The following is a 288358-nucleotide window of genomic DNA, read 5'->3' as shown; positions in this document are numbered from 1 at the left end:
AGAAAATCTTTAAAAATTCGTTTTTTGTTCTTAATTTTGTAAAAAATTGAAAAATTATAATGATCAAACGCGCAAGACATATTCTTGTTGGAAATTGGTTGCTCCACAAAAAAGGTCTTATTAACTTTTTTCATTAATCTAACCATTCTAAAGATATTCGAGGTCAAAGTTAAAAAAAAATATAAAAACATTTTATATTTTTAAAAAATTTCTTATTCACTGAAACTTCATTATTTTCAAATTAGCAAGATATATTCTTGTAGGGGCTTAAACGTTCTACAAAAAATTCCTTGGAATGAAATTGATTGCTTTAACCGTTTAGAAGATATTCGTATCCAAACCATTGCTCACTGATTTCAATAGTTTTGTTATGACCCGTATGCATTGCGATTTGGATACGAATATCTTCTAAACGGTTAAAGCAATCAATTTCATTCAAAGGAATTTTTTGTAGAACGTTTAAGCCCCTACAAGAATATATCTTGCTAATTTGAAAATAATGAAGTTTCAGCGAATTAGAAATTTTTTAAAAATATAAAATGTTTTTATATTTTTTTTTAACTTTGACCTCGAATATCTTTAGAATGGTTAGATTAATGAAAAAAGTTAATAAGACCTTTTTTGTGGAGCAATCAATTTCCAACAGAATATGTCTTGCGCGTTTGATCATTATAATTTTTCAATTTTTTTACAAAATTAAGAACAAAAAACGAATTTTTAAAGATTTTCTCGATTTTTGGACCTCAAATATCTATTCAACGGTTAGATAAACGAAAAAGTGTATAAGGCCTTTTTTGTAGAGCGTTCAATTTCCTACAAGAATATGAAAAGAAATTTGCTAAAAAGTCAATTAATAAAAAAATTATTTTTTTTTAGTAGAAGCTTGATGTAAAAATGGAAAATTGCAAAGCGGAGGACCTTCCCATTAATATAAAGAGCTCATATTTGGTGTGTTTATTGTAGAGGGGTCTAGCAATCGATTTTTCGGAGTACCAAATCAAAAAAAAATTTTTCGATTTTTTTGACCCACCCTATTGATTATGCTAATTTTTCCAAATTAAAAATTAACCATCTGCTACAAATATCTTATAAGAAAAAATAAATTTCATTCTTAAAACTTGAAGGAATTTTAATAGGACAACCCAAGTATTTCTCTTCTTTTTTTTTTTTTTGTTCGTTAAAATCATAATTATAAATCTTTTATCACACATCAACCAACTCGTAAGAATTTTTTTGTTTTTGCTGAAAAGAAAACCTCACCAGGTTGTGTTTCAACAATTTATCGTTTTGAATAGTAATTGAAAACTTATTCAAAGGGCCACGACCTTGTGGTTAGATTTTGGTTAAAGAAAAAAAAAAGAATAAAATAAAAAATTACCAAAGAGGCAATTCTTTTCATTCTTTTTTTTTAATTAATTCTTATAATAGCGATTCAAAAAAGCCACCATAGAGAAAACCAAGGTGTATATAATTTGTAAAAACCAATTAGGGAGCCCAAAAACACACTACCTAATAAATCCATTGTATTATTATAGAAATCCAATAAGCTCTTTTCCACCGAATTCAATTATTATAATAGCCCAGGGAAATTAGTAATTTAAATCGCATTTTTCGCGGGACAAAATTTTTTTCATGGAATGTGTTCGGGTGGTTGTCCTTATCATAAAAGTCAATTTGTTGGGAAAATTGGAGGTTGGGAACAGCCGCCATCTTGGAAAAGAGATTGGTAGCGTTTTTATTGAATAGCTCCATTGTTATTCATTTTAACAGAAAATGACAAAGGTAGGACTTATTAACAATAAAATTATCTAAACAATGATATACAAAACAATTCCGTGAGTTGATTAAATAAAATTTTATAGTTGGTCAAAGTGCGGGTTTGTATCGCAAGGTTGGGACAAAATGACATTTTTTCATATATCTGACGAACTTTTGATTTGTTTGGATAATTCTTCAAGAATGTATTATAGTACTTATAATTACCTATAAAATGAGCCCACAATCGTTATTGTAACCATCGTATTGTAGAAGTAATCTAACTCCGAAACTCTCCATGTACTAGTCAAAAGTGAGAAAAAAGCTAGTTTTTTGCTAGTAGGCCGAGAAAATTTTGGGAGTAGAGGTATAACCAAAATATAAGTACGCAGTTTTGCTGCCATACTCGTGTTAATGTCGATTTCAAAGGTCTGACAACTCTAATTTTGGGCTTTATACGGTTTTTGGGGGGTTAAATAACTTAAATTTTCCAGTTAACGTGAATGGGCTAAATTTGTACTATTTGAAATTATAAATATACAAGCTGATGCTCTATTATTTTTCCTAAATCTGGACACCTTAATCTCGGCTATGGGGTTAATAGAACTCACGATATAAGCTTTTTTAACTAACCATATCAGGCTTTTCAATTCAAATAAACAAACAAAAATCGAAACAAAAAAGCCTCTAAAACATAATCGTATAAACGGCTTATATCTTGAGTTCTATTGGTCACATCCTCAAGATTGGGGTGTCTAGATTTAGGAAAAATAATAGGGAATCAGCTTGTATATTTATAATTTCAAATAGTATAAATTTAGCCCATTCACGTTAACTGGAAAACTTACGTTATTAAACCCCCCAAAAACCGTATAAAGCCCAAAATTAGAGTTGTCAGACCTTTGAAATCGACATTAACACGAGTATGGCAGCAAAACTGCGTACTTATATTTTGGTTATACCTCTACTCCCAAAATTTTCTCGGCCTACTAGCAAAAAACTAGCTTTTTTCTCACTTTTGACTAGTACATGGAGAGTTTCGGAGTTAGATTACTTCTACAATACGATGGTTACAATAACGATTATGGGCTCATTTTATAGGTAATTATAAGTACTATAATTCATTCTTGAAGAATTATCCAAACAAATCAAAAGTTCGTCAGATATATGAAAAAATGTCATTTTGTCCCAACCTTGCGATACAAACCCGCACTTTGACTAACTATAAAATTTTATTTAATCAACTCACGGAATTGTTTTGTATATCATTGTTTAGATAATTTTATTGTTAATAAGTCCTACCTTTGTCATTTTCTGTTAAAATGAATAACAATGGAGCTATTCAATAAAAACGCTACCAATCTCTTTTCCAAGATGGCGGCTGTTCCCAACCTCCAATTTTCCCAACAAATTGACTTTTATGATAAGGACAACCACCCGAACACATTCCATGAAAAAAATTTTGTCCCGCGAAAAATGCGATTTCATGCCCATATTTTGACTAATTGCCCTGAGCTATAACTAATGATTTGAATTTGAACCTCTTTTGAATAATTTTTTTTTTGGTTTGGTGAAAAAAAAAAAAAAAAAATGTGAAGAAAAAGGTTCAAGCCATTCAATCAAGTTGTATAGGGCTTCAGTGTTTTGGTATTGAATTTGAATGGTGTTAAGGATTTTCATTTTCAATGGACATTGAATAGGTGAAGTGTATAGGTTATATTGATTGGATGAATTTAGGACTATTAAGGCAATTGCTGATATTTAACCTTTAAGGATTAAAAAAAAGCGTTAAAAGGACTAATTTAAATACATAATTATAATGTTTTTTAAAGACAAAATATTGACATAAGAGTTTTTAAGCTTCAAAAAGATTGAAAAAAAAAAGACTTACGAAAATTTATTAACTATTCTTACAGCTTTTTATTTTAATTTTAAAAACTTAGCGACTAAAAGTCCCTTATTTTTAAAAATAGTATCTTATTTATGGAACCGTACTGTAACAAACGAACTAATTAAGATTTTGTTCATTGTTTATGAGTCCAAAATTCGCCCTTAAATACATATTTATAATTTGGACGCGGGCTTAGCTAAACAAAAATTGCTTGCTAATGTAAAACATTTGTTAACTTGTTACAAAAAAAAATTACTCAACGGAAATTTGAATTTTTAACCCAGAGCATGGTTGTTGTGGTTGGAAGGTTGCTGTTTTATTTTTATAAGAAGGATAAAATAAATAAATAATTCTTTCGAAATTATGGGTTCCCGTTCGTCGTTACTTGCAAATTTTTATTTTTTTTAGATTAACATGAATGAAACAATGTTTTTTTTTTAATAATGAAATATTTTAAGCAAATATCATGTTTGAGACCATTAGCACAAATTCATTCACAAAAGAACATTGGTTTGATAAGAGAAGAACACACAAAAAAAAACTCCTTTATGAATAAACATTATTATTATTATCCTTGAATTTCTAGGGTTGATTCTTTAAAGCGAAGCTAATTATTGCATTTCATGATGAGATTGTTTTTTTTTATTCATTGTTTTGTTTCATAGGTAGGTATTTAATAATTGGATTTAAACAAACACAAAACCGGAAATTAATTTTTTTTTACTGTTGAAATATTATTATGGTTCTGAAAAGCAGAAAGCGTAAAAAGAATTAATTTCTAAAGAAAACAAAAAAATATGGACTTTGTATGTTATTTAATTAATTTACATTTAAAAAAATTTTTGTATAGAGAAAAATTAATAATTATTCATTTTATGTATTAATGCGTGTTTGTTTTTCGAAAGAAATTTTATTTAATTTATGTATTTCTTTCGGTATTATGATTTTCACAAAAAGGTTACTGAGAATCCTTTTTTGCATTAGGTCTAATGAGTTTTTTACAGGTATTTAATGTTTGGAAGAGCATACAATTTTTGCATGGAGTCAAATTTCCTCAAGTGGGCCACAAAACCGACTTTTCGAATTTGATACTTTTTTTTTTATATTTAAGAAATTTCAATTTTGTTAAAAGTTATAAACAAATGAAATTTTGTACTTCTTTTTGTTAAAATGACTGTATCTCAGTAGTAAAACAATAGAAATTAATGAAATTTGGTACACATTATGTATTACTTATTGTACACACAACAACTAATTAACAAGAAATTTCAAAAAATAACACATTATTTATAAATAATTGATTTTGTTATAAACAATTGTATTTTTTACTAACTTCTGTAGAAAAACCATTTTTCTTATGTTCGAAATTTTATAAGCTTTCATTATCTGAAAGAAAATTTTAGTGCAAATCATAAGAAAAAAAGTTATGGGCGTTTAAACTTTGCAAAATATAATTTTTTTTTACAATGGTACTATTTAATTGTGTGAAACTAAACATATATGCGCACCAAAACTCATAACATTTTGTAGAGCTTGTTAAACTTATTACAATACGGTAGGTATTTAAAAATTCCGTACCACTTCAAAAATTAGAACTTAGGGCCTAAAATCGATTTCAAAAAATCTAGCTTCGCAAATTTTCACCAATTTAAGATTTCTTGATTGTTTTAGAAAGAACACATGAAATAATTTTCATTGAAAATATGTTAATGAAAAAATTTCAAATTGCGGTGTTCCTGCCAGATTATGTGACAAAACATTCAATTCGACTTAGGCGTGTTTTAGACACGTAAGGTGTTTGTGAAAATTTTTCCATAAAAAAAGTCTAACTAGTGAGAATTTGATAACAAATGAGAAAAAAATCGATGTTCTTTTTAAAAATATTCACATTTAATTGAAAATAGACTTCATTTAGTTTTAATATTAAATTTAGCTTTGTTTGGAGTTTGTCACACAAACACATATTTTTTATATAACAACTCTAAAAAGCAGCAAATACTGAAAACACTTCACCAAAATTGCCCATCCGATAAAAACTTATCAAAAACATTCATTTTGAGGCCGTTACGGTTGTGACAAGTTTTGACGTTTGATATTTCGACTTCATATTTTTGAATTTTTGATAAAAAGGACTTGATTACAATTTGAAATAAGGTTTACAAGTCGATTTAATAGCTCTCTCGAGTTAGTTTTCGTATTTCGTTTGCCTTTTTGTAAAATCTTTCGCTCCATTAATCCATTTACCGAATTGTAAAGCAATCTATTTTTGACCTAAAATAATAATATTGTCTTCAACTTTTCTCATAAAATTGGTGACAAGCAAACAAAAAAAAAAAAACCACCCCCATTCAATCGAATTATAGAAACTTATTCACCGTAATTTGAAGGTATTTTATTCGTTTAATTTTCAGGGGCTCACATTATTTTGCGTTGACAGATTTTCTCCTCTGATTTATTTGCGTGATTTATTTGCAGTAAAATAACAAAAAAAAAAAAAACAACAACAATAAAAAAAAATAAGAAAAACAAAAAAAGCTTATAGATAAAAAGCAGCAAAACGATGACAGCAAAACGGTATAAATCTTCATTTTAGTCACTCACCTGGTTCTATAATGTTACATATATACAAATACAGGGTACCTTGCATTGAAGGGATTACAACCACATCCTTTTTTTTCATACGACACGAGTAAAAGTAGATGGGAGTAAAAAAAAAATAAAGGGAAAGAAAAATATATACACAGCTGCCATTCTTTTATTTCTCAATTCTCATCCCACGAATAATAATATACTCCTCGTCGTCGGTCGTCTTTGTAACGTATAATCTCCAATGTGTGTATCACTTTTCTTCGTTACACTGAATATAAGTCATGAATATCATGTCAAGCCTCCAAGGTACCTACCTTCCCCACCAATTTAGTCCTTTTTATGTTGCTGCGCCTCTTTTCGCTTATATATATTTTTTTTTTTTTATTCAAACCGACCCCCATAATCGGTTCTCTTTTTAGAATATCTACTTTAAGCAAAATAATATATACCTATACATGCCCCAAAAAAATAACAACAACAACCAACTCCGCGCTTTTGCTTTTATGAAGTTTTCCCTTCAATTTAACCCAACCACCCACCATAATCCTGAAATCCTTCTACTTTTTTTTTCCATTTGACTTTTCTTTTTTTTTGTTTTGGTTGCTAAAAGCTGACTTGTGATTGTGACATTTTACACTGAAACACACATTTATTGGAAGAGCTTGAAAATCCCTGTCACTTTATGGATATTTATGAGTTTTTGTGGAATCAAAATTCAAATTAGTGCACAACAAACATTGAATTGCGATTGCGAACGATATACAATACCGAGAAAGAGATTGTTTGAATTCTTAAAGCTTATCTGGAAATACATCAGAAATAGAATAAAAGCATTGACTTATGCCTGCAATTAAAAATGAATTTTTTCTGGCAATGCCCCTTTGGCTTAAAATAAGCTACTTTTAACAGTTTCCTTTTATAATATTTACAAAAGCTTTATGGATACCAAAATTCTGATTTGTTTCGAAATATGTAACTTTTAAAAATTGCAGTCTTCCTGGTAAACCCAGTAAACCAACTTAAATGAATAGTTTTCTTAAATACTTATTTTAAAAAATAGGAGAGTTATTCGACTGTTTCGTCGCGTAGGTACCTTCTGGACAAAAATAAAAAAAATCACATTTTTTTACATCAAAAAAATGTGGCGTTTTTTAATAGAAATACCTACTATTCTTGAAAAAAAAAAAAAAAAAAAAAAATAGGCTGGATGAATGGTTTCATCTGAAACCCATGGTTTTTATCTCGATGTGGGCCTATATTTATAGCTGCTCAACTCTTATGACGACTATCAATTATGAAAATAAAATTCAAAGAAACAAGGAAAAAGGATAATAAATTCCTTACAAAAATTCTATTATTATTATATTTACAATTCAACCTCTAGAACATGGAAGACATTTTTGTTGTGTGGGCGAGGGAGAGAATTATTTGTGTGCCACATATTCATTCATAAAATCAATAACATCTCATAAAATTCCATTTCTTGATTTTTTTAAAAATTCAATTTACCAATGAACGTAAAAAAAAACATATGTACCTTTAACCAGAAAACCTACCCCAAATACAGCATCATGATGAACACCTACAACCATCAGCAACCCCAAATCAAACCCACATCGTAACGCCCACCCGCACTACCATCACCACTCTTAAAAAAGCCAGAAACATCACCAGATGACATGAGATTCCAATTTTATATCCTTCGTGTTGTTAAGAGGTATAGTGTAAAGCAAGTATAGTGTGTGCGGTTGGGTAGAAGTGGAAACGGCACGTCCTGGAAAATATATATATTTTTTAATTTTTAACTTGAAAATTAATATTTTTTTTTACTAAAGTGTTACTGTAGTAAAGAGGAGAAAACGCGCCGCAAAGCCAAGATATTTCTGTACCTGAGGATATGAGTACTATAAGAGCAAAGGGTTAAAATCATATCTTCGAGCTGAATTTGTAATTATTTTAACATATTTTTGTTCATGTTATGTGTTGGGGAGGTTTTAATTTTAATCATTGGGGATGCGTTCTTTTTTTTGTTTGCGGCAATGCATCAGAAAAGTGATGACGATGACACCACTTTGGGTATTGGTTTTTCAAATCAAATTATATTAAATTGGAGCTACTTTTCTGATTATATTTGTGGTGTGGGTATTTTAAAATTGTAAACAAAATACTCGAACATTGATTTAATTAATTTTCATATCAAACCTATTGGAAAGAGTAAAGTTTCATCGATGGACATGTTTTGTTTTTAATTTAAATTTGTTCGAGATTTAATTTAGGTAGATCGTCAGAGAGTAATATTGTAGTGTCAAGGTTACAAGAACACATATTAGACTGACAGGCACTCAAATGGGACAATAGTCCATAACACTTGTGTTAAAGGCAATTCTAGCATTCCTATTTAAAGAATCTTTTGATCTCCGTGAATCCAGAACTGTGACCTCAAAATTTTTGAAGTAAACTTGTCTAATTCGTGTACAAATTTGAAATTTGAATGTTTTAGTTAATTTTTTTTTTTTTTAATATCTCCTTAAGATAGGGTGGACAAACGATTGCCTTTTAAATTTTTGAAAAAAAGTAATTTTTTACGTTTTTGAAATTTTCAGTACACTGTGGTGTATGCGTAACTTTTGTTGCGAATTTTGAAAATTTGTTTTTCAAATATCTCCTAAACGCAGACAGCCACTGATTTTTGGTTTATAGCCAATTATCGAGGTGAACAAACGATGACTATTTGAGTTTTTGAAAAAAAAAAACTTTTGGGCATTTTAGAAAAAAAAAAAAAATGATTTTTCTATGATAGTTGCTACAAAAAAATATTTCCTAAATGGAGGGTGGACAAACGATGATTTTTGGTTTACGAAAAAAACTTGCAGTGGACAAACGACAGCAGTTTGAATTTTTGAAAAAAAAAAATGATTTTCGGGATTTTAGGGGAATTTCAATTTTTCAGTGCAAAATTTGTTTTTTGAATATCTCCAAAACGGAGAGTGGAAAAACAATAATATTTGGTATGTATGAAGAATTCAATGTGGACAAATGATTGCAAATTTTAACGTTTTAGACGAATTTTCATTTTCGGACCTCCTTTAAAAAAAAGGAACGTGCTCTAATTTCTTTTGAAGGGTGGAAAAACCAAATTTTTTTATGGACAAACGCTGGACAGACGAATTAGACAAGTTTGGTTAAATAACTTTTAGGTCGCAGTTCTGGCTTCACGAAGCTTCTTTTGGGTTAAATAAATCTTTGGATGTTAGGTAAATTGCAAGCCCACCTCAAATTATAAAGTGAGTCCAAGAATGGTGATTGCAGGGGGCAGCATTTTCCTAATAGAAAATATCTGGACATCCCACTTTTCTCGCGGGCCGAAATTGTGCGCTTATGCGTTTTTTGGGAAATCCATTAAAAACTAATTTCAGCTGGGACATTATCTACTCCACACATTTTTACTTGCGATATAGGTACTATATATCAAGTTATGCATTCGTACAAAAAAAAAAGTTGAGATAACATTTTTCCATGACATTACGATGGTAGACAATGCCAAAAAAGTGGGTCCCGGAAGTCCGTCTGTCTGTCTGTCTGTCAGTCTGTCAGTCTGTCAGTCTGTCAGTCTGTCAGTCTGTCAGTCTGTCAGTCTGTCAGTCTGTCAGTCTGTCAGTCTGTCAGTCTGTCAGTCTGTCAGTCTGTCAGTCTGTCAGTCTGTCAGTCTGTCAGTCTGTCAGTCTGTCAGTCTGTCAGTCTGTCAGTCTGTCAGTCTGTCAGTCTGTCAGTCTGTCAGTCTGTCAGTCTGTCAGTCTGTCAGTCTGTCAGTCTGTCAGTCTGTCAGTCTGTCAGTCTGTCAGTCTGTCAGTCTGTCAGTCTGTCAGTCTGTCAGTCTGTCAGTCTGTCAGTCTGTCAGTCTGTCAGTCTGTCAGTCTGTCAGTCTGTCAGTCTGTCAGTCTGTCAGTCTGTCAGTCTGTCAGTCTGTCAGTCTGTCAGCCTGTCAGTCTGTCAGTCTGTCAGTCTGTCAGTCTGTCAGTCTGTCAGTCTGTCAGTCTGTCAGTCTGTCAGTCTGTCAGTCTGTCAGTCTGTCAGTCTGTCAGTCTGTCAGTCTGTCAGTCTGTCAGTCTGTCAGTCTGTCAGTCTGTCAGTCTGTCAGTCTGTCAGTCTGTCAGTCTGTCAGTCTGTCAGTCTGTCAGTCTGTCAGTCTGTCAGTCTGTCAGTCTGTCAGTCTGTCAGTCTGTCAGTCTGTCAGTCTGTCAGTCTGTCAGTCTGTCAGTCTGTCAGTCTGTCAGTCTGTCAGTCTGTCAGTCTGTCAGTCTGTCAGTCTGTCAGTCTGTCAGTCTGTCAGTCTGTCAGTCTGTCAGTCTGTCAGTCTGTCAGTCTGTCAGTCTGTCAGTCTGTCAGTCTGTCAGTCTGTCAGTCTGTCAGTCTGTCAGTCTGTCAGTCTGTCAGTCTGTCAGTCTGTCAGTCTGTCAGTCTGTCAGTCTGTCAGTCTGTCAGTCTGTCAGTCTGTCAGTCTGTCAGTCTGTCAGTCTGTCAGTCTGTCAGTCTGTCAGTCTGTCAGTCTGTCAGTCTGTCAGTCTGTCAGTCTGTCAGTCTGTCAGTCTGTCAGTCTGTCAGTCTGTCAGTCTGTCAGTCTGTCAGTCTGTCAGTCTGTCAGTCTGTCAGTCTGTCAGTCTGTCAGTCTGTCAGTCTGTCAGTCTGTCAGTCTGTCAGTCTGTCAGTCTGTCAGTCTGTCAGTCTGTCTGTCTGTCTGTATAAGGAGCTACAGTCTAAACGGATGGACCGATTGAGGTCAAACCTGGTATGCAGCGTTATTTGGCGACTCTCCAGAGGGGTTTTTGGAATTAATTTTTTTTGGACCAAAAATAACGGTACTTGTCATATACCGATTTAAGTAAAATTGAAATATCTCGAAAACGGCTCTAACGATTTTGTTTAAAAAATTCAAGTGTTAGTTTAAAGTTAAGGTCTATCTTCTAATGAAAAAATTTTTTTTTGAAAATCATTATTAACGGTACCTGCCATAGAACCGTTTTTTTCAAATCCGATTATCTCCAAAACTGCTTATTCGATTTCAACGAAACTTTTTGTGAAGAAGCATTTATATAATTTAAATATAAACCAAAAATAAAATTTAAAAAAAAAAATTTTTGGATTTTTAAAAAAATTTGAAAATTTTTTTTTGAAAAATCAAATATTCGAAAACGGGACATTGTATTTTTTTGAAATTTTGTTTTAAGATGTTGATTAGTTATTTCTACAAAATGGGATACCAATTTTATTTTTAAACTTTTTTTTCAAAAAATTATTTATAAAAAATTAGTTTTTTAAAAAACGGCTCTAACGATTTTGAAATTTTTTTTTCTAAAAATGCACCTTAATATATCAAATAAAACTGCATTCTTGTTTTGTGGGGCGATTTGATTTCAGATATAGTTTTATTTTTTTGAAAAATTAATTTTTTTTTTTGTATGTACCTACATTTTTATATAAAATGTCTTAAAAATTTGAGCAACTTGAACTCTAAGAGCAAGTTCGTGCGACCCAGTCGTGCATTTTATTTCTGTTGACCTACGTCCCTACCCTAAACAAAAGTTTCAACCAGTTTGTCCGAAGTGCCAACATTCTAAAACTTGCTCTAAACATTTAATTAAATAAATTATCTAGCATAATTTTGAACAAAGACGAAAAGTACTTACTTCCAATGATTAATTTTGTAAAATTCTTTCCATAGATAGCTACGCGTTTATTGAAAATGAAAAAAAAAAGAAATGCTTATTTCACAATCTTTACGACATGCGCCACCGTATACCAACCATGGTAAGCCCCATATTATCGTTTATCTATCAATTTGTATTATTTCCGATTGATTTTTTTTTTTTTTTCAACCAAAACTACCTACCTGTCTTTCTCGAGAACGAGGCAGAAAAATAAAGTACATAATTGAAAAAATCTATAGGAAAGAAAAAACAGAAAGAAAAAAACTATGTGTGTGAAGCCATTTATCAAACAGTTTTCCTGTTTCCACGATGAGTGCTGCCTCTCTGAGGTGATATCTTCCTCGTTTTTTTGGCCATACAAAAAAAATTATTGCGGCGTATCTTTACATATACCTACTCTCGTACAATATTACTCTAGATACCAACACCATACACAAAGTGGCAAACAAATAGGCGAACCTATGGTGTCCTCCATCAATCCTCCTTTTGCTGGGAAAGATAAGTCAAGTTATATCATTTCCTGCCACAGGCTCCTCTATCATTCGTATTTTTCCTTCTTTCTAGTTTCAACCTATACAACACCAAAAGAAAATATTATTTCTTTATTTTTTTTTAAAGGATCCTTGTTGGATCCTTGCAACCTTTATACAAACTTTCCAAAAACCAATACTTACTTTCAATAAAATGCACATACAAATAAGCACTCAAGACAAATAAATATTTATATATTTGGTGAACACAAAGCTACAAAGAAAAAAACCGGAAAGTGATATTGTCCTCAATTTGGATTGAAGACCAAAACTGTATATACCAACTCGTATGTGTTTACACAAAAAAAAAAAAGAAAAACTTTGAGAGTTGGGCTATTCTCTTCTTGAAATTTATTCTTTCTTAAAAGGTTGCTTCCTAAAGCCAACCGCAAATAAAAAAGCTTTACAAGACGAAAGGAAACAAGAAGTTTGAAGTAAAGAAAAAAATAAAAGTCCTTTACAAGGACACTCAACCTCCCCCTCATATGGAGAGTTCAATTTGGAAATGAGCGGAAGATATAAAACACACAACTAGGTCGCATGTTCTTGCTCTATATTAGAAAAAGCTAAAAAATAAATTAAAATAAGTTTGTTAGCCAAATAATTTGTTTGGTATTGAGCTCCAAGCCTTGATAGCCTTAACCGACTAAAAGGTGTCGGTAATCGAAATTCAATTTTTCACAAATCCTTAACTTACCATATTTCGGGAAGAAAAACACAAAAAGTGTTAAAAAGGACTTCCTATACAATTCAAAATGTGATACAAATATAAAGAGAGCTTCTCAAAGTTTCAGTTGTGTTTTATTATTTCCGTGACCCAGGTGGAATTTGTTTTTTTTTTTATTCAGTTTCTTTTTTATATTTTTGCTTGCTTCAAAATGTTGCACAATGATTGAATGGCATGCCTGCCATACATTCGAAATATTTCATTTTTTTCTCCCCAAATGTTAAACGAAGGATACAGGTGAAAATAAATTTTATTTTTAGGATAAAAAATGAAAAGTGGTTTCGATTTCATCAATGATGACGAGAAGAAGGAAGAAAACTGAGTTAGTATACACACACACATATGTATACAAAATAAAGAAATCGAAATCTTTTACGATTTTGAAATGATAACCATCGATCTGTACTTCACTTACACAAAGTGAATCGTAAAGTTACCCCTAAAACCTTCGAATTGAAGAAAAAAAAAAAAAAAAATTTGCTGAAAGCTGCCATAAATTAGACAACGAGTTACATAAATTTGATAGAAATAGAGTAATTTATTAAAATGGGATAAGTGGGAGTTTTGCGAACAATTTTTTTTGGGGATATTCAATAGCTCATGTTATTGTCGAAATAACTTTTATACGAACACATATAACTTAGCTGAATTTAGGTATTGGATGGTAAATTAACAAGAGTAAAGTATTGGCTTTATGTTTGATGGTTTTGTGGGGTTTACATTTATTGGGATACAATTTTAAGGGTTTGAAAAATGATATAATGAACGTAAAATTTTTTGCAAACTCAGTTTTAATATAATTTCTTCAACTAATTTAAATTCCGGGTAAATCGTCCCTATAGTTACGAGAGCACCTTGTCCAGCCTAAGAGGCGGTTGTTGGAGTTTTTTTCAACTGCAATATAAAATATACATTCCAATATATTCTACCAACCAAATCTTTGTCTTGAGTTAAATGTCGATAAATATTAAGAAAGAATAAATAAAATATTTTGAAAAATGCATAGATACTTGTATATTCTTCAAACTGTTAGTTCGACAAGGAAAATCAAACAAAATATATTTTTTCCTAAAAGAATTAATTGTAAGACTTAGTCACAGTCACCACAAAATTATTGGGCCAAAAGTTCAATATCGAGTTTGGGCACGGTAGTTTCATTTAAACTTTTAATTTAGCATTTTATTGAGTAAATCTTTTATTATATCGTTTTAAGCCCTCTTCATATAGTGTAAACCATGTTTTACGAGCCAAATAATTGATTTTATCCGATTTTTCTTATTGTACAATATTAAGTGTAGGTATTTGTAAAAATAACGGTTAATTTCTGAATGTTAAGATTTAATATAAACCACAAAACTAATTTCATCGACAAAAAAATAGTTTTATATAGGTTACATCTGTAAGCTATCTGTATATATTATTGTAAATATGTATTTGTTTTTTTATTTGCATTTTACCCAATACTTATGTATGTGAGTGACTGTAACTGATTTAAGTATTATGTGAAAGTAATTGCATAAAAGTGCTTAGCCCAGTCGTCTACGCTGACTTTGACGGATCAACGAAAATATCCTGTTCATCTGTAGTGTGGACTTGAAAGCCTCGTTAAAAATCGAAAAATCAAATTTTCAAAAACTGGACATTGATTTTTTTTGAAATTAGTGATTTCTACAAAATGGCTTAACAATTTTATTTTAAAATATTTTTTTCCAAAAAATTATTTATAAAAAAATTAGTTTTAAAAACGGCTCTAACGATTTTGAAAGTTTTTTTTTTTTCTCTAAAATTGCATCTTAATAAAACAAATGAAATTGCATAATTATTTTGGAGGGCAATTTGATTTCAGATGTTCTTTTTATTCCTTTGAAAACTATTTTTATATGTTTTTGACGTGATAACGTCTTATAAACCGATGAACCATGGCAGCCACCACAAAAAAGTGAAGCCATTTTCTAACGTTACACTCTCGCGGCAAAAATTTCGTGGCAAAAAATTCAATTCAAAATTAAAAATAAACTATTTGAAATTTGAAAAATCTTCTATAGCTTATTTGAAAGATAATAAATCTAAAGCTTAATCCAAATGAAGGATTTTTAAAAATTCCGTCATTTAAAAGGGTAAACAGGGGTAAAACGGAAAGATGAAATTTGGGCTAAAATCTTAACGCGAAGTTGTAGAGAGTTGATTTTTTTTCTTAGAGATAGATGAGACTAATTTAAGAATAACTGCATTTACGAAAATATTCTAAAAAATTTTGAAACTAAGCTATAAAGTTTTGTACACGTGTTGGGGCTATGACAAAATGATGATTTTGGGTAGGAAATTTTTTTTTTTTTGACAATTCTAAAGGTGCCAGGTGAAAGATGAGGAACAAAATTTAAGCGTCTAATACGATTTTTTTTCCAACACTCTGCGTTTCGAAATATGAATTTTTTAAAAACACCTTGTTTTTTAGGGGTATTTTTGAGTAGTTTTTGATTTTTAGCTTTTTTTTGGAGCGTTCAAAAATATCAAACTCATAGCACATGTAGGTTTTGGTCTTGTACATACATGTGCAAATTGGAATCGTTTAGTGAGTTTTAATTGAATAACGGAAAAAAAAACAAGTTATTAAAAAACACGTTTTTTGACCGTTTTTAACCGATTTTCATCGTTTTTTATTTTTATCTTTTTATCTTTCATAGATGGAGGAATAAAGTATATGGAGTAATGATAGACCATGACCACGACTAAATGTGTGCGAAGTTTCAATCATTTTCGTAGACACAATTTTGAGATAACGGTAAAATAAAATTTTAGAATTCAACAGGTTATAACTTTTGACCAAGAGCAGATAGAAATTTTATTAAACTTTTATGAGCATCCTGATACAATTACCTTTCATTTGGTATATCACACATAAAGGTAGACTTACTACAAGCTACACAATGTTAAATCAAGAAACTTGCGAAAAACCTCAAAACACCAGTGGAGATCTGTTGCCCCCCGAACAACCACCATTGTGGAAATTCGACATGGTTGACTTTAAAAAATTCTAACTTCTCTTGTAGGCATCTTTGAAGTGAGATTGATACGTCATATGAAAGGTGAAATAATAAGCTTTTACATAGTGTAAAATTTTGTATAGGTTGTCAAAAAAAAATTTGATTCCATAGCGTGAGAACATAAAAATAAATGTTTTTTTTGCTTTTTTTAATGAAATTTGATCGAGTTAAAAATATTCTAGCTATTTTTTATACTTTTTGCGCATTGTAAAAATTTTAAAATGGTTTTATTCTTAAGAAGAAATACTTGGCTTTTAAATTGCATACATTTTAAAATTAATATAATGAGAAAATAAAAAAGGTATTTTTTTAGCTTTTTCTTGTAAATTATGATTGTTTGAAACATGTAAACGCTTCAATTGGCTTATTTTAAACAAAAGCACACAACCTGTTTTCTGACGACGTTATCACGTAAAATCATCGTCCGTAAACCAGCTTTACAGACAACCTCTTTTTTTTAATTTTTTTTTTGTTTTTATATACCTACAATAATTACATTTCCTTTATTTCTAAATAAAAAGTCCTAAAAATTCTAGCAACTTGAACAAGAGCAAGTTCGTGCTACCCAGTCTTGCATTTTATTTGTGTTGTTTGGGAATTGATCTTTATTAAAAGCTGTAATATTTCGACTTCAAGAGTGCAGCCCTGCTTTATCTGCCGTTTTAAATAATTGATGGCAAATAGTACAAGTTATCAAACTATTTTGTTAAAAAAAAAAAAACATGATTTCAAAAAGGGTATGTTCTGACTTAATAACGTACACGAAAACTTTTATGATGAAAAGAAAATGCAAAAATGAAGGAACAACTGTCTTAATGATAAAAAATAAAATATCAGACAGATTTGACTCTCTTTTGCTACCTACACTATTGGGTTTTACAATCGTTTTCAGCAATTGTTTTTGAATTGGTATGTTTCGAAATTAACTTTTTCCCAAAAGTGTAGGATATTTGTATTTGCTTTAAATATAACCATTACAAAATTATAGTCACACTCTTTGTATACCTTATTATCTCCTGACGAATGAATAAACCCCAGACGCTTTTGTCACCGCATTTCCCCGAGCAGACATCATTAAAGATTTCTGTAAGCTTTGTTTTTTAATACAAAATTTTAAAAAATAAATTCAAGGACGTCTGCAGGTCTGGTAGAAGTAAATCCACATTTAAAAACCAAAAATTGGATTCTCTTCATTTTTCATCTAATTGTACAAGAATTTATCATCAGATTGTATCCCTAAGTGAGCCATAAAATCATCCATAAATTTCAGTTAAGGAAGGTATATTATCCCTTATTAATTATTAAATATCTTAATGTCTAAATCTCTTTTATAAAAATTTGTTTGTCTGTATATTTATTAAAATTTAAAAATTATTTAAAAGTCACGTTTTATATACCCAATATAAGTAAAATATCCTTTGTCCTTTTGATGTTCTTGATAATTTTGTAAACTATAAAGTTTAAATAAAAATTAATCAAAAGCATCACTATTCTATTCATCCTCTGAAACCTCTCATAAAAGGATTCAATGGAAGTGTGACATTATTCCTAAACAAACAAAAAAAATCTATATAATAATAAAATCAAATCATGGATTTACAAAACAACATTATGCAACACATAAGTATTCTTTCTGATACTCGCACGTATTACGCTGTCGCCGCTTTACAACCATCCAACAAAGAAATCGAACAAAAAAGAAGAAAAAAGAAAAGAAAAGTACAACGGTTTCTACGTGTAGCGAGCGATGAATACAAATTTGTGAATTTGCCTTTCGGGCTCATAAATAGATGGGAAAATAAAGCCTGCGAATGATAAGAGATGGCTTCAATAATTTCTTCGATTATTGGTTTATTGGTCCTTTGAAAGATTTTTTTTTTTTATTTTTTACTTAGTAAAACCGACACAAGGGCATTGTGGGTAGGAATTGTTACGAGAGGCAGAATACAAAAAAAAAAAAAAAAAAAAAAAAAACAATCGTTTTAACAACACCTAAGGTATGGAATGTTATTTTGCCGAAACGATGTAATATTACGTTGTCATGTCGTAAATTTAATATTTTTGAAAAGCAATAAACGAATTGAAAAACTTTTTGAAAGAAACAACAACATAACGTAGGGAAGGTACCTGTACCTCTATATGGAAGAATCCTTTAAAAAATTCATAAAAATGCAAATCCTGTATGAATACAATTTTTGGCAAATGTTCGTACCTGTTATATAGGTGTATTCTGTATAGGCTGTCACTATATGGGACTGTAGTAACTGAAATTATATAGGTATAAATTTGGTTATGGAGTTGTGAGATTCATTTGAATGAGAAAACACTTTTTGTATTTATGTTTAATTTATTTTTTGGTAATGTTTTTCGGAATCTAATTCCATAAAGGACTGAAATTTAATTATTTAAAAGATAAATTTATTTTAAAATGAGTTCTGAACAATAATTCTAATAATATTTGATGAGCCCTTAATCTACCTTCAACAAAGTCTCAATTTCTTCCATTTTGAGGATAAAATATTGAAATTTTCAAATATGTCTAGATGTACTTTATGTCTGCTTGTTTTTAAAGTTCCAGTCCTTTCTATTTTCTTTAATCTTTAGCCACCTAAATCTGCCAATAAATACCAAAAAAAAAAAACAAAGTCTGCCCATATCCTTGACAAAATTATCAAAAATGGACTAGAGAAAGGGTATGAGGGCTTGAGGTAGGTTTCAAAAATTAAAAGTTTTTTTTGGAACGTGTTTACGTTCTTCTTCAGCTTTTCCACCCAGAGAAAAAACGCATAGTAAAATTTGATGCGTTCTACATTAAATCAATGGTGAAAAACATTTTCATTTATTTTCTTAAAATCGTCGTATGCTTAAGTTGCAGTTTGTCACATAGTTTTTTTTTATTAGTGAGATGACACAGTGGTAAAGCACAAGCCTGTCAACCCAGGTGTAGCTGGTTCGATCCCCAGCGGATGCTAGTTTTTTTTTTTAAATGTTTGCACAACTTAGATTTAAAGTGATTCAAACATTTTCCACTTAAATCTGAAAATGTAGTGATTTTCCATTGATTCAAATTGGTTTCCATAAGTTTTACGTTGTTTTTTGGCTCAGTGTAGTAAGTTGTCTCCTTAAATTTTAAGAGTTTCCTTAAAGTTAGTTGTTTAGGTTTTGGATACTTTTAATAATCTTAAGTATTTCAAAAATCAAAATACAAAATCTGGAAAAAGACATTTTTCGAAATTTCAAACATATTATTTTATTACCTACTTGATAAGAAATTCAAAATTTGTTATTTTTTGATAACAGAATCAAGTTGAGCAAAAAGTTTAACCTATAAAATGTTTCTATTAACAAATTGAACGTAAAAAGTTCCAAAACGTCGACAAACAACTTTTTGAGTTCCAAAAACGACATCTAGCCCGCTTAGGATATTAAAAATGTTGGTGTTCCAGGCGCAGTCGAACGTCGAAGCCAACTATCCAACTGCAGGGAGACAGTCAAACGATTTTGTAATAGGAGATGGGATGAACTTACGGGGTCAGAACGAAACTTAATGTACAATGCACGTACTCTTCTCCAAAACCTTTACATCGGAGATGGCTCCTTCTCCATAAGACAAAGTCGTAAAAGGTAGGTAACATCCAACAAGTAAAGAGAAAGGTCTTTTTTGATACGAAGACATTTCCAAAACAGAATCATACCAAGAAGTAATCTAACTCATCAACCAGTCGTTGTGTGGGACATTGCCTTTTCGGCCCTGGTGGAATAGAAGATGGCATCTGAAGCTTGAAAAAATTTGTATAATCCGCCAGTAACCACTTCACCGTCAGCACACCGTCACAGCAGGGAACGTATGCTAAAAGAGGATCAATGGAAAATTGTAGAACTGCGTATTCTTGATGTGATTAACGACTCTATCTTTAAAGGCCAGCCTTTTTTAATTTTCGGTAGTTTCGTGACTCTTACATAACTTGAAGAATTTGTCAATGAGATCGCGCTTTTTTGGCCAAATGTTAAACTTTGAGTAAGAAAGAAAGAAAAAAAACTGGCATGCCAGTGCTGATTAAATGTCGGCCCATATAACACCGAACAACTCAGCTAAAACTGGGAGGTGTGTTTTACATAGGGCTCAACTTTTTATTCAACTTTTAATTTTTTTTTTTCTGAACTAAGAACATGTAAAAACTTGGTTATTATTTTCAATATTTCAATAATTTAGTACAATTTATTACCTTGTGAAATATTTACCAAATTCTCATATTAAATTTAACAAAATGTTATTCTTCAAAAAACCATAACAAAAAAAAACAAAAAATATAAATTTAATCCACTTAATGAAGCCCTTAATTTACATAATTCCATATATTTTCTTCTTCTTTCTTTCCCAGGTATGTTCAACAAAATCCAAGAAATCCAAAGAAATCTCTTTTTACCCAAAAATACGTAAGTAATATGCGTATTAATATAACAATACAAAAATTGTTCATTTAAACCCCAGTGAGATTATTTTATATGAAAGAGAGAAAACACTTGACAGCTCTTCACCTATAATCGCTTTAAATGGGAATCCTCAAGTACGCCTCTGCTTTGCTTTGCTTTTCGTGCTTCCCTTAGCATATTATATAAACGCTTACTAAGATTATACAACCCATTGAATCGGAACAGAAAATAAATTATCCGCTAACATGAACCTCCAAAGGATATTATATAATATAATATTGTATGTAATTGCCCACACACACATTACGTCTATTGCTGACACTAATTTCGTTTCTACATTTTCTTCTTCTGTGCCCAAAAATGAGCAGCAACAGAAACATACACCACAGCATCTCAAGATGTTAAGTCATTCGAAAAACAGAATACAAGAAGAAAAAAAAACACATCACAGAAGAAAAAGATATAGAATTAAAAGACAACCCTATTAGAAAGAAGAACAGAAGAAGATTTGTAGATGAAAATGAACATTTCCACCGCCCATCGGATCAAATCTAATCTACCTATATTGAGTTAACCGCACCCTTCTCCTCCTACTTCTAGATATAACTTCCTTTGTCCTCTTATCTTCCTTTCGAAGAGAACAACTAACAGCTCATTTGTTCGAAATATTTCACTAGAAATTAGTTCCAATATACGCATCCGCTGGCCCTTTTTTGGCAAAATAGAATTCACAGATGAGAACCAGAGTTCCAATGTTCTTCCATATAAAGTACCATCCTCAATCGTACGAAACGAAACAATAATAATCTTTCCATCGCTTGGATACACTCAACGAATATAAACCTGACTATACTCCACTATACTCTACCAGGACACGATTTTCTCTCCATCTCCTTCATATATGTATAAGAAGATAGAATTCGATGCGTTAACGCCTCTATTAACCCATATCTGGAAAATTCAGGAAATGTATTATGTTATCCTGTGTGCGAGTAGAGTGAATGTTGTGGGATGAGTCCGGGAGCCTATTCACAAAATACAACAAGGACATGCGAAATAAACTCCTACATATCTAAAAGGATAAAGAAAATGAGGAGACAGCAGAGAGAGGTTTACCAAACCAGTCGAGTACCTAAGTATCTAAATCTCATCTAACTATACAGTCGAATTGTATATACAAATATATCTAGGAATATGAGTATATAGGTATCAGATCAGTTAGATACATACATATATACTTACAACAACAACAACATGACAAACACAAGAATTTGAAGTTGTGTGTGCTTTTGATATAAAGCACAATCATTCTGCTAAAGGTTGATCCTTTCATTTGCTCCAAATCTGCGTTTGCTTTTCATTTCGAAGTATTCTTCCATAAGATTCCTTCTTTTTTGCCAAGGATATGCTGTTTACCTAAGAAAATAATGTTAATCTCATTTATACGTGAAATGAGACTGCTGGAGAATGTGTCGTGTGTCGTTGTCGTATCTTATGTTGGAGCTTTGTAAATTCGCCTTCATAATGATGAAACAGAAAAAAAAACAACATAAAAAATGCAAAAAAATATATCTACCTATGTGTGTTGGTGGAAACCTAAAATAAGTTTATGCAAAGGATTTCAAGGATATTTTGCAAGCCCTGCAGACATCGTCTTTTTCTGAAAAATCTAATTTATTCATCATTACTTGTTTTTTTTTTTTTGTTGTTTTTCTTCTGTTTTTGTTAGAAAACAAAAAAAAAAAAAAAACAGAAAAAGAATTGCGGCTAACATAGGTTACCTTTTTATTTGTGTTCGGCTTTCATGGATTACAGCTCACTGAGATGGTATTTTTTTTTTTACTATTGTTGTTGTTTTAAGGTATTAGGGCGGTACCTACTTGTGTCCTGAATTTTTTTGTTTGTTTTTGTTTATTTTGTTCTCTATTATCTGTACCTGAAGAAGTTTTTTTTTTTTTTTATTTTTGTTTAGCATGTTAACGTCAGAGCTTGAACGGAATTGTAAATTCCAAAGGATTACATTTCTTTTGGTCTGTGTTTTCAATTAAATTACTCTTGGGGGATTTAAGATTTTTTTTTTTCAAATCCCTAAAAGTTTTCTTTTTTTTTTGGAGAAAAGGTAAAAAATTGTTAGAGTTCAAAATAAATAACAAACTCTATTTGTATGGTCCTATATAGGTCCTTTAATTAATAAGGCTGTTTATGTTAAAATGTAGTTTAATATATATTTTATAATAAATTTCCATAGTTTCAAGAATACTAATATCTTGAAATTTCATAAGCAAGTTAAGCTTAGCTCAAAAACATTGTAAAGTACCTACTTCAGAAAGTGGTGAAAAGCTTTCCAGTTTTGATTTGTTTCATTTGTGAGGTCAGCTAAATGCTGGTTTTGAATTCATGTTAAGTCTTTAAAATAAAGTTAAGTAATTCGTAAATGGTACCCTCCAAACGATTTATGGAAAATGGCTATACTTAAAAACTTAAAGGAACCCCATTTTATTATTAAATTAGTATTTTGTTTAAAGATATATTTAAAGAACCCAAAGAAATTTTGTGCGCTGATTCCGAATCCAAAGTCAAAATGCTAACGGAATTTTACATTTTTGACATACATACTTGAATATTAACCTCGAATAACATCACCGTAATTTTTTTTTTTCGCAAAACTACGCATGCAATCTCAAGAAACTATATTCTTTCGTCGAAAATATATTTATTTCCTTTCTTAAGGGTATTGGAAATGAAAATGTATGATATTTTAAAATCCTAGTGGTTTTTTTAAATTTTTTAACAGGCCAGTTTTAGACAGTAAAGTTATGTGGTCACTGTGGCGTATGAGCAACTTTTTTTTCAAAATCTTATGTTAATGCAATTTATTGTAATCTTAAGCAATTAATCAGATGAGTTGGCTTTCATTAGAATCATTTTGCATTTCAAATAATCATGTAAAGTTTAGATAGCGAGATGTAGCACATAAGAACCAGTTCAGAAAATATATTCGAAAAAGTAGCTGTAACGATAAAAAATTAAATTTGCAATTTAAACTTGAAAAATAGAAACAAAATATAGTTGGCGTACTAACTTTACAAGTCTGCTGACTATGTTATCTTCAGAATGTTCTGTCTCAGTTGTGGTTGTGGTGTTAATTGTAATTGGTTTAGCGGTTTGGCATTTTTCCGCAGTATTAAGCTGACTTAAATTCAATTTAATAGTAAATTGCCACGGGTCGTTTGAACGCGACACTACTCGAAGTGTCTTGCACTCCAAATTTTTTGATGCAGAAATGTTCCTTGGGGTCTAAATAGTAAGAAAAAAGCTTTTTTAAAATCTTCTATTGAACTATTCGTTTTTTGCGAGCTTAATTATTAATTAGTTATGAAAAAACGTACTTTTACGTACTTTCACTCACGTTTTTGTTAATAACTCTCTTAATAATAATGGTAGAAACTCAAATAATGGTTCTATTTTTAGAAGAAATATGACTCTTGTTAACTGCGTTTCAATCAAATTGGTGTCATTTTTAGATCTTCAGATATTCGAATCTAAGTCCGTTCATTTTGTCTGCCCTATTCGATTTCACTTATCAAAAAGTTTTTTTTTTTAATAGAAGTCAAGGTATACTTTTCTAATGGTTTTTCGTATGCTGAACTCAAATCTGAAGTCAAAAAAATTCCATCACATCAAGTTTTTGAGATATTACCGTTAGAAAATCAAAAATTACCTTTTTTAACAGTTTTTGAGGTTATCTCCTTTTGCGTGATAATTTTTTAAAATTTAATTTCTAGCGGTTTCTTAAATAACTAAATTTCTTCTTTTAAAATCCGTTTAAACCTTTTCAATATCTCTTTTCCTCTCTGAAAAATCCTAAGTTGAATTCAACATGTTTGGTGCATATTCTCTATGCAAAAAATCTTATGTTCGTTTGGCGTTTCATGGCAAATCTCAGAAATTTTCTTACCTATAAACTTAACAAAAAACTTAAAGGAATGCAGATAGAATGAAACGCCAAACGAACATAAGATTTTTTGCATAGAGAATATGCACCAAACATGTTGAATTCAAAGAACAACCATATCTAGGTTAAGTTTGTCAAGGTAAGATTATCATCCTTTTTTCAAGCTAATTGTGGAGTGGTTGGCGGTACAATTGACAAGCTTCTTTGCTGATTGCAGAACACATTATTTGTAAAATGTCATGATTTTTACATGTTCGTACAGTGGCTCATTTCGAAAATTCGAAAAAATCGAAATCAAATTCGTATTTTTTATTCTTGACCCATTTTCAAATAATTTGAGTGATTTTTTTTATTTACGAAAAAAATAGAGACAAAAATAAATTGCACTACGTTTTTAGGATTTTTTTTCCAAAACTTCTAGAATATCTTTACATTATGTACTATCAATGAAAGTTTGAAGAACTTATCTAGAAATAATACAATCCCAAAACTTTTCACTGTTTAATTTTTGGTTTTCATGCTGCCCTAGCTATTGTTCAATTATTTTCAAGATATTATCAATAAGATTGAGGCTAAGGCTTTTTGCAGACTACAGACATCGTCTAAAATTTCTAATTTAAGAAAAAGAAAAGAAGATTTATGAAAAAAGTCAGTACTGTTTTCGAGAAAATTGCACTAGGTATCTGAAAAATTAAGAAACAAAAAAAAAACTACTTTCAAAAAACCACTTTTAACATGAAACCAATACTTGTCCTGGATTAAATACATATAATCATTTTTATCAAAAAAAAAACCACTTCCATGGATCAAAACTGAGATTTACGGTTTTCTGATATATTCTAGTGTCAGAACTGGATACCCCACTGTAAGCACCAGCTTTCGAATACAAAAAGAATTATCAAAATTGGTTCACTCAGTCCAAAGTTATGAGGTAACAAACATTAAAAAAGAAAACAGACGAATTGACAACCTCCTCCTTTTTGAAAGACTATAAAAATGCACTCGGTCGCACGTTCTTTCTCTTTTTTAAAATTTGCTTAAAATACTTAGGTAAGCTTTTTCAAAATTCATAAAATAATTTAATTTTCTAAATAATTTGATTTAAACTATAAAGTTATATAAAATCTGTTTTTAAAGACGTTTCGTTGTTTATGAAAAAGTCAGACTTGAAAAAAAGGTTCTATGACATAATAATAATGGTTCAAACAATACAATTTTTATATCAAAAATATAGGACATTATATTACACAGAATAACATAAATTTCGAGTTTGGTCATATGGGAAGTACCGTAAATTTTTTTCCTAAACAAATTTCAATACATCCTCTAAGAAATCACCGAAAACCCTTGACAAGGCTACAAATCGAGATAGTGCCAGTTTTATATAAAATACTAATGACTTATATTCATAAATTCAATATAGAAATTTAGAAAATCGTTTAAATTTTATAACTTTTAAGCTTTGAAAAAAAATCATTTAAATATTGCTCCAGATATTGCTGACAGTCTGTAAGGCATCATTATAATATCAGTTTGATATTTTTAAAGAATCTTTAACAGTATCACTAAATATATTTATAAGTGTAAAATATTTTATTGATACCTATAAATGTTACTCTGAAACGTGGTCAGGAATGATTTAAAAAAAAAGTACTGGGTTTTAAATTTATATTAATACTTTAGTATATTCTCAAACCAATTCTTTTTTGATTATCCCTGATAATATTTTATGATAGGTCCTTTACTTTTGTACATGGTAAATTTTAGACATTTAACTCAACTCTTACTTCTTTATTGTTCAATCCACTTCAATATCTCATTAACAGATCATTAATATTCGAATATGATGTCAATGTCAACTGCATAAAATATCAGTTCACATTATCTTACTATTAGCCCAAAAAAAAAAAATGTTGATTCCTAATAGTTTCATTGTTTTTAACCGAAATGACCATCAAAGCAAATGTCAGTGTTCCCAGGAGATATTGAGAAAAAAAAACAACAATTAAATGACCCTAATTGTTTTGACCAAATTAGACAGTAAAAGTCATTTTCATTCATCCAATATTCTACATTGAATTTCCTTAAACATTTAAAACCACAAAATTCATAAACTTTCAATTAGAATTCATGCTGAAAGTACTATAAGGACATCATGTGAACAAAAAAACAATTTACAAAATATTTAATCTTTTCCTCTGTTTTTCAGAATCAATAAAGTTAAAATATTTTATTGAATTATACCTACTTTCGAGTTAAGATAAACAATGTAAGCTTAAAATGAACAAAAGTACTGTATAACTTTTGTTTCTTTTTTTTCTCTCCTCCAACACAATAAGAAGAACCTTGTACAATTCTTCAATAAGTTTTCCAGCCACAATACGTCTTTGTTGACCGACTTTTCTTTCCAAAAAAAAACCATTTTGCTAACTTTTACTTTAAACTTTCTTCTTTCCAACTCCAGTGTTCGGAGAAGCTCCCTCTCGAATTATATTACGAAACCAAACTTACTAATTCCAATTCACCGCACAGAAATAAATTGAGCTTCACAAAATAATCCTTTTTAGCTGTCAATGGTGTTATTAGACAAAAACTCAAACAGTGCCAGCATAATACAAAATAAAATAAACTTAAATGAAAGGAAGAAGGCAAAGACAAAACCTTGCTGGAAGGAAGCTTCGATGAAAATTTTCCATCGACATAAAACGCATAGAAACTTTATTGAGGGGAGACTTTAATTTCGTTGTTCGACTTGTGGCACACTTTCCCTATTTTATACTCTTGAAACTGCCCACCACCGACCGCCTTGCCAACCATCGAACCCTATCCACGGCCTATAGCCACGTCGAACGACGACGACGACGACGTGCCGCAAGGAATCCTTAAAATACAGGAACTTTTTACCCTCGCCCGTTCGTCGTCACCCCCACAGGCTGTCCATCGCTTAGAGCAGATATCGATTTTATTTCGTACCTAGTAGCTTCAAGCGAACCTACATTATATTCGAACATGGACTTGTTTTATATTGCGAGTTATGTAATATACAAGTAAAAGTACACACATACAGTATAGAGTTAAAAGCCAAACACAAGATCCTGTGTTTGGACAATCAATGTATTAAATTTGTTGCTTGTCCCTGTGCCAGCTAGAGAGAGAGTGCCTAGGGTTTTCATTTTCGGGTTGGTAAAGGAATAGAAAAAGGAAGTTGATAGGAAAATGCCCCCTTTTCTTTCTACCTACTACTAGAAAACCTGGTTCGTTATTCCTTTGATTTCATTTTATTTTTTAATAAGATTTACATCGAGTATTTTTGGTTTGGATTCAAGATGATTTATTATTCACGATATAATGTTGACAAATGGTGTGTAAAAGCAAATACGTACAAGGTTAACCGTCGGGAATTAAAATGTCTCGAAACTGACATCCACACAGCCCAAGCGAGCCAAGAAGCGCATTATATTAAAGGGTATAGTAGGTATATAAGGGTATTAAGAGATTTGATGAATATTTAAAATGTGTATACCCATGTCTTAGAGATGTTTCGCGCAGGAAAGGTAAGACATGTTGTATTACAATGTGTTTTGCAGTTAGCAGCAATGTTCATACATAAATCACTTCTTAGAGCTCATAGATTAGAATTATACATATGTATGTGTGCATATATCGCACATCATGGTTTAATTGTTATTTTTCGAAATATTCAAGAGTCACGTTTAAGATTAAAGTTTTTTTTTTTGATTTAAGCAAATATTTAATAGTTTTAATTTTAGAAAATACAAGCATTTAAATCAGCCACCTTTAGGAATGATCGAACCACTCAGAAATGTGTGCTTTTTTTTTTAAATATACACAGAGAAAAATAGACCACATAAAATAGAACAAAAACAATAAGATTTCTCTATGGTTTTCATCCAAGAAGGAAACCTTATTAAAACAATCGGGTTTTCCTTATTGTTTTAAAATCTGCAAAAAAATAAAAAAAACGATGACCAGGCTGGGAATCGAACTGGAGACTTCAAATCATTAGTCGCCCACCTTACCACCTGAACCAACCTGCCATGAAAATATTGATCGCGATTTTTGTTCTAGTGCTAAGTTGCAAAAAAAATCAACTTTTCAGTCAAATTTTAATAAGATTTTCTCTATAAAAATAATAAGAAATCTCCTTAAAAAAACCTTATTAATCGTTGATTTTAATAAGATTTCCTTATGAAATGTATGGACGGTAAAACAATATGGCAATCTGTTAGTTTTTAGCGGGTCATATTTTTCTCTGGGTATGAACTTCCTTTTGGAATAAATTATTGAAGTTCATCATTCAAATACCATGTCATTCAAATACCAAATCGAATAGTTTGTTATGGTCACCATGGTGTATGCGTAACATTTTATTTTATTGAAAAACAATTTTAAACAGAAAATGTTAAACCACTTGGTCTGAATATGGAGCTAGATCCTCAAAGGATGGATGGATTCACTTCAAATTAATTATTCTTGATGGTGTGTATTAACCCTAGTTTACCGCACGCAAAATAATGCAATAACCAAACTTGGGGGTTCGCGCGAACCCCAAAGCTTTTATGCACCTCTAATTGTTCATTATCAACAATTTGATGCATTGTCTCTTTCTGTTATTGATTAAGGTGGCAGTTGCGGTGTCTTTTTATGATAACACGTATATATAACAGGTATATTTTTGCCAAAATATACCTAATAAAAATTGTTGAAAATAGTCCATTTAAAGTCTTGGGGTTCGCATGAACCCCAAGTTTGGTTTGTGACTTTTTTTCAGAAAAAAATTCCAGAAAATTATATAAAACCGCTTTTATGGAAAAAAGACAAAAAACGTAAACAAAAATGAATTTCGTTCACTGAGTTTTCATCCCAAGTCGAAAAAACGATTTAGAAAAAAGTTATAACCATTTAAACATGCGTTGGGGTTCGCACGAACCCCAATTTGTAAACTAGGGTTAATTTTTGAAGATTGTGCAGAGAAGTTTTTGGAATATTTTTTTTTTTATATCGCAAGTTTAAAAAAAGTGTTATTTTCTCAAGATTTATATATTTTATATTAGGTGTATATTTATATTTTTTGATCAATTTTTTTTTTTTTTCGAAAAAAGTTAATAGGTAACGTTAGAATGTTACTATAGAATAGTTTTTATTTTTTATTTCTATAGGTATTTCTCTAAAACTACTTATTAAATTGCAACAAAATTTCTTATTGAAAAATATATAGTTAAAACTATATAGTTTGAATAAATCAAAAATTAACCCTCTGTCGGCACACGGGTGCGAATTTGGCAAGACAGAAAAAAGAAAAATAACGATTTTTCAAAAAATCGGTCGAAAGAAAGTCTCTTTATAATGGTGAAAATATATTTTTTATGTTTTTTGAATCCAATATTCGAATTCCCCGGAACATTCTACATCAATTTCATTTATGATTCTCTATAAAATAATAGGACCAAAAATAGTTCTAGCGAAATGAAAAACTAATAACCGAATTCGCACCCGTGTGCCTATCACGTCACAAAAAAGAGGTGTGCCTACATAGAGTTAAATATCGCAAAAAAAACGTAAAAATTTGAAAAAAATGTTTTTTTACTTGCTCTATAGGGCAAGTACCTATTGGTTTCGTGTAGAAAAAAAAAATCGAGGTTTTAATCAAAACCAACATTACGATGATGGAGAAGATCAAAAAAGTGGTTTTCGTCATGCCGTCCGTCGCACTATGGGACGAAACGAGGTTGAGCGTCTCAAAAATCTGTAACTTCTTTGTTTCTTTGAATAATTGAATGAAATTTGGAACATATTATCTTGAATATATTAGGAACTGATGTACTTAAGTATTGTTCTGGTTAATTTGTTTTAAAAGCACAATAAATATATTTAAAGTTAAAAAAATATTTTTTTCATACAAAAAATGTACGATATAATTTAATCTTTTTTCTAAGCAATGGAAAACAAAAAGAAATTGTCCGACAGGGTTTGCCATAGTTCCTTACTTTGAAACTTTCAAGATCAAATATAACCTTTTTCATAAAATTTACGTTCCAAAACATAAAATTGTGTTTTAATCAATTCCTGTTATCATAATAGTCTTATTCTAAAGGTACATAACTCAGTACTTATCGAAGTAAACATATTATACTGTTAACAACAATAAACGATTACTTTTATTTATTAAAAATAATATTATTTTGTTGAATGAGCAAAACGCATAATTAAAGGAAAAAATTTGTCTGTAAAAATTAGCAAACGAATACTTTTGTTTATCGTTATCAGTCATTTGTTGAAAAATGGACTAAGTTATTTCAAAATTAAAAAAAAAAAACACTTCGAATAAAGTATTGTGGGGTATCATTAATAACGGTTTTTAATTGTTTCAAAAGATGGGTTATTGCGTAGTTTATGTTTTAGTCTATTCAATGGACAGATAAGAATGTATTTTATTTAAAAAAATAAATAAATTATAATAGGGAAATTAATGGAATTGATTTTTCTTAAGAACATTTCCAAACATCCAATGCAAAAATTGGAATTCTTCAGTATTCTATTAAAAACAATACCGACTAAAAATTATAAGAACAGGGGTCTAATATCTAACAGAGCCACGATTGCCACACTGCGTAAAAATTTCGTGGCAATCATTAACGAAAAATACTAAAGAAAAATCCTCTATAGTATTTTTTTTATTTCTCGGAATGACTTTGGAAATTAGGATCAGGATTTCATTTATTTTGTTTATCGTTTGGTCTGCTAAATGAAAACTATCAAGTCAATGAATGAAAACGAGTGAATTTGGTGCGTATACATCCATAAGCTTCCTCAAGAAGGCTGTTTACATGTGAGCTTAATTTTACCGTTTTTTTTTTTAATTTTTAACACAAAATTATAATTATTTGCAAAGCCAATAATATGAACTTTTATTGTGCCAAATTTGAACTTTTTAAATTCAAAATTGCAAAAGTAATAGATTTTTAAAGCTCAGAATAAATAAAAAATAAATTCTCTCATTATTCAATTTCGCTTGTAAAACGAAAAAGGATGAAAATGGGAAATTTTTTATTTTTGTTTCTTAATCTACAACAAAAATAGAATACAAAACAGTCATTAACTCAGCGGAGGCAGCCGGAGCCAACATAGAAAACTCTAGTTGAAAACGAAATAATGAGAAAAAAATTCACCACACTGAATTTTTTTTTTTAATTTATTGTTCCATTTAATACAAAAAAATTCCTATAGTTTTGGAGAGAAGAGATCACAAGCTTTAAAAAAATATATAACATTAATAAAGTTTATTAAAAAACTAAAGAAATATCTGAGTTCAAAATATCTCTTTTCAAAAATAGCAAAATATAAAATAACAAAATGCGGTGTTTGAAGGTTGTTTTAAGTACCTAGAATAAATATTATGTAGAAAAAAATACTGTATCGTAAAGAGCTCTATTTCTATATAATAACCCCATCATTAGATTTTTGAAATTGAGAAATTTGTGAAAACCATTTTTGAGACGCTCAACCCCATTTCGTCCCATTGTGCGTCGGTCTGTGCGTGTGTGCGTGTGTGCGTCTGTGCGTCCATCTGTACATCGAGCTAGGGCCTAAACGGGTGGATGGATTTGCTTGAAACTTGGTACAGATGATTTTTCCTCCAATTTAACGCATATCTCCCATATAACGTTTTCGAGGTATTTCAAATTTCTCGAAAACGGCTCTAACGATTTCATTTAAATTTGGTGTGCGCAGTACTCTTATTGATTCCAACAAAACTGCGTTTTTAGTTTTTCTCAAAAAATGCCAAGAGCGGAAATATGGCGTTGCCGTTTTTCAAAAATTGACATGTTTTTTAAGTTCATATATTTCATCAAAGCATAAGTCAATTTTTTCAAAATTTACAGACATCATAGGTATTGAAGTGTAAAATGTAAAAAAAAATTTAAAAAAAAAGTTTTTTAAAAAATTGAATTTTTTTAACTTTCAATTTTTTTTTTGTTTTTATTTTTTTTTTCACAAAATCTTAAATTTCCAATAAATATTTAAGATAAAGATGCTTTGAACTACAAGAGCAAGTACGTGCGACCCAGTCGTGCATTTTATTTTTTTTTGAAAAATAAAATTTTCGAAAACGGGACATTGGATTTTGTTTGTAGTTTTTATTTAAGGTGTAGAGTGTTAACACTGGTCGGCAATGAATAGAGAGCAAGAACCAAAATCTACTTTTCGAAAGGATTTTTGAGTGTTGAGTCCGAATCTGAAGTCAAAGTTTCACTGGCACCTCACGATTTTTAAATAATTGAATATTTTCAGGTCAGAAACGTGGTTTTTGGGTACATTTGACGTCAAATTACATCACCGTTTTTTTTTTTTCAAAACTACTCATGCAATCTCAAAATGCCATATTAACACGTCCGAAAAGTATTTAAATTTTTTCAAACCAATTTTTTTTTTCTCCAAGATATTGAAAAAAGAAAATTTATGATACATTTTTTAAGTAATGAATGGTTTATTACGAAAAAATATATAATTTTGACTAAACATCGAAAAGAACTCAATTGAAAATTAGTTTTTGAAGCTTTATAGCGAAAATAGTGATGAGTATAGCTCAAAAACTTGACGTGATAAAAAAAAATCTGTAAACAGTTTTGAATTCAGCACACTTAAGTCAATTAAAATCACCTAACAAAGTTCTTCCTCCCGACTTTTTTTTTTTTTTTGCCGAACAGTGTAATTAGGGATCTGATTTCCATGCAAATGCATATTTTTTGGGAACACCTAGAAAGCAATTAAACAGATATTTTCGATACGAATTAGGAAATTTTTTTTAAATTTCTTAGTGCATATTTTTGCATATATTACTATAAATGCATATTTTGCATTTATTTGCAAAAAATAACGAAATTATACTTAAAGACTGATTTTATTTCATTATATTAACCAAGACCAAGAGTTATTTGAAGAAAAACTTTTAGTTTATTTGTTTAGATAGAAAAGTAGCTATTTTTCACAACACCTCCCGCGTTATCTTTAAAGGTTTAAATATACATATAAATTTAATAAAAGTAACGTATAATTTTTTAATTATTTTAAAGAAAAATTAATATTTTTTAAAAAGATGTGGTTATAAATGCATATTTTAAGTGCATATTTTCTATTTTTAAAAGCATATTTTAAGGGCATATTTTTCGTTTTTAACCCTCTACCGCATACCAACCCATATATGGTTTATCGATTTCATATCGATTTATTTCCGTTATATTGCACCAAATGTCAAAAACAAAAAACTATAATAAAACTACGTCTATTTGTTTATAATAAATCGGTTTTTACTATCAGTAAGAGAGTCGTGATTCTGAAATAAACTCATTGTTTCAGGAGCATGTGTAAAGTGCAAATCATTGAATAAAAGTGTGTACTTTTCAAGTGTTTTTTTTATAATAAATAAATAAGTTGCATCCAATTAAAAATATGTTTCGTATGTATTTATTATACTTTTATATGTTTACCAAGTTTGTTTTTTGATTTTACAATAATTTTTGTCTTTTTTTGGCGTTTTTTCCAAAACACCATATATGGGTTATCATGCGTTGGCGACATACATTACTGATTTTTGTACGATTTTTATTTTTTTTTTGTAAAATGAATTCGAAGACTTTCTATAGAAAAAGTAAGTGTGTAAATGCTATAACTCGTGATGGCTTTCGAAGTGATGATGATCTAGCTTGATTCTGGCTCTTTTTAACATCAAACAAGCCATCTCCGAGCACTTATATGCAAATCTTTAAAACCTACAATGTCACGAAAAAGAGGACGACCTTCAACTTTGGCAGGTGATCAAAGCAGAGATGGAACAAAACAAAGGGGAGGGGGTTATACAAGTCACGGAAGTCCATCCCCATCTTATCCCGAAACTTCAATTCACTCACAACAACCAAGGGCAAAAGTCATTGAATTTAGTACCAACTGGAAACATCGACCATATCCCTGAATGGCAAAAAAAACGCCAATATGTCAAATTTGCGGACTGAAGACGTACACAATGTGTAGAAAATGGAATGTGTTCTTCTGCTACAATGATAAAAGAAAGAGTTTGAATAAATTCCATGAATAAGGAAAGTCCAATGTAATAAAAACATACTTTACAAAACATACCTTGAATGCATACTAAACCATATATGGGTTATTAATTTTTATCTGGAAATCGCCTTGCTGCATACTAACCCATATATGGTTTATGTTTCCAAAAATTTATATATATGTAAAAAAATAAAAATTTGTATGTAATACCTTTTTTTAACCCCTAATGAAGCTAAAAAATTGTGAAAAAAATTTTTATATCACTTCGATCATAATTCATGCAGTAGAGGGTTAAGTGTTTTAAAATCCTTACCCTAGTAAAAATTACTTTACAATATTTTATTTATTTATTTAAAAAATTTTCTTTAAAAAATCGGTTATACAAATAATTTTTTTTTTACAAAACGGCTCTACAATTTTGAAATACGTTGGTATATCAAAAATAAGCAATTCTAGCAAGTTAGTGCGACCCAGTCGTTCATTTTATTCTGCATGTCTTATAAAGCTTAAAGTTAAAAGTATCCGTTACTGGCTTTAAGAGAGTTGAATAATTTTGACCATATATTTCTTTAACAAAGAACAGTGGGGAGTAATTGGAACACACCAACGCGTTTTCAAAAATCCCTCTAAAGGGATACAAAATTAATGCTAGGTTAGTATCAAATTGCTTATGAATGTGTCCTAGATCCTCTCTGAAATCTTTATGAATTCGTTCTATACTCCGGAACTTGACAAGATTAGGTTATTGACCATCCAACAAATTTGGTTTTATAAAAAATTTTCTGAACATATTTTTTGTAAGCTTTTTTCATTATATAACTATTTTCGGTCGTCATAAGCGGATGTCGCTCTATCCGATCAAAAAAAAAATATTGTCAACAATAGTGCCCAACTAAATTTTTAATTAAAATTTCGTCGTTAACCGAAATGTCGTTATGAGAGAAGTCACTATAAGCGAATTCAACTGTATACCTATCAAATTATAGAAAAGATTTAAAATAATTTATATAGGAAAGGTCTTTTAACCTAAAAGTCAGAATCTATGTAGTTAATTTTTGTTTATTTAACTTTATTCGAGTATGATGGATAGATTTTTATCATAGATACCATTAATTGAAGTGTTGTGCTTTCACTCAATTATAATTTTATTTCTATTTTTTTTGTTGTTGTTGTATTCTTATGTTCTTTGTGTATAATTTGATATCTGTTGGATTTTCTTTTTCATTCTTTGTATATTTGAATGACAGAAGTGGAAAATTGCTTTTCTGTTTGCAATGAATCAAAGGTACTTTGATGTCAGGATTATCCTTAAAACAAATTTATTTTACGCTATGGTAAACTTATTTTTGTGCTCTGTTTTGTTTGGTTGGCTTGTTTTTCTTTGATTTTCGTCGTCTTTAAATCTTCCGATGTTATGATGATTTAAAAAGAGAAAATATAAAATAGAGATTGTATTTGAAATAGAATTGTTTGTTTGTAGGAAAAAATTATTTGGAAGAGAATAAAATAAATATTGAAACTTTTTAATGATTTTTTTAGGTTATACTTAAAAAAAAAACTTAAATCCATCATTTTCAATTGTCTGCAGTTTTTACTTAAGATTTAAAAATAAAGAAAAATTAGCTGACTAAAGTAAGTTTATTTTTATTTTGACAAATTGATGACCATTATATCCGTTTAGCAACTTACACTTCATTGAATCAATTTAATTTGAATTAATTATTTTTTTTTTTTCTTAAACAATCAAATAGGTAACTATACTTTCAAAAAATAAAAATGAAACTTCCAAAAATGATTGAAATTCCAAGGAGAAGTCATTAAAAGCATAAACATGCACCTTAAAAACAAATTAGCAGCAAAAAAAAGCTAACCACACGAAATTCGTGAATCAAAAAATAATTTATGTTCAGAAAAAAAAAATACGCTTGTATAATTTATTTGAAAATTATCAAAATAATTCTTACCAAAATCCATGATGAAAATAATTTGCAGGTTATTTTCTTCTGTTCTCAAAATGATTTATACTCTCATTGGGATGAGAAGTTAAATTTTTTGTTCGATATTATTAATAATTTTATTTTGGTACAACACGCACATGGGTGTAATAGTGTAAGCATGTACAATTGAATGTATTTTTACCTACCTAAAATTACATGTATTTAATTTAACCGAAAAAAAAGTAAGGAATATAATTTTTTCACACTACTGCGACAATTGGATAGGTCAATTAAAACAATTCTCCCAATTCTGTCACAGTATGGTTACTATTTAATATGTATGTATTTTTGCGAAGGTGTAAGAATGCTAATTCAAAGAAAATTGTGGCAATTATTTTTAGACAATTCGCAAATTGAAATTTGAATAATTTTATTTTAACCTTGACTGTAGTTCTTGGATAAAAAAAATAGATTTCTAGTTAACCTACTTACAATTAGTTAATGTTTATATTATATATGTTTATACATAAATACAATTTTTTTGTGTGCATTTGTTTTCCATAACAAATTTCAAAAAAAAATATTTATTGCAAACATTTATTGCTGATAAAAAATATTTATTGCAAATAAAAAACTTTGCATTAAAAAAAATGTTATTACAACTAAAAAATATCTGAATTGAAATAAAATTTTTGTAGCAAATAAAAATATTTGTTATTAAAAAAAAATTTATTGCAAATACAAAAATTTTTTCATTGAAAAAAAAAAAAATCAATGCAAAATTAATGCATTAAATATTTTTTTTAAATATTCGTCGAATTTCTTACAATTTTGTTTGGTGACTATACATTAGTTTCAATATTATAGTTAAAATAGCCAAATCTCCAAAATTGTAAGAAATTCGACGAAAATTGAAAACAAATATTTTATACACACATTTTGCATTGATTTTTTTTTTTCAATGCAAAAAATTTTGTATTTGCAATAAAAATTTTTTTTTAATAAAAAATATTTTTATTTGCATTTTGCCTTGTTTGTTTTTTTTCAATGCTGAAAATTTTTTAATTTCCAATACAATTTTTCTTAGTGCAAAATATTTTTATTTTCAATTAATTTTTTTTTAATACAATTACAATAATACAGTTACAATAAAATGTTTTTTAATGCAAAATTATTTTATTTGCATTAAGTATTTTTTTATCAGTTGCAATACCTACATTTTATTTTTTTTTAATGCATATTAAATATTTTTTTAATGCAAAATTTTTTTGCTAGCAATAATTTTTTTATTTTAAACTTATTGTAATACTATAACAGACATTTAACATGAAAGATAGTTAAAAAAAATTATCTGGCATTATAGGTCTAATACCTCTTTATAGAAACAAATTTTAACATAAAAATATAAAAAAAACTAAGGTATAAGATTAAATTTAAATTCCTTAAGTTAAGTCCTATGACTTTATTCAAATAACTCATGGTTTCCCATGAATACAATTCTACTCCTCAAAAAAAACCACCGCACTTGTCACAACCGCAAACCAATCTTATAAGTTTGAAGACTTTTTTCAAGATATTTGAGTTTATTTTTATTTTTGTTTGAAAAACCTGGTTTTCTCAACCATTCCCTACCTTAATTCAGTCCTTAAGTACACCACCATTTCCAAGTTATACTCTTTTCCCTTAACTAATCAATTTAGAAACAATTAAGCCTCCACCTGCTTCAAAAGTTTATTTATTCGGCTCTTATAAGATTTTTTTCAACAACACTTTTTTTTTTTAGTTTGTATTATATTTCTTATTCATCTTGGTGACCTATTTTTATAACCATTGTGCTGAAATGCTCTCCTAAAAATAGGCAACTAATTCCTATACAAACTATATCAAACTTTGTTAAAAAAAAAAAAATCACCAAAAAAACTTTTCAATCTTTTTTTTGTTGTTGTTTTTGTTGGTTGTTGTATTTGTTTTGTGATTTTTGCTTAACTATGTAAATACTGTCGCACTTTTGTGCGCTTTATTTGCTCATTTTACTTGTTTTTTTTTTCGTCGTAACTTGAGTGAGTTTTGGCAAAAAAAAAATCACTTCTTCAAAAAAAAAAAAAAGAATAAAAAATACAAAATTTACACAATAAAAGTCATTTAAGTTTGCTCCTCAACCGACATAGTATACTACAATGCTAACTGTGCAGTGTGGTGCAACCTGCCCTAATACGCCCAAAAACGGGTAGGTTTGGTTGGTGGTAGGGTTGATATGGTACACAGGAGAGGCAAATAAGAGCTGAGAAGGGGGAGAAAAAAACTTTGTTCCTTGTGAATGTAGCAAACAAGCAAACAAAAATTTTTCCAAACAAATTATATTTTACTTCAACAAGAAAAGTCTTCTCCGTGGAAATGGAAAATTCCGCAACCATTGAAACTTTTCCCTGCTCTCTCTATGGTGGTAGATATAGGGAGTTTTATGTGTAGGTATATTTTTTGTTTTGTACTTTTTTTTTTTTTGTTGCATTATTTTGATGTTCTCTTCCCTCGTTGCCTACAATTGGGCAGAGGTGAAGGGTAAAATTTAATTTGTATACAAGATAAGAGGTGTACGTACCCTTTAAGAATTCTTCAAGTCCCAAGTGAGCACAACATCTGAAGTATAGAATATCTGGTGAAAGTTTCTTTTTCTATTTCCTCCGCAAGCCTGGCGGTGGTATAGTATGATGGTGCCGATGGTGGATGTTATATTATTATGTGTTGTTGGATTTCATGTGGTTCTGATGCTTCTGGGGAAGAAGTGGAAACTTATCAAAATTCTAGTTGCATTCATCTCGGAATAGTGTATATATATATCCTACCTTAAGGCAATTCGTATATACTCGTTGGTACATTTCCTAACTACATCACTACAACACACTTATAACAACATAATATATATATATATAGAAATAAATTAGTATACACAAAACCAGATAGTGTATGGATGGCGAATAATAATTAATTGGAATACAGCAGGGAGAAGCTGATTCTGATGTTAATTATTCTAATTAAATTGTGCTGTTTGCGCCATAGTGTAGAATATACTATAGATATAGTGCAGATAGAGGTAAGGACTTTGTATAGCTCTTTGAGTATACCATAAGGATCGTTGAATAAATTTTCGCAAAAGAAGAAGAGAGTTTGTTATGCTCTAGTGACACACTTAAGTGGCAGAATACATAAATATAGCTTAAGGACTTTAAGTAAGCACACTTTGTGGCATAAGCTCTAACTTAGATTTCCTTATACCTACCTCCTTATAACGGCCATGCGAAAAGAGAGATTTTAATTTTGTTGTTTTTAATTTAAAAACTTTTTTATCACTTATTTATCCGTATTTATATATGGACTAGGTAGAGGTACTTTAGATTGTGCTCAAGGCTGTGTTTAGCAAAGCGTAGTACATTAAGGAAATTAAAACTGAAGAAAAATAAGTTGGATTTTCCATATTTAAGATAAAGTTAAGAGATTTAGTAGAATTTTTAAACAAAACATTTTGTTGACCCAGTCCCTTTTTGTAGAGATGGTAATTTACACAATAATAACTATTTCTTGGAATTGTGTGTACTTTCTTATTTTCATGGAATTACTTGGAGTTTAAATTTGATGAAAGAAGTGAAATGAAAATTTTAGATAAAATGTATAAAACATCGGATTTTTGTAGTAAATTCTTTCAGTAATAAAAATCGCGACCCTAGAACAACAAGGTTCTAAGTACACCCAAGTGTGTTTTGAGAAAAACGCTTCTGAATATTAAAACTCCTTTATACGGTCACTGTGTATGAAAAGTTTAACTTTTTGTTTATAATTCGATGAGTTTATAGGAAATCTTTAAGATTTTAGCTTAAAACACTAATAAAAACACATTTTTAACCCTTAAATTTGACTTTAAAAAACCATAAAGGACTTTGTTGCTCAACAAAATGAGTTAAAAACTTTTGGTCTTTTGTGAGTAGTAAACGAAATGTTGACGGATACCCTAACTCTATGAGCTTCAATAAGAATTTAAGTCATGATTTGCGAGAAATTTCAAATATGTTTGCTAACTTCTTTAAAGACGCATTTTTATTAACTGGTTCTCAAGAACCCTCGTTTTCATTTTCTCCAAACTTAAGTTTTTCACACCTTAGTTCGATAAATTTTGGCATTCAAGAAAATTTAATAACTCAAAAAATTCATGAACTTGAGAACTGTTTCAGCCCGGGCCCTGATGGTGTTCCATCTTGTATTTTGAAGAAGTGTGTGTCTGAAATATCCTATCCTATTTGTGTTCTTGTCAACGTATCTATTAAATTCTCAACATTTCCTTTATTATATAAAAGTGCGTTCATAACACCAGTTCACAAAAAAGGGTCTAAGAATGAATTTACCAATTATCGTGCTATTGAAAAACTTTCTGTCATACCAAAAGTCTATTATCTGTGAAGTCTTGTCTTTTAACTGTAGATCCATTTTCTGTGACAATCAGCATAGATTCATTCAAAAGAAATCAACAGTGACTAATTTGTTCCACTTTACCACGTTTTGCCTCGATGCCTTTGAAGATCATAAACAAGTTGATTGTGTGTTCACCGATTTTAGCAAAGCGTTCGATAAGCTTTGTCACAAAACACTCATATTTAAGCTAAGAGCTCTGGGTTTTAACGAATCGTTTTTATTATGGATTTCATCTTATTTAGGAAATAGAAGTTATAGTGTGAATTTCAGAAATGAACTTTCTGATCAATTCTTTATTAACTCTGGTGTTCCCCAAGGCAGCCACCTCGGTCCATTGTTATTTATATTATATATTGAGTAGATAGAACTCTGTAGCCCAGGTTATCTTCGAAATGGAAAGAGATAGAGCAAAAAAATAGAGAATCAAAAAAGCACCACGATTTTACCTAGATTTGATATATACCTAACTCATTTTTTTTTTTCAAAATTGTCGGTTTGAACCTTGTTGTTCTAAGGTCGCGAAATGGCGCAGGGACATAAGTCCCCGGGACATAAGTCCCGAATTTTTTTTTCGGGACTAATGTCCCACTTTACTGGGTCACAAGTCCCGAATCCAATTCGGGAATTATGTCCCACCTTACTGAGATATTAGTCCCGAAAAAAATTTTCGGGACTTATGTCCCACGTTTTTTTTTTGTATAAATATATCTATATAGACCATTAAAGACTACAGCTGACGAAATAATAGAACCGATATTGTTCTCACGATTTTTTTTCGTAGTACCAACTCCGATGTAAGGTACGGTTACAAGCTGTTGGAAAACAAAAGCAAAGCTTGCAAATTTATTGGTAAGTCGAAATTGCATCGTGATAAAATATAAACAAATGTATAAAGTGAAAGTTTAATAATTGATATTTGTGATAACCGATATGAGTACTTACCAGGGTGAAGCGGAAAAAAATTTCTCAGATTCGAATCTCTTTAATTTGCACAACCCAAACGCGGAGCGGAAAAAATTTTGCCCACGGGAGAATCCATTTTGAGGTGTGCAAATAAAAATTCGCGCGAATCCAATTCGGGAATTATGTCCCACCTTACTGAGACATTAGTCCCGAAAAAAATTTTCGGGACTTATGTCCCACGTTTTTTTTTTGTATAAATATATCTATATAGACTATTAAAGACTACAGCTGACGAAATAATAGAACCGATATTGTTCTCACGATTTTTTTTCGTAGTACCAACTCCGATGTAAGGTACGGTTACAAGCTGTTGGAAAACAAAAGCATAGCTTGCAAATTTATTGGTAAGTCGAAATTGCATCGTGATAAAATATAAACAAATGTATAAAGTGAAAGTTTAATAATTGATATTTGTGATAACCGATATGAGTACTTACCAGGGTGAAGCGGAAAAAAATTTCTCAGATTCGAATCTCTTTAATTTGCACAACCCAAACGCGGAGCGGAAAAAATTTTGACCACGGGAGAATCCATTTTGAGGTGTGCAAATAAAAATTCGCGCGTGCAAATTAAAGAGATTCAAATCTGAGAAATTTTTTTCCGCTTCGCGTTTATCGAGTTAGAACACAAGCATATCTTTGGAACAAACATTAAACTGGCAAAATATTCTCTTTGAAGTTTGAGTTATATTTTGTTTCCTTGGAGCAAACTGGAGTAAGACAAATTTTATATAAAACTTATTCTTTGATAAGTAAGAATGATTTAAAAATCATAATGGTATTATTTCGCTTTAATAAACCGAAACGAGGCACTTTTTTTTTATTTTTTTTTTTTTGAAAATAAATTGACGCGAAAGAGAAAGCCAAATGTTGAAAAATGGCTTTATTTCTCTTTTGAAAATTAAAATTATACCAATTCGCGAAATACTTCCTTATTTCACTTGGGCGTATTTCATGGCACCAAAAAATAATGTTATGGATTAATTAGTACCTATATGAACATTTATAGTAAAAATTTATGTATATAAAATAGTTTTCACTTTATTCGGGACTTATGTCCCATTTTCGACTAAAAAATTCAGGACTTCTGTCTCAGTAGGGTGGGACATAATTCCCGAATTGGATTCGGGACTTGTGACCCAGTAAAACGGGACATTAGTCCCGAAAAAAAAATTCGGGACTTGTGTCCCGGGGACTTACAGCTGTGTTCAAAATAATAGTAGTGCCTGCAACAAAATAACATTTTTTATATTTACGGTGCTTCTATGGTTAAAAATTTAATTTCTTTGATGTCAAAGTTTGTAACGGTCAATTACTAATAAATGTATCGTAATTTTAAAATGAAAAAGAAGGTGCCAAATAATTTTTCATTGATTTTTGGTTGTTCTTTCGAATTTGACCTGTTCAAAATAATAGTAGTTAAAGTTATTTTTTAAGAATTTAAGAGCGGTTTATAACTTAGAATATTTATTTTTGGTTTAAAAGTAAGTACTCATATAATTTGAATAATTTTTCAACAAAAAACGATTTGTTTCGGTTTTAATCTATTTAAAGTTCGAAGAGCAAAACACTGCAGTTCGGATAAAGGAAACTTATACGAAAGCTGCTTGAAGAAGGGAAAACCTACTTGGAAATTCAAGTTTATATTAGGATGCTCCCCTACAATGGTAGCCTATGCAATAAAGTCAACGAAAGACCCGAAACGCGCGGTAAAAAAAGAAAAAAGACCGCCGTAGATGACAGGCGTATTGTCCCGACGAGGAAAGTTGAGCCTTCTGCATCGTTGTTTCACATCCAGAAGGCTTTAAGCCTGGATTGCAGTGCAGTGCACATTCGGAGGCGAATGTTAGACACTAATTTGTACGCTTGAAACCCACGAAAAGTTCCGCTCTTAACAAAGAAATATGTTAAAATACTAAAATTTTCGACCCTCCATGTTTAACTGTTTTCGTCGTATACTTTGGAACATAATCCGTATTGGGTGGACGTCGGACGTATTGTGGAGATCCAGTACCACCAAAAGGGACAAATATGCTGTCATCAGTAAACAATATGTTACGCCATTACTTTGCTGGCCAGTTTATGTGGTCTTTTACAAACTGGATACGCTTTTTAACATGTTTCGCTGAACTTTTCGTGGACTTCAAGCGTACAAATTAGTGTCTAACATTCGCCTCCGAATGTTCACTGCACTGCAATCTAGGCTTAAAGCCTTCTGGATGTGAAACAACGATGCAGAAGGCTCAACTTTCCTCGTCTGGACAATACGCCTGTCATCTACGGCGGTCTTTTTTCTTTTTCTACCGCGCGTTTCGGGTCTTTCGTTGACTTTATTGCATTGGCTACCATTGTAGGGGAGCATCCTAATATAAACTTGAATTTCCAAGTAGGTTTTCCCTTCTTCAAGCAGCTTTCGTATAAGTTTCCTTTATCCGAACTGCAGTGTTTTGCTCTTCGAACTTTAAATAGATTAAAACCGAAACAAATCGTTTTTTGTTGAAAAATTATTCAAATTATATGAGTACTTACTTTTAAACCAAAAATAAATATTCTAAGTTATAAACCGCTCTTAAATTCTTAAAAAATAACTTTAACTACTATTATTTTGAACAGGTCAAATTCGAAAGAACAACCAAAAATCAATGAAAAATTATTTGGCACCTTCTTTTTCATTTTAAAATTACGATACATTTATTAGTAATTGACCGTTACAAACTTTGACATCAAAGAAATTAAATTTTTAACCATAGAAGCACCGTAAATATAACAAATGTTATTTTGTTGCAGGCACTACTATTATTTTGAACACAACTGTATGTCCCTGCGCCGATAAATGTTGGTTTAGTCAATTCCCTAGCCTTTTTTAATGATACTTAACTCATCCTTAGAACTGGAATCCACAATAAAGATTTTTAAACAAAAGAGCTGAGCTTCAAACTTTATGAATTAAAATAATTTGAAATGTTACCTTCTTCTCCAAACCCAATTCATACTAATATTTCATTCCAAGTAGTAGAAGTTGCAATATTTATAAATTAAGAATGGCTAAAGAGATTTTAAAAATCTTTGAAGTTAATGAAGAAAATTAATCGGTTGTTTCCGAGGGTGCGTCTTGAAATAAATCCAAAATTTTCGAAAATTTGATTGAACACCCAATTTTCTTCAACTAAAATTTAAGTTTTAAAAAACTGCTGTTGCTTAAAATTTCAATTTCGAAAACTTCAAAAAGTCTCGGAGACAAAGATTTCTTATACCTAAATTCTAAACTTTTGAAGAAAATTATTTTTCGTAAAAAAGATTGGCACCGAGTTTCTAATGTAACGCACTTGTGTGCGTTTTTGATTCGAAACATTTGATACAGTTTCCTCTTGATGTCGAAAAAATTGCAGTTTCGAAAACAGATAATTTTTATAGACCATGTACAAAACTCGTAGCGAAAGGGTGAGATGCCCGAAAAAGAGGAATACGCCAATTTGTGTTGGTATATGAATAAGACTCCAAGAAATAATAAAATGCAGAGTTTTTTTTGTATTTTTTAGCTGCCACCAAATTTAGACCTATTTTGATGACCCTCGAATTTGATTTTTTTAAACAATTGTTATTTGGGCAATTCCATGGTAACTCACGTTACATTCACAAAAATTTCCGATACATAAATAATTTTTTTTTTGTTAATTTTAATATAAATTGATACGAATATACTATCCATGAACGGAGCATAACCATTACTTTCATAATTAACAAAAAAATTTTTCTTTAATTTTAGTATTTGCTTGGGATAAATAAAAGTATGATGGTAACTCACGTTACAAAAATCGGACATGAGATTTAAGAGTCCCACAGTATGAAGTTTTTCTGCGAAATTAAGAATCTTAATTTGTTTTAAATGAAGATTCCATACATAAAAAATTACAAACTTTTAATATTAGTGACAAAACCAAACATTTATTCGATATTTCGAGGAAAAATTTTAAAATGTTTAGGTAACTCACGCTACAATATCTTGGTAACTCATGTTACCTGCGATTTGTGGTTCCAAAAGTAAAGAAAAGATGCATTTTCACTCAAGTTTTTTTTAAATCGAATATTGTGTAACGAAGCTTGCTTAAATGTTAATTTATTTTAGCAATCACGAGGACATATTGTCATGGTCACTATTAGATTCATCCAATTTTCTGTGGGCTTGTTTTTCCGTCATTTTCATGTGAAATTCTTCTGTAGTTGGCAGCTTATGCTTTAAAAATGCTTTAAGATTATTTATTCTCCTTGAATTTAATTTCTATCCATAAGGGAATACAACAAAGAATCTTTTCTTGCAACTTGCATAAAGTGTTACCGTTTGTAAATAGTAATTTGCTATTACAAAGAGTAAAAAAAACTGCATAATTTGTTCAAAATTCGTGTCCACTTTTTCATGGAATTACCCATTTTCTTCGGACCTCAAAAATTTTACAATAATATTTCAAATTTTAAATTTTAAAAGAATCTTTATGAAATGTAACCCTTTCTAATTGTTCATCTCTTAACAAAATACACCTTCAGCTTTTTACTACCAAATACCAGTCATAGTCGAACCCTCAACTTCTTGTCATAAACGTTTAAATTGTTTCTCTTTTTTTTCGACTACGTACAACATACTTAATCGCCATTAACTTAAACACACTTAAATCGAGTAACAAAAAAATATTAATACATCTTTTTTTTTTAAATTGTTTTGAAAATAATCACACTCTAAATCCATATACAAAGAAGAACCTAAAATTAATTACCGATTTGATGTCAATCATATGCGATTATGGAAGTCTCAAACAAGAAAATAATGTCCTTTACAAGAAAGAGTGCCTTAATGGCTAGTATAAGGTCATAAAATTTCGTTTATTTCTTCTTATTTTTTTTTTTTTTTATTATTTTTATTTTTATGTTGGTAGAAATAAGGAAATTATAGCTTGTGAACAGCTTTATAGCTAACGAGCAGTCCTTTTATGTAGATGTCATTACTCATTTTGTTTGTGGTCATTTTTTTTTTTCCTTCTTCTTTTTTTTTGAAAATATATATATTTCATGTAGTATTTGAATGGCAATAATGGTGTTTGTGTGTGTTAGCCTATCGGCGATGAAATCCTAAACGAATTATATCCTCTTTATTCTTTGTGTGGTGCGGTGTTAGCAGAAAATCTACATAGAAGACCATAAGAGAGAAAGAGGACTTCCAGTATAAAATGATAAAAATAGACGAAAAAAAAAGGGGAGGCCAAACGAAACGGATACGCACACAATCCTTTTTTCAAAGGCAAAACATAAAATTAATAGACCATTAAGATTTATTTCTGATTAGTTTGGTTTGTATGTGGATTTGGCCATAGCTAATTTTATTTGACTTTGTTTGAGGTGGCGTTATAACTCCTTATTTTAGACCGCCGCCGCCGCGAGGCTCAAATCAGTAAATGTTCTTCCTAATTGCTTTGTATCCGTTATGAAATTGGTAGATTATAATTTTTATTTTAACCTCAAAGAGAGTTGATAAGTTGTATATAAAAAAAAAAGGTCGTGTGTGGGTTGGGGGAGATTATTTAAAAAGAAAATCCTCTCAGGACCACACTGCATATAAGGATTTTTATAACTGTGAGCTAAATTCCTCTAAAGCCTACATCGGACTTGCACTGTCTCAACTGCTTCCGAAGAATTCTACCCTTCACCTTTGAAAATATAGGCATCCACCCACGCCACCAGTCTTGAAGGTTATATTATACAAAATGCTTCTGTTTGTCAAGAACTCTGCTCATAGCTTCAATAACATAAAAGTTAATTAAGAAAAACTTAATTATAGACAATGAAGAGTAAAGAGTTGTACCGGGGTTTTCATAAGGTTCAAGAGCCATTCCAAAGAGATGCCAGACATTATAAACACTGACATGATGTGGGCGTTTCAAAAACAATTTACATGGGTAAACAGGACATAAGCATCATCAGAGCAGAGCAGAGAGAATAGAAGACCAATAACAAAAAACCAAAGAGCTCGTGTTTGTTCGATTAAACCGAGGAAGCATTTAAATTAATTTGCTTTTGGGTTTTCCCATAAAATAATTATATTCTATTATCTCACCAGAAGCGATCTCATACTCGTACCAATCTATGCCTAATAAATCCCATCATTTGGTCATGATGATGATGATGCCCGATAGCAAAATAAATCTTTATTTTTAGAAAATGTTAAACTACGATATAAAACATACCAGATACCTACCACAACACAACTTGAATCTCAAAATAAGTATATTTCATTCAGTTTTTTTTTTTCGATTTGCGTGGGAATATCTCCATCAACACACAAATAATCATGGGTTGAGTTGAAATTTGTGTTGAAAATGTTGAATGAATGAATAATGGCAATGGCTAAATTAATTGTGTTACAAACTTTCGAATCAAAATATTTGTAAATTAAATAACACAGATAGAAATAGTATAAAGATAGATATGTGTGTGGTGAAATTTAATTAAATTACTAAATCGATTCACCAAAAAAGGCATTCTTCATAGGTTTTAAGGAATAATATTTAATTTTATTTCTGTGTGATGGAAAGTTTTAAGTTTTTCTCAGTAAATTGTTATTTAAACAATTTACCCAAAAAGAAATAGAGCTGATCATTGCTCCAAGGACGAAATAATGGAGAGAAATATTTGACCTAAATTAATTAAGGTATGCGATTATAACTCTTGGGGGTAGGTATGTACAATATGAAATCTCTATGGATTTGATGAATTGAGTTCATGGGCACATTCCGCATGGTGATTTCACGCGAAGTAAATTTTGGTTTAGTGTTGGTGGTGGTTGCGATTGGAATGTCAACTATTTTTAAGGGTTTTCAATTCGCAATTCGAATGAACTTTATAAATTTAGCTCATGACGAGTGGATTTATGTAGTTCTATGGAATATTGAAGAAAACAAACAAATGAAATTGGCGATTAAAAGGGAATTTTTTTTTTTTTTTTTAGAATTATGTATTTTGAATTGAATTCTGGGCAGAGTTGGGGAGTAATCATTACATTTGTAATTAATTACTAATTAATTACAATGCAATTACTCCACTAGTAATTGCATTGTAATCGAATTACTTTCCCATTACAATGGAAATGTAATTCGAAATGCAATTACAATTAAATTACCGTGTAATTGTATTGTAATTAAAAAGATGAAATTACAAAAGTAATTACATTGTAATTAAAATTGTAATTTTAAAGTAATTATATTTTAAAAACAAAATAAAACCAAAATCTAAACCTTCAACATTTCAAAGAAAAACTATGCCACATGTAAAGGGTGGACCTAAAGGGATGGGAGTTGTACCCAAATGTAGGTTAGAGTCCCCGCTACCTTTGGGCATCAACAATTTTGTATTCATTTTTTTTTTTCAAAATTCCGAGATATAGCCGTTTAAAGTTGGGGGAGCGAAAAAGCTTCTGGGAGCTGAACGCTTTGACCTAGAGACATGGGGGTGGTGCCATATGAAAGATTATATTCTCAGCTACCCGATAGTGGTATAATCCGGTTTTTGGATTTTTTTCAAAATTCCGAGAAAATTACGTTTGAAAGTTGGGATAAAATTTTTTTTCGAAAAATCCCCGAACCTTTGAACGCTCCGCGAAGCTTAACCGCTTGGGAGCAATTTTTGGGAGTGATGCCAAATGATAGCTTGTGTCATGGGCCTACGCTTTGCACATTGTTAGATTTTAAAAAAATCATCTTCCATGTTAAACCGCCACATAATGTCTATTTTTTTCAGAATCGGGCCTATTTTTTTTTTACTTTAAAGTTCTCCCGGTTGGAGAACGAGTTTACCTACAGGAATGGGAGTTGTACCCAAATGTAGGTTAGAGTCCCCGCTAACTTTGGGCATCAAAACATTTTTTTTCATTTTTTTCAAAATTCCGAGATATAGCCGTATGTGGCAAGTTGCAAGTTGCATGTGGCAAGTTGCATGTGGCAAGTTTCATGTGGCAAGTTGCATGTGGCAAGTTACATGTGGCAAGTTGCATGTGGCAAGTTTCAAGTGTTGCATGTGGCAAGCTGCAAAGCCATTGTTCCTGATGTACAACACAATACTTCAATCGTCGTCGCTCCCATTGAAAGGCTTTCCTCATTTACGGGCATAATAAATGCGCCGCGGTGAAATAAGTTATCGGACACAAATTTTGAAAAGTTTGTTTTGCTAAAAGCAATAATAAATTATCAGTAATTTTATTGTAACTTTTCGTGTAATATGATAATAGCTGTGTTTTATTATTCTCGTGATCCAGATCAAATCATATTGTTTTCATTTCCCTTACAAAAAAAAGCAGGATCTTGCTTTTTTACTGTAAAGCTAACAAATAAAATGATCTGATCTGGATCACGGGAATAATAAAACACAGCTAATATTAATCAATTTATTGAATGATTTTGTTTCGTTTGAATAAAATGAAATGTTTAATTTAATTTAGAAATTAATTTCAGAGTTTCAATTACAATGCAACTACTTTTGTAATTTCATAATGTAATTACAATAAAATTACACGGTAATTTAATTGTAATTGCATTTCGAATTACATTTCCAATGTAATTTGAAATTAATTCGTTTACAATGCAATTACCCTGTAATTACATGTAATGTAATTAACGATTCGATTACCCAACTCTGATTCTGGGTAATTCACAAAAAATATTATAAAAAGAATTTCTTTGCATTTTGTTGTTCCTTAAAGTCTAAGCTGTAATAAGAACTAGAGTAGGTATGCTCCCTCCCTGCACTTCTCCCCCATTTTAGTATTTACATTTTTTAAATAAATTCATTTGTACTAGATGATAGGTAAAAAGTGTGAGTGCAAAAAATATTCAGCAGCTATAAATTTTGCGACAGAAAAGTTCCTGGTATTTCATTTTTTACATTACAAATATAACTTTATAGCGCGTGAGATATTTAGATAGGTGTGTATTTTTTTGAAAATTATATAACTTCCTACACACATATACATACAAGTCACCTCAAAAGTTGGTGTGTTCAATTCTCTTTTCAAAATGGTATAACATTGTTGAGAATATTCCATAAATAACGGAAATAAAGATATTTTTTTTTTAAGAAATCCGGCTTTTTTTATTAGGTAATGTATTAGGTATATGTATGCTAGGTGGGTCAAAAAAATTGAAATTCGTTTTTTTTTGATTTTTTACTCCGAAAAATCGAAAAATCCGCTTCGCAATTTTCCATTTTTACATCAAGCTCCTACGAAAAAAAAAATCATTTTTTTTATTAATTGACTTTTTAGCAAATTTCTTTACATATTCTTGTAGAAAATTGAACGCTCTACAAAAAAGGCTTTAAACACTTTTTTCAATTATCTAACCGTTTAGTAGATATTTGAAGTCCAAAAATCGAGAAAATCTTTAAAAATTCGTTTTTTGTTCTTAATTTTGTAACAAATTGAAAAACTATAATAATCAAACACGCAAGACATATTCTTGTAGGAAATAGATTGCACCACAAAAAAGGTCTTGATAACTTTTTTCATTAATCTAACTATTCTGAAGATATTTGAAGTCAAAGTTTAAAAAAATTATAAAAACATTTTTTACTTTTAAAAATTTTACAATTCACTGAAAATTCATTATTTTCAAATAAGCAAGATATATTCTTGGAGGGGCTTAAACGTTCTACAAATAGTTTTTTGGCATCAAATTGATTGCTTTAACCGTTTAGAAGATATTCGTATCCAAACTAATGCCCACTGATTTCAATAGTTTTGTTATGAGTCGTATGCATTACGATTTGGCATAGGCATGTAGTTCGGAGTTGAGTTGGATGAATTTATTTGACTAATCAACAGAAAATGTGCACAGCTATAATTTGTGCGAGTTTATTTTTGCTTCTCAACATTTTTCGATTAAGGGATTTTGAAAGAACCATTAAGTCTGAATCTGAAAAAGAAATTTCTTGCATTTTGCGATCTTGTTGACCTATTTTTTTTTTTTTTTTTTTTTTCACTTTAGGAAGATATTTCTGTTAATAATTTTTATGATTTTTTATTGTGCTAGTAAAGGAGTGTACATTTCGGCGCCGTAAGTCACAAAAAGCAAACTTTACAGGGCTCGATTTTTAAGTTTCAAATTTATGTGCGAACGTCACAATCTTTTAATTTTAAGGGTCTTAAGCTTAGATTGAGCTCGTCGGTATTAGAAGGACATTTTTGAAGAGAGAACAAAACTTCAGTTAAGTGTCTTTTCCTTTTTTGTTTGCAGAACGTTTTAGATAAAACCAAAAATTTGTATGACAAACGATAGCCCGTTTGAAGCTATTTTGAATGCACTTAGTGGTCAAGTGAATATCAGTTTCAGTATACATATGCTTCATAGGTGTCTATTGTCTTATGTAGGTATAAGGCAAATGCTAACCTTATTTGTTATTATAAGAGCCTATAAAATTGTTTTTAAAAAAACCTTGTCCCATATTTCAAAGGTCTATTTTTACTCACGAACTGTCATCTGTAACTATTTTCATTAAACATTAATTTTTTTTAATCGCAAAAGAAAAAAATAAACAAAAATGATATTATAATTTGTGTACGTCTGTGATATTAATGGAAACTTGGGGAATTATCTTGATGTTAATCTGTTTTATGTGCTAATGCTCATCTTTGCTAGAATGTTAAGCTTCTTAATGTGTTTTCGTCAATCATCGACATGAAATATAGTTGAACCCTCATGAGATCTCAATTACTAATATTCTTAATTACTAAATTATACATAAAATATACACAAAGTTAATGTTTTCCAAACACATATGGCTCTTTAACCTACTCTTGGTGTTATTTTTGTATCTCATATAGCTACGTATCTAAATCCAACATAGTAATCATAGTAAAATCTTTGCCTTTGGCAATATTCTCAGGCACGTAGCAAAAGGAGTTGCCAATGGGGTTCGAGTGGTTTTGAAAACAAAAAAAAAGTAAATTAATCAGAAAAATTGTAGGGGCTTAAATCAGCTCAATGAATGGTTTAATTTTTTTAAGTGAAATCTTAAGTATTGGGCATTTTTAGTGGAAAAAGAGGTTGTCTGTAAAGCCGGTTAACGGACGATGATTTTACGTAAAAAACCTTCTAAAATGAGTCAATTGAAGAGTTTATTTTTTTCAAACAATCATAATTTACAAGAAAAAGCTAAAAAAAATTACCTTTTTTCTTTTCTCATTATATTAATTTTTTATTTTAAAAGATTACAAAAAAAAATTTATCATTAAAAAGCCAAATATTTCTTCTAAATAATAAAACCATTTTTAAATTTTTTTCTTATGAAAAAAGTGAAAAAATCATATCCATCACCCAAAAATTAATTTTTTTGATATAACAACCTATAATAAATTTTATAAATTTTAAATATATATATCAATAATGTCTATTAAGCATCTACAAAGAGAGCTAGAATTTTTTTAACTCGATAAATTTTCATAAAAAAAAAGCAAAAAAAAAGCATATAATTTTATGTTCTCACGCTATTGAATCAATTTTTTTTATACAACCAATAAACAATTTTATATCATGTAAAAGCTTATAATTTCACCTTTCATATTACGTTTCAATCATATTTCTGCGATACCTAGAAAAAAAGTTAGAATTTTTTAAAGCACACCATGTTGAAATTCCAAACTGAGATTACGGTACTTCCCACACTGGTGGCTGTTCATGATCAACAGATGTCCACAGGTGTTTTGAGATATTTCGCAAGTTCTTAAATTCAACATTGTGTAGCTTGTGAATGAACAGTTGTGTGTGATATACCAAATGAAAGGTAACATCATCAGGATGATCAATATGCTTTAGATCAAAAGATAGAACCTGTGGAATAATAAAACTTTAATTTACCGTTATCTCAAAATTGTGACTACAAAATCTTCAATATAAATTTCATTTATTTATCTGTTGAAGAAAAAAGATAAAAATAAAAAAACGGTTAAAAAAGGTCAAAAAACTTGGGACAAAAAAAAATTGTTTTTCCCGTTATTCAATCAAAAACTATTTTGAAATACCAATTTTTTGCACATGTATGCGCACAGTCATAGTAAGTAGGTGTTTTTCAAAAATTCATATTTCGAAACGCAGAGACTTAGAATAAAATCCGTATTAGACCCATAACTTTTTTTTTATTATCTTTCGAATGACGTTTTTCAAATTGTCCAAACAAAATTCCCCTACCTATAATCACTACTTTGTCAAAGGTCTACCTCATGTTTGAGTTTTAGAAAACCATTAATAGCTTGGTTTTGAAATTTTTTAGAATTTTTTCAATAGAGTCAGTTGGGGTAAGTGCGCGCACTTTTCACTTTAAGGCGAAATTGTGAAGATTCTGTAAGAGATATCAGCATAATGTTTTTAGATGTGATAAACTTATACTTTGGGAACAAGAAAACACAGAAAAAAAAGTTTTTTAGTTTAAATATTTCATATGATTAAAAACAAAAACCAAATGAAGTCGAGGTACACACTCTTGCCCCAAAGTCAGGGTAAGATCGCGCAAAATCTTGGAAAAGAGCGCGCACATAATTTTAATAGGAATCTTGACAGTTTACGGCAACTAAATGTCTAAAAACTTAATGTTATACTTAGTTAAACAAAACTTTATTTCAAAACTTTCAAGTTTTCACTAAAATGAATGAAAATGTTTATGAAAAAACAAATTAAGTTCAAATACAAAAACTTTATTATTTATAAAACAAAACAAACAAAAAAATATTTTGAATTAAATTAGAAGATTACTGCCTTTCTTTTTTGGAATTCATGAATAACAGCCTTCGTTTTATAAAATTCAAGTTTCAAATGTTTCTGTCCTGTTGAAAAAAGAAAAGTTTAATATGGGGAGAAGTGCGCGTTCTTACCCACAAATGGACTGCGCGATTTTACCCACAAAGGTACTTTTTTTTCTATTTACCAAATTTATAATAAAATACATCAAAATCTAACAAATTTTTGACTTTAATCAAATATAAATATGCACAATTCTAAAATATGTACTACTCTCGGTATATAATGCTCCCACGCCGATGCTACACACTTTTCCCGCACAACTTTTTTTGAGCCGGGTTTTTTCAACCCGCTTTTAAAATCAAATGGAGCTGAGCACACAATCGCGAAGGTCATCACTTATCGACGTCTTACTAAGCGCTGATTTCCTCATTTTTCGTTTTAGTTTGTTTTGGACACAACTCGAAAAATAAGCACTGCGCGCTCTTACCCACTGACCATTGTCAGTCTTGCAATAAATTTATCTATTGATTAAAACAAATTCAACTCTTTACATTGTCGCGTTTAGAAAATAGCCAATTTTTTGAAATTTTGTTTTACCCCTATTTACCATATTAAAAGATGGAATTTTTTAAAATACTTCAAATGCATTTAACTTTAGGTTATTATCTTTCAAATAAGCTTTAGAAGATTTTTGTATCTCTAATAGTTTATTTTTAATTTTTAATTGAAAGAGCGAAAGAGCGAGAGTAGAATGGGAGAAAATGGCGTCACTTTTTTGTGGTGGCTGCAATAGTTCATCCATTTATAAGACGTTATCACGTCAAAAAATCAAGTAGGTATACAAGAAATATGGATTTCAGCCTATAACAACTCTAATAACAACATCAGAAATAAAGTTTATCCTGTTGGGATAGAGTTTCTTCTAATCATACTTCCTGTCACAATATTCAAATAGAAGGTCATTTATATTAATTTTGGTTAAGATCCCCCCTGCAAAACGATAACTATAGCGGACTACGGCCCTAGTACCATTTATTAGAAAGTTACGGAACTTTCTTGGAAACCAAATTGGGGTGTGTGGGTCTATATCACAAGGCGTGATAAACTACGTATAAACTTTTCTAATAAATATATTGATTCGTCAAGAGCGTAATCCTGGAGCGTTAGTGGTGATTGAGTTTTTGCTTTTCCTAAAGAAAAAAAAAATGTAGGTAGGTATAAGAAAAAAATCCAACTTAAAGAATTATTTCACATGTACATAGGTGGTGGTATCCTTCAAGAAACGTTCAAAGTGTTTGTGTGTTTGTGTATATATCTCATGTTGCAAAAAGTTTATTTTTTTTTTTTGTTTTTACTTTGCTGAGGAAATTTCTTAATTGGAAAAACAGTTGCGAAAGAAAACTGAGTTCTTGTTCTTCTTTTTCCTTGTTTAGTTGTAGTTGGTCTTTCATTCTTTGACAGAAATGTTCAAGTTGTAGCAAACGAGATACCTACAGAAAAATAAAATAAAAGAGAGGAAAGGAAAGGAAAAATTTCTGCTAAATTATAAGAAGAAATTTGATTATCCTCGTTTCATAACAAAATATATGGCTTGATATAATTGCTTATCGACCCAAACCTACCAACCCAACCAATCCGCACGAACCATAAGTTTTTTTTTTTCTTAGGTATACCACAGATGTGTGTTTTTTTTTGTTTATTTGTTGGATTATTTTATCCTAATGTTTTGGAGGGTGCTTAATGGATTTTATTGAAGTAACACACTTAAGTTTGAATTCTATGATTGATTGAAATTAAATAAACTTTTGACAGACTCGTCAATGTTAAGGTATCGTCTTTCCAAATGATGGTTGTGATAGAAATAGAAGAAAAAAAAACAACTTTTTTTTAGTTTCGTAAAAATAAACACTCTTGATAGGATTAACGATGGCAACAACATGACCAAAAAGTTCCATATTGATGGTTAAAACGAAGGATCGATTGAAACTCAAGGAAGTCTGTGAAGCAGCTGGTTCGGCTTAAGCGTATTAAAAATTTGCAGACGTTGTGGGAAACTATTCAGGATTTAAACTGATATCAAGTTTATAGCCACTTCTTTTATGTATTTTTTAACTTCTCCATATTATTTGGGTTGATTTTCTTGGCTTGAATTAATTTGTATTAATTTTTTTTAAAGCTACTTGGGTATTATGAAATTTGTTTCCGATTATCATTCGTTTAAAAGATATGTGACAAAAAAGTGCAAAAATGTCAAAAATTACGGTTTTTGCTGTTCTTCAAGGGTACATTGTAACGGAGTAAATTTATATTTTTTTAAAGTTAGAAAGATGTTGGCCGATTCTCAGACCTTCTTCATACGCACACAAAATTTCATAAAAACCTTTTAAAGAAAACAAAAATTTGTTGGACCACACTAAACATTTATGAGTTTAAGAAATAGATGTTGGCTGAATCTCAGATCTACCCGACATACACACAAAAATCAGTCCAGTAGATCCAGATGTACAAAACTCCTCTGCATCGCGACAAAAGAATTTTATATAGGTATTAGAAGATTGTTTACAAACTTGAAATAAAATAAAATGCACGACTGGGGTCGCACGTACTTGCTCTTGCAGTTCAAAGCACTTTTATGTTAGTCTACTTGTAGATTTTAAAAGCTGGCTCTAAATTAAAAAAAAAAAATTGATATTGAGGAAGAGCCGACATTTAGGGCATGAAAAAAATTTTTTTTTGTTATTTGACTTTTTTGAGAAAAAATAAAAATGCAGTTTTATTGCCACTGCTTTAAATATTATGTATACAAAGTTTAATTAAAATCGTTAGAGCCGTTTTCGAGAAATTCGCAATATCGTATTTTTTTGTATGGGAGGTATACGTTCTAAACGAGATATAAAAAAAACAAAAAAAAACCAACTTTCAGAATTCTATAAAAATCATCTGTACCAAATTTGAAGAAAATCCGTCCACCCGTTTAGGCTGTGGAAATGTGTACAGATGGACGCACAACCGCACAGACGCACAGACGTACAGACGCACGGACGGAATTGCGAGACCCACTTTTTTGAAATTCTCCATCATCGTAATGTTGGTTTTGATTAAAACCTCAAATTTTTTTTTCGACACGAAACCAATACTTGCCCTATAGAGCAAGTAAAAAAATTTAATAAGGTTCGTTTTGTTCGTATTTCAAATGCTAATTTTAATAATTCTAGTCTAATTAATGTAATTTACAAAATTTTACATCAAAAATGTAATTTATTTTTTAACTGTTTTTATTTTTTTTCTATTTTCAGGTAAGACCTATTTATAGAGTTTTGAAGAAAACCTTAATCAAACTATTAAAAGACAAAAATGGGTAAGACATGCATTGCCAAAGTACATTTAAAAATTAGGTACAATAAATATAAAATACAAGCTCCACACACTTGCTTTTATAGTTCAATCAGTCATTAAAAAAGTCCTCTTTAATGAAACAGTTTGCAAAAGTCCATGAAAACTGTTTATTTCACAAAGAAAAAAAAAAAAAAAAAATGAGTCTTACAGATTTTTTTTTGATGAATAAAGTTAGTATTTCAAAAAAAATTAACCAATCCGTTTTTAAAAAAGTTGATTTTTCGACTTTTTTTTATCTTAAAATGTGGTTTTGAAAACTTGATTAAATTTGTGTTCCAATCGGTACCATTCATAAAGAAGACTTTTCGAAATGATAAATTTTTGAGCCGATTCTGAAAAATTGTTTTGTCTTATTTTTAAATATATAAATATATAAATTTTTTAAACATTGTGCCAAAATCCGGTTATCGGTTAACGAGAATTTCAGAAATCAAAATGGTAACTCCATTTTATCATATTTTACAAAAAAGCATAAACAAACTTTCTATTTTAATGGCAAGTCGATAATGGAACTTAACTTCTCACTTAAAAGTTACCTATACATTTCTTAATTGCATTTTGTAAAATGATAGAGTACTTATTATCTCTGTTAACATTTTCATTAAAATAATAACTAAGATAGAAACACCCACCAGAAAAAATAAATAATTAAACTAAATCAATCACCACACTAATCTAACACCATTAATTTAATTTAAAATATCAAAAGTATAAAATTTCATCAGAAAAAGTATAAATTCAAGTCTTATCAAAAGCAATAAAAGTAATTTCCCTTTGGTTTGATTTCCTTTGAGCTGGTGTGTGGTGCACCATCGGTTATTTGAAGTAATTCTTATTTAAACGACTATTTTCTTGCAATATCTACAACAACTCCCATAATCTGCACTTCTAACCCCTTTTTAATTTATAATAAACCAATTCCTCTCTTGTAGACTGCAGTTGCACATACACACCTACTACAGAGTAAAGTGTATAAAGTAGAAAGTCATTAAGGTTCAGCAATTCAATTAAACCTACAAATGTGTATATGTATGTAATGTTGCAAGACCTACCATTGGTTTTGCCCTTTTTCCACTATTTTCTGTCAACCCGCAAGGAAAATTATAAAATAGGGTTGCCATAGGTATATATTTATATTTTCAAAAAATATACCTACTGTACTGAAATCTGTACAGGCTTTAAGCTAATAGAATTGTATCATTGATTCCAAATTTGAAGTAAAATTATATTATCAGCTCTAGATTTCAAGATTTTAGAATAAAAATGCGAAGTAAAATATTTTTTGTGATACCAATCAGAGTAATTTGTATTAAAATGTGTTATTCAAACAGAGAAATATGTTATTATAACTGTGGTAGTTCTTAATATTTACGGTATCTTCTGTAATCTTAACCGAAAAGACTCAAAATACTTTTTACAATATTCTGTGATATTTTTCTGTGTTATCTACTAAAAATTTGTGATACTTAATAGGGGTAAACTGCGATACTTTTCAGTATTACAGTATTATGTGGAGTTTGTGATACTTACCGAACATTAAGGAAATAACTCGTAATATTTATTAAAACATTTTGAAATCTGTGATAAATATCGTAATAGTTCATGACATTTACATAATAGTCCATAATATACAGAATTGTTCAGTTATATACCTAGCGGAAATGCTGGTGAGACGGTGACGAAAAAAATTTTCTTCTATAAAGCTGTACAGATTCTATTGCAGCTTCCTTAAAGCTTTTTAAAAGGCTGTGATATTAAATAAAGCATTTTGTGAAATGCGTGATAATTACCGGTTAGACTTATTGCATTGTCTTACCAAAATATTTTGTGATACTTATCATAGTTAGTATCACAGAGTATTAAATATTTTGTGATACTTATCGTATTAATCAGATAGATCAGATCAGATATTTTTGAAGAAGAAGAAGAAGAAGAAGAAGAAGAAGAAGAAGAAAAAGAAGAAATAGAAGAAGATGAGGTATTCTAATATCGATGCTAAAAAAAAGTTCTTGTGATACCAATAGAAATAGTTTGTGATACCTTTTAGAGTTATTTGCTAATATAAACACTTTGTGATACTTATTTTAGTAAATCTTGTAACTTATCAAAGTAAACTGTGATACCTTCCAGATTAATTTGTGATACACAGAGAAATTAACCATTATATTAAACTGATTATTGTAGAGTTTGTGATAGCTACCGAACTTTAAGGAATTGTTAATTATGTTTTTCGAAAAAAAATATTTTGTGATACTTATAATAGTAACCCCTGCTATCGTTAAATGTCGTGATAAATATCCCCAACAATCCGTTTTGGACGGTTATAGATACTTAAGCAAATTTTTTTACCCACTGAAGAACCCATGATACTTACATGAACTGAACAAGAACATACTAAGTAGATCAACTTGTGATACTTTCCGGGGCAGCCCCTTTTTTGGCTATCCTTCTCAGGTTATCAAATCATAGACACAAATCAAAGACTATCTCTATTAAAATGTTCTGGCAATCCTTTTTTTGACCATAAAGATTAAACTAAAAGAGTCCCTTTAAATAGAAATCATAAACCAATGTCAACAACCGTTCTATTTTTTGTGTGTATTCCTTATATGAGTGCGCCCTAACCATTTACTAAGCTTAATTCTAAACTATCGGTTTGATTTTGCCACCAAACCGGACCGTAAACACACCCCCGCCCAAAAGTGTTCATTATACAGTGGTGTATTTGAAAAGTGAAAGGCCTTACCTTCTTATGTTAAAGAAGTTTAAGTTTTAATAGTAACAGGTTGCCCTGAAGGAAAAACACTTACAAATTCATGGCATATTAAAAAGTACAAATTGTTTATAGGTCTGAAGTGAAGTTTAAAACTCTCAGCTCCTGCAGAGTTTTTACTGTCATCAATATCAATTGTCAATAACTAAGATGCGGTCCTGATTATGTTTATGTGAGTTTGTTATCCTTTAAAGCTTTTGGCACGTTTCCGATAAATGCAAACAATACACCCCATATTCTGCAAGCCAAAAAGCTTTACCCATCATCTAGCTATACCCTTCTTCTATAGATTGCATACTGCCTGGGCCTGGCTTATACCTAAAAGTGACGACGATCTAAACTAAACTAGGGTGAGGTAATAAAACCGCTGTTTATTTACGAATTTATAAATAAATTTTAATGCAGATATAATTGCGAATGTCACGCGATACGATGTTGTTGGGTTGGCAATTATTTTTGCACGGACATGTAAGCTGACACGAGACGGGATATGTTTGGGGTTTTTTGCTGCTGCCTGCCGCTTCAGTTGCGGGCTCCTCTCTGCTACGGTTCAGGTTCAGGTTATAGCTAAAGCTATAGCTTGTTTTAATACTTGTGATGCTATTTGTGGATGTGAAATTACTTCAGGACCTTATGTTGCATATACCTACATATTGCCTTTGGCAATCCGGGTTATAGCAAAAAAAAAAAAGGTTATAGGTTATGTGTATCGTTTAGTGTATAGGGTTTGATGGCATACATAAATATATTTAAATATTATACACATTCAAATATAGGTATAGAGGTTTGAATTGAGGCTTTTTTCTGGGCTAAAGTTTCTGCAGCGTAATTGTAGGTTCGAGTTCGAACGTTCGAAGTGTTTTTTTTTTTTTTTGTGATTTACATGTTACCTAGCTATGTTGAGGTTTTTTTTAGGTATTTTTTTTAAGTGAATAGTTGAAATTTCACGGCATTTGTACTCGTAGTAAAAAAAGGATAACAGACTTGTAGCTTATTTTTTTTTCAAATGTGGCAGAAAATTATTATGGTCTCTGCTGCAAAAGAGGACAAGAGCACCACTCATTAAAAGGGATTGCTGTTTCGTTTTCAAATTGTCAAAGGGCAGTACCTACCAACCAGTATAAGGACAATACTTATTAGTGTAGTCTGGTTAGTTGGTAAATTATGTGTCTGCCAATGGAAAAAAATAATGGATGTTAGTTTTTAAGTAATCGGACAATTAGTGTTAAAAATTGTTTGAGGTACATAATTGAAAGTTCTAAATATAACAATAAAATATATACATCTGCAGTAGAATTATGACTTTAAGTTTGCATGAAAATGAGTATTTATGCATTACTTTTGACTGAACTACGTAAAAAACCTGCACAAAAAATTATTAAGTCTACGAACATGGGAAGGGTTAAAGATTTTTTTGTTCTTATTTGCTCAAATTATGTATGAGTTTCAGTTTACGCAGGTAAAAAGTCATCAAGATTTAGTTCAAATGAAAAGGACACCATCACCCTCATTAATGTAATTATCATCACTTAAGAAAGTCGTGGTCTGGCATGTTGCTTTAAAAACACTTAAGGACCTCTTGGCTATGTCAATTTCCAAATAACCACACCTTTCAGGGTAAACAATTTGCTTACCATAATCTTTTCCCGAAAAAGCGTTCCTGGAATGCTTCCACAACTCAAATACAAAAATCACATTAAAAATAAAATCTATTAATTTTAAGTTCAATTTTGTTGCTGAAATTCAGAATAAGTAGGTACTGTAAAAACTGTACAAAAATGATACCTCAATAATTTGGGAAAATAAAAAAAATCCGCTATAAGTAAGATGAAATCAATGGAATAAGCGGTACTTTTTCTAAAAAAATGTTGCCTTTAACAAATTCAGTCTATGTAAAAAGATGTTTTTTTTTTTAAACACATAAAATATGGATTCATTGCAAAAAGTAAGTACCTACTGAAAACTAATGTGACTTTGTGCCATATTAAGTTTTTTTTTCACATTCTCTTTAAATTTAACGTAAGAAAAAAGTAAATATGCTTGTTTAGCAATTCAAAAAACCTCATCAAAATTTCAAAAATCTCCACCGTTTTTAACATGTAACTCTCCCAAGTGTGACAAAAAATCTGTAAGATATCCAACCAAAATGAAACTTTTTATTGATCTCACCCAAATAATTAAAACAACAAAACACATAAATGCCAATTTTTTTTTCAAATACATACAGGAAACAAAGCAACATAAAGTGAGGTCAGGAAAACACATTATTTTTACTACTATATTGCTTTTCTAAAAAAACAACTTGAACTCCTTTCTCCAACAAGTTTCTTTCTGAAAGGATAACTCTTTAATTTTAAGAAATAAATATTATAGCCTGTTTTCACTACAGCCCAAATGAGATAATTTTCCAAAACAGGCTATTACCGGCGTATTCTCTTCATTTTTTCATTCAATGAATAGTTTTTGGTACTATTTTGATTTTTGATAGATTTTACACAAATAAGTGCTTAGTTTTTTTCGATTATTAACTGTTAAAATTTATCTAATTTTCAAGTAGTCATTAAACTATTATGACGTCAAGTTTTCGAGATAAGAACGCAGATCTAAGTTTTCATGTTTCTAAAAAGTGACGTAATATTTTCTTAACTGAAGATTAGAATTCAAGATATGAAAATCTTTAAAAAAATATATAAAATATATTTTATTGAGAAAAAATCTATTTATCTGAATCTAGCTATATTCAGCAACACTTTAAACTACTGGATCGATTTTTTTCTTGTATTTCAATGTCAACGAAACCGGTCAATATTATTTCCAAAAATAATATCCTATCTCTATAGACGTTGTATCCTGTGTTGAGATTTGACACAGAAATTCATACAAAGCAAACTTAAAATCAACGAAAACCACGTTGATTGAACTATTTTTCGATATGATTTTGCGTTGAAGACGAGTTGTTTCAACTTAAAAAAAAAAGCATCAATTTATTAAAAAAATAGAAAAAATGGGCAGCCGCTGGGGCTCGAACCTACAACTAGGCGAATGCTTTAACAACGTGCTATCTCACTGTTGAAAATTAGAGTGATAAAATGCAACAAAAGCTGAAGTCATGTGTGCATTCACACGTTTTTGAAGTGAAACCTTAAAAATCATTTTAAAAAAATCGAAAAAATATAACTTTTTTTTATTCCATCACTTTTTTATATGACAACCTACAATAAATTTTATACCATCTGAAAGCTTATTGTTTCAGCTCAAAATATTTATATCGACCATGTCTATACAATATCTACAAAAAGAGCTAGAATTGTTTTAACCCAATTAGTTTTCATAAAAAAAAAGCAAAACAATCAATCTCTTTTCTCTTCTAACGCCATTAAATCCATTTTTTAAAAGACAACCTATAATACATTTTATATTATTATTATTTCACATGTTATATGACGCTTCAATCATATTTCTACCATGCCTACAAAAAAGTAAGATTTTTTTAAAGCCAACCATGTCGAAATTTCAAACTGAGATTACGGTTATCGATTATTTGTATGGGATCCATTTTAGCTCAGAACAAATTTTTCGATAATTTGTATGGGAGCTAAAATTTAGCGCGAGCTGCGTACCAGACTTTATCTCAGAATTTTGAATATGAAATTTATTTAATTACCTATCTACTGTATAAATTTCATTTATCTATCTATTAAATCAAAAAAGTTGTGATCAATTGAGTTTTCGTGTCGCTTTTTCGTTTCATCTTGTTTCAAATCACTACAATACTAAAGAAGTTTTTATTTCAAAAATTTCTTACGTAGTTTCAATTTTATTTTGAAGAAGTTTCATGTTAATTTTTTCAACATTAAATCAACGTTGAACATTTTACGTTGCGTTTTTTCCCTCAGTGTACCTTTAGGTATTGTCTTTATTGTCTTTATAACAATCGGATATATTAGGCTTTGTTTTCATCAGCACATTTTTCAATGTAATTTTGTTATGGTCCACATTTAGCTGTGTTATTACTAAATGTCTACTTATTTACACCTAATTTAATCACAAATAATGATTAAAAACCACATTTTTCATAATAATTAATCAAAACCAAACCTTAAAAAGTATGTTTGCATAGATAGATTTTTTTTTTCTGTATGAAATATTTAATTACACTCGTAAACCACAATCGCGTCTCTAATTTCCTTATACCAAACAAAAACCAAAGAAGCAAAAAAAAAATTATCAGAAAAACGAAACTCTACAACTTAACACTGTTCATTTAGCTACCCGGCAAGATGTATAAAAGTTAAAGAGGGAAGTAGAAGAGAGGAAAGTATTTGGTACACCACCACACATCATAATATGAGTAATAGCTTCTAGCATACCTTAATAACCTTCCTACCGTAAAAGTGTTACGATCATAAAGTTTTAAAATGTTGCTGTAAGTTGGTATTTTATTACACTTGCTACTTTTGCTACCGTGTCGTCATCGTCGTCGTCTGTGTGTGATTGCAAATAATAGCTTGCGGGTGAAATTGTAAGAAGAGGTACAATTTTCTTACTACACAACTTCTTGGCAAGATATTAACAAAGTTTCAATTTCATGGTTTTTGATAAAATTAAATTCGGTTGGTATTCAATATGTCAACACATTTTTGAAGAAGAAATATCTGGAATAAAATATGAGCTCATTCAAGACTTTTGAAGATTTTTTTGTTTAATGACAGTAAATATAACAAAAATCGACATCAAACTAAGAACAAATAAAAAATTGTTCATTCAGTAATATTCATCAAGTTTTTGGTATGATAACTTGATATGACACTTTGTTCAAGCATCGATAAAAATGTCACCATACCTCAATTCTGAGAAGAAAAAAAAAAAAACTGAAAATTGCCATCAAAATGTCATAAATATTGTAACAACTCACCTCACCATTATTCCATTCTACACTCACATTTTTTTCTCTTTGTCATTATACTAAATGGCCTGGCCATACCCTCAAAATGAACCTTTGTTCTACGAATAAACGCCAACGTTTTTCACTCTCATAACAACAACTGGCCGTTAGTTTTTGTCGCATTGGACCTTATTGTCAGTATACCTATAATAATTGAGAGACATTCAGGGTAATTTTTTGATGTAGAAAAACTTTGAGATAAATCAGCAAAAATGATACATCACTTGAAGAGCTAATAATGACAGGCCGTCATGTCAATTTTATATAGGCAAAGGTGTGGTCATTGTAGACACCACATTTAGCCATGTAGGTAATTTTTGTATATTAAAATAATTTTTATCTAACTTGTGAACTAAGAAAATTATGTTAAATTATTTTTGGCCTTAAGATGTTGGTATAATGCCGAATTCCGTGTTATCTTTTTTTTTTGTCTCAAATTTTTACTTTGGCAAAGATATGATTGATTTGACAAGAAAAATTCCATGACCATTCCTAGTTTTTGATTAACATAACTAATTTGTATGATTTTTTTTCTATGATAGTTGCACGATTGTTTGTTTAAAAAAAAAATACAGAAGTCAAACTAAATTAAGATAAATAGATTTTGGATTTTCTATTGAAGCTTTAATTGGTTATATTTTGGGGAATTTATATTCTTCATGGTTTTAAACCACAAAAGAAATAATTCTTTTTAAAAAGAAAAGAATCTTTTTTAAAGAATAAATTCGTTACCAGGAAGTAGGTAAACATGACATCAGAGTACCTGTTTGAATCTGTCCACAAAAAGAAAAAAACAGTCCTATTTTTACTTTAAAAGTAAAGAGATTGACTTTAAGTCGTTTGTTGCTTCCTTGGTTTCCATTTTATTTCGACCAAAAATCCAGAAGGTAGGTATTTTTTTCCTAACCCTAACCTTTTGGTTAGCTTGGAAAACAAGAAAGATAAATTAAATTTCTTTGGAAATATTTGTGATTTGTTACTATGGTTAGGCTATTATTTTTGTCATGACTATAAAAATAGTACCAGTTTACCCCAATAACTACAGAAATATAATAAATGAAATGAACATTTATATTAAGGTTTTTATTTGTTAAGAAGTATCCTGTCTTATTTCAAATTTTCAAAATGTATACCTACCCACTCAATTTGAAAGGGTACTATGAACAATGTAGCCGAGGTAACATTGAATTAATGGAGATAAGACCTAAAATAAAGAGTGAGTTCAAGTTCATTAAAATTTGAAAAGATTTGTTTGCTTAGCATTTGCATTGATTTCAAGAAAAAAAAAAAAAAACATGACTTTAAAAATTGATACAGTAAGTAAATTCTAAAATGTAAGATTGGCAGAAAGCTATATTAGAGACTAAACATTAGGGTGTGTCACTTTTGTATGGCCGAAAAACAGTGCCCTAATTTTGCAATGTAATCAGGGGCGTACACTCCCTTGGGGCAAGCGGGGCGGCACCCCGGGGCCCCCGACCGACCCTAGGGCCACTACTGGAGACAATGCAGAGAAGTAAACTGTTAGCATAAACTAAGTTTCGAAATAAATTAAAATGTATTTGAATCACTTCGGATACAAGGGGAAAAAATTATGTCATTCAGTGTAATGTACAATGCATTGGTATGCTGCCCATTTTCTGATCCACACAGGCCTATTCCTGACATTTATTTGAATGGTGTAGTGCTTCCCAAGTGTGAAAAGTTTAAATATCTGGGGTCTATGATAAATAACGAAGGTACTTGTGATGACGATATCAATCATCGCGTAAGCGTAGGGTGGATGAAGTGGCGGGAAAATTCTGCCATCTTCTGTGATCGAAAAATGCCCCCTAAGCTGAAAGGAAGACTCTACACCGCAGTTGTGCGTCCAGCACTCACATACGGTTCACAATGTTGCACAATGTACAAAAAGTATGAGAGTAAGTTAACGGCAGCTGAGATGAAGATGCTTCGTATGACAGCAGGAGTAACAAAGCTTGATAGAATTAGAAGGGTGCAGGGAACTAAGTCCACGGGAACTAAGTCCACTGAGGGACTTCGTTCTCATTGAGTGGGAACGAAATCCACTTTAGTGAAGTGGTTTTCTTTCAAATTCAAGGTGGGATTGAATTCCACTCTCTAATGGGAACCTAGTACACACTCAAAAAAAATTAAAAGAGAATTTATTTCCAACAACGATTTAATAACGAAAAACGAAAGTAATCAAATAAGCGTGATTGTTCGTAAAAGTACTTTTTAGTAAAAAAAAAAACGCGCAAGGGCATGAGTCCAGATTTTTCGGAATTTATGTCCCACTTTACTAGAATCGAATTCGGGACTTAGGTATGTCCCTCACTACTGAGACATAAGTCCCAAAAAAAATATTTCGGCACTCATTTCCCACATGTACTTTTTTTTTATTTTTTCGTATAAGTACCTGAAGAGACAAGTTAATATGACCACTGCTGATGAAATAGTAGAACTGAAACAGTAGAACCGGTCTTGATTCATTTTTGTCGGTAGTACCTAGTCCAATGCAAAGCACAATTACAAGATGTTGAAAAACAAAAAAGAAGTTGGCAAACTTAATGGTTAGTAGAAATAGCATCGTGACAAAATAAGATCATGGAAAGTGAAAGTCTTTTCGAAAATATATTTGATATGTATTCTTTTTGAGTTGATAACAGGGTGAAGTGGAAAAACATTTGCTAACATGAGAATCTTTTTAATTTGTACAACCCAAACGCGAAGCGGAAACAAATTTTGCCCAGGGGAGAATCAATTTTGAGGTGTGAAAATAAAAATTCGCGCGAATTTTTATTTTCACACCTCAAAATTGATTCTCCCCTGGGCAAAATTTGTTTCCGCTTCGCGTTTGGGTTGTACAAATTAAAAAGATTCTCATGTTAGCAAATGTTTTTCCGCTTCGCGTTTGCCAAATTATAACACTTCACTAACATACAAACATTTGCTTCTGCCTGGCGATCTAACATCACCTAAACAGAGGAACTAGCGTTAGCGGCCATTGTTGGCGTCTTTTTAACTAACTGAAACCTTGCCTGGGTCGCTTCATGGGTTCTCAGTATTTTCAATCCCTTTTAGGGTTCTCTGTCCCGCTCACGTAACTTTGTTGCTCCGCTAAGGGTATGTAAAGTTGCCAGCCAATAACAACACTTTTTTAACTAAACTGCGCCTTGTCCCGTGGATGTTAATTCCAAATTAAATGGAACTAACATCCAATTGGGTTAGTTCCGTGGGTGTTACACTCTTTTCAGTTTCTTGAAAACTGGATCCCGAAATGAAAAAGTCAAATTAAAAACTCGCGACTCTTTTTCTTCTTATTTAACTTCTTCTTGGTGAAATGGGAATTAAGTTAACATTCAGAGGGAACGAAAACCACACGTTTTTTACGGAATTAGATTCCCACCTAGCATGAGAACTTACTCCACTTTACTAAAATGGGTTTCGTTCCCACTTAGTGGGAACTAACAACCTCAGTGGACTTAGTTCCCGTGGACTTAGTTCCCCGCACCAATTAGAAGTACGAAGATCCGAGGAAGCCTTCATGTTAAAAACACCATCTCCCAAAAAATTGAACACGACCGACTCAGTTGGTATTGCCATGTTCAAAGGAGAGATCCTGAGAACCCCGTCAAAAAAGCAATATCATACAACGTTCCAACACGAAATAGAAAGAAAGGTAGGCCTAAAAACTCCTGGTACAAGCAAATGCAAAACCACCAGCATTCAGTTGGCCTTAGAAATGGAACAATACAAAACCGGGAGGCTTGCCGCCGATTTCTGAGGTCAACCCGGCGAACCCCACAGGCGGATCACTAGTGTGAAGCAGTTACGTGGGATAGTTATGATCCCCTCGACATCGAGATCATAACAGCGCCGAGAAAAAGGAAGAAGAAGAAGTACAATGCATTGGTAGCCACACAATATATATTCATTTAATAAAAAGGCTACCTCAGGGGCCCCAAATAAATAAACTGCTTTTTTAAAAGAAAAATTATAATTTTATCTTAGGGCCCCCAAAAATATTACTTAAAAAATAATTGCAACCACAAATAATACATTAGGGGCCCCAAAGGCCTTTACTTCAGGGCGTCAAAAAAAATTAAATTAAAAAAAATTGTTTTTTAAATTAAATTACATTTGTTGATGGATTACTAAATATTTCCTTAGGAGCCCCAAAAAATATGACTTCGGGGCTCCAAAAGTATTATATGAAGGGTTCCAAAAAATAAGTTTTCAGGAACCCCGTTAGTTTAGAGGCAATCAAATATTAATTTTGGGGGCCCCAAAATCTATTACTAAGGAGCCCAAAAATATTCATCAAATTTTCAGATGAAAATATTATTTGAGGATCCTCAAAAGCTATTACTTCAGTGGTTCAAAACAATCAAATGGAAAATTAAATATCAATTCAGGGGCCCCAACATAAATATATCAGGGCCCAAAATAAAAATATTACGTTATTGGTGGCATTCCGAATATTACTTCAGAACAGAGGCCCCAATACCTATTAATTCTTGGCTCCAAAAATATTATATTATATTTTAGGGGCCTCTAGGCACTTCATTTTGAGGCCCCAAAAATAATTTTTCAGGGGCCCCGAAAGAAATAAACTATGTTTGATGATGGAAAATCAAATGTGTACATATGTATTACTTCAGAACAGAGGCCCCAAGAACTATCAATTCTAAGCTAAAAAAAATTTATTTTAGGGGTCTCTAAATATTTCATTTAGGGGGCCCCTAGTACAAGTATTTACTTCTTTTATGATAGAAATTTTAAGTAAGTGGGTATATCAATGTGCATTACGAACTTATTAAAACATTAAAATAAACCTAAAAATAAATAAGCCAACAAAAAAAATGTATGGCGTATACGTATTTTTTTTTTTTTTTTTTTTTTTGTACCTAAGGGGCCCCCAAATATCAAAGGGGCCCCAAAATTTAGTCTTGCCCCGGGGCCCCGGTGACTCAACGTACGCCACTGAATGTAATAGTGGTCAAAATTTTTAAATAGGGTCTAAGATTAAATAATATGTTAAAATAAAATTATAATATCGCTCAAATCGGTTGAAGTTGTTAGGAAAAAAACGATTTTATATGAAAAAAATGATTTTTTTTCTTCGCATATTATTTCGCAGCTTCTTTACTAAGTGTTCAATTCCAACAAATATAAGCTTAAATGTTATTTCTTATAAAGATATATATTTAATATATTTGTTTTTGTATTCAAACAGCGCAAATAAAAAAAAACATATATTTCAAAAATTTCTAAAAATTCAAATTTCTTCGGTTTCTTCCTATATTTTGAGCGAGCCAAAGATATTAATTAAAATGAAAATTGTAAACGAAGGATATATTTTTGATAAGTAATGCAACTTTTAAAAGCTATTACATTTGAAAATTCCATACTTTAGCATTTTGACACACCCTACTAACCATTGATTTCTAAAGAATTACTAATTCCGAGTGATTTTGCATTAACAGGTCAAAAATGCGGGTAAAATTTTATGTAAATGGGTTTTCAAAGTCGGTTGGTTTTATATCTTTTTAGTATATAATTTTTTTAACACATATTTTGTTATAGTGGTGTTGAGCAGCAATGCTTAAATACGTTATATTAAAATTGTTTTATATATTCAATAATGAAAATTCAAAGACCAAAAAGCCTTATAATAATTGGCTAAGATATTTTTTATTTTATAATACTTTTAAAGGCAGTAGTAATTAACTGATTTCCAACAATGTGGGTAACTCTGGTGTATGCGTAAATTTAGTCTTAAAAGGTTAGGAGTACAAAATTAAAATTTTAAAATATCCAAACTGAATTTGTAATAGTTTTTCCGAATGGAAAATTTACAAAAAAATGTAAGTCATTATTTTAAAGGAACGCAACGTGCGAAATTTTGACTTTGAGAGAAAGGTGACATGCTTATATGATCTTGGGCTCATTATTACAATTATGGAAGGTGCGACATACACCCAAACATTTCTTAACCATTTTTGTGTGCCTATCTCTAATATGAAAGACTAGAGAGGACATACAATTAACCTCGAAGTCCGAATAGATAAGCTGAGATGCACTTTTTTCATTACAATGATACGCTTGGAGGCTTTGTTAATTTCTCGCAAAAGGTAGTGCCATTTAAAAAAATGTTTTTTTTTTTTTTTATTTCTTTAAATCGATCCTAGGCTATTGGCGTATAGTTCTGAGTTCATCACACTAACTATCGAACAACGGGGTACTACTGAAAAAAAAAAAAAAATATGTATAGAACAATATTGAACAATATTGAAGGGGCTGCTGTTGATTTATTTATTTTCACCTCTAGCCCTGTTAATTTCTTCAGTTAGCAATTAACATACTTCGTTCATATTTTAATCCCTTATGAAATATAATATGTATTTCCTTGTATGCAATATTTTTCCGGATTAGTGTATGATTTCTCAACTTTAATTTAACATTTTTATACATTATATTTAGCAAATTTATCAACAAAGTGGTAACTGTGGCGTATGCGTAACATTTATTTAATACATTTTTATTTATTCGCCATTTGTTTTTGATTTTTTACAATCATTCTTTTTGTATCATATATAAACCATTTCCAAAAAAAATTTCAAGAGATATATCTAATAGTAGATTTTTCTTTGGTTTATAGTTTTATGTTCAGAAATCCGGTTGTGTTTCGTAAAAAATCCGGCTGTGTTTCTTTTTTTTTTTCAAACAAATGATTATCCAAGAAAATTAGTTTCATTCTCAATCAAATTCAATTTCTTTGAGTAAATTTGAAAATCTTTTGGCTTCTATACAAAAAATGACAATAACACAGTTCAAAACTGCTTTTATTACAAAAAAATCTCTTGAATTTTGTTGCTGTCTGCAAAAAAGTAAACAAAAATCAATTTCGCTTAAGAACAAAATTCAGGGAAATCTTTTTCTTTCTGGCATTACCATCACTATTCTACATTATATTAGAAACTGCGTGACATGAGAAAAAAAACCTTGAATTCGATTTAAGTGTTCAAATATGTTCAGTTCAAGTAACTTTTTGTATTCTATACTTTTCAATTTCAATTGATTTTTCGTGTATGTACTTATCATTTCAATCCAATTCACATGAACGCAATATTTGGTTTGTAAGGAATTTGAATTTTTTACTGAACCAAATAAAAAGACGTAAGAGATAAAAAATGATGACTCCTCTGTCTGTCAGTCTATTTGAATAGAAATCTATGGCTTCAAATCAATCAATAGTTAAGAAATAATCATACATTCAATTGTTCTTAACAGGAATGTAAAAAATCATTTTTTAATACATTTATTTTCCATTACCTACAAATTAAATTACACTACAATTACAACTAAAAATATTTTGCATTGAAAAAAGTTATTGCAACTGAAAAATATTTGCACTGAAAATAAAATTTTTATTGCCAGTAAAAATATTTTGCATTAAAAAAAAAACAAACCATTGGAAAAAAAAATTGCATTGAAAAATAAAAAATTAATGCTTAATAATTTTTTTTAATATTCGTCGAATTTCATACGATTTTGACTATTTGACCAAATATTAGGGTCAATGTAAAGTTGTACTAAATTCGAAGAATATTTATAAAAAAAATATAATGCACACATTTGGCATTGAATTTTTTCTTCAATGCAAAATTTTTTTTTTATTTGCAATAATTTTTTTTAATGCAAAACATTTTTTTTAAGTTGCAACAAATACTTTTTAATGGCTTACTTTTTTTCGTTTGGAATAAATATTTTTGTCTAATCCAAATCTTTTTTATTTGCAATAAAATTTTTTTTTAATTTCAAATGCATTTTACTATTTTGCATTTTACGGAATTTACAATTCTGGCTCTTAATGATTCATTTATTCAACATAATACTTGACGCCGCTAATATTCCACTCATTTTCCGACGTTTTGAGATTTGTCAAAAAAGACCTAATTGCTAATTTTGTAACATTTTTGTTACGAATAAATACCTCACTTTTTCGTTTTCTGCGAAAACATAATGTTGAAGATCTTGTCACATTGTTAGTCATTTCGTCAGTAATGTCCTTGTATTTTCGTTTTTAATGATCCAAATCAAAATGATACCAATTTGAATGGCTTACAAAAAAAAAAAAAATAAATAAAAATTCCAAGAAAATGTGACTAAAAGATATCAATCATCCAAAAAAAGGAGTTTTCTTTTATCCTATTGGATATTTGAACTACGAGTTCCCTTACATTTTACCAGAAAATCAAAAAAAAAAAAAAAAAATCTGACAAGAACCGCCGTTGTCAACATTAATCAATAATATTTATGTTGAACGATGGGTTGCAAATATATGTGAATATGTATACATTTATATCCCATATGGTATTCCTCAACTTAGGTTGTTTTCAAAAAGAACCTTATTTGCATCCTTTTTTTTTTATTTGTATGGAAAATGTTTATTTTTTTCATCTTCTTCCTGGAAAACCAAGCATTAAACAAGTTGGCTTATGTATGTTTGCGGAAAGATATTCGAACGAAAAAAAAATCGGTCAATAAACGTACATATCGAATCCTGAATCATGCGATACATCAAACTCGTTATTCTGTTTTAGGTATGCATATCCCTATTCCCTGTCCTGGGCCAATATACTACTGACTCAGTTCCTTGTTATTCCCTAAACAATCCAAGGTTTGCATAATGTAAATGCTGTATTCTCGATATTCTTGGTGCGGTACAACGAAGGTATGTGTGTAATGTGTGTATCATAGTTGTCGTGGTATAGTATAATCGCTCTAATGGTCGTCGTCACTGCGAACGAAGAACTTCATCTCTTGTACATCAGAAAATTTGTGTATTTAGATAGCCTCTGGAGATAAAGTTGTGCGCAGAGTAAAAAGGGGAGCAAAAAGGATTGTAAGCGTATGTTCTGTACCTATCTACCCTATGCATTTATAGGAGTTTTGAAGTAGTTCCCATTTAAGAGGCTTCGTTGGGTAAGTTCTATGCATCGATGTCGATGATGTACACATGAGTTTATATATAATTTCAATAGAAAGTTATGTTCTAGTTGGCAACTATGATAAAAGGACTCTCTCTAAGAGTATAAAATGCGAAAATCACAATATACAGGAAGATAATTGAGTGCTATTCACATCACTGAAGTAAAATTACAGGACAATTAAGCTTTTTGCAAAGAGGCCTCTTCATCAACAAAGAGTGTTCTTTTATATGCTTTTGCCTATTGCATCATCATATCACAGAGAAGACAAAAGCAATTTACTTTCTCGTTCAATACAATAGGTAGAGAAGCATTAATGATGAATGCATATACAAAAAAAAGAAGAATTCTTGGTCAAGTATATGCCTTAAATGTAGAATGCGATTAATACTTGTGCATTCAGTATATAGATCGTTTTCGGAATGCATATATGCTTTATACAATAATAATTAAGGACTGATTGTGCATTTAATGACTGGGTTCACAATAGATTTCAAAACAGTACTTAATGTGGAATTCTAAAATTTATTTTTTTTTTTTAATAATCATAGAACTTCAATTCTTTAAGTGACAAGCATACTTTTTTTCTCCAAACAAAAAAAAAATGTCAACATTCTTCATTAAAAATATATGAGCCCGTTTAAGAATCCTCACAAGCTGTCTTCTAGCTTACAAAGGACATCTTTATGTCATTACTTTGTCCATATTTCACATTTCATACACTTGAAGCTATTGTAGATCATACATAGAGCTCTTAGATACATATATGTTGAAAAATTGAAGTGCATGAACCAAAACACAAGTCACAATGCACTAACCACAGTTTCACACTATTATCTCTAATTTGCTCTAAGGCAATTTTTTTTGGGCACTGAGCTACACACTCGTTTTTGTCTGTTGTTGGTTTCAGTTTTAAATAAAAGAATGTACCTATTTTACTTATATAAATGTGAATGTATTCATTAATATATTTCCTAAAGTCTGAAAGCCTGAATGCATGTGGTTGTACTCGCATATAAAAAGAAAAAAAAACAAAAAAAATTAAAACACATATTCAAGGACATTGTTAAGAGGAAATAAAGAACATATATATTAAAAGGTGCATAACACCTCAAACAAAAATGAATGCAGAGTTTTTTCTGCAGTTATAAAGCAGTAACAGCAATTACTAAAATAATAAAATTAAAAAAAAAACATGTGTGCAGTTCAGATGTGGTAGAAGTGAAACCTTAAAAAAAAATTATTTTTCTTCAAAAAAAAAAAAAAAATCAAGAAAATCTACCTTTTTTTTAATCCATCAACTGTAAATCCATATTTTTTAAATGACAATTTATAATCAATTTTATATTATCTGAAAGATTTTTAATTTAACTTTTATATGACGCTTCTATCATATTTCTACCATAAAAGTAAGAATTTCTTATGCCAGGTATTTTTCAATTTTTTCAATTTTAGATTGTGTAACTTTTAGAACACGTACCGTTATTTGTGATATATTAAATGAAAGGTTATATTATCAACATGCGTATGAAAGTTAAATAAGATTTGTATGTGCTCTAGATCAAAAGATATAACGTGTTTAGAAAAAAAGCATCTTTTTACCGTTATTTTGTGTAATTATATTTTAATTAATTAAAAATCTACAGTATAAATTTCATTCATCTATCTATTAAAACAAAATAGTTATAACCATATTGATTTGTCGTGTCGCTTTTTCGTTTCATCTTGTTTCAAATCACTACGATACTAAAGAAGTTTTCACTTCAAAAATATCTCGAGTCTAGCAGTATACCTTAGTATCACAAGTAGCACAGAGTTACTTAAAAAAGTTAAAAATTCTTAAGCGCTTTTAACATTCTTCTTAAAGAGGAATTAAAGTTCAAATTCAGTAGATACCCATTCATATTCTGCAACTTAGTAGTACAGTTAATGGGTAGTCAGAAAGTTCGCAAGGACCCTTCTGATTCTTGTATCTCGCAGCAATAATTTTCCACTCCTTACAGAAAATGGTTCGTTTTCAATTCCAAGCATTTACGTAGTTTGGAGTTGTCGATGGTACAGTCTAAACAGTTTTACGGAGAATATCAAAGAACTCGAAAAAAACCTTGTCTTAATCCAATTGTTTCGTTAACAGGTCTGGTAGTTGGTTAACAAATTTGTATAAGACATTTTTTGTTGATTATATCAAAAGCTGCCATCCGAAAAACGATAAAGAAACTATACAGCATTTATTCTTATTAAAGATGGATGGAAAGGTTGGTTGTATGGTAGACTAATGATATTCTGGTTCCAGTCTGAAATTGACTTAGTTTTCCGTTCTCAAAAGTCCATAACCATGGAATAAAAAGATGAGCTTTGAAAGAATTTATAGTTAATTACATTTAAGATCTTTCATTCCAAATTGTATATCTAAAGTTTTATTGACAACTTTGGGGGTTTCGTATTCGAATGTATAGTGTTTATTAGATCATCAAAGTAATTTTTAAGAGTGTTAACTTTTATTTTTAATTTCCTATTTTGTGGGTGGATCCGTTTATTTATTTTTTAAGGATCAGAAATCTTTACTGTTTCCAACCGTTATAAAGTGAATGTCAAAACTGTGTGATTCTAACACCAATTTTTCCAGATCGACCATTTATAATCTAGGGGCTCATGTATAACACAACGTTGCTTTTTATTACCCCGAAATGATAGATTTTTGGTAACGAAAAATAGAAAAGTGTGGCTCCTGGAGGTTTCACTCGGGCAACTATTTGACGAAAAAGTTATATCAATCGGCAAAAATGGGAGGATATCAAGTGTCAAGTTATTTTATTTTTGCTATCTAATAGGATATAAAAATTATTTCAAATACCTTTTATGCTGATTTGAATGGTGAATTATATCTCTAACATCGAAATATACGGTTTTGACTTTTAAACGTCCATATCTCGAGTTGGAGAGTTGGAAATAATATCTATCGATTCCAATACCAATCTTGGCTCTATCACTATTTGTAAAGAAAATTGCTATTTTTTGATCTTCTTCAAAATTCACCTCCTTTTACCCACCTAAAACTACAAATTTCTCTGACACAATATTTTGTTTACAACTCAAGACATAACATAAATAAACAGAGTGGCGTTGTTAAAACTTTAAAGCGTGGCAACCCTATGCCTTCAAAAGGATGTCGCTAGGCAACCCATATGTTTCTTTAAACACTACCTTTAAGAAAACATTACCAACTGTTTGCTATAAGTATATCTATTACCTACAGTTTTATCATTATTCCAAGTTTTTAGATTCTACAATAACACTGGTCGGCAAAAAACAAAAAAAAATCGGGAGCAAGAACTCTGTAAGGTGGTTTTAATTAACTTGAGTGTGCTGAATTCAAAATTGTTAACAGATTTATTCCATCATTTTGAGCTCTGTTCATCACTATTTTCGCTATTAAGTCGAAAAAACTGATCTTGAATGAAATGTTTTTTGACGTTTGATCCAAAATATATCTTATGTAATGTTTTGCTTTTTTTTACCCGAATCATTAGTCCAAAACTGGAATTTACTTTACTATACCTAATCTGCTTTAAAAAAAACCATAAGTTACCTTAACCACCAAGATTTTGAGATATCAAACATTTCTATACCAAATATCTTTTAGAAAAAAAATAGTTTTGAAAAAAAAATAAACATATTTAAGACGAAAAAATATAGCTTTTGGAGATTGTATATAAGTAGTTTTGCAAAAAAAAAATTTAACGTTGATGAAATTCAACGCCAAAAGTACCAACAAAATGCGTTTGACCTGTTAATATTCCAATATTTCGAAAACGTGACGTGCCAGTGAAATTTTGACTTCGGATTCGGATTAAGCACACAAAAATCCTTTTGTATGGTTTTGTTTAAGCTTAAGGTCGCTGCCGACCAGTGTAATCAAAGTTGAGCTAAAATATTTGATAATAAATTCAGCGAAAAAGGGTTGTTACCACACAAATTTGTAAATTTGTTTACAACCACTTAGCAAAAAGTTAGAAAAACCCACAATATATGCTTACGCCTGCCAGCTGAAAAGTTCGAAGCACCCTGAAATGACATGGTAGATATTTGGTTTTAGGAATTTGATTTCAATTAGGTAACTTGCCGTTTTCAGTCAAACGTTAAATTTGTTGACTGACAGTCAATTCTATGAAATAACTGATTAGATTCAAGTTCAATTCATAACCAAACTAGTTGTTTTAACAATAGGAAGTAGGCTTTCCAGCAACATATTACTTTTAATAGTGCATTTCCTTTAAGGTCAGCTGGGGTAAAAAAAGCCAAACACAATAACATAACCCCTTTCTAACTGTTTGTATTAGAATTCACTGAACTATAATACAGTGCATTCGCGCTTCCTATAAAAATTCCAACAATATGAGAAACAACTTCTCATTTCCAAGTAAAAAAGAATCCTTTTTTTGTCTTTCAAGAGAAAGAAGAAAATCAAAAATTTTCCCCCAGCTAGCTACAAACAAGTAAACCAAAAAAAAAAAAGAACCATCATCACAATCTCCTCTACACTACTCACCGGTGCACAATTACGAATTCTACTCATGTTTCTAATAGTGATGCTGTCATATAGATGATGTTGTTGTTGGCACTCTGTTCTTGTGTATAGGATAGTCATTGTTTTTGGTGTCCTTGTCGAAACTACATTTACTAATTGCAACCATAATTTCATCTATTGGTCCTGGCAACACACACCCATCACGCAGAGCTTTTTATTATTTTTGTTTTTTGTTGGTTTTTGTTCCTTTAGATTGCTTGTGATTCTGTGAGTTTTCCGACCTGAATTCTCAAGCAATCTTGAGCGTTATTATACGCATACATGTATTCATATCACATAAAAAAGATATATTCTTCGAGACGTTATATGTCCTTGTTTTCTGATATTTTCTGTTGGCTACAGAACATCAGCAATAGCAATGTGATATGAAAACGAAATCACAAAAGCGTTAAGCACTGAGAGCATCAGCATGAGATGAGCTAAAGATGAAGATGCGAATGATGATGATAATGATGATGATTATTATTATGATGATGATGATATGTTTCCGGTTTTAATTAAAACGATCTGGAGGACGACCGACGACGACAACGACGATGTGGATATGAAATGTGGTATTTCATTTAAGGGATATAATTATGCGATATGTTATGTGTGTGTTGGATTTGGGTTGATCCTTTTGATAGACCCAACAGCACTATTATTTATATGAGGCAACTAGGTACTACTGGCAAAATGGTATAACATCCACATTATCCTGGGAAATGGAAGAGGAAGAAACAATCCATTTAGAATATTCGTCGAAGATATATAAAATTTGTTCTGATGCGGAGAGAAATATAAGAAATATACTAAAAGATATAAAGGGCCACAACACAACACAAAAACCAACACCAAAAACGAACAGTGTGATAATGGTGCTATTCGGGGGACTTCCGATTTATTGCTTTGGAATAAATATAAAGTGTGAATGGCATACGTAAAGATTGTACTTATATATTATGGATATGTCCTTAAGCGCAAGCATTATCATTTTATGTTTATCAAATGTACGATTTGGTGAATATGTGTGGATAAAAAGGGATTGACAGAGAACAGAGGCTATATTGCCAAAAATTCTGTGGTGTTGTATATGGTAGTGTCATGGATGAAGGTAGTTTTTGTCAAGTGAGTTTGGTTTTTCTGGTTTTTATTTATCGAATAGAAGAAGAAGAAAAAAAAAGGTCAACTCACAAAATTATTAGGGTTTGGATTTTTGTTTGTGTGAGAAAACGGTTGAAGGTTAATAAATAAAGACTTTTTAAAGCATTTTATCCTATTTCAGTAACTGTAAAGGGAATTAACTATTTCTGCTTTTTATCTTTCATTTGAAAATGAAATCAATTTCAAACTGTTAGGTAATAATTTAAGTATTGATAAATATTTTAGATTCTGTATTGGAGCACTGTCTCCTTAAATTTATCAAAAAAAGCAAATTGATGCCTTATGTTATTTTTTTTAAATATTTTTTTAAACTAAATTTTACAAAAAATGGAAATTCTATAAATCACAACAATTACAATACATTGCAATAGGCAAAAATAATTGTTTGTTTTAGAAATTTTCATTGCTAGTTTTTGTGCTTTGTTCAGGGGGCTCATATTATAATACTAAAACATTTTATTTTTACTATCGCGTCATAAACATTACAACTAAGAATAATGAATAGCTAAATATTATTTTCCAAAATAATAAATAGCAAAACTAATATGTTACTCTCATGTTACATGTAAGTAACATCGACTTTCAATGATTACCAAAAAAAGCTGGACAACTGAGAAAATAATTTTTGTAAAATAATAATGCATACTACTTCTACTTAGTTTAGAAACAAAACACTTTCTGTATTTACATTTTTTTAATATTTCTTTTCCAAAATTTTGACCATACATACATATAAAAAAAAATCTTTTAGGTGAAAAAAAAATGTGAATTTTAGTCGCTTTTTTGATAGAACAAATCAATAGAATAATATTTGACTAAGAATGACTATGACTATGAATGATATTCGAGTAAGACACTATTATCTGTCAATTAAGCCATAGAAACCTAAACAAATTTTTTACAAATTTACAAATTTTTTAAATATATGTTACATATGAGAGTAACGCTGGGCTGGAAAGGGTTAAATGACCTATTTTAAAAAACGATTAATTTTGGAAAAATTTTAGGCCAACAGAACATCGCTGCTATTCGACAGGCCTGCATTAATGTATCAACGATCAGCCTTTACATTTCGTGAATTCTATTTTTAAAATTCTTGAGCTTATTAAGTTTAGGTTTTTAGCTAAAACCATATATTTTATGTATTGGTGGAAAGGCTGCTTTAACAGTAATTGCAATATTTGAAGGTCTAAAAAACCGCTTTATTTTCAATAAATCCAGATTTTGGAGATATTTTGAAAAAAAAGTACCTTGGCAGTTTTAATATATTCAAAATGACCCACCAGAAAAATATTTTCAATTTTCGTTTTTTTTTGTTCGTTAAACAGTGTATTGAAATATAAAATTCTGTAATTCTTCTAAAATACACAGGAATAAAAAACTAAGTTAAATAAAAAAATTGGCAGATAGGTACGGGTCGAGTTATTGTATTATTTCTCTCTAAAAACATAAATATTATTTTAAATACCTTTAATGCTGATTTTTGGTGAATTATTATCTTTCAACATCGTATTTCACGGTTATGACTTTTAGCCCTTTCGGACCCAGCGTTACTCTCATGTAACATATTTTTAAAAATTCGTAAAAAATATTACATTAAATATTTTTTTAGGTTTCGATGGCTCAATTAAAAGATAATGATGCCTAGTTATTGGATTATTACAAAAATTTAGTCAAATATCATAACTTTATTTTTTTTTATCGAAAAAGGAACTCAATTTCACATTTTTTCTATTTTTTGCAAAAAAAATTTTTTTATATATGGTCATAATTTTGAAAAAAAAAAAAATATAAAAAAAGTTAATCCAAGTGTTTTGCTTTTTGGCTTAGAAGAAGAAGCATATATTTTTGTTCTATAAAAAGTTATTTTCTCAGTTTTCCGACTTTTTTTGGTGGTCATAGGCAGTGCATGATACTTACATGTAACATGAGAGTAACACATTAGTTTTGCTATTCAATTCATATTTCTAAGTTGTGATGTTTTTGATACGATAATACTGAAAAAACATTTTTTAATATTGATTTTCATAGCTAGGGTTAAACGTCCATATTTCGAGTTGCAGATTTTTTAAATTTTTTGTTTGTAGGTATAATGTGACTTTTAATTTTAAAGTTCAAGTGACCTCAACTCCCAAGTGTTTCGCCCAGGTACGACAGTGGGCTCATCTCATCTTTTAGATCTGTCGTACCCTTACTAAGACGCCTTATTTTGGTCGATGTTAACGACACAATATAAAACTCACAGCATGAATATTACTGTGAATTTGAATACTCTAATATAATTTTATAATTTTTTATTGTTTTTGTTATTTTTCGTTATGTAACTTTTATATATTAACAATATCTATCGATTCCAGTATCAATATTTTTTTTGTACCACTTTTTGTAAAGGAAATAGCTTTTTGACCTTTTTCTAAATTCACCTCAGTTTACCCTACTAAAATGTCAAATTTCTAAAAATCCTGAGTATTCAAATTTTTAAAATTAATTTTGTCTAACGTAATATTTTTTTTACACCTCTAAGACTTACCATATACCTACCTAAGCAGGGTGGCGTTATCGAAAAAAAACTCAAAAAATGAACTTTAAAGCGTGGCAACCCTATACCTTGACAGGACGTGTCGCAAGGCCACCCATGTGCAAACTGTTTCTTTAGACATTATATTTAAAAAATAAAAATCTCAACTGGTAAAACGATGAGGGTAGGTCGTCCTAGGCGGGATCTTCTACTAAACAATGAAAAAATTTAAATTTAATTTAATATACATACCTACTTATAATACCTCGATAACGAAATCACTGATTTAGGACGATTTTCAGTATGGACTTGAGTCGAGAAAACTTCTTAGAAAAAATAAGGTGATGTTGAAAAACTAAAATTTTAATCTTTTTACACATTCTGCTAATATGTTGGTACATGACATTTACCAAGATTTACCAAAATGCAATTGGTATTAGCTATATCTGACTCGAAAAAATAAAGATGAACTCACTTACACCTTTGTAATTTTGTATTTTTGTATTTTCGTATGCATGCAGTTGAGTGCCTTTGGCTTTGCTGTCAGTTGATAAAACCTTTAGAGACGTGTTGCATAACCACACATTCAGGTATGTTGGTACTGATAAGATCTTGTTTTTATAATATTCATTTCAATCTAACAAAAAAGAGAAAGAACTCCCTTATGTTGTTTTTTTTTTTTTTGTGAAAGGACGAATGCGGTCTTTATCAAATACGATTTGCTATTTCTAAGTCAAGCATTTGTGTGCCTTTGTTTATCTTCTACACTCTTTGTCACAATTCCTGCAATTCAAGTCCCTTTGATATTATGATGTATCCAAATATACGGGCTCCCAATCCCAATCTCCCAACAAATGCACAAAAGACTCCTCTCTATGAATGAGATAAGATCGCTGTGCATTTGAACATCTTTTCTAAAAAAGCAAATAAGTGCTCTATATCAACATATCTAAGTTTTCATATGTGTGTGTGTTTGTGCAAAAGGGACGTGTGTTATGGGTTGAGAGTGGGCGTAGAAATGGAGTGCAGTAGACGCACAGTAGTGTATAATAAGGATACTTGCATTATAAACGTATAAAAGGACTCACTTTCTAGGATTCTATTTCTCTTTCTCTTCTATGTGACAACTCGTTTTTTACGTGAATTTTAGAATTGAATAGAAAATACAAGAAAAAGAAACAAAAACAGACACAAAAAAATAAAGAAAAACGAATGTAATTGAATGCAGTTTTATCTGACGGGAAAAAAAAAGAAGCAAATGCACACTCGACGAGGACAAAAGATATGATAATAAAATTCGAAGGATCTTTTTCTATTTTAAATTTTGTACTTGCCATTTTCCAAAAAGGACTTGTTTGTTTTTACGTAGATACGCTTATACGTGTGCATACGAAGGTTCCTATAACGTTTTTTTCTTGGTCGGTAGATGGTAGGTTTGTATCTCTGTTTCAGGGAATATTGCTCCTTTGTGCTATTTAGCTGGTTATTTTAGTTAGAATTGCTTGAGCTATATAGAATTGCACACATGGGCCAAATTGTCTATACTCTCTTTCTCTTTGTGCCGCATGTAGATTGTACTGTGTTTTGTACATTTTCAAAGTAGAAGTACCTTGTATCTCAGCTAAAATACCCAAATATAAGGAAGAAAATTATTATTCCATGAGACACGACACACGACACACGACATATCTACTTTCTCTGCAGGTAGCTTAAATGGACCCTTGAAAAGTGGAAAACTCTAGCAATTATTTTGTAATGTGATGATAAATTATTCAACTACTTTTTGAGACTAGTTGCATGAAATAACGATATTAACCTAGTTTGAAATTTTTGATATGAAGATTCAGATTTAAAAAGACGCAATGATGTGTAAGTGCTATACATTTCTTATAAATGTTTCATGACTTAGGTTTTGTTATGTTTTAGTGTTGAATAATATTTTCATATAACACTGGACTATTTTTAAAAAGATTTGTCTGGAATGAAAATTATTATTGCGAAATTGATAATAGATATCAGCATCGTCATCAAAGATATTTTTAAAAGTTTTTAGGTTACCATGTTTAGTTCTGAGAAGCCAATGATTCATTTTATTATTGGTTTCGATGACAAATTGAACGTTTATATTTATGTTTTTAGACGTTTTAAACGAATCATTAGCTTTTTGTGACCTACTGCAGAATTTACTGTCTCTTCAAAAAAAAACACCCTTTTACCAATTTTTTTTTTATTAAAACTCTTTATTCTTCCTTTCTATCCCAAATTTAACCTTTTACCAGATTTCATTTCACTCAAAAAAAATATAGAAAATAGTACTGGTTACTTGGTAACAACTCTGATTTATCAACCCAAAACAAAATAATGCTGTATAATCAAGTACTAAAGCCTGTTTAGACCTATGGTATCCAATTATGGGGCTGTACAAAGAAAACAAATACCGAAATCATCCAAAAATTCCAAAACAAAGTCCTTCGTGGAATAGTTAATGCACCTTGGTACATAAGAAATAGCGATCTACATCGTGACTTACAAATAGAAACGGTTACAGAAGTTGTTAAAAAATACGCTGTATCCCATAATCAGAGACTGCAATGTCATACCAATTCTGAAATGGTGTCCGTCTTGAATACCAGAAACCATGTTCGCAAATTTAAGAAGAACCAAGCCTCATGAGCTTATGGTCTAAAAAAACATGGGAAAGTATTAAAAGTTTAAACTTCCCCCAAAGTGATTTTACAAAGTAAAGAAAGAAAAATCTGATGTCGATCTCTCAAGATTGGTCCTGATAAAGAGGTGGTTTTAGTGGTTAAGAGTCCCACACTACTTGGTGTCGAATACTGCCAAGTGTCTTTTGAAGATTTCCTCCCGTCAAAAAAAAAAAAAAAAAACACCCTTTTAGCCATGATATTCTTATATACTGATTCGATAAAAAGTAACATATTTGCTATATTTCAATATAGGGTACCACTATAATTAACTACTTGCTTTTTTCCAATACACCCACAGTTTTTCTACACCTAAAAGAAAACACCCTTCCAACATGAAAAAAATTTATAGACTTATTTTATTCGTAATTCCCATGGCAAGGATAGACAACATTTTGTAAGGGTAACTTTTAAGAGTCAGATTCAGAAAGAGTGACTTTCGTCAATTTTTAGAAAATCGGCGGCGTGGTGGCAAAAGCCTAAAGCTTAAAGAACTTTTTTTTAGCATTTCTGACTCCTTTGGGCGCAATTTTGATATAACTTCTTTATATAAAATGACGTATTGAGTTTTTATTGAAAACAAATTTAAATAAAAACTATTCTATTAGCTACATTTAATTGGGTAAAAATTTGATTTTATAAACGTTTAAACGGGAAGTAGATGTTTTATTTGAAATTACATACTTTTTTAAAGCACAACCAAAATTAACGTATTATTTGTATGGTTTTAGATTATAATGACAAAGACGTTGTCGGAGTCAAAAAGTTGAAAAATTACTAGTGAACAATTATGAGAAAATTTATAATTAATGATATGTAGGTATAAACGGTTAAAACTTTTGATGTAAATTCTATGAAAATTTGGGTTACATGTGAGGCAACACCAAAATTGTATTTAAATTTAATACTTTGATTGCAGAAATTTTTGAGTCTAATACAAAATTTACTTAAATTTAAATAGGACGTGTATTTCTCAATTTAAAGTTTCAGTTTATTATTATGATATAATTTTTCTTTTTTATTATTTTTTATTATTTTAAGTATTTTCTTTTTTACTTCTTAAAAATGAAAAAAAAAAAAACATTTCTAAAAGTGATTACTCATCATAAAAATAATAATTATATGATATTATGTATTATTTCATTTTTTTTTCACAAGCTATGTAAAGTGGAATCTTATTGTCAATTTTGTTTCAGTAATTCATACATTTTACTTCGAAAAAACACAAAGCGCCTTGAAAATAGTTCAAATTCAGATTTTTTATCAGAAAAAAGCTTACCAAATGCATTTTCCTGAACCAAAATAGTTTAATATAGGTTCTTTTTCAGGTAGCGATAACCCTAAATCCAGGTACACAAAAATGTAGGTATTTGTTTTTTTAAAATGGCTTCCATTTTCGTTTACGGTTTCAATACAGTTTGACTAAAATCTGATTTTCTTGTATAAAAAAAAGACGAGTATTTTATTTAAATTCATAACCAGATAAAGTGGTAATTTAGGTGCAAAGGAATTAGTTTGAATTTCAAATTTTGTTATATATTTCAATACTTTTAATTACATTTTAATTTTTTTGTATTTGAAACTAATACATTTTAATTATTGTATTTGAAATTATTAAAAAATTATTTAAAAACTGTATAATAAAATCGCAATATTAAAACTAATAATTTTTGTTTTGAAAAAGGCATAATTCGAAAACAGAATTTTTAAACATGTAGGGATATTACCTGGGTTCCAGCAGATGACCGGAAGTAAGTGGGGCAGGGCAAAAAAGGGTTGGAGTTGTCGATAAAAAAGAAAATGTAAAAGTTGAAAATCATTGAAGATCTGCAAATGTTATTTGAATCATTTTTTAATAATTTCAAAAATATTTAGAAAAAAATTTAAAAAATATTTTTTTTGATATTTTAAATTTTTATTTCAATTTTATTAAAATGCACTTTCAATGTTTCAAGTGAATTCAGCTTAAGGCAAAATAATAATTTTGGAATATTTTTTTTTTTTGTAGAAAATTTCCTAATTTTCAATAAAATGTAGATGAAAAGTTTTTGACTGCTAAAAATTTTCAAAACATCTTTTCTTCTTTTTGGTTGAAACTCTTGCTTTTAGGTTAACATAGTGCACAAAAAATTATCTACTATTTTACCAAAAATACTGGTAAAAAGAAAAAATAACCCATTTTTTTGGATCAATTTTTCAATACCTAAATAATTATTAGAAAAGTATAAAAAAAATTTTGAACAAAATACAATATGTGTTGTAAAATTGGAGGTAACCACATACGTAACTTTAGTAAAAGGTTTGTATACATGTGTTTATATGCGAGGATAGTTGTAACTGTACTAACATATAAAATATTTCTAATGTATTAAAATGTATATGTAAATACTTGCTGTAGGGCAACTAAAGGCGTGTGTTAACCTCCCATATACATACTCGTATCTAGTACAACAATTTGCTCTCACCTTGATTAATATATAAAATTCATTCGAGTTGGTATAAATATCTAAAAAGTTTGTCTGTGTTAAAAGATTTTTAAGATTTCAATTTACACAAAATCATTACAACTAAAGTTTTCAACCATAGGTATCACAGGCACAGTTTTACAGAGCACAGATATATCATTTATATCCTTGGAACAAAAGGTGGGGACAACCACTTACAATGATTAAGATTTCTGAGGTTTATTTAGGATTTTATTTTTTTTTTTGTTTCTTTTTTTATTTTTACTCAGTGAAAGAACTGAAAGTTGTGATTACTTATTTTTGTTTTTGTGTGTTAACTCAAGGTATAAAAGGTAAAAGTGGGCTTATGGGGAAAGAACAAAAGATGGATAGGATAGTTTTAGAAGCGATTACTTAAAGAATGAAAGTGGATTGTATTTTTTTATTTTTTCTTAAAAGTCATTTGACATTTTAGAGAAATGGGGATTATTGTATCTTGTGCGTGAAGGTAAATAGATGTCTTTTGTTTTTATTAAAGTGTATTGTCTACAAAAGAAAAGTGATTTTAAAGTAGTTCAGAATGTCTTTTTTTAGAAAAGTGAAATATTTTAGACTTTTGTGACTGGCTGTAGATGTACATTAAAAAAAAAAACATGCTTTTAATTTTCATTCCTACAGTTCAGTCAATAGGATACAATCTGACTTAACTATTTTTTTCCAACTATCCATTAATGAATTTCCACAGTGAACTATTACCAAAACTTGATTTCATTGTGTTTTTAATTAATCGACACAAAAAACCAATTAAATTTTAAATAATGTTCAATTTTTCACGGCGATTTTGAAAAACCTCCCCAAAAAATGAAAAGTCTGGTAATAAAACTTGTCCCATCCGTTCCACGTTCCAGCATCACAACACTTTTAAAGCTATAATAAATCAATAGTTTCAAGAAACCCGTTAAATTTCAAAGTTAATATACAATAAAAACGATATATCTCTATGCTTTTAAATAAAAGATACTCACTAAACAAAAATTTAATAAATAATGCTAATGAGACACAATAAAGGTAGCCCCCCAGACAATTTGCATTGAATTTATCTTGTTAGATAGTAGATAGGTACTATATGAAAGAAAAACCCATCGTCAGATCGATCATTGGTATCCGTGTGCGTATCTGTGTAATGTTGGTTGATTGTATTGGGTGAAAACCATAAAATACCAATTAAACGATTTCTATTCATGTTGTTTTTTTTTGTTAAAAGATGTAATTTTACATAAATTGTGTGGTTTTGGGGTCCATCTCTTGAATGGCCCCCAAGGCAAGGTTATAAAGTTTTGCTTGTGTTTATAAAGAAGAAACAACAACTAACTAAATTAATACCAGAGAGCAAGCTGTCAGTATTTGATGTATATTTTAAACAAATACCCACAAATTGGTCATTATTTTGAAAAAAAAAAAAAAAATAAAATAAAATACAATTTAAAGATTGATGTGAGATGTTTTGTTTTTCTGTTTTATAAAAGTTTGAATTATGATTTGAATGACTTAAAAGCTTTATAATTGTTATTTATTGGTAGGCTTTAAATGTTTTCAATATATTTTATTTGAAATTATTTATAACTAAATATTATAATTACATACAGAAAATTTAATGAAAATTTACTAGAAATAAATCAAAGACGTTTGCGGTTTGTGATAAAAGCATGAAATTTACATCGTTGATAGTACTCAATATAAGAGTTATTTTGTGATGTTGGGCCACTTTGTATTCCAAGCGTAGGGATAGATAAAAGAGTTTTTCTATGTTGCACTCGATTCGTTGCATATCACAGAATAGGTAATGAAACATTATTATTATTAATATGATACATGATTTCGAGATATTTTCTAACGCCCGATCGATTTAAATTAATACCAAAATGTCTCGATCACCATTTGAAAAGTTATTCGACTCTTCATGAATAAAGTCTTTTGCTAAAAGAGCAAAAGTCAGAATATTACAACTCACTCTTTGAAAATAAGAGGTAGGATGATAAAATTTTGTATGGAAGTTAAGTATACCATGGAAAAAAATAATAAAATATGAGTATCAAAATATTTAAGGATTGAAAAACCTCAAATTTTTGATTTTTTCAAAACCACAAATCACTTGCATTTTTAAGGATACAAAAAATTGAAAAAAAAAATCGAGTATTAATGAATAAAAATAACCTTTTTTAATAAAAAAAACTCACTTAAACTCAAATAAGCAAAAAGTGACAGCTGATTTTTTTAGTAAATGTTTCAGAGCTATAATTTCAGTTAAAATAAGTCAGGGCTTTAATGGAAATTTTCTAACTCAACTCAGATTTAAGCAATTTAATCAAAAAAAGCTTTCCGAAAGTCTTCAAATCTTGCAATAAAAATAGTTTTTTTTTTACAAGATGCAATAAAAAAAATTTATTTTTCAACTAGGTTTTTAAAATTTACCATACCTACTTTTAAAATTTTCATGACACAAAAATATTTTTTTTTTATTTTAAAAATAAGGAAACTTTGAGGCTATGTGAAGTTGGCACCCCTAAATGCTACTTTTTTTCATACCTACTTGGTTCAATTGCCTAAGCGTTCTAACATTATAACGGAATTATTTTTTTTTTTCACCTCAAAAATCGCATAATATATTTTTTTTTAATCAGTGAGTGGAATAATTGTTAGTTTTGCACTGTCGGTCTTTTGCCCAACGTTAGCCCACTATTTTTTCAAAACATACAAAAAAAAAAATTTCATATCGATATCGATAAATAGTACGCATACACCACAGTGACCTTTTTATTCCACTGGTGTGGGCATTGCGCCTCAAATATTATTTATTTGACTTGTAATTCTTACTTAATTGAATGTAGTTCATATAACATTCCTGTGAATATGTTCAACTTGATTTGTTTCATTTCACCTTACAACAATTTTCTTGATCCTTTTTATTGTCAACAAATTTATGAAAATTATTTTTAAATATCCGAGTTTGCTTAGGAGATTATAAAAGTTCTTTTTTGTTCTATAGGTACATTTTATTTCTAAACTACCAAAGTGCCAATTTAGGACACTGTTTTTCTGATGTTAACAAATAAATTTCGAAAAATTAACCTGTGAATGAACCTAAATAACAGGATGTTAAATACAAAAATTCAACATTTTGTTATAATGTATAATAATTTAAGTCTACTGAACTTCCTCAATTGAACCCAATTTGCCAGTTTGGTTTTATTTCCTTTTCCGTGTCAATTAGGATATGAGTTGTTTGGATGTTCTTCTCTTTTTTAACCCTTTTTTTATATATTTTATTCTCCACAAGTTGACATCAACAACAACAAGAAAAAAAAAAAAAAACTAAAAAATAAATACTCTGAATCTGAATCCTTTTTTTTATAATACGTCCTATACTATAGTACAACACACATTTTTCTGTCCACTTTCTCAATTTTTGTAACTTGGTTTTCTTTTTCTTCTTGTCATACAGCATAATATACACAGAGAGAAACCCTCTACCACCGACAACAACAACAGGAACCGGAAAAGTGGACGACGACAAACTATGTATACGAATGTTCAACAACAACAACAACAACAACAAAAGCTACAGAGGAACGGCAGAACAGCCATACCACCGCCAACTGTGTGAAGTGTACTTTCAGGATGCTGTGTTTTATATACACAACACAAATAAAATACGAATAAACATACTTTAAAGGATAATAACCTTAAACAACAACCGGAAAAATTTCTGCAACAACACAGTAACGTCTCGTTGTCGCGCGAACATAAATTTAGGTAAAGTGCTCCATATACCTACACTTACATATACAAAAAAAAAAAAAATAGTGTTTTAAACAAAGTGCTTAACAAAAAAAAAAAAAAAATTTAAAAGGATTTATCCGGCATCCTCTATTTTAAAAAATACAACAGTTTTTAAACTTACTTTTAAGTTTTTTTTTTATAAAAAAAAAATAAATAAATAAATAAAAATGGCATCAATACGACCCTGTAGGACCGCTACATACTGCCATTGTAATTCAGCGATACACAATTTATTAGTGCAAAGCATATCAACCGTTTATCTGTGGTGGTTATTCGGGACGTGCTTAATTCTTTTAACGAACACCGGAGAGTTTTTAATGGTTAGTGCGGCATACATGGAAGCAGACGAACTTATCAACGAATTAGACCGACCAGGTGAGTGTTATCAATTAAATTGACACGCTGCAAATTAAATTGTATTTTTTATTTCGAATATATGGAATAATTTTTGAAATAGAAATTTGTAGATACGATAGGTACAGGTTGTTTCAAATAATAACAATAACAAACTTACTGTTGAACATTTTAAATATTAAAAATTTGATTAAAATATGTTAAAATTTTAAAGATTTTTCCTCAGGTATCGCCATACCAATACCTACAAATTTACATATTCAATGAATTTTTTTTTATTACAAAATAAACTCCTTTAAATAATGTACTACATATACTTTGCAATAATATAGTAATCTCTTAAATCATGAAATTATTTATAAAACGGCCAAGTTAATGATTGAGTATGTGATTGAGTAAATTTAAAATGAAATGAACTTAAAGAAGAAATAGCACCCAAACCATTATTCTGCACTCATTGAGAAATTTATTTTGATGTTTATGTTTAATATAATTATTAGGGTGGGTCAAAAAAATCGAAATTCTTTTTTTTTATTTGGTACTCCAAAAAATCGATTGCTAGCCACTTCTAGAATATACACACCAAATATGAGCTCTTTATATTAATGGGAAGGTCCTCCGCCTTGCAATTTTCCATTTTTACATCAAGCTTCTACTAAAAAAAAAATAATTTTTTTATTAATTGACTTTTTATCAAATTTCTTTTCATATTCTTGTAGGAAATTGAAGGCTCTACAAAAAAGGCCTTATACACTTTTTTCGTTTATCTAACCGTTGAATAGATATTTGAGGTCCAAAAATCGAGAAAATCTTTAAAAATTCGTTTTTTGTTCTTAATTTTGTAACAAATTGAAAAATTATAATAATCAAACGCGCAAGACATATTCTTGTTGGAAATTGATTGCTCCACAAAAACTGGTTAACTTTTTTCATTAATCTAACCATTCTAAAGATATTCGAGGTCAAAGTTAAAAAAAAATATAAAAACATTTTATATTTTTAAAAAATTTCCAATTCACTGAAACTTCATTATTTTCAAATTAGCAAGATATATTCTTGTAGGGGCTTAAACGTTCTACAAAAAATCCCTTGCAATCAAATTGATTGCTTTAACCGTTTAGAAGATATTCGTATCCAAACCAATGCTAACTGATTTCAATAGTTTTCTTATGACCCGTATGCATTGCGATTTGGATACGAATATCTTCTAAACGGTTAATTATATCAAAACGTGTTCAAAAAACGCATCGAAAAATTTTGGGTGAAGAATTTTTTTTTTTTTTTAACGATGCCGTATTAATAGAAGAAACCCAATGGTTTTTCCAACTAAAGGACTAAGAACGTCTGATATTCCCGTAACCAGCGTTAATTTTATAACACTACACTAAAAAGAGTGTTTGTAGTTGTGTAAGGAAGTTATACTTCTCAATTACAGTAATTTTTTTTTTAAGTTTCAAGAAAAAAAAAACGCACACTCACGTTTTTTGTAAACAGGGTAAACATATTCTATTGACCAGCTGCGGTATACTGCCCATAATCTCGTAAAGGCCCTAACTAAATCTAATATCGCAATTTGCATATAAAAATGAAAAAAATCAAAAGTACATTTGAATTTTCTGACATATTTGAAGACCTAGGCTAAAAAAATAAATGAGAATAAATCAGAGACAATGCCCTAACTCCAAATATGCAAAAAAAAAAAAAAAAAAATCATGTGTGCAATTCACACGTGGTAGAAGTGAAACCTTAAAAAATTTTTCTTGCAAAAAAAAAATAGAAAAAATCTACCTATTTTTATTCTATGTATCACCTTCAAATCCATGTTTTTTATATGACAACCTATATAAATTTTATATCATCTGAAAGCTTATTGTCTTAGCTCAAAATATATATATCGATCAGGTCTATGAAACATCTACAAAAAGAGCTAGAATTTTTTAAACTCGATGAAATTTCATCCAAAAAGCAAAAAAAAACATTTATATTTATGTTCTCATGCTATTAAATCAATTTTTTTGTTTGACAACCTATAAAAAATTGTATACCATGTGAAAGCTTATTGTTTCACCTTGTATAATGATGTATAAATCTTCTTTCAAAGATGTCTTCAAGAGAAGTTAGAATTTTTTAAAGTCAACCATGTCGAATTTCCAGACTGAGATTACGGTACTTCCTACACTGGTAGCTGGTCATCGCCAACAGATCTCCACAGGTGTTTTGAGGTATTTTTAAATTTTTTTCAATTTAAGATTGTGTAACTTGTAGAGCACGTAACGTTATGTGTGATATATCAAATAAAAGGTTATGTTATCAGCATGCGTATTAAAGTTAAATCAAATTTGTATGTGCACTAGATCAAAAGATATAACGTGTGTTGGAAAAGAACATCTTTTTACCGTTATCTCCGAATTTTGAATATGACATTTATTGAAATTTCGTACAATTATAACTTATTTAATTACCTATCTACAGTACAAATTTCATTCATCTATCTATTAAAACAAAAAAGTTATAACAAGTTGAAGTCGTGTCGCGTTTTCGTTTCATCTTGTTTCAAATCACTACGATACTAAAGAAGTTTTCACTTCAAAAAAAATCAAAATCGAAAATTTTGTAGTTAGGGCCTTTACGAGATTATGGGCAGTATAGGTATAGTACGTTGATTTGATTTAACTATTTTTCTATCAAAAATTTCAAAGCAGCAAAAACTGAAAAAAAAAAAAAAAAAAAAAAAACAGCCACTGGAGATCAATCCTAATTAACTTGAATTAGCTACTTACTAAGGGAGCGGTTTAAGAAAACCAAAACCAAAGTTAGATTACAATTTTAATTGTTTTCAAAGTTGTTTCAACTTTAACTCAAAAATGTTTTATCTTGAATTTTTTCGGCCATTAAAATAACGTTTACCATGAATTTTACGATTCGTTTTTTTACTCACTTTAGGTAAGGTTTCACTAGTGTGCTGATTGCTAATCCGAGATATTTCATTTTCATTTTTTCCAAAATTATTTGCGGAAGCTTTATTTTTTCTTCTGAAAAAATACTCTTAATTCTAAAATTTCCTTAGGAATGGAAATGTTATAGGTAATATTACAAAATTCTATTTGTTGTATAGCAAAGGATTTTTTTTGACGGAAATAGAAATTTGTGAGATCGAATTGGTATTCAGAAAACCAATATTTTACGAAAAATAAATTTTGATAAAAAAAATACTTTGTCTCGTTCTCGAATTGTAGCATTGTATTTTGTTGGTCATTAAAATTTTTTTCAATCATTAAAAAGTGTTTTTTAAAAATCTTGCTTTTTAAAAAAAGCACTTTTGTGTTTTGCCTAATTAAATGAATTTTTCTTTACATCTACATATTCATGACCTTGAAATTTCTTGAAAGCATTCATCCATCCATTATGGCCGACAAAATTATGTTTGATAATGTTAGTTATGAAAATTACGGAAATTATTATCAAGTAAATTTTTTAAATTTGAAGCTGATCACCCAACGAGTTTATTTCTTTTTACAACGTAACCGAATTTTAAAAATCTGACAAATTGTTCATAATGCTCGAATGTGTCGCTCGAATGTGTCGCATTAACTTACTCTTTGAGTTCAAATTGCTATAAGTTCTGTGAAAAATGTAGTTGGTAAGGAGGTAAATGTATATTAAAAAAATATATATAAAAAAATTAAAAAAAAAAAACAAAAAATATTCGTTCTTCAAAAAAAAAAAAAACATTTTTAATGAAATTGAGCTCCCAAACTAATATTTATAAAATTTTTTTGAAATAATAATATTTTAAGTAAAGGTGGTATTCTATTTTGTAAAAATCTTAAATCAACACCTAATACCGAAAATTCAAAAAAAAAATCAATGACCTGTCTTAGAAATTTGATTTTTAAAATTAAAAAAAAAAACTAATTTTTACAAAACTACAAAAATATATTTTTCAAAAGTTTTATTTTCGATTTATATTAAAGCTATACCTAGCCTAAATGCTTTTGCAACAATAGTTTGGTTAAAGGTTTGTAGTTTGGATGAAAATCATAAAACAAATCTTGTCTAACTAACAATTATTTTTGTGAATATCAAACTTTTTTAAAAACTAGTATATGACAGGAACGATTTTTTTCAAGTTCAAGAAAATAAATTCCGAAAACCCCTCAGGAGAGTCTCTAAAAAACGCTACTGGTACATACCAAATTTGATTTTAACCAGTAAATCCCTTTAAGCTGTAGCTCTTTATACAGACAGACACTAACTACACAACTTTATAAAAAGAAATTTTTGTTCAATCAATCAAAAACTACTAACGACTCAGTTATTTAAACAGTATGGGAACACTCTGTCGAATTTTTTTTTTTTTTTTGCGAACATAAAATAGATTTTAAAATGTTGTTCTTATTTTATTTTTAAGTGAAATCCTTATATAAATTCAATCAGAAATTTGAAATTGACAGATTCAGTGAAAGCATTTGAAATCGAACGAATTAAATCAATTTTGAGTATTTAAATGATTTTATACATACCTACATATATTGCAGGATTGCAGGTTGCAGATAGCTATTTTTAGTTTTTTTTTTTTTAGATTTGAGTTTTTAATTGAATTGAATTAAATTCTTAAAGTGGAACTAAGGGTATTTTTTTCATATATTCTTGGAATTTAAATTTAAACAAAATCCTCTTTTATGGACGAAGGAAACAATATGAAATTTTAAACATACTCTTGCCATGAAGATATGCAACAATATGAATATACATTAGGGTGGGTCAAAAAAATCGAAATTCTTTTTTTTGAATTGGTACTCCGAAAAATCGATTGCTAGACCCCTCTAGAATATACACACCAAATATGAGCTCTTTATATTAATGGGAAGGTCCTCCGCTTTGCAATTTTCCATTTTTACATCAAGCTTCTACTAAAAAAAATATTTTTTTTATTAATTGACTTTTTAGCAAATTTCTTTTCAGATTCTTGTAGGAAACTGAACGCTCTACAAAAAAGGCCTTAAACACTTTTTTCGTTTATCTAACCGTTGAATAGATATTTGAGGTAAAAAAATCGAGAAAATCTTTAAAAAATCGTTTCTTGGTCTTAATTTTGTAACAAACTGAAAAATTATAATCATCAAACGCGCAAGACATATTATTGTTGGAAATTGATTGCTCCACAAAAAAGGTCTTGTTAACTTTTTTCATTAATCTAACCATTCTAAAGATATTCGAGGTCAAAGTTAAAAAAAATTATGAAAACATTTTATATTTTAAAAAATTTTCCAGTTCACTGAAAATTTAATATTTTCAATTTAGCAAGACGTAAGGGCTTAAACGTAGGGGCTTAAACGTTTTAGGGGCTTAAACGTTCTACAAAAAATTCCTTGGCATCAAATTGATTGCTTTAACCGTTTAGAAGATATTCGTATCCAAATCGCAATGCATACGGGTCATAAGAAAACTATTGAAATCAGTGAGCATTGGTTTGGATACGAATATCTTCTAAACGGTTAAAGCAATCAATTTCATTCCAAGGAATTTTTTGTAGAACGTTTAAGCCCCTACAAGAATATATCTTGCTAATTTGAAAATTATGAAGTTTCAGTGAATTGGAATTTTTTTTAAATAAAAAAAGTTTTTATATTTTTTTTTAACTTTGACCTCTAATATCTTTAGAATGGTTAGATTAATGAAAAAAGTTAACAAGACCTTTTTTGTGGAGCAGTCAATTTCCAACAAGAATATGTCTTGCGCGTTTGATGATTATAATTTTTCAGTTTGTTACAAAATTAAGACCAAGAAACGATTTTTTAAAGATTTTCTCGATTTTTGTACCTCAAATATCCATTCAACGGTTAGATAAACTAAAAAAGTGTTTAAGGCCTTTTTTGTAGAGCGTTCAGTTTCCTACAAGAATCTGAAAAGAAATTTGCTAAAAAGTCAATTAATAAAAAAAATATTTTTTTTTAGTAGAAGCTTGATGTAAAAATGGAAAATTGCAAAGCGGAGGACCTTCCCATTAATATAAAGAGCTCATATTTGGTGTATATATTCTAGAGGGGTCTAGCAATCGATTTTTCGGAGTACCAAATCAAAAAAAAAAATTTCGATTTTTTTGACCCACCCTAATATACATACTTACTTACATAGAACTTTATCTAACAAACCATATAAATTTTCTTATGTTTACTTAAAACTTGTCTATGCAGCATCATCGGAATATATTAAAATACTTATAACACTTAAAACTTACAATGTTTACATGAATGGATAAACATAAAAACAAAATGTTACAAATTGTAACATTATTTTGTATTCATCCATCCATCTCTCATCCAATCCAGTAGCAAAATTCCATTCATTGTATGCATGCATAATACAAAGGTGTTTGTGTGTGTATATATGATGAATCAAATTTCAAAAAATTATAAGGTGAAGCTACCAAAAATAAATACAAATAAATTGTATTCAACATCAAAGCTTGCAAAGTATGTTGTATCTTTGCTGGACTATAAAAGATCATTTCATTCTCTCTGTATACCTTACACTTCAAAAATGTACCCCTATAATTATTTTACTACCCAGAATTTATAACAACTCTCACGTTTCTCACACAACATTAAACGAATCAGATAATTGCCACATTGAAGTGTTTTCGGATTCGAATATACAAAAAAAAAAGTGTAAAAAAAAAGTCGGAATACCTTAAAATTTCATTGAATACGACCCTGTGCTAAAGATATAAATAAACTTTTGATAAAAAGTTAAAGAGTGTAGAGCATCCAGCAGGCATATACATTGGCGTAATATGCCTTAATTATATGTTTCATATAACAATTTCTTTTTTTTTTTTTGTTTATATTTTATTTATTATTTTTTTTTTTTTTTTCAATACCTACGGGAAATTTTGGAATAGGGTATGCTTGAGGAATTCTCTTTTCAGATTCAGATGATCAGATTGAGTGTAACAATTAATATGGAATAGAAGTTTTGTGGTTTTCATTCTTCATCTAAACGAATTATTAATTGTTTTTATTCTTATGTCCTTTTAGAACGACAAATGGTTATTAGAGCTACGATAATTTTCGTTAAAAAATCGTACATATACAGGATGTCCCACAGTCACCGCCCCAAATTAAAACCATGGATTTCTGAGGTAATTTTAAGTCGAAAAAATGGAAATCATGTCGTGTTCGTTCCGTTTTCGAGTTATGACGGTTTTTATGATTTTAGCTCTCTTTTCCTTTAACTGGCTTTATCTTTGCCGAACTAAGTCTAATTCGATAGACGAAAACGAGAAAATTTAATGACTTGAGAAATCAATGGTTTTCATTAGGGGCGGTGATTGTGGGACACCCTGTATATTTTGTTCAGTCAAACACTGAGGGAAAAAACGCAACGTAAAATGTAAAAAATTAACATGAAACTTCTTCAAAATAAAATTGAAACAATGTAAGAAATTTTTTATCTTTGTTATACTTCATCTTTTGTTGCATTATATCACTCTTGTTTTTAACAGTGAGATAGCACGTTGGTAAAGCATTCGCCTAGTAACCCAAGAGTTGTAGGTTCAATCCCCAGCTGCTGCCCATTTCTTTCTTTTTTTAATAAATGTATGCTTTTTTTAAAGTTGAAATAACTTTGATTTAAAGATGTTTTATAACGGTAAACCACTTTAAACTAACGATGTTCTACTTTGATTTTTAATGTTCGTCTTCAACGCAAAATCATTCCGAAAAATAGTTGAATCAACGTGATTTTCGTTGATTTTAAGTTGTTTTTTTATTCAGTGACAACATCACTAGAAACCTCCTTTTGGTGAAATGAAAATTTGGTTTCACTTAATCATTGTCACAACTATCTTAAATGTATAATTACCAAAAAAAAAGCCATTTTAAAAACTGTCTGCTAAAGACCACACTTAACTGGTAGTAAGGCCTCGAATTGAGAAAGCCGATTCTTTAAGCTTAGTCTGATTTCTAAAATTCTGTTCTGATGTCGTTTGCTTGAGTATTTCGTGGTGATTTAGAAAGAAAGACATGTTTTACTTTAAGCAGCAAGAACTGGGTTTTAAACAGGCAAAACTACGCCATTCTCAGCAGAATTCTTGCGAAAGAAAACTTCACTTCTTTTTTTTTTCTAAAAAAAAAAACCTACAGAACTTGGAATTGGACTTCCACTGAGTTCTGAAAACTTTTGAAGACTTTTTTCGATAATAATAACTCTTCCATGTATATTGTAAATACTTCACACTTGCGATCCGTCAGTGGGGTTCGCACCGGTATGACTTCAGAAAACGATAACAAAAATTCCTGTTTTTGTATTGATCCATTTCTGAGGCAAAATAAATGCAGTTGTATGAAGCATCTTCATCTCAGCTGTCATTTACTGACAAACTTTCTGAACATTGATTGAAAAACATTATTTGTGCGATGATCAGAAAATGGCCAGCGCTTTGGTGTCACATATTTCTTTTCTGGACATCCGGATCGGATCTGCACTTTATAAAAGCCCGATCGTCGAAAACGAATAACTGATACACTTTTTGATCCGCAACTTTATAAAGAACTGTTGTAAATAGCAAAGGACTCAAGACGGTCCCCTAGTGTACATCTACTGTATGATTTCGAATTCTTAGGCGATTTTAGTGCCATTTTAACTGATTTTCATAGTGTGTGATATCAGCTTATCGAACGTTTACTATCACAGTTTCACATAATTATCTTCCCTTTGTTAATTAAAAGACTAGAAATTTCCCCCCACTGTTCAATAATTATGATCAAGGTGTCTATACATTTGACGGTTCTTAAGATATCAAACTTTCGAATGGCCTGAGTTTATGTAAGTAGCAACACTATGTCAAATTTCTGTCTGCTACAAGGTTCCTATTCGAAACAGTGCAGTACAGTGGTACGGGTTAAAAATGTATATCTTCCATTTCCCCACCACAAACTTCCCCTAATCCAATTTTGTAAAATATACATATGAACAATAATGAACGTAAAAAAATGGTAAATAAGATGTACAAAATGTAGAAAAAGTAAATAATGGTATAAAACGGTAAAAACGGCAAAAAACTTAAAATATCTACGCGTTCATTTTGACAGGTTTCTATTTTAATTATATAAATTTTATATAGTATTCTAATAAACGATTATAATTAGTTAATTTCCTGTTTTCTCTAGAGCCCAAATAATGATATAATTTCGTAAATTATTTCATTTGGAAGAAATTTTCTATTCGATTTGACATTCGATTTGAACAATTATCTCATTTGCGCTCTAGTGAAAACAATAAATAAACTTCGAAGAGTTGAATTTTGTGCTCCTCAAATCCTATACAAAATTCTTTGCACTATGGCTCTTTCTTCATATTATTTGGATCCATTTCTCTATAGCGAAATTCCGATAAATTACCAAATAACTTGAACTTTCTTCTAAGAAATTTGTCAGGAGAGTGCATTGAAGATTGTCATATTTTTAAGCAAAAAAGTGAATTAATTGAAAAATATTTTTTTTTGTGGGTCATGCACAATGAAACCTCCATTAATATTAAAAAATTATTTTATCAGATTTTTCTTTTTTCAAAATATATTTTGTTTTTATTTTTCAATTTTCTCAAAAACTAGAAGACATAGAAACATATAGTTTTCACTGTTCGATAAGGAATCAATGGAGGCAGTTTTCTGTGTGAGTAATTTTTTTTACTAAAATTCACAGTCTGGACAAAAATAGCATAAAATGAGTTTAAAAAAAAATTTGTTCGCCTATTTTTAACTTTGAAATCGATTATTTCAAAAACTATTGGTTATATTATATTGATTTAAAAATTAGAATCAAATGTACAATTTTGCCTTTCGGAAATGGTATAATTAATTACTGTAAGTGTTGTCGTTGTTTTTAAATAATTTTTTTTTATTTTGATAATTTTTTTTTAGAAAAATGCCCCACCCACCTAAACGGGGAGAGATAGACCCCCCTCCCAAAGAAAAAAATGCTTGTATTGAGCTCCTCTACAAAAACCTTTTATCAAATTCTGGCGCCCAAGTTATCCTACTACGTGCCGAAACAACATTTTTGTTCTATACCTAAAAGTTCGAATTTCTGTATCTGGGTTGAAATCGAAATTTTTTTTTTCTAAGCCAATTTTAAAGTAATTTTCATAAAAAATACCTAGATTGATTGGGAAATAGATATACCTAGTTTTAGAATATATTTTTTAAAAAGCATGTTGTTTTGAAAACATATACTTTAAATTGATGCCGAAGTTAAGTAAATGAAGAAAAAAATGGAATTTTTTAACTTTGACAGCTTATAAATTCTAAGTGGCTTAACCGAGTTACAAGTTTTATACATTGTTAAAAAGGTATATTTATCTTCTATCAGAAACTGTAAAAAAATTCGAAAATGGGTAAAAAATTGACGAAGCTAGAATTTTTTCAATGGGTGAAGGTCCAAAAAACCGTTTTTTGCCCGTAACTCCAGATTTTGGGGGTGTTAGGGGATTTTAAAATACCGTTTCGTAATCAGTGTGACTAGCTCTACAAAACCTGATAGGTCTCCTCCTGCGTATATTTTGAGTGTTACACCGTGTTATTTTTGTGGGTCATGCACAATGAAACCTCCATTAATATTAAAAAGACCGAGGAAATTAATTCACATTTATTTTACGTTGAACATTAAACGAAATCAAGCATGTCCTCTGAATTTACATGATGACGATGATGACCAATTTTAAAGAAATTACTTAAGTATCCCTACTTCCCCTACCCATCGCTCAAAATTTGTAGTGTTTTTCTTTAACTTAACATAAATAATTTTAATCATTTCATTTTTTTTTTTCCTTTAGCTTTTTAAGGAAATTTTATTTTTTTTACCATTTTTTACATCAGTAAGTTTTTTTACATGAAATTTTCAAATGTTTTACATCCAGTTTTTTACCGGGTTCTTAACATGTAAAATATTCAATTTATAAAAGACATTTATAATTGATACATCAAAGTTGTGATTTTAGTCTTCTCAGAAAATCTTAGATGCACTTGTTTGTATAGCAAACTAAAAGTTCTATCCATTAAGCTTTACAACATAAAGTTAAATACCATTCCTTAGGGTATTATACATTATCACCTGTCAAAAAAATGAACATTTTCTGTATGCTTTTTAAAAAATTGTTTCTGAAATAATAATAAAAAAAAAAATAAAAAAAACTTCCATACGTTCATTTCCGTCGTCATCGCATCGCGTCCAACGCCAGGTCAGACCAGACAATAACATTATAATTGCGGACATCACCAAAAGTGGTCGCTCAGATCCTCCCTCAATGTTAACACATTCACTTTATAATGAGTCTACGAGCGGTGCGGCTGGCGCTCTGCGGTGCTGTGGTACTCCAAAAGCACCAAAAAGGGCCACCATCACTGAACCATTTCCAATGCGTTGCATTGTATTGAGAATCGAGAGAGGGCCATCCAGCAGGCTATTGGCCAATATGAAGTTAAAAAAGATTTATGCATTAACCTGATGCCTCCCTTCGGTTTCCCTTTTTTTTTTGTTGTTGGTTCTTCACTTTTTTTTTTAAGTGTGTTCCAATACCTACCTATTTTATATAAAAAAATACAATAAAAAAGAGGCTCTTTTGCCGGACCCAGGTCCTGCTATTGATTTATGGAAGCATTTTTATGTTAACTTGCTTGCCCGAAGGCCAAATGATGAGACGCGCTGGCTTATATCGATTTAAGTCAAATTGGTGGCAACGAAAAAATATTTCCCCAACGAAAACGCTGCGTGAATAGGGAATGCTGATGTGCTGGATGATGATGATGATGATGATGGCGAGAGGTGATAATTCTCGGGTGTCTGATGGTGGAATTCGTTCGTTGTTGTTATATGTATAGACTGACTCACATGAGGCGGCCGTCAGCGTAACCATCGCGTCGTATATAAACCGACACCGAGTGTAATTATTTCTTTTTTTTTTTCTGTTTGGTTTTATCTGACAGCTTAACAAATTGATGAACTCAATTTGGCGAAAGATTGCAGCGAGTAGTTGCAAGCAGCCTATAAACATAAACACTCTTATGGGTTAAAGTTGTTGGAGGAGTATAGATAAAGGTGATGGTCGGGGGGAGACTAAAGGGCCTCTACACACAATCTAGATATAAATGTTGTGTATACAAATCGGTGTCGGTCGATATTCCAGTGAGCGCGTCCGATGAGAAAAGATAAACAATGATTTAAGGATTCGCTGGAATAACTTTGAAGCCTTTTGCCTTGGGGATAATGTTCGAGAGAAGATTAAATTGAAAATATCCATTTTGAGTTTAAGGAGAGAGAGAGAGTGGATCTCTGAATTCTGTTGGGGATATCATGCCCGTCCGTCCTCATAGTCGTTGTAGTCTGATTCAAATCCGGAATCTGAATTTGATTTTCTCACTCTGAAGAGCCTATGTGAACAACAAGGATTGCTTAAATCTAGATACAGAAACAGATATACGTAATAATAGAGATATTGCACAAGTTTATAAATGTTCAACTTGTATCTGTGTCTGTATTTCGATATTTAGATACTTTCCAGTAAAATATCATCTCATATCGTTTCGCTCTCTGTAGAGTAGAGAGTATAGATATGCAAATAAATCTCCAAAAAGTTTCATTTGTCGTCCTCTTATTTGGCATTTCCATAATTGAACAAGTAGCTATATGTTTATAATTTATATATTTGAAAGGAAGGAAGTATTATCCAAGAGTCTTCTATATAGAGAGCTTTGCAGTTTTTGTTGTTGTTTTTTTTCTGCTAAATGAAATGGTTTTGATAATGATATAGAAGATATTCGTATATCTTATATTATGCCATTCCAAGTGTTAATTTTTTTTGTGCATATACAAATACATAGCTGCTGGCAATTTTCTTATCCTTAATTTTATTGAGACTTATGTTAATTATGTATCGAAGTGAAATAACCAAACACAATCAAAACAGATATTTAAATTAATTGAAGATTTCTCATATTAGCTGAATTTTTGATTGTGGCAGTGTTAAGTGATATTTTCAAGAAATCGTATTTAGATGTCCTGGTTATTGCAGAGTCCAGAGAGTGATTATAACAGTTTATGCAGCTCCACACGATATAATTTAAAACATCTTTGAAGACCTTATCAAATCTCGAGACTTTGGAAGTGATTTTTATTTCATCTGTACAAAAAAGTACTCAAGTACGAAAGGACCACTACTCGTATTGCTCTAATGGTTAAAGTTGCTTAGAGTGCTTAAGTTTTTTGACGTGATAACGTCTTATAAATCGATGAACCATGGCAGCCACCACAAAAAAGTGACGCCATTTTCTCCCGTTCCACTCTCGCACTTTCACAGTGCGGCAAAAATTTCAATTAAAAATTAAAAATAAACTATTAGAGATACAAAAATCTTCTATAGCATATTTGAAAGATAATAACCAACAGTTAAATACATTTCAAGAGTTTTGAAAAATTCCATCTTTTAATAGGGTAAATAGGGGTAGAACAAAATTTCAAAAATTGTCTATTTTCTAAACGCGACAATGTAAAGAGTTGAATTTATTTTAATCAATATATAAATTTATTGCAAGACTGACAATGGTATTGAAAAAATTCTAAAAAATTTCAAAACCAAGCTATTAATGGTTTTCTAAAACTAAAACATGAGGTAGACCTTTGACAAAGTATTGATTATAGGTAGGGGAATTTTTTTTTGACAATTTGAAAAACGTCATTCGAAAGATAATAAAAAAAAAACGTTAGGGTCTAATACGGAATTTTTTTAGGTCTCTTCGTTTCGAAATATGAATTTTTTAAAAACACCTACTTATTTTGGGGTATTTTTGGGTGAGTTTTTATTTTTTTTAAATTTACTGTAGCATTCAAAAAATATCAAGCTTATAGAACATGTAGTCTATGACTGTGCGCATACATGTGCAAAAAAATTGGTATTTCAAAATGGTTTTAGACCAAATAACAAGAAAAACCGAAGTTTTTTTTTACCTTTTTTAATCGTTTTTTATTTTTATCTTTTTTTCTTCAACAGATAAATAAATGAAATTTATATTGTAGATAGATAATAGACAGGACTATATCAAAATTTTAATCAATTTGAGATAACGGTAAAATAAAGTTTTATTATTCAACAAGTTCTATCTTTTGATCTAAAGCGAATACAAATTTGATTTAACTTTATTGAGCATCCTGATCATGTTACCTTTCATTTGGTATATCACAAATAACTGTACATTCACTACAAACTACATAATATTAAATTAAAAAACTTGCGAAACACCTGTGGAGATCTGTTGATCATGAGCAGCCACCAGTGTGGGAAGTACATGGTTGGCTTTAAAAAAATCTAATTTTTGTTCTAGGCATCGCAAAAATAAGATTGAAACGTCATATGAAAGGTGAAGTTATAAGCTTTTACATGATATATATTTATATATCATTATTATAGGTTGTCTAAAAAAAATTGATTCAATAGCGTGAGAACATAAAATTATATGTTTTTTTTTGCTTTTTTTGATGAAAATTGATCGAGTTCAAAAAATTCTAGCTCTTTTTGTAGATGCCTAATAGACATGGTCGATATACATATATATTTTGAGCTGAAGCAATAAGCTTTCAGGTGGTATAAAATTTATTGTAGGTTGTTATATTAAAAAAATGAATTTTTGGGTGATGGAAATGATTTTTTCACTTTTTTCTTAAGAAATGATTTGTTTTTAATAAATTATTTTAATACTTTTTGCGCATTGTAAGAATTTAAAAATGGTTTTATTATTTTTGGCTTTTTAATATTATAATTTTTTTGTAAGCTTTTAAGATAAAAAAATTAATATAGGTACTGAGAAAAGAAAAAATGTAATTTTAATTAGCTTTTTCTTGTAAATTATGATTGTTTGAAATGAATAAACGATTTAATTTTAAAAACAGGCAAATGAATACCTTTAATGAATACATTTTAATTTTTTTTATTTTTATAATGTGAATGCGCTATTGGAGCTTTCCATGAAAAATGGAAACTTTTTATAATTAGGAAAAAGAGTTATAGATAAGATTTATTGCAATCAACAACTTCGTTAGAGGCAAATAACTCTTTTCCAAGAGTTAACAAGTGTTTGCGAACTCAACTCTCAAATTGATATTCACCCAGTCAAAATGTTCATCAAGTTTTAAGTTAAAATAAACGCTTAAACTTGATTGTTTTAATGTCGTTTACGTTAGGCAACATATGTATCTAATTTATAGTAACTATATTTGTTTGACTGAGACAATCTTAAATTATTTGTAAATGTTCAAATCGTTTTAAAAACTGTTACTGCACTTTAATTCTATTTCAAACACCAAAAAACCATGCAAAAAATTCATCTACGTTACAAGGGAAAGCCTCTATTATGATGTTAATAAAGAGGGAATCATAATTTTTATATAAACTTTAAATAAATAGTTATTGAGAAATTTAATGGCCAACTTCGTTTTTATTTTACGAATAAAATAAAAAAAAAAAAAAAAAAAAAATAGTAAATACTGAGTTGTATAAAAACTTGGTTTACATTAAATAATTTCATAATAATTTTAAAGTATTTTCTTATGACTTAAAAAAAAAAACTTTGATATTCTAAGCAACTTTTACCATAAGTGCAAGAACGGACTATTCAATAATTTAGGTGTTGTTAGAGGTGGATAAAAAAAAACATTTTTGTTTTCATTTTTTTAGTCAAACAAAAATTTATAACATCTCAGAATGTTAAATACTTTAAAAATTAAAATAACAAAAACTCCAAGATTTCAAGCACTGATTCGGCCTGTGAAATTTGCAGTTTCGTTATTACTTTCGATTAAAAATTTGGTGGTTATAATTTAAATTTAAATTAAATACTTAAGTACCTAAATAATTTTCTGAAGACAAAAAAATAAGTGTTTTTAAAGCTAAAAAATATTTTTTACCAAATGATTGCATTTTTCAAAGTTGGATTTTCATGTCCTTGTTTAAAGAAAAACAATTTTTAAACTTAGAAAAAAATGTATGATACACGCAACCAAATGTCAATTTTAAGACTTATGTATTGTATGTATATTAAACAATGTCACGTCACTTAACTCTTTTACAACTTCTTTTTAACTTTATCTCCTTCAACTTCAAAAATTTACAGTCATGCTTTTTTTTTTCATTTGCTTTACTCATGAAACTTTTTCTTTTGAAACTTTTAAAATGTGAGTTTCATGAATGTACTTTCTTGTGTTGAATATGTTAAGTTTCTTCTCACGTCGATTTTATCGATTGATGGCTGTTGGATGTTTTAAAAGAAAAAAAAAAAAAGAAAGAAAATGCACGGCTAAGTCTTTCGTACTTGCTCTTGTTGTTCAAAGTATTTTTATATTAGTTAACCATTAACAATTTAAGCCTTTGGTTTCATAATAATTTTTTGCCTTTTACCCAAAAATTAAAAAAATAAAATGCACGACTGGGGCCGCACGTACTTGCTCTTGCAGTTCAAAGCACTTTTATGTTAGCTTACTTGTAGGTTATTAAAGCTGCCTCTATATACATTTTTAAGAAATTTGGTTGATGTAGGAGAAGAGCCTGCATGGAGGCCAAATGTTAGTTAAATAATTTTTTTTATTTGACTTGACTTTTTTGAGAAAAACTAAAAACGCAGTTTTACTGCAATGACTTTGAATATTATGTATGCAAAATTTTATCAAAATGAGCCATTTTTGAGAAAATTGCAATAACTCCATAATGATGTACGGGAAGAGCCGACATCCGCGATTTAAAAAATTGTAAAGACCATATTTCCCCTATCCGTATTTTTTGAGAAAAACTAAAAACGCAGTTATGTTAGAACTATATACAGCATTTCGTGTGTTAAATTTAATCAAAATCGTTAGAGCCGTTTTCGAGAAAATTGCAATAACTCGAAAATTATGTATGGGAGGTATACGTTCTAAGCGAGATATTAAAATACAAAAAAAAATCAACCTTGGAAATTACGAAAAAAACATCCATACCAAATTTCAAGAAAATCCGTCCACCCGTTTAGGCTGTAGCTACTTGTACAGATGGACGCACGGACGTACCGACGCACAGACCGACGGACGTCATGACGAAACCCACTTTTTTGGGCTTCTCCATCATCGTAATGTTAGTTTTGATTAAAACCTCAAACTTTTTTTTTGACAGGAAACTAATACTTGCCCTATTGAGCAAGTAAAAATATCGGCTTTTTTAAATGTTACACATACACCACAGTGACCATTAAATATGTATTAAAAATTGTTACAAATTTCCTTACCTCGTTACAAAAAATTGAGCTTTTTTGAGGGGTTTGTGCATTTTTATGTCAAATAAAAAATATTTAAAAACAACGACAATTATTTCAGTAAGTGTAACAAAAATTTCTGCGTTTTTCATCGTTGTTCATCCAAAAAAAATCTCTGAAATGGATTCCAATGGGGATTTAGTTTCAACAGAATTCACAAAACCTCTGTCACATATCCAAATAATTCAAATTGATAGATAGTTATCTCGCACCGCAAAAATACAAATTAATCTATTTGAACTTATTTGTTTCGAATTATAGAGAACTGCATTAGGAACTATTGATGAAATTAAGTTGAATGTTACCTCAAAAGAAATAATGGCAATCATCAGCCGCAGTTTCACACCAAAAAAATGTTCTGCCTTTTATAATAGAAATTCCATTCCTTTTTAAATATCAACTTATTTAAAATGAATAAGTTTTTCAATGGAAAAGCCTTTGAAAATAACTCAAAATTACGCATTAAAACCGATGAAGTGATTGAAAATTTGTAGGTAATGTTGAAAATTTATTAAGCTTTCATTTTGCCTACCAACTTCTTCACATCCCCATAAAAAGTTTGCTCTATAAATTACAATTTTTCTGTGTGTCACTTTCTATATAGGTAATACTCATTTTAACAAGCGCATCATTAACTTACGCAGGACACACTTCATTAAATACCCAATAGGAACTACCATTATATAACATAAAATTCAATATGGAGCTTAATAAAAATATCAGTAAGTACCCAACTACACATATCAGCATTCAACACCAGTAGCAACAGCATCAGCAGCAACAAAAACCATGAAAGGACAACTTACTCAACCCTAACTCACAACAAAACACATCCAGAAAAAAAGTATAACACTTTTTTGCCATGTTTTTACGTTTTATTGATTTTACTTATCTTTCCCAAAAGGGTATTTTTATGGTGACATTACGATACAAAACACACACCTATACAAACAAGAATGTTAGGGTGGTAAATTTTTTGTCTAGTTTTTTGCTGGGAAAACATGCAGTTTTTGTCTGCTTTTGGAGCACTGTATGGTTAAATAAAATATTATCAAAACACCTTTACAAACAAGCATGTTAAGGTGGTGATTTTATTTCGAGTTTCATGTTGAAAAAAACATCACGTTTTTTCCGGTTTCGGTCCACTGTCTACTTAAATAAAATATGGTTTTGATTTGATCAAATATTTTTCGAATGTTGAATATTAAGAAACAAAGGGGATTAGAACTCTTTTAACCTACTCAAGCTCTCCAAAACTTTGATCCATTTAGAAACCACCCTAATGTTCACAATACCCTCAACTCGTATTTTATAATAAAAAAAACTCTCACAATAAAAATTGCCCAACAGATGAGAGAAAACCAAAACAACAGAAGAAATCTATATAGAATGGACTCAACTATGCTACGACATCCACGATTTACGATCAAGACTGTTTTTCCCGAAAGTTAATTTTTGCTAAAAGGAAAACCATGTCTCAGAAGGCTTGAGAGTCAGAAAATCATTCAGATAGGTCATGGGTAGTGTGCGGTATGTGTTTTTTATTTATATTTTGGCTGAAATGAAGATCTTCTTGTTTTTAGCTCGAAAGCATCAATTCGCTGCTTCTTTTGTGTGTGTGGGAAAAAAAAGCCTTTTTTTCTGCTTTTCATTATTTACGAATATGTCTCACTCTCCACTGACGTCACAAACTATCTCTTAGAAACTCAACCATCCCAAGTACTTTCAGAATTTTTATTAGGGTTTGCATGCGATGAGAGAGTAAGAGTATAGGGAGAGGATACCAACAAATGCAAATTTATGATTCTGCTACTTCGTGCCGTAACAATATTTACAACACAGTAAACCACAACACTGAATTAAGCACTATACTACTACTGTGTAGTCATCATTGGTTGTCGTCGCGTTGGTGTTTGCTGGAAAATGGGTGGATTGACAAAATAGTTACTTTAATCGGGCGCCATTTAAATACATACAATTATTGTTTGATAACACAGCCATAAAAAAAGATAAAAAGTTCTGAGCTGATGGTGCAACTATGTTAAATATATGTTTTTTGAGTCGCTGAAACCGAATCCGAAGCCCATTTTGCCCAATCACATCAGGTTTTCGAGATAACCTCAAAAAATGTCACAGCCACACAAATTTTTTTAATTTTTATCTGAGTTTGCGACTATGTTAATGATATGTTTTTTTGGGTAACTCAAACCTGATTTGAAGTCTTTTTTGCCCTGCTACGTCAGGTTTTCGAGATAACCTTAAAAAAATGTTTGAGTCAGGTTGTCTGTGACCCTTTTTTGAGCTTATCTAGAAAACCTGACGTGATCGAGTAAAACGGTGTTCGGATTCAGTTTAAACATAATTATAAAAATTATTAGATTATAATCTAAGATGAGTAAAATAATCTGGAATGAAAGTTGAAACCCTTGTCTGACGACTAAATATATTTTTAAGACCCTCATTATTCATGAAGTGGACAACTGACTACACAACATATACTAAACCTTTTAATTTGTCTTGCAACTAATATTAAAATAAAAAAAAGAGTGTGTGTACTTATGTACACGCGACTGAAGTTATACTTCTCATTCAGTATATGTAAATAATTTCATTTGATATTTTTAATTTCTATTATTAAATTAATTAATCCACACTTCGTTTTTTTACATTTTTATCAAGTGAACAATAAATTAATTCTTTCATCCTCCTTGCGTCCATGTTCTATTTTTTATTTAATTCGTTAAATACTAACGTTACATCTTAATACTAAATTTATAAACTAAAAAAAGAAAAAAAAATATTAAATACAATATTATAAATAGGTATGTACATTAAAATTGTGCATTAAAAAAACTTTGTTTGAAACTCTTACTCTTAAAATTAACATTAAATGAAGAAATTATAAAATAGTATCTGTTGAAGACTGAAATCAGTTGATTTAAGGGACTATTTACACCATAATTTGTTCTGCTAAATATTGGACTTAAAATAATTTGTCTGCGTAAATTAGCTTGACTGTAGCTGAAATTAAGACGATCCAGAGCAGATGGAGATGTTATTGACCCATTTATTAATTTTAAAATAAAACATAACTGTAAATATTGTCTATGGCACGATAATAACGGAAGATTGATTAACCTCAATCTATTTGCGTACGGGGGAAGTGTATATCCTGGAGACCACGGGAGAAAACGTAGACAAAAACGCATGAACCTTCTTTGGATGCTCTCAAGGCGGTCTATGTGAACTGTGTAGTATGGTGCCCATATTACACAGCCGTATTCTAGAACTGGTCTCACAAAAGACACATAAAGTAGTTTTACGACGTAAGGATCCTGGAACTCACGAGCAAATCGTTTAATAAATCCTAAAATTCTATTTGCTTTTTTTACGATATAATTGTAGTGATCAATGAAAGCCAGTTTTTGGTCAAGAATAATTCCGAGGTCGGAAAAGAGGGATAATTTATCCAGTGGGAATGTGTCCAACGTATAGTCATATGTCACAAAGTTCTTTTTGCGTGTAAAACACATTGTTTTACATTTGTCTAAATTTAATAAAAGACTGTTTTTATCACACCATTCTCTGAATGAATACAGATCACTTTGAAGATCTAAACAATCTCTTGTTGATGTTATTTTCTTAAAAATTTTTACATCGTCAGCGTAGATAAGTACAGATGAGTTTTTCAAAATTGAAGGCAAGTCATTAATATATAATATAAATAACAATGGACCGAGGTGGCTACCTTGGGGAACACCAGAATTAATAAAAAATTGATCAGAAAGTTCATTTCTGAAATTCACACTATAAGTTCTATTTCCTAAATAAGATGAAATCCATAATAAAAACGATTCGTTAAAACCCATAGCTCTTAGTTTAAGTATAAGTGTTTTGTGACAAAGCTTATCGAACGCTTTGCTAAAGTCGGTGAACACACAATCAACTTGTTTATGATCCTCAAACGCATCGAGGCAAAACGTAGTAAAATGGAACAAATTAGTTACTGTTGATTTATTTTGAATGAATCCATGCTGATTGTCACAGATAATGGATCTACAGTTAAAAGACAAGACTTCACATATAATGGACTCGAATATTTTTGGGATGACAGAAAGTTTTGCAATAGGACGATAATTGGTAATTTCATTCTTAGACCCTTTTTTGTGAACTGGTGTTATAAATGCACTTTTCCACAATATAGGAAATGTTGAGAAATTAATAGATATATTGAAAAGAACACAAAGAGGATAGGATAATTCTGACACACACTTCTTCAAAACACAAGATGGAACACCATCAGGGCCCGAAATAAATACCAAAAGAAATTTAGGTGAAGTACCAAAATGGGATTGCTTGGCAGAACACTACTAAAAATGACTCACCCAGAAGGTAAGACTGAAAGCAAGTTGTTTATATACGTGATATGTTGTTACTTGCTGTTCAGTCGGCAGATTGACAGGTTGAATGGTGATGGTATAGTTAGTATTTGTAGTTAAATTTCACAAGCACTCGGGTTTTGCAACATGTATAGAAATGAAAGCAATATTTTGGATTCAATGTATAGCATCAACTAGCTTCTTAGCAGAACATATACAAAAATGTTTCACTCACCGGGAAAGAAGGAAACAAAAATATAAAATTTAACGGGAGCAAATTACTCTGAGAGAAATCGAAGAAAAATGTAAAAAATAGTATATATTCACTGAGAGGGATTTTGTTATATTTTATTGTCACAAGTTTTATTTATTTTATTAATTTTATCACACTAATATAGAGTGTACCACAAATTAAATTTAAACAGAATGTAGCAAAATAGTTTAATATTTAATAAATGAATTTTAAATTAAATGGGCGCAATAGAACTGGAAAAAATGGCAATTTACGGGAGCGAATTTGAACAGACGTCTGATTAAGTTAAAGCTTACTCGAGAGAGTGAGTAGTTTTCAATTTATTCTGTGAAATTTACACATGTTGTGCGGTTCAGAACGTACGGTATACGCTTAACGAAAGTAAATGAATTGCGCATAAAATGTGCGGTATGGTAATTTTATGAGAATTGTGTGTGCTTCAGCACACACATCAGCTTTGAGCTGATGGTTGAGCTGAGCTGTTAGGTGAGCTGAACTGTCGGTGAGCTGAGCTGAGCTGTTGGGTGAGCTAAGGTAAAGTGAGCTGTGATGGGTGAGAGGATACATTGATTTTTATTTGGAAAGTATAATGAAATTTGAAGATATTTTAAACTTTTATAAAACACCATAGCTTAAGATGTTTGGTTCTAGTTATTAATGCAATTATTTTAACACATGGATATTTTTATAAATAAAACAGATAATTTTTCGTTTTCTTTTTTTTTTATTTTTTTTAATAATAAATATGTTTATATTTTTTTAGTTAAATATTTCTTTTTTTATCATAAAAAAAAATCCGGTACAATCCGGTTTTTCGACTTTTTTCAAAATTCCGAGAAAATCGCGTTTGAAAGTTGGGGTAAATTTTTAATTTCAAAAAATCAGCGTATCTTTGAACGCTCCTGGTAGCTAAACCGCTTGAGAGCAAATTTTGGGAGTGATGCCAAATGATAGCTTGTGTCATGGGCCTACGCTTTGCACATTGTCAAATTTTTTAAAAATCGCCTTCCATGTTAAACCGCCACATCATGCCTATTTTTTCAGAATCGTGCCTATTTTTTTACTTTTAAGTTCTCCCGGTTTGAGAACGCGTGGACCTACAGGAATGGGAGTTGTACCCAAATGTAGGTTAGAGTCCCCGCTACCTTTTGGCATCAAAAATTTTATTTTCATTTTCTTCAAAATTCCGCGATATAGGCGTTGGAACGCTTTGATCTAGAGACAGGGGAGTGGTGCCATATGAAAGCTTATATTCTCAGCTTCCCGATAGTGGTGTAATCCGGTTTTTCGGTTTTTTTTCAAAATTCCGAGAAAATCGCCTTTGAAAGTTGGGGTAAAATTTTTTTTCGAAAAATCCCCGAATCTTTGAACACTCCTGGAAGCTAAACCGTTTGAGAGCAATTTTTGGGAGTGATGGCAAATGATAGCTTGTGTCATGGGCCTACGCTTTGCACATTGTCAGATTTTTAAAAAATCGCCTTCCATGTTAAACCGCCACATCATGCCTGTTTTTTCAGAATCGTGCCTATTTTTTTTTTTACTTTTAAGTTCTCCCAGTTTGAGAACGCGTGGACCTACAGGGATGGGAGTTGTACGCAAATGTAGGTTAGAGTCCCCGCTACCTTTTGGCATCAAAAATTTTATTTTCATTTTCTTCAAAATTCCGCGATATTGGCGTTGGAACGCTTTGATCTAGAGACAGGGGAGTGGTGCCATATGAAAGCTTATATTCTCAGCTACCCGATAGTGGTGTAATCCGGTTTTTCGATTTTTTTCAAAATTCCGAGAAAATCGCGTTTGAAAGTTGGGGTAAAATTTTTTTTCGAAAAATCCCCGAATCTTTGAACACTCCTGGAAGCTAAACCGTTTGAGAGCAATTTTTGGGAGTGATGCCAAATGATAGCTTGTGTCATGGGCCTACGCTTTGCACATTGTCAAATTTTTTAAAAATCGCCTTCCATGTTAAACCGCCACATCATGCCTATTTTTTCAGAATCGTGCCTATTTTTTTACTTTTAAGTTCTCCCGGTTTGAGAACGCGTGGACCTACAGGAATGGGAGTTGTACCCAAATGTAGGTTAGAGTCCCCGCTACCTTTTGGCATCAAAAATTTTATTTTCATTTTCTTCAAAATTCCGCGATATTGGCGTTGGAACGCTTTGATCTAGAGACAGGGGAGTGGTGCCATATGAAAGCTTATATTCTCAGCTACCCGATAGTGGTGTAATCCGGTTTTTCGATTTTTTTCAAAATTCCGAGAAAATCGCGTTTGAAAGTTGGGGTAAAATTTTTTTTCGAAAAATCCCCGAATCTTTGAACGCTCCTGGAAGCTAAACCGCTTGAGAGCAATTTTCGGGAGTGATGTCAAATGATAGCTTGTGTCATGGGCCTACGCTTTGCACATTGTCAAATTTTTTAAAAATCGCCTTCCATGTTAAACCGCCACATCATGCCTATTTTTTCAGAATCGTGCCTATTTTTTTTTTTTACTTTTAAGTTCTCCCAGTTTGAGAACGCGTGGACCTACAGGGATGGGAGTTGTACCCAAATGTAGGTTAGAGTCCCCGCTACCTTTTGGCATCAAAAATTTTATTTTCATTTTCTTCAAAATTCCGCGATATAGGCGTTGGAACGCTTTGATCTAGAGACAGGGGAGTGGTGCCATATGAAAGCTTATATTCTCAGCTTCCCGATAGTGGTGTAATCCGGTTTTTCGGTTTTTTTCAAAATTCCGAGAAAATCGCCTTTGAAAGTTGGGGTAAAATTTTTTTTCGAAAAATCCCCGAATCTTTGAACACTCCTGGAAGCTAAACCGTTTGAGAGCAATTTTTGGGAGTGATGCCAAATGATAGCTTGTGTCATTGGCCTACGCTTTGCACATTGTCAGATTTTTAAAAAATCGCCTTCCATGTTAAACCGCCACATCATGCCTGTTTTTTCAGAATCGTGCCTATTTTTTTTTTTACTTTTAAGTTCTCCCAGTTTGAGAACGCGTGGACCTACAGGGATGGGAGTTGTACGCAAATGTAGGTTAGAGTCCCCGCTACCTTTTGGCATCAAAAATTTTATTTTCATTTTCTTCAAAATTCCGCGATATTGGCGTTGGAACGCTTTGATCTAGAGACAGGGGAGTGGTGCCATATGAAAGCTTATATTCTCAGCTACCCGATAGTGGTGTAATCCGGTTTTTCGATTTTTTTCAAAATTCCGAGAAAATCGCGTTTGAAAGTTGGGGTAAAATTTTTTTTCGAAAAATCCCCGAATCTTTGAACGCTCCTGGAAGCTAAACCGCTTGAGAGCAATTTTCGGGAGTGATGTCAAATGATAGCTTGTGTCATGGGCCTACGCTTTGCACATTGTCAAATTTTTTAAAAATCGCCTTCCATGTTAAACCGCCACATCATGCCTATTTTTTCAGAATCGTGCCTATTTTTTTTTTTTACTTTTAAGTTCTCCCAGTTTGAGAACGCGTGGACCTACAGGGATGGGAGTTGTACCCAAATGTAGGTTAGAGTCCCCGCTACCTTTTGGCATCAAAAATTTTATTTTCATTTTCTTCAAAATTCCGCGATATAGGCGTTGGAACGCTTTGATCTAGAGACAGGGGAGTGGTGCCATATGAAAGCTTATATTCTCAGCTTCCCGATAGTGGTGTAATCCGGTTTTTCGGTTTCTTTCAAAATTCCGAGAAAATCGCCTTTGAAAGTTGGGGTAAAATTTTTTTTCGAAAAATCCCCGAATCTTTGAACACTCCTGGAAGCTAAACCGTTTGAGAGCAATTTTTGGGAGTGATGGCAAATGATAGCTTGTGTCATGGGCCTACGCTTTGCACATTGTCAGATTTTTAAAAAATCGCCTTCCATGTTAAACCGCCACATCATGCCTATTTTTTCAGAATCGAGCCTATTTTTTTTTTTTTACTTTTAAGTTCTCCCGGTTTGAGAACGCGTGGACCTACAGGGATGAGAGTTGTATCCAAATGTAGGTTAGAGTCCCCGCTACCTTTTGGCATCAAATTTTTTTTTTAATTTTCTTCAAAATTCCGAGATATAGGCGTTGGAAGTGGGGGGCGCTTACTTTCAGCTCAGCTCAAATGAGCTGAGCTATGGTACCTAGCTCAAAAGTGAGCTAGCTCAAATTTGAGCTGAGCTGAAATGTGAGCTTTTTGCAACCCTGGCAACTTGCCACATGGAAATTACCACATGCCACTTGTCACATGCAACTTCCCACATGCAACTTGCCACACTCAACTTGCCACATTCAGCTTGCCACATGCAACTTGCCACACGCAACTTGCCACATACAACTTGCCACATGCAACTTGCCACATGCAACTTGCCACATACAACTTGCCACATGCAACTTGCCACATGAAACATGTAACTTGCAACGTGTTGTGTGTTTTATGTTTGCCGTACTGTGGCGTACTGCATTTTTAAATACTAAAGTACTGCCTACTCTAAAGGTGAAACGACAGCCCTGCTACCCAGGGTGATCGCGTCATAATCCCTTTGACATTCTTGTCAAAAAGTAAATTTTCATACTCACCCTCCCATAAGAAGTATAACTTCAAAAAGATTAGAAAAGCTGTTAAGACTAAGAGAAAAAGCTAGTTAAGACCCCCACTATTCATGAAGTGGACCCCTACATAGGTTCCTATCTTACTAATCAACATACCCTAAACTAAAAACCTAGGAACTTTTCTTGAGACTAATTTAGTTAAATAATGAAGGATTAGAAGAACAGATTCCGAGCTAAGACCCTCACTATTTAGAAATGGACTAATAAATAGGTTCCTGCCTGTCTACTCAACATATCTTTATAGGACACTGACTAGTGAAATTTTTTGGACTTTAACTGCAAATTTAAAAAAAATTGATTAAAAATGAGCCTGGCTGGCGACTGAACATAATTTAGGCCGACCAACGAAGCTGGGTAAATGAAACTGGTTCCCAAAACAAAGTTTGAGACTTTTGAATGCGCAAAGCAGATTACCTACAGTAATATTCAAGTTTTTTCTTTGATTAATTCAAGTTACAATTATTATTAAATAGGAACAAAATGGTTGTCTGTAAATCCGGTTAACGGACGATAAATTGTTCGTGATTCTCATTATGTATACAAAAAAATTATAACTTCAAAAAGCCTTATATTTCTTTTAAAAAATTAAACCATAACTAAAACCTATATGTTTTGTAAGAAAGTATAGAAATTATTTCTTAAAATCACACACTTTTCATGAACAAAAAACGAACAAATTTTACTTTTGTTTCTAACACATTATTTTCTCAATATTTTTACACAACAACCTGTAATGAACTTTATATCATTGGAAAGCTTATCATTTAACCTTTAAAAATATGCATCAACCATATCTCTACGACACCTACAAAAAAAGTTACAATTTGTTTTAAAGACAACCACTAAAACTGATATTACGTCAAAAGTGTCTTAAGAAAGATCTGTAACTATAATACTTCTCTGAAAAAAAATGTGTAACAAAAAAATTACTCATAAGGTTGCGGCATCAAATTAAATCCTCTCCTGGGGCATTGTCCTAGAAAAATACCAACCGACACGTAACGATGGTGGGTGGGTGTTATATAAAGCAGAGAGAGAGTGAATGGCAGGTAGGTATACATTGTTCACAGGCTCCAGGGCATGTGGGATTATCATGAAAGCTAATTGGGTTGTTTGTTATTGAGTAAAGGTGAAGAGAATGCGTGCGAGGAGAAAAGGGACTATTGGATAAAAGGTCATCATAAAATCGGAATTATTCACACCTAGTTGGCGTCATCGTTACGTCGTCGTTGTCGTCCTTTCAATCGACTGTATAGTATATATGAAAATTGGTCAATCGAATCGACAACGCAAATATACACAAGAAGCTTATTGTTGTTGTTGTTGTGTGAGTTTATTCAGATTGGTTTATTATTATTTAAATTTAACCTCAAAGTTGTTAATTTTACTATATACAATGTATAGTAGATAGGATTGGTGTGGTGAAGAGAAAATGTCACAAAAGGATATCACCCCTAATTAAAACAACAAAAAATATAAACTAATTTTTAAGTCCTTTTAGATCCACATCCACATGATAAATACCAAAATAAAGATTAAGACAAATTTTAAGGCCTAAATGAATATATATAAAAGAGGGTGACCACACAGATTGTCTCAAAAGCCTAAATGTCACTTTCTTTAATCTTTAGTCCAATAAATAGTTAAATAAGGTGTGTAACCTTAACTCTCATGAGATTATATTATAAAAGGGGAAGATTTAATTTTTTGGTTAAGTCGTTTTAAAACCAAACGAAGAGAGTGTATTGAATAAGTTATATTTTACCAATAACCTCAAAAAGAAAAGGAAGAACTTTTGTTTTTCCGGTGAAGAAACTTTTGTGAATTTTTAATGTAGGTGAAAGTACCTACCTCTACGATATAAATGGTTTTTGTCTGTTAAATAACCTAAGTGGATTGTACCATTTTATTTCATTAAATTTTCATGCCTTTCAAGATGTTTCGCTTTGATGTGATGTTTCGAAGTTTTAAAGTAATAATCGGGCTTATACATTTTAAGCAATTTTAAGAACTTAATTTAATCTTTTCTTCTTAAAAGACTTGACTGGAAATTTTTTGAAAGTTTTTTTTGAAGATAAGATGTTGTTAATGAAAATGGTTATTAATTTGTTTTATTTATTTGAAAGAAGAGTAAATATTATCCCATTTATGGATAACCTCCAATTTATTAACATCAAAATTGACATTATCTTCAATGTCAAAATGATTTACGGCATTTTTTTAAACATTTAAAATAATTTTGAAGAAATTCGAGTTCAAAGATTCACTACTTATAAGTTTTTGGTAATTTTCTGTTTAGAAGAATTTAAACAATTTTAGGTACGTCGCTACATACGAGTGAAATACGAATATTATATTTTTTTTTATTTATACGCGATGACAATTTAATTGACTAATTTTTTAACAGACCAAGATATCGATCAAAAACAGTTTACACCCCTTTTTCCAAGATGGCGGCCAAATGGGGGGGCTTTCAACCCCGAAAACTGGATTGTATACTCACATTAACCTCCCCTACAGATCAAAAATAAAAAATCTTGTCCTACCCAAAATGCAAGGTTAATGTAACATTTCAATGGACTAAATAAGAAACTGGAAAAAATATTATTATAAATTTTTTTATTTGAAACCTTTTTTTTTTCAAAAACTAAAAATATATCCGGTCAAAAAAAGTTCAATGAGGTCAGTGATCTATAAAGTATAAGAGGAGTCCTATCGGATAGATCAATACAATTTTAACAAAATTTATTTTTTGGCGGCCTTCGTCCCACATTTTTTCTAAACCCTTTTTTTCGAATACATTACACTGGTTAACAAAATTAAACTTTTTTTTTGTTGCCGGAAAAAAAAAATACTTTTCTGAAGGTTTTCGGTGTGTTGAACTCGAATCCGTAGTCAAAAAAAATTAATCAGCTCCCGTTTTTGAAATATTACCGTTAGAATATGCAGTACTTCGGGCCTTATTCTTTTATATAAGGTAAATTATTTGTGCATATTTAGGAACGGTTTTTATATGAACTATTTTCCACCTTTTTAAATCTGTTTAAATCTTTTCGATATCTTTTTACTTCCCGAGGTATCCTCAGTTGTTTGCATATTTCATAAATTTTATAACGTCATTATCTCCTTTATGATATATAAAGCCAAAGCCACTTTCTTCATTTTAAGATATCTCGGACATTAACAAAGATATCGGATGGATTAAAAAAGTTCTTGAAAGAAAGAAAATAGTTTTTATGGAAACCGTTACTAAATATCTTCTAACAATTTTCTTACATTAAAGAATAAGGTCCGAATAGTAAAAAAAAACGTTGTTTTGCATTGTCTAACGGTAATATTTCAAAAACGGGAGCTGATCAATTTTTTCTGGCTTTGGATTCGAATTCAGCACACCGAAAACCTTCAGAAAAGTATATTTTTGTTTCAGCAACAGAACCCTTGTTAACCAGTGTTATCTATGGGTCGAAAGTGTTAATTTAACTTAAGATTCTTTAGTACCTACACTTTTGAGATATTTTTAGATTATTAATTATACATAGCGATGCATAACATTTTTTTTCACGCAAATGTAGTACCTAAACAAAATTCTTTTAAAAATTCTCATATGATTTTAATTTATGGAATTTTGTGTTTCAACGCATTCCGAATTCTCAATAAATGGCGTACTGACGTCTTGGTAAGTCAACTTGTCAGGGACAATTATTGACTTGTACATATTTACCACGGCACACACTGGGGAAATTTGTATGGGAGTGCGGAAAAAATTAAATAAAAACTGAACCACTGAATAGATTTGGATGAAATTTTCAGGGATGACAGTTTTCGTCGTAAGAAATTATTATTATTCATTTCCGCCCACTGCCACGCCCTAAATTGATATTTGTGAGAGTAATAAAGAATTCCGATTCTCAATTTACTTGTACTTATAGCATTTTTTTTTAAATTTTTTTGTATTATTGGAACTACCTCACCGATTTTAAATACATTTAATGGAAAAGAATAACTCATAGTACTGTTGTCGAGGTCCACGTTCACGCAAAATAAAAAACCCAAATTATAGTTAAAAATTATTAAAAAAAAAACACTTTTTTCATTTTTTATAAAAATTTTTCAAAAGTTTATTCTTTTAAGAGAGCCATTTTTTCCTCAATTAAAAGACTCTGATTCTTCTTAATAAAGGAATGATCTGTATTTTTCAATAATAATTTCAATTTAAATCTTGAGACATTCCATTAGATTTCTGCTTAGATCTTCGCATGAAGTGCTTAAAATTCCCATTATTAATAAAATGTATAATAATAAGACGCATAATCCCTTTTCACTCGTTTTTAATTTGAATAGTTATATATATATTATGTACATACATTTCAGTTACATATAACGAAAATTAATTTTTCTGAGCCAAGTTCAAAAAATCAAATCAAATTACTTATTGTAGTAGATTTGTAAAAAAATGTGTTACGAATTAATTTTATTTTCTCTATTTGTCTTTTCGGACAAGAATTTCAAGCTTGCAGCCAAAAAAACAAAAATCTGACAAAAAGGAGATTTTTTAATTTTCAATTTTCTCGAAAACTAGAAGGCATAGAAACATATGGTTTTCAGTGTTTGGTAAGGAATTGGTTAAGGCAGTGTTCTTCATTATTTAAATTGAATTCAAATCCCCAGCCTCGTCAAAAATAGTATTGGATATGTTTTTTTTTAATTTTTTTTCAAAATTTTGACTTTGAAATCGATTATTTCAAAAACAATTCACTTAAAGAACTTAATTTAAAAGCTCAAATTGAGCCTAATATTCTGGCTTTTAAAAAAAGTGTCATTTATAACTGTAAGTGTTACCATTGATTTTTAATATTTTTTTGTTATTTTAAGTAATTTTTAAGAAAATGATTTTTGCGACCAAATGAAGTTTTCAATTGCCAATAAAAAACGCAGTGGCACCTGGTGGCACCCAAATTTGGCCTTCATCGAAAGGGAATTTCATAAGGAAAAATTTTTTAATAGTCTCTAACTGTAGGCAAGTGTAGCTAAAATTATATATACAAAAATATGAAAAAATCAAGCCATTTTTTCTCTTTTCTTTAAATAATTATATAAAATAATTAACATCTTTAAAATTAATAATTTCTTCGATTTACAATAGACAAACGATGGCTTCTTTACGGAAAAATAAAAGTGTATGAGTGGGCTCAAGCTAAAAAAATTACACAGCTTTAATTTGAGGGTATTTTCACTTCGTTTTTTATACTTTCAACAACTTGTCCCTTCACAAAGCTCTAAAAAGTAAACTACAAGTCCGATTTTAGTAATTCTTTCTGATTTTGATTCAGATTTTATTCTAGAATTTAGAAATACTATTGAAATATTCTCCGAGGAACTTAAAATTTTGGACTTTTTTCCGCAAAATCCCCAGTGTGCGGCATGGTTTCCTAACGGGACAAGGCACAAAAAGGGGCAAGTTTAAAAAAATAATGGAAAAAAATGTTTTTCTTACAAGAATAAAAAAAAATGTTTTGTCGAAATTGTATTTTGCTAAATTTATTTTTTTTATGTTTTGATATTGTTACTTCAAAATGACACACTATTAGTTTTTTTTTTTAATTCTATAGAAAAGATTTTTTAAAAATAAACGTCTTTGCATATTTTGTTTTCTTTCTACAAATGCATCTTTAAGGAGATAAAGCGACTTTTTAAATTATACCTTCACCTTAAAAAACATGCAATCAAGTTCTTGCAACCTATTATTATTATTTTCAAAGTTTTTGTTTCTTATGTTTATTTAAAACAGAAAGATTTTGCAGTAGGGAAATGTTCTTTTTTTTTTAATTTTTTTAAGAAAATGTTTAAACAATGCATCATTTCAACATCGTCAATTTCAATCAGCAACTCTTTGAATAAAAATCTGTCAGAGTTTTGATATAGATTATCAGGACCCAAATACTATCACCTTTAGAACTTTTTTTGTTTTTTGGTTAGATTTTATTATTAACAGTTCTCAATTAACAAATGCTTTCATATTTCTTTATATTGGCATTTTAAAATTAGATTTTTTTTTTTTTTTTTTTTCACCGAAATCTGCAGTATCCGCTCTCACTTCCCAATTCTAGTTACTTTGGCTTTGTCCAGCTGGAGCTTTCCAGGTTATATATGTCTTTCCAGAGTGTGGGTTATATTAAAAGTATATTATTAAAGAACAACTTACGATTTATTTGTTAACATAATAAAGTCAGTAACATCCTTTTTATCGATTCCTAAATTAGCTCTTTTCTTCCATTAAACTACGTTAACTTTTTCGATATACAAAACCACTCAGAAGCCATCCCCTTTTGTGCATGTGCATGTCAATATCTATATATGTACCTTAGTGTGGTCCACGTTATAAGGCAAAAAAAATAAACCATATAATTCATTAGTTCCCCACCCATTATTTTTCTACAGACATCAATACCAACATATGCTGAAAGTTTTAGCCTTCAAAACTAAAAGGAAGAGGGCTCTCATCAGCTTTGGAATATTAGACTTTGTTACCCTTACCTTACCCTTAATATCTGATTATATCGTATTAGGACTTGGCTTGAGGTTGCAATTTGAATAAACATGATAAACACGCATGTTCCCGACAACCAAGTAAATGATTTTCACGTTTCTTTGATTTTGAGTCATTAGCTCGTATTTCATTGATTAATTCTGTTTTGATAACTTTAAGCAAAAAATACTTACAGACGAATTTAAATGAACAAAAATTATTATCTGTGAAAATATCACTTAACTATTGGTTTTTTATGAAAAACTTTACCACATCATAACTTAATTCACTTGATAAATCAAAACAGGAGTTAATTACTAGGCATGAGGACCCAGCTATACCAGCATCTGAGCAAAAACTTTGAGCCTGTTGAGCGCCCACTTACACTTCACCTAAAAAGCTGAAATTTCACGTGTGTAATACAAAACACATATGCAACCAATTTTTGAGTGGGGAACAACGGAAATGTAAAAACCAAAAAAGTGGACCACCCTAATGTACCTCTACCTATCGATAAATCTGCAGAATTTATGAATGGATTTTTAGGTGAAGCAATGCAAAAACGAACAAAAAAAAAACACATTAAAAAAGCCATAAACCAACTATGCATATAACCTGCAATGCGTAACTTTGGTATATCGGTGTATTTACCCTGGCATATTTTTTTTAATTTTTTTTTTCTACAAGGGATGCATTGCCCTTTCAAAGAAGAGCACATTATTTCCATCTTTTTCTTTACATTCTTTCAAGTAGACACTCAAAAATCATCTTTGATTTTTTTTTTTTTGTTATTCCAAAGTATAAGTCTTACAGAAGCTATTCCACTCGAAAAAAAGAACCTCTCATAAATGGAGAGCAAAACGTGACTTTATACTAATCTCAAGCGCGAAATTGTTTAACAGGTTCAATTTTCATGTGCTGATAGTGTGTGTGCAGAAGGAACCTGATGGGTGCACTATCAGGGCGAAAAAAGCAATTTCTGCACCTTTCCACAGGGTAAAATCCACAGGAAAAGAGTGTTCTACTTATTGGAACTTCCAGACATTTTAAAATCAAGTATAAAAAAGGGGATTTTTGTTCGTATATTTTAAAAATGTTTTTCTATTAGGGATTTGAATAATGATTTGAGGAATTATAAGTCATTTTCTCGGTAAAAATTATCGATCAATAAATAATAAAAATCTGACTTTTTACTTTACTAATGTTGTTTTTCTAATAAAAATCATCCAAATTGTTTAATGATGGTTTCACTGAAACAGTTACTTCAAATCAAAAAATTAACTTTTACATTGAACTTTAGTGAGGTTAGTTTGAAAATTTATGTTTAAATATATCTTATTCCTAGAATTATAAATTTATTTCCATTTAAATACCTAAATAAGGTTTAAAAGCTTTATGAATTGGACAGTTTTATGAAAGTATTTCACAATCATCATTATTTAAATGAATTCTTATGAACTCGTTAAATATGTTCAATTCTATGGAAATGCTTTTGATGTGTTTTTGCGCACTTTTTCGTGGAAAAATTTATGAGGTGACTTTGTTTGTCTGAAATTTGTACATTAGTTAAAGGAAAATGATTATAATCATTAAAATTTGTAGATTTTCAACAGAATTATCTCACCATATTGTGGAGTAGTTATCTATTAATATGAAAAATTGCGAAAATTTAATTTTCTACACAATTCAAGCTTTAGCATATTATTTAGCTTCGATATCGAAAATTGTATGAATTGATTTGGTTTTCGGTTTTAGATAAAAATTTACGTAGATAATAGGTATTTTGGATTTATAAAGGACAAACTGAGTTTTCGTAGCTTATGTAAAGAAGAATTCTCGACTGAAAAGGTAAAGTATCTTATGTCAATTTTGATGATTTTTCAGAAGAGCAAAAACAAACTTCAAAGCTGCCTCCTAAAAATTCTTTCAAGTGTAGATTTAATTGTATAAAACATTTAGATGTCAAATTTTATGATCTTTTTTATTAAATTTATTTCAAAAAAGGTATTTTAAATATTTTTCCCGTTATAAGGACTTAAATACGTTAAATATGACTTAAGATAGTTTGGCTTTTCTATAAATTGTATTTTATATAAATTTCCAACATCTTAAGTTGACATAAGATTATTTGGGTTTTCACACTCTTTCTAAATTTTTCAAAATATTTTATCTTATGTCAACTTAAGGATGACTTTTTGTTTCTGCTGCACGGGCGAAAGTATCTTAAGTCAACATAAGATAATTTATGATTTCACAATAATAAAAAAATATAATCTTAAGTCTACTTAAGGTTTTGAATATGTGTCTTTTGAACATAAGATGAAATTGTTTTTGTGCATAAAAAAGCAAAGGGGTGATAAAGAAAGATGCCGATAAGACAGAACTGTATTCCTTTAAGATGGCACTGAGGTTCAACAAAAAAACGCGAAACATCTTAAGTCGACTTAAGATACTTTACATTTTCAGTCGAGAATTATTTTGTGATACATATATACAAATTTATTTGTGATTCCAAAAGAAATCAACGAGCAATTGAAAATAAAAACAAAAAACAAATGTTAAAGTCTTAGGTAATAGACTGACTAAAATCTTGAGGCTCTGGTTAATACACCGAAAAAATACCAACATCAAAAATCTATTTCAATTTAACATTTTTTAAAATATCAAATTAACATTTTTTAAATAGCTATCAGCAAAAAATGCTGGTAAAATGTGTTTTTTGATAATTAGAATATAAAAACAATATTTTTATTATAAGGATTAGGTATATTTAAATATCACATTTTTGAAATTTTTGTTGATATTTTATTATCAATTATTTATCATATCAATTTTTCAAAATTATGTCAAGTACATATAATAAAGAAAATAATATCACCATTATTATATGTATTTATAAAGAATATTAATTTATTTTCAGTAATGTTTTGTTTCATTTTAAAGAAAAAAGAAAGATAATACTTTAATTAATAAAAAAGCAAGAATTATCATTATAATAAACTGAAACGTAAAATATAATCAATATTGATATTTAAATTGTCAAAGTGAAATTTTCATTATCAACCTAAAATTAAAAAAATATCATAATAATATGATAATCATATCAAAATTGATATTTTAAATGTTGGACGACTTTTGTCACTCACAAATGGTTATTTAATAGCTGTTATTATCAATTTTTTTTTTTCAGTGTAAAATCTAAATTGCAAGATATTCTTATTAATTTAGGTTCTAAGACTCGATTATCAAAAAAAAAAAAAAACACAAATAGGATGCACTTACTTTCTTTTATGGTTAAAGGAGTTAGAATATTAAAGTTTTTAATTTCTCGTATATCAAAGAATTTTAAGAAGACACATCTAGGCAATAAAAATTGTTTATTATATTGTACCTAATATAAAAATTAAAAAACTTTACAAAGAAATAAGTTATTGGGCATAAAAACAAAGTTAAAAAAAATCAAAAAATTTATTTTTTGGAAATTTTTTTTTACTTAAACATTAAGGTTTTTGAAACGTTTTTCATTGAAATTGGACTATTGGTTAACGAGATTATCAGGAATTAACAAAACGATTATAAGGCAGATACCGTTATATTTTTTGGTTTCAGATGGAGACAGAAATAGAATTGCAAGACCCACTGTTTTCGCATTCTCTTCATGTAATTGCAATGTCATGTTTGATTGTTATATCCAGTTCGATTTTATTATACTAATCATATGGTTCCTATATAACAAGTAAATATAGAGTAGGAAAATAAATAAGTTTTTTAAGAAGTCTAATGTATACAAATAAAATCTTACTTACAATTTGTAACTCCTTTAGAAAAACATATCAATTCTGTTGGTCGAAGAGAAAAAGTGTGTATGAAACAGATTTTTATCTTAAAATTGTAAGCATTTTATGCCGTTGGCCTGACATTTTTAAGTGACTAATAAAGATACAATCCAGCCAAATTGAAAATTTCCTACAAAAAAGTTGGACATACCACATGAAACGTTTAATGTTTTACACTAATATTTTCTTGCATAGATACACACCCTATCTCTCTGACAAACTGAAAATGAATACATTCCTTAAGGGTTATTAAAACAAAATTTGAAAAAATACACGGACATTTTTTTAGAATTTAATTATTTTTTCATTCCCAATTTGAAGACCAATCTTTTAAAAATAGTTTATTCAACTTATTTAATCTTAAATAAAAATATTTATCTTCATTCTAAGTGTGTGTTGATGACTATCATTTTTTTTTTATGGTTTTGTTTGTTTGCTTATATCATTTTTTGGAATTTATTATTAAAATGACTTTTTTTTTAAACAAAATTAATCAAAAAATCTTATGATAAAACTAAATCTGCAGCAATTAACTACTCCATGCATTATTTTTCCTAGATTAAAGAGTTCATCATTTTAACTAAATGTCCACCCTTATATTTTGTCAAAGATTATTAAATTACATTTGAAATAAATGCCCGTAGCCACAACTGTCATCAACTTGTTGATAGTCAAAACTTTTTGTAATCCTTTGTAAAAGTAATTGAAATCAATTTTCTTAGAAATGCCTTTAACATTCATTACTTTGTCAATTCCATTTCCTGCTGCTGTTGAATAGATATCCGGATCAAAAAAATATAATTTTAAATTCATAAGTTCAAGCCGAATAATTAGTTGTATTATTAAAAATTATTTTCGCAATTTTTAGAATAGTATTTAAAAAAATCACTGTGGTGTATGAGTAATTTTTTTTTTCTTCAAAAACTTTAACAAACCAATCTATTAGCAATTTTGTGTCATTTAATAAATTATTCGTATTTTTATGTTTATTAGTAGAAATTTCAAATATCCAAGAAACAAAAAAGAAAGAAAAAAAATTCAAACCAAAAAACTTTTAAATTTTTAAATATTTCAAATTTTATTACCAATTTTAAAAATGTATGGGTTTTCATTTAATTTTTAGTTAGTTAAATTTTTAATTAGTGGTTTAGATTCCAACTCTAATTTTATTAAATATTCTCACAAAATATCAACCAACCTCCATACATATTTTATAAAAAACTAATCCCATGGTCCATAAAGGCAGCTATGTACGACGCAATCGTCCCTTACTACATAATATCAACTGGGCTATACATATAAATATTTTTTTTTTTCAATTTTTTTAAGTGCATTACCTTATAAAATAGTTGTTTATTGAAGTCCTTAAAAAATAATAAAAAAAAAAACAACAACAAACTCCATATACAGGGTGTCCCAAAAGTAATGGATCAAACGAAATATGCTGATAGGGGATCTTAAGGGCTCTCAGAATTTGGTAACTTGTTCATCCCAAATCCTTACGGTTTTCGATTTAATGCAATTCTTGTGAAATTTCGAGAAATCCCTACTTTGCAACAGTATTTTGCTTCTTGCACCCATTATTGATTTTTGTTTTTTACAATTCTTTTACTTAAACATTGCCAAATAATTAGGAACAATTAACAAATTAAAATATTTTTTTATTTCATATGCCATTTTGCTACAAATTAGATAACAGTTTCAAGTTTTATGAAAAATCAATTTCTAACTTTTATTTGAGAGCAACACCACAAAAAAAAATTTGTACGGTGTGGGAATGGTTTATTATTTTAAAAAGTCGCCCTGTTATTGTAGTTTTCAAAAATGTATAAAAGTTTCCAAAGTTGCAGTTAGATCGCAAAATATTACAATTTGAATTCAACAAAACAGGGTTTTTCAGAGCAAAAATATAAACAAAAATAGAGGCTTTTGTTCAAAGAAAAATAAACAAAAAACAGTTCGAGAAAATGTGTTTATTTTTGGTTGTTTTTTGTTCTGAAAAACCCTGTTATGTTGAATTAAAATTGTAATATTTTGCGATCTAACTGCAACTTTGGGAATTTGTATACTTTTTTGAAAACTACAATAACAGGGCAACTTTTTAAAATAATAAACCATTATCACACCGTACAAATTTCTTTTGCGGTGGTACTCTCACATAAAAGTTTGAAATTGAAATTTTATAAAACTTGAAACTGTTAGTTAATTTGCAGCGAAATGGCGTATAAAATAAAAAATGTTTTGATTAATAGATTGTTCCTAATTATTTGGCAATGTTTTAGTAAAAGAATTGTAAAAAACAAAAATCAATAATTGGCGCAGGAAGCAAAATACTGTTGCAAAGTAGGGATTTTTCGAAATTTCACAAGAACTGCATTAAATCGAAAACAGTAAGGATTTGGGATGAACAAGTTACCAAATTCTGAGAGCCCTTAAGATCCCCTATCAGCATATTTCGTTTGATCCATTACTTTTGGGACACCCTGTATATACCCCAGCTGGCAATTATGAAATGTTTTTATCCTTCGCCTATCGTTTGCTTTTTCATCAAAAGCCAGCTAGACCGTATCTGAACACAATTTCCCAACGGTATAATTCTACAAATTAAACCTATAAAACATGGTCCAGTGCTTCTCGAATCTCGTGTGTAAAATAACTAAATTTAATTAAACATTTGCAGAAAAAAAAATATAAAAAAAAAAATAAAATTAAAAAAAAATGAAAACACAACCCTAGTGGGTGTTGTAGTTGAATAAGAGAAAAAGAGAAAACAAAAAAAAAAAAAAAAAAAAAAAAAACAGAAAAAAACATTTTTATTAAGCGTAATGCTTGATGTTGGAGATCTTCAATACAATACAGAGTCTCTTTTCTCTCAACTATAACAGCCAGCAGGGGGAGACAGTTCATCTGTCCGTGAATAAAGACACCAGCAAAAGCCAGATGGGAAAAAAGATAGATAGGTGCTCTTCTGCATTCATATTATAGTAGGTGTGGTTTTGTATTCTTTTTTTTTTTACTTTTTTTTCTGTTGAGTAGGGTGCTACAAATGGATGGTTTGCAGCATTTTTAAAAAGGATTTTTTAAGGGATTATTTCATATAAATTTAAGCAACCAGCTTTAAATTGAACGTGAATAAATAAAAAAAAAGAAAATAAAAAAGGAAAAAATAAGCAGATTGTCATCACCCACGGACCAATGCAGTGCTTTATTTACTATACAATACTTACTTATAGGTTTTAAACATGAAACTAAATTAAAGGTACTATTAACAGGATCGTTACATAATCCATCTTTTCTGTGTGTATTGAATGCTGTGAACAATTTAATCACTTTTTAATTACATCGATGTAAAAGTACTTTAAAAATGCGATATTCTGTTTTCAGTTCAGTCCAGAAATATCTTCACTTTTGTTTAAATTTTAAAATCTCCATAAATTTTGAAAATAAATGAAATAATACAAGCGTAGGTATCCTATCACATCCTCCAACTCTATTAAAATCATTCAATTTCTGCTCTAATAAATCTCAAAAAGCAATCATTGCATAATAAAGTATGTTTATATTTTCCATAAAACAAATAAAACCCAAACCTAAAAAAACAAGACAATATGAAAATAGTTGAATGTGGAACACAAAATAAAATTAATTGAATTTGAAAAGTTTTATGAAAATCTTCCAACAAGTTTGCAATTTCTTTAACGAATCAAAAAGGAAGGTGTACCACCTTCTTCTCTTACCTTACTCTTACCTTCAAGCAATATTTGCACTTACAATGTTTCGCAAAAGTTTTTGTTTCTGGTTATGCAATATAAAATGTTATGCTAGTGAAAATGAATTTTGAGCGTTTTGCTCAAAGAGTCTTTTTGGAGCATTATTTTGAGTATAATATGTCGTATCTACATAGCAATAAAAAAAAAAGTAACAAAAAATAGTGATGAGAAATGTTTAGATTAATACAACTCGTAAAGTAATTTTTCAGAAATTTAAAAATTAAAAAAACTTGTAAATTTTTATCAAATTTGGTTTAAATAAATTAACAAGAACTTTCCCTTAAATGGTTTTGACCTTCAACCTTGTTAACGAAGTTTTTATACTTTTCTGATAAAAAAAAGCAAATTTGTTATGCAATTAAAACAAATATTAATCAACATATAAAAAACTAGCTGACCCGGCGGACTTCGTTCCGCCATTTCTTGTTTTTAATGTTCGACTCTGTAATTAGTTAATTTTCAAATGATAAAGAGGATCAATACTTGAAAAGTTCATAAAATGAGTTTAAAAATATTCACTTTTAAACTTTTAGCAAAAGTGATTAAAACCTATATTTCCTATAAGTTTGAGATTTTTTGCAGACTATTAAAAATTCCAAAAAAAAAAATAAAAGACTACTCAAAAATGTCCCCAAAAATTAGTTGTTTTCAAAAATTTGTATTTCAAAATACAGGGCCTATGAAAAAAATCCGTATTAGACCCCTAATTTTTTTTTTAATATCTTTCTAATGGCGTAACACAAATTTCTGTGCAAAATTTGAGTACCTGTAATTAGTCTTTTGTCCAAGGTCTATGACTGCAAAAAAACCTTCACAACTTGGTTCTGAATTTTTTTTTGGAATTTTTTCAATACCGTTTTTAACTATTGAATAAATTTGTCTATCATTTTAAAAAAAGTCAACTCTTCACGACTTACCGTTTAGAAAATAGCCTCTTTTCAATGTCGTGTTACCCCTATTTACCCTATAAAATCTTAATTTTTTTTTTTGCCTTTAAACCTTCTCCTCTTATGCCTCTTTGATTTAAAAAAAAAATTAAGAAAATAAGTCAGCCGGTGTGGCCGGTTAGCGAACGTACACAAAACCAAACTTTAATATATATAATAGATTCATTCATCCGATTTTGAAAAATGGATTTTTCAAAAAATAAAACTGAACTGTTTTTTTTTTTTTAATCCAAAAATCTTTTTTTTTTAATCTTTCATAGTTTTAACGTAAAGCCTGAACTACATCAAAACACAAAGTCAAAAAAGTAAAAAAAAGCTCAAAATATAAAAATCACATATATATTTACCTGACATCTATTGGAAAAAAATTAATTAAAAAAGCTCTTTTGTTTTTGAAGTTTTAAATTTCAAATAAAACAAAAATGAAAAATAAACAAATTACAGTCAACTCCATCTTAGTCGAATCGTCACAGGACACCAAAATTGGTTCGAGTTAGAGGGAAATTCGACTAAGAGGAATCTTTTTAATCTTTCTGCTGCAGTCGGTTTCATTTAAACGTTAAAAAAATTTGAGTTAGAGAAAAATTTGACCTAAAGGAAGTACGACTTATAAGGAATCGACTGTATTTGAAATTTCAATTGTTTGTCAAAAGAGCTTTTTTTCGCAAAATGACAGGAACTATGTGATCGACGAGCTACCTTACGGAAAGGATATACAATATAGTTTGAGTGTATTTGTTTTTAAAAATTTGTGAAAATTGAAAGCTTGGTCTTGTTCAAGCTTTTTGAATCGAATACTTTTTTAAAATGAAAGGGAGATATACAAACAAGCTACTAGGGGGAACAAGAAAAAACATCGTGTTTACTTTTTTGTACTTTTTAGACTTTGTGTTTTGATGTAGTTCAGGCTTAAGTGTTACTAAAACTTCTTTGTTTTCATTTAATTTTATTAAAATTAGTTGTGTCGTGTCAAGAGTCAGAAAAACACTTATGCACGAGTCGATTTTAGGCGCACAATATGTCGCACGGCTGAACTAGGATTCTTTTCTATATGGATTGTCGCACGAGTTGACTTATGCCAAAAAGCTTCGCCACACTAGATCAGGAAAAATAAATTTTTTTAAGGAAAAAAAAAAATTGTAACAGGCTGATTTTTGGTACAGAGCTTGGTGTATGGGTGGTATACACTATACAATCTGTGAAAAGTTCTGAACTTGCCTCTGTGTTCTGTCCGCTAGTCCCATTATAAGGAGTCAAAGATCACAACATTTTTTATTTATAAAATGGTTGGTTTTGGACAAAAATTATGTTTTACAAAACTGTAGCTGAACTTATTTTACAAAAAATTGTCATATATAAAGTTTTTGTGTATCACTTACTCTGTTACAAATATTTTCCTTTCTTTGACAATTTTTCCTTTATTCTTACTGGATTACACATAAAAATCGACTCGTGAAAAGTCGGCCACCAAGTTTTAAGCAAATTGCTTCAGTGATAGCTCGAAACATGGACAAAAAGACAGAATTGTCCAAAAAATCCTGTTACACAAAAGATAAATTGGTATACTTCAGTTTGTAAAATAGGTTGCTTCTAGTAGTATAGATCATGTCTGTAAGTATGAGCAAGTTCAGTTGAAACCACAAAACGTTACGATAAATTTTGTGTTTTTTCATGAAATTCTTAACATTTATGTGAAAAATAATTTGTGCTTTCGAAAGTGAAATAATTAAAAGTCTTAACTTTTACTTTTTTTATAATAAAAGGTGAAAAGCGTGTCTTACCTATTATTGAAAAAAAAAAATTCCATTTTTACAGAAAGAAACGGTTTTACTGGGGGCAAGACCGTTTTTTGTTAGATGTTTTTTTCAAAACGTATTATCTTTTGTTCAGTATTTTTTATTTTTATTAAAATGAATAAAGACTTTATTTTAAATAAATGATATTTTTCATTGATTTTTTTAAATGCAGTTAAACACTACAGCGGTGGTCTTGCCCCCACTTCCCATATTTACGTTTTAAATTTTTCGATTTATATACCTAACTGCCTAAAAAAACTTTGGTTTTCGCTTATTTCGGTTACTGTGGGACTCTTTATACCATTAATCATAAATTTCGTCATTACTAATTTTTTGCTTATTGACTGCACAATGATGAACATGTTTTTATATTATTAAATGTCTTGGTTTCTGGCCGCCATTTGCCTAAACAATTTAACTTCCAGAAATAGATTTAAGAGAAAATTTTATGGACGTAAATTATTTGAATATAGTTTTGTCAAAATTAGTTCAGGAAAGAGCTTCTCAAACAGCTTTAATATGGGAAATATATAACTAGTAAACATTAAAGTAATTGTGAAAATGTACAACGAATTCCCTTCTATTTGAATGAAAAAGTGAAGATGCTATGTACTCTGCACGAGTTCATGGCTTGATTAAAGCGATACCTACCTTAAAAATTTATAGTCCGTTTAGTAGGCTCTAAAAACACGAAAATTTCTTTAAACTTTCACATCATAGCAAGTTTTCTGTCCTTTTCATCTACAAACAAATCGATTTAGATCTAAAACACAGGAACAAGTCTTCATCTTTAAAACCACAAAACGTTCATAAAATATTTATTTTTATTCTTATTTTGTTTTTATTTTTTACATTATTTTTATTTACCCATAGAATGTCTTTCTATACACAAAAGAAAAAAAGAACACTATTGTCGTTATAAGCTTATATAAAACCACATTCTTAGCTTCATCTCAATGCAATGATATAAATCTCTTTTCAAACTATATAGGAGTCGATCCAAAATAAGTCAAATCGTTCACACTCATCCAACAAAGGTCATAGCCAGCTAACTCCCAATGTCTCTCATGTAACCATATCTATCCTATAGAATTCATTTCAATTCTGGTGTGTAATATACAAAGCCCAAATCTATTGTAAAACCTTCACATTCACGAAATACAAGTAGTACATTACCTACACCACAAAACACAAAGCATCACTACATTCACTATAGAAACTATAGAGTTCTGGAGGGTTCCAATAAAATGTATGAAAAAACTTATACATATATATATTAATCTAGGTATTTTTACCCCAAACTCAATCTTCTGCTGAGAAGATCCACTTAAGAATAGAATCCCTTAAGCTATTTGCCAAGGATACAACTTCAAAGTTGGTGTTTTCTTGTATGTCCTTCTCTTGTCTTGTCTTGCAGCGCAGTCTATATCTTACTTCTACTCTTGCGAATGCCTTGAATGTCAGTTGGTCCTCTTTTTCTTATAGTCGAAGGAGTATAGTTTCATGAGAAAACAATAAGGATTCGTTCAGAGTTTCTGCTTTTATCTATGTCTCTTTTTATATATGTATAAAATGGACCATGATGCAGCTGCAATGGGTCCCTTAGGTCCATATGGTAGGTTTTTGTGTCCATTACATAAGAAAGTTTAAGCCATCACAACAATAGAAAGCAGATATGTATCTGCTGGTAAGGAATGATCCTTGACTTCGTATTTGTAAGGCTACACATGCTGCTGCAAAAACATCATATAAGTAGGTATAAGGACATAGTATATCTCTATGAAAAGTTAACTTCTCTTATATTTTTAGTTTTTTTTTTTAACCAAGTCACATGTCGTCTTGCATAGAGAACGAATTCAAGACAACACAAAAAAAAAGTTATACCCTTTTGTATAAGTTTATATAGAACTTTATCAATTTGTTTTATTTTTTTTTTTACTTTATTTTCCTATTTATCGTGTTGTGCAGAGAATTGGCTTCCTTTTAATTGTATTCGCATGCATATGTGGAAAATGCAGACGAGATGGAAAATGTTTGATATTTTTTTTTTTTTGTAGAAAATTTCTAATACAAATAGGATATATGAAACAGGATGCTGTTTCATTTTCTGGATAACGATGCTTTTGGCACTCGTGGGCTGAATAAACACAAGTTAATTCGTACAATAGGGATTTCATTGTTTGCACAGTGATTTTCAAAGCAAATTTAATAAGCGAGATGAGTCGGAAATCAACTTTTTTTGAGTTTTTGGGAAAATATTTAAATAGCTTTAATATTATTTAATATCTTATCACTCACACTCACTCGCCTCACTTACTAACTTAGGTCCTTGTAGCTGTCAAGTTCTTGAGTAATTCCTGAGTTGACATAGGGCCACAGCTATATCTACCTGCGGGCTATTGTGTACTTAGCTTCTCGGTCTTCCGAGTCTTCGGCTTTCTTGAGGTGGAAACTCAAACTCAAGAAACACTATTTTATAAAAAATTAAATATTTCTTAAAACAATTCAGAGTTGTAAAAAATCATTTTTTTAATGCATTTGTTTTCCATTACAAATTAAAAAATATATTTATTGTAAATAAAATAAATTTGCATTAGAAAAAAAATTTATTGCAGCTGAAAAAAAAATTGTATTAAAAAAAAATCATGTGTGCAATTCACACGTGGTTTAAGTGAAACCTTAAAAATCATTTAAAAAAAATTTAAAAAATATAATTTTTTTTATTCCATCACTTTTTTCATATGACAACCTACAATAAATTTTATACCATCTGAATGCTTATTGTTTCAGCTCAAAATATTTATATCGACCATGTCTATACAACACCTACAAAAAGAGCTAGAATTTTTTAACCCAATTAGTTTTCATAAAAAAAGCAAAACAATCAATCTCTTTTCTCTTCTAACGCCATTAAATCTATTTTTTAAAAGACAACCTATAATAAATTTTATATCATTATTATTTCACCTCTTATATGACGCTTCAATCATACTTCTACCATGCCTACAAAAAAAAGTAAGAATTTTTTCTCTACTGCTGGCTGGTCATCGGCAACAAATCTTCACAAATGTTTTGAGGTATTTTTCAAGTTTTTTAATTAAAGATTATATAACTTGTAGAGCACGTACCGTTATGTGTGATATATTAAATGAAAGATAATATTATCAGCATGCGTATTGAAGTTAAATAAATTTGTTATGTGCTCTAGATCAAAAGATATGACGTGTTTAGAAAAAGAACATCTTTTCACCGTTATCTCAGAATTTTGAAAATGAAATTAATTGAAAGCTTGCACAATCATAATTTATTTAATTACCTATATACTGTATATAATTTCATTCATTTATCTATTAAAATAAAAAAGTTATGATCAATTGATTTTTCGTGTCGCTTTTTCGTTTCATCTTGTTTCAAATCACTACGATATACTAAAGAAGTTTTCACTTCAAAAAGTTTTGTTGCAACTTAAAATATTTTGCATTAAGAAAAATATTTTCGAACTAAAAAATATTTGCATTGAATGTAAAATTTGTATTCCAAATAAAGGTATTTTGCATTGAAGTAAAAAAATTTATTGCAAATACAAAATTGCCTGCATTGAAAAAAAAAATCAATGCAAAATGTGTGCATTAAATAAATTTGTTTTTTTTTTTTAATATTTAACCTAATTTCTGGTCAAATAGTCAAAATTGTAAAAAATTCGGCGAATATTACAAAAAAAATATTTAATGCACACATTTAAGGTTGATTTTTTTTTTTTTTTCAATTCAAAAAATTTTGTATTTGAACAATTTTGTGCAATTTTTTTTTTCATTTGCAATAAATATTTTTTTTTGTAATGCAATTTTTTTTTATTTATATTAAATATATTTTTTTTTTAATTTCAAATGCAGTTTTATTTTAATTGATATTTTTACAACCCTGGAATAACTTACATTAAGATTTGTTGATAAAGAAAAATTACGCATACGCCACAGTGACTGCTGAGCTCTCTCTAGTTAAAATTCACTGACTAAATATTGTAATAACCTGAATTTTGCTCTGAATTCACTGAATGGTTAAATAAAAGTTGAGAAGGTATTAAACACGTAGGGCGATTCTTATATTTCGAGACTACTTGTTTTTGTTATTAAAAAACAAAAATGTCTTAATTTAACGGAGACATAAATTTCTTGAAAAAGTACCATTTATAGTGATCAATCATTCATTTCAATAATTTTTCTGTTAAACAAAACAAACACATCTCTTTGTTTTTGACTCCAAAAGATTGTATCTACATTCTAATCTAAAGCAAACTCTTTCTAGTACAATGGCCACAAAAGAGCAACCAAATAAGAAAAAAAAAAACGAAGTGTATTTTTCATGGTTTTTTTTTGATTTGGCATGATAACCAAAAGGAAAAGAGTATCTGGTATCTCTTTTCAAAGTTTCAACTAGCTTCGATTGAATTTCATGTTTTTTTAAACGATATTCACTTGGGAACAACAAATTCACCACAAAAAAGTAGCACGAAGCAAACACCAATGAACGCAAGCAAAAGAAAATCATTGCTGTCACCAAGTGTTTTGCTTTTATGTGGCATCATTTTGTCATCCTTGTTTATTATTGCTGATGTCTGTCCTACTGCCACAGGACTCAAATATATATTTTTTTTCATCGAGGTTTTTTTCAATGTGTTTTCCTTTTTTATTTTCGTTTTTTTTGGTTTTGTTTTGTGATTGCGGGCGCTATCAAGCGTATCCTTCACGTTCACTTGAGCTTTTCCTGCAGCTTCTTTTCCTTTGTACACTTACTATCTTTTGTGAAGTAAATTCAATTTTTCTACTTCGCATGAAAAATAAAAAAAAAAATAAAAAAAAAAACAACAACAAAAATCTCAGACGCGAACAAAGTTTATTTTGCTTGTGCTTCCTGCTGTTTCTTTCAGATTTTTTTTTTTTAATTTTGTTTTTATTTTTGATTTTTAAATTTTATTCAATTATATTTTTGTTTTTGTAACATGATACAAATATACACAAACACACACACGTGTATAAATAAACCTTTTGCTAAAGTCACTTTATAAAAATATCTTAACAGGAAGATAGCCTTTATATTTTTGCTTTTTGCTTGAAGGTACTATAGGGTACCTACCGTGAAAGATTTTTTTGTCAAATCTGTTTTCTCATTTTCTTGTTTTTGTTTTTTTTTTCCTTGAAAAAGAGAACACTCAAAGGAAAAAGAGAAATTGTGTATCGTTAGAAACTTAAAACACAGACTTTGTAAATACAAATTTTCAAGCACGCTAAAAAAGTAAGACTCTCTAATTGTATCGTTCTTTATACAAAAGTGTTTGTTGCAACAAAATGCATTTTGTTTTTTTTTTTTTTTTTAATGAAATGAAAATTGTGTCTTTAATTAAACAAGATGGAAAAATACCTTAGGAAATTCTTTTTTTTTTTTTTGTATAGAAAGAAAAATGAAAATTTAGAGAGTTTGACATAGTTTGCATCAATAGGTAACAAGTCCAGGAATCGAATTAAGATATAAATTTTTGTCCGTTTGTTAACATTTTAAAAGTTATTTGAATCTGAGGAGTTAATTCTAGGAAGGAGTTACAAAAAAGTGTACCAGATATTTTAATTTTGACATGAATAGGGATCAAAGGCTTCCAAGAAAAAGAAAACTATTTCACGAGTTTTAAACCTTACTTCTAGAATTGTTTTTAAATTTGGGGAATATCCTTGAAACAATGTTAAAATTTTTTTTAACTATAGGTACTTTTATACAGTTAAAAAAAGGAAACACCAAAATAAAACAATATAAATCTATGTTTAATGTTTATTTATATAAAAAAATCAACAAAATATTGATATATCTTTTTTTGTTGTTTTTTTTTTTTTGTAATTTGCATTAAAAAAAAAAAAAAATGTGCTCAAAAACTGTTGTATTAAACTTTGTACTTGTTTCACCGCCCGACGCCGTTAAACCGGAATGATTTAAAAAAAAGACCCCATATTTTAATATTTTTTAAACACCATCTTTTATTGAGATTTGAAAGTCGTTTTTGATAGTATAAAAGAGACGAGAGTAGAGTGGGTCAAAAAATTCGTGATATAATATAAGGTGATATCCGCTTAAAATAAGGTGATTCCACTTAAACTCTGTTAAATTTAATGTAAACTTCATCTTATTTTAATGTGAATGTTCATCTTAAAAAAACCGACCAAAAATAAAAATTTGTAAATTATACATTATTCAAAATATTCAAAAAAGAATCTCAAAATCTTGCTTATTTTTTGGATTTGGACTTAAAAAAAGCAACATATTACGGAAAAATATATATTTTTGAGTAAACATCAAAAAGAACTTAACTTTTGGGAGTTATAGCAAAAATAGTGATGAATGTAGCTAAAAAAAATAGACGTAATAGAATAAATCTGAAAACAGTTTTGAATTCAGCACACTAAAGTCACTTAAAATAACCCTAGAAAGTTCTTGCTCCAAACTTTTTTTTTTTGAAGACCAGTATTATTATAATTTTTCAATTTGTTTAAAAATTAAAAAAAACGAATTTTGTATGGGTTTCTCAAACATCGGGCTTCAAATATATTTTAAACGGTTCCTTATGTTTTCAAAATGCCAGTCCATGTTTTTTTGTATTTATTAAATGATTCAAATAAATTTCTTCATTTTTTTTTTTTCAAGGAACCAGTATTTGCAATTTAAACAAAAGAATCCGTCAAGATACGAGGTCATCATCGCACCTATGCAGGAATTTATATAGTGTCTACATGTTTGAGTTCTTTTTTAATCCAATCTTCTCCCATCGCCATTGAAAGCAAAAACAATCTTCCTGAAAAGAAAAGTATTCCTTAAAAGAAAAATAAATTAACGTACACGGAAAAAAATTATTGGAGGCAGCTAACTTTTGTTTTGGTAGTTAATTTCTATCAAATTCAAATTTTTCGGAATCTTAGTTAAAAGGATTTGGTTCAAGCAACAGTCTTAAAATTAGTGGGTTTTGATTACTAGCCTCTTATTTTAATCAAAATTTTTAGAAACTGCTAAACAAAATCTATTGATAAGGCAACCCGGAAAATCAGAAAGTAATCTTTAATAAGCTGCTGAGATTATTTTTTTCAGTGTACATTGTACATACGTAGTGATAAAACAATTGACCCACTTGGATAATTTCCGCTTTGACCTTTTTACTTATTTTTTTTATTGTGTATTTTTTTTTTCTTCTTTTTCTTATATCTCTTTTACCATCTATGAAAAAAAAAAGAATATTTTTTAAGGACACATTGATTCCCCGGCGTTGATTGGATTTTCTTTGCTGTCCCACACCCATAATCCGATATAAACGTAATTACGTGTTTGTGAATGCTTTCCCGTAAAAAAAAGTCAAATAAAATTGATTTTCTTTTTTTCTTTACTATACGTTAGTAGTTGAGGGTGTATAGTGTATGCATACACAAGGCAAACGCCACACCATACACAGTGATAGAAAATATTTTCCATTCCTATAAATAAATTTAGTCAAGTGAAAAATAGAAACTTTTCGAAATAAGCTCTGCTGGATTGACTCTGAGAGTTGAGAGAGAGAAAATTTTTGGGAACAATAATTGCGGAAGTTTAAAATTCTGATAACCCTCATTAGATTTAATTGCTTTTGACAGAGAACTAAAGAACTTCATTGTAATAGTGATGCTTCACTAGACACAGATGGAGTTTTGTTTTATTGTGATTTTTTGGGATTATTGGATTTTTTTGTAATTTTTTGTTTTAATATTTTAATTAATGTGAAATCAATGAACTTACTTTATGTTCTTAAGTAAGTTTTAATCTAAAAGGTAAAAGAAATAATTGTGAAGAGGATGACCAGCAACTCATTCTTAATTTTATCATTTAATGGTAATTTAACTCATTATCAATGCATTAAATCGCTATTTTATTTCTATTCAATGCTTTTTAATTAAAAAAATTAAAAAAATGTATACCAAATTTCTGTAAAATGATTTTAAAGAAACTCAATACAAGATTCAAAGTCCCTCAAAATAACCCCGAATTTACTTTTTTACTTGCGATATACAGGTACTATGTAATAAGTTATGCATTCGTAAAAAAAAAAGTTGAGACAAAAATTTTGCATGATAATACAATGATAGAAAATGCAAAGAAAGTGGGTCTCGAAAGTCCGTCTGTTCTTCTGCCTGCCATTCTGTCAGGATGTCTGTCACAGCTTAAACAGATGGGCCCATCTACTTCAAACTTTGTATGTAGCTGGTTTTAGATCCTATACAGAGGGGTCTTTGAAATTAATTTTTTTGTAACCAAAAATACCTGTCCAATTTTTAATAATTTTTTATTTTTTTTATTATTTTTTTCTTCGTCAAAAATACCTGTCACATACCAATTTTGGAAAAGTTTAATTTCCTCAAAAACGGCTCCTACGATTTTGATGAACAAAATTCAAATTTTAACAAGGGGTAGCTATTTTTTCATAAAAAAAGTAGTTTTTTTTTTTTCAAAAATCGTTATTAACGGTAGCTCATATAGAACGAATTTTTTTTTTATCTGATTTTCTCCCAAACAATTTGCTTGATTTCAACAAAAAAAATTTTAACAAAAGCATTTTTAATTTTTATAACTTTTGTGTACCTAAATCAAAAATTAAATTTTGAAAAAAGTAGTTTTTGGATTTAAAAAAAAAAATTGGAATATTTTGTTGTTTTTTTTTTGAAAAATCGAATTTTCGAAAACGAGATATTAAATTTTTTTTTAAATTTTGGTTTTAGGTGTTGATTAATAGTTTCTACTAAATGGCATGCCTACTAACTTTATTTTAAAACATTTTTTTCAAAAAATTATTTTAAAAAAAAATTAGTTTTATAGCAAACGGCTCCAAAAATTTTGAAATTTTTTTTTTCAAAAATGCATATCTACCTCTATTTATAAAAAAAATAAACTGCATACTTTTTTTGGAGCTCGATAATAAGTCTTAAAAATTTTACCATTTTGAATTCCAAGAGCAGTCGTGCATTTTATTTTCTTTAAAACACATCTAAAGATATCATTACAAATACTGCCTGTCATTGTAATACCTGAAAAGTGTGAAATTATATTTGAATTCAACGAGGCATAATAACATTTTCCTCCTCCCAGCCTACCTGACATCATTCATACAGAAAATGTACATACCTACTAGGGTGGGTCAAAAAATGGAAATTCGTTTTTTTTTATTTGGTACCTCGAAAACTCGATTGCTAGACACCTCTAGAATATACTCACCAAATATGAGCTCTTTATCTTAGTGGGAAGGTCCTCCGCTTTTCAATTTTCCATTTTTACATTTATTAATTGAATTTTTAGCCAATTTTTTTACATATTCTTGCCCACTGATTTAACTAGTTTTCTTATGGTCCCTATGCATTGGGACTTGGATGCTAATATCTTCTAAACGGTTAGAGCAACCAATTTGAGGCCAATTACTTTTTTGTAGAACATTTAAGCCCCTACAATAATCCATCTTACTAATTTAATAATAATGACTTTTCAGTGAATTAGAAAATTTTGAAAAGTAAAAAAAGTTTTTATATTTTTGTTTAACTTTGACCTCGAATATCTTTCAATTGGTTAGATTAATAAAAAAAGTTAACAAGACCTTTTTTGTGGAGCAATTTGTTTCCTACAAGAATATGTCATGCGCGTTTGATTATTATAATTTTTCAATTTGTTACAAAATTAAGAACAAAAAACGAATTTTTAAAGATTTTCTCGATTCTTGGACCTCAAATATCTACTAAACGGTTAGATAATTCAAAAAAGTTTATTTAACCTTTTTTGTAGAGCGTTCAATTTTCTACAAGAATAATGTAAAAAAATTGGCTAAAAATTCAATTAATAAAAAAAATATTTTTTTTTAGTAGAAACTTGATGTAAAAATGGAAAATTGAAAAGCGGAGGACCTTCCAATTAAGATAAAGAGCTCATATTTGGTGAGTATATTCTAGAGGTGTCTTGCAAACGAGTTTTCGAAGTACCAAATAAAAAAAACGAATTTCCATTTTTTTGACCCACCCTAATACCTACCTATATGCTCTAAAATTTAAGAATACAAAAAAGTACAAAATTTTAAAAGAAATGGGATTATCCTTCCTTAAAAACACAATTAGGCATTCAAATTAATTTTTAATCCCACAAAATCCTTAATAAGATATCTTGAGTCCATCCTCTATACTAACAGGACGAAAGTAGCAGACAGTGTGCTTAAGCTTATCTGCTCACGTCCCATTTACCGCATAATTATCATCATCATCATCATCATCGTTTCGTTTGCCAAATAGAAAGAAGAAAGAAAAAAGAGATGAGGAGGGATATCCCATGACTTGATGCGAAATCTTGAATATATAGATACTTTCTGCGCGCTCTGGATGGCGTAATGGTATAGCCTTCATCTTCATTAACATATACATACTCTAAAAAAGTACCATAATGTCCTTACTCGCTATACCTATACATTTTATAGGTATGTGTATACTGAGTTGACTTTAAGAAAACGAAAAAATGCATTGCCTTTAACTGGTAGATGAAGAGAAGGGTAGGGAGGGGTTTGAAGGGGCAGGCAACAATGATAATCAAAATAAATTTCATTCCCATGCAATTAGTGTTCGACTAATTAGTATTTACGGGCGGTGAGCTTATTCGTGTAATTTGTTGAAGCTACGGTGTACACACATTCACCTTATAAACACCACACAGCCCGCACCAGCACGATTTTCATTGTTAATTCTTTTTTTCACCCCAACTCACAAAGCAAGTTAGCCCACAAATCTCCATCAGAATGTGAATTTATATAAATTTATTAGCTGCTTCAGAGACTTCAGGAAAAAAGATACATCCAATCGATACGTGTGAAACTCATAAAATAAAATTGATTTACATCGTCATCGACACCGCTGTGCTGTGCAGTCATTATAACCACATAGTTGTTAAGCCCCCGATCATGGTCAGGATAAGTAATGTCCTTTTGCCACGTTTCCATGTTGCTATCGTCTGAAAAGAACCGCCCTATCTTTATGGATATCTACGAGCTCAGTTGGTGCCTTTTCTAAGAAGACCGACCAAATTAGCAAGCTCCACTTGCATAATTTGCTTCTTTCTTTTGGATAAAACACAGCCAGCGTCGACTCTAGAATTATTCTCACCTTAAGTACCACAACGCCCTCTATGCCTTAGAACGATAAGTAGGATCTATAAGATAAAAGATATTAGATAGAAAATGGAACAAAAACATCATCATCATCCGGATGAGAGTTCTAATTCAAAAGTGTTGCGCTCTTTAGGATTTCGGAATCCAAACACACGAGATATAGAAGAGAGATGAAGACGAAAGAAGATAGAGATAAGAGTGGTTGGCTCTGTTGGAAAATGCAAAATGTTTTGTATCTCAATTTACTCACAATTTTGTGAGCATTAGATGAAGAAAACTGCTATAGCACTTTAACCGTTTAAGCATTGCATGCAACTATACGGCAAAGGCAAGCTTCTCCTAATGGATACCATCTTGCGCCCCCAAGGAGACTAAGTAGGAAATTATTATTATTTTTTTTTTCCTTTTTCTTAGTTTTTTTTTTTTTTATTTTATTTTAACGGGCCATTCAAAGTGGCTGGCTGATGCTTAGACAGAGAAAAGATGGAAGAGTAAGGTATTAGAAAGAAGACACGGCTGCAATTCGTGATTATGAGCATGATCGTAATGAAGTTTTTGGTGCTTCGTCCGATATGACGAAAGCAGCCAGAATAGAGCATAAGAAGATGTCTGAAAAAGCTAAAGACGATGAAGTATATAATATATATAAGATGCATGAAAAGATGCTGCACTGTGTGCATGCAGCAAGAAGAAGTATTTCTCTGGGAGGTGTTTAAAAATCTCGTTTAATAAGCAAATGTTTGTGAAGATGAATCTTTTGGATATGAATTTTTTGCTTTTTTTTTCTTTTTTTTTTTTTTTGGAGCATCTGTGTGAGGAGATGTACCTAGTTCATTGCGGATATGATGCTAGGAGGTAAATTATGCATTTGTAGATTTATCGCAATACAATCGGTACACTTTAGAGATATGATTGCTGAATTAAGTGCTTTAAATCACGATGTGTATATATAATTTAATGTTTGCTGTAGAAATTAGAGGCGTTTTTATGGTTGAATTTTAGTTTAGTTTATGAATATGAATTTTTATATAAATAGTGGTATGCTATTATGTATGTTTAAGTAGTGCAATGGAATTGTAACTTTAAATTCGGATTTAACATAGATTTTTAAATGAATTAATTTTTGGTGAGTTAGTTTTTAAAGACTCAAAAATTTTAACCTGGAAAACTGATTTAGGTGATTATTATAAAAAATAGGACGAAATAATTTATAAGATTTAAAAAAACACACTTGGATACATTCGGTTCGGCGAAATTTCACATAAAATGTAGACCATTTTTTGGGAAATTTTTGGAAAAGGTTTAGGGCAGACTAAATCGAAAAAATGACCCACAAACAAATTTCAATGCGTTCGAGTCTTACTAGAGTAGTAAAATTTTTCATATTGTAAAAGTCTTACACATTTTTCATAATTTTTTTTTTTTATTTTTCTTATAGCTATTTGCTTTTTTACAGTGTTTTACTTGGCTAATTTTCTTTTTTTTTTTTTTTTTTTATATGTCGCTTTATATTCAGTTAATTCTTTTTGGAAACGAGAAACCTCGATTTCTCATAAAAGATTTTAAACACACTTGGATACATTCGGTTCGTCAAATTTCCACAAAAAAAGTTGACCATTTTTTTGCAATTTTAAAAAATTTTGTAGGTATGTTAAAATTTCAACTTTTTCGTTAAATCCTAGATCTTTAAAGACTTTAAATCAAAAGTTAATTAAAGTTACAACTTGCAACATAGCACCAACACTCTAAGGAAAAAAACAACTTTAAATCAATGAAAACCACTTTGATTTCAAATCGATTTAGCATCGAGGATGGTTTTAAGATCAAAATAGAAAAATTTGAGTTTTCATTTTTTTTATTAATATTAATATGTAATAGCTGACCCGGCGGACTTCGTTCCACCTTTTCTATTATTTATTTCCAATTTTTGTCATTTCCCCAAAGCCTGAATTATTCAATCTTGTCGATGCGACATTCGAAATGAGATAGTTTGCGTAATTATCTCATTTGGGCTCTAGTGAAAACAGGCTATTAAACACCGTTAAGATTGATATCTTCAAGCTGAGGATAAATCACGCTTATATTCAGAAAGTGAATTTGTGTTAATTAAGCCTAATCACCTTGATTGGAAAACTCGCGTTATTTAACCCCCCGAAAACCATATAAAATCCGCGTTTTAAAGCTGCCAGACTTTTGAATGACAGTTTTTTTTCTATTTCTGCTTTTTCAATGGACCTTTTGTAATATCATTCGATGATATTCGGTTACATTTTTGGTATCATATTAAAGAGGAAGATGTCAAAAAGAAAAAAACAAAAAAAAAAAACATCTGCCCGTTTTTGATCTAGTTTTATCGTCTTTTATGTGAACCTAGTTTTGTGAAAGTTATTGACTTTTTTAATTAAAAAAAAATTTTTTTGACGAATTGATATTTTATTATCAATTAAACAAATATAACCGTGACATTTTTTAACTATCAAAAAAATTTTTGATATTGAAAAATATAAGAATTCACAATTTTTTTTTTAAGTGTATACCAACAAATCCAAAATACTTTATTTATACCTAAATTCATTAGAAAAAAGCTTTATTACTGTTAATCAGTGGTTTTAGTCAGGTACAACTTCTTTAAGCGAAAAAACATTCTCATGAGCGGTGTTTGAAGGTAAATGTAAATACCCCTATGTACATCGTCGAGACATTAACTCAGAGACGTTTTTTCCCAGTAAACGTAGTTATCGTGTTCCAGCTCCAGATAGGTACATTTTTTAGGGTTTTCAATGGACTCTTTACGCTTTTTTGAAACCTAAATTTTCATAATTGATAAAAGATTCTAGACGATATTCAGATCTGAACTTTAGGGAAACTAATTTTTCCAAGGTCCTACTTTTCAACCTAAGAAATAAAAAAACATATTTTTAATCGTACAAATTTGAGCTTATTTTAAAACTTGATATTAATCATTAATATTGACAAACAAAAAAAAAACATAAAGCACCATCTTGAGAGCTGTAAATCCAGCTTTAACGACCATTTTTTCCTGACAAAGCCGGAAGAAAATACTTCCTTTTTACTTTTCCTGTGCCTCGACACAGATCATTTTTTTAAAATCCAGTGAAATCTTGAACCAATGCCGACTGTACAGAACCAAAAAGCAATCTTTCCACTGATGTCTTCTTGATTGATTTTTTTTTTTAAATAACTTGGCATAATTTGTTGAAAAACATTCAAATTATTAGAAAATTCACTCTTTCTCAAATAGTGTATTGAGAAAGAGTATTTGCTATCTTTTAAAAATATCTGAAGTAATTCTTAGAGATGATCCTGTTTTCATAATTTGAATAAATTTGTATGCCTCTTGAGAGAGACTTCTTTCAGAATTTTTTTTTATACTATTGTGAAGGGAAAACGGTTTGTTTTGAAATCAAGTAATAACCGTTAAGCTTTAAGATTGCAACTGAATTTGACGGAGGTAGTTGATTGAGTTGCTCACTGTTAGAATTTTTAGTTAAAAACTCTTTAAGTTCAGCGGATAAAGATATTCGATGTGTCTTTTTAACACTTATCGAAAAAGCTTTTTCCATAATTATATTTGATCTATTGAGCAGTCGCACAGTGGGGTAGAATAGGTCGATTTGTGATATTAATTATTTCTACTAATAATAAGACATTTTTTGTCACTTTATTTGGTTTTGTAACTAAAGTTAACGGACTTCTTGAATTTAATGAACTTTTTTCCATTAAAATTTTTATTTTTCTCCAGGAAATTAAGTAAGGGGACAAAATATTAATACATTTGAAAAACCTATAATTTTCAATTATGTTTTTTTTTGTTTAAAAAGTGAACTTTATTTTAAGAAATAGTTCTTCAGTTTAACCTAAGAAAAAAATTGTATTGGAAGGGGGCTGTATCACCCCTCGTTCCGGTCTGAGGGGCAATTTTCTCTAAATTTGACCTTAAATTAAAAAAAAAAAATACATAAAATCAAGAAAAAGACATAGAATACTGTGCAATAGCTTTTTTCAAAGCTTATTTTCCATTCTTTCAAATGCTTTTTTATTGAAATATAATTTCAAAGTCAAAACTTTGAAAAAAATTGTCAAATTTGATGTTCAAGTTATTTTTTTTTTTCAAATTTGCTTTGTAGGTGGGACTTTTTTTAAAAAACCTTATAGCTGCATCAATTTTAATTGGAAAAAAATTAATAATAAATTAAATTAAAAAATATTTTAATAAAAAAAAGTAAAAAACAAAAGCACTAACTTTATATAACAAATCACCCTGTTTCACGAAACTTCTTATAATAAAATATAAAAAAAAACAACTTTTAAAAAGAAAAAAAACATTGTTTACTTATGATTGTCAAAAAAGAATGATTTTGTAATTTATTTTAATAAAAACAAAAAAGCACTTTCTTTAAAAAAACGGTTTTTTGAAGTTCAAAATTTCATTAAAAATATTTTAAGCAAATATTTAGCAAAAGTGTATATATGGGCTTATAGAGAAATTGCTTATCATGCTTTCTCCATTTTTAGACTTGCTAAATATTTGCCTAAACAGAAGATTTTGAGAAAAAACTTTAAGATGCGTTTCAAAAAATTCATTATTTTCTCATTCAATTTTTAATTATAAGAAATTTAAAAAAATTTTTTTTTGCAAAAGAATAGTTATTTACTTACTTTTAATTATGCGAGAAATTTGTATTTTATTTTTTTCTCAAATAATATTGAGTTTAAACAAAAAAAAAAAACAAAAAACACCTTTTTTATTACTTATTAAAAACTGAATGTTCGCTCTAAAACTCTCAACTTAAACCGCATGAATAAACATAAATCAAAGACTTTGAACAAAACAAATATGCTCACTTTATCAATTTTACTGTTAAGTTTAGAACTTGTGATCTTTTTTTCGCATAGCTTTCGTTTAAAAAATAACCTTTATATAACCACACTATATGGGGCTGCCCCACTGTGAGTCGGTTCCAGAACCTATAAAAGTACATACTTATGAAAAAACGGCAAGTTCAATGAAAATCTTATAGTAATAAACATCTTCAACATCAGCAATATTTTATTTTACCATTTCTCTGCCTATACAATTATGAGAATTTTTCATTCGTGTAAATCTGTCATACAACCAAGTGTGAACAGAGGACACCATGAAGCATGTCCTTAAAAGATCCTTTAAAATCTTATTTTTCTTATATACCTCTAAGTGGAAATAGGTGCTAGTGGAATATTTTTAAAGATATTTTTCAACAATATGCCATGAAAATAAACCAACATCAACCTCGTTGGTATATATTCTATACAAAAAAAAAAAAAAAAAAATACAAAAAAATAAATTGTGTACGTACATTTTTATTCTCATTCATTGCTGCACCTACCTTAGCTCTTGACATTCTGTTGGAATCTTTTTTTTTTTTTAATTTCAATGCATTTTTAACAAGACAACCAAGCACTGAGATGAAAATTAATTTTCACACCACTAGAACCACCAACAACATCAACATTCTGCTTCTGCTTTTGCTGCTACTGCTGGCTGCTGCTGCAACACCAGCCATAGAGAGTATGAGAGAACTCTTTTGGAATAACCCTAATGAGTGAGCTTTAAAAATAGTCAAGAAACACTCTACAAAGACCGTCGTTCGTTTCGTTTTGTCGTCGTAGGTACTTTTCAGTTGTTTTTCTTTTTTCTTGTTTTTTCTTTCTTTTTTTCAAAAAAAAAAAAAAAAAAAAGAACCAGGACAGGGTTAAAAAAGCAGGACACATACAAAAGTAGAAAATGAATAAAAAAAAAAAAAAAACAAGACGACACCAAAGGGCGTCAGCTCATAATTAATTTATGAAATTCACCCCCATCACCAAATGGGTTCACCTCCCCTCACTATACACCGACCGACAGTGTATAACATCATCTCATTTGGATTGGACTTTGCTCCTTTCTATCTCTCTGTGCTGTGCTATAGAAGAAGGTAGGGCACTCGTTTTATGGTTTTTGCATTGTTAAGTGTCCCTCAGTGGACGAGAGCGAAATGTATCTTGAATCTTGATCTCCCTGTGTCAAGGATCCCTAATAACCAGCAAGCACCATAATTGAGTTTCCTGGATGTATATTGGTTAAAAACGAAAATCGATTTACTATCAAGTATTCAATCATTTGACGACAGAAGGAGAGAGAGAGGGAGAAGGAAATATACATAGAGATGGATTAGATCTGTGGTTCTATTTGACCTAGAAAAACAACAATACTTTCTGTATACTTGTGTACTTAAAAAAAGGTGAAGATTGGTAAATTAGGTGGGGTCAACAAATTAAGGGTTGAAGGAAAGGGCATTCGAACAAGATGATGTGAATTTTAAGAAATTGGGGATGTGATCTTTTTTTTTTTTATTTTTACAGGTCTCTAGGACGTATATTTTGAACATTTATCGTCGAATGTGAATGAATAAATTCTTCTGATATCCGCTAAACGGTTTTGAAAAAATCAGTTCTTCTTCAGCATCTCTTAACACATTCCCACTGTCATTTGTAAGAATTTTGGATAAATATAATTTTCTCAAAATCGGTTACTACGGTTTTGAAAAAATATTCAAGTGCTAGTTTTTGAACAAGGTTTATCATTTGGTATAAAAAAGGTTTTTTTTTTTGAAAATTATTATTAATGGTACCTCAAATAAACTGAGGGAAAAAACTTTCTATTTTTATGAGCTAATAAAAATAGAACAAAAATCTCACACTAAACTTTTAAATTTTAGAAATAACACAGACTAACACTATAACATAAAATCAATAGAAAAAATATATTTCATACAAGCATTAAAATGAAAACCATGTTCAACGAAATAGTATAAACACTTTTATCTCAAAAATATTTTTTTTAATATGTTTAAATGTTTCGAGAACGGAATATTTGATTCTTAAAAAGCTGCTCCAACGATTGTTTAAATTTTATTTTATAAAATTTAACAAGCGGTCTGGGTATCGCAATTCGCAAGTGGAGACCGATACAGTTTGCGATAAAAAGTCCAACTTTATCACATAGTTTTCATCGCATAAATTTATCACAAACAAATCTCTCAAAAAACGGTCACCTTATTTTTGGAATCTGAAAAATTGTTAATCAGTTAATAAATTAAAAGGTTATTTTCTGTTTAGGTTTAAAAAAATTAGTGGTTTAGAAGCTTTCCCAGGAGGAAGTCATAAAATTAAAAAACAATTATTCACAATTTAACAGTCTGTGGAACATTAAAAGTGAAGAATACAAATTTTTTGGTGTCGACTTACTTATTCGTGGCGATCCTAAACAATATTAAAAAAGTTTGCTATAAAATTGACAGTTCGTTTGCTTTTTGCTCCCTGTCCTCAGAACATAAAACATAAGCATAAAATAAGAAATTTACAAAAGTAAGAAAAATTTACTTTCCATTTGTTTTGGGAAAAAAACTACAAAAAATGTTTTAGAAACCAAAAAACTAAGGTTTTTGCAACATTTTTTTACTTGCTATGTAAGTAGGGTATCAAGTTGAGATAATAATTTTGCATGATGGTAGAGAATGCAAAAAAGTGGGCCTCGAAAGGAGGGATGGGAAAAACCGGCCGGTTTAAACCAGTTTCGGTTTTTTTTTGCTTCGGTCAACCGTTTTTTTTTTGTTTTTTTTTTTCAGCCTCCCGGTTTAAACCGGTTTTTGCAAAAAAAAATAAAAACCGAAAAAAACGGCTTAAGGAAACGCCGAACAAAAAAAAAACCGAGAGAGACAAAAAACTGAAAACCTTCAAAACAGTCATTATTTCTCTCAACTAACCACACACTTATAAATTTTCATTTATATTCAGGTCAAAAAATTCCTCAAAATTTCTACTAGCGGTGAGTTAAGAACTCTTATAGGGATTTTCTTTGAAAGTTTATTTTTTGGTTTGAAAATTATATTCAATTTTTTTTTGTCAAATCCAGCAAAAAAACTGGTATTTCCAAAAACCGGCCGGTTTAACCGAAAAAAAAACAGGTAAAACCGAAAACCGGTTTTTGTACTAACAACCGTCATCCCTACTCGAAAGTCCGTCTGTCATGCTGTCAGGATGTCTGTCGGTCTTTATAAGGAGCTACCAGCCTAAACCGATGGGCAGATCTACTTCAAAATTCAAATTTGGTATGTAGCAGTTTTAAGATCCTGTGCAGAGTGGGTTTTGGAATTAATTTGTTTGGACCCGAAATAACGGTATACCTACCAATTATGGAAAAGTTTAATTTTCTCAAAAACGGCTTCTACGATTTCTAGGTATTCAAAAAATCAAGTTTGTATCAGTTTGTAAATAAGGTCTATCGTTTAACATTTATATTGCCTAATAATCCAGTTAAATAAGGGTTTAACCTCGGAATGAATGTTAGTAGAAATTTTTTTTGCTCAATATCTTCCTTTTGCCATTCTATAACATATCTCAAAAGTCTAGAAAAATCTCATGTCCGCTTGCTGCGATTTCAAGGTCATATCGCGAAATGGAGATTTTCAAAATTAGCAAAAATAGGCTATGGTAGTATATACACATATGATACATGATTTCAAGGTATTTTTTAATGCTGATTCCAAAAAATCTAAAATTAAGACAATCTGACGTCTCTGGAAAAAGTTATACCTGTTTTTCATCTGTCAACTCATATTATTATAACAGTTGCAAACTTACTGCCGAAAAACCCTTAAAAGTTATGGTAGATGAACCAAATTTAGCATGCAAATTTTAGAATCCATCATTATTAAAAATCAAAACAATCCCTTACAAAAAATATATATACCTACGATATAATGGTATTTTTTGATGGAGGGGCAAATTTTAGGATATGCACTGAAGAAGATTCTTGTTCTACTTAGGAATAAGTGCAAATACGCTAATTTTTTCATTTTAATCTTTGTTTGGATATTCTTTAACTACCCTCAAAAATCTAAAAAAATCTCATGTCCGCAAGTCCTAATTTTCTTGGTTTGAAAATAAGGTGCAGATTTTAAATAATTAATAAGAAATGTTTAAATTTTTATATGTATACCAACATAAGCGACATGATTTAAAGGTATTTTTTAACACTAATTCCAACAAAACTCACAAACAAGTCAACCTGACCACCCCTGAAAAGTAATGCACCTTATTCATGTTGATCTGACACAAATATCTGAAGTGTAGTTTTCCAATTTTTTAAAATCTGCACCTTATTTTGAAACCAAGAAAATTAGGACTTGCGGACATGAGATTTTTTTTAGATTTTTGAGAGTAGTTAAAGAATATCCAAACAAAGATTAAAATGAAAAAATTAGCCTATTTTCACTTATTCCTAAGTAGAACAAGAATCTTCTTCAGTGCATATCCTAAAATTTGCCGCTCCATCACAAAATACCATTATTTCGTAGGTATATATATTTTTTGTAATGGATTGTTTTGATTTTTAATAATGATGGATTCTAAAATCTTCATGCTAAATTTGGTTCATCTACCATAACTTTTAAGGGTTTTTCGGCAGTAAGTTTGCAACTGTTATAATAATATGAGTTGACAGATGAAAAACAGATATAACTTTTTCCAGAGACGTCAGATTGTCTTGATTTTAGATTTTTTGGAATAAGCATTAAAAAATACCTTGAAATCATGTATCATATGTGTATATAATACCATAGCCTATTTTTGCTAATTTTGAAAATCTCCATTTCGCGATTTGACCTTGAAATCGCGACAAGCGGACATGAGATTTTTCTAGACTTTTGAGATATGTTATAGAATGGCAAAAGGAAGATATTGAGCAAAAAAAATTTCTACTAACATTCATTCCGAGATTTACCCCTTTTTTCTCCTTATTTTACTGTATTATAAATATAAATCCAAAACAATATTTTGAAAAAAATGGTTTTTCCATTTTTTAAAAATTTCGATTTTTTTTTTTTTTTTTTTGAAAAATCAAAGTTTCGAAAACGTGATATTGATTTTTTTTGAAATTTCGGTTTTACGTGTTGATTTAAAGTTTCTACAAAATGGCATTCCAAATTTATTTCTAAATTCTTTTTTCAAAAAATTATAGGTATTATTATAACGATTTTTTTTTTTCTTAATGTGCATCTTTATAAAAGAAATTAAACTGCATACTTTTTTTGGAGCTCAATTTCATTTAAAGAGTTGTTTTTTACATTTAAAGAACGAATTAAAGTTTTTTGTATGCCAAATTTGTATAACAAAAAGTTTCTAGCTCTTAGAGCAAGTTCGTGCGACCCAGTCTTGTCTAATTTTTTTTTTTTAATTTCGCGGTCTGAAAAATGTCATAAAATGTTCAATTCCTTACTTCTTGCAAAAAGTGTATGGTTTTTTAATACAAATATGTTTTGCATTTGGCCATTTTTTTTTTTTTTTTTATTTATTTTGGGCAGTATAATTTGTGAATCCTCCGAACGTTTTGCCAATTTTCCATTTTTCTCAAAAATTTGTATAAAGGCCTCTTCAACAAAATCTAGTTTTTCAAAAGGTTAAACTTAAACAGTAAATCTTGGTTTCTTAAAAGGTTTTTTTCACTGTGCTTTTCACTTTTTTTTGACTATAATTTGACAAAAATTCACGCCTACTGAATAAATGGTCATTTGCGGAATCGAGCTAACATTTCTTGACAGTTTCTTATTAGTATATTTTTTTTACTTTTAAATTGTTTTCTTCTGTCTTGTTTGAAAGTTTAAATTGAGTTATACATGTTGTGTCTCTATTAAAGGTGGCTTTGTCAGATTTTTGGATTAACTAATAGAAAAAGGTAGGTGAGACTTAACAAAATACGTGAAAGTGTCAAAATTAAATTTTCTACCCACCTTTAAAGAAACTTAATTATCTACTTCTTCTTTGTTTTCTTATATTAAGTCGTAAACCTTCACTTTCCCAATTCCCCAAACTATGCGAACACAGAGAGATATATACCTTTAAGAAAACCCAATCTGTCGCTAAGCTACATAACCTCGTTGAGCATCATAAAGTTCTCTCTTCTCAAGAATAAGAATGGGGAAAATGGAATAATTGAAGTCAAGCAAATTATGGTTTCTTGCGCGTATTTGCTACTTTGTCTGCCTTCGCGCTTTGTACAACGCCACCATATGCTCCTGGCTGATATAATAATACGCCCGTCATGTCAAATATAGGTACCATGAAGTTCTCTTCTTTTGTATATGTTGGATGTGATGGTTGTCTTGTGGCACATATGCGTGGTTGGGTAAACCAATAACTTGTGATAATTATATAAAAGATTTTGGCGCACGATATCCGAAACACAAACAGATGCGGCTTTAGCTGTCAATAGAACAATTAATCACACAATTTAGCTTCTCTATACACACAAAACATTATTATAATGACGAGGAGGAAGCTCATTAACGTAGACACACAAAAGACACAAAACAAGCACATATTCATAGAGCTTTTTTTGGGGTCTTATTTTTGTTTGAACACACACATCTAAGCAAAGTGGATAGTAATACTACGCTATTCAAGTGAATGATTCAGTATCGTTAATGTTTTATTTGAATTTCAGTGGAATGAGGTTGGAGGATGCAGATATAGGGACAGCTACCAATTTATTTGCTGATGTTATAAAATTTTATCTACCACCTAAAATTCGGACAAAAGAATATACACAACCCAGATAGAGAGAAAACGTGGGCTTAGAGTAAAACTAGATGCGTAGGGAAGTCGTTCAATGTCATTACGGTCATCATCATAAACATTATTCACATTGTTCCTTAGGGAAATCAGAGACAAAATCAATATAGGCAACAAAAAAATAAAGCAAAAAAAAGTTGTGATTTGAATCAAATTAATCATTAGTTCATTTGTGAAATCACGTGGAAAAATTAGACGAATATGGCAGGTTCTTGTTGTTCTTTGGTCGTTTTGGTTACTATCTTTTTCCATGTCCTTGGTGTTCTATAGATAAATTAGTATCTATTATCTTAGCAATATAAATATAATGAATAGAAGTATCACGTGATGCAAAAATGAGAATGTTAACGAAGTGGAATGAGACAGGGTGGAATCATAAGACCAATATCATTTCAATACCTACACTAATTTTTCGATTTTACAGAATCATATTTAAATATAAAAATTTTACTCTATATGAGTAGTTGTAGTTGATATTTAAGTATATTCCAAACAAAATAGACATACAAATTGTGCAATCCTAGAAATAATACGCATAGCGCTGAAAATTGAAAAAAGTTAGAAAATTTGTATATGTAGGTATGACATGTATATGAAATAAAATGCACGACTGGGCCGCACGGACTTGCTCTTATAGTTAAAGTTGCTTAAATTTTTAAGACTTTTCATATAGAAATTTGGAAAATGTAGGTAAAAAAAATAAAATTCGTTTTTTAAAAAAATAATATAAATTCTGAAATCAAATTGCCCCCCAAACCAAGTATGCAGTTTTGATTGATATATTAAGATGAATTTTGAGAAAAAAAATTTTCAAAATCGTTAGAGCCGTTTTTTAAAAAACTAATTTTTTATAAATAATTTTTTGGAAAAAAAGTTTTAAAATAAAATTGGTATGCCATTTTGTAGAAATCACTAATCAACATCTAAAACCAAAATTTAAAAAAATTTAATGTCTCGTTTTCGAAAATTTGATTTTTCAAAAAAAAATTTTCAAATTTTTTTAAAAAATCCAAAAATTGTTTTTTTCGAAATTTTATTTTTGGCTTATATTAAAATTATATAAATGCTTCTTCACAAAAAGTTTCGTTGAAATCGAATAAGCAGTTTCAGAGATAATCGGATTTAAAAAAAAAAATGGTTCTATGGCAGGTACCGTTAATAATGATTTTCAAACAAAAAATTTTTCATTAGAAGATAGACCTTGCACGGGTCGTTTGAACGCGACACTACTCGAAGTGTCTTGCACTCCATATGTTTTGATGGAGAAATGTTACTTGGGGTCTAAATAGTAAGAAAAAAGCTTTTTTAAAATTTTCTATCGAGCTATTCCTTTTTTATGAGCTTAATAAGTTATGAAAAAACGTACTTTTACGTACTTTTTCACACGTTTTTGTTAATAACTCTGTTAATAATAACGGTAGAAACTCAAATAATGGCTCCATTTTTAGAAGAAATATGCTTATTTTTAACGGCATTTCAATCAAATTAGTGGCATTTTTAGATCTTTAGATATTCAAATCTAAGTCCGTTCATTTTTTCTGCCCAATTCGACTTCACTAATCAAAAAGTTTTTTTTTAAAGAAGTCAGGGTATACTTTTCTGATGGTTTTTCGTACGCTGAACTCGAATCCGAAGTCAAAAAAAATCCATCACATCAAGTTTTTGAGATATTACCGTTAGAAAATCAAAAATACCCTTTTTTAACAGTTTTTGAGGTTATGTCATCTTGCGTGATAATTTTTTATAATTACATTTGTAGCGGTTTCTTAAAGAACTAAGTTTCTTCTTTTAAAATCCGTTTAAATCATTTCGATATCGCTTTTCTTCTTCGAGAAATCTTAAAATCAATTCAACATGTTTGGTGAATATTCTCTATGAAAAAAAATCTTATGTTCGTTTGGGTTTCATGGCAAATCGCAAAAAATTTTTGCATTTCTTTGAGTTTTATGGTAAGTTTATGGGTAAGAAAATTTTTGACTAGCCAAAAAACTTTAAGGAATGCAAAAATTCTTTTGCGATATGCCATGAAACCCAAACGAACATAAGATTTTTTTTCATAGAGAATATTCACCAAACATGTTGAATTGATTTTAGGATTTCTCGAAGAAGAAAAGCGATATCGAAATGATTTAAACGGATTTTAAAAGAAGAAACTTAGTTCTTTAAGAAACCGCTACAAATGTAATTATAAAAAATTATCACGCAAGATGACATAACCTCAAAAACTGTTAAAAAAGGGTATTTTTGATTTTCTAACGGTAATATCTCAAAAACTTGATGTGATGGATTTTTTTTGACTTCGGATTCGAGTTCAACGTACGAAAAACCATCAGAAAAGTATACCCTGACTTCTTTAAAAAAAAACTTTTTGATTAGTGAAGTCGAATTGGGCAGAAAAAATGAACGGACTTAGATTTGAATATCTAAAGATCTAAAAATGCCACTAATTTGATTGAAATGCCGTTAAAAATAAGCATATTTCTTCTAAAAATGGAGCCATTATTTGAGTTTCTACCGTTATTATTAACAGAGTTATTAACAAAAACGTGTGAAAAAGTACGTAAAAGTACGTTTTTTCATAACTTATTAAGCTCATAAAAAAGGAATAGCTCGATAGAAAATTTTAAAAAAGCTTTTTTCTTACTATTTAGACCCCAAGGAACATTTCTGCATCAAAACATATGGAGTGCAAGACACTTCGAGTAGTGTCGCGTTCAAACGACCCGTGCTTGTTTTAATACTTACATTTGAAATTTTTAAACAAAATCTTTGGAGCCGTTTTTGAGCAATTTCAACTTTACTAAAATCGGTATATGACAAGTACCGTTATTTTGGTCCAAGAAAGTCTCCAAAAAATGCTACATACAAAGTTTGACGTCAATCGGTCTATCCGTTTAGGCTGTAGCTCCTTATACAGACAGACGGGCAGACTGACAGACGGACTTCCGGGACCCACTTTTTTGGCATTCTTTACCATCGTAATGTCATGGAAAAATGTTATCTCAACTTTTTTTTTTTACGATTGCATAACTTGATATACATTAGGCGTGTTTTTTTGGCACCGCTATCCCTATCTGCAGTGGGAGCTTCCATGTATTACAAATACAACACCCAGCTGCGGATAAAACTTAAACTTAAATCTAGCTGCGGATAAGAAATTGACATTTTTTCGAGTATCGATACTCGATCGGAGAAAATTTCGGATAATCGGATAAATCAAGAGTCTCGAAGCTATGTTCGCAGAGTGCAATCTGCAACGTACTTAAAGTGCGTTCTTTTATTTAAGTTTATTTTGAATTAGTATTGGAACGCACACATAAAATTATTTCTACATTTCATTTATATACATATTTACCATTGATGAAAACTTAACCTACTCTAAACTTTAAATGCTTTTTAGTGAAATAAAATCAAGGAACAAGTCGCACATAATTATTATACGGTGTTTAATATTTTTCTGTAATGTCGTTTTTATTTGCAAAAGTATTTTTTTTTTCTTTCTAGCGCCATATTAAAAAAAAACTAAAAAAATTGTTTTTGACATCAAGAAATAAGTTGTCTGCATCATTGCTTTTAATTTTGGTATGCAGAAACTTTCAAAAAATGAGTTTGGATATGTCCACTTTTTTCAAATTTATGAATCTGACAGCTAGAAGTGGATGTAAAGTGAGGAAAAAGGGGAAAAGTCTCAGATTTCATGATCTATTTGAGACTTTAGCCATAACTACAATGACCTAAAAAGTGAAAAAGTGGGAAATTTACAAAAGTAAAAATTTTTTATTTATTTCTAGCGCTATTTGTTTTAGGAAAAAACTACAAAAATTGTTTTTTAAAACAAAAAATAAGCTTTCTGCATCATTATTTTTAATTTTGTGGACAGAAAAACTATCACAAAATGAGTTTGAAAATTTTCACTTTTTGACTTTTTGCAAAAAGTGGCCGTTGTAGTTATACCTTAAAGTTAAGTAAAAGTTATTTATACAAATTTTGACCCTTATTGTCAAAATTAAAAAAAGTCTTCCACATTTCACATACGAATTTCAATTTCGATCTTTCGACCCTGCATATAAACGGGCCACCTATAAAAACTCCAAATTCATGAACGACGACTGTACCCAAATCTACGAACATATCCCAATATGTCAAAAACTTATCCGAAAGCAAAACCCAAATAAAAAATCAAACTTTGAACAAATGCATGGATGTACAAATGGAAAATAAGGAAAATCCATTTTTAGTAATTTAATTTGGTCTGTTTCATTTCTAACGTTTAAAAATCAATAAATTATGCGTAAAAACTACTCAAAAATAATCTTGAATAAAATTCGGTTTTGTTGTTTTTGTTTTATTATCTGACAGCTAGACAGCTGCGGATGGGCAACTGCGGATACGTTTTTTTGGGAAATACAATTTGGCTGCAGATAGCGATGCCAAAAAAACACGCCTATTATAGTACCTATATCGCAAGTAAAAATTATTTTTTTTAAGAACGGCTCGAACGATTTTCGAAACTTTTTTTTCTAAAAATTTCTTTTTATGCAAGAAATTAAATGACATACTTGGTTTTGTGTAAAAGTTCATTATAATTTAAAACGATGCTTAATTCATTATAAAAACTGATTTTATTTTTTCACTAGGTATCTACTTATGAAATTCCTAAAAATAACAAATTTTTCCTAATTTTGTTGAGTAAAAAGCTTTATTATTAATTACTTTTAGCTTCATAGCATTTTATTTTTAATTTGGTTCGATTTTTACCAAATTAAAAATAAAATGTAAATTTTTTTACTACTGTAGTCTATAATAGGTATGAGTTTTTACTTCCACAAAATAGCTTAAGATTTGCTTAAATAACACTTATAGTTTGGAAAATTCTTCGCTATAAAGAGTGGTTTGTATTTTTCGTCAAATTATCGATGTTATCGAAGAAAGTTTTCAAAGCATATGTATAGATTATGTTCATAATAACAATTCAGAGCTATAAAATATGGCAACAAAAAATATTTTTTTTTTTTTTTAATTTGGACAAAAATAAAAAAATTACGGTTTTTCGTAGGTACTTAAATCTTCAAAAACGCGGTTTTTGAATAATACAGTCAAACTTAGATAACTCGAACTTCTATTATCCACCATAAAAGTTCGACTTATCAAGACTTCGAGTTGTCCAAATTATTGATCAAAATTTAAAAAAAAAAAAACAAGACAATTCAATATTTTAAATACATACATGCATATTTTGTGCTCTTGGATGAAATAAAAATGTATGCTACTTACAACATCGAAACAGCAACGAAACATGTAATATATGTGTGCTTGTATGTAGGTAATCGTTTTCAAATGAAATTTCACTTTAAAAATTCGAATTGCACATGTGATGTTTTAATTTTTTTTTTTTTTCTTAAAATGGGAATTCAATCAAAACTTTTTGTTGTCAAAAGAAAATTCTTTTCAAAACTCGAATTTCAAATGAATACCTATCATTCAGCACATTTTTAATACAAGTCAAATTTTATTTTTAGTCTCAGTTTTTCCTTTTAGAGAATTTTTTTTGAAACGTTTGGTGCTCTATATCTTTTGGAGCTGAATACAGCTGATACAGTGGTACCTGCGCCCCTTTAAATAAATATTTAAAATCAATTTTATCAAAAAACAAAACCGACTTCCATGGATCAAAATGGTCTTATGGTTTTCTCATAGTTTCTATAGCCAGAACTGAACGAATTCACCACACTGCCAGCTTTCCAATACAAAAAGAATTATCAAAATTGGTTCACTCAGTCCAAAGTTATGAGGTAACAAACATAAAAAAAAAAATCCAAAAATCCTTTTTGGAAGTCAATAAAAATTGCTATAAAAGGTACTTAAAAAAATGTATTCAATTGACACAAAAAACAGAAGTAAACTTCTATTCAGTTAATGACATTAAATTTACTTGTTCTTGTTTAACAGAAACAAAACTATGCTTTCAATTGTTTGAAATTAATTTTTTCGGAGAACATGAATAAAATTTTATTCAATTTTAATTATTTTAACTGGGGGTAAATTTTTAATAATTGTTTGGCAAATTTAACCGTCTCACAAATTACTCATTAATAACTGCGATTAAATAATATAAGAATTAATATGTTTTGTTTAAAAAAAAAAATAATTTTAGAACTTTTCAGAGCTCTCATCTTTTTCGTTAAAAATTTAATAATTATTTTCTTTCGATAAGAATGATAAGAATTTTAGAAAAGCACAATAGCTATTGAAAATGAAAACTCAATTAATTTTTTTCCAAAAGTCATTAAAGGGAAGTTAAGGTATCTTAAAATATGCATGTTTTTGGTTTCTCTCATAACTTGTAAGCTTTATTGCTAGTAATAGCATTGGTTTTTTATTTCCTTCAAAAGTTGAGCACTTTATAAATGAGATTTTGACACGCTGCTGCTGTGGCCTTACCATTACCTACCAGTGGGCTCTAAAATTTTGTAGTTGAATGTCAAATATAAAGATGTTTTTTCCGTAGTTAGGCTCAATTTTCAGGGCTGGCAGGCTTATCAAGTTTGAATTTTTCATGTCGTTCTCGTTAGCCTGATTCTTGGAAACTGGTGACAAAAAATATTATGCTTTTAAAAGTACCAACCTTTTATCAAGAATTTTGTAGATGTCATGTCCATCAATTTGCATTTTAAAAAAAGTTTCGGATTTCGTTTATCCCACTACTAGAATAATTTTTTTTACCACAAAGCTTTAATATCTTGATGCACTTTGTTAATTGCTCTCGTTTCTATTAATAATTTTACACAAAAAGGATAAAAATAAAAAAAAATCAATAAAAATAACAAACAAAAAAAAAAAACCCTATCTATCATTCATCAGAACGAATCAAACCGCACCCAAAACCATATCATCCTGGCATTCCAATATTCCCAGGCAATCCAAAATTCCAAGTAAAGTAAAGTATTATTATTTATTTTTTATTTCTGTGTTTTCTTTTATTTTTCAAAGCTGACAAAAAAAAAAATGGAATCCGGGAAATATAGGAAGCTGTTTGTGTGCTCGAAAAAACCTTCCCTTGAGGATATTGTTTATTGTTAATGCGGCTTGTCAACTGAATATTTCCAGAAATGTGGTGTTTTTTTTTTTTAATTTACGTATATTTATTTAAAATTCTCCAACAGTTTCAATATAACAAAAAATATATATTTCAACATATATCTGGGAATATATAAATTTTGCTTGATCTCTGGACTGTGATGGTAGGTATATGGGGACCAATAAATAAATCACTATTCGAAATGGGGGAGCTATATATTTTACCCACATAAAGAAAAAAAAAATATATAAAAACTTTTGTTTGCATTAAATATCAAATAGAAATATATTTCGTTAATTGATTGAGTTTAAAATATTTATACAAACAAAGGTTCATATCTGTTTGAAATGCTTTAGTTTTGAGTTTATACAACAAATACAAATTTTTGACAGGTTTTTTTTTATGTCTACAAACATTTATGAAATTAATACTACATTGATGTCAATTATATAAATAAATATAAATAAAATTTGAGGTTGTAAGCATTTCAACAGAAAAATTGAAAAAAAAAACGAAATTACAACCAATATTTATTGAGGGGAAAATAATGTGGGTATTTATGAAATTTTGAAACCCAAAGGATAAGTGGTTGAATGGATATTTGTAAACAATTGAAAAATAATCTCGAATTTGAGTTTGGAGTTTGGGGAGATGAATATTCACATGAGACCTATTAGTTGTAAGTTTATTGTTTCGTGTAAAAATAAGTTTGTATACGGTTGGCAGCACACAGTGCATTTAAAAGCGTAAAATATAACGTCGCTTTCAAGGCAAAGTGGCATAAGTCGAAATTTGCCATTTTTGAGTTTAGAGCACAAACTGATAAAAAAAACCCAATTTTTCTGTGTTATTAGCGCTTTTCTACTTCTTCTAGTTCCTGTTAATTTTCACAAATATCCCTGTCATTTTGTATACATTAATGGCATTTCTTTAGTTATGCCGTTATTGTAGATAATATTGGTTTTGTGTTTTTTGGAGAAAAACGACACAACTAAGAAAATGGCCCATAAAAAAAGAGCAACCCGGTAAGATTTTTTCATCATTTCGGCATTTTTGTCGTATTATACTGTTCGTAAGTCCGGTTCTGTAACTGAGTTAAGAAGATGAGTTTAAATAAGTTTTTGTTTATGTTTTTCGTATATGCAAGAAAAATCGTATTTTTTGTATCTTTTTCGTTATTAAATAAATAAAATTCAGTTAAAATAATGTAACAATGTTATAATTTAGTTTTGTCTTTTAATAACGTGCAAAACGGCACTTTTTTCATAGGGGCAGAAAAAACCAAGGTCGAAAATAGTTCTTTTTAAAAACGGCATAACTATAAAATATTTTTTTTTAATATTGCATTTTCTATAAAACAATGCAATTTTTTTGTGTAACTTTTGAGTTTTGTTTTTTATTGACAACGAAAATCATTTTTTAATGATTCAAAAAACTTTAAACGTCTCTCCTGAAAGTAAGCTAATTTCGACTTATGCCACTTTGCCTTGAAATCGACGAAAAGTGGATTAAGAAGTGTAGAAAAAAAATAAAAAAAAAATACATCGTATAAGCTACTCAAGACCGTTTTGGCTACTCTAGTAAATATGATATTTCTATGATGAATGCAATAAATGATATTTTGTTCTTGTGTTTGGGTTTTCATTGCTATGAAAATTAACAATGAAATGAGTGCTTACAAAACTTAAACAAAGTATACCTACAAGCTACAACTACATTTGAAAATGCGCCGCCAGTTGTATCAGCTTACATTTAAAGGAGCTATTTTTCTAGATCTTCTTATAAAAAAAGTTGTTCACTCTGGTGTATGTGTAACATTTTTTTTTTCACACCATTAAAATAATTTTTTTATGACAACTTATAATAAAGTTTATATCATCTAACAGCTTATTATTTTACCTTTTATATGACGCTTCAATTAGAATTTTTTAAACAAACCATGTCGAAGTTTCAAACTGAGATTAAGGTGCTTCCCACACTGTTGGCTGTTCAATTTAAGATTATGTAACTTGAAGGGCACGTACCGCTATGTGTGATATATATAAAATGATATTTTAATGTGCCCTAGATCAAAAGGAACATATTACGTGTTTAGAAAAAGAACATCTTTTCACCGTAATCTCAGGATTTTGAATATGAAATTAGTTGAAATTTTGTACAATTATAGATTATTCTATTACCTATCTACAGTATAAATTTCAGCTATCTATCTGTAAAAACAAAAAAATTATAATCAATTGATTTTTACTGTCGCTTTTTCGTTTCATCGTGTTTCAAATCACTACGATACTGAAAAAGTTTTCTCTTCAAAAATCTAATAAATCTTCTAATTATAAAAATTGGTACATTGTTTAAAAAAATATTAACATTTCGAAAATTTAAAAAAATATTAATTTTTCAAAAAAAAAAAAAATGCACGACTGGTACAAATGTAATTGCTCATGTAGTTCAATATATCTTCATCTGAAATAACTAGGTATTTGAAATTTAAGATTAAAAAATAAAAAAATCGAAAATTAAATATGAAATTAAGTGAAAATCATCTCTACCCACTAAGTTCATGAAAATCAATGAAAATTTAAGAGAGACAGAATTTTGGAAACCATTTTTTTGACATTCTCTATCATCGTATAAACAAAAAATCCAAATTATAATCTGCCCTAATTATCACTTCTCACATTATTATCGCTTAAGTTCCTAAAGAATATTCCTCAAGACAAATTAAGATTAAATGCTCAAATTTTCGACATAGTTTACCACCGATTGAGCCCAATCAAGTGCAACCATGTGGTAAATTCATATAGATAGAAATATAGAAACTCCTCCGCATGTAACAAGCGTACACAATTCCTTCAACTGTCACCCACCATTCATTCACAATGGCAATTGAATTTGACAGTCTAACCAATAAAATGTTCGTCATGCTTCTTCTATACCTAAAAGTTATGGTAGAGGAGGGTATAGGTGGGTATCTAGCTATACTCATACATCAGACTTATATAACGAGATTCCACTTTCACATTGATTGCATGTCATGCCATGCCATATAGCATAGTATGAAAAAAGGTGCTCTTTTTCTATTACAATGATGAAGCATTACCAATATACAATGGTAGATGGCGCACAGATGCTGATATGTCATTTCCTTCAAGGAAAATTTATACATTATGTGTACCTTCTACCTGGTATGAAATCACACACAAACACGTTGACATCGTAACGGAAAGGTGAATATGAGCAAAAGGTAGGGGGAAGAACTAGATAATACGTCTCAAGCTCTGGTGCGCTCCTCATGGAATGACATTCCCCGGGGGGACATTTAAACTCAGGTACTTTACGACATGCCATGTAAAATTGTTGACAACTCAATTGGCAAATTCCAGATTAAAAGTTCTTTTTCACTCTATATGTCTTCTTTGTATGCGTGTGTGAGTGATTTTTTGTCATCCCAAGAGATTTAACTAGGAAGTTTTATTATGTTAGAGATTAGGAGATATCCTTATGTCCCTAATTATAATACTGAATACCATTTCAAAGTTTAGAACAAACTGTCATTTATGCTGCTGTTATTGTATCTTAAACAATTTTATTTATCAGAAGATAGAAGTCAAGTTAAGTTCTTTGATAGTCAGCCTCGGATGGTTTTGTTGTTGGCTGGTGGACATAAAATTATTTTCAAATTAAATAGTTCCTTGAGAATTGTAGACTTTTATTGGTTTGAAATGTTAGGCAAAATACGACGTTTTTATTTGGTACTTCTTTGAGAATTGAAGCAGCCACTGATATTTTCTTGAGCTTGAGAAGGAGGGCTTCATAAAAATATTCAATTTACAATCTCAAGCTGGGAATATCATCATCTTGCAAGAGATATTTTTATGATCCTCTTGTAGGGAAATTATGTGTTTTGTATTACCTACCTTTTAGACTATGCAACTGGAGGCCGCAATTTTTGTAGGGTTTTTATGCTACAATAAAGTCGTTAATAACTGGTACCTAATTGAAAAAAGACTGCGTTCTCTAAATTACTAACAAAATGACAATCAGATGTTGACTTAAAAAAAATCCAACCGCATTACCGTAAGAATAAATTGATTGGTTTATTTTCATGTGAAAAAAAACCTACGTAATATGAGTTGAGTAATATATATAAATCACTCAATCGTGCATAATCGATTATGAATCAACGACACCTTAACTATACAACAACTACTACGTGTCTACATATAACTTGTACTTGGTGTAGTTATATATGCGAGTAATCGATCAAAAATCGTGCAAGCTCGTTGGTGTAAGACTTCTTAACCTTTTATAGGCTTTTGTGCGCGGTTAGCGGAGAGTTATAATACCGCCTTCACTTTATATTACTCATAAATTGCTCAATTATAGCGATGTAGTTTGAGTTACAATATGGAATGAAGAACAAGGAAGTCTAGAATAATAAATAATTGTGTGTGATTGAGATTAACGTGTCATCACGGAATGATGTATTTAATTTAAATTATTATGTATGAAGGAGTAAATACAGGTTAAAATTTGAAGAGTTAAGTCAAATTGAATTTATGGAAGCTTTTATTTTATGTACTTTTTAAATATAATTTGTTTTATTTAGCTTTTCAATTATTAGATTTTTTTTAATTTAATAAAAGTACTAGTTTAAATATAATATATTGCATGACTTATCTTATCTTAAAGCTTTTTATGAATAAAATTAGAGAAACCTATTATCTCATTTAATTAAGGAATTTCATCAGGACTGTAAAAAATATATAAAATCTGTTTTATAATTTAATTAACAACATTTTTAATGATTATGATCACAAAGAAAAGTATGATTTCTTCACCGAAAAAAAAATTTGATAAAAACAGCTATCAAATTAACATTTTTCAGTGACAAAAGTCGTCCAAGAATTAAAATATCAATTTTGATATTTTATCATAATCATTTTGACATTTTTTAATTTCAGGTGGGATAGTGAAAATTTCACTTTGACAATTAAAATATCAATGTTGACTAGATTTTACCATTGAATAATTACAAATAGAAGTGACACCGCAGATTACTCATGCGACTATAAGAGTACCGGAAGATAGATGAACTACAGGTTTGCGCCTCAACTATCATGTATTTTCGAGTTGAGTCTTAACTTATAATTTTTTTTTAAAAAATTTATAATTATTATTATACATTTCAAAGAGCTTATATTGATATTAGTTTTCGTATATTGAGAAGTCATATTAGTCTATAGAGCAAGGACGATGCCTCTTACTCCTACTGGTCTAGGTTCGAATACCGGTAAAAATTGAAATTGTTTTTTTTTGCGGAGATTTTTTTTTTGACAAATTTAATTAATTTTTATTCTAGTAACGTAAAAAAAAAAAACAATCTCAGTTTCCCGCCAGATTCGAACCTAGGCAAGTAAACTTACCAGACATTCACCTTATCCTCTAGGCTATCTCCACTTTTTGAAATAGGAAAACTTTTATCTATATGTATAAGCTCTTTAGGATTTGATTTTGGGTTGCTGGATTTGCTTTTGGATTGTTGGCTTTGCTTTTGGATTGTTGGATTTGCTTTTTTAATTCAACGCACGATACTAGCGACGACAATTTTACAGCGGAAGTTTCCCTGGGTGTCCACTTCTATTTGTAATTATTCAATGATTTTACGTTTTAGTTTATTATAATGAAACCTATTTCTTTCCTTTTCATTTTTATTATTTTTATTATTTTAAAAATTTTCTTTCTTTTTTCAAAACATTACTGAAATTGAATATTCTTTACAAAATAATGGTGATATTATTTTTTCTATTATAGGTAATATAATTGTTTTGTTATTTTCTCCCAAACTATGTGAAGTAAAATCTTAGTGCCGATCAAATTTTCTCAGTAAATCATACATTTTACTTCGAAAAAAACACAAAGCGCCTTTAAATTAGTACACATTAAGAATTTTTTATTTAATATTTTTAAATAATTTGGAATGAGAAATTGATAATAAAATATCAAAAAAAAATTTTCCAAAATGTGACATTTAAATAATTATCCTGATAATAAAAATGTTGTTTTAACATTTTAAATATCATAAAACTCATTTTATAGAGCATTTTTGGCTGATATTTAAAAAAAATGTTAATTTGATATTTAAAAAATGTTAAATTGATATTGGTTTTTTTTCGGTGTTGTATAAAAAATAGTTTTTAGAAAATAAATTTTGTAAAATGTTACAACCGTTAAGAAAATATTTAATTTAAATAAACTTTTCTAACATTTTTCAAAAAAAAAGTTCGTATGTCATTTTGAAGAAATAATTAATAAACACAAAAAAACGAAATTTGGAATATTTCATTTACCCATTTTCAAAAAATTGATTAAAAAAAAAATTGAAATATTTTTTTAAAATAATTTAAATATTACTACGTAAACGCTTTTTATATTAATTTATTAATTTTCACTGGAATTGGGTTAGGTAGATACCGTTAATATCGGTTGAAAAAATATTTTTTGATTTTAAAAGTTGGGGTCTTATTTGTAACATGTAACATGTTAATCAAAGTCGTTAGAGCCGTTTTTGAAAAAAAAAATATTTTTCTATTTTTGTTATATTTCATTCATCAGGTACCGTCAGTTTAATTCACAAAAAAAAATCAATCACTCATTGTTTTGTTTAACAAAAAAAAAAAAAAAAATTATCTTAATATTGGTTTTTAGAGCTTGAGTTGTTAAATTTTATTTATCTTTTTTTTTTTTTTAAAATACTGTTGCTATTTAACTTTTTTTCGACTTTCTATACAAAAAGCAAACATTCAAAAATACAAACTATTATTTTAAATCTGATCATCATCAACAAAATCAATATTGTTTCAATCCAAACAAAAATATGGTAAAAAAGTTGAATTTACCATTGAAACCAAACCAGTCTATTGAAATATTTTGAGTGAAAGAGTGTTTTTTTCTTGGAAATTATGAAAAATTTTGATAAGTTCCAAGAATTAGGTAAATGCTAATAAATAGTTTATATGTAAATGGAAAAAACTTTTTTAGAAATATTGTTTTTTTTTTTGTTTTTGCAATGCTAATAAATAACGAATTGAAAAAGTTCAGCAATTATTTGGTTAATGAATCTTTTATGATGCGAAGAGAAAATTTGAGGTTATTACAAAAACTCCGTAAGAAAATTGATTAAGAAGTAAATATTTGTTATAAGTCATGTTTAAAAAATTCAGTTATTTTATTTTTCGTGGTAAGAAATAAACTAGCTAGATAGTAAAATGATCCTTTGGTTAGGGTATTTTTTTTAATGTGAAAGAAACATAAGTATGTATAATTGTTGTAGAATTTCAGTTTCAGAAATGATAATGATACCCGATTTAAATTAAGTAAAACATTTTTCGGATGAAAAAGTGTATTGTATAAGATTTTAAACTAAAATTACTAAAATTTGGAAGATTTTTGCTGCATAATGCTTAAGTTCAAAACAGGAATTTATAGTACCTAATTTCTTAAAAAAAAAAAACAAGATACTTTAGCAATATTTTGTTTTAACATTTACCATCAGTAAAACAAATGACGTTACCGTACAATCATTGACTCCTCTATGAATATCTTCCGCAACCTGTGTTGATAACGGTTTAGTCGTAATTGTCCAAATTAGTCAAGACCTATGTTTTAAACGAGTACTTTGTGGTTTAAATACATAAGAACTCAAAAGAAACAATTAAATTATGAAAAAAAAAAAAACTTTAAAAGCTATTATCTTCACCCTCAATAGTTGTGCATTATTACGTTCTATACAAAATTTTTTTTCAGAATCTTACAACTTGTACCCCTTACATAAATTCCTATAAAGTTCTTAAACCCTTTTATTACACGGCGGATATGATATTTGCTCCCATTGTCTTATTGTATTTCTAAAATAACATCTCAGCATAATCTTACCACACTCATGACAAATTGGCATAGCTACAAGTGGTGGAAGGAAAGACACATAATATATACCAATACCAGTTAGTATAAAAAGAAGTCACTTAAACGAAAGTTAACACGATGTCTGTGACTCTCTCTATCGCATGTCTATTTGCAACCAAATCGACTTATCTAAAAGTTTTTTTCTTTTGTTGCACAAGAGAGATAAGGAGGGTGAAGGGAAATCCACCACAAAACACAAGGGTTGTGTGGTTTTATTTTCTTATAGGGAGCATATACATATACATACTCGTATATATGAGGAATGACATCTTAAGGCGTTGCTGAGTCTAAGTATAAAATAACGATGAATTCCTTATATGAATGTGATTTTGTTCTTTTTCTTTTTTTTTTTGTTGGTTTGTTATCTAAAACAACTTTCTTGCTTTCTTATCTCTCATCCCTTAAAAGCATCATCATACTTAAACGATTGCTATGTACACAACATCAAACATCCTCACAGCATACCGCTCTACTCTACAACAGCCAACGGCTTTTAGTGTTAACTTAGCGGAAATAATGGATAAAATCGGGGGAAACGAGAATATGTATCCTAAAGATACTTGTTGGCAATTTTTCCCGAATACATACATAAAACCAACAAACACAACATCCGGATGTTCCTTAATCCAAGTTTTGACTTAACAAAACAAACAACACAATGTTGTAGTATATACTTTTAGGTTTTATTTTTGTGTTTTTTTTTTAAGTTCGTCCTTTTTTTTTCCTATCATGGGAAATAAAAGTTCTCGAAGTCGCAAATTGTTATGCTTTTGATTTTATTTTATCGTCAATTTGCTTGTAGTCCCTCATGATTTTCAAAAAAAAAAAAAAAAAAATGAATACAAAAAAAAACGTCCTCATTCCAACATTTTCATTTTAGACAAAAACTAAAAAAAAAAAATAGTCGAACGTCCTTATTTTACATGAAATTTCAGCCTAGAAAAAAATAAATATAAAAAAAAGAGTCCATTGTCCTTGTTATCACAGGAGTATATGTAACACAAAAAGTTTAAATAATAAAAAATATATATATATTACTGTATGCAAACCACTTGTGATGCGATCTGGTTCCATGAAAATGTGAAAACTTTCCTAATATTGTAAACAATTTTACCCAAGCGTACGGTATTTGGGCATATTTTTTAAGCAATCTTTTATGATGATGGTGCGCTATTGTTGTTGTTGATAGTTGTTTTTGTTGTTGTCAGTTTTGTTGTTGGAAATGTCCCTTGGGGAGGGCTCTATACGATACGTGGTATGGTTATATGAATGCAAGAGGAGAATTACAACCATCAAGGACTCGGTATTAACAACTATTATCTGAACCAAAAATGTTCACATATTATTTACTATTATTTTGGAACATTTATATGAGTTACTGTTCTATTGTTTAATTTTTTGTTTTGTTTGACTACATCCAAGGTAAAGTACGTAGTTCATTGTTTTGCTGAATTGTACTTTACATATATTTTAAAAAGATGTAGTATGTTAGAATGGAAAACTACAATTATTTTAAGTGACACTTTAATATTATTAAAAAAAAAAATGTAATTTACAATTGGTGATCCTAATTCATTTTATCTAAGCTAGAAACTAATCAATTTTGAACAGTCATGGAGTATGTATGTGAAATAGTTATGGAAATTAAATCTTCGGTGAAGTTAGAAATCGATTTTGTAATAGATTTTCAAAAAAAAAAAAATCTGCAAAATTTAAAAACGAACAAGAAAATAAAATTATATTTTGAAAAAGTTTTGATTAGATTCTTAATCCAAGATCCCACGAACGACCTTCTCTCGTCTTATAGCTATACTTATCGCTATTTTCGCTACAAAGGCTCAAAAACTAATATTTAATAAATTTCTTTTTTACGTATGTTCCGATTAGGTATATATTTTTCCACTAAGATTTTGAAATATCCTAAATTTCTGTTTCCAATATATAATTAAAAAAAAAAAAAAATGAATTCGTAACTTTAAAAAAAAAAATTAACGGTGTTGAAAAAAACCCATAATATTAACCTGACGTGACAGTGAAATTTTGATTTCCGACTCAGCACACAAAAATCCTCAAGAAAAGTATGGTTTGGTTCAAGCTCTTTGTTTGTTGAAGACTAGTGTCACCCAAGCGGCCGGCGACCGTGTTCAGCATAATGCACGAATTTCCTCTATGAAGAGCGGATGGGCTTAGCATTTTAGCCAAACTGTTTGCATGGTCCGTATAATCTTCAAGTGTAATTGGCTGCATTATCAAAATTATTTTCATTGTTTTACTTTAGTTATCATTTTTCGAGTGTCCTATACATACCTACGTCGTATAGAAATTTGGAATAGTCTTATTATTTATTTGGATGAGATGAAAAGAAAAATAAGTCCATAGTAGCCTAGAAACCTTACCTCTCCAGGAATAACTATTTTTTTTTAAGACTTCCTGATAAAAACAAGGTCTTTAACTGAGGCTTAAAAATAAACAAAATTCCTTTTTCTATGCATGTAAATAATTTTTTAAAAGTCTGCCTGTGGGGCCTATAAAGTTTATTTTTCATACAACAGCAAAGGGAATTGTTTCCAGAGCTTGTTTTTGTTTAAGATATAACTGTTAAAATGCTTGTTTTTTTTCCATGAAAATGATATTATAATCTTATAAAACTTATGGGTCCATCTAAAGTCCTAGCACAAATGTTAAATTTCAATAAGGAAGCATAAAAAAGGAACACAAAAATATTAATGGATTGGTTTGCAACCAATTCAAGCATATTCTCAATCATCTTTATTATTATTCCCCTGATACTTGACCAAAACATAGTCCAATGTCCATTTTTGCAAAATACATATAAAATAAAATAAAAAAGCAAATTCGTAATCCAAAATGAGATGTAAGGATGAGGTAAGGACATGTGTGTTGTGTAGGTGTAGGTAGTTATATGTTCTTATTCATTTCCCCCAAAAGGCCTTAAGATGTCATTTGTGCCTTTTTTATGTTTAGTTTTTTTTTGTTTGTTCATATCTTTCTACCAAAAGAATGTGTTCACACACGCAAAATACAAAAAAAAAATCGTCTCTAATGTATGTTATGTAATTCTATGATATCCTTGAAATTTTGGTCCTTTTTTCTACAGCAAAAAAAAAAAAAAAAAAATAAAGAAAAAACTAAAATAAATAAATCCCAAGTCAAATTCTCACAGTTTTCAATTCCCTTATCTTATAAAACAATTCAAAACCTATTTTCTTTCAACAATATAATATGGCTCCTCTTAAAGCATTTTTTTATATGTGTAGGTATAGTATATCTCCTAGCCAAGAACTGTCTCTATCATCAGTGTGTATGTGAATATGTAATAGGGAGGAATATAATGGCTAGGCTGGCTAACCAAACCCCTATAAGCTTGAATGGGACAGATGAAAAAAAAAAAAAAAAAACAAAAATCTCCAAATCAGCATATTTGCAGGAATGGCAAACAACCGAAATGATTTCTCATGCTCTCTTCACATATCATTATCATCGTGTCGGCCTAGTGAGGTGGAAAAATGGTGAAATGGAGTTCGAAGAAGAAGTGGTCGGAAAATCTGTTTCAGACATTTTTTTCTAAAACCTACGTACGAGAGTATGAGTATTTTATTTAGAAATCTATATCTATATAGACTGTTGTTGTAAGATGGAAGATATCTTGACATCTACACTGCCGATGGCTGAGTTATAAGAACATTCTTTCTTGGAATTATGGCAAATCCATATTATGTACAGGCAAGTTGTATATTTTTTATTAGCAATGGAAGTGTGTACTGGATGACTCTGGTTGAGTGCTATGAAATGTATTAAGTAATGATTTTAAACTGAAAAAGGTACACGTAAAAGAAGTTTTTTGGGAGACCGCCAAACGAAGAACTCTATGTTGCGCTCTAAATTTGGGTTGGAGTATAAATAATGTTTTATAAAATACTGTAAGTTAGGATAGGATAATGTGATTCAAAATTGTGTATTTCAAAAATCTGTATTTTGAGATTCGGTTTTTGAAATTTTGTATTTTTAAATGCTGTTAAAAGGCGGAAAAAGCGTTTTGATATGTAAAAATATGTGAACTTTTTAACATTTTTACATACCTAACGTTTATTCAGATTGTTTACATATAAGACATCCATTTACTGTTAATTCATATAATTTTCATTTCAATGTTCAATATTGTAAATTAAAACTTCATGTTTAATCACTTAAAAATACTTTATATTTGGAATCATAGATTTAATTGATTTTAAGTTATTTCAAAAAATCATATAAAATGCAGAGCTTGATTCAAAAGAAATCAGTATTGTTTGATATTTCATTGAGCAAAGGTTCCCTAGCGCTACCGTTCTCAAAAAAATATTACACCAGAGGCCCTGATAATAAGCCAACTTCGAATAGTTTACTTAATTTTTTATTTACGACGTTTTCCAAAGCGCCTTAATAATTTAACAAAATAAATTCAACGACGTTTATGGTTCATTTCAATTCAATTCATTTAATTTCCTTCTTTACTTTTTCTGATCACCCAACCGATTTTTTTTTTGTTTTTTTTTTTATAACTAATAACAACAGTTTGAAAAAAAAGTAAGAAAAAAGTCTCGTCTTTCGCAATATCGAGATTTTCCCGCCAAATTATCGTAAATGCCAAATTTAATTATGAACTAATAGACAACATATAATTGTATTTTTCAAACACTAAGAACGAATAGGGTATAACTTTTTTAAAGTTAATCTAATCAACAATTGCTAAAGAAAACATTCACATCAAAATTGACTCCAAAAAGTCTAAAAACAAAAGATTTTGCTTTAAAGGCTGAATATTATTACAATTACATTTATTAATTTTGTATCCTTTATTGCTTAGGGGTCAAAAATGTATCAATAAGCAAAAACAAACGAATTAATTTATTTATCAATAGCAGTAATTTGTTGTTGTGCAAAAATTTACTGAGATAAATACTGAGTTACCACCGAAACTCCAGCTTTTGTACGTCAAGCACTAGTACAATCCACTAATGCTATTTGGTTCAAACATCGTAATTTTTTATAATTCCTTATGAAAAACCTACTTTTTTTTCAAATGTGGCTCTAAGCTCACTTTCACAATAATTTTTTTTTGTCCTACTAATTACGAAATGGTATATAAAATATTTAAATATACACTGAGCCAAAAAACAACGTAAAATCAATCGAAACCAATTTGAATCTATGAAAAATCACTACATTTTTAGCCTAAAGTAGAAAATGATTGAATCAAAGTAGTTCCAGTTTGATTTCAGATTCTTGTGAAAATCTAGTAAAATCAATTGACTTTTACTTTGAATCAAAGCAGAAATCACAATGTTTTTTGCCTAAAGTAAAAATACATTGATTCAAAGTTGTTCATCTTTAATTTTTCATTTGCGTTTCTCCTTACGTTTCAACTTTAAATCAAGTATGAACGGATTTGAATTGAAAACGTTTCCACTTATACTCGAATAGGAAACATATTTAAATCAAATACGCTATACCTTTGATTCAAATATGTTGCCACTTTGAATCAAATATGTAGCCACTTTAAATTAAATATGTCGTCAATCTGAATCAAATATATTGTTACTTTGAATCAAATATGTCGCCACTTTGAATCAAATATGTCGCCACTTTGAATCAAATATGTCACCACTTTGAATCAAATATGTCGCCACTCTGAATCAAATATGTCGACACTTTGAATTATACTTTTAGTATGTTTTCATATAATTTCGAAACAAAGTATTAATAAATTATTGTTTTTAAAAACTGAATCAATTATTTTATACAGTTTATTTTCTTTTCTTTCAGTAAAATTAATTAGCATTTACAATCAAAATCATGGTATATAAATAATTAAGTGTCGACAATAATTATATAGGTACAAAAAACAATTTTCTACAACAAGCAACAATTTGTTTTTACCTTTGCGTCCTTTTCACTTGGAAAAACAGATATCATCATCATATAATAAAACGCAAACACTTATTTTGTGGTGCAAAATACGCGGCCCACAAAAACCAAAGGGGCATAAATTATATACCGAACGATAGGAAATTTTATCTAGATGTGCAGAATGTATACTTTATTTATTTTTTTTTACCGAAATAGATAAAAAACATAAATTAAAATTGAGGAAAAAAACAAAAACAAATGTGCTGAACCACGCCCTCTCCCTTCTGGAAGTGGAAACTTCTAAAAGCAATGACGGGAACCTTCGAAGACATTCTCGAATTTCGAATAAAATTAAGTTTTGCATATTCTTAGTAGTTAATAAAGTGATTTATATAGTGTGCTTATTTGAGCATAAATAAAAGTTACCATTGGCACTCGAATTTTGAGTGCGGGGTCGGCTAGTATGTATTATTTCTTCAACAATTCCATAAAAATCACTTGGCTTTAAGAAAACGTTTTCACAATTTGCTTCTTCTATTATTATTTGTACTATTGCATCCCTATGTTGTTGCCCAAAATTCTAAACAATACATCATAATTACAACACATTCACCAAACGAGGTTAACTATACTTACAATCTTATTACTCCTGGATTTAGGGCTTGAATTTGGAGAGTCCACCCCACACGCATTAAGGTTTTGCCAAAGTGTGATTTTTGAGTTAATCGATGATGTGTCTTCATCGGTTGGTTCCCAGCTAAAACAGTTTTTTTTTTTATTGAAAGCAGTGTCACGAGTAAATTTATTCAATTTCTTATTCTAGCGACTTTCGGTACTCAAGCAAGGTGCAAACGAGTTGATTATTTTGTTTTTTTTTGTTTTTTTTTTTTTTAATTTTACCAAAAATTCTTGATGGATATTGATATAGTTTTTTCGACTTTTAGCCTTTGTACGAAATCTAGAGTCGTCAATTTTAGTTTTTTTTTTATTCGTTTCTCAGGACGTTGAATTTGTTTATTAATATAAATTAAAAATATCATGCTTTAGTGAAAAATGGCCAAAATCGATGTTAACGTAGAAAAATGTAAAAATAAAAAAAAAAATGTAAAAATTCTAAAAATATAAAAATACTGAAATTGATCATTTTTTACGACAAATTTGCAAAAAAAAAAAAATTGCTATGCCATTTTACTTAGTTCAATAATAGCCGTGTTTTATTGGTAACTCAGTACTTAGCTCAGTAGAATCTTACATGGTAAACAACAACAAATTAATGCTAAGGATAAACAAAAGTTTTTTATCTGTTGGTTTACAGAGACAATTTTTTTCTAAACTTATACATTTTTGAGCCTTCAAAAATAAAGGATTATAAAAAATAAATAAAAGTAATCATTTTTTGTTGTTTACATCCATAAAATGTTTACTCAGTAAAATACTGTGTACCAATAAAACACTGCTAATACCTTTATGGCGTACTAAGTCCCAAGAAAAGAATTTTTTCAAAAGTTGGTTGTGGTCACTTATTATACCGTTTTCTCTCCTTCTTCTCGTAAATAACTTCACCGATTTTTAACCAAATCAGTTTACTTGAATATCTAAATTATTTGTTCTCTGCAGATGAATGAATGGGGCGTTACGAAAACAAAAATTTAACATTAACACATTTTTTGTTTTATACAGTTCGTTTAAGTTCTCGTTCCATTCTGCTTTACTTAATACTTCAATGTTTACATGAACATAATATTTCTAGCATGATCAACCGTCTTCTATTCCCCGAATCTTTAAAAAATATAGCACGTATACGCCACAGTGGATGTGAATCACAAGTTTTAACCTAGGTGCGTGAAAACACGAAAATCGATACTAAATTACCCTTGCACTAAATAATTGAACAACAACAACAACTTCATCTTCTGTGTCGTCAACTTCATCTTCGAGGACGTCAGTGTTAATTAATCCTCTGTAGGCATAGGCACAACTCTTTTTTGTGACGTGATAGGCACACGGGTGCGAATTTGGTTTGTACTTTTTCATGTTGCATGAACTTTTTTCAGTCTCAATATTTTATGGAGAATCTTACCTGCATGAAATCGATGTAGAATTTTCCAAAAAATTCGAATATTGAATCAAAAATTTAAAATTTCGTCAGCTTCTCAAATTCTGATTGTTAAAATATAACAAATACTAATTATAAACAAATACAAATTTAACTCATAGTCCAGTCAAATAAAGGTTAAACCTCAAAATTAATGCTAATAGAAATTTTTTTGCTCAATATCTTTGTGTTGGCATTCCATAACTTACCTCAAAATTCTAGAAAAATTTCATGTCCGCAGGTCGCGATTTTCAAGGTCAAATTGCGAAATTTAGATTTCTAAAATTATAGCAATAATAGTTTTGGTTACTTAGTAACCAAATAATCCTTTTAAGGGATTTTTTGGCTATCAAATTCACAATCCTCCTAAATTATAAGAACAATTATGTGTGTTTTAGTGTGTTGATTTATGGACCTTTTGACCTCTCTGCAGGGCTGTCGTAATTTTACTTTACATTTCTTTACTTGCTTAATTAGGTACTCCAATATGTTGTAATTCGTCAATTCTTCTTCTAAATAAAAATTAAAGTTGTGACCTAAGAGGTTTAATTTTATTTCAGACGAAATGCGTATGAGTATGCCAGTTCATTTAACTTAGAAGAATGTCTGCAAGGTAAAAATCTTATATGATAATCCTTTCAAGTAAATGACAACAATTCGCAGAAAGAGATAACACTTTTTAGGCTTAATGCAAAATAATTCTTTATGTGTAGCCTTCATTATAATAATAATGAACCTTTATATACGTAGACTAGACTGAGTTCATATAAGCATCTGTGGACCTTAAATTTATTGAAAGAACCATAAAATCCAAAACAAGTTCCTCGAATTTTTTTGTCTGAGACTTGCAGGCTTTTGACAATCATTTATTCCTTTAATCATGGGGACTTATCTGAACTTGATAAACCTATCAATTTTCTTACTTATTGTGTCTGGCATATGTATTTAATCAAATTATGACGTAAAAAAAGGGTTAAAAAGCTTTTTCTTGTGTAAATGTTCAACAAGTCCTGTGAATTCAAGACTCTGATGTTAATATACTTGCAACCTCATTTCACTACCATATTTTATATCATAATTAAAATAATTTATAAAACAAAACTTTGTTGCACACGCTATAGATATCTAATTAGGTTACATTTCGAAATATATAAAAATAAATATTACCTCCTGAGGAGATTGTTCTTTATACCAACAAATAAATTAATATTTTAATTAAGTTATTCCTCTGCTAACAAAAAAAAAAAAAAAAAAATTAAACCAATACAATTCTATGAGAATTCTCTGGAATAGCTCTATATCAAAATATACACAAATACATGCACATAGCATAAATATTAATATTTCTTATTTCCGTTGTTATTTCTAGTTCCGCTGACTTCCGTTGAAGGCGTCCTAGGACGACAAGCAATGCTTCCATGTGATATAACACCAATGGAACGAGACGATGCCGTTTACATGGTGCTTTGGTTTCGCGAAGGTGACGGAGAGCCCCTTTATAAGTAAGTACCCGAAGGATTGTTGTGTTACTTTGTTATTATTATTATTTTTTTTTTTAATATTACATCGTCGCTGTCGTCGTCGTCGTAGTCGGTTGCCTTCGTAACCGCTTTCTCCGTATTCTTGTTTTTTTTTTTTTTTGTTCCTTCAAACATGCCTTCCAATTTCAAGAATTTCTTCATGGTTGTTAGATACAGAAGATGGTTGCTTGAGCTTGTGGTATGGAAATTGGATACTCTTGGAAAATTTGATTGAAAAAATATCCAAAAATCACTGGTATATTATGTAAAGAAAAAAATTTGATACTCGCAACTGTACATACAAAAATATATATCTATAACTATAGCTATATTTAATTCGATTCAAGGACCTCATTGTTGAGATGAGATGTCTGTTGGAAATTGCTTTATATAAGTTCAATGTATATATTCACATATAGAAATATATGCACATAAGTAGGCAAACGAGATGGTTCTTGCAGATTATTTTTTCACAAAAAAAAAAAAAAGAAAACAACAACTTTTGAACTTACTTTCTTTTTTTTTTTGGTTTCTTTAAAAATTCATATTATATCTACTTTAAAGAAGCCGCTTGAATCCCAATTATACTTCAACAAAACAATGTTATTTTATGCATGTAGTTTGGATGTGTTGTTATTGTAGTTATCAAAATGAAACTTTTTTCATCCTTTTAGTGTCTCGATATTTTTTGAGTCGCTAGAGACTTAGGGTAGAGACACAACAACTTAAATGCCTTCCAAAAAATTCCAAAAAAATCAGCCGAGATTAAAAATTTGAAAATTGTCCCCAAGTTGTGATATTTTTTTGCGAATGAATAGTCGCGTTAACAAAATGCACGACTATGTGCCACTTACTTTTCTGGAAAAGTTGCTTTTAATGTTAAAGTTTTAATACCAAACAAAAATTTTAATTTCATTTTATCATTAAATGTAAAAAAGGTTTAAAAATTGATTTTAAAATTAACACCTTTTACCAAGTATGTACATGTACACGGTTAAAAATTCTGGAGTATTTTTTAATACAGCTCTTGTATTAAAGCAATTTTCAATAAAAAAATATTAAAATTATTTTTAATCTTTTTTGTATTAAATTTCAATATTGAAGTATTAAGTTCACTACTTGTAATACAAAAATTATTTGAAAATAATCTCCGTGGGTTAAATTCTAATCTTGTATTGAATTTTAATATCGCTGTATTACATTTTAATATAATTGTATTAAAATATAATACAAATTTATAAAAAACTAATATAAAAAGTATTAAATTGTAATACGAGAATATTAACAGTAGGTACACATAGGTAATAAGGTAATATATTCCGAACATTGCCAAAATTTGTTTGTCAAAAATGGGCACCAATCTGTCAGGTCGGCCTTTAATTTTTATATTTCAATCGCAGTAAACAGGAAATTTGTTTTTGTTTTAATTTATAAAATTTAAAAATAACAAATTTCCTTGTGTTTCTTAGCGGAAAATGGTGAAAAATTGTTAACAAATGAGTGGTGTGCGTGGTTTTTCGGTTTTTGTGTGTTTTTTGTGGGTAAATAAAAGAAAAAAGATTTACATTGGTCGCCAAATTGTCATGTTTTGACAATTTGGCGACCAATATCAGTTTGGAAAAAAAAAATGAAAAAAATCCATTGTTTGAGGTGCATTTTCTAAAAAAATTTAATTAATATTTGTAAATTTTTTGTACTAATTTGAAAGCGCTTTGTGTTTTTTCGAAGCAAAATACATACATTGCAGATGAATTTTGATCAGCAATAAGATTTTACATGCCACAGTTTGTGAAACAGATTAAATAGAGACAATTATATCACCATTATTATATTATTTATGATTAATATTTATTTTCAGTAATGAATTTAGGAAAAGAATACATATTATTAACTTTAAATACATTTGGTATTGAATTGAAATATTTTTGTGTTATCTTTTAATATAATTCTTATTAGAAATTAATATGAAAAGATTAAATTTTAATATGCAATAATTGAAATTTAATACATTTGGTATTAAATTCTAATATAAACTCTATTATTTTTTAATACAACTATATTACATTTTAATACATTTTTTATTAACTAAAAAATTTTAATATTTGTCTTGTATTAAATTTTAATACATTTCTGGTGTAGACCTATATGTAACCCAAAAAGTATTAAAAAATACTCCAGAATTTTTAACCGTGTAAGTTCAAAATACTAACTTTGCAAAAAACCTATCTAATGTATGTAATGTATGGTATTTATAAAATCATATAATTAAACGGCGAGCATAGTTTTTGTGGTACAAATTACCGGGCCCCCAAAAACCGAAGGGGCATAAATTATACACGGAACGAAAGATAATGACGCGTAGATGTGCAGAATCACATTTTTTTTTACTTTTTATTAACCGAAATAACGAAATTAAACAAATTAAAATTCGATAAAAAATATAAAAAAACAAAAACAAAACAAAAACAAAAACAAAAACAACTGGAATTCTATTGGAAAATTTCCAATCGACTGGAATGAAATGTCATTCATGACTGAATGAATGAATGAAAGCATTCAGCGAAAATCAAAAAACATAAAGGTGGGTTCACATTGGTGCGTTGTTTTAAGATCGCACGTAAACTATGGTTAACTTTCATTGTTTTAGTTATCTAAGTTTAGAAAGTAAGATGTTTGTTTTATTACCATGAATTTTTTTGTTAAAATCAAGTCTATTACTTTTGTAAACACTTTTGATACCAATGAAATCTATTTTCTTCCTTTTCTCTCTTGAAAGAACATAAGAATTTGTCAGCAATTACATGAAACCTCAAGAAGCGCGACTCTTTTTAAACATAATGAGTGCAAAAGAGAAAAAAGATGAAAGAAAAAATTATCCGACCGGAGAGTCGTGGGTCGTGAGTCCGAGACTCTTTTTTGACGTTTCTTTTTCCACTTTTTCTTTTTTCAACATTCCCTCACATTTCTTTTTGCTTCTTGGTGCAATACAACAACAACAACAAATTTTAATTCAAAAGATATATGTCAAATTTGAGTCCTTGACTCAAGAGGCATCGTGTAATAGTACGCGCCTCACAGAATGATTACACACCCGACAAACAATTTTGGTTCTATAAAGCTTTACAGATGCAATTGTTGCTTCTTTAAAGCATTATAGAAGCAAAATTGTTAGTAGGGCAGCTACACAAAAAAATATAAAAGTTCTGACCTGGGATTGCGACTAAATTTTTCATATAGTTTTTGGGTCGCTGAAACCGAATCCGAATTCCGTTTTGCTCCATCACGTCAGGCTTTCGAGATAACCTCATAAAATGTCACGAAAACAAAAAATTTGTTTCTCTGATCTGGATGTGCGAATATGTTAATCATATAGTTTTTGGATCACTGAATCCAGATTCGAAGTCAATTTCGCCCTATCACGTCAGGTTTCTGGGATATCCTCAAAAAAATGTCAAAACCAAAAAAATAAAAGTTTTTACCTGGGGTTGCGACTAAATTTTTCATATAGTTTTTGGGTCGCTGAAACCGAATCCGAAGTCTATTTTGGCGTATCACGTCAGGTTTTTGAAATATCCTCAAAAAATGTCTAAACTCAAAAAAAAGTTCTTATCTGACATTTTTTAAGGATATCTCAAAAACCTGACATGATACGAAAAAATAGAGTTTGAATTCGGTTTAAGCAACCCAAAAACTATATGAAAAACTTAGACGCAACCCCAAATAAGAAATTTAGTTTTTTTGGCTTTGACATTTTTTTGATGATATCTCAGAAACCTGACGTGATAGGGAAAAATTGACTTCGAATCTGGATTCAGTGATCCAATAACTATATGATTTACATATTCGCATATCCAGATCAGATAAAAAAATTTTTGTTTTCGTGACATTTTTTTAGGTTATCTCGAAAACCTGACGTGATGGGGCAAAACGGACTCCAGATTCGGTTTCAGCGACCCAAAAACTATATGAAAAACTTAGTTGCAACCCCAGGTCAGAACTTTTTTTTTTGTGGGTGTGTTATAGAAGCAAAATTGTTAGTAGGGCAGTCACACAAAAAAATATAAAAGCTCTGACCTGGGATTGCGACTAAATTTTTCATATAGTTTTTGGGTCGCTGAAACCGAATCCGAATTCCGTTTTGCTCCATCACGTCAGGTTTTCGAGATAACCTCATAAAATGTCACGAAAACAAAAAATTTGTTTCTCTGATCTGGATGTGCGAATATGTTAATCAAAAGAAATTTCGAAAAAAGAGTCAAGCCTCTTGAGGCTTCATGTAATAGCTGACTTTGACAGTTCCTTTACCATTTTACCAAGTTTTCACTCTTAGACGTTTACATTTTTGCATAAAAGGCAATAATATTTTATCGAAGCATGGCAAAGCGTTTTTCTTATGAGGTTCAGGGAAAACTAACAAAAACGTCTTTTTTGTTCCTTATCTACAATAACCTAAAAAGTGAAAAAAAGGGAAATTTACAAAATTAAATTTTTTTTATTTCTTTCTAGCGCTATTTGTTTTTGTTTATTAAAGTGAACATTTTCAAACTCATTTTGTGACAGTTTTTCCCATCACAAAATTAAAAATATTGATGCAGAAAGCTTATTTTTTGGTTTAAAAAAACAATTTTTGTAGTTTTTTTCTAAAAAAAAATAGCGCTAGAAAGAAATAAAAATTTTTTAATTTTGTAAATTTCCCACTTTTTCACTTTTTAGGCCATTGTAGTTATACCTTTAACAAATTCTTTTTATACAAAAAAAATATGGTTTTCGCATTTTTTGTTTTAATTTTGTAGCCCGAAGAACCATACAAAAATGCGTTTGAAAATTGTCACTTTTGTACTTTTTCACTTTTTGAGCCAATGTAGTTAAAAGCCACTTAATGCAAAAAGTCAATAAGTCAACATTTTCAAACTCATTTTGTGATAGTTTTTTCGACCAAAAAATTAAAAATAATGATGCAGAAAGCTTATTTTTTGGTTTGAAAAACAGTTTTTGTAGTTTTTTCCAAAAACAAATGGAGCTTGAAAAGAAATAAATTTTTTTTACTTTTGTAAATTTTCCACTTTTTCACTTTTTAGGTCATTGTAGTTAAGCCTCAAGGCTTTAAAAGTATAACTATAACGGCAACTTTTTCCAAAAAGTGATAGATTCAAACTCATTTTATGACAGTTTTTACGACGACAAAATAAAAAATAATGATGCAAAAAGCTTATTTTTTGGTTTCAAAAAAAAAAACGTTTGGTAGTTTTTTCCAAAAATTAAAAAAAAAAAACAAATATTGCTAGAAAGAAATAAAAAAAAATTTAATTTTGTAAATTTCCCACTTTTTCACTTTTTAGGTCATTGTAGTTATGGTTTTAACATAAAAAAAACGTTGTTGTGCGACGCAGTTGTCGTGGTAATGCCTTAAGAATTGATTTGTTTGATTAAAAAATGTCGCTTATCACCACATAGTACCACGGATTACCTTTTTACTACTGTATATTATGAAGATCTACAACTGAACGCACCTTTAATAAATGTGAACATATCTTTAAACATTATTAAGTGTCTGAACGCATTCATTAAAATTTTCCTGGAAGATTTGACATTTCTCAAACGTCAAGCTGAAAGTTTTCTTCGTATTGTTAATTTGAGAACACCAACTTCAAATAAAGAGTAAATTCTAATTGAATATCGTTTTTTTATTGCGGAAAAATATAAAATAAATAAAAAAAAAACCATTTGCGATCAAAATATATTTTTTCCTGGCATAGTAATTGTGAAAAAGTCAAATTACTGTGACTTTTCTTCCCGTGATTGTCTTCAGGATATTTTGTCTCTGTAAAACGACAGCATACGGCCAAAATAATTAACTTTCTACTTCATCTTCACTCAGATCTTAATAATATCTGCAATTTCCTATTGTTTTTGATTTAATTGAATTTATATTACCGAAGAAAATAAACAAAATTATTGATCAAAGGAATCTCTGGTTTTATTTTGCAGAAGTTGTTTTGATTTCAGATTGACGTACGTGTTAAAATTGTTGTCAAAGGACACATACACAATCGCAAAAAGAACTCGGTCTGTTTTCATGTTCCTACAAGCTAAATGAAAAAAAAAAAATGGCGTGAATGACAAATTTGAGTGAAGTTGGTGGAGGTGAATGATTGACGGATGGAATTTGAACGAATGGAACATGAAACAGGTTGAATTGAATTGAAATGCAAGGTGCAAACACAATGCCCTTAAGGAGATTACACTTTGCATTTTCTTTTTCGATACTTTTTTTACGTAGTTGAGCGTAGTTAAAACGTAGTTCAACAATATCTAAATCAGGCTTAAAATATATCAAAAAGTAGGTATATTAGGTGTGTTTTTTTGTTTATCTATATAGACTTTGTGCAAAAAAACGACGTCGAAATTTTTGAAATCAAAACAATTTACGTGTTAAAAACAACAAAAACTTTATCTGTATAGATTTTTGAAAAATCCAGATAATTATCCAGATTTTACTTTCTCTCGATAAAAACAGTAGTGCCAAGGTAGTTTAATTGTTGTGTTCATACAGAAATATCTGAAAATATTAACAAAAAAAAAAAGCGGAGAAAACGAGGTTTGAAAAAAACTCTCATAGAAAAAAATAATCAAAAATTTGTTTGACATGGTTGCATTGAAATGTTAATATCTCGAGATATACGCAATGCACTTTTCGGATAAAAGTCTTAAATGGATCCTGATAAGATTGTTGAACAGATATGTATATAAAATTACCAAAGTTTTTTCGAAAAATTAAAAATAAAAATAAAAAAGTTTTCACATTTGATTTTTAAAAAATCGAAAAAAAAATTCAATATGGCTACCTTCAAACGCTTATAACACAAGAACGACGCAACTAATGTTAATGGTCATGGTCTTAAAATGTAGGTAAGAATATACAGATAATTTTTGGTTTTTGTGTGAAAAAAAAATTTTTTGAATCCAACATGGATGCCATGGCCATATGAAAATTTTTGTTTGCATCCAACATGGATGTAATGGCCTTCCCACTTCGGAGTTAAAATAAAAAAAAAAAACAAAAGCAACATTTTTGACAGACAGCTGCCAAAGTATATGTACAGTGGTGCCAAATGTTTGCATGGATTTCAAAAATCTCGATGTCGTTTTTTTGCAAAAAATCTGTATAGATAAACAAAAAAAACACAGCTATTATATATTCCTGTGTAAAAAGTGTAGTTAATCGTAAGAAAACAACAACAAATACTATAAAAAATAAAGAAACTATTTTGGTATTATTGTGTTCAAAATTGTTGCAAATAAAAAAAAAATAAAGAAATTGGCACTCGAATTTCGAGGGCTGGGTCGGCTAGTGTTCTTAAATATTCGAAACAGTAAACAAAAAATTTATTTTGAACACTTTTTACCATTTAGGTTTTAATATCTTAAGTAAGTATGCCATTTAATTTCATGTAGGTATAAGAACCTTTTTTTTTTTGTTTTTAATTTTTGTAAATAAAAGTGTTCAAAATTTTTTCAAAAAAAAAATCTCGCAAGTACCTACACAATGCCATTTTTAAAGAAAATACTGTTCGACACATAAAAACAAAATTAAAAAAAAAAAAAAATTAAGCCTGTTAAATTGGATTAAAAAAATGTTTCAAATTTTTAGAATTGCGTGACTTACATTTTTTTTCATTCTCCATCAACGCTATGTCATGCCTCATTATTATATCGAGTTGATTTGGTTTATTTACAAACTTAACATGTAGGTACCTACTACAGTAGAGTGGGCCAAAAACCATTTTTTTCGAATTTCAAATCGTAATAGCGCGGAAAAGTTGCGAATGGTGAAGACTAAAAAGGGTTTACAAAATATCGAAATATAGTTTTATATCTTCCGGTGGCGCAACGGCTCTGAAGTTTGAAAAAAAAAAAAACTTAAAAAAATGATATTTTTACAAAAAAAACTTGACCACCCTAACATATTATATTTTTAACATAATAGCTTAAGAAAACTCATATATGAGCTAAATATTAAGTAGAATAAAAATTGGTTCAAATTGGTTAAGGACTTCCGGTAAGGCATGTGTTTCAAAATATGTCGAAAAAAATCAAAAATCCTATTTTTAAGTTATTTTTTATTTTTATACACTAATTGGTAAATTAATATTTGTTAAGAATGAATAGGACCTACCTACCTAATAATAATAATTATTATTTTTATTGTTGAAAAATTTATAAGTATGTATAAAAAATTAAATTATTTTCAATAGCTTATAATGTCTCTATTCAACGTTGCATAAGTTTTATAAATAAGTTTTTCGTGTTCAGAGTCATCTAATGTAGTGCATAGCTTTACGCAATCACTATGACGCGTTTATGAATATGGCTGCTAATATATACATTATATAATTATTTTCAAATTCAATGAGGTAATTATGTATTTTTATGAGAATATAGGTTGAGAACTTACTGAGAAAAAAAATGTAAACGATTACCAATGCCTTACCTGATAAGACCGTTTTAATGCCTTAAATTCAACTCTGGCTACGGGTCTGAGCCAATGTAAGCCTCATTACGTTTTTGTTTTACATGCTTTAAGAAGTAACGATTTTGCGTGATTTAAACTTCCAGGGTCTCAGGTTGTGTATGAAACACAACTTCAATAGCCTTATAATTAAGTAATTAAAATGCAGCCGAGAAAGTTAAAGTATATCTGCAAGAATTTCTTGGAGATTCCAAGCATTAGAACTTTTATACTAGTGTCATGTTAAGTCACCTTGTCAAATGCAGCTTTGAACTCAGGAAAACAAGCTTTTTTTTAATTGATTTCTCGGCAATACTTGTTAATGCGTAGATGTATTATAGCGAAACTGACTTGAAACGTGCAGAGAAGGTTTAATCTGCGATCCATTTGGCCGGCGTTTTGTAAAGCAGCGAATAACGAGTAAAAATCTTCATCAACAAGCTAAAAATACTTCTCTGTCTGATGAAGATGTATCCACTCTATTAAATTGCACCATATTAAAATGTAAACCTGGTGAATATATTTTTAAAATTTATTTCTAATCATATACCTAAGATTCATGAGAATATACAAATTGTAAATTTTAAAAATAAAAACCACTCTATTGTAGGTACAATGTCAATATACCTTCTCTCTTCTTATAGTTACTGTCACTGCAATACATACATATGCAACTGATATTGACAGCTTTCTTATAATTTATAAAAAAAACCCTAACTACACGATGATAAATCATCTTCTCTACTTGAAAGCAATACGATTTTTTTATTTTGTACATCTAATCACTTTCATGTTTATTTTTTCTTTTTTTTTTTTTTCATTTTAGCTTCGATGTGAGAGGACGTCAATATGGACAGGCAAAACTTTGGTCCTCGCCAACAGCATTCGGTACACGTGCATACTTCAGCAGCACATCGCATCCGGCTCAACTTAAAATTGACAATATTAAATTGTCCGACGAGGGTGTATACAGATGTCGTGTGGATTTTCGAAATTCTCCAACACGTAATCTTAAAATCAATTTAACAGTGATTGGTGAGTATATACCTACTATACAAAGCTTGGATAGATATTTAAAAAATATATGTATGTTAAGGACATCTATCAAAAATATTCAAGAATATTTTTGATGCATCTGAAAAAAAAAAATGTATTCCAGAATGAAATTTAAGTTACAATGCCCTAGAACTATGTTAAAAATAAAAGAAGATAAAAAGATTTCAAGATTCTAAAACAAAACAGTTATTAGGATAAAGCTATTGTTGTGTCTTCTGTTTGAGAGTTTAAAAATAACAAAATTGGACCAAAGACATTTCCGTGTGGTACCCCAGCCACTTTTTATTTTTAATTGGAATATTGTTTCCGTGTTCAATAGATACAACTTTGTTGTTAATAAATTGTTTATATTTATTCAGGCAAAAAAAAGCTTCTGGCAAATTCAAAAACGAATGTTAAAAAATTACTTCAAATATTACATAAAATCCTCAAAATCAGTTAAAAACCAAACATTTATTTTCGTATAACCATCGTCATAACTGGACTCATATTGATTTCCCGAAAGATGATTCTTTCCAAAACAAAAAAAAAAAAACGAAAAAAAAAGAATTTTGTAATCAAAATGGATTTGTTTCAGCCAGAATGAAGCCTATTGTTATGTGTATGTGTGTGTTCTTTTATTTGAACAGAAAAACAAATAAGATATTTAAATGAAGAAATATACAAAACCTACACAAAAAAAAAAAAAAACGGAAAAAAAATCTTATGAATCAATATTTTTCTTTAATTTCATATCTATACCAACCACTCATTGATGATGACTGGGGAATTCGATAATAATTACCATCCAATCCTCTCAATGTTCAAATATAAATATATACTCATATAAAATATGATATTGATACCTACATTTTTTACTTGCGATATAGGTACTATAGGGCAAGTTTAGGATTCGTAAAAAAAATCGAACTCGAGATAACAATTTTACATGACATTACGATGATGGAGAATGCCAAAAAAGTGGGTCCGGCAATTCTGTCTGTCTGTCTGTCTGTCTGTCTGTCTGTCTGTCTGTCTGTCTGTCTGTCTGTGTGTCTGTCTCTATCTGGAGCTGCAGCCTAAACGAGTGAAGTGATTTTCTTCAAACTTGGTGGTTAGCAGTTTTTGGTGATTCCCTAGAGGGGAAATTGAAATTTTTTTTTTATGACCAAAACTAACGGTACCTGCCATATAACGGAAATAGAAAAGTTAATTTTTTTCAAAAACGGCTCTAACGATTTTGATTAAAATTTTTGTGTGTAGTACTACACATAATAGCCAACTTTTTAAGTAAAAAAAATATTTTTTGTAATGTTATTAACGGTACCTGTCATAGAACGGTTTTTTTCGTTTCTGAATATCTTGTACAACATTAATCCGATTTAAATGAAAATTTTTATACAAAAGTGTGTAAGTAAAGATAATATTAAAATTTTAGAAAATTTTCAAAAAACGCATTTTTGGTTTTTTTAAAAATATTTCAAAATTTTTTTTTGAAAAATCAATTTTTTGAAAACGAATCAATGAAAAATTTTGAAATTTAGTTTTTATGTGTAAATTAATTATTTCTTCAAAATGGCATACCAACTTTTTTTTTGAAAAATGTTAAAAAATTTTTATATATAAAAAATTATTTTTTTAAAAAACGGCTCCTACAATTTTCGAAAATTTTTTTCTAAAAATACCTTTTTATACAAGAAATAAAATGGCATATTTTTTATTTTTTTTAAGATAATTTAAAACGGAGTTTAATTAATTATAAAAACAGATTTAATTTTTTTATACTACTTATGAAATTTCTTCAAAATATCAAATTTTAAATTTCTTGAATGAAAAGCTTTAACATTATAGTTACTTTAAGCATAAGAGCAAGTACGTGCGACCCCAGTCGTGCAATTTATTTTTTTTTTGTTTTTGGTAAATAAAACAAAAATAAATATAAGCAATAGGTACAGACACGTGCTGCCATCAAGAGGAAGTTGATTTTAATTTGAAGATATTTTTTTTCTTTTTGTTTTTTTTAAACCGGAAGTTAGAAGAGAAAAGTTTATCTTTCAAAAAAAAAAAAAAAAAAAAACAAACAAATCATCATTTTTTTATGAAGGACATTTTTGTTTAAATAAGATTTTTCATTAATATTTTTGGACTACCTACTTTTATTTATATTTCTTTTCATTTTGGGAGGATTCTTTTTCTTATTTAGTTTTTGAAAGCAGACCAGTTATTATGAACTTAGTTAAATGTTAGTTTAAGAGTTGTTAGGTTATTAGCTTAAGGGCATACCTTCAAAGAGGATATAATATTTTTTTTAAGCAAATATGGGTTTTGAAAAGTTTTATTTGATCAACATTAATAGGGTGGAACTTAAATATGTGTGTTCAAAAAGGAATGACAAATGTTGGATCATGTTTTTGTTCATGTGTAGAAACCTATACATCTTTTAAGTCATCAAATTTTTAAAGTATAATACTACTTTCTTTTTTTTTACGTCAATGCATAAGTTAAGTTGAAATAGTTAAAGGTTCTAAATGTAAAAACGCTATGATAATAATGAGGTCTCGTAATATTTAAGTTATCCTCTTACCTTCGAATTTTTTTAGTTTAATTTTATTTTAAGAGAATTTTTTAATTGTGTTATGCTTTGTAGTAAAATTTATATTAGTTTCATCATTTTGTTTTTATTTACAGTGCCACCAGACAGACCTGTCATATTTGACACAAAACGTCATGAGCGAACAAATAATGTTGAGGCCTACAACGAAGGTAGTGACGTGATCCTAGTTTGCGAAGTTGGCGGAGGTATGTTAAAAATTATTTTACAATAAATGTTAATAATAAAAATATTTTTATAAAGTATTAAAGTTTTAGACACAAATTTGTTAGTGTAAAAAAAAATTATGTACATAAAAATGAATTTCGTATTAAGAATGAACAACAACTTTTTAAATAGGTGTAAACCCCCAAACAAAGTGTGCAATTTTGATAAATTCTATATATTAAAGTGAATTTCGTAAATTTGAAGTAGGGGTGTGAAATACATACATAAAATGCACCACTCAGTCATACGAACATGGTTTACCAAAAGTTTAAAATTTAAGTCTTTTATATACATATTTATCCCTTTCGAAACCAAGCTATGAAAATCAATGTTTTTTCAGTATTAACGTGTCAATAACATCATAACTAAGAAATATGCATAGCAAAAAGTTATTTCGCAAAATAATAAATAGCAAAAATAATGTGTTACTCTCATTTTACATATAAGTAACATTAGAGTGACCGCAACTCCCATAGAAAACATTTTTTGTCGAATATTTTTCGGGGGAACCCCATAAAATTTCCGCCTTTGCAGATTTTTAGATAGCCAAAATTGGATAACTCTAAATGGTGCCGACACTCGCTCAAAGTATCAAAAATCTCTGTTTTTTCACTGTTTTTCGAAGAAAATTAGCTCTAGCTCCCAAACAGATCGGGTTATTATCACTTTTTATATATTAAATTAAAGGTAGTGTTGTTACACATAATTCAGATGCTAAATTTGTTTAGTTTTACTAAAAAAGAAAAATATTGTCATCAATTTAAATTTTCAGTACTTACCTCGAAAAGAGCTGAAGTACAAACTCGATTTAAAATTAAACTTTTTTTTAACTGTTTTTTTCTGCGGATTGGGATAGAATGGATGTTTTTCTATCTCTGGGCCCTCGGGTAGCAAAAGTTTGAGGTATAGTCGTGGGGTGAAAGAGCTATTAACAATGAAACTTTCTATGTTATTGGATCGATGTAAAGCATCTGATAGAAATGCTTCTCGCATAATTATAGCTACAATAGAAGCACTAGGGCAAAATCCAATTGACTTTGTAGTTTCAAAATCAGAATTACATTCAACAAGAAAAAACTTTTGCTTGGTTTAATGCCCCAAGAGCTTATCTGGCTCCTAAACAAGATCTTGATCTTTTGCGTAATTGCATTGAATACCAGATGGCGAAAAATCAGAAGCTGCCAACATAATTTTGAAAACCAGTGAAAAGGAAACCAACAGAATAGTAAATCCAAAGCTACAGACACATGAAGATGAACAATTTGTCACAGCAGGGTTAAAAAATATTGTGAACAAAGAAACATTGAACTTTTTCAGCCGATTGAAAATAGACACAAGTTTTCTCAAAGAACCTCCAAATCTTTGGCCCGAAAACCCGCATTTTAAAGAAGGCTTTAAAAAAGTGCAATCACTTAAAGTCGTTAATGACATGACAGAAAGAGGAATCAAATTTACAACCGATTTTAATAACCTTAGAGTTATCCAATCGAGCTGAAATTTTGGCTATCTAAAAATCTGCAAAGGCGGAACATTTTATGGGGTTCCCCCCACCAAATTTCGAAAATCGATTTCTTGCGGTCACTCTAAAGTAACATACACTGCTTATTACAACCAAAAAAAGTCGGACAACTATGAAAACAGCTTTTTATAGAACTATAGTATAGCCAAAAAAAAAAAAAAAACAAAACACTTTCTGGATTAACATTTTTTATACCTATATATAAAAAAAATTTTTTTGCAAAAAAAAAATTTGAATCTCAGTACATTTTTCTATAAAAAAGATTAAAAGTATGATATTTGACTAAATTTTTATACTAATCCAGTAACTAGGCATTATTATCTTTCAATTAAGCCATCGAAACCTACAAAATTATTTAATGAAAATCTCAATGAAAATTTTAATTCTTTTTGCAAATGTTATTTGAATATATCAATCCCACAATAAAAAAAAAGATAATGGAAAATATAAAAATAGCTACCTATTATATAGGTACCTCTACCTAAAGATTTTATAAAAAATACGATATTTTTGAAATTTTTCAGTAATATTTTTTTTTAAATTTAAACAAACTCTTAGTGCGGAATTATTCATAGTCTTCACTGAAATAAAACTATTTTCCAAGCAAAAGTCTGAGGAGAATTTTCTGATTATAGGTACTTTATGCTCAAGCATTTACTTCAGGATCTCCTCAAATAATTTAAAAAAAAAATAGGTAATAAAATACCAATAGCAAATATTCACTTGAGAAAAATCTTAAATTGAGTAACGACTTTTAATTTTGTTCTTAAAACCTATTCTTAATAAAACGATTTCTCAACAGTTTGAAAAAGATAGAACTCAGGTGATGGTTAATGTCAACCTAAGCAATCAGACACTGTCATAACGGTGTAATAAAGAGTGCAAACAAATTTAAATTGGAATCAAATTTTTTCCACAAGGCTAATTTAACCCTTAAAACACAAATATACACCCTTTTTAATCTTTAAAATTAAACACTTTTATACTAAAAACACCCTTTTGATTATTGTGGCATTGCTGCCAACAAATCCCCATCAATAAAAACCCTGTAAAATATTATGTCAGGTTCGGGGATCTCTTTTGTTTAATTACCCAATATATTTCTTTTTTTTTTCTATAAAATAGATTCAAATGACAAGATTGAAAAGTTTTATTGGTACATCAACGTTGTATGTTTCCCATTAAAAACAAAATACATAAAAAATATAAATGAATAAATTTTACCTTTAAAAAAATCCCCTCAAATTTCACCCAAACGTATGTAGATTACACACATTAAGGCCTATCAAGCTTCAGCAGCAGCATCTATAGTGACAGCTTTTGGTAACTATGTGATTCGCGTAGGCCATTGAATTGACATCTAATTTAAAATGCATATTTTCTGGATTAATTTTCAGACAAAACGTGATAAAGTTTTACAAATTCCCATTTTACAGGGTTTTTTTTTGTTTGTTTGTCTCGCTCGTTTAATTCAGGATTTTCAATTCTATTCGCTTAACTGTTGTATTTATTTTTTTTTTTTTTGTGTCACAAAAGTAAATTTAAATCACAAACGAAGCAAAACAAAATATAAAAATTAAAAGTGTAATGTGTAAAGGATATTATATTTTTTTTTATAAAAAATACGTCCCATGAATTTATTTTTTGTTTCTATAGAAATACCATAAAGCTTTAAAAACACATTCTGAAAAAAAAAAAAATTTTTATTTTTTTTCTTTGATTAAAATTTACATGTACGCATTCTTGTAAAGGCTGAATATTCACCATATCCTTATTTATATTTTAAGAGCGAATTGAATGATTTCCGGATTGCTACGAGCTGAATCTCTCTCCATGCAAAAAAATAGTTACTTAATTAAAGTCATTAAAGCAAATGCTCCTGCATAAAAAAAAATTTCTCTCAACAAAACAAAAATATTTCAATTTCATAGTCAACTGAAAATATATCTTTTTTTTTCAATCTTTCACTTTTTCTATGTGTACCTGGAAACTTACATTCGTTTCACATTTCGCTGTTGACGTTGGATACCTGGATGGAAAAATTGATTGAAAAAAAAATACAAAAAAAAAAAAAAATAACTTTGCTTCAAACCAAACCAAAAACCAAGGACGCCCACGACCAAACGTAACATGGTACTTGGACAATACTGTGATTGATGAATCCTTTGAACATCGACCGGATGGAAAGACTGTTAACCACTTGTCATATCCAAATATTGGCAGACAACATTTGAATGCGAGATTGGTCTGTGTAGCTAGCAATACAAATCTAACGCCGCCCAACAACAAGGTCGTCATCCTGGATGTCAATTGTGAGTATAAATGGAAAATATATGTACTAAAATCTATCTATCCATACAGGTACGAATAGGTTAGGTAGATGGCAAATCTTTTTCTTTTCATTCGATTTTGTATTCATTCATAGTTATTTGTAGTTTTTTTTTGTAGGTATTTGGAATGCATTCCTTCAATAAATAATTTTGCAGAAAATTTCAAGTGATGCCAATTTTTAGTTTTAAAAAAAAACTTGTTTCCAAAGGAGTTCAAGTATTTGTAATTAATGAGGTTACTGAGAATACTGAACGTTTGTAAAGTGAAGCTATAAAAAATTTAACTATTTTCGTCGGGGTTTGATGGTCGATCAACTAAAATGTCAAAGCTAAAGAAAAGGGAACCAATAAATGAGGACAATTCAGTCTAAGAACTTACTTTTTTATGTCACTGTCAAAAGTCTCTTTAAAAAACTCGAAAAAAAGTCCAAGTTTCTGCGCATCATAATCCAGAGAGACTCCATCCATGTTTGATCACTAATGAAATAAGTAAATATAAAACAAATTTTAATTGCCAAATGAAAGTAGGGCATTTCCATTTTAACGGGTGTGACTTTTTTATTTTTTTGAAACAACACTATACCAATACCTAAGTAAAATTAAAAGAGGTCGGACAAGCTTGAAAAAAAAAATAACAATGAAAGGTCAACCCAATATTTATACATAATAGTAAAAATAGAGATTTTATATTGTTACGGGTGTGACAATTTTATTTGTAATTTTTTGAAAAAAAAGATATTAAAATCTAAAGCAAAATTGAATAAGTTCTCGATAACATTAAATAAAAAATAAAAAAAACAACAATAAACTAAAAATTTTCATTGTTACGGGTGTGACACTTTAATTCATAACTTTTAAAAACAAGATTATACAATTCAAAGTAGAATTTAAATAGTTCAGGAAAGCCATTTTGGTAAAAGGAAGCGAAAATTAAAACATCTCGCGAATATTCTATTGAAACAATATGTAAGTAATGAGAATTTTACTAGCTGCTCTCGAATATAGCTGATATAACGTTTTAAGTTGAGTTTAGTAAAAAGGTCAGTGATCCTTGTCACTGAAAGCTATTCGAAGCTTGTAGAAAGTTTGCAAAAAGTAGATAGCTTTTCAAGTCGCCAGATAGCTTTAAAATTTCAGCTGACTTTTCGGGGTAAGGTACTCTCCTTTCTACAATCTATGTTTTGCTATGTTTTATCTTTGTGAAAAATGTGAGTGGGTCAGATGTCCAAAGGTCAGAGTTAGAAACATCCACAACCGTTTTTTGTAAAAGTGCATTTGGGTGAAGGTAAATATAATTTTGTACAACCACTCAATTAACACCGACATGAAAAAATCCTTTTTTTACCTTATTGAAGACCATTTATCAGGCTTCCTGAGTCACTCGTTTTCTAGACAGTCAACACTACCCAACTTTTCTGTCAAGCATAATAAGACACTAAGAATATAACATTACTGTCAAATAACGTTTTTTCACCAATATTTCTGCGGTAGGTCCTGAATCTCTCCTTTGGAGCTGTTTTTACCTTGCTTACTTAAACAGTGTGGCATCTCTGTTCATAAAACAAGAATTCAGCTGAAAAAAAAACTATCAAAAGAAAAATCTATATGGTTTGTGGTTGTTCTGATGGTGGTCACTACATTCCATGGCTCATTTCATCTTCTTAAAAAAAAAAAACCTGCATTCTATACAGCGCCCATCTGCCCAATGCCCATGCTCCTTACCATTCCAATTATTTATTAGCATTATAAGCGTTTGTAACCACGATTGCATACGATTGCTCGATGTCATATATGGAGCCCCATTTTCATCACAATGTGCCTTCTTAATTGTGTGCCTTTGTTATGCTGATTGAGGGCCCAATCATAGAAACTGTTGGTCTGTTTCATCTGTCTCATCTGATCATAGGTCGTCAGTTCAGTTGTCGTTGTCTGATGCACACATAATCGAAACGAAACATTTTATGAGTGGTATATGGTCTCTTTGGTTATCATGGTTTTAAAGGATGTAGATTGCAGATGCAACTGCAGTTTTCAGCTAAGCATCGCTGCCGCAATCGCAGCTATAGAAGAACCATTGTTGAATGGATACAGTTGCGCTGATGTTTATTCAACATCCATTGCATCATTTATGTAATGGGTGGATCTGGATATTTTCCATGTTATGTAATGAGGTCCTTTTGTTGAACTCTCTCTCATCGCATCGGCCATTCAAATGGCAAGGCAATTTTATCTAGAAATGAAGATGTTTTTTATCCTAGAAATGGTAGAAATGGAGTAGGACAAAGATGTTTTTGTTGTTGTAGCGGACGAACTGTGTATATTTCTTTTTTTAAACTTTTAAATTTTGTTTGTGTTTTTAGTGAAACCAGTGGCTGTACATATTTTAACGAAAGAGAAATTTGTGTCGGCTGATCGAACATACGATGTTGAATGCAGAAGTTCCGGATCGAAGCCAGCAGCTATTGTAACGTGGTGGAAGGGCAACAAACAAATCAAACGATTGGCCAAAAATGTAAGTAAAAGTATTGACAAGAATAGATTTTCTTACAAAAACAGATTAGTTTATAAGAATTTTGTGAGAGAAAAGGATATAAAATTGATTAGTGAAACTTGCAACGAATTTTTGCTAGGCTTTGAGCTTAATTTTGAATAAGAGTTAACTAAAAAAGCAACAAGAGTACAGCTGCTGTATCATATAGTTGTTTTTTTTTTTTTTTTTTAATATTGACCCTAAAATTGTGTTTCTAGAAAATTTTATAAGTATTAATTAGGTTGGAGATTTTAGTTAATTTTACCCCAAAACTGATTTATTGAATGAAAAAGTGAAATTATTTGTTTATCATATAAACTCCAATAAAAACTAGTAAATTTAATAAGTAACTGGTAAATTTTAAAACTGAAACTAAATATCATGAGCTACAACTAGAAGCTCTTAGTCATACTGGATAAACCTCAACACTCAACAGTTTTTTTTTGGTAAATTCAAGCCCAAGTCTGGAAGTCTAAATTTAAATTGGTAAATTTTTGAATAATCTGTTAATGCTGCTAAATAAAAATTTTAACCGAAACTATTTCATAAATGTTAAATCGGCTTAATCTTTGGTGAAGCTGATTAAAATGATTTGAAACTTATACATATATCAAAGCTGAATTTTGCTGGGATTTTGTTAAAAGCAAAACAATAAGTTTTCGATAAAAACAAATTTTAACTACCTACCTTATTTTCAACAAAAAGAAAAAGGTTAATGAACAAAATTTTGCGTTTTAAAATTTCAATACAGCTCTTCAAATTTGTACTTTTAGATGGTGTATAAAAACTTTTCTGCTTCAGTAGAAAATCAAAACTGACAAAAACGCAAGCAACTAAAAATTCATTTTTGGCACCGATTTTTCAGTCAATGTTTTGTAATTTTGCATGTATTTTATTTTCATTATTTTAACAATTGTTTTAACAATAAACGGAGATAGTACATTATTTTGTAAAATTAAACTGCCGTCGGGGTTGTTTATCTTTAGTAGTTTCATTAATGGTTAAGATATTTTTTTATTTTTTTTAAATTCCCACGCCTCTTTCCCCCCCAGATACCGCACGCGCTGGGGTCCATTTTCACCGAGTACGAAGTCATTTGCGGATGATTATCGTATCGGCACTTTTTAGTGTTTTTTGAAGGTAAAAACAAATTAAAAAGAACTAAATAAGTAAAGAGAATGGTGATACGAATATCAAAGGAAGGTCAAAGATTGGGACTGCTTAGTACAAGCATTTATTATATCTGTGCAAAATAAAAAAAATTTAAAATGAACAAAAAAATAAATTTAATATTTCATGTTTAATTTTCAGAAAGTGTCAAAATTTTAAAACAAACTTTAATTACACAGCCACACAAAAAAAAAATAATAGTTCTGACCTGGGGTTTTGAGGATATTTCAAAAACCTGACGTGATACGCCAAAATAGACTTCGGATTCGGTTTCAACGACCCAAAATCTATATGAAAAACTTAGTCGCAACCCCAGATAAGAACTTTTGTTTTTTTGGTTGTGACATTTTTTTGAGGATATCTCAGAAACCTGATGTGATAAGGCAAAATTGACTTTGAATCTGGATTCAGCGATCCAAAAACTTTATGATTAACATATTCGCACGTCCAGATCAGAGAAAAAAATTTTTGTTTTCGTGACATTTTATGAGGTTATTTCGAAAACCTGAAGTGATGGAGCAAAACGGACTTCGCATTCGGTTTCAGCGACCCAAAAACTATATGAAAAACTTAGTCGCAACCCCTTTTGTATTTTTTTGTGTGGCTGTGTTATTTTAATTCTTGGGACTTTGAATTATATGAAAATAGAATAAGTTAATAAAAAATTAATCGTCACTGGCATTGACTGAAAATCGATCCCAAAAATGCATTTTTGGTTGTTTGCGTTTTTGAGAGTATTTTTCTACAGAAGCAGCTTATATTTTCTACACAATTAGGTAGCTAAGCTATATAAGAAAAAAATTGAACTAAAAAACAATATTGAAAACCCAAAAATTTGTTGTTGAAAATGTGTTAATTTTTTCAACAAAAAAATTCTACATTAAACAAAATATTCAAATTTAAAAAAGACTAGAAAATATTGAGACCACTTAAAAAAATTACCAAATATACTAATGTACAACATACTCTTAGTAACTCATTGTTTTTCATTTTTTCAGTTTTCTGAACCAGATAATCAGTCACTTTCAATACTAACATACACTCCAACACGAGATGATGATGGAAAATATCTAACTTGTCGTGCCGAAAATCAATACATTATGGATAGTGCCATCGAGGATAAATGGCGACTGGTAGTTCATTGTAAGTATAATTAATTTGACTTTAATGTAGTTCTCCTACAAATGTTTTTTTTTTTGTTAATTTATCATAGAACAAAATTAATAAAATATTTTAAAAGTACCAAAACGTAACAAGGTTCATAATAGTAATAATTTTTCAGATAGAATTATAATATTTTTACTACCACAAATAGGTAAAATATATAGATTAACAAATATAAAAATTATTTTATAATAATTAAAAACAATTCAAAAAAAAAAAAACAAAACAAACAAAAAAAGAATCACTAAACGAAATTTGATGTGGTATACTGATAAAATCATACAAAAAAATATCTGCCTCTTTTTAGATCAAAATCTAGGTATTTCATTTGAAATTTCATTTCTATTTTCATTTTTGTTTGTATTTAAAGCCTCGTTAGAAATATGATGGTCAATTTTAAAGCAAAAAACTACGAATATCTATCAGTGAGATAAATTTTTTTTTTTTTAGTTAGTTATTGCAACTGAATATATCATTTGATGATGGATTTCTATTTTCTATCAAATATTTGGAATAGCGGCTATGGAAACGATTTTTCCATTTGATTATTTCAATTTTTTTTTAATCAAATTTAAATTTTGTCTCTTCAGTGGTGGATTTAATTTAAAGACTTTTAAATTTGTTTCGTGTCATTTCTGTTGGTATTTTTTTTAGATTGATGTTGTAGTTAGGTATCTATTCAACTTAATTTTGTACAAGAAACGAGAAAGATTATCTTTACCAATGCAATCAATGTTCAAAAAAATTATTAGACTTCAAATCGAATCATTACTTAAAAGTCATTAAGCCCAACCAAAAATATTTCAATATTGCGTCCTATCATCACACCCTAAACAAAACACCAAAGGGATTCAAAATCACTTAGCCATATGGTAATTTGCACAGATTTTGAACCTACTCTACTCTAAAATAATACTAAAATACTTATAGTAGAGCAACCATCAGGACTATAAAGTCTCTTTCGCTTCATCAGCCATAGAATAGTGGCACAAAAAAAAAAATAAAAAAAAAAACACGAAAATGCTTAGGCGGAAACGGTATTGCTGCCTCAATGGATTTGACGTTCACTTCAATAACCAACTAACCGACACGAACACTCAAATTTAAATTCCAAGTGCCCCGCATGAGCTCCAGTTAAATTGCCTCAGCGTTATTTGCATAAAATGTTTTGGGTCCTTTATTTATTTCCTTCGGTTTCTTTTTTTGTTTTTGTTTTTATTTTATTTTGTATCGTTAAATCAGTTGCATATACCTACACATAGATGAAACAGATTTATTGGGAATGGTAACGAGTGTTTGTAAAGTGAACAAAAAAAAAACAGTTAAATGAGTTAATATTAGAAAAAAAAAATAGTAAAATTTGAGCGAGTAAAGCAATCGAACATTTACGTTGATATGACCTTTCTTTAACAAAATTTATAGAGACGATCCTTTTGATGTGAAAAAAAGATAAAAATATACTCAAATGTGACAGTATTATATTTTGGTTTCACTTTTTGTGTGTTTTAATAAAAGAATAAAATTACCGGACACTGTGGTGTATACGTACTATTTTTTTTTTCTTAATATTTTTGAAATGGAAAAAATGAGCAATGGGAATGATCAATGACTCGCAATAATAACCTATTTAATTTAGTTGAATGAGTAAAATTAACTTCTTCTATATGTTAAATTGCTTAGAATCATGAATTACATTAAATACTCGTAATTAAAAAATGTATAATTTAATAAAACGTCAAGAGTTTGTTTTAAATGATCATTTAATTTGTTTTTAAACATTTTTTTATCCTTCTTACTCTAAGTATCCATAAATATAAATCAAAGTAAAACTTTCAATAGACAAAGAACACGAAAAAATGTTTAAAAGATCCTATTTGGGTATCTACGAACATAACAATTATTTATTTCAATCTAATAAAAATTTTTCCAATGATTGAAAAAAGTAAAATTTAGTAATAATTTAATTTAACGTAAAAGTCTAAATCAGTTAAGTATAAGAGGATTAAGCTGAGAAATTTTTGAACACGGAGAAAAGTGATTGGAATTGCTGTTCGAATTGCTAATTTTTAGTCTCTTTTAGTCAAAGCAAATGTAATTTAAATTATTGACATTATGGTTTTTTTGTTCTTTTTTTTTTAATTTATTTTAAAATGTCTTCTTAAGGAGAAATTCACAAGTATCCCACCCGTGACATTTATAATTGTTTTTTTTTTTTTGTTTTTTTATTATATACCTAAATATGTTTTCTATATTATTTCGTATTTGATCAATTTTTCTAAAATAGGTTAGTAATTTAAAAAAAACATTTTTTTTTAGGTGTTTATTAATAATTGCTTCAAAACATCGTACCAAAATTATTTATACATTTTAATTTTCTTTAATTTGAAGCATTTATTAATAATGTAAATACAAAATTTCGAAAAAAAAACATTAATATCGAAAAATTAAAAATATTTTTTTTAACGATTTTAAAGCATTCCTAAATTTTTCATACATAAAATTACATTAAAATCGGTTAATTCGTTTACAAAATAATATTTTAATATAAAAATTTACAAAAATCCAACTTCACACTTCTTTGTATTTTTATTGTTTATTCAACAGATCAACCAGTTGCCATAATGAAAATGGGATCTTCATTGAATCCTGATGATATTAAAGAAGGTGATGATGTTTATTTTGAATGCCAAATTCAATCAAACCCAAAACCCTACAAGATGTCATGGTTTCACAATGTAAGTAAAAATTTGTGGTAAAAATTATTTTAAAAAAAATAGGGTTTTGTAAACAATTTAAAAATTATGAAGAAGATATTCTTTGCCTATTATTTACTCTAAAAGTCTAAGCCGTTAAAGTAAAATATTGGATAACGATATTATTAAAAAATCGTAGAAGACAAATTTACTCGCTATAAAAATTATTTTTTTTTTCACCCAATAGAGGAGTTTATTCTCAAAACTATTCTTTAAAAACAAAAATGCCAATTGCATTCATTCAGACATATCAAATCCCATTTAAAAGAAGCTGAAATATTACCTAATCATTGTTAAAAGCGTTTGATCTCTGTAAACTTACCGCCAAAAAATACAAAACTTCTTCTAGCAAACTTGTGTGTTTCAATCCGCACTGATACAGCATCAAAGCGAACAATCCTTGAGAAAGCTTTATATAAAACGACGACACACTTTTACTAATTTCACAGTTAGTTCATTCTAAGTGGCAGCCATCTAGTTGCTTTGCTTATCCATGCAGATGATACAAAAAATAAAAATCCAAAAAAAAAAAAAAACACTCTTCCAGGAGTTGCTTCTTCATCGTCATTCTGACTTTATACTCTGTTTATCCTTTCACTAAATAGGGAATTCTACATTCTACAACTCGTTTCTCTCATTTGTCGTCAATTTCGTTGCAAGAAAATTACCCTTATTTGCTTGCAACATCCTCATCATTTCCATCCAACGTCATCTCTCATCTTTTTATATCACACGAACATTCAACGTTCTCATAGGAATACAAAAATACAGAAAAAATGCACAAAATCAAAACAATTTCAGAGGATGATGATGATGGTGTCAAAATGGAAAAGCTTATTTTTTTGTTCGTTCGTCAAGCAAGTCGAGATGAGGGAGCACCTCTATGCAACGCGAGTTTCATCGTTTCATCATCAACTTACCAGAAAGAGTTTATATATATGTACATTGTACCAATGCACAATGTACAGTACATTGTACATATTTTACATAATATACCAATTTTTTGTTAACAGAGATTTTTTCGTATCTCTAATGCTCAAAAGGATACAAAGTAAATCTCATTACTTATTCATTTCGTATTATCGAAAAAGAATGCATGTGTGTGTACGTGAACTTTTTTTTTGTGCTGTTTTTTTTTCATCTTCCATATTATATAGCCTCATTATTATCCTGTATATCCTTGAAACGCGCGGTGTTGTCATCCACTAATGCTGTTCCAGCTGGCACACCAAAGATCTCTTTTTTTTCAAAAAAAAAATCACGAAGCGGAGCAAACACAAAGTAGTATATGAGACAACGGAAAAGAAAAATAATCCTAATACTCCAAGCTCTATCCTTCAGCGTTGGTGGTTCACACGTCATCGCCATTTTTTTTTTGTTTTTTTATTATTTTGTTAGTATAGTTCTACACAGTCTGCACTAAAAAAGGCATAATAAACTAAAAAACAACAACAACAAAATGGAAGAAGAAAAGAAAAAAAACTCTGACGAGTTCTAACCATTCTAATAGAAACTTCCATAGTATGTTTTTGGCTCTTATACGTCGACGAAGTCGTCGTCGTCGTTGTCGCTGGTTCCACTTGACTCCTGCTAAGCTTATACATAAAAGCATCCTTATGAACGAGTTCTATGTTAAGGTGAATTTCTAGGGAGCGTTTTTTGAAACATTTAAACAAAAATAATCTTTTACAAATTGTATTTTTAAGAAGAGAAAAAAAAAAGAAATTACTTGGTTACTTGTTTTTTGACTTAAGGTTGTAAAGCTTTTTATTTAAACAGTTTTAAAGAGTTAAATAAGTCAAATTCTTAAAATTTATTTTTTCAAAGAAGATTGAAAATTGCAGGCATTTCTTGGTGAAAAGTGAAAAATTCTGGCACAATTGTTTTTTTGATGGCTGTAAACAAGAATCCAGGTGTCCAAATCCGTTAAAATCTTTTTATGGAGCGTGACTACAAATATTTATGTAAAATGTTTAAACATTTTTGTACTCATCCATTTTTTTGTACTTTTGCCTTTTTATCAAAAGACCAAAAATCAGTAATTTTTGAATTATAAAAAAAAAACTTATACACATTTTTTTTTCGATTTTAGCCTATTCTGTTATTTATGGTTCATTGGGTCATGATCATTTTTGATTAACCAAGTTAGAAAATATTTTTGAACCATTATTAAAGGTATCCGCCTTAGAAAAGTTTTGTATTTCTTGTAAACGAATTAGCCTATTTAAACAATATTCTTATACAGAAGCGTTTAAGTAAACGCAATATTAAAACTTTGCTAAAATTTCAAAATGGATTCTAAACAAAAAAAAAAAAAATTTGAATTTGAGGAATGAAGTACGTGTTTTCTAAAAATTGTTGGAAAAAATAATTTTAATAAATTTATTTTGTAGTCAAAATCATAAAAACAAATTTAATATTTTCATATATTTCTAAAAAAAAAAAAACATAAAAAAAAATTATGTGAAACTATTTATTAATTAATTATTATTTAATTTGACAAGTTTAGTTAAAACGTAACAAGTAAAATTAGGTTTAAAAATTACAAAAACTATTAAAATAATTTAAATTATGAAATTATAAAGAATTTTTAGGAAAAAATTCAAAACTGTGAGGAGCCGTTTTTGAAAAAGTTTTTTTATGCATACAAGTTTTCAAACAAAAACATCGTATGCCTTTGAAAAGAAAATACAAATCGACGCCTTAAAATCAAATTTCAAGAATATTCATTGGTTCCGGTTTCTAAAAATCAAATTTACCAATAAATTCAATATATTATGTACATTAGGGTGGTCCTAAGGAAAAAAAAATTGGGGACGCCGCCCCCTAGATTGGTTGCAAATCTCTAATTTTTTCAAATTTTTACTCCTAACACTTCCTATTTCATTAATTATAAGAAGTTTTTGTGTTTTTATTTTTTTTTTTTTAATTTTTCAGTATTTCATCATTTGCTTCTAAAGAAAAAAAAATGACAGTTTATAGCCTCTTCAAAAAAACAGGCGCCCTCTTTACTTTTATACTTTCAAACGGTATCATACGCAGGTATAATACTATCATACCTATTATACTTATGAATGATCAAACATCGGCCATTTACCGAACACTGGACACAGAATATTGCCCTTGCTCTATTAACAACCAATACAAAATTCTTATCAAAATAGGGCCAGGAAGGGTTAGAGATAAAAATATGAAATAATAGGGTATTTTTTATTAATTTTTTGGACTTGATTTAGGGGGCGTCGCACTTAATTTTCGCAAAAGTGTAAAATAAGGACCATCCTAATGTGTTTATTTATTTAAAATACAAAAATAATTTTTCTTAAATTTTCTTTTATTTTAATATTAAGATTACAAAAATATTTTTTACAAAAATTTTCGTTGAAATAGTTTTCGTTTTCGATTATAGTCAGAAATAAAAAAACAGGTTCCACTAATAAATATTCAAATAATACAGGTAAAAGAAAAGAATTTTAATAGCTGAATTTGAACCCAACATCTCTGTCGTGCAGTCAAAATGGCAGAAGGAATAATATGTACTTTTTTAAAAGGGCGTTAAGAAGTATTTAAAAATATGTACTGTACTTAGATATTCATTTTTTTTTACTGAATGACTCATTTCGAATAGTTGGTTCCAACTTATCGATAGACATTTTTATAAATTAAACAACAAACAAATAATCCAGTCAAATAAGGATTTAACCTCGGAATGAATGCTAATAGAATTTTTTTGCTCAATACCTTCGTTTTTGCATTCATAACTTAACATACCTCAAAAGTCTAGAAAAAAAACTCATGTCCGCAAGTCGCGATTTTGAAGGTCAAAGCGCGAAATGGAGATTTTCAAAATTAGGAAAAATAGACAATGGTATTATAAACACACATAATTCATGATTTGAAGGTATTTTTTTAATGTTGATTCCAAAAAATCTAAAATCAAGACAATCTGACTTCTCTGAAAAAAGTTATACCTGTTTTTCATCTGTCAACCCATATTATTATAACAGTTGCAAATTTACTACCGAAAAACCCTTAAAAGTTATGGAGGCGGAACCAAATTTTGCTGGAAGGTTTTTATATCCATTATTTGACTGTATTAAAACTAATATATACAGAAACAGGAAATGTTTAGTGCAAATTTGTAAGTTTCATAAAATTGCAAATAAACTATATGCACTATCAAAAACATTCAATTTAAATAAATATTAAATCAGAACTTTAATCTATCAAATCACATAATTTTGTTCAAGGTCCTTGAGTTTTAAAATTTAAAAATGTTTAAAATATTTAATATTAAAAATTGGATGAATTCGCCTAGGATGCCAGCCAATTTAGTTTAGTTCCCCACACCCCAAAATGTTGGGTAGGTACCTACTTGTGCGTGATCTAGTGAAATTTAAAAAAATCCTTCTTAGCTAACTAAAATCGAACATTTTTACTCCAGATTCTTACAATTTCTGTTTTATCGTTTCTAAAATAAGAAAGACCAAACATGAGTAAAAAAAAAATAATGTCCTTTGTTGTGTTTTTCTTATACTAGGTACTCTTCGTGCAAAATTCATGACATTTTTTATTCTCATTTTTTTTTTTCATTTTCTTATTTTCTCCCAACATACACACAACAGGGCAATGAATTGCATCACAACATCTCGGCGGGAATAATCCTCTCAGATCAATCACTGGTGCTACAAAGCGTGACACGAGCATCAGCAGGTGATTATACATGTATGGCAGCCAATCCAGAGGGTAAGGGCACAAGCAATCCTGTAACGCTAAGGGTTCGATGTAAGTATTTTTCACACTACAATTTTTTTTATTTTTTTTTTATAAATTGTCTTGTTTTTCTTTTGTGTTAAAGTAATTCACAATTTGTTGCATTTTCGTGTTAAATAAGACTGTCTTACAACCCAACGTAACGAAGGACATGAATCCTTTTTTTTTTCATTTTCTTTTTTTATTTTTTAAGGAAACGTTTTTCAATTATAATTCTTTTTTGTAGCATGCTCACGTTCGTTGGATGAAGAAAATTGCATTTTTTTTTAGAAAAAAAGAGTGAACTCTCAATATTTTCTTTTTTATTAAATTTTATATTTTGTGAGTTAGTGTGTGTGGGAGGAGGTGGAAGTGAAAACTTCTTATGATTCTAAGAAATAGATTGTACTTGTGCTACTGCAAGAATCTCCTCTGGCAATGTGTAATAGCTGACTTAACTCCGATTACGTCTTGAAAGGACGAAGAGGAGTAAGTATCCTCTTATATTTTGTTATTATCGTTAACTCAATACAAACAAGAAGAAGAAAAAAAAAACCTGCTGATGATGTCTTATATTCTCTGATCATCCTTAAGACTTATTCCTAGAAGCAGAAGGACATAAAGAAAAAAAAAACTGCATTCGATGATGATGGCGATAAGTCGTTGGCAAATGGAAAAAAGTGTGATGAAAAGTGAAAAAATAAACGAAAAGAAGATAAAAAAGTCTGTCTGACAATATTTTTAATTGAAAAATGTTAAGCTTTTCTAGGAAACATGTGGATCAGGTGTAAGAATTCAAATACCAGATGTTTGTTTTTGTCAGATTTGAAAATGGTTTCATCGAAAATATATTTTTTGAAAATGATGGAATTTGTGATAAGGATGTATTGTATTCAATGCTTTTAAATAACGGGTTTGGTCAGACTACAGGAAGGATGTGGAGAACAATTTTTTTATTAATAGAAATTTCATAGGAAACAAGATGCCGTATCGAATTAATAAGGTCAAGAGGTGTTTTAAAAAAAAAATCATTTATTTTTATGAAAAATGGATGAAGCTCGTTCCATGAAAGTATACTTCTTATGATTTGTTTTCCATCATCATTTCGTTTTCAAATTTTGTCTAACAAAGGATTTGGTATTTCTAAGTTCTTAGACATTTCGTCACAGGAGTTTTGTTCAATATGACATTTTTTTACCAAATTGAATTAGTTGTGTGGCCTAATTAATTTGAAGACGATCTTTCTATTGATGATATTTAATTAAGCAATATCTTACATAATTTTTTAACTGTCTTAATGCTGGAAAAGTTTATTCGAAAGTTTCGGTTTTCTTGGCTGAAATTATCTTGATAACTTTTATCCACCCTAGTATTCAATACTAAAATAATACCATCTTAATCTTTTTTACAAAACCAACTGGTAAAAAAGCACCATGGAAATCCAAGTATACAACCAATTAAATTGTATTGTTATGAATCAGCCAACAATTCCTTTGAACCAATACATTGGTCAATAAAGTTTATACCTAAACAAAAAATAAACAAAAGTTTTGATGTGCCGATTGGCCCAAAAACATGAAGAACCGCGATTTAAGAATTTTTTTGAGAACGCATACGGCTATAAAACTGAATACACACATTTTGGTTATACCTCCACTTCTTAAAAATTTAAAAAAACGATATGTAAAAAATTGCATACTTTTAAGAAAAACATTGCATACTTACAAGAAAAAATATTGCATACTTTAAAGATAAAAACATTCCATACTTAAAAGAACCTTCTGGAACATGTCTTATAGATGCCTTCTGTCACTCGAAAATACGAGGCTTCCTTAGAACGCACAGTGTGTCGTCCCCTTATGATAAATCACTTTTTTTTTTGTTAAAAATTAATATTTTTCCTATTAAAATATAATTTAGAAGTGTCAACTCATATCAAAACATATTTATCTTAGAAAATAACCCAGGTTATGTATTCAAAATAAGCTCCGAAACATGAGTACCTCGGACTCGGAAATCGAAAATATTTTGAGGAATTTATGGGAATCTTTGAGAGTGTATATTTCACATTTGGTAATTGTTTGAAAAATTTTGTTAATGTTATTTTGTTCATTTGAGTGTTGTTGTAAAACGTATAACAAAAAAAAAAATTAAATTTATAAAATTATATATGAGTTATTAAAATTTCTTTGATAAATGGCAAAAAAAAATTTAATTTTTAAACTTAATTTTAAAAAAAATATATAAAATCATATCGATAATTTTTTTATATTATTTTGCCTTAGGCCTATACTTAATATTGGCAAAGTTTCGTCTGCTTCTGTTTGCGATTACCAGAGATATTCACATTTATGTGCTACGAGTCAAGTACTCAAAATAATTCATTTTTTGAGAAACATCTTCAAGGGGATCACAAAAATGAAAAAAATCGATGTTTTTAATAATTTTTAGCCATACACAAGTAACAAAAAGCTGTTTATGTAATTAAAAATATTTTAAATATTGTTTTCAACAAGAAAAAAATTATATTTTTCTGCATACTAAATTTTTAATATAATTACTTGACCCGGCCACGCTCTACTGTGTATTATAGCGTATTTACCAACCTCGCCGATATAAGAATTTACGAAAATGCAAATACAACGTTATTTCAAAATTTGAAAGCGATTGACAAAAAACTATTCGAGATTTGCTATGAAAGAAGAAAAGATATTGAAAAGATTTAAACGGGCTTTAAAAGAAAACATTTAGTTCTTTTAGAAACTGTCACAAATTCATTTAAAATAAATCACCACGTTCATGAACATAACCTCAAAAACTGTTAAAAAACGATATTTCAGATTTTCTAACGGGAATATTTCAAAAAACGTGATATGATAGAATTTTTCTGACTTCGGATTCGAGTTCAGCACACCAAAAACCTTACGAAAAGTATATTTTTGTTTATATATAAAAAAAAAATAATTTTGCTCACAAGTGGCTTCTTCAATAAAAGTTAATTTCATAAATTATACTAAAAAAAAGTAATAGGTTGTTTAATTTGTTAATTTGTAATTTTTTTTCTATTCCTGCCATAAAAACACAAAAAATGATATTAAAACTCCAAAAACTTAGCTGCAAGTATTTATGATAAACTTTTGTATGGGCTCGACACACTGTGGAACGCTTTAAAAAAGGTCATAAAAAAGCCTTCTTTAACTAAAATTAATTAATCAAGGCTTGGTTGACTTGCGTAATCAAGTATTAACTAAACCTATACAAATTATAGCTTGTCGAATCGAAAAAATTGGACCTTATGCAAGCCAAATTGCTACTTGTTGTGTTGCCTTTTTGTTAAAATATTTTTTCTATACCTATTTAGAGTCAATTTGTAAGAAAAATATTTTAAAAAATGATATAAAGTGTGTTTTTTCACACAAATTTCTACCATAGGTATATTTAGTTTTTTTTTTAATTACTGACATTTGAAAAAAAGATCATCAAAACTAAACCTTTTTTGCCGAGTTCTTTATTATTGCCATCTTTTTAGCTTTAACTACTCCACTAGAATTTTAGTGGTCTAAGCCCTCACTGCTATGAACCTATCAGACTGTTGGGGAACGAGCTGGTGTATTTTCCTCTTCCACCCAGTTTATCTCCCGTTTCCCGAACAATTCGGCAATAATACCATAAATTCTAGTCAGCGACACGGAGTTGCTCGCCTTCATCGTCTGAGTTGAATAGTACAACCTCTTTTGAAGTGATTTCTATACAGTTTGCAAAAGGGATTTCTCTAAAACGCCGATATCGTTTTTGATTCCACTTCAATGTTACCTTTTTTTGTTTTTACAGGCTTTAGCTTTTGGAATGATTTTGTACCTTCTTATGAAACTTTGGAATGCCTTTGTACCTTCTTGTTAAACTTCCGAACTTGTGGGTTATATCGTTCTTTTGCCATCAAAGGACACTTCAACACAGGGAACATTTCATCAAGACAAACAATTTCATTTAAAAAAATGCAGCAAATACCAAAAAGTGTCCAATTGAGTTTTTGTGATGACTTTTTTCCTGATGAGTTGTCTATGATGAGTTGACCTATGATAATAAGAGCTGTTATGTGATGAATTCAGGGGAAAAACAGCCCAAGCACATCCCAACTTGTTCCAAGAAAAACCCAATTTAAAATGTTGTTCTTTATATTTTTTGCAAGTTTTAAATTTATTTTCTAAAAGCAAGGATAGTGCTCAGTAAATACTACAAGACATCATCATTATTGACTAAATGTTCACATGTGCAGTTTTTCCGCTGGACCCATTGTGTTGGGAAGTCCTAAATTAAAAATAGCGTTCAATGCTCAAGGGTCTTGTGATAATTTTTTAATGAAAGAATTTCAAAAACTGTCATGTTTTTTTTTGCAGCGGTATTGGTTGCAGCGGTTATTTTATTTCAGAGCTTTAACGAATCTAAGGACATTCATTGATTTGTTCAAAGAAAGATTTCTTGCTTACACGCCATAATTTGACATGAGCTGGCCTTGAATATAATAGATCTGTGCTCTCTTATTTTCTCTGTTAATTAAAATATTCCACTTAACCACAATCACATCTACCATCTTCCTGTCAACAACTCCTTAAAACTGACTTCTATATCAATTTGTTAAATCTTAAGTTTAAGAACAAAAAGCCTTCAACTACCAAAACACAAAAGGACCCCCAACACAAAATAATAACAAAAAAAAAACTAACAACTTCAATGTTTTTTTGTTAACAAATTCTACACAATCCTTTCATAAATTCGTGAGTTGTATCCTTAAAATAGAAAATACATAAAAACAAAAAAATAAAAAGAATTGAAAAATAAGATTGTGATTTTGTTTTGCTAGAAGATTACAAAAAGGATTATCCGCTTTCTCTGTATAAGAATATTTTTCTTACTCTTTGGTGAGTTTGTTATGTTTTTTTTTTTAAATGAATCCTGTGTGTGTCTTCTTTCAAGAGCAAGGTTTGTTTTTGGCTCTTTCAAAAAAACTGTGTATTTTTATCCTTTTTCTTATAAACCAAAGATATGGATTTTGTTTTATGTAGAAAAATGTTATGAAACAAGTAAGTCGGAAGTCGGATAAATTGTATATTATTTTCCTTGGTTTGCAAGTGGTTTATCCTTAAAATTGTTTGAAAATAGTGCTGTGTCTTGTGTTGTAGTGAAGGAGAGTGGGTATCCTTGACATGGCGTTTTTTTTTTTGTTGTCAATAAGCTTTTCTTTCTGATGTTATGCTGCACACACTTAAATATAAAAAAAAAAAGTTTTACTTAATTTCAATTTGGGTGACTTGCTTGAAAATTTTTTTTTTGTTTAGTATATTTTTAGGAAAATGTAGGTAACAAAAAAAAAAAAATCGAAACTTTTCATCAAAATTGACTAAATTTTATTTTTTTTTCTATTTCAGATGCACCAATTTGTTCTATGGAACATGAAGAGCTATTGGGTGCCTTGAAGCATGAAACTTTAATGTTAAAATGCGAAGTGGATTCATCACCACCGGCAGATTCATATCACTGGACATTCAATTCCTCAGGGGAACAAACCGAATTGCCCGCAAGGCTGCATTCTACAGAAGTAAGTGGTAGTTTTGGTTTTCTAAAATGCAATAATACGAGTAAAGTTGCTATGCTGGTTTAATTTGGATACAACATGAATTTATATTCTATTTCTATTTGTGAACAACATCATGTTGTGGGGATTTTCAATGTGTGTGTCTGTATCGTTTTGTTTCTTTGGTGTTTTTCAAGCTGGACATTGCTATGTTGAAAAGCATTTAAATCATTTTATTAATTTTTCTCAATTCAAAGAGAGAGAGAATTTACTGTTAAAAGATCGATTTTAAAGTTTAATTTTGTGGAATTGTTTTGGGTAAATTAGCAATCAATGCATATTTGAAAACGTAAGGAATATTTCGTAGATGGAGGCGTTTTGAAAAAACCAAACTTATTTTCGATGAAATGGTCACTTTAAAAACGATGTTTAAATATGTTTAAATTCAAACAGATTAAAAAAAGTTAATATTTGGTGTCTGTTTATTACAAGCTTTCGCAAAGACAAAAATTTTAGTCTAACAAAAACTTAGTTTTAACAATTTTTTTTTAACTTTATTTAACCAAAAAACATACAGTTAGCCGTCGAAGACAATTAAAACCGAACTTTTCACTTTTTAAATGAGTCTGAACACCATGTCAACTGGTCTGTAAGGACCTAAACCAGGGGCACGAATTTGGTTGAAATTTTGAAGCCATGGTTTTATTTTATTTCCTATTGGAAAAAATAACAAAAAATTGATTAAGGCTGTATTTAAGTGAAAAATGGTATATATGGTATAAATGGTATAAATAGTAATTTTTGAAGATAAAAAATGAATTTAAATGCTCTTCTATTCTAGTTCTTACATATATCTTATTACTTAGTTCTAATAGGACGCAACCAAAAATTAATGACATTTTTTTTTGTATTCGAATTTTTTTTTTGACACTAGACATTACGATGATAGTGATAACTGATAAGTTTAGCAGTTCTTGACATTTTTTGCACTTTTTTTTCAAAATAATTGGAGCTGTATTCTAAAACAAAATTTTCGGAATATTTTTTAATAATAAAATGGTATGTCTTTTTGAAGAAATTATTTTTCCACAAAATTTCAGAGTATTTAAAAAAAAAGAAAAAATTAAAAATAAAATGCATGTATTTAAAAAAAAAAAAAAATAAAATCGATAATTTTTTAAATTTTTTTAATATTTTAATAATTACTTAAACCTTTTTGTGAAACAAAAATTGTAACATATAAAGAAAACGGTTTTATAACAGGTATTGTAAAAGAAGGTTCAAAAAACATTAGTATTAATTTCACGTTATTATCAATTACCTACAAGTTTTCTTAAATTCGGCTTTACCTATATTGCCAACTTCCAACTTTTAGCATTTAGACTAAACAAATTCAAAAATGTTTAAAAAATGCACAACTTAACGAACTTGCAACTTGAGTTCAAGTTGCTTAAATATTGAAATTTTAATTAAAACAAAATATAAAAAAATAGCTATAAAAAAAGCTTGTATGTTATTAACTAAGTATTGACTATTTATTGACCTTTAAAACCAAAAAAATAAATGTCCTGTTTTCAAAGAACTGATTTTCAAAAAAAAAAAAAAATTTTCAATATTTAAAGTTAAAAAAATTAAACAAGCTTAGTAGTTAAGAAAAAACAAGGAAATTAAATAAAACACTGATGCAAATAAAGTTAATAATGATTTTCGAAAAAAAAAAAAAATCACCGAAAGACAGTCCTTATCTTAAAAACAATTTTTTTTTTTTTTGTAAAAAAACAACCATTGATTTGATAATTTATAATTTGATACAAAAGAATTACCTACCTTTAACCTAAATTGTGTGCTCGCAAAAAAAAAAAAAAACAAAAAAAAATCTCTTAGGTAGGTACTTAAAAAAAATTATTTTAATTAGTTTTCCATCGAAGAAATACCACATTATCACTTTACTTCTAAATTAGTAACTTAGTGCTTTACATGACGCATTGACATCTTTTCATAAAATGCGACTTAATTTATATTTTTAAAATTCGTTTTGTTTGATGTTTTCTTTTTTTCGAAATTTAAGTCCTCATCGATCTGAAATCTTCTCAAAAATCTCACGTCATACATTTTTACTAATTTCGTATTCGAACAAAGCAAAATTTTCTATAAAGGTATTATTTGGTTAGGTATAAGAAGGTATAAGTTTTTTTAAGTTAGTAATTTGATAGTAAAAATATCGAATTTGATGCCAAATTTTAAAAAAGTCCCTGAAACTTGATAATAATAACCCGGAAGTAGGGTATGTAATTATTATTGTTTTGGCAAATTCAACGCCAAATTAGATCAACAATTACATATTTTTCCAAATGTTTGAATTTATTTCATTGAATATGAATATGACCAGTATCTTAGTCAGTTTTTTTTATTTCAATTTGTAGGACCAGGTTTTCGTCCTTGAAGTTTGTGGGTGTGACTACACACTATTGTGTAGTATCACTTCTCAAATTATCTGTCACAAACCTAGAAATCGCATCTTTGTTTATTTATTCTGAGGCGCTTATACTGTCCGAAGACCGCAGTAAACGTTGAACAGATAAACGAACAAAGGTATTAAACAAAAGAAAATTGAATCAACAACAAATATGAATGAAAAGACATTTTGTTGTATTTTCAAATATATATACAAACAATTTTATTAATAAAATAATTGAGTAATTTTAATTACGTTAAATGAAGTGAGTTGGCAACCATAAACTTTGTTGAACCATTTTTTATACAATTATCTAGGCGCTTTGAAGAAAACGTCGTAAATAATAAAAAAAATAATTAAACGATTCAAGGTTGGCTTACAATCAAAGCCACTCCCCCTGGTGTGTACTTTTTTTAGAACGTTAGCGCTAGGCAACCTTTGCTCAACGAAATATCAAACAAGAAAGATTTGCTCTGGCTTTTAAATGATTTTTGAAATAGGTAATTTTAAATCAATGAAATATATGATTAGGATTACAAACATAAATTATTTTAAAGTGATTAAACATGACATATTAATTTGGAATATTGAACATTGAAAGGAGAATTATATGAATTAACAGTAAATGGATGTCTTATAAATTTAGTCAAATTTCTATTTAAATAATAATACTGATTTAAAAATATAATAAAGTTAATTTTTAATGCTGTTTCCATCTGCCATTTTGTATATACGAATAAATAAAAATTGGTACATTCTTGTATTCAACACACTAAATGAATTGAGCCGAATCATTACTTTAATTCAAGGAAAGATTAAGCAAAGGATTTTTGATCTGGCAAGTGTCAGTTTATATTGAAAAATAAGTCAGGGACCTTAGTCTATGTAAAAAAAAAGCTTAAAGAAAAAAAATTCCATTTTGGTAATGTGCAATTTGTATTCAACAACAAAATAAAAAAATGACTATCTGACACGTCAATTTGATTATTTTTTTTCATTTGAAAATAAATTTTTTTGTTTTAAATTTTCTATGGAAGTTAGATTGAAAAAATCTATATCTACCTACAACATGGAGCAGAACCCTCTTCAAAAAGTATCTTTACCACAGTGTCTCTTTCCCTTACAATTTTTCAATTCAACTCCATATAGCTTTGAAGTTAAGTTTCCTGTTTTTAAGTTAATATTTTTGTTTTTCTTTGTTTTTTTTTTTCCTGTGGTATCCTGGTGCACTCTTATTCTTGCATTCTTTTGTACAATTCTATAGAAAACCACGCTTAACTCGTTAAAATCTAATCATTTTTTATTACCTTTGCTCATTTTACCATTTTTACAGACCGGATACTCACGTCTGAATTACACACCAACCACAGATCTGGACTACGGTGCGATATCCTGTTGGGGAAGAAACTCAATTGGAGTTCAGAAGACACCATGCATTTTTCAAATTGTAGCTGCAGGTAATTTAACATTTTTTTTTTTTGCTCTGCTCTCTTTCTTTCTATTTTTTATTATTCTTCGTTTCTATTATTCCTTTTTTTGTGTCCTTGTTTGGTCGTGTCGGTGTCGTCGTCAGTTAGTGGTGGGACTCATTGTCATGGGTCCTTTTTACTAAGATTACAACTTTCGTTATTTAAATGTCACATCAGAATGTCTGCAAAGTAACAGTAGTTTCAGTAGAATGGTGGCAGAAAAAACAGAAAAAAGTACAATCGCCCGACTGACGACCAAATAAGGAATTTTTGTTTTTCATTATTTTTCTGTAGAATTCCTCGAGAAATGGAAAAAGAGTGTCAAAGGAATCGTTTTGAAGAAGTCCTTTTGCCTAACACCCAACCAACCAACACCCAGCAGCTATAGCACAAGACAGAAGAATATTTATATGGCTGTGTGCCTTTGACTTTGTATTTGGAATTTCTTGGAAGTCGCATTGTCGTTCGTTTTGTTCACTGACTCGAGAGTAGAATTCAGCCAAAAGGGTTTATGACACAATGACTTTGGCTTGCTATTACCATCGTCAGCGCAAGCTAACGAACATACTTCGTTTGATTTATTCATTCCCAGACATTGCCTTGGTGTTCAGTATAGTCCTTGGTGATGTCCTGGGTCTGAGATCCTCTCTGCTCTACTCATGGGTTTTCTGGCACAGAAAAAAAAGCCACATTCTTTCTGGTTATTTTCGAAAATTCAACAGAGTCCTCTCTGCTACTGATGGAAATGGCATCTGAATTTGACCAAAAACTAATTAAGCTAGGTGTTTTGCTGGGATCAGCACTATTGAATTCATTTTGGCTTCAGTTTATAGTTTTTTTTTCAGTTTCTTTTGTTTTTTTTTGTTCTTTTTTTGTTGGACGTTCATCCTTCTTCATGTTTTACTATCTGTGAAATTTATTTTTCCATTTTATCGTTTGTTATAATTTTTTTTCTCTTCTTCTAATTTTGTTCGTTTGTTTTTTCTCTTTTGTATACAGGACGACCGTTTCCGTTGCAGAATTGCACGGTAACAAATCAATCAACAGACTCGTTGCAAGTAGACTGCATTGAAGGTTTTGATGGTGGATTGCCACAAGGATTCATCATGGAATTAGTTGAGTTGTCTACATTGCGGCTGGCAAGAAATATAAGTCTGACGGTGAGTAGTAGTAGGTATATAATTTAGGTAAAAAACTTGGATAACATCATTGTTATTTGGTTCAACTTTTTTTTTTTTTGTGCTGGTTATGGGTACATAGGCAAATTGTATACTGGGGACTTAAGTACTTTTTAACGGAAGTATCAATTTCAGGAATGAGGAAATATCATTAGTTTTTTATAAAACCGGTGGCGTTAAGAAATTAAAAGAAAAGGGTAAGGAAGAAGGCTATTGCAGAAACGAGAATTTGAGGAGAAGAAGTGAACTATTAAAAATACGGGTTTTATTATTTTTAGAGTACCTAGACCCTAAGCACTAAATTCGACTAAGTTCCTCTAAGTTTTTAGACACTTAGATTTGTCTTTGTAAAATTTGTACCAACTATTGAAAATTTTTGCAAAACTGTCACAGGTGGGAAAAAAAGGAATAATTTTGAATTTTAAAGAATCTTACAAATTCACATAAAATTTGTAGCTTCTACAGGAAACAGCAAATCAATATAAAAAAAATCGTTTCGTATAAGGAAATGTTTTATAAAAGTCACGGGTGGGGCAACTACTGTCGTCACGGGTGGTACATGTGGGAATTGCTTTGAAAGAAGTGAGTTTTTTAAATGATTTTGAATTTAAAAAAAATATTCGTCCAAAATGAGTTTTACGGCATTAAAGAAGTAGGTATCTAATTAATTATACCTACGTAAAAATTACGCGCTGGAACTGTATGAGTCTCAATAAAATTAATTTAAAGATAAACTTCTTATCTACTTGATTCTATGTTGGATACAAAGTTGTATAAAAATATCAATTAAAAAAAAAAAATAATGAATGTAACTGAAAAAAATTTGCACTTAAAACTGAACAAATATTAGGTACATTGAAAAAAAAATGTATTACAACTGAAAAATATTTATGTACCTGCCTACATTAAAAAAAAATGTTATTGCAACTAAAAAACATTTGCATTGAAAACAAATTTTTTATTGCAAATAAAAAATTTTCTGCTTGTGTATTTAATAATTTTTTTTTTAAATGTTCCTCGAATTTCTTAAAATTTTGGCCATTTGACAATACATTAGATATTTCAACTATAATATTGAAATTACCTACCTATTGTAAGGCCAAATAGCTAGCCAAATTTTTTTTTTTTTTCAGTGCAGAAATTTTTTTATTTTCAATAAAACTTTTTTTTGCAATACAAATTTTATTTTCAATGCAAATGTTTTTCAATTACAATAACAATTTTTTTAAGCAAATTTTTTTTACTTGCAACAAATATTTTTTTTAATGCAATTTTTTTTTCAGTATGCAATTTTTTTTCTTAGTTGCAATAAATATTTATTTAATGCAAACTTTTTTTATTTGCTATAAATATTTTATTTTTAATTTGTAACGCATTTAAAAAATTATTTTTTGGAACCCTGGATGTAAGAGTATCACCCTGTGGGTACCTACTTATTATGTCTATCAAGTTATGCATTCGTAAGAAAAAAAAGTTTTCCATTATAGTATAGGTATAACGATGATAGAGAATGCGAAAAAAGTTGGTCTCGAAAGTCCGTCAGTCTGTCCGTCAGTCAAAATGTCTATCGGTCTGTATAAGGAGCTACAGCCTAAACGGATGGGCAAATGCACTTCAAATTTGGAATGTAGCAGATTTTGGATCCTGTACAGAAGGGTTTTGGAATTAATTTTTCTGGACCAAAAATAACAGTACCTGTCATATACCTACCAATTTAGGAAAAGTTTAATTTTCTCAAAATTGGCTCCTACGATATCATAAAAAAATTCAAGTATTAGTTCTTAGACAAGGTCTATTTTTTCATGAAAAAAGTTTTTTTCAAAAATCGTTATTAACGGTACCTCCTATACAACGGTTTTGTCAAAATCAGATTTTCTCCCAAACGATTTTCTTGATTTCAACGAAATTTTTTCACTTTTATAATTTTTTTATAAATCAAAAATTAAATTTTGAAAAAAAAGAGGCATCGAATTTTTTTGAAATTTTGGTTTAAGCTGTTGATTAATAGTTTTTACTCAATGGCATACTTTATTTTACAACATTTTTTTCAAAAAAATTATTTACAAAAAAAATAGTTTTTTGAATTTTTTTTTTGTCTGAATATGCATAAGTTTTTATAAAAGAAATTAAACTGAATACTTGTTCTGGAGCACGATTTCGCATTTAATGAGTTGTTTTTTTGCATTTGAAGAACGAATTTTATGTTTTTTTATTTTTTTTTTATTTTCATATAAATTCACCAAATTTTTTAAATTCACAAAAATTTAACAATTTAACAATTTTGAATTCCAAGAGCAAGTACCTCCTCAGTCGTGAATTTTATTTTTTAAAGATTTTCACATGTTGATCTCTTTTACACAAAGTTAAAAAACAAAATCTTATGAATGGATAAGGTTGTATCTCAAGGCATACGTTAGTAGTTATATAAATAGACAGACTAACTTCTCTAACAAGACAAAATTGAGAGAAATATTTGTTTTTTTATTTTCCTTAAAGAATTTGTCTCAAAAATATCCCCAATGCATTTGCTATAGTTGTTAACCAATTCAATACTCCCGCTATTCAAAAGAAACGTCTGCAAAACTCTTCTCCTTAAGATTATTCTCTATCAAGAATCCTTATAATTCTTTTGTGGTCTGGATTAACTCTTGACTTCTACATTGAAAAACATATATATTTAATCCTGTTTTTTCCCTCCTTAAAAGAAATAAAACTTATTTCATTTAACATCCTCCGCACAGCCAAAGCTACCTATATATTGATCCAAATGCAATATAACTTCAATCCATACAAAATAAATACATCAGAGGCCACAATATTACAACCTCAGCATATACCTCTAATACCTACTTGTTTGTGTGTTTGTATGATTTTGTATGTATATTCAATTGAACTTTCATTACCTGTAATTGCAATAGCAACATCCCCTTATAGCTTTTCAATATTATCCAGCCCAAACCCACCCCCTCTGTGATGGCCTCCTTAAATTCTGTGCAATACAAAATTTGTCGTCATCGTCTTCTTCCTTAGTACTATGTTGCTTGCCAGAGAACTTTTACAATAACGATAGAAAATAAGTCGCACAAGGACCCTCGTGTAACTATAAACATTTTCCCCCAATATACAAACATTGACTTAAAAAAAAATAATAATAATAAAAAAAAAAAAAAATAAAAAGACGGAGAAGCAGTACCAATATCCCGCTATATATACGTTAAACCACTAGACATCGTCCTTGTGGCTCCAGCTCCATATTGGAACAGAGTGGATGGAGTGGAGTGTATGAACTAATATTTACATTTCAATAAAATGAAATGAAAATTCGAACTCCATTCGATTTTTGTCGTCGTCGTCGCCCTCGTCCTTGTCGTCGTCCTTGTAGGTTCGTTCGAGTTTCCTTTCCACTAAAGCTAGTACCTCTACATCAACTTCTGGGATACCTTATACCTGTAAAGTTTGCTTCATCCACAAAACGTCTACACTTTAATTAAATTCATTTTGAATAGAAAAAGAGAACAGTAGGTACCTATGAATCGTGTAAAGTCAGATCGAGTTGTCCTTTCTCTGATCATGGATATGCATATGGCGATATGTAAAATTTTACAGAGGTATAGTAGCGGTGGGTACTCCATAAAGGCCTGGTGAAATAATTCGAATACAGGTCGAATCTTTCGGACCGTAAAGAAAAGGGAAAATTTTTAGTTCCATGCTGCATGCAAAAGGCCAAGAAGGTTTTTTTTTTTCATTTTTTTTTTTTTACCTTTCTTCTCCTTGAATACCCATCAGCCGACAATCGCATATAAGGAATGGCACATATTCAAATATAAACATACACATGCATGTACGTTTTACGTACTGTAGGTAGGTACGTACACAGAAAAATATAGGAATGAAGTAATTTTTTGTAAAGTTTCAGATATGGAATTGTAGAATTTTTGGCATTCAAAGTATGCAGATGCATATCGGAGAACTAGAAACCAAGTTTTTTCCTTATAGCATGTGGATGAGAAGTAAAATTATGTTAATAAAAGGCAAAGAAAATAAAACCACGTTATAACATTTATATGTGTATTTATATGTGGAATAGATGTAAAGGTAATAAAGGAATGTAGAAATACCTTTAGAATAGAGGATATTTTTAAAGTTATAAAGGTATAGTTGTTGCTTGCATTTGAATTTTATACAATGTTTCTGTGTATTTAAATATTTACATAGCTTTATATATATTTTACTCTAGGGTTTAAAGTTTAAATAATTTTAAGGATATGTAAGGAGATGTGGCACAAGGAATAGTTGAATATTAGAGAGTCAAAATTGGAATCCCTTTCATACCCTATTTTAATCTTTGAAGTTACATATTTCCAAAACTCTATACAAGAATGATTGAATTTATTTTTTTTTTAACATATCGAATAGACAAAAGATAATTCATTAGAACTAAGCTTTTATTTTTAAATTTAACAACTATTTTTGTTTTGGTTGAGCGTTTTTTGCGAGCCTTTTAAACAAGTTGGAATAGGCATTTAAGATCCAATTTTTTTATTTCACTAATTCTTTCTTTTTTTTTCTTAAAGTCTTTTTGTAAACAAGTAAAATGCACGACAGGGGTCGCACATACTTTTGCTCTTATAGTAAAACTATCTCTAATATTAAAGCCTTTTATTGAACAAAATTAGTTTTTATAATTAATTAAACACCGTCGAGACAAGAAAAAAATCGTATCGGATTGGGGTCTATTCCCCTTCGTTTAGCATTGAAGGGAAATTTAAAAAAAATTGACTTAATTAATAAAATTCAACGGTTACACCTACAATAACGTACTTTATTTTTTTGTAAAGCCAAAACCCAAGTATTTTATAAAAATTGTAAACAAAGTCATTTTATGGCTAAGTTTTTGAAATCAAAATTTTGACAAAAAAAATGAAAACAAAATTCAAACTAATTTCTTTCAAAATTGTATGTAATAAGGTACTAATTAGTTTTTAAAAATTCGATGCTCTTATAGAAAACCGGTTTCAAAAATATCTTGTCATTTTCGAAATAACTTTTTTCTAAAAAACCTCTTTAATTTCTGTTTTTTTTTTTAATTTTCCAACATTATTCAAAAAATAGTTGGTATGCCATTTTTAAGAAAATATTATTCAACACATTAAAACGAAGTTGCAATAAAATTTCTCAACCATTTTTCAAAAAATTGATTTTTCAAAAAAAAAAAAAAATTAGAAATATTTTTTAAAAATCCAAAAATGTGTTTCTTTGCAATTTTTATAAAATTTTTACATAACATTTATTTTAACGTTTCTGTATAAACATTTTGATTGAAATCTGCTGCGTTGTCTACGAGAAATTCATAAATAAAAAAGTGTGTAACACTAAACAGAAAAATGTTAATAAAAATCGTTAGAGCCCTTTTTTAAATAACTTAACTTTTGTACTTCCGTTATATGATAGGTACCTTTAGCTTTGGTCCTAAAAAAAAATTCAATTTGTCCTCTAGGGAATCACAAAAAACTATTTACTACCAAGTTTGAAGCAAATCGCTCCAGTAGTTTACGTCGCAACTCGACGTACACACCGACAGACAAACAGACAGAATTGCAGGATCAACTTTTTTTGGCATTTTCCATCATCGTAATTTCAATACGTACGGAATTTTAATGTTCTTCCATTTAATTCATTCCTTGAACAGATTTTATTCAAAAACAGATATCAATACAAAACAATATATGGTAAATTGTACTCGAACATTAAATAATATACCTACATTATTAATATATATTTTTCTTTACTTTTTCAATAATAATCAGGTTTAAAAAATCTTATTTTTATGTTGTTTTTTATTCTATTTTTTTAGCGAGCACCGGTTAGTTTTTTCGTTGATGGCTTGGAAACAGGTACATCATATCGTATAATACTATTTGCTATAAATGCCAAAGGACGTTCGGAGCCAACAATAATTGATGATATTACCTTTAAGGGCGTTGCAAAATTTACAGGTAAGTGAATTTTCCATTCAATTGAATTGCATATTATTATCATCATTGCATTGAATGCATTTAATTAATGATGGAAAAATAAAACACATTTATACCAGTTACACACACGCAAATAACTTAAGGGAAATTAATTTATTAAATACATATAATTTCAATCAAATGCATTATTATATCTACTACGAAACGCATATTTTTAACGGAGAATTAATTAAGCCGATGTACAGTGTTTTTATATTCTTAGAATTATTTAAATTCTTGATTTTCAAATTTATTGATTTCTGGCCTACATTTTTATAAATTACATTTTTTTTCTTTTTTTTTCGATACCTTTACAGGGTCTGATTAAAAAAACAATCACAATAAGTAAAAGTTATAAAATGAACCGATGGAGGAATTTTAATCACAGCAAATACTTTAAAAATGTTACATTGGCGCATACAAAATCATGCAATTTTATGCTACTGATCTATTACAATTTATTGATTTATATATAAGTTTGTGTTATTGTACTAATAATAATATTTTCTATGTTATACAAGAGGGAGATAAAATCGATAGAGAATAAATAAACATCTTAATTTAATTGTGTCATTCTTTAAAGTCTGATCACTCATTAAAAAAAAAAAAACTAAAAAAAATACGCATACGCCGTAGTGAACATTTTATTTGGATGATAAAAAATTGTTGTTATCAATATAATAATGAAAAAAAAAAAAAAAACTAGGTATTTAATGTAAAAAACCACACACATTTATAATAATAGTCCGATAAAATTCATTAATTTTTGAAACAATCACTTTTGAATTTCAATGCAATAGAAATAAAATACACTAAGTACCGGGCCACTTGTAATAACGTGTTAAGCTACAAATTTGAAGAAGCGTTAAAAAATATATATACCTACATATATGTTAGGGTGGTCCTAAACACAAAGTTCATGAAGACATCCGCTCAATCGTATCCAAATAAATAAAAACAAATACCTACTCTAATTTTTTCAGATTTTTATCTATGCCTACCCCTTACTCGCTATGTAACAAGGTGAAACTCTAGTACTTGGACTTTGCGTCTGATTTTTTGGATTTTTTCCATATATCGTCAGCATCGTCAGCACTGCATTTCTGCATTTTTGAACATTTTCACTATAATGCATTATTTTACTTGTTATCGGTCCCTCTATTCACTGCATCGATCCCAATCGCCCAACTATTGTCTTGAAGATTAAACTATCAATTTCTGTTGCATGAGTTTTCCTAAGATTGCATGATTTTCCAAAACTTAGAAGAAGTTTTTCTCTAAACAACAACCTTTTTTCAGATTCGTGGTTTTGGCTTTGTGCCCACGATATCTCCTTTGCGGCTAGATCGATTTTGTTCTAATTTTGCACAATTATACTAACAATGATCCTTAGTAATATTGCATTCCAAGATATTTTTGAAAAATTGTGCGTTGTAGTTAAAGGATAATAGGATAACAACAATACAAAAATTTAATAGGAAGAATTTGGACTTTGGTTGTTTTTTTTTTTCTCAGTAAATTTGTTCAGACACATTATGTTATGACAAAAAAAATTGGCACACAAAATTTGAACTGCTCTGCAATTATCAGTGTAATTTTTGACATTTTTCGTACTATTTAGGGCAAAATAAATGTTATTCATTACATTTTAAAAGTTTCACTGCCTGGGCAGTGTTCTTTTTGTATTGCAAAAGTGTCCTACTTTAAAAATTGGCTTTGTTTAGCGAAAGCTCGATTAAGGAAGTATAAAAAACACGCGGGTTAAAATAAAACTAAATTCTGGTAAATTGGGCTAAGAAAGTTAAAAAAAAATCCACAGAAATTAGGTATATAATTTGGTATTTTTTTCAAAGTGCCTATTCAAGTTCTATACGATCTGCTCAGCCCATGAAAGCTGCTAAAGAGAGATAGTTTCATCAGTTTTTATTAATACTGACGTATATTACTACCTAATAAAAATTTCACTTTTACAAATTGAAGGTCCACCACACCGATTTATTATTATTATTTATTTTTTTTTAGTAGAAAAAAAAAATATTCCTTTCCAACTGAAATTCCTTGAGTTGTCCTACAAAACTATAAACACCTATAACTTAACTCAAGTAGCACACTTGTGTATAAATTGGTGTAAATTCATTAATTTTGGTGTAAAATTGAGAAAATTGAAAAAATATGGTGTATTTCTCAAAAATAGTGGTATAAAAATTATACCACTGTCTTTTCTGTACAAAATTTCAACATTTTTTTGAGATTCCGTGCAAAAAATACACCGATATTCAGTTGTTTTTATAATATACCATTAATGGTGCATAAAATTATTTGATTCTGAAATCAACCAAAACGGTTTATTTTGTACACTCTGTTTGGTGTAGAAAGCACACCCTGTGGACATAAAATTCACCAAAATGCATATGTGGGAGACGCCATATTTTTCAATGGACGCCATTTAAAAATAGAAGACAGCGATTAATTATTTTATTAAAATAGTATATTTATCGACCTAATAGTCCCGCATTCTTAGTTTTTTCGATTCATTATAAAATAACTTTTCTTAAAAAAATTTTTGAGGCGCTCGATTTTTAGAGGGGGTAGCATCTAAAATTAGTAGATAGAATGTGTTTCGTTTTAAAATTTGGCAAACAAAATCATATTTAACCATTGGTTTCTTATGGCAATATTATGAAAGTGAATAAAAATTCATTTTCATTTATTTCATAAGAAATGGTGTGAATTAGAATTCATCAAACTGTTTGAGATAAAAAATAAACTTTGGTTCAAATTTTAAATCAGAATAATTTAAATGGTGTATTGTATCCATAGATTTATTGTGTATTTTTCAATTTCAAAGGGATAATTTTCACCAAAAACAGATCATTTAATATACCACTAGTGCCATTTATACACCAAAATCGGTATATTTTTTTAACCACCGGAGTTTATTTTATACGAGAAAATGGTGTATTTTTTATATTCAAAATGCATATCACGAAAGTGCAAAAAATACACCAAATATTTTGGTGTATCTTAGACTTTTGTGCTACTTGAGAAGTCCCTCTCGTGTATTTTATTACTTCTGGTCATAATGTTTCCTTATTTTTTATTGGATTACCTTTATGTGGTAACAAACATATAATTTTGATGGACTGCGACACTTTTGTGTCCTTTTATTCCTACAATAGGTAATAATAAAAAAACATGTTGATAAAAGTCCTTCCGAAAACCATAATAAGTGTCCCCAATCAAATAAATAAACCGGAATTGATACAATATGAACACTCAATTCTCTCACGCTACTCCACAATCACAATACTCTTCTATTTATTATACTCAGCAAAAAGAGAATATAGCTATACGATTTATAACAATAAATTTGATATAATACCGTTAGTATAATGCAATTCAAATTGATGGATATCCCACATCGAATTGTTATCTTCTAAATTCATTGGTGATATCCTTTTTTTATCTAAGAATACAACTTTGGTTTGAGTTGGTGTCCTTGTGTCGATGTGCTATTTTGTTCTCTCCTCGCTCTCTTTTTGGTTTTCTCATGGTTGAGTAGCATTACAATAGACCAGGAAAGGGAAGTTCACTTCTTATTTTTTTTTTTTTAACCAAACATCCTGGCACGTTCTGAATCCTGATGTCTTACAAACATTCAGCCAGTAAGGTACCTATACCTTCCTACAACTAGCTTTCTTGAAGCAATTTTCCTGATGGGAGAGGAGAAAAAAAATCAGAGTTCACAAAACTTTAAAGTGGCATACAATGCAAAATAGGAAATATAAAAAAAAAAGAAAACAAACAAAAAAAAAAAAACAGTTATGGAACGAGTAATATGAAAAGTTTTCCTTTTGCAGAATTGTTTTTCCTGTGCTCTAGTAGCTATAAAGGACTAGGTAGGTATTTTAGGGGTAGAAGAAGGGAGTAGGAGGACATGGCTATAAGTCGAGTCGAGTCGAGTTGAGTATTTTGGGGGTTCGTGAAAGTGTATATAAGAATTTTGAATAGCGCAGCAGGAAGGCAAAGCCCCATGTTTAATTCATAGGAATTTCAATTAAATTCGCTGGTTGTGTTTTTTGTAGGGTTTATTTTGGTATATACCTACTTCTGTCATTGTGAATGTGGCGCAGTTCCTCTACTATTCGTAACACAGAAAGGAATTCCAAGTATTTGTGGTCATCACACAGTTTTTGCATGAATAAATAATGTGACTTTAATGGCATCCATCTATATATCCTATATAAAACTATGTATATATTGTTTCGACTCGTAAACCAAAACCTACTCGTATCCTGATGACATTGAAGTTTCATATCATTCTTGTTTTTTTTTTTCGGAATAATCACATTTTACATTGCAAGTAGGTAGTACGTAGGATTTGGTTTTATTTTTAACTACTTTTTTGTGCTGAAAGGATAAAGGCATTTAGAGAGGAGAGATGACAAAAGTTTTTTTTGTTTTGTTTTGTTTGCTTTGTTAACTATTTTAAGTTTATTGTTTACATGTTAACATGTAGGTTAACAGATCATTAATTCAAGATTCTTTTAAAGTTCCAATTAAAATCTGTTTAAAGTAGTATGACACTTCTAATCTTATAATTCAATACAGAACACAAAATGCGGATACTTAAAGTTTTAAATTTTTTTTAAAAGAATGCGAGTTTTTTAAATGATATACAAAATAGACTGATTATTCTCTGCAGGAGGCCACTAAATTGTCATGCGTTCACCTGTAGACAGTGGAAAATTCAAACGTGTTTATGGATTTATTTTATTTGATTATATTTGTAGAATTTAGTGAAATAAATTTGAAATATTATGCGCCGCATGACCTGAAAATAGACTACTTAAAAAAAAAAAAAAAACAAATTGTGGTTTCCGATTTGTAGTGAATTTTCATCAGGATCTAAACATTGTGAGCGTATAATAGAGGAAGATGGTATTGAAACTGAAATATAATCGTATATTAATTTCACACTTTCACAGTGTTATTGAATGAATGATTTTAATTTTTGGGTTGACAATGAAAATGTTTTCAGGTTAAAAACATGAAATGCGTCTGTCCAATATATTTTTTAGCCAGAAAAATAGAGTGAAGATTTTCTTTTCAGCTCTGCTGAGCTTATTCAAGGTCAAGTATTTAAATACCAGTTTTATGATACCTACCTTTATATATGTCAAAATCGGGATCGGGTCAAAATTCTGGCTTCAAAATTCTGGCTTCAAAATTCTGGCTTCAAAATTCTGGCTTCAAAATTCTGCTTTTTTAACGAAAATTCTGTTTTTCAAAATTCTGCTTTTTTTCTATTCTGCTTTCCAAAATTCTGCTTTTTAAAATTCTGCTTTTCAAAATTCTGCCAGCATTATACTTGAACAAAAAAATTCTGCCAATTCTGTTTTTTTTTATAGCATATGCGCTGACTAAAGAAAAATACACCTCATCAATGTAATTCAACATTGGTACTTTCCTAAATTTTTTTGTTTAAGTGTCGCAAATATTTTTTAAAATGCATAGACTGACTTTCTTTCAAATAAAATCTATAACTTTTTGGAACCGATGTTGTTTGATACAAGATATTCCTTTTCTTATTAAAATTTTTGAATATTCATCTTTATTTGACAGACTAAAAACTTTTTAAATTATTTTCGGAAATGTTTAGTATTAAAAAACTTTTCTTAATATTTTCAAATTTATTCATTTATGAAACAAAAAATAATATGCATTCAAATAATGACAAATTATTCAAAGTGAGTAATCAAATAAGCAGATAATTTTTCAAGAAGATGATTTTACAGAATTTTATGAAAATGAAAGCGCGCGCTTTTTAACATTTTCCAAACCCTTTTTTAATTTTTTGCAGAATTTTGAAAAACAGAATTATGAAAAACAGAATTTTGAAACACAGAATTTTGAAAAACAGAATTTTGAAAAGCAGAATTTTGAAAGCAGAATTTTGTAAAGCAGAATTTTGTAAAGCAGAATTTTGACCCCGGCAGAGTTTTGACCCCAACCCGTCAAAATCTCAAAAAATATTGGTATTTGAATTTTGTTCTTGAACCGTTAGTGCTGTGTAGATTTTATCAAGAAAAGAATTAAAGATACCTCCTGCATTATTAATACTGAAAATTTGATATGTCGAAAATTTTTCAGCTGAAATTTAGGTTTATATTGTAGTTTTTATAATAAACAAAGTCAATATACTATACCGGATCAAATATTTTCTTATGTCGACATTTTTGTTTTTTTTTCTTCGTTTGATCAAAAAATATTATTACGTTCCAACACGAAATAAAAAGAAAGGTAGGCCTAAAAACTCCTGGTACAAGCAAATGCAAAAACACCAGCATTCAGTTGGCCTCAGAAACGGAACAATACAAAACCGGGAGGCTTGCCGCCGATTTCTGAGGTCAACCCGGCGAACCCCACAGGCGGATCACTAGTGTGAAGCAGTAACGTGGGAAGGTTATGATGATCTCGACATCGAGATCATAACAGCGCCGAGAAAAAAGGAAGAAGAAGATCAAAAAATATTATAAGAAAGCCAGTTTTTTTTAAACGAAAGATCGTTCAAAAGAAATCGAATTTGTTATGGTATATGTTTCTAGGACAGTGCTTTGTGGTACGCAACTGCCAGTACTGTACTGTGACAAAGGCTTAGGTACATCCATAAGACTGGTTGTAATTCAAAGCTGAAGGCTACTGCAAACCAAATGCGAAGTTTTTTTTTTTGAAAATTCTATGTGTTAGTATAGAGGCTGGTATCTGTATAACAAGAGGCTTTTTGAAGCTGGAAAATCAGTTTTATACACCTAGTATGAATTTTTACTTGCTCAATAGGGCAAGTATTGGTTTCGTGTCGAAAAAAAAATTTGAGGTTTTAACCAAAACCAACATTACGATTATGGAGAATTCCAAAAAAGTGGGTCTCGCAATTCCGTCCGTGTGTCTGTGCGTCCGTACGTCCATCTGTACATATTTCCACAGCCTAAACGCGTGGATGGATTTTCTTCAAATTTGGTACAGATGATTTTTATGGAAATCTGAAAGTTGTTTTTTTTTGGTTTTTTTATATCTCGCTTAGAAAGTGTACCTCCCATACAAATTTTTTAATTTAACCAAATAACTCGAAAACGGCTCAAACGATTTTGATTAAACTTTGCAGACATAATATTCAAAGCTATTGCAATAAAACTGCTTTTATATTTTTTTCCAAAAAAAGTCAAATTTAAAAATTTTTTTTCATATTAAAAAAATTTGCCCTAAATGTCGGCTCTTCCCCAACCTCAACAAAATTTCTTAAAAAGTTATATAGAGGCAGCTCGCAAAATCTACAAGTAAATTAACATAAAAGTGCTTTGAACTGCAAGAGCAAGTACGTGCGACCCCAGTCGTGCATTTTATTTTAAATAGAAAGATGGATTTCAGCAAAAAAAATTCTTACTTGTTTTACCATGCAGTAATGAAAATGTAATTACAATTTTTTAATAAAAAAAAACGCAAAAGAGTTTTTTTCAAAAATCTACGAAAAATTCAAAACACCAAGTTCTCGCACATTTTCGTGTTTTTTGTCATGGTACAAAAAGACACCTAGTAAACTTAATGAACCCAATAGTTTCAAAAATATTGCACTGCTTAATATCGTCATATTTGGCTAAATAAATAAGCTATTATGTTTAACGAATTGTACCTTACCTACACATTTAGTAGAAGCTGATGTATTTCGTCAAAGATGCTTTTCTTTTTTAATAAGTAAATTATCAAAAAAAAAAAATTTTTTTTACAAGAAAATTAAAAGCATTTATGAAATGTTTAAGAAGGTACCTATGCAATATAATTCAAACATTGCGTATGTTGATTAAATTTTCAAAAAAATTTTTGAGACGTTTTTGAGAAATCTACAATAAGGAACAATAAACGTAGTAGGTACTGAAAAAATGGATTTCCGTTTCCGTAAAGGATATAGGGGATTTATCCAAAAATTTGACGAAAAGTTTAAGTACAAGAATTTCACTTTGATACAGGGCATGTAGAGGATAACTATACACAAATCTGGAGACGATTGAGTGGATGTCTTTGCTAGATTTGTGTTAAGAACTACCCTAATCAGCATATTAATTTGTTGTTACTTTTGGTTATAGCGAGTTTTCAACGATTTTCTTACAAAATATTTTAAAGGCTTTAGTAGGTACATAGATATAATTAAGGTATAGGTTTGAACAACAATTATTTCCAAATTTAAAACAAATTGGACTTTCTCACTCTACAATCATGAGAAAAGTTATAAAAATTGTTTTATATTCTTGAATACCAACCCTCTTAGACTTGATTTGTCAGCATTCATATCATTTTACCTCACCCACGATAAAATAATATCACAATGCTTTGAAATAAAATAAAACTTAAAAAATTCCTATATAAAGTAAGTCAAGAGGTGATAAAAATCGAAAATTGAATAAACTATTCAAATCAATTCCTTCCAATGCCCTCAATCAATCTCATTCAATTTATATTGTCATTTTGATCTCCTATAAACTGTGTCAATTATTGACACAATCAATGCAAATCACTTTCTCCATAACAATCACAAAATCCAAATAAAATTTAGCAAAATATACATATCCACAACATTAACATAAACACTAACACAAGCACACACTCACAAATATAGGTTAACTCCTATCAAAAATATCTATCTACATATAAATTTCTAATTGCAGGTCCATCAAACGGCCTTACAGTGCCCCTTTCGCCATTTCTCGCTGGCCTCACATTATTTGCAGCTCTACTATTTGCCATCGCATGCATAATCCTAGCAGCTCTCTATCGTAGATACTCAAACAAGTAAGTCAATATACCATACCCACAAAAAAAAAAAAAATAATAAAAAATATATATATTCAATATATAGACACTTACTTATACACAAACAACCACAAATCCACTTTATTGTGGTAATAGCTTTTATTGCGTAAATAAATTCCCTCATCCTGATCGTCCCAATTATAATATGTTGGTATATGTAAGCAGTGGCACTTCATATCCAAGGACGTTGTTTTGTCCATATACAACGTTGAATTCGAAAATACTATACCTAAACAAAAAAAAAACAAAAAAAATCCAAACAAAAAACCAGAGAGAGACAGAAGAATCCCCGCACAAAACCATTCACCCGATCAGGTATCAATTTCATCAGAATAGCCCATCAATTTGCTCCTTGTTGACCCCCGTTTTTCGGTCTTTCCTCTCCGATGTCCTCTATCGTCCATATACTCGTCGTATAGACAAACAATGATGGTTACGAGAGATTTAATTAAATGACATCGAAGTGCAAAATGTTTGGCTATGGATTCGACTACGAGGGCAAATGGCAATGGTGATGGCGTTCTCAAGCTCTCTCTCTCCATAAACCCTTACCAAAAAACCTAAACCGAGGCTGTAAAATACTGTTGCCAATTTATGGGCCTCTATTTTTTGAAGTCCTCCTAAATTACACAGCCCCATCATCCTCCATATAACTAACTACCTCCTCTCTTAACCTCACATAACCTCCTCCTCCTCCCCCTACTTCTGAATGATAGCTATACTCTGGTATATAATATTGAAGGTATAATGTTTGTCATTTGCTTTTTCAATAATAGAAACAGTGAAGCCAATTTGAAATCTGCCAAACATACCCAGCTGTCGATAATGCCATCCGATTGTCAGCTAGATCCACTTCAAGCGAACCATCACCATCACCATCATCATCATCATAATCAACATCAACAACAGCAGCAGCAGCAGCAGCAGCACAATCATCAGCATCATTTGAGCGGTGCTGGCAGCCTTACAACAACAACAACAATGGCAAATACGCCATTAGGTAGCACCACAACGAATCCGCATGATGGCCATCATCAACAGAGTCCACAAATGATGGGTGACCCACCCGAAGGTGATGACACAGATCCAGATGTTATTCCAAATCAATATGGTGAGTTTGCAAAAACAAAAACAAAAAAAAAACAAAATGAAAGAAAAATGAACAAAAAATGGTAAAAATATTTTTATTCATATTTGCCACCCTATATTATAAAAATGGGGTAGGAGAATATCACTTAAAGTGGGTACTTGGATTGGGTAGAAGTATGTATAGAATTAGATACAGTATACGTTCATAGTTGACTACGAAATAATAACGAAAGCACAATGAACCTACAAACGAACGAGCTTTCAACATAATAAACACATGCGTCTGTTATGTAATGCCACCCCTTATAGCGAAAGAGTATCTTATTATTTTGTGTCATAAGTTTTGACGCACATATAATGAACTGAAGATGTGCTCATATGAATTTCTTTTCATTAAAATGTTGAAGATGGAAAAAAGGGTTTTGAAGTAATTTGTATTCGTAGGGACTCAGTATACTTATATATTTACATAATATTTCTTATTTGAATCAAGTCTGTAAGAACTGAGCCTTATATTTCAAGAAACTCTTCAATATTCACTTATTCATTTATTCTAATAGTGTTATTGTTTACAAAAAAGAGGTTGTCTGTAAAGCCAGTTTACGGACGATGATTTTACGTGATAACGTCGTCAGAAAACAGGTTGTGTGCTTTTGTTTAAAATGAGCCAATTGAAGCGTTTACTTTTTTTAAAAAATCATAATTTACAAGCAAAAGCTAAAAAGAAGTACCTTTTTTATTTTCTCATTATATTAATTTTTTTTATTTTAAAAGCTTACAAAAAAAAATTATGCAATTTAAAAGCCAAGTATTTCTTCTTAAGAATAAAACCATTTTTAATTTTTTACAATCCGCAAAAAGTATAAAAATAATTTATTGAAAACAATCACTTTCATCAAAAAAGCAAAAAAAACATGAATTTTTATCTTCTCACGTCATTAATTCCATTTTTTTCCCTAACAACCTATACAAAATTTTTTACCATCTGAAAGCTTATTGTCTATGCTTTAAATATATATATATCGATCAGGTCTATGAGACATCTACAAAAAGAGGTAGAATTTTTTGAACTCGATCGATTTTTTTGCTTTTTTTAAAGCAAAAAAAAACATTTATTTTTATGTTCTCAGGCTATGGAATCAATTTTTTTTTTGACAACCTATACAAAATACCATGTGAAATCTTATTATTTCACCTTTCATATGACGTATCAATTTCATTTCAAAGATGTCTACAAGAGAAGTTAGAATTTTTTAAAGTCAACCATGTCGAATTTCCAGACTGAGATTACGGTACTTCCCACACTGGTGGCTGTTCGGGGGGCAACAGATCTAAACTGGTGTTTTGAGGTTTTTCGCAAGTTTCTTGATTTAACATTGTGTAGCTTGTAGTTAGTCTACCGTTATGTGTGATATACCAAATGAAAGGTAATTGTATCAGTTATAACCTGTTAAATTCTAAAATTTTATTTTACAGTTATCTCAAAACTGTGTTTACGAAAATGATTGAAACTTCGCACACATAATAGTCTATCATTACTCCGTATACTTTATTCCTGTATCTATTAAAGAAAAAAAGATAAAAATAAAAAACGATTAAAATCGGTTAAAAACGGTCAAAAAACGGGTTTTTAAAAACTTGTTTCTTCAGTTATTCAGTCAGAACTCACTAAACGATTCCAATTTTGTGCACATGTATGTATAAGGCCAAAACCTAGATGTTCTATAAGTTTGAGATTTTTTGAACGCTCTAAAAAAAAATCTAAAAATCAAAAACTACCCATAAATACCCCTAAGAAACAAGGTGTTTTTCAAAAATTTATATTTCGAAACGCAGAGTGTTGAAAAAAATCCGTATCAGACGCTTAATTTTTAACCCTCATCTTTCACCTGGCGTCTTTAGAATTGTCGAAAAAAATGTCATTTACCCAAAATCATCATTTTGTCATAGCCCCAACACGTGTACAACGTTCAAACAAAACGTTATAGCTTAGTTTCAAATTTTTTTAGAATTTTTTCTTAAATTAATCTCATTTATCTATAGCAAAAAAAATCAATTCTCTACAACTTCGCGTTTAGATTTTAGCCCAAATTTCATCTTTCCGTTTTACCCCTGTTTACCCTATTAAATGACGGAGTTTTTAAAAATCCTTCATTTGGATTAAGCTTTAGGTTATTATCTTTCAAATAAGCTATATTTTTGTATCTCTAATAGTTTATTTTTAATTTTGAATTGAAATTTTTTGCCGCACTGCGAAAGTGCGGGAGTGTAACGTTAGAAAATGGCGTCACTTTTTTGTGGTGGCTGCCATGGTTCATCGATTTATAAGACGTTATAACGTCAAAAATATAAAAAAAAATTACAATAAGTGTCGTCATACTTTTCATTTCAGCTCAGGAAACTCGAAAATCTTATCTTAAAAAATGTTTCTGGATAGGTTTTCGAGATACCTATGATTTTTCAAAGTTTTTTGTCGTTTTTTTTTCAGCATACTAAGTATTCGGGCTATATCTTGAGTAAAAAACGATCAATCTCAGCAGAAAAATGGCTCCAAAATACCAAAAACAGTAAATTTTGAAAGTCTATATTTTATAGAATTTTCGCCGTATTAAATTTTGACCATTATTTTAAAAGATAAGGTATTTTCTTTTCTCCGTTACATGTCCAATATCTCTAAATGTTCAAAGGGTAAAAAAAGACTATTTAGTAAAAACATCAAAAATGTCATGTTTTTCTTAGTTTGATTAAAAAAACTTCATTTTAGAATTAATATTAAGCTTATAATTATAGCTTTTAAAAAAAGTATCAATCAAAACTGTAAGTGTTGCCGTTGTTTTTTAATAATTTTTTTTATTTTAAGTAATTTTTTTTAGAAAATTGCCCCTCCCGCCAAAACGGGGGGACATAGACCCCCCCTCCCATAGTAAACAATGATTGTATATAACCCCTCTACAAAATCTCATTATCAGTTCTTGGTGCTTAAGTTATCATACTTTCCCCTCAAATGTTTCAGTTTTATGAGTAAAACTAAAAATTCGAAAAAAAAAGATAGATTAAAATGGCCATACTTCGGTTAATTTTCAATGAAAAAATTTATTGAGCATAGCATTTTGAAGGAAATTTAATCTTCTTTTTTTCTTTTGAGCAATGTTTATGTCTATCTCAACCCAAAAAAAATTTACAACTAAAAAAGCAAACAAAATCTAAAAATCGATTTTTTTGGTATTTTTTTTTATGATTGTTTCGACTATTTTGGTATGGATTTTTTTTTTTTTTTTTCAATTTTTAAAAAACATTATTCCAATAGGAAATTTAATGCCCTACAAAACAGTTTTATGTGCAATATGTCAAAATTGTGCTTGGTTTACGAGGTATATTGAAAAAACCAAAAAAAGGGGGCTTTCGCACCCCTATATTCAGTTTCCACCCTCTCTTATAACCCATTGAACGATTTCTGCAATAAAAACCCGTGAACGTCTTAGTTCCTTATTGCCATGTTTTTTTCGACATAATCAATAGCCTAATACTTATAAACACGATTGTAATCAAAGCAGCGCACTGTGGGCTAGAACGCTTTTTTAGCTGGAATTAATTATAGAAATTCTCGAAATAATCTAAAGTTGCAGTTAAAGCCATTAAGATGATGTCGAATGATATAATAATGATAATTTTATGGTACAACAAGATAAGACCAACAACAAAAATAAACGAAATATTATGTTAAATAAGGTTTTCCAATTTACAACAGATATTATTGGTATACAAAACAAAAAAATGAGTTTTTTGAAGTTTGGACGCATCAAACTCGAAAATGGTGTCATTGAACGCTTACAAAAGTTGTTTTTACTAAATAGGGAAAGTAAAATGTTAATGCAAATAAAAAAACCGTTATTTGAAAACATTCAACACGTTTTTTTCATCGTAAGTGGTTTTTTTGAACATTTTTCTCACTATACTTTCAGAGTTACAGCGAAAAAAGTTTGCTCTTGTAGGACATAGTTTTATAAAAAAAATAATGCCATATAGGCTAGCTACTTTGTAACGAAGCGTTACAAATGCTCCTCCTTCCACCTTTCCATCAACCCAAATCATCCAACCAACCGTTGACAAAATCAAATTTAAATATCAACTGACCGTTGAAATATTCAAATTTGAATCCGACTAATCCAACCAACCGTTGACAAAATCAAATTTAAATATCAACTGACCGTTGAAATATTCAAATTTGAATCCGACTAACCGACTTCTACTAACCAACCGTTGAGAAATTCAAATTTGAATTTTTAATAAATTAAATTTATTTCTTTTGATTTTACTCGATTCACACCCAGTCATTACGAAATATAACATATAGGAAAGTAAAATTTCAATGAAAAATCAGTTCTTTGCTTCTCCGTTGCCGAAGTACCAATCTAGTGTACTAGAAATAAAGAACGCAATTGAGAAAGAAAATATTAAGAAGTATATTGTATATATACATTCTTGCGGGAAGTGAAGGGCTGAAAGGCTAGTAACTTCAGAACCGATTTTTTTGGGGAAACCCTTTGTATTGCTCGTTTCTTTCCTTGATCCACTTCTTCTGAGTGTATCAGGGACATAAGCCGCTCTCTCCTGAGACCCGCTGCCGTTAATTCTCTAGTCTTTGCTAGGGACAATACCGCTTTTATACCGCTTATTTCGTGGCTGCCTTTCTAAGAGTACCACGAACAGGAGCCTGTCACCCGGAGACCGCTCACCGTTTGTTCTCTAGTCTTTGCTAGAGACAGGACCGTTTTCCAAACGATTATTCTGTCGATATCTTTTAGCAAAGCATACCGCAGACAGGAGCCGTCACTCGGATACCGCTCACCGCTTATTCTCTAGTCTTTGCTAGGGACAGAAAGTAAACCGCTTTGGATTTTACTTGTTTCTTTCCTTACTCCACCTCGTTTAGGTGTATTGAGGACATTAGCCGCTCTCTCCTGAGACCCGCTGCCGTTAATTCTTTAGCTTTTGCTAGGGACAATACCGCTTTCATACCGCTTATTCCGTGGCTACCCTTCAAAGTGTACCACGGACAGGAGCCGTCAACCGGAGACCGCTCACCGTTTGTTCTCTAGTCTTTTCTAGAGACAGGACCGCTTCCAAATCGCTAATTCCGTGGATATTCTTCAAAGAGTTCCACGGACAGGAGCCTGTCACCCGGAGACCGCTCACCGTTTGATTCTCTAGTCTTTTGCTAGAGACAGGACCGCTTCCGAACCGTTTATTCCGTGGTTGTCTTTCAAAAAGCACCACGGACAAGAGCCTGTCACCCGGAGACCGCTCGCCGATAATTCTTTAGACAGTTCTAGGGACAGAAAGTAGACCATCTACTTGTTTCTTTCTTCGGTCCGCTTCTAAGTGTACCGTAGACATAGGCCGCTCTCTGCCGAGACCCGCCGCCGATCATTCTCAAGCATTTCGCTTGGGACAGTATTTACTTGTAATAGTTGTAAGAGATTGTAATTGAAATATCGTATTATTATAAATAAATAAAATTAGTTTTAAACAAATTAATAAAAGAAGGTGTTAAGAAAAAATTAATATTTTGAAGATTGGTTGTTTTCATTTTGGAGTTTGGACTTTTAACCCGAGTTTTCTGTGCTTTCTTTGGGATCGATCCTGGACGCCCACGAGTCTACCTCAGCCTAGACAAAAAAAAAGCATCACAAAATGGCGCCCGAGCAGGGACCTTAGAAGGTTTAACCAAAACTCCGATCTTTAACCGACCCAAAATCTTCGAAAGGTTCCTCCGACCTCCGCATTCCGTGACCTATACCACCGAACACCGCACTCCGTAAACCAAACTTCGACACCAGCCACCGTTTATCAGCCACCAGCCTCTACCGCCTCAGTTCGTTTCTTTGCCAAGCACCACCAACCGCCGTCCACCAGATACCGTTCCTCCGACCACAACTACCGCCCGATACTTCACCATGCCTGACTCCGAAGATGAAGACGAGCATCATTTAAATCCATACAAAAACTTAGGATTTATATATTTTCTAAAGAAACCCGAGTTAATCGAAACGCTTAGCGCTCGAAAGCTTGATACGACAGGAAATGTGCGAGAACTAAGAAAACGTCTGAGCCAGCATCTCAAGAAGAACCGTGACCATGGCTCAACTCAGAACCTTTGCGAGCACTGGGAAAAAGTTGTAGAAACACGAGATGATGAAGATCCGGCCTCCGAGTCACCCAACGCTAAAGGCATATTACCATCTGGCAGCCAGGCCGGAGTCGCACCAGCGATTGTACCAGTATCTGTAAATGAGGAATCAGGGGCAAAATTTCCCGCATACAGGCAAATTACCTATCCCGTTCCCGAGTTTCAAAAAGCCAACACCGTATTGCCGCACATATCCAGTACCGGAACCAGCACCAGTCAAGTAACATCTCGACAAACTGGTGTTTCTCAAGGAGGATTGCCAGAACCTCGATCTTCGAGTCGCCTAACTTTGAGCTATGAAGCAGAGGTTATGAACACAGTCCGAAAGTGGGGACTAAAGTTCGATGGGACCGGAAACCCTCTAGAATTTATAGAGAGAGTGACGGAGTTAGCGCGATGCTACAATATACCCCAGAACGACATACTACGAACAATGCCTGAACTATTCAGAGGAACTTCTTTGGAATGGCTTCGTATTAAGTGTGATAGTTTTGCGACCTGGGAAGACTTCCATCAGGCGTTCATCCAAAACTTCCTTCCACCGCGTTATCTCCACAAACTTGAAGACGAAATTTTCCGCCGCCGCCAAGGGCCGAGGGAAAAAGCTAAGGAGTACATATTAGGCACGCTATATTTAATACGTCAACATCCCAGAGTTACCGCCGCCGATAATATAGACCGGATTTTTGATGGTTTAAGACCAGAGTACCGGTTGTACATAAGACGTACAGATTTCAAAACCATCGATGATTTGATTATGCTCACCGAGGAGTTTGAATCAATCAAAACTGAAGAAAGGAATGTGAGACCAACCCAAGCCGCTGCGTTTTCGGGACCACCAGCACCATTAGCAAATCGAGCACCGCCAGCCACCGTTTCTTACGATAGACAGACCCATTGTTGGAACTGCAAACAGAGGGGTCATCGAAAAGAAAATTGCCGAAGACCGTTTCGACTCTTCTGCTCTTTTTGCGGGGAAGATGGCAGATTGTCGAAAGACTGTTCGTGTCACCGAAACACCGTAGCCGTTATGCATTCAACTCCTTCTCATGACCCACGCTACTTCGTTCCGATTAAGGTTGGAGACCAGATATTCCAGGCTTTGCTCGATACCGGTTCGACTAAAACTTATGTGGGCCAAGAATTACGCGATAAGTTTAAGGAATTAGAATTGCCTATGCGTGAGTACTGCCGTCCAGTGCATTTGGCGAACGGATCAGCGGTGACGACGAAGGAACACTACACTGTAGATTTTGCTTTGAACGGAGTACCCCTAACAGGAGAAGTAACTTACCTTCCCTCACTTGACACCGACGCTATCCTGGGTATGGATTTATTAAGTCCAGCCGGCCTGCAAGTCTTCATGGGAGGAAAGGTAGTAACTGGTAAAACGCCCAGTTCCGATGTTATGCCCAACAATTCCATTACCGACTGTAATGCCGTATCACACCTTCTCGATAACGATCAACAAAGACTCGATGATTTCCTTGCGACCGAGTTGCCGAAATTCAATGAGCTAAAAGGGATGGCTAACGTCCCACCCCACCGAATCCGACTTAAGAAGGAAGAACCGTTCAAGCAGCGGTATTATCCGCGTAACCCAGCGATGCAGAAGGTTATTAACGAGGAGATTGATGAGTTGCTCGAAACCGGAAAGATCAGTCCTTCGAAGAGTCCATATAGCTCACCTATCGTTTTAGTGAGAAAGAAAGGAGGCTCCTGGAGGGTATGTGTGGATTTCCGTAAGCTTAATGAGATCTCTTATAAAGACGCCTATCCATTGCCATTTATAATGTCTATACTGGATAAATTGCGGGGAGCTAAATTCATCACGACCATCGATTTAAAGCAGGGCTATTGGCAGATTGCCTTAGAACCGAAGTGCCGTCCGTATACCGCTTTCACCGTGCCAGGTAGAGGGCTGTTCGAGTGGAATGTCATGCCGTGCGGGCTACATTCTGCAGGAGCCACTTTTCAAAGAGCCATGGATTCGATTTTTGGGCCAGAGATGAGTGATCGTGTGTTCGTGTACCTAGACGACATCATAATCATAAGCGAAACGTTCGACGAACACCTACGAGATTTGAACGAAGTGTTCCTCAAGCTTCGAGAAGCTAACTTAAAAATTAATGTCGACAAATGTAACTTCTGTCGAGAGAGCTTAAAGTTCCTAGGACATGTTGTTAGCAAGGATGGGATTCATACCGATCCAGATAAAATCAAAGCGGTTCAAGAATTGAAAGCTCCAACTTGTTCCAAAGAACTACGCCGAATACTGGGAATTTGTTCTTGGTATAGGCGCTTTATTAAAGATTTCTCCACCGTCGCCGGCCCGTTAACCGGTCTTTTGAGGAAAAAGGTAAGATGGAAGTGGAGTGAGACACAGCAAGCCGCTTTTGACCAGCTGAAGACCAGACTAACCGAAGCTCCAATCCTAGCCTGTCCGAATTTCGACCTGCCATTCACATTACAGACCGACGCTAGCAATTTTGGTCTGGGTGTTGTACTAACACAATCCGTTGACAATCAGGAGAAAGTTATAGCTTATGCCAGCCGTACGCTCACTGAACTTGAGAAAAAGTATGCTACAACGGAGAAGGAATGTTTGGCCATATTGTGGGGAATTAGGAAGATGCGGCCATACCTTGAGGGTTACCATTTCAATGTGATCACCGATCATCACTCCCTGAAGTGGTTGCATTCTTTAGAGAACCCATCAGGTAGACTAGCGCGATGGGCCCTGGAGTTACAACAGTTCGATTTTGACATTCAGTATCGCAAAGGGGCGATGAATGTGGTGGCCGACGCGTTGTCCCGAGATCCCCTACCAATCACCGACTATGATAAGTTAGCGTCCTTATGCGATTCAGCCCCCGATTGGACCGAGAAAAAGAAAATGTTAATAGAGACAGACCCGACCAGATATCCAGAGTACAAAATTGTACAAAACCAACTGTATCGCCGATTCGAAACCTCCCAACCGTTAGCTGACTCTCACCAGTATGATTGGAAAATGTGCGTGCCTTTCACCGACCGAACCCAAATCATGTTCGAGAATCATGACACCGTCACGGCTGGACATCTTGGTATCGCTAAAACTATTTCCCGTATGGCGAAACGCTATTATTGGCCGGGCATGTTCCGAGACGTAAGCAAGTACGTTCGAAAATGCCAAGTATGTAACCGGTACAAAGCGTCTCAGCAAAAGCAGAGTGGAATGATGTTCACGTCTCCTGTAGCGGAACCCTGGGAGATAGTGTGTGGAGACTTTATGGGGCCATTGCCAAAATCTATGAAGGGCAACACAACACTCTTAGTGATGGTAGACAAATTTACTAAATGGGTAGAGGTTGTTCCCTTAAGAACAGCTACTACACCGGGCCTCATCAAGGCCGTAAGAGAACGTATTGTCACGCGTTTTGGAGTGCCGAGAGTTTTCTTGTCCGACAATGGTTCCCAGTTCGTCAGCCGCCAGTTCCAGGAGTTTCTGGCCGATTTGGGAATCCAGCAGCGCTTAACCGCCCCGTATACTCCGCAGGAAAACCCAACAGAGCGAGTGAACCGAGTGCTTAAGACTATGATGGCTCAATATGTACACGAGAACCATCGGACGTGGGACGAACACTTACCGGAACTGGCTTTTGCCATAAATACAAGTCGACATGACTCAACTGGTTTCTCCCCCGCTATGCTTAATTTTGGCCGGGAGCTGCGTGTACCTAACGAGTTCCGAACCGCCCTGCCTGTGGAAACCCCTGTTGAAGACATCAATACTCGTCAAGAGCGTATGCGAGCTTTGTTCCAAATGGTGGAACTAAATCTGCAAAAGGCCAGCCAATCACAAGCGAAGCATTATAACTTGCGAAGACGTGCTTGGCGCCCTAGTATCGGCGAACAAGTTTTACAAAAAAGCTCGGGTCCTATCTTCTGCAGCGAATTATTTCACCGAGAAATTGGCTCCGCGGTACGACGGGCCGTTTGAAGTTGTAAGGTTTATCTCTCCGGTCATTGTCGTCCTAAAGGGGAAAGGAAACCGAAAGGGGGCAACGGCAAATTTTCGAGCGCATGTCCGCGACCTCAAGGGTTTCGGTTCCGATCCCGAAGAACCTAGCCAATCAAACGCAGGCATCACAGTCCAACCTAACGTTATTAATAAGTTAGTGGTAAGCGAGGAAAAACTTCCAATAAATAAAGAAGAACCGGGAGGACAAATATATTTAAATATTTTATTTAATAAAAATGCATTAAATAAAAATTGTATAAATAGAGACTCAGCTTCTGGAGAAGCCATCAGTCTTTCTACAACCTCCAAGAACGAAGCAACTATGGAACGAAAAGTTATGGAGAAAACTTCCGCCCGCCGCAGTCCCCGAAACCATGACTCCAGAGCCAGTCCCCGTTGTCATCGGTTGTCTGCTCCAGAACGAGTACCGCCGCCATCCAGTGCTTCTGGGGAGTTGAGGAAGCGAGTTCCGCCAAAGGGAGGACGCCAGCCGTACCCTGCCCAGCCGGACCCTAGCGTCAGAAAATCGACAGCACCCGCCAAAGTAGCTGCTCCACCCCGCACTAGCGAGTCGGCTTTCTTGGAAGTCTTGCCGAGACGGCAGAGGATAAGCAGGGTAGTCGGACCGCAGCACGACCGAGAAGCAGCTAAACCGATCCCAGTGCGAGATCCTCCGGAGGTCGCCTTGGAAAAGGCAAGGGCCCAACGAAAGATGGCCGAGGAGTTATGGTTTAAGCTGAACCCTCCTCTAACCCAACCACCGCAGACTTCAGGATTTAAACCACCGCTCCAGCGACGAGTTTTGGTAACGGAGGCCGAAAGCCAAAATGGATCGGTACCAATGGCACCCGATGTTCCTAGTGGAAGCCGTGGTATCGTGGCAACAGGTCAACGCCTTGTACCGACCAACCAACCAGGCGTAGCTAGTGGCAGCCAGCAGCCTTCGTCAACAACCGGCAGCTCAACGGTAGCAAACCAAGCTATCCCCGTCATCCAGGTTGCCGCGGTGAGCGAACCGATGGAAGTAGAGGAATATGACCGTCCCACCTCCCGCTCTAACCGAAGACCACCCGCAAGAGTCGTACCTGCCGACCCTTTTGCCGGCATTCACCTTAGAGGCGCACGACATCATCGCACCTTTATAATCATTCGGCCATTTGGGCACATCTCCGTTCGAATGAACAAAAAAGGTACGCAGGCGAGCTTGCGTTTCAGAGGTATGACAAAGACCATAGATGTGCAAAAGTGAGGAGTCAAAGAGTCAACACCAATTATTTTAAAAAAAAACAGCATGAAGTACAAATTTTTTTTTTATTTGGATTTATTTTTCTTTCTTTTTTATTATTATAAAAAAAAAATTATGTAAAAATGAATTTAAAATGTATATAAATGTATATATAAAAATGAATTAATTAAATGAATTAATGAATTAAAAAAAAAAAAATAATAATAATAATAAGAAAAAAAATAATAAAATGAATTTACCTACAAAAAAAAAAAGAAAATTTTTTTTGAAAAAAAATATATATGTATAATGGATATAAAAAAAATAAATAAAGAACATCATTATAATCAGAACAAAAAAAAAAAAAAAAAATGAATTACAAAAAAAAAAAAAATTTTTAAGCAATTGAATATGTTAAAAAAAAAAAAAAATGAATTACAACAAAAAAAAAACAAAAAAAAAAAAAAAAAAAATAAATAATAAATAACAAAAAAAAAAAAATGAATTTACAAGAAAAAAATGGTAATAGCATATACAAATTAGAAAAAAAAAACAAAATATGAAATGAATTCAAATATATGCCTACCTAAGAATACGTAAACGTACCTTAAGACGAGAAAGTTCTCGTCTTCCGAAGAAAGGGGGGAATGTAACGAAGCGTTACAAATGCTCCTCCTTCCACCTTTCCATCAACCCAAATCATCCAACCAACCGTTGACAAAATCAAATTTAAATATCAACTGACCGTTGAAATATTCAAATTTGAATCCGACTAATCCAACCAACCGTTGACAAAATCAAATTTAAATATCAACTGACCGTTGAAATATTCAAATTTGAATCCGACTAACCGACTTCTACTAACCAACCGTTGAGAAATTCAAATTTGAATTTTTAATAAATTAAATTTATTTCTTTTGATTTTACTCGATTCACACCCAGTCATTACGAAATATAACATATAGGAAAGTAAAATTTCAATGAAAAATCAGTTCTTTGCTTCTCCGTTGCCGAAGTACCAATCTAGTGTACTAGAAATAAAGAACGCAATTGAGAAAGAAAATATTAAGAAGTATATTGTATATATACATTCTTGCGGGAAGTGAAGGGCTGAAAGGCTAGTAACTTCAGAACCGATTTTTTTGGGGAAACCCTTTGTATTGCTCGTTTCTTTCCTTGATCCACTTCTTCTGAGTGTATCAGGGACATAAGCCGCTCTCTCCTGAGACCCGCTGCCGTTAATTCTCTAGTCTTTGCTAGGGACAATACCGCTTTTATACCGCTTATTTCGTGGCTGCCTTTCTAAGAGTACCACGAACAGGAGCCTGTCACCCGGAGACCGCTCACCGTTTGTTCTCTAGTCTTTGCTAGAGACAGGACCGTTTTCCAAACGATTATTCTGTCGATATCTTTTAGCAAAGCATACCGCAGACAGGAGCCGTCACTCGGATACCGCTCACCGCTTATTCTCTAGTCTTTGCTAGGGACAGAAAGTAAACCGCTTTGGATTTTACTTGTTTCTTTCCTTACTCCACCTCGTTTAGGTGTATTGAGGACATTAGCCGCTCTCTCCTGAGACCCGCTGCCGTTAATTCTTTAGCTTTTGCTAGGGACAATACCGCTTTCATACCGCTTATTCCGTGGCTACCCTTCAAAGTGTACCACGGACAGGAGCCGTCAACCGGAGACCGCTCACCGTTTGTTCTCTAGTCTTTTCTAGAGACAGGACCGCTTCCAAATCGCTAATTCCGTGGATATTCTTCAAAGAGTTCCACGGACAGGAGCCTGTCACCCGGAGACCGCTCACCGTTTGATTCTCTAGTCTTTTGCTAGAGACAGGACCGCTTCCGAACCGTTTATTCCGTGGTTGTCTTTCAAAAAGCACCACGGACAAGAGCCTGTCACCCGGAGACCGCTCGCCGATAATTCTTTAGACAGTTCTAGGGACAGAAAGTAGACCATCTACTTGTTTCTTTCTTCGGTCCGCTTCTAAGTGTACCGTAGACATAGGCCGCTCTCTGCCGAGACCCGCCGCCGATCATTCTCAAGCATTTCGCTTGGGACAGTATTTACTTGTAATCAGTGTTGCCTCAGGCTTTTTCAGAAAAGTAACAAAATTTTTTAAAAATCGTAACAAACGGGGAAAAAAGAGTAACAAATTAAAAAAAGTCATAAATCAAATCTTATCTTATTTGAAAGCTTATTTTTACCAAGTCTGCAGGCTGCTGCAGCGAAAAAGAGGTGAAATAAAAAAAACTAGTAGAATTTTCACTTTTCAAAAAGCAGAATGAAATTTTCAGTTTGAGCCAAATGGCTAAACAGATGTGCGGCACATCTGCAGGCATCGCTGCTTGCAGCGCTGCACCCAAATAACATGTGCATCACTTTTTAAATTATTGATGCCGATTTCTGTCAAAAAGAATTGATAACCTTGATGTTTCTTATAATTTTTTGTGTAAGAAAACGATAAAAATGCGGTTAAAATGGAAGAAATAATTGAAATTATAAAACAAAACAAGATGGTTAAGTTTTTGTTATGAATTCAATTAGTTCTTCCATTTTAAGAAAATCAAAACGAACGTTATTTGAATTTTTGAATGATAGATTGTGTTTACTGCCAATATCAGTAATGCCAAATAGCAAGTATTTTGTATTTTTGTTGAAACTTGGCATGGAATTTAGAAATAGAGACATGATGCAGCTCTGCGCTGCATGCAGATTTTTCTCAGGGAAAAAACTGCTAAATGCTTTCCGTTTTTCAGTACATAGCTGTAGAAAAGAATTCCGGATTATGTGGAGAGTTTTCCTGGCCCTTTTTTCTGTTATAAAGAGCTGTGTTGACGGTTTTATTTTGTATTTATTTTTTGTTCAAAAACATATTTTCCGATATTTTTTCTTGATTTTAATTTAATTTATTTTTTTTACTTTGACAGAATTCTCAATGATATTTTTTCGTTATCACTTTCGCTGTCGACTTTGAGGACTTAGAAAATTTAATTTTAATTTATTATTTTTAGTTGTGCCATTTTTTTGTAGTATTTTTCGTTTCTCATCTAGGTTTTAATCAATGAAATTTAAAAAACAAACGTTCTACTGGAGGCGGAGAGGAACTATTTATTAGGTTTTATATCTTTCTGAAAAATTGACCTTCATTTTAAACCGTTTTTTCTTCTTGTGTATTGTTAAAAGATATTATAAATCCTCAAGAGCTTCTAGATTATATGTAGATACATTTTAAGATTGATAACTGTTACTTTCGAAAATAAATGCATTTTATATCATTGGAGAATAATTTAAAAATTGAAAGGTAGAACTATTTTTGAGAAGAATTTCTTGGCTAGAGTGCCTAGCCTAAAATTAACACATTAAATTTTCGATTCATTAACTCCCATCCATTTAATCCTTAGCGAATGCAAATAGGTATCTATACAAAAAATAGATTTAAAACTTTTTTACCATAAACAGATCATTGTTACCTGCAAAATAGTCAAAGTTATTGCATAAATTGTCGAATAAAAAAGTGCGTCCGGTTGAAATTTTCACTCTATTCAACGAAAAACAAACAAAATTTTATTAAAAAAAAGTGTGACAAAACAGAATAAAAAGTAACATGGTAACAAAATTATTTAATATTTCAAAAAAGTAACACTTTTGTTACACTTGTAACATTGTGGCAACATTGCTTGTAATAGTTGTAAGAGATTGTAATTGAAATATCGTATTATTATAAATAAATAAAATTAGTTTTAAACAAATTAATAAAAGAAGGTGTTAAGAAAAAATTAATATTTTGAAGATTGGTTGTTTTCATTTTGGAGTTTGGACTTTTAACCCGAGTTTTCTGTGCTTTCTTTGGGATCGATCCTGGACGCCCACGAGTCTACCTCAGCCTAGACAAAAAAGCATCACAACTTTTTAAAATTATTTCTAGAGTGTGCCTACGCGTGCCTTTTTTTTTAAGCTTAGGAACATTCGTTTTATATGAAATCGATGCTAGTAACATACTTTACCTTAAAATTTATAAACAAAAGTTCAATATAATTACAATTTAATAGCAAATACTATATTAGGATATATCACTAATTGATAAACTAGCAAAATTTTCACAATCGATCCGTTAAAACAAACTCAGTAAACGAATATCTGGATAGAGGAAAAAGTGGACTTTTTTATTTTTTTTTTCGAAAACTTGCTTTTCGATTGTGTTTTTATGTATCCAATGAATGATTTGACCTCAATTTTGAATGAACAATTATAGCTAGTCCATTTATCTATCGAATAGGACTAAAATGAGCAATATTTGAAGAAGTTGACTTTTTAATTAATTTCTGCTAAAATAGCGTTCTAGCCCACAGTGCAGCGCAGCGGCGCGACAATCAATTTTTTTAACTCATAAAGTTAAAGATAAAAATTGATTTGAAATGAAAGACATTTTAATAGTATAAATGAAAAATTAAAAAATAGGGTTGCCACTTTAAAAATGTGAATTTCTATCTGGCAACCCTATATAAAAGGAACAATTGTCACATGGCAAAGCTAACATTTCTGAAATGCCAAACAAGGACCTATATTTTGAATGAATAATAAAATTCATAAATTCAGGAATCTTGTCCTGTTAAGTTTATAAAAAAATCTTTTTTAAATAAACAATAATATATTAAAAAAGTAAAATATAAGCCAAACATAAGCTCCTAATTAGAATTTAAAGAAATTTCTAAAATATGAGCAAGTACTCGAAAACCCTACTCAAATGCTTAAATCAACACTTAACACTTATTTTTCAGCCAAAATTTCTGATATTTGATAAATTTAATGGTTAAAACATACATCAGGTTTAAGATGAGACTCTCTTCTATCAAAGAAACGATCAAATGGAAATTTGGAAATCTTGCTATACAGAGTTGAAATATTTGTAGGTCTACGTTTTGTTCAATATTTTTGTTTGCCACTTTTAAATTCATCTTATTTGATAAAATTACAATGATTTAACAAAATTAGTCATGTCAAAATTTTTTTCATAAGATAGGTTTGACGCATAGAAGTTTGAATTTTAAAAGTGACAACCTTATTTTTTAAATTTCAATATGAATTTATCTACCATTTGACACTTATTTTAACCTTTAAGTTTGTGAGCTAAGTTACTCGATGGTCACCTCTCCGACTATTATGAATAACACGGGATTTGAAGGAAGTTATTTCACATCGGACTACGTTGAAATAAAAACTTATTTTAATGAAAATCATTTATTTAATATCATACACACTTTTGTTTTATCTATAACTTTAGCCTCTATTATAGCAGAGGGCACAAAACAAAGTTCAATTATTTAAAACCGTGTAAATTGTTTAAAAATTGACGGTCACTGTGGTGTATGCGTAACATTTTTTGTGTACGTTTTTCTTGACTTTTTTACAGAGCACTTAAGTGAAACAGATAGAAACAGTTGGAAACGAAAATATCGTCGCTTTCAAGGCAAAGTAGCATAAGGCGAAATTTGTCATTTTTTTGTTTAGAGCACAGAACTGATTGAAAAATAAACGCAATTTTTTTTGTGTAATCAGCGCTTTTCTACTTCTTGCCCCTGTTAATTTTCACAAATATCCCTGTCATTTTGTATAAATTTATGGCAGTTCTTTAATTATGCCGTTATCGTAGATAGGATTGGTTTTGTGTTTTCCAAGAAAACGGTACAACTAAGAAAATGCCCCATAAAAAAGATCAACCCGGTAAAATTTTTACATAATTTCGGCTTTTTTGTCGTATTATACTGTTCGTAACTCCGGTTCTGTAACTGAGTTAAAAAGATGAGTTTAAATAAGTTTTTGTTTATGTTTTTCGTATATGCAAGAAAAATCGTATTTTGTGTATCTTTTTCGTTATTAAATAAATAAAATAATATTTTTATATTTTTAGTTTTGCCTTTTAATAACGTGCAAAACGGCACTTATTCCATAAAGGCAGAAAAAAAACAATTTCGAAAATAGTTCTATTTTCTCGAAGAACGGCATAGCTTGAAACTATTTTTTTTAAATATTGTGTTTGCTATAAAACTTAGTATACTATGTCATACCAAAAAAAAATGCAATTTTTCAGTGTATATAACTTTTGAGTTTTGTTTTTTATTGATAACGAAAATCATTTTTAAATTGTATAAAAAACTTTAAATGTCTCTTCTGAAAATTAGCAAATTCTGACTTATGCCACTTTGCTTGAAAGCGACGATATGATTTTTGAGATGGAGTTGCACACAACTCAGCTCATATTTTTGAATAAATTTTAACTCTAATAAATTTTGAAGAGAATCTTTATTGTTACAAACATGTATTCAGTATTTTATTCATTCCGCTTAGTTTCTCTATGATCATTTTAACTTTAGAATGATGGCAAAAATAAAGTTAATATTTCATTCCTAGGCGAGTAAATAATTACCTTACTGTAAGTTATTTTATCATCTCGAAATTTAAGAACATAAAGTTAAAATATATTTAATTGGGGCATAGTTGCTCTACGAACTTAAAATTATTATTAAATATACCAGAAAAAAAGTATTAACTAGGTACCTACTTTATTTTTTCTCGTTATTATAAAATTAATATTAATATTGTAAAAGCATATTGAATGTTAAACATTCATACAAAAGTAAAAAAAGTGGTTTGTTGGCCTACTACCTACTTGAGTTCATGGTTAAAAGTTTTAATCGTTTTAACGTTTTTTTTATAGATATCAGTTATTTGCTTTAAGATTCCTGTAATACTTATTTTTTAGTTGTTTATTAATGATTTAATTTTTTATTTAATGATTCCCTTAACTTATATTATTTTTATTCGGATAATAATTATAAATCATAATCGTTCTGTAATTTACATCAGTGGAATAATTATTATTTAATTATATTTTTATATAAAATAATTCATCGAAAATACTTTTAATATTTTTAAATAAATGTGTTTTCATGCGTTTAATGGCTATAAAAGTTCAAAAGAAATCGAATTGAAACAAAGAAATACGTTTACCAATAAGAATTCTTTTCCAATGTAAGGTATTAATTTCTCAATAATTCAATGTTGTTTGATATTAAATTTAATTCATTAAAAATTTAATTAGTATAATATTTACTTAGTACTCAATTCATTTTGCAAAAAAAGTTTCTATAAACTGTTTGTGGACCAGTGTTGTAAAAACTCATTTTATTAATGCAATTAATGCAAAGAAATAAAAAATAAATATTTTTTGCAACTGAAAAAATTGCATTTAAAAAAATTTTATTGCAACTTAAAAATTATTGCATTGGAAATAAAATTTTTGAAATACCTAATGTATGTTCAAATGGCTTAAATTGTAAGAATTTCGATGAATATTAAAAAAAAATATTTAAAGTCACATTTTTCATTGAATATTTTTTAATGCAGCAAATTTTTTATTTGTAATAAAAATTTGTTTTATTGCAAAAATTTGTATTTTCTATAAAAAGTTTATTTTTAATGCAAACATTTTTCATTTCAATAAACAGTTTTTTTAATGCAATTTTTTTTTCAGTTGGAAAGATTTTTTTTATTTGCAATAAATATTTTTTTAAAATCTCAAATGCATATTTTTTAATTTGATATTTTTACAATCCTGTAGTGGCCTTAAAATTTATCTAAATAAATAAAAAATATTATGAAATAAGTCAACACTTTTATGTCTTATTTAAAATCTTTTTAAAACTTTTGTGTGACTGACTAACCTTAAAAAAAATTATTAAATTATATTTTTTGTTTTTTAATTTTCATTTCAGAAAAACGTCCAATAAAATCATCAATGGCCACAACGCCATTATTTCGAAGTCCCTCAGTGCGACTGATACAAAGGGATTACTGCAACGACACGGATCGAGGGGGCACCGGAAGTGATGGAGTAGTATCTAGTTTAGGTTCATTAGTTAGCACTGGTAATGAAGTGCTTCATTATACATTCAGACCTAGTAAACAAATTGTAAGTATATTTCATTTTTTCTAAAAAGGTAATTTTCTTAGTAATAGAATTTTATCAATTGAACCCTTTTTTTTAAGTTAACTTAAAAAAAAATAAGTGCCGTCTTATTTCTTAAATTAGTGTCGTGTCAATTTTTCAAAGTTAACCCCCCCAAAAATCATCTTAATCAATTTGACAACGAAAAAAAAGGATACAATTTTAGCATCTTATAATAAAAAAAATTGCTCGAATATTTTTTTGATGAAATTAATTTATCAAAGATTCCGCCATTTTAACTTATAGTCGTGTCGCCTTTTGTCTACCCACACCTCTCTCCTTCATCTATTTAATTCCTTTAAGATTTGCCTTTCTTTGCCTTGGAGCAAATTAATTTCTTTTCTTTCTTCTTCCTCAAAACTGGACTAGACAACCAACCTTTCTTCTTTATTAATGAAGAACAGTATGAAAGGACAAAAGAATCACGTTTTGAAAAGTTCAGCTGCTTAGAGAGAGAGAGCTGGAGGAGTTATGTTTTTCTTTTATTTAACCGAAAGAGAACTGAAGAAAGATGGGCTCGACGTCGTCGACACGGACACGCTCTTGAATTCTTTTGCTGTGGGTGAAGAAATAAATTTAGTAGCTAAACTTGTATTATATGAAGTAAAAAAGAAGAAAGGTCCTTGGTAACCTCACAACTAGATATAACCCTACAAAAGCACACACATATCTTCAAAGTAGAGAGTTCATATATTTTTGTTGTTGTTGTTGTTATTCTATTCACATTTGAACAACACTCCTTGTGTTCTATTGTTACATTAAAAATGAAGAATATTATTTTTGTCTTCCTTTTATTTTTTTTTTTCTTATTTGTTATTGTTGTTTTGTTGTCCTGTTACTTTTCTAGCCTTTGCTTCTTTGAGTTTATATATTTTTGTTGTTATATTGTTGTCATGGTGCGTGAATGGTAAAAGATATAACAGGAAACCTCTTCTTTTCTTTTTTTTCTTCTTTTTTTTTTGTTTTGTAAGATTTTTCTTTTCTGGTTTTTCATTGAATTTTTAATATGCCTACGGGTGGGTCATGGTCGGCGCGTAACGGTAATACTAAACTCTTGTCTCATTCACTGTTAGTTAGGGTAACTTTTGTGTCCCTTCTGTGCGGTTAATACCTGGAAGCAGTTCTAAGTGAAATAAATGGATGGGAGTCTAATGAATAGTTGAACTTGGAGTTTTTTTTTTTTTTTTGTTATAACTTTTGGATTCCACACACAATGTTCGTGTTTGGGAGGGTGTAGGTGTATATATACGAAGGTGGAATAATGAAAACGAATGTCACGTGTTGGGAAAAATTGTTTTCTTATCTATTTTTGTTTTTTTTTTTAGGGAAGAGCCAAAGAGGAAATAGGTCTGCTAAAAATGAAAAAGTTTTAAGGAGTAGCAAATTGATTAAAAAGCTTAGGGGTATTCAGGTTTTCTTATAATATTTAACATCGACCTTGGGATTATTGATTGAATTGCGATGTGATGTAGTAACGACCTAATTTTTTGTGATAGCAAAACTTTTTTAAAGGCAACGATGGCTGACCTAATTAAAATTAATCATCTTTTCGTTAAGTTGGTAGAAAACCGTGACTTTTATAAAAACTTTACAGATGTAACTGTAGCTCCTGTTAAGCTTTATAGAAGAAAAATAGTTTGTTGTTAATCCACACAAGGTGACTTCGAAGAGACATCAAAAATGTCAGAAGTAAGAATAGAGCCGTTGAAAATTTAGACACGTCGACCTTATGAACATCAAAGAACAGTTCAGCTAGATGAATCGCAGCTCTCTATTACTTATCCTTATTAATGCTTTCATAAGAATTTGTATAGAAAATTAAATTGTCAGATTAATCTAGATGGATTCAAACTAATTCTACCCGACTATCATCGACATCTTATTCGACGCAAACAAAATACGAATAGTTTTAGTCAAAATGTTTACAGAATTATATTATTGCATATCTTAAGGCACATTTGGAACTTTATGGTGAACTATAAAAAAAGGAACTAGCAAATAAAAGCAATTTGATTATTCGATTTTAGTTATCTTGGTGCAGTTTTTGATATGGTTTATTTTCAGATAGCACCGACCTTGATTACTCTGTCATAACTTCATAAACCTATACCGGATAGTGTTTTAAGGGGGGAAATCCCTCTGGAATTTTTTATTTTTGCATTATTTTTTTTTTTGCGTAATAAATTTATTTATCAACCGAAGAAACTATTTTCAGTGGTCTTAGCCTTAAATGAAGCCTCAAAAGTGCCTAGATAGTCCCGAAACCAATGCGCTCCGAACCTACCATAGTACGAAAACGAAAACTTTAAACGCATTTTTTTCGAAACTAGTTTTTTTCCGCGCCGTGCAATGTAACTCAAAAACTAATTAAGCTATCGACTTGAAATTCAAAGCAAATTACTCCTTAACTTATAGGCCACAAAATGAACCTAAAAGTTGAATAAAATTTGTACAGTAAATATTTTGTTTAACTACTTCTTTGTAAAAAAAATTGGTTTTTTTCGTTTTTTTGATTTCTAATTCATTTAAAAAAAAATAAATTTAGGTTCATGCAATGCGTACTAATATCATCTAACGGAAAAAATTCCTTTTTGATTCAAGATGATTTCCTGGACCTGTACATTGCACGGCGCAAACTAGAGGCGTCAACTTTGAAAGGCTCCAGAGCCGCCATTTTGTTATTTTTGTTTTTTTTCAATTCTTGATAATGTCAGTAAAATCTTGTCTTTTTCCAAATTTCAATAAGTGCTTTCAGTTTTTCATAAAAAAATAGTGAAAAAGGTGTCGTCTGGAGGGATTTCCCCCCTTAAGGATTCTCGAAATATTTGAGCAGCCATGATGCACAATGATAATGTATATTGCTTTCAAAAGTTCTTTTACTCGTATCATTAGGGACCTGTGACTTATATTGAAAACGAAGATGTGAGCCATTGTCTGAAAGTAAAGTAAAACGAATGAACTTTGCCAATAAAAACGGGAATTTTGGCTAAATATCAGTCTGTCTTATTTCTTGAAAAGAAGTGTGGTAAAAGCTTACAAAAAGCTGATGTAGCTATCTATTCAAAATTTTGAATAAAGTAGACAATAATCAAAAAATCATTGAGAACGGTATAGAATAGGTTAAACTGCAAAACAGTTTTACTGCCATTTTTTAGATCTTCTTAGAATGTTGCAAGACTCTAACTTTAAGATTAGTATTGAACTTATTTTTATACTTCGGACAAATATAGCAAACAAAAAAAACTTATTTATTAATGAGTGTAGAATAAAAAGAATTAAAACAAAAATAACTAAAAATAAAGTTCGCTTCTCAGCTCTTTCGTATCAACGATACTGCAGATACAATATTTCTGCTAAGCAATAAATAAAGAATTAATAAAAAATAATATTTGTTGCAAGTCGTCTGTCCCAAGAATAGTATAACATAATATATCTGAAACAACTGATTCGTAAACTAGTAGATAAATGGAGATATTTCTGCAATGTACTGTGTTTAAATGGAGTTTCTAGATTATTTATTAAAATTGGGCATAAAAAAGAAATAAAAAAATTGGTAAACCATATCGTTGATTGAGATAAATACCATGAAACAATAAGAAATTGGGACAAAGGGTTGCCAGGTGTCTTCAAAAAAAAAAAAAAAATGATAAAAAAAATTAAAAAGAAAATTCTCGATTTCTTATAAGGAAAGAAATAAGTACCTAAGAACTATAAAAAATACTATTAAAAGAGTAGGTTGATGCAAAAGTGTTGTCAGCAGTCTTATAAAACGATATTAGAACTAACAAGAATATATAAAAAAAGTTGATAAAAGAGCAAACTCTGGGTTGCCACCTGATCCTATTGCCAGAAGTCATTCCATTTTCAAAAATTGACGAAATATTTTTAAATTCGTTTTCTAAGGTACAAGGAAATCTAATCCTTTTAAGAAGATGGGATTGAAAGTAGGCATCATCCAAGGTGCCTTTTTTTCTCCGTGTAATACCTTTTTTTATAGTATGAAAAAGTAACCCAATCAGAGCTAATATATTGTGAAAGGGTTGCCAAATGCAATTAACCCTTTACATTTTCAAATGTTAAAAAATATAAAAACTTGTAAGGATGCGAGATTGAACATTGGAACTCTTATTGCCCTTATCAATCTTTATGTTAAGCCAAAGCGTAATCAGAGCATATTAGGTATACTCTTAAATCTTTGAAAATATTTTAACTTAAAATACCTATAACATGTAAAGCTGAAATTTGGTACCCAAATAGCTGTCTTACATTTCATAAAAAAAAATATAAAGAGTTAAGTACCTACCTACAGTTTCTAGAAGTCAAAAGTTTGAAAGATTAAAATATCTCCTGTTAACCCTGTTGGTTTTTCACATAAAACTTTTAAACCGTAGAGCTACAATAGCCGTGATACGCGTGCAATTTAAAATGTATTTTACATTTTTTTTTTTATAAATTTTAATTTTTTAAAAATCAAGTATTCAATAAATACCGACTGCTGTAATAATTTAACATTTTTTCTTCAAATTTTTCAGAGTTATGCAACATTGACGACAAATAACAAAGGCATAATAACGTGTAGTCCTCCATTAGTTGGACCAGCAGCGGTATTACATAGCCAACAGCCCACCCCCACACCACAACCCATGGAAGTTAGTTTACTTAGTCCGAATAATCAATCGGTGACGTCATCACTTAGTGAATATCGGTTTCGACCCGAAGTTGTAACAACATCAAATCGAATACAGGAAAGTTGTATATAAAAAAATCTAAATCCAAATCCAAAAAAAAACCCCAACCATATGAACGTATGATATATTCACATGTAAATCAATATAATAATTGTGAATGTGTCAATTCGTCAGTTAGCCATATCATGAGGCGCATATCTATGGACGACGATGAAGAAGAAGTGGCTCGAAGCCATTGTATCAAAGACTTTAAAAGAAAAATTTAAACTGTTTTCTCTAGAATAATAAATTATTTATTTTCATTTTTTTTTTCCAAAAACTATCAATGTATTTTTAATTTTTCTTTTTCCTAAAAAAAAATTAAATTAAATTTATAAGTGTTCGTATTTAAGAAAACAAAATTTATAAAAAAAAAAAAAAAAATAATTAATTTAATTACAAAATTGTAAATAAAATTTGAATGCTTCTATTGTTTAAATAAAAAAAAATTCTAGCCAATTAGAAAATTGTATCTATGTGTGCATACTAAATTTTTTCTATAAACCAATATTATTTTATTTTTTAAGAACAAAATTGTAATTAATAAAATATTTAAATAAAAAAAATTACTTTAGTTAATGAAACGGGATATAAAAAGAAATATTTATATTATCATTAGTTTAGTAAAAAAATAAAGCAACAACAAACATGTGTACATATCGAAAATAGTAAACGTGAAATTCTTCCTTTTTGTAAAAAAATAAAAAAACAAAAACAACAACCAAGCTAGTTTAGTAAATGAACATATTATATAGTATTTAATTTATAGCTGAAATTAAGTAATAAACTCATTTTTAGTTATAAAAAAAAAACAAAACGAGTATAGAAATATCCTTGAAAAAATACAATAATAGTGCTAAAGAAATGTGTAATTATTTCTATGGAATAAAATATAAAGTATTATAATACGGTCTGAATCTGGTCTTTTCTTTTTTTTTGTTTATAGAAATTTTAATTTTTAAATTTTATTTTTAATCATAGATTAATATTATGTATTTTATTATTATTGTGTATGAGTATGAATGTTATGGAAATTACAATAATAATAGTTAAAACTTTTATTTTGAATACTAGATTTGATTGTTTGTTTGTTTTGAGAATGAACGACTTGAGTTGTATTTAAATTATGTATACAGACAGAAATTATATATATATATATATATGTATGTACTTATGTATTAAAAAATTTATAATTAAAAATGATATAAGATTGTTAAAAGAATAGAACATAAAATAAAATAAGAATTTTAAAAACTAAAAAAAAAAATGAAAAATAATAAAAATTGTTTTTGTAAAAAAAATGTATCTGTTTTAATTGAAGATATCTGTTGATGTGGGTGTTAAAATGCATATTTTTATAATCATTCTTGACATGTCTTCGCAAAAATGTTTCCTTCTGATTAGAAGTCATTCGTCATTCGTTAAATTCATAAAAGAAAATATGTTTTTGCTCTTTTTTGATACTTGGAATTTAGTTTTTGATTTGAAAAAAATTAGAAATTTTTTCAAAAAATGAAAAAAGTGATCAATCATCAGGTAAAACAAGAAGAAAAGACAATTTGTTCGTTTTGAATGATTTTTCAAAAACAAAAGAAATCGTTGAAATCGGTTAAGCCGTTTGAGAGAATATAATAATTTTTTTTACTTTTAAGTACTTACTTTAACAAAAGTGCCAACAATTTTATTCAATACTTCATTTAAATAAACAACAACTGGATTTTTAGGGAAAATTTCGGAGTTAGGTTTATTTTTCCATTTTTGACAATTTCATAATTCATATATTTATTGGTAAGAAGACTTATATAATAAGATACGATGTCTTCTAAGACTATATTAGCTTAGTTGTTAAAATATTACATGATGTGTTGTATTGAACAAAAAAAAGCTAACATTTAAAGTAGAAAATGTAACCATTAGGTATTCAAAATTGTTCAAAATGAGAAATTTAATTAAAAAAAGAAACGTTACAAAAAAAAAAATAATAATAAAAAATATTTTAAACTATTGGAGTAAAGATGGATTACAGTATGATCTTAGGTTAGGTTAAATGGGCTGACAGTTGATCTTGTTACCGTCACACTTAGATCAATGTAGATCCCTTGTGATACCCTGAAGTATTGTAACTTCATGAAAAAGTGATAACCTATGAATGCTATGGTTGTTCGAGCCATTTGGAGGACTTTACAAAGTTCAGTAGGCTATTGCCTGAAAGTTCCGAAAGTTCTTCTAATTCATTAAAGAAGTAGTTTCCTAAGAATTTTTTCCTAGTGCGACAGAGTGCTGGGTAGTGACAGAGGAAGTGAACAGTGTTTTCCTGTTCGTCCTCATTGCCGCAGCCTCTGCATAGATCATCCGTACTAAGCCCCATTTTCTTTTTGTGGTATCCTAGTAGGTTATGTCCCGTTAAGATGCCTATTAGGGATCTTAAGGAAGGTTTACTAAGTAGTAAGATCTTGTTTGATTTTTTCTCGTCGAAGTTCGGCCATAGTTTCCTGGTGTGACCGCAGGATTCTAATAGGTTCCATCTTTCATTTGTTTTTTGTGAAATATTGTTGACAATATTTCGTTTTATTTCACATTGTGGGATTCTGATGTTATGGTCTATGAGAGAGGGATCAAGAACTGAGCCCTCCCTTGCAAGCTCATCCGCTTTTTCGTTGCCGAACACATCACTGTGGCCGGGAACCCAGCAGAGTCTTACAGTATGCTGCATACCAAGAACCCTAAGCTCTTCGCGACAGCAAGAAACAAGCTTTGACTTGATTAAGGTGGCAGAAATCGCTTTTATTGCCGCTTGGCTATCAATGAAAAAGGTGATGTCAGCAGGTGATATCGCCATCATGGATATTTGTTTAGCAGCATTTTTCACTGCCAATATCTCGGCTTGGAAGACACTGTTGTGATCGGGGAGCCTGAAAGAACTGGCAAGGTTAAGGTTTTCTGAGTAAAAACCTGCACCAACCCCAGTATTCATTTTCGAACCATCAGTAAAGATGGCGATAGTCGACTCATTTGAGAAAGGTACACTGTTTTCCCAATCTTGTCTGTTTGGGAAACTGACATTAAAAGACTTGTTGAAGTCTAAGTAAGGGGTCATGTAATCTGTACTTACGTTGTTGCCAACGTAGTTAGAAAGGATCGTAGTGTGGCCGTTTTGACTAGTATTCCAAATGTTTGTTTGACTGAGTCGTAGGGCGCTGTTTGCTGCTAGTTCTTGTACAAATAGATCTAAGGGAGTGAGATTAAGGATTGCTTCCAGCCCTGCGGTTGGAGTGGACCTCATCACCCCCGTAGTGCTAATGCATGCTGTTCTCTGTACTTTGGTTAGGGTCTTCAAGTTCGTGGATTTCTCCAGAGCTTGCCACCAGACTAAGCTGCCATAAGTCAGAATGGGTCTGACAATGGCGGTATACATCCACATGATTATTTTAGGATTTGGTCCCCAGTTTCTGCCAAGAATTCGATTGCATGAGTAAAGTGCAAACGTGGCTTTCTTATATCTTTCTTGAATGTTATATCTTTCTTGAATGAACAGTATGATCTTAAAGTGATACATCACTGTCTTGAAGCTTACAAGATTTACAATAATTTGAAATCACGATTTTCCCTGTGGGACTTATGGATGCTATTCATCTGTGGCATCATAACTTTTAAACACTCGTGACAACTTGACAAATTGGGTACCGTTGGAAGCGTCTTGGTTGTAAGCTAGTTATAGGCTGACGTTTCATGAAATTGCGCATGATGCCTTTAATGTCAAAAACCAGGAACTATGTATTTTTTTATATTTTTAAATGTCTAGGATTAGCTATAATAATTGTCATTTTCTTTCACAAAGTGCAACGTCAAATTAAATACTAGCCCAGCTTATCTTCTTCAAGTATTTTAATTAAAATTTAAGTCGAAAACAATAAAATAAGATAATAACGATAACTCGATAACGATAACTAACGATTCCTTCCTATTAGAGTGACCGCAACTCCCATAGAAAAAAATTTTTGTAGAATTTTTTTTCGGGGGAACCCCATAAAATGTTAAGCCTTTGCAGATTTTTAGATAGCCTAAATTTCAGCTCGATTGGATAAATGGTGCCGACACTCGCTCAAAGTATCAAAAATCTCTGTTTTTTTCACTGTTTTGCGAAGAAAATTAGCTCTAGCTCCCAAACAGATTTGGTCATTTTCACTTTTTATATATTAAATTAAAGGTAGTGTTTTTACACATAATTCAGATGCTAAATTTGTTTAGTTTTACTTAAAAAATAAATTACATTGTGTTCAATTCAAATTTTCAGTACTGACCTGAAAAAAGAGCTGATGTACAAACTCTGTTAACAATAAAACTTTCTATGTTATAGATTGATGTAAGGCTGAACATTTTATGGGGTTCCCCCGACCAATTTTTGAAAATCGATTTCTTGCGGTCACTCTACTACCTATGTTTATACCTAATTTTTAAAATGCCACTCTGTTTTCATAGTGAATGAATTTGTTTTGAACTCTACACATATTCATTCGAAAGGACCTATTAGAATGTTTTCACTACAGCCCAAATGAGATAATTTTGCATATTAGGTACCTAAGTTCAAATTTCAAGGTAATTTTTTTTCTATGCAATTTGACTGACTTTGGAGTATGCATTAAGTATTAAGATGCATTTTTAGAAAAAAAAATTTCAAAATCCTTAAAGCCGTTTTTTAAAAAACTAATTTTTTATTAATAATTTCTTGGAAAAAAAGTTTTAAAATAAAATTGGTATGCCATTTTGTAGAAATCACTAATCAGCATCTAAAAAAAATTTCAAAAAAATTCAATGTCTCGTTTTCGAAAATTTGATTTTTCAAACAAAAATTTACAAAATTTTTTTTTAAATCTAAAAATAATTTTTTTTTTTTTTTTTTGTATGTTTGTTACCTCATAAAGGACAGAGTGAATCAATTTTGACAATTCTTTTTGTATTTGAAATTGTATTGGAAAGCTGGTGGCTGCAGTGTGGTCCCATTTCAATTTCGTTCAGTTTAAGCCATAGGAACCAGTGCCGTTTTAAGCACTACCGGCGCCCCTGGGCAAGATTGCAAGTGGCGCCTCTAAAAAAAAATTCATCTAAAAACAATTTTTTAAAATCACGAAAAAAAGCAATAGCTGATTATGTCTTACCTCTCATATACTTGTTAATGCATTTATTAAAAATGTGCAGTGTATTAACTTAAAAAGGTTAACTTAAGGGGTAATAACACCTTGTAAACCACGAAATCGAGCGTCATTTTCATTAGCGTATAAAACAAAGAAGAAATATTATTTTCTTTTGGTGTTTGTTTAGTTTAGTTAAGTATATTAATAGGTAACAGAATAGGGTAATGTTAAATTTTTTAATGTTGTGAAATTTTTTAAATGGCGGTGTAGTTCAGGATGATAGAAAAATCCTGTGCTTCCATCGGGCGACAATGTAACTCCTACAGTTTTTAACCGATTGGGCTAAAATTTTGTGTGGAGATTAAGATTACTATTCTCCAGTGAAGTACTTTTTTTGAAATATTACAATTTAACGATTTTATGGTCTTTTTTTCATCGAATTTTGTTTTTGGAATGAAATAATTTTTTCAAAGTTGTGCCATTTTTTAAAAAATTAATATTTCAAAAAAATCACTGGAGAATAGTAATCTTAATCTCCACACAAAATTTTAGCCCAATCGGTTAAAAACTGTAGGAGTTACATTGTCGCCCGATGGAAGCACAGGATTTTTCTATCATCCTGAACTACACCGCCATTTAAAAAATTTCACAACATTAAAAAATTTAACATTACCCTATTCTGTTACCTATTAATATACTTAACTAAACTAAACAAACACCAAAAGAAAATAATATTTCTTCTTTGTTTTAATGTTTAATGAAAATGACGCTCGATTTCGTAGTTTACAAGGTGTTATTACCCCTTAAAAAAAAAAATTAATTATTCATGTCATTTAGGCTCAATTGACAAGACTACCTTTATCTCTGACTTTTTTGTTCAAACACATTTAAAGATTAGGTACAGTTGGTTTTATTTGAACAATATTTTTTCAAAAACTTTTTCAACTAGGTACATTAATGTCGTGTTCGATTGGAATCACTCAATGATTCACTCATTCTGAAATCCAATAAAAAACTCGCTTCCACCCAATTCTTAAATTTAATATCTGTATTTATAAGTATTTGGTTTGTTCGTTGTGAGCTCTAGGGCACTCTGGGTCGCTCCGAATTCGTTGTCAAGCGTTTTTTGTAGCTCCTTTTTCAACCAGAGTAATTTCCTCTGTGTTCGATGTTCGCTGATGAAACTAAACCTCTGAGGTGTTCGATGTAAAATGAAAACCCGAGAAACTCTGATTTTTTTCACAGTTAATTGAAATGACTTAGAGTGCCCTGGAGGAGGGAACAACGAACAGACCTATTTTTTTATTCTCACACACAAACGTAGTTTTTATGAGAAATGGAGAAGCTGTCAGTTTTTGGCATTTCTGGATTTTGGGTTTTCGAATTTTGGGATTGTGGGTTTTCGGGATTTTGTGTTTTTGGGTTTTCGGAATTTAGGGGTTTCTGGATTTTTAATTTCGGGATTCTGTCCGTCTCCCTTCTCTTTCCTTATTCATTATTATAGGGGCACCTTTGCAAAAATTAAATTGGTAGGAGGAATATAAGGATTGCTTTAGTCGTTCAAAAGAAATTGGGGCGCCTTGTTCTTCAAAGATGAACGAAGATTTTGGACACCATTGGCCTTCCGGAAGCCAAATAAATTAACCCAAAATTGGGGGGCGCCTTCATTCTTCAAAAAGTTTAGGACAAACAATACGAGCGCCGTTGAAAATGTGAAATAAAAAAAAATTGGGGCGCCTTTGTGAATGTAAAAAAAAAATAAAACATCGATTGGAAAGACTTCGTTATTTATATAACTTTTGTAAAAGTTCGGGGCGCCTGCGGCGCCCCTCAATTCTTGCACCCCTGGGCGACGGCCCAGGCTGCCCCCCCCTAAAACCGGCTCTGATAGGAACTATTAGAAAAACCATAAAACCCCGTTTTGAATCATGGAAGACGGTTTTGTTTTTTTGATACAAATGATTATCTAACACTAAAAACGAATAAAATATAACATTTTTTGTGTTAATGTAATCAACAATTGTCCAAGAATACATTAAAATCAAAGTTGTCTCCAATAAGTCTTAAAACCATTGAATAATTATTTAATGCTAAAAACAAAAGATTATAAAGATTTCTCTGTAAACAAAAACATCGTAAGCTACATATCGCTTACGATAATTTGGCGTGAAGTTCTCGATATTTGTACGGGAAGAAATGCTCATCAGTATATCGTTGAACCCAATTTCAGACATACTGTCAAGTATTTCACCCTTTATATTATCATGTAACATTTCTGTAACAAACCAAATAAGATCATACAAAAAACCGTACGAAAAGTATTTGAATTGCTTTTGATTTTAATAACTTAATTTTTAAGTACTACATTATCGAAATAGGTCAACATGTTATACATAAATGTCGATATAAGTATGAAATTGACAGAAGATTAAGAAATTCGAAAAACCCATTTTTTCTATCTTTACTTCCAGTGTTTTCTTTTTGGATTTTTGTAAAATGTCTAAAAGTTATTAGGTATTTAATAGATTGTTCTTTGCACTGAACCAAATCCTTACGTAAATACAACGAAAAAATTCGTTGAGCCAACGAAACTTTAATTAATTTTCAGCCGATGAAAAATTTAATTGGCTCAACGAAATGGCTTTCATACGTTAATGAAGAACTTTATCAATCAACGAAAACTGTAGTATTTTAATGAAATTTTTCATACAAATTTTTGATCGAGAGTTAATAAATTTTTACATCACTTTACGAAATTTTTCATCGATTAACGTAAAATTTAATTAACCACGGTGATATTTTTCGTTAGTCAATGTATTTTTTGATTAATTTATGAAAGAACTTTCGTTAGCTAACGAATTTTTTCGTAAATTTTATGAATATTTTAATTAAATTACGAAAAAATATTCGTTAGCTAACGAAACTTTTCGTTGTATTAATTATTTTTTTTTTAGTAGACTAAAGTATTTATTTATTGGACTTGTTAAATTATTAATTTACAGTCCAAACCAAAAATTGGATTTTCAACAAGGTTGAGCTCACTTAAGTCAACTGATGAGTCCGACTTATCGTGAGACACCTTGTCAATACGCAAATATTTTTTATATTCAGCTCAACTTACATAGATTTTTAAACAAAAACCTAATGTGAACCATATAAAGCAAGATTAAATTTTTAATCATTAAAACAGAAATGCACCCAAGTCTACGTTTTTTTTTTTGTAAGGCCACGGTTTTTTTCGTTAACTGATGTAAGCCAATGTAATATTTCATTAGTATATGAAGAATTTTCATAAGCTTATGAAGATTTTCGTAAGTTAATGTTGAATTTCATAAGTTAATGAATTTTTTCGTTACTTAATTAAAACTTTGATAAAGTAAGGAAAAAATTCTTATTTTTATTCTTTAAAATGAGTATGAAATTTTTCGTTAATTGATGAATCTTTTCATTGAATTGGATTTTTTGGCACTAAAAAGGGAGAAAAAGTGTATGAAACGTTTTCATTAATTGATGAAGGTTTTCATATTACGAAAAATTACATATTTTCGTTGAGCCAACGAAAGTTTCGTTGGGCCAACGAAAATGTAGTGTATGAAACGATTTTCGTAATTTTACGAAATTTATTATTTTCAGTGTGAATTTTAACATTTCTGTACGATAATTGAAGATCTGAAAATGAAACGCAGTATGTATGTCTGGTATAAACTATTGGGTGGCAACCCTACCACATTTTGTTTATTTCTAAAAATATAATTGCACTTACCTATACCTTGGACTAATTCAGTTATTACAATGAAAATCTAAAATCATCATAAATATGCTATTCAAAATTCAATCGTTAATAAAGGAAAAGCCCCTGATAAGTTCTCATCACATGGAACAAATTATGCGTGAACATGTAAAATGTTTATGTGCTAAGTGGATATGCATGCGCTGCAAATTATACCTCGATGATAGAAAATCGATAGTACCTAAATTTATTGTTTTTACAAGTCCGTGTGTTATTTATTCATGGAATTCATACAAAAGCTGCTGTTGATGATGATGATGATGATGATGAGGTGAGGTTTCCAATCCATATCTCGAGGATTCACTCAATTTCCGAAATATTGTTTGCAATGAGGCATATAGCTAGTGAACACCAAATCCAAATATGGAATATCGTTGCCAAAGTTATTCTAATTCTATTTTGTTGTTCTCGCTTTACTCTAATGCCAACTATCTACATTTTATCTATAATGATGGACATAAGCATCGTCACGATAGGTATTAATTTCATAATTTTGCCTCTTTCGCAAAAATTTTATGCGAGAATTTCAAAATTCGGTGTTGACGTAGTATAGCTCTCCCTAAGGATAATATTAACAATACGTTTTCCTATAAATGTACGATATGGTGATGTACTATAGCCTATAGTGAATGGATGTAAAGCATTTCATATAATGAGCAACAAAACATATTAATAGCAATCTGATTTCCATTTCGATAATTTTCCCAGAAACCAATTAAACATTTTCAACGGAAAATTATACCAATCGTGTTTTCGAGTCTTAATAATAATAATAATCATAATCGTTAAAATGCAATGCAATACACCCATTGGATTCATAAAGTTTAAATATCTCTATTTATATATATGTATTGTATATTATGTCTAATGCAACGATATTTAAAATTATAAATTAATAAATTTATTCATATTAGCAAAATGCATTAAATTAAATAAATGGACTGAATATAAATTTCAATATAATGCAATTTTCTCATGAAAATATGCGGTTTATCAGGGAAAAAATTGGATTTTGTAAAAGCGTTAATTGCTTTGCCGAAATGCTGAATATGTTGTTTATTTTTAATTTAGATAATATTAGCATAGTAAGAGCATACATACTCACTCCAACAATTAACACTCCAATAATACACGAAGAAAAATAAACAGGTAGCAGTTTAGTTCAACATGTAATTGAGTTAAAAAATTGTTAATCGGCATAGTTTCTTCACTATGTTTGAGGAACCGGAAATGATAAAAAACTAACAAATAGCTTTGCAGCCTTGTACTTGTACTTTTGGAAAAATTCTGACTAAGAATGAATTATTGCGTATAATCAGCGTCTTTAAGTTAAGAAGCAACAAATATCACAGGCCAAAAGCTCATAATTGGCTATTGGCCAACATCGGTGGGAGGACTTACAAGTTATAACCTACCAGATCAAGTACAACGCACTAATTTCAAAAAGGTTGTGAGTTAAAGTTTTTTAAAAACTACTTATTCAAAAAGCAAAAATATTTTTATCTATATTTCATAAATTGGCGCGAGTTTCGTTTTTAAACCTTATAAAGAAATTATAACACAAATTTTTCAAATTTAATAATTTTTCTAAAATTAAACACACGTCTCAATTCTAAAAAAGATTCTATATCAAATTTTCAAAAACCCAAATTTCAGCCCGAAGACCCACACCAAATTTTGGAAGTGGAGGTATAAGCAAAATGTGAGTTTGCGGTTTTATGGCCTTGTGCGTTCTTATAAAACGAATTCAAAAGTCTGGCAGTCTTTAAGTCGCTGCTTTATTAAATGATTTTCGGTGTTCAAGACAACGCGAGTTTTTTAATTATTATGATTAGGCTAAATTTGCACAGACTTAAATTCTGAATGTGGATACTGGTGCTCAGTCTTTTCATCTAACCAAGAACAACTCAATTTCGGCGATATTTGACAAATAGAACTCAAGATATATGCTTTTTTTATCTAACCTAAAAACAGTATAAAGTAGCAATTATAATAGCTGCCATAGCCTTATGCGTTCTAATAATGAATTCAAAACGGTATTAGAACGCATAAGGCTATAAAATTTCATGCTCACTTTTTAGTTATACGTCCACCCCCAAAATTTGCTGTGGGTACTTATAAACTGCTTGAAAAAGATAATTTATAAACTGGATTTTTAAAACTTTATGAAGATTCTATCGAAAATTGACGCTGACATCATTTTTTAATTAAATATTAAGAATGTAACTTTTCGGAACTTATTAAAATTTTTTTTAGATGCAGTTGTACCCTTCAAAAATTTGGTCGATGAACACCGACACTTATTAAAATTACAGTGTGAACACACTGTGAATTCTAACTTTTAACCCTCTGTAGACACACCTCTTTTTTGTGACGTGATAGGCACACGGGTGCGAATTTGGTTTATACTTTTTCATGTCGGTAGAACTTTTTTCGGTCACAATATTTTATAGAGAATCAAGTATGAAATTGATGTAGAATATTCCGAGGAATTCGAATAGTGTATTCACAATTCCAAAAAAAAAATATTTTTACCCTTATAAAGAGTTTTTTATGACCACTTTTTTGAAAAATCGTAATTTTTTTATTTTTGTCCTGCCAAATTCGCACCGGTGCACAGTGTGGTAATTCGCCAATCTGACTGGACAAAATAGAAAAAAAAAGTTTATCCACATGATTTCAAATCATGAGTTGAGCTTCTCAATACAATGGGTAACTGTAATTCATGTTTGGTTTTTTTGTTTTCATCTCGGATTAGCGTAAGCTAAGCTTGAAAGTTGGTTCTTGTTAACAGTTGGATGGAGATAATACAAAGTATTCTATTTTTCGCTTGAGTTTGGTTGACGATTAAAAACGCTGTGGTAGTTTTTTGGTTCTAATTGTTTTTTTTTAATTGTTAATCTAGATTTGGAGGTAAAGTATTATAATTTTTATTTATTAATTACCATTGCAACTATTAAAAAAAAAATAAATTCTATAAGAAGGCTAGGAAGTGCAAAAAAAAATATCTTTGTTTCTCAAATTTCCGCATTTTTCCGGTCTGAAATTAATTAATTAATGTTTTGTGGAGTGTTGTCATTAAGATTAGCTATTTACATGTCTCGCGTTTTCTCGACCACCATACAACTTTTTTCACTTTTCAAAATGAAGTCAAGATTTTCAAAAAAAACAAATTTTCGAAAAATGTGTCAAAACTGCCAAATAATATCGAAAAGACAGTTTTTTGGATCTTTTAATGAGCAGGTATCATCTTTGGAACATTTTTGACAATAAATAAAAATTAAAAACATATATAAAAGTTTTGTGCTTCAAGTTAAGCGAAAAAAAGACAAAAAAGGTGGAAGACGCTTTGGACCGCTCTTTAAACATGAATTTCATTTTGCTTGACCAATATTAGGTATGTGATTGATAACTAAATAAACAAAAACAGTAGATAGTGAAACATAAGTAGAAAAGAATTTTTAAAAACTAAACAAAAACGGGAAAAATATAACAAACGGAAGGTTAAAAGTCTCCTAAGTGCACCTATCCATTAGAAAATAGTTAAAATCAGTAGAATCGCTCTCCGCAAAATTGAAAAAGCATATTCCAATAATACCGGAAAGGATTTATCGAAATGTTCTTTGAGTGAAGGATCAAAATGTATAAAAGATTAAGTTCTGATCCTCTGGAACCACTAAACCACTGGAATTTTCAACTAATGAGGCATTATCATTGATGAATGATGCTTTTCTGTCGGTACATTTTAAAGAAGTTCAATGCAAAAAGCAAGCAAGTGTAAAAGGCCAGAAATAGGGTCACGAAGAAATTTAGAGAATTATTAGCTCGAAAAACATCGAAGGTAATATAAACACAGCTGTTTTTAATAGGCCCTTATGTTTCAAGCTTGCATCGCACAAAAAGGAGTTACTTTTTTAAATTATCTGCAGATATTTTTAAAGGTGATGCCATTTTTTATGATTGTGAAGCATATTTAATTAAAATCATTGCTAAAATTTTAATTTATAGCATGATATTGAGAAAATAAATCATGTATGTCACCTGTCAAAAACGTGTGTAAAAGTTCTATTTCTTAATAAAAACTAATAATTCTGCCTCTCTTTTTTCGTGAATAGCAAATAGAGTTTTTATTTATTGAGATTTTTCAAGCGTTGTTTTTTAAATAATTAAGTATATCCAATCATAGAATATGTTTACGGAAACATAAATTCAAAAATGCATTTTCTTCATCACTATTTTGACCCACTTTTTGCAGAAATTATAGATTTATTTTTAAAAAATCTTTCTTTTTTATAGAATTTTATCTATTCACATTCATTTGTTTAAAACTGTTTAGAAAAAAAGTCGATTTAACGCGAGTTATTAATTTTGTCCAGCTAGATTCTTGATTGGCCACACTGTGCGGGGCCCCGGAAACTCAACGTACGATGATTAACTTGGTTTTCTAAATAATGTGAGTTGAACCAAGAAAGAAGTAGAAAGTGGCAAAATTTTGGATACAAACAGGGTTGTTAAAAATCATTTTTTTTTAATGCATTTATTTTTCATTACATATTTAAACAAAAATATCTATTGCAGATAAAAAAAATATTGCAACTGAAAAATATTGCATTGAAAAAAAAAATTGAATGTAAAATGTGTACATCAAGGATTTTTTATTCGACGAATTTGTATTGTTCGTATTTTTTATTAGTTATATTTTATTTTATTTACGAGTGATTTTATTCAGTGTACATAATACATAGTAAGTGGATGTTTGGGTTAAATTATTTTTATTTAGAGAAATAAAAATGCAGCAATTAAAATGCATTGTAAATTTATTTATATTTTAATTGTCAAAACAAACAAACAAAAAACACAATTAACGAATCACGATAGTTTGCAAATTTCAAATACATAAAGGTGCAGTTAATTAAACACACTTTAATAATATAGAACATTTTTAGCACAAGTTTTTTTTTTTTTGTGGATTAAAATTAATATCCTTCTAAGAACTAAAATATAATGCCATATTTTTGTTATTTTCAGGATATTATCGTTAATCATGTGGAAAGTGGAATATAAAACGATTAGAAAAATATAACCGGCCAGTTTAGAAAAGATGTACCCATATTCACATTTTTATAAGCAAAAGCTTACATAAACTCAAAAACGTAATTAAGTACCTCCGGCAGCGCCTCAAAAATCGTCAGACTTAAAAACATTTCAATGCATTTGGTTCTCAATTTATTGCAAACGGCAAACAGTCATTTACAAAAAAAAAAAATAAAAAAATAACCCAACAAAAAAAAAACCTTTCCTCATAATAACCTAAGGCATTTATCAAATCATATTTTTCTTTGATACAAAAAACAATAAATAAATTTTATTGTCATGTGAAATCAGCCGCTTCTTTGAGTGAGGCTTCTCATCTTCTTTATTTTTTTCCTTTTTATATTTTTTTGAAATACAAAATAAGTCCTTTGTTGTTTTTTTTTTTGATTTTGTCATTCGTTCGTTTTCATGTTGCTTAAGGTCGTTAAGGTTGGATCAAAGATGTATGCGAGGATAGCACCCATAGCCAACGGGACTGGCCTTCTGAACTCACCATTTTGACACATGTTCTTGTACAATGACTCAGACGGTAAATATAAATTTCGTTGAACTTCCAACTGATTAAACTTGCTCCTCACGCACGAATAAACTGTCAATGTTTGATTCGAAAACAATTTCGCAAAAAATAATTGAAGAAGAAAAATACATCATCAACACCACCAACAAAAAAAAAACAAACACATTTCTAAATCGAAATGGACACAGACTTGGTCGAGAAAAATCAAAAATACATTTTGTTTTTTTATTGCATCTTAAATAAAGGACTTTATTTGAGAATTATAATCCTGATTGTTACAATAAATTGGAGACAAGAGATTAACCATGATAGATAAACGCAAGAAGTACCTACTTCAGAAGACACCATAAAAGTCTACTTGAAGTCCCTTGACGAGGTGATATAAAATTAAAGAACAGGGCTAAGATATATAGGAAATTCTTACTTAAGTTTTGTAAATTCATTTTTTTTGACGTGATAACGTCTTATGAATCGAGAACCATGGCAGCCACCATAAAAAAGTGACGCCATTTTCTAAAGTTACACTCTCGCACTTTCGCAGTGCGGTAAAAAATTTCAATTAAAAATTAAAAATAAACTATTAGAGATACAAAAATCTTTTATAACTTATTGGAAAGATAATAACCTAAAGCTTAATCCAAATGAAGGACTTTTAAAAATTCCGTCCTTTAATATAGTAAACAGGGGTAAAACGGAAAGATGAAATTTGGGCTAAAATCTAAACGCGAAGTCGTAGAGAATTGTTTTTTTTTTTTTTGTTACAGATAGATGAGATTAATTTAAGAATAACTGTATTTAAGAAAAAATTCTAAAAAATTTTGAAACTAAGATATAACGTTTTGTTTGAACGTTGTACACGTGTTGGGGCTATCACAAAATGATGATTTTGGGTACAGGAAATTTTTTTTGACAATTCTAAAGATGCCAGGTGAAAGATGAGGGAAAAAAAATTAGGAATCTGATACGGATTTTTTTCTAACACTCTGCGTATCGAAATATGAATTTTTGAAAAACACCTTGTTTTTTTTATTTTTAGCTTTTTTTTGACCGTTTTTAACCGATTTTCATCGTTTTTTATTTTTATCTTTTTTTCTTTAATAGATACAGGAATAAAGTATAGCAAATAATGATAGACCATGACCACGACTAAATGTGTGCGATTTTGAGAATTTTGAGATAGCGGTAAAATAAAATTTTAGAATTCAACAGGTTATAACTTTTGACCAAGAGCAGATAGAAATTTTATTAACTTTTATGAGCATCCTGATACAATTACCTTTCATTTGGTATATCACACATAACGGTAGACTAGCTACAAGCTACAAAATGTAAACTCAAGAAACTTGCGAAAAACCTCAAAACACCAGTGGAGATCTGTAGTTGATCATGAACAGCCACCAGTGTGGGAAGTACCGTAATCTCAGTCTGGAAATTCGACATGGTTGACTTTAAAAAATTCTAACTTCTGTTGTAGGCATCTTTGAAATGAGATTGATAAGTTATATGAGAGGTGAAATAATAAGCTTTCACATGGTATATATTTTTAATAGGTTGTCAAACAAAAAAATTGATTCCATAGCGTGAGAACATAAAAATAATTATTTTTTTTGCTTTTTTTAATGAAATTTGATCGAGTTCAAAAAATTCTAGCTCTTTTTGTAGATGTCTCATAGACCTGATCGATCGTATCGTATATATTCTGACGACGTTATCACTAAAAATCATCGTCCGTAAACCGGCTTTACAGACAACCTCTTTTTTTTAATGAAATAAAAAAATTTAAAATATTCAACGGATCTGTTTTTTATTAATGCAGAATTTTTAAAATAATTCCTTGTTGGGATAAAAAAAAAAAAACTTTAACTCAGGGAGTAAAAAGTCCTCATTGAATAGTCTTTATAATGTATGATTTATATACCTAAATTATTTTTTTTAATAAATTTTGGACCTTTGTCTTTGAACCTCAGAGGCTCCTTTCGATCTCTCAATAAGTTGGAACATTTAGACCTCAATATAAATATATTTAGGTCTCCATCGTGAATTTTCACTGCAGACATAAAATCCGTCCCAAAGATCTTATTTAAATCTTCAGTTTCACTTGATTGCTTTCAAATGGAAGTTTTTTTTCTTTATCATTTTCCTTAGTATCCATAATAATTTTTCAAAGCACTCATCAAGTTTTCTTATCCCAAAAACAAATGCCAATCGTCTGAATACATTTGTCTTTTTCTAGGGTTTTCCTCCTAATTTTTTTTTTTTTGTTGAGAATCTTCGCATTCAAAGAAAATTTCAAATACCTTTTCAATGGAATTCAAGTGGCTGCATGTGGAAATATTTCAGGACACTAATAAATCCTTGTTTAGCCCAATTGAAACCCTATTCAGAGGCCTTATCAATAAATCACTGTTTCATTGCATGACAGCGTCAGCCTCAAAGCTATGTTCAATCACATTCAGCACCATTTCAGCACCATCAGACCCGACCATCAGAGAGTATAGGTCCTCATATCATCAGCAGCATCCTCTGCTACTCTTTCCTCAATCCACTCGTGCAATTAAAGGGGTTGACTACACAAGAATTCGATGAAAAGTTAAAAAAAAAAAGAACAAAACAAAAAACGAAAAAAAAAAACAATTGGTCCGAGAACGAGTGATGTTAAAAAATGGGATCCCTTGGTACTTGACATTCGACTTTTATGGGTCAAGTGATGTTTATCAGGCCCATTGATTATTGACGGATGACTTGATGACGAGCACATGAATGCAGAGCAGAGAGACCATTGATGAAATAGGGTAAAAATCCCTTATACATTCATCACACAGAGCAGAGAGCCCCCCTCATAAATGATAGCTCTCCAATGTTCAAGAATAAGCATTCAGCATCCTTCTTGTTTTCTGAGGAGGAGAAAAATGAAACGCAATAAATTTTACCCTTAAGTGGGCATATATGAGGCTAAACGTTTTGAGAGTACCTACCTATTCTACATACCTACCTGCAACAACCTTGTTCAATGTTGCAATTAATGTTGACACAAGATGTCCTTTTATGTCTTTATGGTTTTTTTTTATGGATGTTTTAGGTAGCTAGACGAACTTATCCTCGTTTTTTCTGGATGGGATATACCCAACCTGAAGAGACGAATTGCATTTCAAAATGCTTACAAAAGAGTCCAAATTAGTTTTCTAATTATTATTAGAATATCTTTTGTGTAGGTACTAAAAGGCTTGAGATTATAGAGTTTTTTAAGGATTTATTGAATTGAGTGTGAACAATCCGATAAAATGTATAAAATTGAATGTTCACCCTTTTAGTCAGTCATGCTGAAGTATGTGAGCTCGTTATTTATCATTAGCAAAGGTGTCAGTATTGTGTACTTAAGCACGTTTGTTCAAAGGAAGACGAAAAAATGTCTGTGGATATTCGAAATGGTTTTCAATTTTTTCAATATAAGAAAAACAGTAATTTAGGTTAGAATGCATTAGGTATCCATTGAATAGTTTTGGGGTTGAAATGATTAAAGGATTGCTAAGACTCAGAAAAGTGGTTTCTAAATGTATTAAAAATTGTGAAAAATATATAGAAGCCCTCCCGAGTAATAATTGAATTCCCATCATTATAAACAATTTCTAAAACCATCACACCACCGCTGCACCACGTCCACACCATTTAAAAAATTGCTAAACCGCCGCACCCCCGCTGCACCACTATATTTAAAAAAAAAAAGGAAAAAAATTCGCTGCACCACCTCCGCATTCTCGTACTTATACAAATGTTTAAGTCGTCTTCAAAGTTATTTTGAATTAAGCAACTAATTGCCAGTTCGTCCAAACATGACTTGGTATTCGAGTGGTTAAGGCGTTGGACTTTTAATAGAAAATGCTCTGGATACTCGGGTTTGAATCTCGTCGGTAGTTTTGTTTTTATTTCTCAATAATCGAATATCATGGTGCAGCGAAATTTTCATACAAAATGAAATGGTGCAGACGTGGTGCAGTCGTGGGGCGGCGGTGGTGCACCGAATTTTTCATTCAAAATGAAATGATGCTGACGTGGTGCAGTCGTGGTGCGGCGGTATTGCGCCGAGGTTTTCCACCAAACGGTGGTGGTGCAGCTGTGGTGCGGTGGTCAAATTTTTTTTCTTTTTTTCTTTAAAAATTCAATTTTTATTTTTACTCGGGCTTAAATGTTTTTTTTTCTTTAAAAATTAATTCTTTCCTCATTTGAAAAAAATCCTATGATACAAAAGTAGTCAGTTCAATTAATTACAAATTCAGACGTGCGCTCAGAGCAGTGATTATTACACCCACAGGCAAGACCCAACCAACCAGGACCAAAAATTAATATTCACATCATTCATTTGAGTGCATATTTTACCTCCCCCTGTGGCTCAATTGAAAGATCCTTGTTGGGTGATAATACAACGCAAATCCACTACAATCCTTTTATTTTGTGTTATTTCCCAACTGGACTCGCATATATTATAATATAGAGATATGTACGATATACGGTTCTACAAACACTAACACTTACAAATTATGTAAACATGGCCGACAACATTGTTACACTTAAGAACGACGAAAGCTAGCCAGAGTTCGCTAGAGCGAGAGTTGCTTTAGGAGGATTTAAGTGGCGCCCAGTATGAAACCACCTCACATAATATTATATCACCGCACTTATATATGTTAGGTTTGGTTTGATAGAGAGAGAGAGAGAAATCTACCTCGCAAACACATACAAATTACCTAATTAACTTAATCAGGACACTGAAATCAATTCTATTTGCTCTTTCTATGGATGATGGTTATATTATAACCAGCATCCATACGAGGATTTCCATGTAAAGGTTTGGGATATTCGACGTACTTTGCTAAGGATTTGACTTCGAGGGAAAGACATAATATTAGTAGCTTCACACAACCGCTATGAATTACAACTAGTGGCAATGATCTGATGAATAAACTGTAACGTATAATGTCAGTGTCAAAATCTATGATCACAGGCACAAATTAACTTATTGACAATCTAGGGCAAAGCACCTTAAATAATTCAGTTAATGGATTATTTTGGGCATAACTTTGTGATGGCTTTAAATTCTTGTTAGAACAACAGTAGTTAATAAATTAAAATTGTAAAGCAAAATACATCAAAAAATACAAAGACTGTTGGGAAGATCAAGAATGGAATAATCTTAATGAGGAAGAAGTTGAAGCTTTTTTTCGAATATGCAAAACTATATGTATATCAATACCAATTAAGTTCGAAATAAAAATAGAAGGTACAGGAAAAAGTATGTGGGATCTTTTACAGTGAACTTACATATAAAAAACCAAAACACTGTTAAGGGTTTCAAAAGAACACAGTGAAGAAGAAAAACAAACATGATGGATGAATGATGAAGGGAAAGAAAATGGTTTACAAAGCTTATTCGAAGTGCCTTGTTGTAACGAAGAGTAAAAGTCATGCCTCGACGTCAAAAAATATAAAAACTGCAAGAAATAAGTGAAGAAAAAGTGCGCCCAAACTCAAGCAAAAAATACGGAAGACCTGTATCGGGAGCTGGATGAAATTTTTAACCCGAAATTTGGGAAAGAATGATGGTGCTTTTCAAGAGCTACGACAAATCACGAATAAGGGTGCAACCATATTCAAAAAAGCCGCTCAAAGAAGAAGAAATGCCCAGGAGATTTGTTCTACAAAATTTAATCAACCATGCTCAAGCCCAACTACTTGTGGAAGACAACGAAATTCTGCACAGGTGGCGACAGTAGATATTGTTAAGACTTCTAAATGAACAGTTTCCAAGACTATACTTTCCAATAACTTTTCACCTCACTTAAGCGTTGTATCCAAAGTCACAATCGAAGTAGTTGTAATAGACCAGTGCCGATGCCTTCAAAAACATTAAAAAGTACAAAAAAATCATAGTAGGATGAAACCCATTGGAAAAGGAGGTGAATATGATAAAAATGAAAGTAAAAATAAATTACGGGCGAACCAAGTTCGGGAAGTGGGTGGGTTGGGTGTTGTGGGTTTTTAATGGTAAAAAATGGTATATCTCGATTTCCGGCAAAACTACAAATCCTATAGAAAAAAGTTGTATGGCAAAGTTGTAGGTAATAAAAAGATCTACAACTTTTGTATCATTAATTTTTTCACATAACCTCAAAATTTATGTGAAAAATTCAAAAAACCGAGTTTTTGGTTTTTTATTTTTATCTTTTTCAAAAACAAAAATTTTTCTACGAAATTTGGTGAAAACTTACCTTATTATGTCCCAAATACACTGTAATTTATTTGATTTAAAATATTAATTTGTTTACCTTATTTTGACTCAATACCAAAAAAACACCCTAATTTTCAATCAAAAATTCACGTGTCAAAATATCAGCTTTTTTCAAAAAGTTGGTGGGCATTTCGTTCGTTAAAATGTCTATTTTCTAAAGGTGTAAAAAAAAATTTATATTAGTATACTATAGAACATGTTCTCGTAAAATTCAAAAAATGAAAAAGCTTGAATTCGAAAAAAATTTTTTATTATTGTTTACAATTTTGTCCTATTTATTCAAATTTACACTTTAATTACTCAAAAAACGTAATATTTATCAATGTTACATGAAATCTTACGTTTAATTAAACTTAAAATTAATATTTTAAATCAAATAAATTACAGTGTATTTGGGACATAATAAGGTAAGTTCTCACCCAATTTCGTAGAAAAATTTTTGTTTTTGAAAAAGATAAAAATAGAAAACCAAAAACTCGGTTTTTTGAATTTTTCACATAAATTTTGAGGTTATGTGAAAAAATTGTTGATACAAAAGTTGTAGATCTTTTTACTACCTACAATTTTGCTATACAACTTTTTTCTATAGGATTTGTAGTTTTGCCGGAAATCGAGATATAGGTACCCTTTTTTACCATTTACCAAAACTCAACCCACCCACTTCCAGAACTCGGCTCGCCCGTAATTTATTTTTCCTTTAATTTTTATCATATTCACCTCCTTTTCCTATGGGTTTCATTCTACTATGATTTTTTTTGGTTTCAAAAACTATCGACCCTGGTCTATAAGTCGGTAAAATACTCCAAAAAGAGAAAAGATCTTGGGCCAAACGAAATAGTTTTGAATAAAGATGAGATAGATCAGGTTGAGATGCCTCACGTACGATTCTTGTCTGTAAGTGTAAGCTTATACACTGAAAATAATAAATTTCGTAAAATTACGAAAATTGTTTCATACACTACATTTTCGTTGGCCCAACGAAACTTTCGTTGGCTCAACGAAAATATGTAATTTTTCGTAATATGAAAACCTTCATCAATTAATGAAAACGTTTCATACACTTTTTCTCCCTTTTTAGTGCCAAAAAATCCAATTCAATGAAAAGATTCATCAATTAACGAAAAATTTCATACTCATTTTGAAGAACAAAAATAAGAACTTTTTCGTTACTTTATCAAAGTTTTAATTAAGTAACGAAAAAATTCATTAACTTATGAAATTCAACATTAACTAACGAAAATCTTCATAAGCTTATGAAAATTCTTCATATACTAATGAAATATTACATTGGCTTATGAAAAAATACATCAGTTAACGAAAAAATATCGTTGCCGGGTGCATTTCTGTTTTATGGACTAAAAATTTAATCTTGCTGGATATAGTTCACATTAGGTTTTTGTTTAAAAATCTATGTAAGTTGAGCTGAATATAAAAAATATTTGCGTTTTGACAAGGTGTCTCACGGATAAGTCAAGTGATGAGTCCAAGTGAGCTCTACCGGGTCGAAACGCCAATTTTTTGTTTGGACTGTTAATAATTTAACAAGGCCAATAAATATATACCTGCTATAATCTTAAAAAAAAAATTATTAACACAACGAAAAGTTTCGTTAGCTAACGAATATTTTTTCGTAATTTAATTGAAATATTCATAAAATTTACGAAAAAATTCGTTAGCTAACGAAAGTTCTTTCATCAATTAATCAAAAAATACATAAAAATATCACCGTGTTTAATTAAATTTTACGTTAATTGATGAAAAACTTTCGTAAAGTGATGTAAAAATTCATTAATTCGCGATCGAAAATTTTAATGAAAAATTTCATTAAAATACGACAGTTTTCGTTAGTTGATGAAGTTCTTCATTAACGTATGAAAGCCATTTCGTTGAGCCAATTAAATTTTTCACCGGCTGAAAATTAATTAAATTTTCGTTGGCTCAACGAATTTTTTCGTTGTATTTACGTAAGGATTTGGTTCAGTGTACGAGGTGATTGAATGCCTAATCAATGGAGGAAAATTTATCTTATTCTACTAATCTATGTACAAAAGAAAGGGTAAGATATACGCGTTTTGAGTCCTCTACTCTTTATTAGGGTTCTTAATTACCTGCTTGAAGGCAAAGTGACGGGCCTAAAAGTGCATTAGTTTTTTTTTTGCTGACTACAGAGCCATCATTATGTGAATATCCGATATTATTAAAATAAGCACTCGACGTATGGGTAGATGTTCTTAAAGGAAGTGGGTATACCGCGTAAGCACGAAAAAGACAGAAAACCTATACTGCCCATTTTTTAATCCCGATAGACTTATTCCTGATATTTATTTAAATAGAGTAGTGCTTCTCGAGTGCGAAAAGTTCAAATATCTGGCTTCGATAAAAAAGTGTGAACTTCTTGCGATGACAGTATCAATCATAGCATAAGCGTGGAGTTGATGAGGTGGCGGTTAAATTCTGTAATCTTGTGCGCCCTTTTAGATGGTTGCAAGATACACAAATGTGTATCTTGCAATCTACCAAAAGGGGCGTTTACCCGGAACCGAGCCGGTTTTTGGCGATGTGTGAAATGGGCCTTAATGTTAAAAATACCATTTGCTGAACAGTTCTTTGATGCCGGGTAGAAAGGTGTTAAGTCAGAAAATGTAGTTTTGAGGAAAATGAAATTGAAGTTTCAATTTTTCTTTGTAAATCTGAATATTATTATTTTTAAAAAGTTATGATGCAGAAACATCATTTATAAGATCTATTTTAATATCCATATGCTGTTGACCAGAAAATGACCGTTTTAAAAAAAAATTTGTGTTGACTTAACACTTTAGAGGTATTTAGTCTTCAAAAATAAACTTGGTCCAAGGGTGTTAAGTCAAGAAAAATGTTTGTTTACATTGATAACAAGGTTTAATTTATGAAAGAAAGTTGGAAATATTAGTGTGATTAATTACCAAATGTGAAAATTCTTTTTGAAATAATATAATACTGTAGAAAAATCGCTTTTCGTTTTTTTTTTCTTCCTCTTGAATTAACGCTTTAGGATCAATTTTTTTATTTAAAAATTAACTACTACTACTGCATACAAAGCAAAATATGGTTTTGTCTGTTTGTATGCACTTTTCTCTTCTCTGTCAAAAAAAAAAGTGGTAAAGATTAAATACAATCCTCTTCTTTGTGTTTTTGAGAACCAATAGAGATAGTTTTTTCGTGTGTCCGACACAAAATAAAGGTGTATTTTATGATCACAGGTGAGTCGATCAGTCGTGTGCATTGAAATCGAAAATGTAGAATATATTCATACTTTAAGTGTTAATTACTGCGTTTGTTTGGAAATTAAAGTGGAATTAAATATTTATTTTTGATCGATTGTCTAATTGTGTATGCTATGAACCAATTTTTGTTGAAAAAAAAATTATTGGCCTGGTCTTGGGAGGGCAAAAAGTACGGAAGCCATATTTGGCTTCGTATGCATTAAGGGGTTGTAAATCTACACAATTTGTAAAATTTTTTTGTTGGAAAATTTTGTTTCTTTACATTGTTATTTTGCTTGGAAGCTATGTTTTGCTTCAGAAATGGAGCCCCTTCGCCTTTAGAGACATTTTTCTCATGTTAACCCCATTTCCAGCGGCGTAACCACAAAAATTTTAGGGGGAGGGGGGCTCACCTATAATATTTTTCAATCATTTTACTACTTTTTAGTTTTTGTTAGATCTGGGAGTGCGTGAAAATGTTGGAGCAAGACTTAGTTCTACAGTGGAAAGAATGTGAACCAGAAAAAATATATGTACCTAAAGGAAAAAACAAATTGCTTTTCTCGGTTCCATGACTTAAAATGATCCAAATTTGAATTAATTCTCAACCTTTTGTAATGCAATGTATTTATTTTACTTTACCTATTTTGTTTTTAAATGATAAATATTTATCTTTTGATATTTTAAATTGTATTCTTTACATAAGCTGAATAAATAAAATTAGTAAAATTTCTTACCCCTCAATGCATACGAAGCCAAAAACCGTTTCGAAACAACCCAAAGAATCCATGTAAAGCATTTTTTAATTTTTTCGTCCGCTAATATTAATTCATGCAGCAGAGGGTTAAGAATGAATGCAAATACAATTTAAAAAAAAAATTTGACTTAAACCCTTTAAACCGAATCATTTCTAACGGAATTAGATACACTAGAGAGCTATGGCGATAGGACCAAACGAAAGAGAAAAAAAAAACTGACTAAAGTCCAATAAAAATCCGAAAATCGTTTTTTTTTTTTATTTAACCCCTTTGTACCCGGCATCAAGGAATTGAACAAGACCGACACCGTTGCAATACGATCGAGAAGTAAGAATAAAGGCCTAAAAATGGAACAATACAAAACCAGAAGCCTTGACGGCGATTTCTGAGGTCAATTTAAGAATGTTGCATATTCACAACATGTCCTTAACACCCTAACGCAAAGGGTTTCAGAGATATTTGAGATTGAACATGGAAAACCCTCTTGAAACAATACGATTTCCGCATAAAATAAGCCGAATCAGCTTAAATTCTGTTTTTTATTATTATTTATTATTAAAATGTTTCATTATAAAAATAAGATGATTTCTCTTTTAAATTGAGTGGATTTCTTTTCAATAGCAACATTCAAGAAATTAAGAAGATTTGTCCGCTTATAATTTAAAACGGAAGTGATCTTGGCAAAAAAACGTGGGTACATTAGAATCCACTTTCCTCCGGTGCACACAGGTAAATTTTCCCAAATTCATGGCCAAAACTACAAAAAAAAA

At 30.1% G+C, this 288358-nt stretch overlaps 1 protein-coding gene across 1 annotated transcript; it reads left to right on the top strand.

Moving 5' to 3' along the window:
* Positions 1-92309: 92309 nt before the first annotated feature.
* Positions 92310-263882, top strand: LOC129913565 (hemicentin-2). The gene is made up of 17 exons (XM_055992309.1): positions 92310-92563; positions 183244-183376; positions 192730-192938; positions 195627-195737; positions 199384-199587; positions 201966-202117; positions 204304-204448; positions 207074-207204; positions 211848-212007; positions 217401-217570; positions 221335-221458; positions 222470-222630; positions 228503-228644; positions 237383-237506; positions 238304-238638; positions 257813-258009; positions 262578-263882. The coding sequence occupies exons 1-17, from the start codon at positions 92356-92358 to the stop codon at positions 262803-262805; spliced, it is 2934 nt and encodes a 977-aa protein (XP_055848284.1). The 5' UTR covers positions 92310-92355; the 3' UTR covers positions 262806-263882.
* Positions 263883-288358: the final 24476 nt, after the last annotated feature.

Source organism: Episyrphus balteatus, chromosome 3 (genome assembly GCF_945859705.1).
Source record: "Episyrphus balteatus chromosome 3, idEpiBalt1.1, whole genome shotgun sequence".
Classification (NCBI taxonomy): domain Eukaryota; kingdom Metazoa; phylum Arthropoda; class Insecta; order Diptera; family Syrphidae; genus Episyrphus; species Episyrphus balteatus.
Note: the sequence above shows the minus strand (reverse complement) of the source record. Positions and strands in the feature narration are given on the sequence as shown.

Excerpts from the sequence above, each read along its gene's own strand:
- LOC129913565 (XM_055992309.1), top strand. The coding sequence starts at position 92,356 with ATGGCATCAATACGACCCTGTAGGACCGCTACATACTGCCATTGTAAT. Across the intron at positions 92,564-183,243 it reads CAACGAATTAGACCGACCAG|TTCCGCTGACTTCCGTTGAA; the intron begins GTGAGTGTTATC and ends TGTTATTTCTAG. Across the intron at positions 192,939-195,626 it reads AATCAATTTAACAGTGATTG|TGCCACCAGACAGACCTGTC; the intron begins GTGAGTATATAC and ends TTTTATTTACAG.